Raw genomic sequence first — 288,358 nt, forward strand, 5'->3', positions numbered from 1 at the left:
ACCTCAGCTGCTGCAGAACCTCACAATACACACCTCAGCTGCAGCAGAACATCATAATACACACATTAGCTGCTGCAGAACCTCCTAATACACACCTCAGCTGCTGTAGAACATCATAATACGCCACTAGTGTTGAGCGAACATGGACCCGAACTCGAACTTTGCTGGAAAAGTTTGGGTTCGAGTTCGGTGTTCGGGCATTTAATAAAGCTTTTGAAAGGCTGCAGGGCAGCCAATCAACAAGCTATTGAGCTGTGGGCACTTAGAAGCCATCACAGCCATGCATAGTAATGGCATGGCTGTGATTGGCCGGTGCATCATGTGACCCAGCCTCTATACAAGCAGGATCACGTGTAGCACCGCCCATCAGCTCTCAGTAGTGCAGAAACAGGAAGCAGGAAGCTGAAGTGGGGGAGAGTGTTAGGAATCTGGCTATTTGTTTTGTGTGTGACCTATAATGATTTGTTGTGGGTGCAATACACCAGCTTTGCACCCCTGACACAGAAATATAATTAATCTGGCTGTTAATTCTGTGGGTGACCTATAGTGATTTTTTGGTGGGTGCAATGCACCATTTTTGTACCCCTGACACAAAAATATAATAGTTAATACGTCTGTTACTTCGATGGGTGACATATTCCCATTTTTGGTGTGAGGTACACCTGCACTGCATACGGGACAGGAAAATTAATATAATTAATCTGTCTGTTAGTTCGGTGGGTGACCTCAAAGAATGAGGAGAGCATCAAATAAGGGACGTGGCCCTGGTTGTGGTGCTGCTGGTGTTAGTGGAGCTGCTGTTGCAGGGAGAGGATGTGGTCAATCTGTGCCAGCTACATGCCCAAATGAAACACCTTCCTCAGGTGCACATAGGCGACAGGATGTTCAGCATCATTTTGTAGGCCCGAATACCGTTGTATGAATGGTGAGGCCAGAACAAGTAGAGGCGGTAGTGGATTGGATGGCTGACAGTGCCTCCAGTTTCTTCACATTGTCTCCCACCCGGTCCCCTGCTAAAACCACAGAGTTGGCACCTACAGCCCATGGGCATCTGTCTTTCACCTCACCCCCTTGCAAATCAGCCAAGCAGTCTGAGCCCCAAGTCATGCAGCAGTCTCTTCTGCTTTTTGATGACTCTGCTGGCAGGGTTTCCGTGAGCCATCCATCTAGCCCTGCCCCAGAAGTGGAAGAGATTGAGTGCACCGATGCCCAACCTCTTATGTTTCAGAATGTGGACATGAGATGACCACCGCAGTACGTCTCTGATGATAATGACGAAACACAGGTGCCAACTGCTGCGGCTTTCTGCAGTGTGCAGACCGACAAGGAGGGCAGGGGTGAAGAGTGGGTGGAAGATGATGTGGAGGATGATGATGTCCTACACCCCACATGGAATCAAGGTCATGTGAGTGACGTGTGCAGTTCGGAGGAAGAGGTAGTGGTCACACAGCGCCAGCCGCACACACTTCGGAGGAGGATGTGGCACAGGAGGAAGAGGAGGAGGAAGAGGGATCATTTCCACGGTTATCAGGCCAGTCATTCACAAATGGCTTGGAGGGTGGGTTTCTGCACGAACAGAGGCCAGGTACACAACTGTCCAGCCAGGGCACAGTTCTGCAGGATGAGGAGGAGGAGGATAATGAGGAGGAGGAACCGTGTTCACAGCAGGGTGGCACCCAGACCAGCTCATGGGCATCACTGGTGCGTGGCTGGGGGGATACAGAGGACACAGACGATACACCTCCCACAGAGGACAGCTTGTCCTTCCTCTGGGCAGCCTGGCACACATGAGCGACTACATGCTGCAGTATCTGCGCAACGACCACCGAGTAGCCCACATTCTAACCAGTACTGATTACTGTTTGGCCACGCTGCTGGATCCCCGTTACAAGGACAACGTACCGTCCTTAATTCTGTCACTGGAGCGTGATCGGAAGATGCGCAAGTACAAGCGCACGCTGGTAGACGCGCTGCTGGTGGCATTCACACCTGACAGCGGCGGCACAGTGGAAGCACAAGGCCAAGGCAGAGGAGGAAGATGAGGTCACCAGTGCAGCTGGGGCACCAGCAGCACCTCAGAAGGCAGGGTTAGCATGGCCGAAATGTGGAAAAGCTTTGTCAGCACGCCACAACAACCAGCACCACCAGCTGATATGGAATGTCTTAGCAGGAGGCAGCATTTCACCAACATGGTGGAGCAGTATGTGCGCACACTCCTACAAGTACTGAATGACGGGTCTGCCCCCTTCAACTTCTGGGTCTCCAAACTAGGCACATGGCCTGAGTTTGCCCTTTACGCCTTGGAGATGCTGGCCTGCCCTGCAGCCAGTGTATTATCTGAACGTGTGTTTAGCACGGCAGGGGGCGTCATCACAGACAAGCGCGGCCGCCTGTCCACAGCCAATGTGGCCAAGCTCACGTTCATTAAAATGAACCAGGCATGGATCCCTCAGGACTTGTCCATATCATGTGCTGAGTAGACATGTATACCGGCCTCACCCAGCCATTGTTATACTGCAGCGCACTCTCTCTTTGCATTCTCTTTTTTATTTCCCAATGTTTTGGGGTCTTCTCAAATTTATAAAAAATAAATAAATAAAGAAGAAAATAAAAAAAAATAACAATAAAAACAGTGCTGGCTACCTCCTCTTCCTCCTCCTCCACCTCCTACTCCACTTTGGCCTCCACCTCCTAGTTCAAGATTATTTTTTATTTTTTTTTCTATTCTATGTTATTTTAAGTCATTTCCCTATCCACATTTGTTTGCAGGGCAACTGTCCTTCTCTTACCCCCATTTTGCTTTCTTTTGCAGCCCTCACTACGACTATCTTACAGACATTTTAGTGCCCCAAAGTTCAGGTCCCAATTGACTTCAATGGGGTTCGATTTTGGGTCAAGTACAGGTCCCGAACCCGAACTTCAGGTCAAACCCGGCGAACCCGAACATCCACGGGTCCGCTCATCCCTATATGCCACCGCTGATATTTCTGGCAGACTGCAGGAATACAGGTGTCACACCCTCACCGATCGTAGATTCATGACCTAAGTATAGTTCATCAATATTTAAGAACCTGGACAACCCCTGTAAGTTATCTTCTGTCCATAGTAATTTAGTGATAAACCTTCACCTTAAGAGATGTAATCACAGGCAAACACCAGCACAATACAGAAGGTGATGAAATGATTGATCGCTGCCTGATCAATGCGACTCCCACCATTATACGGTAAATAGTGATTGTATTCAGTATCAGCACAGGTAAGAGCCCAGGCTTCACCTCTCCGATGTCCACACCTAACACAGATACTGGATATTAATAGAAGCCGCCTATTTACCTCCTTGTATGAAGATAAACCTATGAACCGAGAGGTGAAAGCTCCTAGATCAGGGATCAGCAACCTCCGGCACTCCAGCTGTTCTGAAACTACATGACGAGGGTATTGGTTACTTCCCGTTCGCCACCTCTTATTCATTTTAAAAGCCCACCTCCAACTACCCTTTTTCCACCATTACACTTCCCACCATTGAGCCCCATAACCAATAAAACACAGACCACCGACTGGAATGTAATGGCCACAGCAGCCGTTTATTAAATAACAAATACAACATAACATACATAATACTGTAAAACCCCAATGGGGGGAGGTCCTTGAAGCCCCAAAACATCGAGCTGCCGAACCAGGGTGAGCCATTCTTGCCTCCAGCCGTAACGCCCAGCTCGAAGGCACCACCGAATGACCCCCCCTCGATTCACCACAACCACTCGGTCCACCTGGGAGTCCAGCCCCAACCGTGGGGCCCCCCCAATTGTCCTCAGCTTCTACCATGACCAACTCCAAGGACCCCCCCCCCACCGCCACAAGCCGCCGTGACATGACCCACCACACAAGACCTTAACCCCCGAACCAAACCCCAATCCATGACGTACTCCAACAAAAGGGACGGGTGGGCGGGAGCTTCTTCTCCAACCTAAAATGGCGCCCTGACCTCGTCCTCTCACCCTATTTAACCCCTTAACTCCACCCCCCCAGCTGAAACTACCTATCCTAACCTCCATCCCTACCTATAGCCCTCCCACTCACCTATTCTGACCCCACCCTCCCCTCCAGCTCACTAAACCAAACCCTAGTCATGTAGGCCTCCCCTAAAGGGGGCTCCACCCCCCCTCAGTCCGGCCATTGCTTGACGAGGGTATTGGTTACTTCCCGTTCGCCACCTCTTATTCATTTTAAAAGCCCACCTCCAACTACCCTTTTTCCACCATTACACTTCCCACCATTGAGCCCCATAACCAATAAAACACAGACCACCGACTGGAATGTAATGGCCACAGCAGCCGTTTATTAAATAACAAATACAACATAACATACATAATACTGTAAAACCCCAATGGGGGGAGGTCCTTGAAGCCCCAAAACATCGAGCTGCCGAACCAGGGTGAGCCATTCTTGCCTCCAGCCGTAACGCCCAGCTCGAAGGCACCACCGAATGACCCCCCCTCGATTCACCACAACCACTCGGTCCACCTGGGAGTCCAGCCCCAAACGTGGGGCCCCCCAATTGTCCTCAGCTTCTACCATGACCAACTCCAAGGCCCCCCCCCCCACCGCCACCAACGCACGGACTTGACCACCTCAATTCCGGGCGTTCCTCCACAACCTCAGGGCCACCTCAATGCCCTCCTGCAGCGCCAAACTCCACATGTCCAAGCCCAATAGGCCCCCACTCCAGCCTCCAACTCCCTGTGCCTAACCACCACGGCCCCGTTCCTAGCCATGAAACGCCCAACCGCCCTATTTACCTTCACCCTTGCCTTATTCACCGCATCCACGGACCGCGCCTCCCTCCACACCTGCCGAGGAACAATGTCCGACCAAACAATCACCATACCCGGGAACAACGACCATAACCGCAAACAATCCCATTTAACCTCCTTGATCAGCTCCCGAATCGGTTTCGCTGCTAAATCATTGCCCCCCGCATGGACCACCAACACATCCCGCGCCCTATCCATCCGCACAAACCTATGAACCTCAGGCAACACCCCCTTCCACACCATACCCCGCCTCCCAATCCACCTTACCACCGCAGACTCTCTATCAAAGCCGAGCTGCTGGCCGTCCGGCCGAACCGCTGCCCGGACGGCCCCCCAGAAGACGTATGAATGCCCCAGAATCCACACCAGAGCGGGCGCCGCACCTGCAACAAAAGAAAACAAAAGAACAATACCACAACCTTACACTGACATACCAACTCATCACACCCGGCTATAATCGATCCAAACGAACATAGGACTTAAACCTTACCGACTCCCAACGCCCAATCCGCTTAATAACCTCCTCGCCCAGGCCCCACCTAGCAGCCTCCGTCGCCGCACCAATCCTAAAGGAGTGGCTAGAATAACCCTCCTTATCCACCCCCGCCCGGATCAAACATTTAGAAAAAAACGCCGAGAACTGAAACCGAGACAAAAAGGAACCATCCGCATGCACCAACAAGGGGGACGCCACCCCCCCAGCCGCCAACCCATACTCCCGTAAACAGCGAACCGGGCACATATCGCAACCGTCAATCTGGAAAAGTACCACCTTCCGACCCCGCCCCATCGTATCCGTTTTTGACCGCCGGATGACAAACTCCACTCTGTCCGCAAACAACTCCACATCCCCTCTGAACAAACCCCCCGCTCGACTCACCGAAGGACAGACTAACTCCCCCACCCGCATAGCCCCAAAGAACGCCAACGAGAAAGCCAACCGGAACAACCGCGCTTCCCCTTCTAACCGGCAAACACCCCTCAACTGACCCCCAAACGAAACCGGCCTTCTCCTATCCACCCCCGTACCCATTCTCCGCCACCCTTTCAGCGCCTGCACCACGAGAAACGCTTTCGTGACATCCACCAACTTCCGTGCCTTAAAACCGAAAGCCAACCCCGCCATGTAACCATTGACTTTGCTGACCGACCAACCCTGCTCCCTACCATGACCCAAAAACATTAACAACGCCAACTCCGGCTCCTCAGATCCCCCTCCCAACACCGAACACCAATCCTCCCAGGCCCTCCACGCCCTCATATACAAGTCCCACGTACCCGGAGCTAAGGACGCCCGAACAAGCCCCATTAACGTTCCTCCAACAGCTCCCACAGGCAATCCGGACACTCCAGACCAACCGCGTCCGCCTCCGGAACCAACTGCCGAAAACGAGTCCACTGCGAACGAGAAAGGGCGTCAGCGATACAATTCTCCACCCCAGGCACATGCACCGCCACCACCCAGGCATTAAGCGACAAGCACTCCAACACCAACCGCTGCAGCAGCCGCACCACCAACGGCGACGATGCCGACAGGCCATTAATTGCCTGAACCACCCCCAAGTTGTCACAATGGAACCGCACCTTCCGGTCCCGGAAACGCTCCCCCCACAACAAAACCGCCAACACAATGGGAAACAATTCTAACAGAGCCAAATTCCGCACCCAACCCCGTTCAACCCAAGCCTCCGGCCAAACCCCCGCACACCACTGACCGCCACAGAAAGCCCCAAAACCTGCCCCCCCGCCGCATCAGTGAATAACTCAAAATCAAAAGCCTCCACCACTCCCCCCATAAACAGCGAGCGACCGTTGTACTGGTCCAGAAAAGAATTCCAAACCCGTAAGTCCGCCCGCTGCTCCCTCCCTAACCGAATAAAATGATGCGGAACTACCACCCCCGCAGTCGCCTGCGCCAACCGCCTACAGAACACGCGACCCATGGGCATTATCCGACACGCGAAATTAAGCTTCCCTAACAGCGATTGAATCTCCCTCAACTGCAACTTCTTCACCCGAATCGCCCTTGCCACCAAACTTTTCAGATCCTCCAGCTTATCCCCCAGCAACCGACACTCATCCTCACTGAATCAATCACTATGCCCAGGAAACTCAATTCCGTCACCGGCCCCACCGTCTTACCTTCTGCCAACGGAACCCCAAACCTCCTAAAAACAGAGCCCAACGTTTCCAACAACAAAGCGCAAACCCGTGAACCAGGGGGGCCAATACACAAAAAATCGTCCAGGTAATGAATCAGCGAATCACAACCCGACGAGTCCACAACCGCCCACTCCAGAAACGAGCTGAACGTTTCGAAGTACGCGCACGACAGCAAACACCCCATGGGTAAACAACGATCCACAAAAAAAAAAACATCCCAAAAACACCCCAACAAATGCTGACAATCCGGATGAACCGGTAACAACCGAAACGCCGCCTCAATGTCCGTCTTCGCCATCAACGCCCCTGCCCCAAAACGCCTCACCCAACCACTGCCGCATCAAATGACGTATAAACTACTGAACAAACTGCCGGGTCAATCCCATCATTAACCGAGGAGCCCCTCGGAAACGACAGATGATGTATAAGGCGAAATTTATTTGCCTCCTTCTTGGGCACGACCCCCAACGGCGACACCCTCAAATTGTTAACAGGCGGTGCCAAAAATGGACCCGCCATCCGCCCGAGCAGCACCTCTTTCCCCAACTTTTCCCCCACTACCTCATGATGCTCCCTAGCCGACCGCAAATTTTTTGTAAGCAAAACCGCCCCCCCCGGCACAAACGGAATTCTAAAACCTTCCGCAAAACCCAAACTCAACAAGCTCGCGGCCTCTCTATCGGGGTACCTATCTAAGTACGGCTGCATCTTTTCCAGCCGCACCGGCGTCACCCCCTTTTCCAGCACTATCACCCCCTCTCCCACCGGCTCCAGCCGGCCTGCCCCCCCTAAAACACTGCGCAGCCCCATGAGTCCCTCCACAACCGGAACATTCGTGCTTAAATTTACATTTAGCGCCGAACCTACAGTTTCCTTCATTGAAGGCAAAACACAGTCCCCTCGCCGAAGCAACCGCCGTACCGCCTGTCCCCCCACTACTTCCGTCCCCCCAAAAGGACTGCACCGCACGCACCGGGGCCGTAACCTTCAACCACAAGGCGATGTCCTTATGGTCCCACCGCATCTCAGGGCGCACCGCCTTCCGCTGCCGGAATTGCTCGTCATAGTGCAACCATGCAACCCCCTCGTACACCCTATACGCCTCACCGATCGCGTCCAAATAGCAAAACAACCCGGAACAAGCCTCCGGCGCCTTTTCCCCAATCACACTCGCTAATATCGCAAACGCCTGCAGCCAATTTGCAAACGTCCTCGGTATCAGCCTATAACGGCACTTTTCCTCCTCCTCCCTCTTACCGTCCTCCTTCCGCACCCTATCCAAATTAAACCGCTCCAACGGGAGCAGGGAGAAAATCTCCACATACTCCCCCTTCCAAATCCTCTCCCTCACCTCAGACTTCAAATGCGCCCCCAACGGGCCCTCAAAACAAACATAAACCTCCCCTTTCGCCTTGTCATCCACCCGAACAGCCTCTTCCTCCCCCTCAGTCCCCGCCTGCGTTTGCACCGACACACCCACGCCCGGCAACCCTCGCTGCTGCTGCTCCCCCGACGACCCCGCGCCTGCAGCCCCACCTTGCACCCCCCAGGCCTGTAACGGGGTCCCCCCACTCAAACCCCAACTCGCCACCAGTCCCGCCAAACCCCCCAACAACTGACCCAAACCCCTACTCAAATCCAACTGGGAGCCACCCCCCACCCGGCCCCCACACCCTGCACTACCTGCGCAAGGTCCCCATGAAATCTCACCTGGCTGCCTGGGTGCTGTGTTCCCACCAGCCGCAAGTCCGGACTCCAGACGATCACTCCTCCGCGACGAACCGTCACCATCTCGCTGTCCCCTGATCCCGCTAGGACCCGGGACGTCCTCCTCCGGATAGACCAAGACGCCGTACTGCTCCTCCTCACCCTGCCTCCCGGCAGGGCAGGAATGCACCCCACAGCAGGACCCCTCAGAACAGCTCCTGAGACTGGCTGTCACCTGTCCCCTGGCCCCACACGGACCAGGAACGCCGGGGTTAACCTCAGGGTTCGGTGCACTCCTGGAGGCGGAGCTTCCTTCACTGCCGGCATCCTGAGGCCTGCTGCCACCGACGGACCTTCCTGCAGCAGCCCCGCGCTGACCAACGGACCTCCCACGTCGAGGGGCCGCCTCCGTGCCTGGAGTTACAGAGGCGCCCGCAGTGCCAGTTCCCGCTCCCCCGCCGACCTCAAACGATGGCGAAGATGGCCGCGACCGGCCACCCGCATGGCTCCACCTACCGGGAGGATTCCTCCTACGTCGGGGCCTGGAAGAAGCTGGTGTCATAGGCGCCCGACGTGGAGGGTCCCGCGAGGGGCTCCTAATGCGGCACTGAGCCCGAGGGGGGGAAGCCGATGGCGACAGGCGCGCCGGCGGCCTGGCCCGCCGCGGCCGTAACGCCCGACGTGGAGGCAGAACAGGCGCCTCCACCGACCCCTCAGCAACGTCCGGATCTGTTCCTGGGCCCACGCTGGGCCCCTCACCTCCGCTGCCGCCCGCAACTTCTCCAGCATGGCTTCCAGCTGCTCCATTCCCGCGGTAAGCTAGCTTCTTCTCCAACCTAAAATGGCGCCCTGACCTCGTCCTCTCACCCTATTTAACCCCTTAACTCCACCCCCCAGCTGAAACTACCTATCCTAACCTCCATCCCTACCTATAGCCCTCCCACTCACCTATTCTGACCCCACCCTCCCCTCCAGCTCACTAAACCAAACCCTAGTCATGTAGGCCTCCCCTAAAGGGGGCTCTGCCCCCCCTCAGTCCGGCCATTGCTATTCCCAGCATGTTCCTTTCGCTTCTATGGGAGATACAAGAACAGCCAAGCAAGTGTGCATGCTGGGAGTTGTAGTTTCACAGCAGCTAGAGTGCCGAAGGCTGCTGACCCCTGTCCTAGATGATGGAGGTCCCTAGGCAGCTGCCTTATTTGCCTTCAATATAGGTGCAGTTTGAACAAGAAAAAAAAGCCTGTCCTGCCAAAGGAGCGGTACAGAATAGTGTGATCTTCCCCTCTAATATAAGCCTTAGGCCTCATGCACACGCCCCAGTGGCGTACCGCCCATAGAGGCAGACCACGCCACTGCTATGGGGCCCGCGGCACTGGGGGGCCCGTAGCGCAGATAAGGCCCCGCCCACACTACTTGGCCCCGCCCACTCATGACCTGCAGCCGGCTATGCGGCTGCTTTTCTCCCCAGGGCCCAGCCCCAACATCAACTCATCATCGCAATCGCCGCGCCGCCCCCCCCCCCATGTTTAGCTTAATCGCCTCCCAGAGGCGCGGCTAAGTCCTTAACGACCCGCCCCCCTCCTCAGCGCCGCGCTCTGCAAACACCCGATCCTCCTCTCGTCGGCGTCCCAAATCCCGCGCAGGCGCAGTGCCGGCGATTGCCTGCGCTCTGATAATACGGCTGAGGGCAACAGCTTCAACATCGTCACTGGGCATGCGCCGAGCCCAGTGACGATATTGAAGCTGTTGCCCTCAGCCGCATTATCAGAGCGCAGGCACAGGCAATCGCCGGCACTGCGCCTGCGCGGGATTTGGGACGCCGACGAGAGGAGGATCGGGTGTTTGCAGAGCGCGGCGCTGAGGAGGGGGGCGGGTGTTGAGGACTTAGCCGCGCCTCTGGGAGGCGATTCAGCTAAACATGGAGGCGTTAGTAGTTTTCATATTTAGGCGGGCACGGCACTTCAGAGGGGCACCGTTCCTGGGCACCGTGGAGAAAGAAAATCGCCCCTCTGGGCTCCAGTCCTTACAGCGTCATTTGCATATCCTAAGAATCGATTTTTAGAAGAAAGGACAAGACTGACATGGAAAAGAAGAACACAGATGGAAAAAAGGTACTTTATTAAACATGGATCCATGAGTACCTTTTTTCCATCTGTCTTGTTCTTTTGATTGTGAGTCTTGTCATTTCTTCAAAAAATCGATTCTTATGATATGTAAATGACGCTGTAAGGAGCCCAGAGGGGCGCTATTCTTTCTCCACGGTGCCCAGGAACGCCCCTCTGAAATGCCGTGCCCGGCTAAGTTTGAAAACTAATAACACCTCCAAGTTCATCTAAATCGCCTCCCAAATCTGATCCTCCTCTCGCCGGCATCCCAAATCCCGCGCAGGCGCAGTGCCGGCGATTGCCTGCGCAGTGCTGGCACTGCGCCTGCGCGGGATTTGGGATGCCGGCGAGAGGAGGATCGGGGTGTTTGCCGCAGAGCGCGGCGCTGGGGGGAAGGTGTTGAGCACTTAGCCGCGCCTCTGGGAGGCGATTTAGATGAACTTGGAGGCGTTATTAGTTTTCAAACTTAGCCGGGCACGGCATTTCAGAGGGGCGTTCCTGGGCACCGTGGAGAAAGAATAACGCCCCTCTGGGCTCCTTACAGCGTCATTTACATATCATAAGAATCGATTTTTTTAAGAAATGACAAGACTCACAATCAAAAGAACAAGACAGATGGAAAACAGGTACTCTGTGAAACATGGATTCATGAAAAAAAAATTGGGGGTAAATTGCTAGTGACAGATTCCCTTTAAGGCTACTTTCACACTTGCGTTCAGAGCGGATCCGTCTGGTGTCTGCACAGACGGATCCGCACCTATAATGCAAACGCTTAGATCCGTTCCGTTTACATTGAAAGTCAATGGGGGACGGATCCGTTTGAAAATTGAGCCATAGTGTGTCATCTTCAAACGGATCCGTCCCCATTGACTTACATTGTAAGTCTGGACGGATCCGTTTGCCTCCGCATGGCCAGGCGGACACCCGAACGCTGCAAGCAGCGTTCAGGTGTCCGCCTGCTGAGTGGAGCGGAGGACAGATGGAGCCAGACTGATGCATTCAAACGGAACTCACAAGCGGAGACCCGAACGCAAGTGTGAAAGTAGCCTAACATGGCACCCCAAATAAGGAGACCTGCAGGCTGCAGCAGATATCCCATGTGACAGGTCACCCCCAGGAAACCCCTAACAGTTTCTGTAGGTCATGTATAAATTTATTTAATGGGGGTGTGGCATGGGAGGAGCAAGGTCAGGAAGTGGGAGGGGCCATGGTGGGTAGTGGGCGGGGTTAAGGGGCCCAATTCAGATTTTTGCTATGGGGCCCAGTGATTCCTCTGTACGCCTCTGACACGCCCGTATGTATTTTGCGGTCCGCAAAAAACAGATCGGCAAAAAATACGGATGACATCCGTATTTTGCGGAACTGAACAGCTGGCTCCTAATAGAACAGTCCTATCCTTGTCCGTAATGCGGACAATAAGGAAATCTTCAATTTTTTTGTGGAACGGAAAGATGGACATATGTAAACGGAATTCAAAGTAATTTCCGTTTTTTTTGCGGACCCGTTGAAATAAATGGTTCCGTATACGGTCCGCAAAAAAAATGTAACGGACACCGAAAGGAAATACGTTTGTGTGCATGAGGCCTTAAAGGGGTTGTCCGGGCTTTTAATATTGATGACCTATCCTCGGGATAGGTCATCAATATCAATTCAGTGGGGGTCCAATACCCCTTCCAATCAGCTGCGTGCCGTGTCCCGTCTCATACAACTGATCGGAGGTGGTGTCGGACCCCCACCGATTTGATATTGATGACCCATATTCACACAGTCGGTGTTTTGGTCAGTGATTTCCATTGATTTGACTGTGAGCCAAAACCAGGACACAAGGTATAAGGCAGGGATCAGCAACCTCCGGCACTCCAGGGATTCTGAAACTACAACTCCCAGAATGCTCAATTCACTTCTGTGGGAGTAAGAAGGACAGCTGAGCATGTTTGCATGCTGGGAGTTGTAGTCTCACAGCAGCTGGGGTGCCGAAGGTTGCTGATCCCCTGGTATAAGGGAAAGATCTGCTCCTGTTCTGTGTTTAGAGCCGCACCTGGTTTTGACTCAAAATCACTGATGGAAATCACTGACGTGTGACTGAAGCATTAGGGTTGATTATTTTCTTGTCCCACTTCTAATCCTTGTGGGTTTCAACTCTTTTTGGATTTAAATCCTTTCATTTAAAGGGTCCCACTTACCAGATATTTTGCCAGGGTTCCTGCAGTTCCACCTACCGTATCATTCCTGAGGCCCCCACTGAGGATACCATAGGCCTTAAAGGGGTTGTTCCATTGCATATAGTGAACGGAAAAATTTAACAAAAAGTTATGGCTCCAGGACGCCAGGGAATGAAAAACTAAAAACACAATAATCTGAAAAATCTCCTGTAAGGAAAGGGTTAAAGATAAACAGTTTCTGTAATATTAGGGTGAGTTCACACTAGCGTTAGGGATTCCGTTATAACATGGTTGTAACGGAAAATAACGGAATCCATAAGACGGAAGGACGCATCTGTTCTTCTGCCCATAGACTTGTATTATGACGGAATGCAAACCGGAAGCCTTTAAAAGGCATTCCGTTTGCTTTCCGTCCTAATAGAAAGCATGATGGATCGGTCTGGATCCCGTTATGCAAGACGGAAAACAAAGTCTCGTCGACGGGACTTTCCTATAGACTTCTATTAGGACGGAAAGCAAACGGCTTCCATTTTGCATTCCATCATAATACAAGTCTATGGGCAGAAGAACGGATCCGTCCTTCCGTCTTATGGATTCCGTTATTTTCCGTTACAACCATGATATAACGGGAAGCCATAACGGAATCCCTAACGCTAGTGTGAACCCACCCTTCTGAACAGGTTCCTGCTGCAGTACCCAATTGATTTTTTTTCTTAAAGGGAATGTGTCACCAGAAAATGACCTGCTGTTTAAATTACTTTTTATGTTAACATATTTCTAAATAATTTTTGATGATGTTTTTAATTTTCCATGTCACTTTTTACATTTAAACTAAAACCAGAAATTCTGCATTTTTTGCACTGGTCACTAAGTCTAATCATTGGCGCCACTTCTTGGTTTATACAGATAACTTTACTGCAGTTAACTCATTGCCTGTAATGATACCACCTCTGTGTACAGATAAGACAGGATCCACCATTAACAATAGGTGGTTGTCAGAGCTTATCTATTCTTTCCTTGTACAATGACCCAGGGTCCCCTCCCGACCATTGTGTCCATCGGGCTGCCATAAAGCAATTTTTTTTTAATGCTGTGTAAATGCTGTAAAGAACAGCTCAGGCAAGATGGCCGCCCCCCATAATCATGTTCAAAAAATAAAAACAGATCAGAATAAAGTAGATGTGCTACTTACTATCTGATTTTAACTTGCAGATAAAATTTTTGGTGACACATTTCCTTTAAGACAGCGTAAATCTTTTTGGATTTACAAACGGGAAGGGGGGGGTAGCTTGCAACCGAGTGGACTAAATGATGTTGGGAGTCCTCATTTTTGTTATCAGTTGTATTATAGGTTTTAAATATTGTTTTTATGCAAACATATCTGAGAAACAAGACTGAGGTCATAGCAGGTGGCAATGGAGCAATACAGCGAAGAATCAGGGTTGGTTATCTGGCAGAAGTTTGGTACACGGGCAATCAGATAGAATACCGCACCTTCACTGGTTAACTAACTAGGGACTAGGAACCTAAAGCTCAAGCACCCTGCCACTAGGGACGGTTCCTTATATACCCACGGGTGGCCAGCCATAGGCTAGGGAAGAATTTGGATGCATATGTAGGCCCTTTAAGAAGCTGGTAAAGAGAACACACCTGCTCTATAGGACAGGCCTGGAGGCCTACACAGGGAATGCAGCCTTCAGAAGACACACGAGACAGTCCGGTACCCGGGACTGCTGCTGGCTGGGAGGAGAGCAGAAACAGGCCACTGGCTGATTGAGAGAGCTGGCTGGGAGATAAGCGCGGTGCCTGTGCCCACAAGGAGGAGCGAGGTTGCACTGGCCATGAAACGCCAGCACAACAAGAGGTCATTTCCTGTACCATGCGCTATACTGTATATTTGTTTGCCTACACTCTCTGTAAGATATGTGTGGCCTGATGAAGATGTGGTGCCCATATCAAACTGCATTGAGTATTTTATTGAATAAAGACTTTTTGATTTCCCTTTAACCTGCACCCTTGGGGTCCTTTCTGACCTTTTCACTGATAATAACTGGTCTGGGGTATACGTTCCACCTATCAAAAATTATATCACTGTTGTTCGGAACGCTATAATTACTGCTAAAACTAATACTTTATTAATTCACAAAAAGGGGAAAGGGGAGGGGGATTACATCTATATAAAATTCTAGGACACAACCTAACCACCAATGAATCAGTGTAAGATGACGCATGAGGCCGCATTAAGCGGTGACACTCCAATGTGGATGGGGTCACTAGAAAGTCCGCTACTAGTGCGTTACTAGAGGCTGAATCGTTAGGCCATACGGTCGTATTGGATCCAATCAACCTGAAGTATGCACCGTGTTGCGGACAAAGTGCTCTGTACCATTGCCAGCTGATAGTGCCCTAGACTAAAATTAATTGGCTAATCCGTTGATAGACATCTGCCCACAGAAGCCGACCTCATTAAAAACCATCCGTTCAGGTTGAATCAGATGTATGAGTGTCGGCCCTGCAGGCACGAATCAAGGGACACTGATCTAAGCTGGATGGAGCAGACAGGCTTGATTGCAACTGCTCATCAACTGCAGAGGGCTGCGATCCCACAGACCTCAACTGCAGTGTGGGCGCAATACAAGTCACATATGGCAAACATACGTTCGTCCCCACTCAACGCTCGACGCGTTTCGCCACTATGTGGCTCGTCAGGAGCAGAGGTATATGGGTATGGGACAAACAAAATAAGCTGCTAAACCTCCGTAACAGAGGCTGCAGCTGTCAGCACGGAGTGGCCGTACGCGGCCGCTCGAACACACGATATATAAGGAGAGTCCTCCTCCCCTAACTCTGTGTCACGCCTCTAGGGCGGCCAATGAGGAAACAGGAGGCGCGGCACCGCCGCATCATCCATCCCGCCCCCATTAACCCGCCCCCTCTGTAAAGACGAGCCCAGATGAATGTCACAACATTCATATGCTAAGAATAGAGATGATACAAACGGCGACTCTACATAAAACGGCAGCAAGGTATAGCAATAATCGGGATAAGGGGTATAAGATGGTATGGGGTACAGTGTGCTGAGGACAATTTTCAATTGCAATTAGGATAACTCAGCAGGATCAAAAAGAGGAGCCCCTGCGACATATCACATAACATATGGTATTTATGACGGCTAGGCGAATGTTAGTAATAGCCCCTTAGTAAGTGCAAGGAATAGGGTGTCTAGTATAAAGTGGCATACACAAGCCACAACTGATAAGTACACCCCTTCATGTCCCTAGCAGAAAACCAGGGGAATCAGAATTCTGATGGCCAATTGACAACAGATGTCATTTGGTCCATAATGTCATTTGGTCCATACTATTGAAACACAGGGAACAGGGAGAATTATAAATAATCAATCCTAATACTCCACCCGTTGCACTCCATATGGTAAAATTTTGAGAAAGCAAGCAAAGGAATTATACTCATTCAATCCCTGAGGTTGGAGTGCATACAAGCGGTAGATCCACTGTGTCTCTTTTTGTAGTAGTCGCCTATCAAAGTCGCCTCCTCTTGGCGATCTTCTCACCACCTCGACAGCCTGAAATTTAATCACATCCGCATCACCATCATGTAAAGTGGATATGTGTCTGGCAATAGGGGTATCAGCCCCTTTGCAGATGTCATTTAGATGTTCTGCTACTCTTCTGCGGAGTTCCCTAGTGGTTTTACCCACATACTGTTTTCCACAAATACAGGTGGCCAGGTATACCAACCCTCTAGTCTTACAGTTGACAAATGATCTAATGGTAAATCTCCGCCCAGTGACACTACAAGTGAATGTAGCACCTAGCTGAATAGCAGGACATGCCACGCACCCTCCACATCGGAAGGTCCCTTTAAGGTTGGTGCTTAACCAAGTGGATGTTGTGGGGGCCTGAAAGAAGCTGTGGACCAAACGGTCTCTCAGATTGCGTCCACGTCTGTACGTAAACAGAGGTGTTTCGCCTACCATATGTCCAATATCAGGGTCTGATTTTAGAATACCCCAGTAGGTCTTCAACAACTCTCTAACTGTATTATGTGCTTCATCATACGTAGCTACAATGCGCAACTGTTTCTGTTTAGTCTAGGGCACTATCAGCTGGCAATGGTACAGAGCACTTTGTCCGCAACACGGTGCATACTTCAGGTTGATTGGATCCAATATGACCGTATGGCCTAACGATTCAGCCTCTAGTAACGCACTAGTAGCGGACTTTCTAGTGACCCCATCCACATTGGAGTGTCACCGCTTAATGCGGCCTCATGCGTCATCTTACACTGATTAATTGGTGGTTAGGTTGTGTCCTAGAATTTTATATAGATGTAATCCCCCTCCCCTTTCCCCTTTTTGTGAATTAATAAAGTATTCGTTTTAGCAGTAATTATAGCGTTCCGAACAACAGTGATATAATTTTTGATAGGTGGAACGTATACCCCAGACCAGTTATTATCAGTGAATTGTTTAAATTGAATACCGTTTTTATCCCGATTATTGCTATACCTTGCTGCCGCTTTATGTAGAGTCGCCGTTTGTATCATCTCTATTCTTAGCATATGAATGTTGTGACATTCATCTGGGCTCGTCTTTACAGAGGGGGCGGGTTAATGGGGGCGGGATGGATGATGCGGCGGTGCCGCGCCTCCTGTTTCCTCATTGGCCGCCCTAGAGGCGTGACACAGAGTTAGGGGAGGAGGACTCTCCTTATATATCGTGCGTTCGAGCGGCCGCGTACGGCCACTCCGTGCTGACAGCTGCAGCCTCTGTTACGGAGGTTTAGCAGCTTATTCTGTTTGTCCCATACCCACATACCTATGCTCCTGACGAGCCACATAGTGGCGAAACGCGTCGAGCGTTGAGTGGGGACGAACGTATGTTTGCCATATGTGACTTGTATTGCGCCCACACTGCAGTTGAGGTCTGTGGGATCGCAGCCCTCTGCAGTTGATGAGCAGTTGCAATCAAGCCTGTCTGCTCCATCCAGCTTAGATCAGTGTCCCTTGATTCGTGCCTGCAGGGCCGACACTCATACATCTGATTCAACCTGAACGGATGGTTTTTAATGAGGTCGGCTTCTGTGGGCAGATGTCTATCAACGGATTAGCCAATTAATTTTAGTCTAGGGCACTATCAGCTGGCAATGGTACAGAGCACTTTGTCCGCAACACGGTGCATACTTCAGGTTGATTGGATCCAATACGACCGTATGGCCTAACGATTCAGCCTTCAGTAACGCACTAGTAGCGGACTTTCTAGTGACCCCATCCACATTGGAGTGTCACCGCTTAATGCGGCCTCATGCGTAATCTTACACTGATTAATTGGTGGTTAGGTTGTGTCCTAGAATTTTATATAGATGTAATCCCCCTCCCCTTTCCCCTTTTTGTGAATTAATAAAGTATTAGTTTTAGCAGTAATTATAGCGTTCCGAACAACAGTGATATATTCCTTTCTGACCTTGCGGCTGCAGCGCAGTGTTTGCACAGTTTGGGTTGGAGGAATTAAATGTCTTTCACCTCCCTGAAGATCGTACGTATAGATGGATGATCCAAGATAGTCACAGGATCTATTTCCTTGGGGTGCATTCTTAGCATAAATAAAAATGGCTAGGATTTATCTCACATGCATCAGCCGTGTGCCATTTGACTAGAGATGAGCGAATTGAAGTTGACGAAGTGGAATTCAATCCGAATTTCAGGAAAAATTCAATTTGCACCAAAGCCGAATTTCCTCGCGCTTCGTGGTAACGAATGGCATTTTTTCCTAAAATGGCTGCTGCACGTGTGAGGACATGGAGCAAAGAACTCTGGGAATGAAGGATCACCCACAATGCCATGCATGCAGCCAATCAGCAGCCAGCCAGCCCTGTAACGTCACAGCCCTATAAATAGCCTCAGCCATCTTGGATTCAGCCATTTTCTAGTGTACTTAGTGCAGGGAGAGACGTCAGCAGGCGCTAGGGACAGTGCTGGGAAAGACTTCATTGTGCTAAAAAAAGATTTACAACAAGTTCATGGAAAGATTATTCAAGGTGTAGGGAAAGGATAGGGAGGCATCATCTACACTATAAAAAGAGAACAGGGTGCAATAGGAGAGTGTACAGCCTGGGTAATAGGAGCGATTACTATTATACCTTGCTGCACTAATTGGGGATCCAAATTGCAGTTATACTGCTGCTGTTAGGTTGTTTGCACTATATGATACATCACTAATTCCAGCAAACCTTGCTTGTGATTGGGGTGCAAGATCTGTGATACAGCCATTTACGGGGTGTATTAATAGGAAATATACGTATGTCATATTAACCGTTCTGCAGTGCATTTAAATTGTTCTACAGTTTCTTTTGGGGTGTATTAGTGTAAAAAAAAGTACATCTTATTTGCTGTTCTGTGGTGCAGTTACTTTATACTACAGCCTTTTTTGGAGTGTATAAGTGTAAACAAAAGTACGTCTCACCACTATGTCTCTGGGCCACTCCGTGGTCTCCTGATGCTGCTGCCACATCATCACTATGTCACTGGGCCACTCTGTGGTCTCCTCATGCTGCTGATACATAAACACTGTGTCTCTGGGCCACTCTGTGGTCTCCTCATCCTTATGCCACCTCACCACTCTGTGGTGTCCTCATGCTGCTGCTATCTCAACACCCTGTGAATGGGCTACTCTGTGGTCTCCTCATGCTGCTGCCACATCACTACTCTGTGGTGTCCTCATGCTACTGCCATCTCCCCACTCTGTCACTGGGCCACTCTGTGGTCTTCTTATTCTGCTGCCTTATTACTACTCTGTGGTCTCCTCATGCTGCTGTCACCTCAATACTATGTCAGTGGGTTACTTTGTGGTCTCCTCATGCTGCTTCCACCTCACCACTAAGTCTATGGGTCAATCTGTGGACTTCTAATGCTGTTCCCACCCTACCCACTTCATGACTGAGCCACTATTTTGCCTTTTTGGCCTGGTTGACATCATCATTTATTTGACCCTTGTTGTGATCGGTCAGAAGGAAGGAAAAATGAGACACACAACGGATCCTGTCTGTGTAGCAGCTGTAAGGCCTGTATGGTCCCATCAGAATTGGCTTATGATTTGGTAGCCAAAAGCAGGAGTGGGTACAAGACACAGAAGACATGCAAATATTCCGTTCATGTGTCATCTCTGTTTTGGATCCACTCCTGTTTTTTATTGGCTTTAGTAATACTGATGGATTACTGACCAAATGCTGACCGAGTGTAGGCAGATGCTCAACAGACAGGATCCATTTTTGGGGGTTATTGTTCTGACGGATCAGAAGAAGGGCAAAATAATCAGTGATGCCAACACAAACTTACTGCTGACATCCTCTCCATTCTGTCGGGTCTACTTGTACAGTCCTGATCAAAAGTTTAAGACCACTTGAAAAATGGCAAAAAATCATATTTAGCATGGCTGGATCTTAACAAGGTTCCAAGTAGAGCTTCAACATGCAACAAGAAGAAATGGGAGTGAGACAAAACATTTTTTGAGCACTCAATTTAATGAAAACAACGAATAAACTGAAACAGGCTGTTTTTCAGCTGATTAAAAGTTTAGGACCATACCTCCCAAAAAAAACTAAACCCCCCCAAAACAGAAATCCAACTTCCAAACATGAACTCAGTAATGAGTAGCTCCGCCATTATTGTTTACCACTTCAAAAATTTGTTTTGGCATGCTTGATGCAAGCGTTTCCATGAGGTGAGTGGGAACATTTCTCCAAGTGGTGAAGACGTCTGCACGAAGGCCATCTACTGTCTGGAACTGTTGTCCATTTTTGTAAACTTCCCTTGCCATCCATCCCCAAAGGTTCTTAATTGGATTAAGATCAGGGAAACATGCAGGATGGGCCAAAAGAGTGATGTTATTCTCCTGGAAGAAGTCCCTTGTCCTGCGGGCATTGTGTACTGTAGCGTTGTCCTGTTGAATAACCCAGTTGTTACCACACAGACGAGGGCCCTTAGTCATGAGGAATGCTCTCTGCAACATCTAGACATAGCCAGCGGCCGCTTGACGCCCCTGCACTTCCTGAAGCTCCATTGTTCCACTGAAGGAAAAAGCACCCCAGACCATTATGGCCCCCCCTCCACTGTGGCGCGTAGAAAACATCTCAGGTGGGATCTGCTTGTCATGCCAGTAACGTTGGAAACCATCAGGACCATCAAGGTAAAATAAATTCTCATCAGAGAATAAAACTTTCTTCCACCTTTGAATGTCCCATGTTTGATGCTCTCTTGCCAAACGAGCAGTTCTGTGGCGTTCAAGGAGACGAGGTCTTTGAAGACGTTTTTTGTTTTTGAAGCCCTTCAGTCTCAGATGCCGTCTGATGGTTATGGGGCTGCAGTCAGCACCAGTAAGGGCCTTAATTTGGGTCGAGGATCGTCCAGTGTCTTGACGGACAGCCAATTGGATCCTCCGGCTCAGTGCTGATGACATTTTTTGGGGTCTTCCACTTGACTTTTTTGTTCCATAACCCTCAGGATTTAAGAAATTCCAAATGACTGTCTTACTGCGTCCCCCCTCAGCAGCGATGGCGCGCTGTGAGAGACCCTGCTTATGCAGTTCAACAACCCGACCACGTTCAAAAAGGGAGAGTTTTTTTGCCTTTGCCATCACAACGTGTGACTACCTGACAGAAAATGACATCGAACCCACATCTTTGCACAGATTTGGCCTTTTAAAGGCATGTGCTCCTAAAATTTGGATCAGCTGAAAAACAGCCTGTTTCAGTTTAATCATTATTTTAAATTAATTGAATGCTCAAAAAATGTTTTGTCTCACTCTAATTTCTTCTTGTTGCATGTTGAAGCTCTACTTGGAACCAATGTAAAATGTGATTTTTTTAAATTTTTCAAGTGGTCTTAAACTTTTGATTAGGACTGTATAAGTGTTTAATAGAACAGGTTCTGTAGACATCTATGTGGAATCAGCTGACGACGGTGTAAAAGGAGTGCGCTTCTTCTTGACGCTAACATCGACTTGTAAGGCTGAGTTTATACTTGAGTTAGTTCATTTTTAAGAAATTCGCTCATCTCTACATATGACCGGTTATATGCTGTTTTTAGAAAACTGGTGAATCATGTGAATCGATGCTGTTCCTGCTTCCATCCTACGCCACCAGCAGAAGGGATTTTGAAAAGTATACAAGGAGATACATTATATAATATTCTCATAACTCCCAACTTTTTGGATAGCCATAGAGGGACAATTTGAGTTCATTATACATAGAGTATATTGTAGTGTATATGTGATAATGCAAATCTATACCTCAGATCCAAAAAGAGGGGCATTTAAGGAGCAAAGAGGGACAGAGTGACTTGGGCAAAAAGTAGGGACTGTCCATCCAAAAGAGGAACACTTGTGAGGTCTGTATTCTGCAGTTCTGGGCTCATACAGGTTCCATGTGGCCCATGGTAAAGTCCTTTCCATGTTATAAAGAGACAAGGTTGGTGAGCATATCTTTGTTATAGCATTGGGGAGTTCATTACTGACCCAGCACCAGGTTGGTACCCTATACTTATTTCTGTTGTGCATTTCTTACTTCTGTCCGCAAGGTATAAATTATTTTTTTTAAAAGCGTAGTTTAGTCTCCAGAGAGACATCTACATTGTTTCCTTTAATCTTCTCAGACAACTGAGGAACCGCACCTTCTGTAAGTGACAAGTGCCTATGTCCTCAGGCATCTGAAGGACATTAAGAAGATGGAAAGAGACAGCTTCAATCAATGTGAACTGACCTCTACATAGATGTAAAACATGATATCTAGTGATATAGGAAATACTAATGTTGACTGGATCCTGTTAATTAAAGGGTTGTGTCCTCTCATATAGAATCAGATATTCGGACATCCCATAAGGCCACCTAATATAGATGAGCTAATGGAGGTAACTGCAAATATTGCAAGAGCTCTCTGAATAGGATAGGACTGGTGTACCAAAGGTTCTGATATTACAGTGGACTTCGAAGGTCCAACAGACGACAACTCCATCTTTAATTAAGTGGAATCAAATGAATACATTCTAACTGCCTTCTGCCGCCACCAGGGGGAGCCCCCGAGCTTAAAGCAGATCATTGCAGAACACAATACACTCTTAAACTCCCCTAGTGATGGATCTAGGAAGCTGATCACAGGTTTGTCTTAGAATAGAATGCAATTTGCAAAATAAAAAATAAAAAACAAAGCCTTCTACACACACTTCCATCTTAGACACATTGCTACCCTCCAAAATGAAGGGGTCATGGTCACTCCAGTAGATTATGCACAGTGTTGTTTTTGGCATGGTGCTGTGCAAATAATGTCTAGACCACCCCATTCTAGCAAGTGAAATTATGCAGGAGCTACTGTGTTTACTAGCACTGTGGACTCTTATTTCATGAAATCTTGGGCATCCCAAAGGCTGGATCTCAACTGCTTGTTAAGATCTAGCAGATTCTAATGATGTCATAGTAAAGTCTACCAGGTGAAAGTGGATTTCCTTTCCACTGAAAACAATCTGATACTCAGACAAAAAAGGGAAAAAAGGGTTGTCCACCACTTAAATGACTGCTGTATATTACATCGGGCCAATGCAACCAGTACTGAATCTTCTCTATGTACAGTGGATATAAAAAGTCTACACACCCCTGTTAAAATGTCAGGTTTCTGTGATGTAAAAAAATGAGACAAAGATAAATAATTTCAGAACTTTTTCCACCTTTAATGTGACCTATAAACGCAATTGAAAAACAAACTGAAATCTTTTAGGTAGAGGGAAGAAAAAATATAAAAATAAAATAATATGGTTGCATAAGTGTGCACACCCTTAAACTAATACTTTGTTGAAGCACCTTTTGATTTTATTACAGCGCTCAGTCTTTTTGGGTATGAGACTCAGCATGGCACATTTTGACTTGGCAAGATTTGCCCACTCTTCTTGGCAAAAACACTCCAAATCTGTCAGATTGTGAGGGCATCTCCTGGGCACAGCCCTCTTCAGATCACCCCACAGATTGTGAGGGCATCTCCTGGGCACAGCCCTCTTCAGATCACCCCACAGATTGCAAGGGCATCTCCTTGGCACAGCCCTCTTCAGATCGCCCCACAGATTTTCAATCGGATTCAGGTCTGGGCTCTGGCTGGGCCATTCCAAAACGTTAATCTTCTTCTGGTGAAGCCATTCCTTTGTTGATTTGGATGTATGCTTTGGGTCGTTGTCATGCTGAAAGATGAAGTTCCTCTTCATGTTCAGCTTTCTAGCAGAAGCCTGAAGGTTTCGTGCCAATATTGACTGGTATTTGGAACTGTTCATAATTCCCTCTAGCTTAACTAAGGCCCCAGTTCCAGCTGAAGAAAAACAGCCCCTTGGCATGATGCTGCCAGGGCCGGTGCAAGGACTTTTGCCAACACAAGCGAAGCTACATTTCGGCAACCTCCCTTCTCCCTCACAGCTCACGTGGCCCTGGTCCGGTCTGCAGCAGCTGGCTTCTCCTTTGTGGTATCTTCTCTCTGCTTCAGACAATCGCTGGTTTGAGAACCGTATTTTTTGCACTGGCCCTTAAGGCGCACCTAGGTTTTAGAGGAGGATAATAATAAAGAAAAGTATTTTCCATTGCACCTCAGGTCAGACCAGCAATCAGACCCCCAATGTTAATCAGACCTCAGATCAGCCCCCTATGTCAGCCATCATTTCCCCATGTCAGCCATTATGTCCCCATGTCAGCCATCATGCCCGCCATCAATCATGTCCCCCCATGTCAGCCATCAGCGCAAATAAAATAAAATAACTTACCTCTCCTGCTCCTGGACGCCGCCGCTCCTCACCACCAGCGCTCTCTCTCTCTTCTTCCTGGTTCTCGGCTGTCAGCTGTGAAGGCTGCGCACAGTGAGGTCACAGCCCTTTACAGCAGACAGCTGAGCGGAGGAGCAGGAAGCGGTGAGTACAGATCCTTCACTGCTTCCCGTTCCTCCGGTACTAATGAAGCGCTTCCAAAATTGAAGCACTTCATTAGTATTCACCTCATAAGACCCAGGGGCAAAAAATACAGGGTATTTAAAAAAAGTTTAATTTCTTTCTGCCCCCCCCCCCCTGTCTCTGCGCCCTAAGGCAGCCGCTTGGTCTGCCTTATTATAGCACCGGCCCTGGATGCTGCCACCACCATGCCTCACTGTGGGTATGGTGTTCTTTTGGTGATGTGCAGTGTTGCTTTTGCACCAAACATATCCTTTGGAATTATGGCCAAAAAGTTCAACCTTGGCTTCATCAGACCATAACACCTTTTCCCACATGCTTTTGGGAGACTTTAGATGTGTTTTTGCTAAATGTAGCCGGGCTTGGATGTTTTTCTTGGTAAGAAAAGTCTTTCGTCTTGCCACTCTACCCCATAGCCCAGACATATGAAGAACATGGGAGATTGTTGTCACATGTACCACACAGCCATTACTTGCCAGATATTCCTGCAGCTCCTTTAATGTTGCTGTAGACCTCTTGGTCGCCTCCCAGACCAGTTTTCTTCTCGTCTTTTCATCAATTTTGGAGGGATGTCCAGTTTTTGGTAATGTCACTGTTGTGCCATATCTTCTTACTTGATGATGACTGTCTTCACTGTGTTCCATGGTATATCTAATGCCTTGCAAATTCTTTTGTCCCCTTCTCCTGACTGATACCTTCTAACAACGAGATCCCTCTGATGCTTTGGAAGCTCTCTGTGGACCATGGCTTCTGCTGTGGGATGCGACTAAGAAAATTTCAGGAAAGACCAACTAGAGCAGCTGAACTTTATTTGGGGTTAATCAGAGGCACTTTACACGATGGCCGGTGAATGCTGACTCCTATTTAACAGGATTGTGAATGTGATTGCTGAATTCTGAACACAGCTACATCCCCAGTTATAAGAGGGTGTGCACACTTATGCAACCACATTATTATAATTTTTTTGTTTGTTTGTTTTCTTCCCTCCACCTAAAAGATTTCAGTTTGTTTTTCAATTGAGTTGTACAGTTTAAAGGTGGAAAAAGTTCTGAAATGATTTATCTTTGTCTCATTATTTTACATCACAGAAACTTGACATTTTAACAGGGGTGTGTAGACTTTTTAAATCCCGTGTACCTGTCATTTACTGGGACCATCTCCTGGACGTGGCCAAATACAGGTAAGGCTACTTTCACACTCAGATCCGTTCAGATAATACAACCGTCTGCATCCATTCAGAACGGAACCGTTTCTATTATCTTTAACATAGCCAAGTCAATGGAGGATCCGTTTTCTATTGTGCCAGATTGTGTCAGTGAAAACGGATCCGTCCCCATTGACTTACATTGTGTGTCAGGACGGATCCGTTTGGCTCCGCATCGTCAGGCGGACACCAAAATGCTACAAGCTGCCTCCAGAGCGGAATGGAGACTGAACGGAGGCAAGCTAATATATTCTGAGCGGATCCTTTTCCATTCAGAATGCATTAGGGCAAAACTGATCAGTTTTGGACCGCGTGTGAGAGCCCTGAACGGATCCCACAAACGGAAAGCCAAAACGCCAGTGTGAAAGTAGCCTAAGTAACATGTCACCAATTATTTTTGAAAATTGATCCTAGATACACGCTATGCATAAACATGTAAATCCAGTTCTTCCAGTTCTCAATTAGACTGGATCCTGTTCTGGGTTCATCACAATGGAAAAGACGTATGTAAGCAGAAAAGAGGGACTTTACAGTATGCAGTCAAGACAAAAACAAAGTCCACCCTCTTTGAATTTTATGGTTTTACATGTAAAGGCATAATAAATAACACCTGATCCGTAGAAGGTCTTGAGGCAGGTAAATACAACCTCAGTTGAACAATAACACACAACACATTCCATTCCATGCAGAAGTTGTGTGTGAAATATAAAGTACACCCTTACTACTTACATAGGAATTAAGAGGATAAGTAGCAGCCCTTGATTAATTTATCATCAGCAAATGAGACCACCTCTGTAAAAGCAGACGTTTTGGCAGTTTGCTGGTCTGGAACATTCAGACAATGTCAAGGAGGAAAGACATCAGCCATGATGTTAGAGAAGCAATTGTTGCTGCCTATTAATCTGGGAAGGGTTATGAGGTTATTTCTGCACAATTTGAAGTCCATCGTTCTACAGTGAGAAAAATTATACACAATTGGAAAACATTCAAGACACTTGACAATCTTCTCAGGAGTGGACATCCCAGCAAATCCACCCCAAGGTCAGACCTTGCAATACTCAGGAGCTACATCTAAGACTTGATAGATGTCAGTTAGCATTTTAAAAGGGTTATATCTCCTCAGACGTTGGTGATATATCGCTAGGGTATGTCACCAATTTCAGATAGATGCTTGTCCCACCTCTGGGACCCCCACTTATCTGTAGAACAGGGCCCCCAAAGTGAACAAGAGTGTTCTGCGTCAATGCGGCGTGCTCTCCATTCACTTCTATGGGAGTTCCAAAAATAGCCAAGTAAGTGTGATCAGGTTATTTCCGGAAGTGCTATAGACATAAATAGAGGGTGCACCATGTAAGCACTTCCAAGCACTTCTGAGACAACATGCAGTGTAATGAACAGGAAGCACAGCTCACATGGAGCGCCGCCTCCTCTTCAAACAGCTAATCGATGGGGGTGTCGGACATATCTGATATTGATGACCTATCCTGAAGATGGGTCATCAGTATATATGGCAGGAGAACCCCTTTAAGTTTGCAAAATTACATCTGAGCAAACCACAAGACATCTGGAACAATGTTCCTTGGACAGATGACACCAAAGTGGAGATGTTTAGCCATAAAGCACAGCACCATGTTTGTCGAGAACCAAACATAACATGTCAGCATAAACACCTCATACCAACTGTCAAGCATGGTGGTGGAGGATTGTTTCATAGCCACAAGACCTGGGTACCTTGCCATTTTTGAGTCGAACATGAACTTCTTTGTATACCAAAGTTTTCTAGGATCAAATTCGAGTCCATCTATCCAACAGCTAAATCTTGGCCAAAACTGGGCGTTGCAAAAGGATAATGATTCCAAGCACACCAGCAAACCTAAAGAAATCAATCAAGGTGTTGCAATGGCCCAGTCTAAGTCCAGACCTCAAGTTATTGCTGCCAAAGGTGGTTCTACAAGCTATGGACTCATGGTGTGGACTCCTTTCACACATGACATTTCCATTTGGCTTCATATTTGTTGAATACATGTTGGAATGTGTGATCTGCTGCTATTCATCTGAGGTGGTATCTACATAATTTTAAGACCTTCTCATTCGATTTATTTTGCAACCCTAGTGGGTATACAGTACTTTGTTTTTCTCATAATTGTAGAGACTGGATGGAAACTAGGCATCTGCCATCACATACATATTTACTTGTGCACCTTCAAGCTTACAGGCACCAATGCAAAATCTGTAGCAGGTCCCTACCATGAGCCATTTGTAATACTGGTTCCTTCTTAAGTGGCTGAGGAACCTTTGGGCCATGTTAGACACCAGAGCCTACGTGCAACTGCTAGATGTACTCCCCTTATAGTTACACCACTCGGGTAACCGAGTGATAGTTTAGAGGTAGCTAAATATCAGGAAATATGCAAATCATAGAGACCAAGGATAAGACCAAGAAGACTAGATTTGTAGACTGGAATGCTGAAGGTTGGATGGCCACTACATGAGAGTGGTATATAGAGTATACGAGCTCCACAGTCTGTATGTCTATATACTACTTGACTCTAGATAATAAGCATGCACGATACAGCACCCAGAAAGAATTGTAGAATTTTTGCAAAACTCGTCATGCAGTTATGTCTCAGGCACATATGTGAATTATTACAGGAGTGGTCTTATTAGACACTGGGTCTTGCTACTAGAAGGCATAAAAGTACTTCCCCTGCTGCCCTATAAAAAGGCTCTCAGAGGCTACTTTTGGGTAGTGTATCAACAGGCACAAGCAGTTTCCACAGTTTTGCTGTCGACCATCCAGACACAAGAGGCTCCTTCATTAGACACTCCTGTCTCTACCTGGACCATTTCCAGGCACTTAGCAGAAGGGAATTTCATGTCATGGTGCTCATTATGTGTCCTGCCATTGACAGTCATCCACCTTCTCCTTTGTCTGCAGTGGTGTCATGAACAAGAAACCTGAACTGTTATGAAGTGAAACTGATGAATCCAGAGATGAATCCAGGATCTGTCAGGTTTGAGTATGGTCAAGGCCTGGTGGTGAGCACATCAATCCTGCTGTGGAGTGACACACTGCCCCGACTGCTGGTGTGATCATCTGTGGAGCCATCACATACGACAGTCGGTCACCCCCAGTAGTGATATGAGGGACACTAACAGCTCGGCGATATGTGCAGGACATCCTGTGGCCACATGTGTTCCTCTCATGGCAGGGCTTCCACTTTTCAGCAGGATAATGCTCGCCCACACACAGCTAAGGTTTCCCAGGAATGTCTCCATGCAGATTACAACACTTCCTTGGCCAATATTAACATACGATATCAAATTTCATAAAATAGGGATTACTTTCGGAGGCATTGTTGAGACTATTATTATCAAATGGGACTTTATTAACAATCATAGATTGGTTGTTTTACCACATAGGACAGAAGGATCTGGGGTTTTTTTTTCCATTCTGTGCTCTTTTCTAGACCCTCACCCATTTTTTTGTAAAAATTCTGTTAACCTCTACAGTTTATAAATTCTCCACTCATTATCAAAGTGGATCAATCAGGGTTGGACCATCTCTCCATTAACACATAGCAGCCTCTATATACAGTACATATACCCTTGGTTGGTTTCTGAGAAGACAATGGATTGTTTTATGGACATTCATGAGCTACAGACTTTAGAGAACAAAGGGATTTCCCAGCAACTAAATTATTTTTGGAATATTTTATTAGTAAAATGTGTGGATTATGCATGCCATGGTAGGTAGTATTAAAGAGCACAGGGAGAAGACAGCTGCTGACATTGGTGGTTCAGGATATGATTATCTAAGGTCTATGGTTAGCTATAGTAACGAGGGAAAGACATCCCAAAACCTTCCAATCTGGGAAAACAGGTTGGACAAGAAGAGAAGCCATACTGTCACTCATTAGGTATGGAAAGGTCATGGATGACTGCACTATATGAAGTGGTTAGCTGCAGTTTTCTACATAGTCCGGTCATAGCAGAATAGCTTGTTGGCCACTCCTCAGCAGCCAAAACTTGAGCAACTTGCACAACCAACCAGTAGCTCGAGGCTATAACACTTCTAGGGTACATCCACTACATCCAGAAGATAGATGGTATCACCATCAGGATGGAAAGGAGTGTTCACTAAAAGAGCATTAAATACGTTTCCACCAGGGGGTACTATGATGGATCTTGCAATATTTTTAACCTTTGACGTCTTCCTTAAAATTGGATGTCCCGTATAATCCATAGATCCCATTAATATTAATTAATCAGAGGCCCATATCTATATGGCCCCATTACAAGGAGGAAAAAAAAACTTTTGTGGTGACATTATTCTGCCACCCCTTACTACCCTAGACCACCAGGGATGCTTACATAGACCAACATGGATGCTTACTTGAACTTTTTGGTTCCCTTAGATCATTAGGATTGTTACATTAACCCTTATTCCCTTGGTTGCTAAAATTAACTCTTTTTTTCTCTCGGAGACCACCAAGGATGCTTATATTAAACCCCTTTTCTCCTCTAGACCACCGGGAAACCAATATTCAAACACAAAGGAAATAAGTGCCCTAAACCACTTGGAACAATTTCTTGGGGTTGTCCACTTTTTTCTATTGATTACCTATCCCCAGGATAGGTCATCAATATCAGATCGGTGGGGGGGGGGTCTGACACTCGACAAACCCACCAGTCAGCTGTTTGAAGAGAAGGCAGCGCTCATATGAGCACCTGCCTTCTCTGCTGTTTACCTGCTCGCTGCAGCAATTGCAGTGGTCAGCAGGTGTAATTACAAGTATGGTGATTCTATTCACTTCTACGGAACGGCTCAGTCTGTTTAAGTGAATAGTACGGAGCCGTCCCGTAAAAGTGAATAGGGACGTCGCAATTCACCACTGCAGTTGTAAAAAGAGCAGAGAAGGCAGCGCTCGTATGAGCACAGCTTTCTCCTCAAACAGCTGCGGGATGTCGGGAGTCGGACCCTCGCCGACCAGATATTGATGACCTATCCTGAGGTGAGGTCATCAATAGTAAAAAAGCGGACAACCCCTTAAACCCTTTCACTGCCACTGCCTATCACTTTTTTTTTTATCTGTTTGGCTTTTTTTGGTAGTAAAGTTGTTAACCATACACCCAGCGTGGCGCCACTTAGCTAAAGGGTGATGGGTGGTGGCAGCTTGTAGGCACACCAAGAGATTATTATTTTAATTTTGCAATGGAGGAACTATATATTGTTCTCCTTACCAAGTCTAATGATGTTCTGCTACAAACTTTAATATCGTTTAGGATTGGTCTTTGACAGGGGTATAAGAAAGCGAGTGACGGAGGGCAGGTAACCGGCTGATATAAAACAGTGAACCTTGTGTGATCTGGCGCAGACTCAGGTGGCACGTCTAGGCTCAGTGACGTATCCCTCTACAGTGACATGTCACACAGGCGGGGGGGGGGGGGGGGGAGGTGTGCAGGAGGGGGTAGGCTCATTTGCCTAATAATAGCATGTAAATACAGGCAGGGCTCAGGTAGACTCAGTCCTCAGATCCACACTCACCTGGCGGCAAAGAAAAGAAAACTCAAGAAACAAACCAATTAATGATTGGCAAACAGACAGAAAGACAGATACAATAGGCCAATGTTTAACCAAGGCAAGGACATTACTGGCTGCTGCTGCTAAAGAAGTAGGAACAATACTAAGGAAATACAATATAAGACCCGGGGACTGGAGGAAGGAAGGACTAGGAGACCAAACTTGGACTGTGACTTGATGGTTGCTTGAAGTTCCTTAAGGTAAACTGCGTTCCCATTGAGACTTTCCACTGGGGTCTTGTGTCCTAAGACTCTAGACATGATTATTGTTAAGTCTTAGGCACCTATGTAGTTGTGGAACTAACAGTCCCAGCATAACTTGTAACTATGAGGCTTGCTGGGACTTGCGGTTATAAAAAAAGTTGAATTTCCATTCATTCAGGTAGATACTCCAGACTGCTTTCATACTAGAGCTATTGTAAGGCGTGCGCAGATTTCTCATGGGTTTTCCATTGGTATTAATATTGGTTTCGGGCAGAGGGGGCTCCTAAAGGAGGCATGGGGGGTAGACAAAAAACAGGTGGTACGTGGGGCTGACACTGATCTGGGCACGACAAGGAGACTGAAAGGTGGCACCTGGGGCTGGGATGCTAGAAGAAGCACCTGGACCAGGCAGACATTCATCTTGGCATCTGCGACAAGGATGTTGAAAGGAAACATCTTGGAAACGGAGACTAAAGGGGCACCTGGGGCAGAAACTAAACTGGGAACTGAGGGCAAGGGTGATGAAGTGCAGTACCTGGGGTAAATACTAATGTGGGCACTGAGCATTGAAAGTGGACACCTGGGGCAGGGACACTAAATGGAGTACCAAGGTCCAGCATTAAACTGGGCACATGGGCAGGGATGCCGAGAGGCAGTACATGGGGTATACAAACATCTGGTCTTCAAAAAGGCAACCCTGACAGGGACATTAGGTCTGGTTCACACATGATTGATTTGCAATTGCGGCATTTTGTGCAGCAAATCCACAGCGTTGTACAGTACCAGCCAAGCAGATGAGAATTTCAGGGGGAAAAAACGCAGCAGAAAAGTTGCCATATCGCAGATTTGAAATCAATTTATTCTGCGGATTTCATTGCAGATTTCACCCTTCTCAATGCAAAGAATGATACTGCGTCTAATCTGCAGCTTTTCTACGACACAATCCGCAGTGTGCGCTGCCAACCTTCGGTGCGTTTTTTCTGCTGCAGATTAGAAGCAGAAACACTGCAGATCTTCTTCTAATCAGTCACATGTGAACCCAGCCTAAGACTACATTCGCACGACCGTAAGTGTTTTGCGGTCCGCGCACGGGCAGCCCTACGATAGAAATGCCTATTTTTGTCTACATATGAGGGGCCGTGACTGTGAACAGCTTACAGTTTATCAATTGTTTTAGATATATATGTTTTTTTATATTTTAATTTAGATATTGTGATTGAATAAATTGTCCATAGATATCGCCTTTTTGCGAGACGGCCATTTGTATATATTAAAAATAGGACACGTTCCATCTTTTTTGTGGGCCTGCAAAATGGAACTACGGATGCGGACAGCACACGGCTTCATTGAAATGAATGGGTCCGTACTCGTTCCCGCAAAATTGTGGAACAGATGCTGACCCAGAAATACGGTCGTGTGAATGGACCCTAAGGCCCCTTTCACACAAGCGAGTTTTCCGCGCGGGAGCAATGCGTGACGTGAAAGCATTGCACCCGCACTGAATCTGCACCCATTCAGTTCTGCGTTGCATGAAAATGGCAGCAAGCTCTATATTCTGTGTTTTTTACATAACGCAGGCCCCATAGAAGTGAATGGGGCTGCGTGAAAATCACAAGCATCCGCAAGCAAGTGCGGATGCGGTGCGATTTTCACGCATGGTTGCTAGGAGACGATCGGGATGGAGACCCAATCATTATTATTTTCCCTTATAACATGATTATAAGGGAAAATAATAGCATTCCTAATACAGAATGCATAGTACAATAGCGCTGGAGGGGTTAAAAAAATAAAAAACAATATAACTCACCTTAATCCACTTGATCGCGCAGCCGGCATCTCTTCTGTCTTCTTCTTTGCTGTGCAGTAGGAAAAGGACCTTTGATGACGTCACTGCGGTCATCACATGATCCATCACCATGTTAAAAGATCATGTGATGGACCATGTAATGAGCGCAGTGACGTCATCAAAGGTCCTATTCCTCAAATAAGAAGACAGAGGAGATGACGGCTGCACGAACAAGTGGATTAAGGTGAGTTAAATTTTATATTTTTTATTTTTTAACCCCTCCAGCGCTATTCTACTATGCATTCTGTATTAAGAATGCTATTATTTTCTTTTATTACCATGTTATAAGGAGAAATAATACAATCTACACAACCTTGAACCCAAACCTGAACTTCTGTGAAGACGTTCGGGTCTGGGTACCACATTCAGTTTTTTATCACGCGTGTGCAAAACACGTTGCACCCGAACGATAAAAACTGAACAACGGAACGCAATCGCAGTCAAAACTGACAGCAATTGGGTACCTACTCGCGCGGGTTTGACGCAACGCATCCGGACCTTATCCGGACCTTATCCGGACACGCTCGTCTGCAAGGGGCCTAAAAGTGGCATCTCTGAGACAGAGACTAAAATGGGCACCTGGGGCAAGGATGCTGAAAGGTGGTACCTTGGTCATGTACTGATATAGGCTTAGGTAGGCAGTGAAGTGAGGTATCTGGAAAATCTGTAGCTATTTACAGAACAATGTAGAGGAAAAATATGCTGCGGATTTTCAGATTTGCAGCCTGCCTGGAGAGTCACAGATTTCCACCATGGACTTCATCATTTCCAGAAAGTCTGTGGTGGAAAAATGCTTCTGAAAGCATGCTAAGAGGTTTCTATAAAAAAATTGCCATTTTGTGCGGTTGTTCATTGCCATATGTAAGTGAGCAAGTGTACAGTATATGTCCCATGGCCTGTGTATGATCCCTCTAGATAGTGTGCACACTAGATAGTGATGGACAAACATTGTCCGGGATGTTTTGCGGGCCCCATTGACTTTAATGGCAGGTGAACCTGAAAAACTTTCAGGTCATATTTGCAGCCACCAAATACTTACTAGTAGTACACAAATAGTCCCACAACATGGACAGTGACATACCAGAGGGGGACTAATGGCAAAAATTCCCACAAAAAATATGTATTTTAATCAGGAGCCATTTTTATGCATCTTAAAGGGAAACTGTCAAAAATGTGGCCTGCTGGAGACTAGAAAATGTATATTTTAGGCCATGGGAGTACAGGCCCCAAAAATTAGGCATTCGCCTGACAGAAAAGAACTAGTGATGATGTGGCTGGAGGTACATTAGGCGGTCACTGGATACAAATTTTACTGTAGGCCGGTACAGGTCCCAAAAATTAGGCATTCACCTGACAGAAAAGGCCTTTTATGCCGCTGTATATACATAAGACAAGGACCATTCTTTGTTCTGGGTGGTGGCGGATATGTGTGGGCTGGCATGAGGAGATTCAATTACACGTGGTCGTCACAGATGTTGAATTTCTCAGAGATTCATGCCTCATTAATTTTTTGAAATGTGAGGTAGTCCACACTGTCGTGAGCTAGGCAAGTGCGCTTATCAGTCACGATCCCCCCTGCTGTGCTGAACGTCCTTTCGGACAGGACACTCGACGAGGGCAAGCCAAGAGTTCCATGGCAAATTGTGCCAGCTCTGGCCACAGGTCAAGCCTGCACACCCAGTAGTCCAGGGGTTCCTTGCTTCTCAGAGCGTCCACATCGGCCGTTAACCCGATGTAGTCGGACACCTGTCGGTCTAGGCGTTCCCTGAAGCTGGATCCGGAGGGCGGCTGTCGATGGGTTGGCTGAAAGAATGATCTCATATCCGAATTAACCAACACATCTTCAAACCGCCCTCTTCTTGCAGGTGTGGTAGGATTGGTACCCGCAACTGTTTCTCTGTGGGTGGAAATTCCTCTGCCAGCGCCCGCAACAGCAGAATGGAGCATCTCTCGCAGCAAGGCCTGCTGGTAACATGTCCGTCATTTTGTGTTTGTACCGGGGGTCTAAGTACATTGCCACCCAGTACTGGTCCTTGCCCTTTATGCTTTTTATACGGGGGTCCCTCTTCAAACACTGGGATCCACGAAAAGTTTAAAGTCCCCCTCAAAGCCTGTTCTTCTTGCTCCTCCTCGACAGACATCACCATAGCACCCGCACTGAATCCTGACCCATTCATTTCAATGAGTCTGTGTACATGAGCGTTTTTTTTCAAGCATCAGTTCTGCGTTGCGTGCAAAACGCAGCATGTTCTATATTCTGCGTTTTCCCGCAGCGCTGGCCCCATAGAAGTGAACGGGGCATCAGTGAAAAACGCACTGCATCTGAAAGCAAGTGCGGATGCAATGCGTTTTTCTCTGATGGTTGCGAGGAGATGTTGTTTGTAAACCTTAAGTTTTTTCATCACGCGCGTGAAAAACATATCAAAACGCATTGCACCCACGCGGAATAAACAGAACAACTGGACGCAATTGCAGACAAAACTGACTGAACTTGCTTGCAAAACTGGTGCGAGTTTCAGCGAACGCACCCTGAACGCATCCGGACCTAATCAGTCACGCTCGTGTGAAAGAGGCCTTAGGGTCAGAATAATTAGCATATTTTTTTTCGTTTTCACAAAATAATCTACAAAATAATTAACAATAATAAATCGAAACTTTGTTACATTGTGTTTATCGTTATGTAAACAGAAGCCTTCTATTTCTAAACAAGAATGAACTAAAAACTGTGCCTTGGGAAATTGTCTTTTTTAATTATTTTAAATTATTTTAATGAGACGTGTAGAGAGGCGGCGCACGAAGTGCCTGACAAGACTTGGAAATTGCTTTACATTGTAATCAGATGTAGAAGCTCCCAAGGTATAAAAACTATAATATTGAAAGGGGCAAAAGTCTGTGCAGGATAATTCACTTATGTCTGGCTAATGGTCTGTCCATCCTGCAGGGGAATACACTGTATATACCGGGTCCATAGACATCACAATACGAAACTAGTAACAACATTTTCAATTCCTGTTTTACTTGGGCCAAATGTTGCTGAGTTTAGGACATTGAATTTCCCTTAAAGGGGTGGTCCAGTGTTATGATCGCTGCTTTTTTTCCAAAAACAGCACCAGAATTGTCCACAGGTTGAATGCAGACCAGCCCTATTCACTGCCATGGAGATGAGCTACAATACCAAACAAAAACCTATGGACAGGAAGAAAGCAGCCATGGTAATTCTATTGTAGACAACACCTTGAAGGTGCCCATACAACTTTAATGACTTCCCCATAAACATGCTCACTTGGCTCACATTAGCATATATGTGTTTTCAGTAAGGGGAGAGGAGAAAGCCATGGCTCGATTCTTCTCTTCCCCAACATCATTTGATTTTTAGTTCCCTGAATATTGGTCAATGCTGCTGAAAATGTCAGGTTTGGCTGGCAATAGATGTTTAATGTGAATGGCCGCCCGAGGGAAGAGATCTCTGATGAAGAATGTCATGGGCTTCGACTGGACTCGGACTGGTCCCAGCCTAATATTTTATTGTTTTAGGTCAGATCCTCACTCCTCTAGATGTTCTATAGATTCCTATTGAGCAGTTAGAGATTTAAGTCCCAAGAAGAGATTAGTCAATTCTATACAATTTATAAAAACGATTCATCTACAAAACACGGAAACCATTAAACACCAAAGATCCCGACTAGAGATGAGCGAATTTTACAAAAATTTCGATTCGGCCTGTTCGGCAAATTTTTCGAAAAGATTCGATTTGATCCGGAATTATTTGTGGCAAATTGGGTTAAAAAACAGATATTTCCTGACTGCAGAGAGCCTGTATAGTGGTGTAGAACACTGTGCCTTGCAGTAACACGCATAGGGAGTCTGCTGTGGTAGTGAAATAATACTGTGAGTCCGTATGACATGCAGATGACAGGCGTCGCTCTTAGAATCTTACACTCACACTTCACTTATTTGGGCAGTCACGGGGCCAAAACTGACCAATAACTCAAGTGTGAACATTACGGGTCGATGTTAGCGTCAAGAAGAATCGCACTCCTTTTACACCGTCATCAGCTGATTCCACATAGATGTCTACAGAACCTGTTCTATTAAACGCTTATATAAGTAGAGCCCCCGACAGAGTGGAGAGGGTGTCAGCAGTAAGTTTGTGTTGACGTCACTAATTATTTTGCTCTTCCTCTGATCCGTCAGAACAATAACCCCCAAAAAACGGATCCTGTCTGTTGAGCATCCGCCTTCACACGGTCAGCATTTGGTCAGTAATCCTGGGCACCCTGGGCACATTTAGCTCCCAACCTCCCACTGCTGCCACCCTACTTGCTCGTCCGCTGCCTTATGCGCAAGCTGCCACCCTCTTCTCCCAATGATGATGAAGCCCTTTTGTCACCCGGCTCCCAAGTGCGATCAGCTACATCATCATCATCGAGTACTGTCTGCACGTCACTGATGTCCTTCTCAACAGTCTCTGAGCCAGGAGCCTCACCGCTCGCAACACCAGCTCCCACGCCACTCTCCTCATCACTACTTGCCCGTCTACCGGAGGAAGCGGCGGATGTCTTCCTCCACATCTTGACTGGCCAGTAGCTGCTGACTGTCCTCTAGTAGCTCGCCCTCGCTGTATAGTGGAGCTGAGCCCACAGCATATAATACTTCTCTGCCTGAAGGGAACAGAAAAGGACAGAGGCAGGTTGAGGACAGGTGAGGGCACAGGACCTGCTCCCGGGCCATGCCAACTAAGGGTTGTGTCTGACTAACCCACCGACTCTTGGCTGGGGGTGTCTGATGTCACTTGGGACAAAGTGGATGACCGAGTCAACCATTCAAGAACCGCTGGGTTGCTGGTCAAGACACGACCGCTAGATGACACCAGAGGCTTAGGCCTCTCGCTGCGACTCCTGCTGCCAGGCCCCAGATAGTATATATCTATCTCATATCTATGTTGGTGGGGCAGAGGAGGTTAGGTGTGGTTGATGGATGTAGGAGCAGGTGACATATGACACGAGAGTGCCCGGTCCCCTGTTCCACACAGATACATGCACCCAGAGATGGTTGCGTGTGCCTGTGTTAGACACCCTCCTCCACACCGTCCCCATTATGACCATAGGAGACGGGAATGCAGTGACTGGAGCCTGGCTATATCTAGCCTTAGGTTTCTTGTGACGTTGGAGATTGTGCACTGGACCCTCCTATGTGCATATCTCCATGGACATCGTCCGTTTCCAGATGGCCACTTTCCCTTTTGACCGCACATAAATATGGTTACCATGGTCACATAGTGACAACAGCATTGGTCTCAGCTCCTGTGTACATGCGCAGTAGTGTAATACTGCTGGGGTGACCAGATTTATCACAGCCGCGCATTGCGCATGCGCGAGAAATGGAGAGAATTCACGAACCCTGTGTGCGTCCCGGCAATTGCGTATGAGCGTTCTATGCGCATGCGTGGGACGCTACAGGATCTCGCGATCTAATGACATAGACTGGCGCCTGCGCAATGGATGCCAGGGGACGCCAACATCGGATCGCAATGTGGAATTTCGTGACGTGGGTTTGTCCCTCTTTAAATTTTTTCTAATTGATACACACTCTAGCACAGCTGCACTTTATGAGATAATCAGTAATATCTATGTATGTAAGACTGATTTGTGTATGTGATAAAGCTGTTTTTACATTATTTATACACTATGCTGATATAATGATGACCCATGTACACCGATATACTGTAATGATCTTTATAATCATGTTTTGTATTGATATTTGTCAAATATGTTTTAATGAGCAATTATGTAATTTTGATGAGAACCACCTATTTAAATATGTTGAGAGCACTAGTTCATTAGCTGGACAAAGGCTTTATTGTGAGGCCTGAAATGCTGCATTGCACTGAATAAACATCACTGAATTTCTACAAGACCGGAGTGCTGCCCATCTTTCGCCATTTCTATTAGTGCTGTTCCCTGTCCAGGAGCATTTGTGGATTTGCACCCGGCATTTGACAGAGTGCTGCTGATTATTATTTTTATTTTTTTATCTCATATCTATCTATCTATCTATCTATCTATCTATCTATCTATCTATCTCATATCTATCTATCTATCTATCTATCTATCTATCTATCTCATATCTATCTATCTATCTATCTATCTATCTATCTATCTATCTCATATCTATCTATCTATCTATCTATCTATCTATCTATCTATCTCATATCTATCTATCTATCTATCTATCTATCTATCTATCTCCTATCTATCTATCTCCTATCTATCTATCTATCTATCTATCTCATATCTATCTATCTATCTATCTATCTCCTATCTATCTATCTCATATCTATCTATCTATCTATCTCATATCTATCTATCTATCTATCTATCTCATATCTATCTATCTTATATCTATCTATCTATCTATCTATCTATCTATCTATCTATCTCATATCTATCTATCTATCTATTATCTATCTATCTCATATCTATCTATCTATCTATCTATCTCCTATCTATCTATCTATCTATCTATCTATCTCCTATCTATCTATCTATCTATCTCCTATCTATCTATCTATCTATCTATCTATCTATCTATCTATCTATCTATCTCCTATCTATCTCCTATCTATCTCCTATCTATCTATCTATCTATCTATCTATCTATCTATCTATCTATCTATCTATCTCCTATCTATCTATCTATCTCATATCTATCTATCTATCTCCTATCTATCTATCTATCTATCTATCTATCTATTATCTATCTATCTATCTATCTATCTCATTTCTATCTACATCACCAATGATCTGCTGTGGATTTGAAAGTTGTTATTAAAAAAAAAACAACTTAATTGTTTCATAATGAAAACATCTGCTCCTGTTGTATCAATGCTCTACCATTTTCAAGATCTCTGCTTGCTGTTTACATCCTGAGACAGAAAATCTGTACAGGCCTAATACTATTCACAGCTGAGGGTTTGTATCATTTGTATCCCAGTCACCCGGACAATCATCACTAGTGACACGAGTGTAATTAGGAGCATACTATTTACATGCATATCGCTCCTAGGTTACTGAAGAATTGTACTATCTAATCCTAGCAATACCTGGACATGCCTTGTATATTACATCTATACATATGCAAGGTGAGGGCCATTCCTGAATGATATGGTTATTGAAGCAAGTTCTGTGCATTCAACGTCATGAATTATGCATATATGGTTTACTACAATTATCTTTAAGGAATCATGGAGTCTTGATCAATCTGGCACTGATCATGTTGGCCATTAGCTTGTGCATTGAGAAATCACCTTTGTTGATTATCTGGTGCATTAACAATCATGTTGACATCTCTGAATTATGTGTTGATTTTCATTCGATTTGGTTGGTTCATTTTGGATTTATCATAATCTTTCTATTCTTGGTTTATTGTTACCCAGTGTTTCTCCCCTGATGAACCTATATTTGGGGAAACGCGTTGGATGTTTAGGGTAATATGAGGGTGAGTCAGGGCACGGGCCACCCACCATCAGGGTGTTCCTGTGGGTTGAGGTACTAATCAGGGTCCTCGTAGGGATAGTTTGTTCCCACGTGTGCCCCCACTGTCTGTCTCCCCTTTTTTTTTCGATTTTTTTGTACTAACAGGTTGGAAACGAGGATATGATATATTTTTTTGTTTTTGATGTACTTTGAAGTGGCTCGTGTTATAATTATTAGTATTAAACGTTACGTTTTAATTCTTGCCTTCTGTGATTCACCTGGACAATGCTGTGAGCGTTGAACCGCCCGGCGTCCAGATCTATACTTTGTATCAGTGCAGGTATAAAGTAACAAGCTGATGGGTTTACTTCACCGAGGATTGTCTAGGCTGGATACAACTGTAACAAACATCAGCTGTGAGAAGTCTTTGGTGTATAGGTGTTTTTTTTAAATATTTTCTAGAGTCCTATAGTGTCAGTTGCTGCTACAGAAATATTGTTTTATGTCGGCAGAAAAAATAACAAGAAACCTGAGTCAGTGATCGGCAAATACGGTGTAATAACTTGTACTATATCACTTTAGTCACATCCTCTGATCACAGGGAGAGATATGACTTCCTTCAGTTTGATGGAGGATACAGTATAAAGAGGTGTAATACCAACCCAGGGAATAAAAGGGGTTGTCCGAGATTTTGATATTGCTGGTCTATCCTCAGGAAAGGTGATTGGTCGGGGTCTGACTCCTCTGCTCTGGTGAGCGCTGCCGCCTCTTCCTTTGTCAGTGACGTCACGTTCATCAGTCACATGACCAAGGCGCAGCTCAGCCCCCCTTCAAGTGAATGGGCCTGGGCTGCAATACCAAGCACAGCCACTATACGATGGATGGTGCTGTGCTTGGTGAGCTGCAAGGAGGCGACAGATCTTCCGAAAGTGCCACAGTCCCTTCAAACAGATGATCGTCGGGAATGCCGGGCGTCAGGCCCCCACAAATCTGAGCATAGGTCATCAATATTAAACACCCTTTGTCTAATTAAAAGGTTCCTTTAAAGGTGTAGTGCTCCCTCTATGAGAAACGTGGAAGCTGAGGATGTGCAATCACCTTTCCATCCAGTCTGCTGCAGCTTTTCGACACTGTTTCTGGTGGAAGGGTGGGCAGAAGATCCTTCAATCCCAATAGGAGGTAGAAAAGCCCTGGAGATATGCCATAAAGGCTGTATATGGCAGTACCCCCCTCTTGTAGTATCAGTATCACTGGTCTGTAATTTCCTAGGAATGCTGTGCTCGGTCATTGACAAGGCAATAAACCTCTGGGTAAACATTAGTGCAGAGCTGTAAATTACATTGGGACATGGATCCAAAGGGTCATTTACGTAGAGTGCGGATCTACCAGAGGTGACAGTCTGCAGAGGGGGTGAAATATTCCCGTCCTTCAGCCTGCACTACATGGCCGCTAACAGTCACAGAGAAATGTTTTACTAAGATGTTAGAAAATTCAGGGCTTATGATCAACTTAAAGGGGTTGGCCCATCCGGAACATTGATAGCATATTGCTAGGGTATGCCATCAGATAGGAGCAGGTCCCAGAGGTAGGACCCACTGCTATCTAGAGAATGGGTCCACCAAAGTGAAGGAGAGCACACTGCGCATGCACGCCATTCATTGTTATGGGAGTTCTGAAAATAGCCAAGCAACCATGGAAGTCCTGAAGTCCCATGGACTGCACACTGCACAAGCGCGGGCCACCTCTGCCATAAATAGCTGAGCCGGTACTAGTTTCAGAACTCCCATAGCAGTGAACGGAGGGTGGCCGCTCATGCGCAGTTGCTCTCTGTTCACTTCATGGGTCCCTTCTTGGAGCTGGTTGGTTCTAAGAGGTGGGACCTGCACCTATCGTAGCGATATGCCATGAATAAGATGGGAATACCCCTTTAACCATTGAGCAATTTTTGCAAGGTCACATGACATTTCCTTGTGAACAATATTTTCTCCTTGTCCATGTGCCACATGGATGTTCCCTTTAATTTGAATCGCCGGCTTGTAATACTACATTTCCTCCTCTAGGGGGCACAGTTGCATCCACTTTACCAGTGTGACTAAAGGCTGGAATATAGCTTGCCAGTTATGCCCCTCACCACTGTCACCCCTCTCGAACATTCGGCAAATTTGAGAGGGGTCACATTACATAGATCCCAAAGAAAGACGAAGAGTCCTGTTTCTTAAAGGGGTTTATGGCACTAGAATGACTTGGCTGTCCGCATTGATAAACTGAACCACTTTGGCTCATGGGGGTGTATGAGGTGAAGGTTGGATGACAGATAGAGCCTATGGTCACAAGTGGTGCTGGTTCTGCAAGAAGGCAGCCATGTTTTTGTAATTTTTTTTATAAAGAGTCAGGAAGGCGGTTCACATTTTTTGCATATATGACTGGCACTTTTTTTGGATGCAATTATTCAGATGCCTCAATCTTTTACTCATATTTCCTATGTGCCATGTGGACCTTTACTAGTCCCTAAGTCTCCAGGGCCTTTGCACACTCCTATGTATAGACACTGCAATGCAAATTAGTTCTAATACCACCAGAGGTAAGCTATAGATCCTGTAAGTGAATGTTCGACCAGTTAAACAGGCCTTGTAACATAAGATAGGATTATAACCAAGCCAGAACCTCAACTGTAGCTATTGCAGGTGCCCTCAACCTACTATGTGCCATTTCTCTAGGCATTTTGCTAGTCATCTGACTGGCCTTCTTAATTACAATGACTTGTACAAGAAATCTCCTGCATTAAATACGGATGCCTCATGCTTCAGTCAGTATAATCTGTTTGTCATAATAAACACAAGGTCAAGGACCTCATAGAGGTAAGGTTTTGGATGCAATTTTCATTAGGTGTGATTTAACTCCCTCAGGAGAGGTGTTAGAACAGCATTGTAAGTGGCAGACAGAAAATGAGACCCTTCTATATGAGAATGAGAACCTGGTGTCTTCGTATGTATCATAAGTGCCTTTGAACCCCCTAAGGCACCAGGACTTGGGTGAGATTGCTACCTCTGCATCCCTTATAGTTACATCCCTGTTTATAGCCATGGCCAGAGCCATAATTTGAAGTTATGGAATAGGTGGAGGAACCTATTGGGACCCTCAGGTTTCAGACCCCGGATGCATCTCCAATATCTGCACCCTACTACTGAACTACTGAAAGTATCTTCTATAACGGAAAAAGTTTATTTTCGGGTGAGATGAGGACGGAACAGACAATATATTACATAACATGAAATGCAGAGGTTTTACGGCTTCGCTTGGAAGGGCCGTGCGCGACCTCGCTTGTGATTTTCATGGGCCAATTATCTTTATTTGCTTTAATTATAACACTTGTATGAAGAAAAGCCAAGTCAGAACATGAAAAGCAGGAGCAGAGATAAAAGCGAGTAAATTGAAGGTCGGAAACAGCGGAACAGTCGGTGTACTTGGCTCCCGCTGTTTGTACAGGAAATCAAGTTGTTTGTATGCACCGAGCGACATATAACGGCGCGTCTGATAATAACCCTCATCAGATCTTCTGATTATTCATTATAACATAGAAGATGTTGTTAAAAGTGTCTTAAATTTGTTATATTTTTGCTAACTTTTGAAACTATTTTTTGTTTGCTTTTACTACTACTGGATGAAATTGTCCCAAATAAAGAATTCTCTGGGTAATTGCATCGCCTTCCCATCAGTGTATTAGAAGTACAGAGACGGCTCATGTGTTGGCGTTTCTATGACACTTGAGCTGGTGGCCATGGACATTAGAACGTCAATTTGCTTCTAATTTGAATAAAATTATTTGACTGCTTCCAGGAATGAACAAGGCAGTGAAAAAATACCCAGTACTTAGATTAGGAGATATGAGCTCCTTCCAGGTGATCTCTATGGTGCAGTCATGCTCCAAGCCTGCAGGTTGGAAACATTTTAAAGGGGTTTTCTGAGCTTTTTAGGAAATCGGTCCGTTTCTTCTGTCCTGTGTTTACGGAAGTCATGGATTTAAAAACATAGCTTTTATTATATATAATTAAAAAGACACTAATATGGTTCAAAAATAGGAAAAAAGAAGGAAAGGAAACCAAAGGCTATTTAGAGGCTGGAAGCTATAGCTGAGGTACAGCAGGGAGGGGATACTCTCTCTATATTGCCTAGCTACCCCTGACCACAGGGAATTACCCTGTAGCGCAACCTACCCCTGGATTACCCCAACACCCCCTTCACTGACCCAATGCGTTTCTCCCTGTTGGGTTCATCAGAACCTATAGAGACAATGAAGTTATAAACACGCTGCACTGATGATCTCTACCAGACCAACCACTAAGATAAAGAAATAAGTCCCAGATAGATTTCTTCTGCCCTGTGGAAGAAAGACAATGTAGTGGGTACTTACCATTTAGTTGTGCCACCAATGCCACCTTTTCCGCTGCACTCACACAGACTGCTGGCTCTTCCACCTGGGTCCTGACTTGATGTGCGTCCTACTCTTCTGGTTCAGCTGCATTTACTATTAGGGCACACAACCAGTCAGGACCCAAGTGGAATAGCCTGCAGCCTGCATGAGAGCAGTGGAGATCCTAGCATTGGTGGCAGTAAGGAGGGGTAAGTACTAAGCTTTCTTTCGTCCACAGAAAAGAAGAAAGGACGAATAAAAAAGTTCATAGAACCCCTTTAAAAGGTTCCCCACTTGCAGGTTTGGAAAATAACTGCACCATAGAGATCACTTGGAAGCAGCTCTTATCTCCTAATTTAAGTACTGGATATTTTCCCCTTTATTCAAATTAGAAGCAAATTAATTTGTAAATAAACAATGTAAATTACAGTTGGGATGTGGATACTTTGAGGGTGCACTGACTGGTTTGCAAACCGAATGTCTGCCTAAGTAGTGAAATCTGATCGTCAGTTACATAGATGACGTTTTTTTTTATAGCTACTAATATCGTATTGTGTAACTCTTCTGTTTCCTTTGATAGCCTCAAGCCATAATGCCAATCCCCGGGGTATATCAAAAAGTGGCAGAGGGGCAGCAGTCCCAGAGAAAAACTGGGACGGTAGAGAACCCCAAAAAGTTCAAAGGACAAGACTTTAACAGCATACGGGACCTGTGCATCAGCAGAAAGCAGCTGTTTGAGGATGACATCTTCCCGGCCAACCTCTATTCCATCGGAGAGCGTTTACTATCTCAGGACAAACTGCTGAGCATCAAATGGAAAAGGCCAACCGTAAGTTCCAATCTTTGAAAATACTAAATATGTTTATTATATTATTGTTGTTCTGTAAATATGAAAAAATGGACATCAAGTGGTTCTCAGATGGCTCCAAAACTACTTATTTGTGCAACGAAGGATTAATGGGAGTCAACATTTGCAGAAGTGAATAATGAAAAGATATTTGTGTCATGTTTGCTACCCTGAAGCTCTTGTCTGGTTTCGAAAGCCAATTTGCAAATACTCTACTAAGGACTAGGAACTTTTGTGCCTTTAGTATTCCTTTAATTACATAAAGGGCTTGTCCAGGATTATAATATTGATGGTCTATATGCAGGATAAGCCATCAATATTGTTATGTCGGTGGCTCATGCCCGCTGATGTCTCGCTTTCTCTTACCCTGCTGCAGTCACTGTTGCTAATCTGGCCCCCAGGGGCTCTCTGGGCTCTCATGTGCAGTCTTCTACTGCAGCCTGCGGCCTGTGCTTTCGCAGCCATGTCTTCTCTCTGGCTTTTAAAGAGCCAGCATGCGTGCATCCTAATTTTCCCCACCATATGGCAGGCTATTTCCAGTCAACGGCCAATCAGACGAAAACTACTTAAAGAGTTGGTGGCCTGCTGCTTTCCCTGCAGTGAAGTCCAGATTCCTGTATAGGCATTGAAAGAGTGAAAACCAGAACTGCCAGGATAACGCCCTTAGGTTTAGCCCAAAGTCAAATCTGTTTGTTGACACAATGGTTCTACACCCACTGCAGAAACAAATATCATATCAGTGGGGGTCATACACGCCATAACCCTGCCGATCAGCTGTTCAGGAGTAGGTCCAGTACCAGAAGCATGCGCCAGAGCTACACAGCCCTGTCCATTGTGTAGTGGGTAGAGGTGGTTACCCCTCAATTGAACGGGAGCGGTGCTGCAGTAACTGGCTCCATCCACCACAAAATGGAAGGAGCTGTGCTCTGCTAGTACCACAGTTACTCCTGAACAGCTGATTAGTGAGCATGCAGGGTGTCAGACTACCACCAATCTGATATTGATGTCCTATCCTAAGGATAGGCCATGAATATCAAAATATTGGAAAGCCAGTTTAACAACCCATAATTAAAATGCATGTCATGGGCATCTGTCTGGACATACACTGACGAGCAAAAGGGTAACAATGTTTGGAACTTTTGACTTTCCGACTCCATATCTCACCATCCACTACAGCTTCAAACGTGACAATACCATCATTTTATAGACAATCATCTTGGCTATCTCATACATGAATTGGACTTGCAACTATTTTGCATATGATTAGTTTTGCAGATTCTTGTCATGTAACTGCATTGTTAATATTTTGCTCCTAAAATTCTAAACTTAGATTTTTATTATTTCGTTAGTATTTTGTAAATCCACCTTTGGCTTTCATCACTGCCTGAATCCTCCTGAGCATGCTCTCGATCAGATTCAAGCATGTCTCAACTGAAATCTGTTCCCAGTCTTTTCTACACGTTCCCAATGTTGGTGCATACTGGTCGACTCACTTGGGTACAAATACAGCTTTTTCTTCAACTCTTCCCACAAGTGTTGGATTGGGTGGAGGTCTGGGGACTGTGGGGCCCAATCCAGCACCTCTACTCCATTGTCATTTAATCATTTCTTCGCCAATCTCAATGTACACTTTGGGTTGTTGTCCTCCTGGAAAACTATGTCGTTCTTTTCATACCTATAGTACTCGAGTTTACGAAGTAACTCATCTTGTAGGATACTCACTTAGAGTTCAGCATTGAGACCACCATCAATCCTGGTCAAGTATCCAACCCCTTTGGCTGTGAAACAACCCCATATCATCAGGCTTTCTCCACTGAACTTGACAGTTCCTTCAATTTCTCAACCCGATAGCCCTTTTTTCCCTTGTTTCTTCCAGACTCATTTGCACCCATCAGAGCCCAGTCTATTGACTTTCGTCTCATCCCCCCAAATCACCCGTTTCCAATCTCCTACCATCTATTGTTCGTTTTTTTTTTGCAAACTCGAGACGATGCTTCTTATGACGATATTGAAGTCGAGGCTTCTTCACCTTTTTTTGGGCCACCATTCCAGACTCGTGTAATGCGCGTTGCACACTGCTTGCATGGACGTCTGTGATTTCATGATTACGAAGCATACGAGTTTCCTCCACTGCCATGTTTGTGGCGCCAAAACTGATAGACCGACTTGTTGACTCCGATATTTTGCCTGGATGTCCACCTCTTGGCTTTTGAATGGATGGAGAGACTTCATTTTGTATTCTTCCAGCTGTCATGGTCCCAAATGATGCACTTTGGCGATTTTCTTGGCCGAGATACCGCTATGGATGAGCTGGGTGATGCTGTTTCTCTGTTATTGGGAAATCTGCTTCATGGCTGCTCCTGGATTAGAACCAGTGACATTTCACTTAGGAATCAGCCTAATAACACACTGAGCTATTAGGGAATGTGAGAACAGGTGGTAATTTGTAGTCTACAAGAAGAAAAATATTGCTCCACCACCAAGAGCAAAACAGTAACACTGCAGTTACATGAGAAGATTCTGCAGAACTAATCATATGCTAAGTAGTTGCAAGTCCAATTTATGTATGAGATAGCCAAGATGATTGTCTATAAAATGATGGTAGTCTCACGTTCGAAGCTGTAGTGGATGGTTACCCTTTTGCTCATCAGGTATATATTTATCATGGTGCACCAGTGAGATCAACTGCTATGACTGGAGATAATGTGATCCCAGTAGTTTAAACCCATCCAGAGGTCGCACTAAATTTTTTCCAGAAGACTAAAAATACTCCTACCATTTTTGAGGAGTATTTTTAGCCGAGGAGGAGTACAAAATTTGTAATTATTTATATATATAATACGTAGGCCTCCATAACATTAATGGGTTGCCATGTACGCAGAGAAACCATTACTAGTCTTCTCTATAATGTCTTCTGTGCAGAAATAGCAATTTTTGACCATTTTAAATTTATCTCTCAGAAGACTGAATCCCTACCTTTCTTGAAGCACCAAATCTGTCACGTAGGGATCTGAGCGGTAGATTGTTCAAAACCTAATACAATAAGAACTGAACAGGGACGTCTGGTCGTTGTGGCAGGGAGCAGTGGGTGGCTTGGTGGTAGTGGGTGGGCTCTGAGATGAATGCACAGGAGGCAGTTATAGGACAGTCCTATACACAATATTTTGGACTGTTGCACAGTATAGTCTACCCTATAGTCCTCCCTGTGATCTCTGGGAAGTGCACTCCATACATAAACCATACAGGAAAATAGACCTCTCAGTGCTCCAGGGTACTTACACAGAAAAACTAATAGCCAAGAGGCTAAACAAAACCCTGTTTCTGACCCTTATGTTAAAACATAACTTTCATTTCATTATTCTAATACCTAAAGGAAAAAAATGATTTTAAAAACCTGCTGTTTCTCTAGTAGACCTTATGTTGATAGTAGAACTATCAGTTGATATCAGTTGACATTGAACTATCAGTATTTTTGGAATATGAGAAAAAGCTGGAGTATTAAGAGGAAACCCACATAGATAGGATATACAAACTCCTTGCAGAGGTTGCACTTGGTCGGAGTCGACCCCATGACTCTAATGATGCAAGGCAGAGGTTCCGACCACTGAGAGCCACCGTGCCACCTAATGCAGGACTTGAAGGGAATATCTTCGGTGTCATTTACTGCAAATCATAGCAAACATAAATCAGTAGTTGTTCTATGAAAAACCAGCTCATCTGTAATAAAGATGATCCTGACTAGTGATGAGCGGCAGGGGTCATATTCGAATTCGCGATATTTCGCAAATATTTTGTAGAATATTCGTCGAAAATTCACGTTTTTTTACTCAAAAAATCGGCAAGGTAATGATTGTGTAATATGCAAATTTTCGTAATTCGAATTTTCAATTTTTTTATTGCGAATTTTTTAACTTACAACTATTAGACAAAGAAGATTATAGCACTATATTAGCTAAATTGCTCTATATTCGTTTTTTTTTTTAATATTCGCTATTTTGCTATAACTTCGTTTTTTTGAATATTCGTAATATTCTAAAACAAGAATATATAGCAATATAGCGAATATTCGAAAAAAACAAATATAGAGCAAAATTCGCAAACACTACTACTCCTAAAGTCAAGTATATTGCAGCCTTCTTATTGGCCCACAAGCTAGAAGCAGAGAGGGATCATGTGTGCTGATAAAAAATAAAAATAAAATAAAAAAAGGGATTTTTTTTTCCCGAATATTCAAAATTATGAATATATATAACTATATTCGAATTATTCGCAAATTTTTTGAAGTACCTATATTCGCGATAAAAATTCTAAATTCGAATATTCGTGATCAACACTAATCCTGACCAGTAACACCAGTTATACATTTATGACCCAGTCCAGTACTACCAGTTATAAATTCCAGCAACACCAGCTTCTGTGTAAATGACCCCTATTAAACTAAACAAGCATACCTATCATAAAGGGAGTGTATCACCCATAATTTTTTTTAAATAATTCTACATTTATGCTGAAATATATTCTTTATTTTTTATTTTTGTCTGCACTTATATATTATTCAATCTTTCCTGAGCTGCTGCAACATCCATACCAGAGATTTACTTCCTATAACAAGCACTTGTTTTTGTAGGACAATGTAGGGACCATGCTCTATCACTGAGCAAAGAGAGCTATCCTCATCATCTATTGTCAAGGATGGATCCTGTATTATCTGCTGACCCTGCCCCCATGTACACAGCACAAAACATTTGGTCATTTTCCAAATGTATATTGATGGAGAGTTCGTGAAGGATTTTCTTGTAAGAACTGTCCTAATTACATTACATGAAGACATCTCAGTAATTACAGAAGACAATGCAGATCCATCTCCTGACAGTGACAGATGAGATACAACAGAATATTATCCCCTGTCTAATGTATCAATTGCTATAGTAGTGTTTGGTTTTATTGTGTATGTTGCTTCATTAGCTTCGGATTTTGTAAAATAATTTTGGACCATACATATGACAACGCTCAGGGTCAGACTAGGGGTTCCTTGGGCCCACCAGAGTAAATCATTCTCAGGGCCTGACTCCATATCATCAAAACATCGAATAGATTGTGATTCAAAGATGTAGACCCTGGTGGGAAGTGATTGGCTCCAAAGGCATCTCCAAATGTTTTCTTTTCCTAGACCTTTTGGGTCTAATATGGTATGAGTGCCTGGGCCTACCAGAGTATCCTCTGGTAGGACAGTCCGACGCCGACAACTCTGATTGTGCTCAATACTGTAGAAGTGGACTTCACCTATAGCAGTCGTCTTTACAGTGCCTCGGTACTTAGATACCCTCAGGACTTATGGTAGGAATTTGCACATTGCACGTATCAATAATGGCAGAACCGAAGTCTGAGGCTCAATCCTCAAGAATCCAAGTCCAGAGCCTGAACTATACAACAAAGCAGCAACAAACAAATCCCAAACACAGTATGAAAGTCCAGAGAAAACACACTAGACTAGAACAGGAAACAATTGTGTAAAGACAACTTACCGAACACAGATCAAAATGCTGAATGTCTGGAAAGAATTGCAACTAGCAAATTCCAGACAACCAGAATGAAGTAAGGCCTGGATATATAAAGGCTCAGCAATCAGCAACTCTACCCTAACCAACCAGGCAAAGCTATCCAAAAACTTGAGCACCTATTGAGTTTTTTGGGACAGTGTGGTGACCACGCTGTATGACCTGAGTAGAGGTCACTGTACAGGAAGGGATGGAAGATAAACGGTCACATCGGCTATACTGAAGGGTGACCCTGTGTCATCTGTACGTAGGTCTTACATGTTATTAAAATCGTGCTCGGGATGATAATGGGCTGACTATTGATAAGTGATCTCTACAGAATTGGAAGTGTCAGATTATTACAAGGCTTAGAGTGAAAACTGCCAAATTTCAGGATTTTATTTAATGTATGTAACCATATTAATATTTAAAAAAAACACACCAAAAATTCTTAAAACAGAATCTAAATAATATGTAATTTTCTATCAGCACATTCTCTATGAGACAGTACATTTTTGGTATTTAGTTACCTGAATAGGTAGTAGTATGCAATGTCTGAAAGGGGTTGTTTAGTTTATACAATTTCATACACCCCATTAGGGAATTTTAAGTTGTACTGTTCAGGATCCTCATCCCGTGGCCAGTTGATACAGGAAATATATATTAGAAAATTGTATAAGAGAGTCAGGGTCCTGGACAGTATAGCACTGTTGGAACTCCCATTGATCACCTGTGATCTGTGAGGGAAGTTGGCAGCAAGTATTTAATCTCCCTGCAGCACCACCACAGGAGAAAGGCTGTATTGCACAATACTCTTAGATATCAAGCGGCTGTTCATTTAGTTCCTGGACCAGCTGGGTCATCCAGAGAGCGATAAGCTCTTTGTATCTGCTCTGGCTGATAGATAAGGGTCCTAGATGACCAACATACTAACGAAAGGCTTTCTACTTTATACCATGCAACCAAGTGACCCAAAAATATCACCTTTTATAGAATCAGGTCTTTTCAAATGCGGAATTAACCTGTTGGCATAAAAAATGGATGAGACCGGAACAGTCTAGAAGTTCTTTATTTGGACTAATCTGCTCCATGTTGACAAAAGGCTTGTTCTGGGATCTGATGTATGGCTTATCAAGAGTTGAACAATGAGGAGGCTAGGACTACACACCAACACCAATCCACCACTAAAACCAATATGTATAATCTGGGTGTGCCCCAGGGGAGAGAGCGAATATTCCCATGAAATGTCCACATTATGTATAGCACAATGAATGTACAGTATATTGCCAACTGCGGCCACTAGAGGGGGGATGAGGTATTACATTCTTTAAGGTTTCCACTCCTACTCGCACAGGGGGTCCTTTTACCTTAATAGTAGGGATGAGCGAACTCGAACTGTATAGTTCGGGTTCGTACCGAATTTTGGGGTGTCCGTGACACGGACCCGAACCCGGACATTTTCGTAAAAGTCCGGGTTCGGGTTCGGTGTTCGTCGCTTTCTTGGCGCTTTTGTGACGCTTTCTTGGCGCTTTTTGAAAGGCTGCAAAGCAGCCAATCAACAAGCGTCATACTACTTGCCCCAAGAGGCCATCACAGCCATGCCTACTATTGGCATGGCTGTGATTGGCCAGAGCACCATGTGACCCAGCCTCTATTTAAGCTGGAGTCACATAGCGCCGCCCGTCACTCTGCTCTGATTAGCGTAGGGAGAGGTTGCGGCTGCGACAGTAGGGCGAGATTAGGCAGATTAACTCCTCCAAAGGACTTGATTAACTGATCGATCTGCAGCTGTGGATCATTGAGCTGCTGATCCTCAATTGCTCACTGTTTTTAGGCTGCACAGACCGTTTGTCAGTCTCATTTTTCTGGGGTGATCGGCGGCCATTTTGTGTCTTGTGGTGCGCCAGCACAAGCTGCGACCAAGTGCATTTAACCCTCAATGGTGTGGTTGTTTTTTGGCTAAAGCCTACATCAGGGTGAAGCTGTCACACCAAGTGCATTTAACCAGCAATAGTCTGTTCATTTTTTGGCCATATACAAAATCAGGGGCAAGCTGCGCCTGTCACCAAGTGCATTTAACCCTCAATGGTGTGGTTGTTTTTTGGCTAAAGCCTACATCAGGGTGAAGCTGTGACACCAAGTGCATTTAACCAGCAATAGTCTGTTCATTTTTTGGCCATATACAAAATCAGGGGCAAGCTGCGCCTGTCACCAAGTGCATTTAACCCTCAATGGTGTGGTTGTTTTTTGGCTAAAGCCTACATCAGGGTGAAGCTGTCACACCAAGTGCATTTAACCAGCAATAGTCTGTTCATTTTTTGGCCATATACAAAATCAGGGGCAAGCTGCGCCTGTCACCAAGTGCATTTAACCCTCAATGGTGTGGTTGTTTTTTGGCTAAAGCCTACATCAGGGTGAAGCTGTCACACCAAGTGCATTTAACCAGCAATAGTCTGTTTATTTTTTGGCCATATCCCAGTCTAATTCTGTCACTAAATCCATACCGGTCACCCAGCGCCTAAATACTAGGCCTCAAATTTATATCCAGCTAAATCTGTCCCTAGTGCTGTAGCTGGGCGAGTTATTTAGTGTCCGTTCAAGCACATTTCTTGTTCTGGGTTGAAATACAATTCCCAATTTAGCAATTTCATAATTTAGTGGTTCCTGCTATATCAGAGCTATTTGAAATCTATCCCAAAAAGGGTATATAATATTGAAGGTGCACATTGGGTCATTCAGAATAACTTCACACACACCCGCTACTGTGTATTTCCAAGTCTAATTCTGTCACTAAACCCATACCTGTCACCCAGCGCCTAAATACTAGGCCTCAAATTTAAATCCCTCTAAATCTCTCGTTACCGCTGTACTGTTGTTGCTGGGCAAGATATTTAGTGTCCGTCAAAGCACATTTTTTGTTCTGGGTTGAAGTACAATTCCCAATTTAGCAATTTCATAATTTAGTGGTTCCTGCTATATCAGAGCTATTTGGAATCTATCCCTAAAAGGGTATATAATATTGAAGGTGCACATTGGGTCATTCAGAATAACTTCACACACACCCGCTACTGTGTATTTCCAAGTCTAATTCTGTCACTAAACCCATACCTGTCACCCAGCGCCTAAATACTAGGCCTCAAATTTAAATCCCTCTAAATCTCTCGTTACCGCTGTACTGTTGTTGCTGGGCAAGATATTTAGTGTCCGTCAAAGCACATTTTTTGTTCTGGGTTGAAGTACAATTCCCAATTTAGCAATTTCATAATTTAGTGGTTTCTGCTATATCAGAGCTATTTGAAATCTATCCCTAAAAGGGTATATAATATTGAAGGTGCACATTGGGTCATTCAGAATAACTTCACACACACGCTTCTGTGCATTTCCAAGTCTAATTCTGTCACTAAATCCATACCGGTGACCCAGCGCCTAAATACTAGGCCTCAAATTTAAATCCCTCTAAATCTCTCGTTACCCACCGCTGTACTGTTGTTGCTGGGCAAGATATTTAGTGTCCGTCAAAGCACATTTTTTGTTCTGGGTTGAAGTACAATTCCCAATTTAGCAATTTCATAATTTAGTGGTTTCTGCTATATCAGAGCTATTTGAAATCTATCCCTAAAAGGGTATATAATATTGAAGGTGCACATAGGGTCATTCAGAATAACTTCACACACACGCTTCTGTGCATTTCCAAGTCTAATTCTGTCACTAAATCCATACCGGTGACCCAGCGCCTAAATACTAGGCCTCAAATTTAAATCCCTCTAAATCTCTCGTTACCCACCGCTGTACTGTTGTTGCTGGGCAAGATATTTAGTGTCCGTCAAAGCACATTTTTTGTTCTGGGTTGAAGTACAATTCCCAATTTAGCAATTTCATAATTTAGTGGTTTCTGCTATATCAGAGCTATTTGAAATCTATCCCTAAAAGGGTATATAATATTGAAGGTGCACATAGGGTCATTCAGAATAACTTCACACACACGCTTCTGTGCATTTCCAAGTCTAATTCTGTCACTAAATCCATACCGGTGACCCAGCGCCTAAATACTAGGCCTCAAATTTATATCCCGCTAAATCTCTCGTTACCGCTGTACTGTTGTTGCTGGGCAAGATATTTAGTGTCCGTCAAAGCACATTTTTTGTTCTGGGTTGAAGTACAATTCCCAATTTAGCAATTTCATAATTTAGTGGTTCCTGCTATATCAGAGCTATTTGAAATCTATCCCAAAAAGGGTATATAATATTGAAGGTGCACATTGGGTCATTCAGAATAACTTCACACACACCCGCTACTGTGTATTTCCAAGTCTAATTCTGTCACTAAACCCATACCTGTCACCCAGCGCCTAAATACTAGGCCTCAAATTTAAATCCCTCTAAATCTCTCGTTACCGCTGTACTGTTGTTGCTGGGCAAGATATTTAGTGTCCGTCAAAGCACATTTTTTGTTCTGGGTTGAAGTACAATTCCCAATTTAGCAATTTCATAATTTAGTGGTTTCTGCTATATCAGAGCTATTTGAAATCTATCCCTAAAAGGGTATATAATATTGAAGGTGCACATTGGGTCATTCAGAATAACTTCACACACACGCTTCTGTGCATTTCCAAGTCTAATTCTGTCACTAAATCCATACCGGTGACCCAGCGCCTAAATACTAGGCCTCAAATTTAAATCCCTCTAAATCTCTCGTTACCCACCGCTGTACTGTTGTTGCTGGGCAAGATATTTAGTGTCCGTCAAAGCACATTTTTTGTTCTGGGTTGAAGTACAATTCCCAATTTAGCAATTTCATAATTTAGTGGTTTCTGCTATATCAGAGCTATTTGAAATCTATCCCTAAAAGGGTATATAATATTGAAGGTGCACATAGGGTCATTCAGAATAACTTCACACACACGCTTCTGTGCATTTCCAAGTCTAATTCTGTCACTAAATCCATACCGGTGACCCAGCGCCTAAATACTAGGCCTCAAATTTAAATCCCTCTAAATCTCTCGTTACCGCTGTCCTGTTGTAGCTGGGAAAGTTATTTAGTGCCCGTCAAAGCACATTTTTTGTTCTGGGTTGAAGTACAATTCCCAATTTAGCAATTTCATAATTTAGTGGTTCCTGCTATATCAGAGCTATTTGAAATCTATCCCAAAAAGGGTATATAATATTCAAGGTGCACATTGGGTCATTCAGAATAACTTCACACACACGCTTCTGTGCATTTCCAAGTCTAATTCTGTCACTAAATCCATACCGGTCACCCAGCGCCTAAATACTAGGCCTCAAATTTAAATCCCTCTAAATCTCTCGTTACCCACCGCTGTACTGTTGTTGCTGGGCAAGATATTTAGTGTCCGTCAAAGCACATTTTTTGTTCTGGGTTGAAGTACAATTCCCAATTTAGCAATTTCATAATTTAGTGGTTTCTGCTATATCAGAGCTATTTGAAATCTATCCCTAAAAGGGTATATAATATTGAAGGTGCACATAGGGTCATTCAGAATAACTTCACACACACGCTTCTGTGCATTTCCAAGTCTAATTCTGTCACTAAATCCATACCGGTGACCCAGCGCCTAAATACTAGGCCTCAAATTTAAATCCCTCTAAATCTCTCGTTACCGCTGTCCTGTTGTAGCTGGGAAAGTTATTTAGTGCCCGTCAAAGCACATTTTTTGTTCTGGGTTGAAGTACAATTCCCAATTTAGCAATTTCATAATTTAGTGGTTCCTGCTATATCAGAGCTATTTGAAATCTATCCCAAAAAGGGTATATAATATTCAAGGTGCACATTGGGTCATTCAGAATAACTTCACACACACGCTTCTGTGCATTTCCAAGTCTAATTCTGTCACTAAATCCATACCGGTCACCCAGCGCCTAAATACTAGGCCTCAAATTTATATCCCGCTGAATTTGAATACAATACATTGGGCCAAATAATATATTTGTTGTTGTGGTGAACCATAACAATGAGAAAAACATCTAGTAAGGGACGCGGACGTGGACATGGTCGTGGTGGTGTTAGTGGACCCTCTGGTGCTGGGAGAGGACGTGGCCGTTCTGCCACATCCACACGTCCTAGTGTACCAACTACCTCAGGTCCCAGTAGCCGCCAGAATTTACAGCGATATATGGTGGGGCCCAATGCCGTTCTAAGGATGGTAAGGCCTGAGCAGGTACAGGCATTAGTCAATTGGGTGGCCGACAGTGGATCCAGCACGTTCACATTATCTCCCACCCAGTCTTCTGCAGAAAGCGCACAGATGGCGCCTGAAAACCAACCCCATCAGTCTGTCACATCACCCCCATGCATACCAGGGAAACTGTCTCAGCCTCAAGTTATGCAGCAGTCTCTTATGCTGTTTGAAGACTCCGCTGGCAGGGTTTCCCAAGGGCATCCACCTAGCCCTTCCCCAGCGGTGAAAGACATAGAATGCACTGACGCACAACCACTTATGTTTCCTGATGATGAGGACATGGGAATACCACCTCAGCATGTCTCTGATGATGACGAAACACAGGTGCCAACTGCTGCGTCTTTCTGCAGTGTGCAGACTGAACAGGAGGTCAGGGATCAAGACTGGGTGGAAGACGATGCAGGGGACGATGAGGTCCTAGACCCCACATGGAATGAAGGTCGTGCCACTGACTTTCACAGTTCGGAGGAAGAGGCAGTGGTGAGACCGAGCCAACAGCGTAGCAAAAGAGGGAGCAGTGGGCAAAAGCAGAACACCCGCCGCCAAGAGACTCCGCCTGCTACTGACCGCCGCCATCTGGGACCGAGCACCCCAAAGGCAGCTTCAAGGAGTTCCCTGGCATGGCACTTCTTCAAACAATGTGCTGACGACAAGACCCGAGTGGTTTGCACGCTGTGCCATCAGAGCCTGAAGCGAGGCATTAACGTTCTGAACCTGAGCACAACCTGCATGACCAGGCACCTGCATGCAAAGCATGAACTGCAGTGGAGTAAACACCTTAAAACCAAGGAAGTCACTCAGGCTCCCCCTGCTACCTCTTCTGCTGCTGCCGCCTCGGCCTATTCTGCTGCTGCCGCCTCGGCCTCTTCCTCCGCCTCTGGAGGAACGTTGGCACCTGCCGCCCAGCAAACAGGGGATGTACCACCAACACCACCACCACCACCTCCGTCACCAAGCGTCTCAACCATGTCACACGCCAGCGTTCAGCTCTCCATCTCACAAACATTTGATAGAAAGCGTAAATTCCCACCTAGCCACCCTCGATCCCTGGCCCTGAATGCCAGCATTTCTAAACTACTGGCCTATGAAATGCTGTCATTTAGGCTGGTGGACACAGACAGCTTCAAACAGCTCATGTCGCTTGCTGTCCCACAGTATGTTGTTCCCAGCCGGCACTACTTCTCCAAGAGAGCCGTGCCTTCCCTGCACAACCAAGTATCCGATAAAATCAAGTGTGCACTGCGCAACGCCATCTGTAGCAAGGTCCACCTAACCACAGATACGTGGACCAGTAAGCACGGCCAGGGACGCTATATCTCCCTAACTGCACACTGGGTAAATGTAGTGGCAGCTGGGCCCCAGGCGGAGAGCTGTTTGGCGCACGTCCTGCCGCCGCCAAGGATCGCAGGGCAACATTCTTTGCCTCCTGTTGCCACCTCCTCCTTCTCGGCTTCCTCCTCCTCTTCTTCCACCTGCTCATCCAGTCAGCCACACACCTTCACCACCAACTTCAGCACAGCCCGGGGTAAACGTCAGCAGGCCATTCTGAAACTCATATGTTTGGGGGACAGGCCCCACACCGCACAGGAGTTGTGGCGGGGTATTGAACAACAGACCGACGAGTGGTTGCTGACGGTGAGCCTCAAGCCCGGCCTGGTGGTGTGTGATAATGGGCGAAATCTCGTTGCAGCTCTGGGACTAGCCAATTTGACGCACATCCCTTGCTTGGCGCATGTGCTGAATTTGGTGGTGCAGAAGTTCATTCACAACTACCCCGACATGTCAGAGCTGCTGCATAAAGTGCGGGCCGTCTGTTCGCGCTTCCGGCGTTCACATCCTGCCGCTGCTCGCCTGTCTGCGCTACAGCGTAACTTCGGCCTTCCCGCTCACCGCCTCATATGCGACGTGCCCACCAGGTGGAACTCCACCTTGCACATGCTGGACAGACTGTGCGAGCAGCAGCAGGCCATAGTGGAGTTTCAGCTGCAGCACGCACGGGTCAGTCGCACTACAGAACAGCACCACTTCACCACCAATGACTGGGCCTCCATGCGAGACCTGTGTGCCCTGTTGCGCTGTTTCGAGTACTCCACCAACATGGCCAGTGGCGATGACACCGTTATCAGCGTTACAATACCACTTCTATGTCTCCTTGAGAAAACACTTAGGGCGATGATGGAAGAGGAGGTGGCCCAGGAGGAGGAGGAGGAGGAGGAGGAAGAGGGGTCATTTTTAGCACTTTCAGGCCAGTCTCTTCGAAGTGACTCAGAGGGAGGTTTTTGGCAACAGCAGAGGCCAGGTACAAATGTGGCCAGCCAGGGCCCACTACTGGAGGACGAGGAGGACGAGGATGAGGAGGAGGTGGAGGAGGATGAGGATGAAGCATGGTCACAGCGGGGTGGCACCCAACGCAGCTCGGGTCCATCACTGGTGCGTGGCTGGGGGGAAAGGCAGGACGATGACGATACGCCTCCCACAGAGGACAGCTTGTCCTTACCCCTGGGCAGCCTGGCACACATGAGCGACTACATGCTGCAGTGCCTGCGCAACGACAGCAGAGTTGCCCACATTTTAACCTGTGCGGACTACTGGGTTGCCACCCTGCTGGATCCACGCTACAAAGACAATGTGCCCACCTTACTTCCTGCACTGGAGCGTGATAGGAAGATGCGCGAGTACAAGCGCACGTTGGTAGACGCGCTACTGAGAGCATTCCCAAATGTCACAGGGGAACAAGTGGAAGCCCAAGGCCAAGGCAGAGGAGGAGCAAGAGGTCGCCAAGGCAGCTGTGTCACGGCCAGCTCCTCTGAGGGCAGGGTTAGCATGGCAGAGATGTGGAAAACTTTTGTCAACACGCCACAGCTAACTGCACCACCACCTGATACGCAACGTGTTAGCAGGAGGCAACATTTCACTAACATGGTGGAACAGTACGTGTGCACACCCCTCCACGTACTGACTGATGGTTCGGCCCCATTCAACTTCTGGGTCTCTAAATTGTCCACGTGGCCAGAGCTAGCCTTTTATGCCTTGGAGGTGCTGGCCTGCCCGGCAGCCAGCGTTTTGTCTGAACGTGTATTCAGCACGGCAGGGGGCGTCATTACAGACAAACGCAGCCGCCTGTCTACAGCCAATGTGGACAAGCTGACGTTCATAAAAATGAACCAGGCATGGATCCCACAGGACCTGTCCGTCCCTTGTCCAGATTAGACATTAACTACCTCCCCATAACCATATATTATTGGACTCCAGGGCACTTCCTCATTCAATCCTATTTTTATTTTCATTTTACCATTATATTGCAAGGCTACCCAAAGTTGAATGAACCTCTCCTCTGCCTGTGTGCTAGGCCTAAATATATGCCAATGGATTGTTGCAGTGGTGGCTGACGTGAAGCCTCATTCTCTGCTATGACATGCAGACTGATTCTCTGGTGACATGAAGCCAGATCCTCTGTTACGGGACCTCTCTCCTCTGCCTGGGTGCTGGGCCTAAATTTATGAAAATGGACTGTTGCAGTGGTGGGTGACGTGAAGCCTGATTCTCTGCTATGACATGCAGACTGATTCTCTGGTGACATGAAGCCAGATCCTCTGTTACGGGACCTCTCTCCTCTGCCTGGGTGCTGGGCCTAAATTTATGAAAATGGACTGTTGCAGTGGTGGGTGACGTGAAGCCTCATTCTCTGCTATGACATGCAGACTGATTCTCTGCTGACATGAAGCCAGATTGTCTGTTACGGGACCTCTCTCCTCTGCCTGGGTGCTGGGCCTGAATTTATGACAATGGACTGTTGCAGTGGTGGCTGACGTGAAGCCTGATTCTCTGCTATGATATGAAGACTGATTCTCTGCTGACATGAAGCCAGATTGTCTGTTACGGGACCTCTCTCCTCTGCCTGGGTGCCGGGGCCTAAATATCTGAGAATGGACTGTTCCAGTGGTGGGTAACGGGAAGCCAGATTCTCTGCTATGATATGAAGACTGATTCTCTGCTGACATGAAGCCAGATTGTCTGTTACGGGACCTCTCTCCTCTGCCTGGGTGCTGGGCCTAAATTTATGAAAATGGACTATTACAGTGGTGGGTGACGTGAAGCCTGATTCTCTGCTATGACATGAAGACTGATTCTCTGCTGACATGAAGCCAGATTGTCTGTTACGGGACCTCTCTCCTCTGCCTGGGTGCCGGGGCCTAAATATCTGAGAATGGACTGTTCCAGTGGTGGGTGACGGGAAGCCAGATTCTCTGCTATGGGACCTCTCTCCAATTGATTTTGGTTAATTTTTATTTATTTAATTTTTATTTTAATTAATTTCCCTATCCACATTTGTTTGCAGGGGATTTACCTACATGTTGCTGCCTTTTGCAGCCCTCTAGCCCTTTCCTGGGCTGTTTTACAGCCGTTTTAGTGCCGAAAAGTTCGGGTCCCCATTGACTTCAATGGGGTTCGGGTTCGGGACGAAGTTCGGATCGGGTTCGGATCCCGAACCCGAACATTTCCGGGATGTTCGGCCGAACTTCTCGAACCCGAACATCCAGGTGTTCGCTCAACTCTACTTAATAGGGTAACAGCTCTCTCTTTTGCAAAAAAATACTGTAACCCGTAGGACTAGTCATCTACTAATCCTGTATCTTTTCCAGGTGGGATTTTTTTGGCTTAAATTATTATGCCAATCACTTAGGTTTTATCACATGTTAAAGAGATTGTCCACTATTAGAAAAAACATGGCTGCTTTCTTTCCAAAAACAGAACCACCACTATCCACAGGTTGTGTGCCGTATGTTTTTCTAATCTTGGACAACCCCTTTAAGCAGATAACACAGGTCTTTGCACCACAGAGCATTGATCATATATGCATAGTTGCCTAATGATGGAAATATGTTATTCATTTTCTTAAAGTAAATGTCGATCTTGTATCATCATGTTGTTCTGAAGTCCAAAATTCTGTGCTAATTCATGTCTTAATATATCGTATTTTTTTGCCCTATAAGACGCACCGGCCCATAAGACGCACCTAGATTTTAGAGGAGGACAATACATTTTTTTTTTTTTATTAGAACTCAGGTCAGCCCAGCAATCAGACCCCCAAAGTTAATCAGACTTCAATAAGACCTCAGATCAGACCCCCAAAAAGACCTGAGCTAAGACCCCAATGTGAATGACCCCCAATCAGACCTCAGATAAAAGACCCATGCCTCTCATCCGCCCCCATATGGCTCTAATCAGCCCCTATGCTTCTCATCAGCCCCCAATGGCTCTCATCCGCCCCCATATGCTTCTCATCAGCCCCCAATGGCTCTCATCAGGCCCCAGCAGCCTTTCATCAGCCCCTCATCAGCCCTCATATCCTCTCATCAGCCCCCATATGCCTCTAATCAGCCTCCGTTGCCTCTCATCAGCCCCCATTGCTTCTCATCAGCCCCCATTGCCTTAGATCATCCCCCATGCTTGATAAAATAAAAAACACTTACCTCTCCTGCTCCGGACGCAACCGCTACTCACCACCAGTGCGATCTTCTGCCTCCTGCTGTCGGCTGTGCTGTGAACCAGCGCGCACAGCATGAGGTCACAGAGCACCCTCACGCTGTGCACAGCCACAGCACAGCTGCCTTCACCGCTTCCCGGTCCTCCGGTACTATAATGAGCACTTCCATAATGGACATAGATTTAAACAAAAATATTCTAACTACAGCCACCAATAGAGGGAGCTCAGGAGCTTAATGCGTTATTATTGCGTTCTATGCATAACCAGTATGCAGTAAACTCCTGAGCTCCCTCTGGTGGTGGCTTCTGGTAGTTAGAATATTATCTTGCCACTCTGTAGATTTGGAGCTCCGATCACTATAAAGAGATATTAAGAAATTAATTACTGCAGAATTTTTTACCTATTAAGATTACAATAGAAGAAAATTGTGTTCACGGCTGGACATTTACCATCACAGGGGGTCCTGGCAGTCAGAAGCTTATCATTATGGGACCTTTCTGACTAAAAGGGATTGTACAAATGAGTAAACAGTTTCGATGGGTGGAGAGAGGAGCTGTGGGTTATTCAGATTTCTTTTCCTGCAGGTGTTTCTCTGCAGTCCGGAGTCCTGTAACATGATCTATGTTGTTATCATAGTACTGTACTATTATACCGCCCTCACAATGAGCTATGTATAGCTAATACTCTGCACACACACAGGTTCTAAAGTTCAGCTGCTTTTATTTTTTATTCTTGATCTCTTGCCACATAAGCTCACAATTAATTTGCCAACCAGGACCCTTGCTTCTGTGTACCAGCTCCAGCTGCTCATGGACATACAGTATGGTGTAGGTGCGGTCCACTTATAATAACCTCTATATTGGCATGGGGAGCTAATTATGGGGACATGTGATTTAGCCCCTTGCATACACCATTTCTTTTTGTCCCTTAGTACTCCCTCCATAGACATCAAATCTGACACTCTGGTCAAAACTGGACAATCTCTTTAAATGTCAATGAGAACAGTTGTAATCAGAATCCAGATGTTTCCAGCGCCACTTATTTACCCTTGAAAATAATAGTGTGTATATATATATATATATATATATATCATGTACTGTATATAATAATTATAATGTATCATTATAGTGTTTCTGATACAGAGCACCGAATCTCTTACATAGAGTAAAATGATAAAATTCTTTCTGTCTGCAGTCACCACTAGGGGGAGCTCAGCTTACTGCATTTTGTGTTATTACTCCATGCATAATCAGTATGCAGTAAGCCCCTAAGCTCCCCCTAGTGGTGGCGGCAGAAAGTAGAATTTCACCTTTTTTTTTATGTCTATGCATGGGATTTGGAGCTACAGTATGTATTAACAATACAGGATGGTATTAGATACATTGTATCTCAGGAGAGGTGAAGAGTGTCAGTAATGTTCTGTCATTCCCACCTACCCAGTAATTTACATGCAGACGTGGCTATTGTTGTAACCATTAGATTTTTCCTTTTTAGTAAATTAGTTCTTCGTTCACTTCCTTATGTAACGTTCCATCATCGTTAATCAAACACCACAGATACAGATCAGCCGGTGATTTGAATCGAAATGAGAGCAAATAATTACTTGGTAATTAGAGTGTTACTAAAACCAATCTCCTTTGAATGACTTTATAGAGGAGCGATTCCTAGTGGACAGTGTAAAATCTTAAATTACCGTAGTCATTCACGTTCCACAACGGCCATTTACACATAATAGCTGGTGCTCAGATAATTGACGGGTTCGGCCTACTTCGTTCTTAAGTGTATGGGCACCTTTAAAGTTTCTTAAAGGGGTTCATCACAATTGGCGTGTATCTTCTTTTGTCCATCACATTTTTATTACAAACATTTAATTTTTCCATGCTTTCCATTTTTATGTGACTTTCCATACAAGTCAAAATCATGACATCTCCTGTCTCCTGCAGCTTACTTTTTAGCTTTACTGTTTAGACTGGGAAATGATCAGCAGAGTCATCTTACTATTAGGGATGAGCGAACTCGAACTGTATAGTTCGGGTTCGTACCGAATTTTGGGGTGTCCGTGACACGGACCCGAACCCGGACATTTTCGTAAAAGTCCGGGTTCGGGTTCGGTGTTCGTCGCTTTCTTGGCGCTTTTGTGACGCTTTCTTGGCGCTTTTTGAAAGGCTGCAAAGCAGCCAATCAACAAGCGTCATACTACTTGCCCCAAGAGGCCGTCACAGCCATGCCTACTATTGGCATGGCTGTGATTGGCCAGAGCACCATGTGACCCAGCCTCTATTTAAGCTGGAGTCACATAGCGCCGCCCGTCACTCTGCTCTGATTAGCGTAGGGAGAGGTTGCAGCTGCGACAGTAGGGCGAGATTAGGCAGATTAACTCCTCCAAAGGACTTGATTAACTGATCGATCTGCAGCTGTGGATCATTGAGCTGCTGATCCTCAATTGCTCACTGTTTTTAGGCTGCCCAGACCGTTTGTCAGTCACATTTTTATGGGGTGATCGGCGGCCATTTTGTGTCTTGTGCGGTGCTGCGACCAAGTGCATCCAAGCTGCGACCAAGTGCATTTAACCCTCAATGGTGTGGTTGTTTTTTGGCTAAAGCCTACATCAGGGTGAAGCTGTCACACCAAGTGCATTTAACCAGCAATAGTCTGTTCATTTTTTGGCCATATACTACATCAGGGGCAAGCTGCGCCTGTCACCAAGTGCATTTAACCCTCAATGGTGTGGTTGTTTTTTGGCTAAAGCCTACATCAGGGTGAAGCTGTCACACCAAGTGCATTTAACCAGCAATAGTCTGTTTATTTTTTGGCCATATACTACATCAGGGGCAAGCTGCGCCCGTCACCAAGTGCATTTAACCCTCAGTAGTGTGGTTGGTCAAGCTGTGACACCAAGTGCATTTAACCAGCAATAGTCTGTTCATTTTTTGGCCATATACTACATCAGGGGCAAGCTGCGCCCGTCACCAAGTGCATTTAACCAGCAATAGTGTGGTTATTTTTTGGCCATATCCCAGTCTAATTCTGTCACTAAATCCATACCGGTCACCCAGCGCCTAAATACTAGGCCTCAAATTTATATCCCGCTAAATCTCTCGTTACCGCTGTCCTGTTGTGGCTGGGAAAGTTATTTAGTGTCCGTCAAAGCACATTTTTTGTTCTGGGTTGAAATACAATTCCCAATTTAGCAATTTCATAATTTAGTGGTTTCTGCTATATCAGAGCTATTTGAAATCTATCCCTAAAAGGGTAGATCATATTGAAGGTGCACATAGGGTCATTCAGAATAACTTCACACACACGCTACTGTGCATTTCCAAGTCTAATTCTGTCACTAAACCCATACCTGTCACCCAGCGCCTAAATACTAGGCCTCAAATTTATATCCCGCTAAATCTCTCGTTACCGCTGTCCTGTTGTGGCTGGGAAAGTTATTTAGTGTCCGTCAAAGCACATTTTTTGTTCTGGGTTGAAATACAATTCCCAATTTAGCAATTTCATAATTTAGTGGTTTCTGCTATATCAGAGCTATTTGAAATCTATCCCTAAAAGGGTATATAATATTCAAGGTGCACATAGGGTCATTCAGAATAACTTCACACACACGCTTCTGTGCATTTCCAAGTCTAATTCTGTCACTAAATCCATACCGGTCACCCAGCGCCTAAATACTAGGCCTCAAATTTATATCCCGCTGAATTTGAATACAATACATTGGGCCAAATAATATATTTGTTGTTGTGGTGAACCATAACAATGAGAAAAACATCTAGTAAGGGACGCGGACGTGGACATGGTCGTGGTGGTGTTAGTGGACCCTCTGGTGCTGGGAGAGGACGTGGCCGTTCTGCCACATCCACACGTCCTAGTGTACCAACTACCTCAGGTCCCAGTAGCCGCCAGAATTTACAGCGATATATGGTGGGGCCCAATGCCGTTCTAAGGATGGTAAGGCCTGAGCAGGTACAGGCATTAGTCAATTGGGTGGCCGACAGTGGATCCAGCACGTTCACATTATCTCCCACCCAGTCTTCTGCAGAAAGCGCACAGATGGCGCCTAAAAACCAACCCCATCAGTCTGTCACATCACCCCCATGCATACCAGGGAAACTGTCTCAGCCTCAAGTTATGCAGCAGTCTCTTATGCTGTTTGAAGACTCCGCTGGCAGGGTTTCCCAAGGGCATCCACCTAGCCCTTCCCCAGCGGTGAAAGACATAGAATGCACTGACGCACAACCACTTATGTTTCCTGATGATGAGGACATGGGAATACCACCTCAGCATGTCTCTGATGATGACGAAACACAGGTGCCAACTGCTGCGTCTTTCTGCAGTGTGCAGACTGAACAGGAGGTCAGGGATCAAGACTGGGTGGAAGACGATGCAGGGGACGATGAGGTCCTAGACCCCACATGGAATGAAGGTCGTGCCACTGACTTTCACAGTTCGGAGGAAGAGGCAGTGGTGAGACCGAGCCAACAGCGTAGCAAAAGAGGGAGCAGTGGGCAAAAGCAGAACACCCGCCGCCAAGAGACTCCGCCTGCTACTGACCGCCGCCATCTGGGACCGAGCACCCCAAAGGCAGCTTCAAGGAGTTCCCTGGCATGGCACTTCTTCAAACAATGTGCTGACGACAAGACCCGAGTGGTTTGCACGCTGTGCCATCAGAGCCTGAAGCGAGGCATTAACGTTCTGAACCTGAGCACAACCTGCATGACCAGGCACCTGCATGCAAAGCATGAACTGCAGTGGAGTAAACACCTTAAAACCAAGGAAGTCACTCAGGCTCCCCCTGCTACCTCTTCTGCTGCTGCCGCCTCGGCCTATTCTGCTGCTGCCGCCTCGGCCTCTTCCTCCGCCTCTGGAGGAACGTTGGCACCTGCCGCCCAGCAAACAGGGGATGTACCACCAACACCACCACCACCACCTCCGTCACCAAGCGTCTCAACCATGTCACACGCCAGCGTTCAGCTCTCCATCTCACAAACATTTGATAGAAAGCGTAAATTCCCACCTAGCCACCCTCGATCCCTGGCCCTGAATGCCAGCATTTCTAAACTACTGGCCTATGAAATGCTGTCATTTAGGCTGGTGGACACAGACAGCTTCAAACAGCTCATGTCGCTTGCTGTCCCACAGTATGTTGTTCCCAGCCGGCACTACTTCTCCAAGAGAGCCGTGCCTTCCCTGCACAACCAAGTATCCGATAAAATCAAGTGTGCACTGCGCAACGCCATCTGTAGCAAGGTCCACCTAACCACAGATACGTGGACCAGTAAGCACGGCCAGGGACGCTATATCTCCCTAACTGCACACTGGGTAAATGTAGTGGCAGCTGGGCCCCAGGCGGAGAGCTGTTTGGCGCACGTCCTTCCTCCGCCAAGGATCGCAGGGCAACATTCTTTGCCTCCTGTTGCCACCTCCTCCTTCTCGGCTTCCTCCTCCTCTTCTTCCACCTGCTCATCCAGTCAGCCACACACCTTCACCACCAACTTCAGCACAGCCCGGGGTAAACGTCAGCAGGCCATTCTGAAACTCATATGTTTGGGGGACAGGCCCCACACCGCACAGGAGTTGTGGTGGGGTATTGAACAACAGACCGACGAGTGGTTGCTGCCGGTGAGCCTCAAGCCCGGCCTGGTGGTGTGTGATAATGGGCGAAATCTCGTTGCAGCTCTGGGACTAGCCAATTTGACGCACATCCCTTGCTTGGCGCATGTGCTGAATTTGGTGGTGCAGAAGTTCATTCACAACTACCCCGACATGTCAGAGCTGCTGCATAAAGTGCGGGCCGTCTGTTCGCGCTTCCGGCGTTCACATCCTGCTGCTGCTCGCCTGTCTGCGCTACAGCGTAACTTCGGCCTTCCCGCTCACCGCCTCATATGCGACGTGCCCACCAGGTGGAACTCCACCTTGCACATGCTGGACAGACTGTGCGAGCAGCAGCAGGCCATAGTGGAGTTTCAGCTGCAGCACGCACGGGTCAGTCGCACTACAGAACAGCACCACTTCACCACCAATGACTGGGCCTCCATGCGAGACCTGTGTGCCCTGTTGCGCTGTTTTGAGTACTCCACCAACATGGCCAGTGGCGATGACACCGTTATCAGCGTTACAATACCACTTCTATGTCTCCTTGAGAAAACACTTAGGGCGATGATGGAAGAGGAGGTGGCCCAGGAGGAGGAGGAGGAGGAGGAAGAGGGGTCATTTTTAGCACTTTCAGGCCAGTCTCTTCGAAGTGACTCAGAGGGAGGTTTTTTGCAACAGCAGAGGCCAGGTACAAATGTGGCCAGCCAGGGCCCACTACTGGAGGACGAGGAGGACGAGGATGAGGAGGAGGTGGAGGAGGATGAGGATGAAGCATGGTCACAGCGGGGTGGCACCCAACGCAGCTCGGGTCCATCACTGGTGCGTGGCTGGGGGGAAAGGCAGGACAATGACGATACGCCTCCCACAGAGGACAGCTTGTCCTTACCCCTGGGCAGCCTGGCACACATGAGCGACTACATGCTGCAGTGCCTGCGCAACGACAGCAGAGTTGCCCACATTTTAACCTGTGCGGACTACTGGGTTGCCACCCTGCTGGATCCACGCTACAAAGACAATGTGCCCACCTTACTTCCTGCACTGGAGCGTGATAGGAAGATGCGCGAGTACAAGCGCACGTTGGTAGACGCGCTACTGAGAGCATTCCCAAATGTCACAGGGGAACAAGTGGAAGCCCAAGGCCAAGGCAGAGGAGGAGCAAGAGGTCGCCAAGGCAGCTGTGTCACGGCCAGCTCCTCTGAGGGCAGGGTTAGCATGGCAGAGATGTGGAAAACTTTTGTCAACACGCCACAGCTAACTGCACCACCACCTGATACGCAACGTGTTAGCAGGAGGCAACATTTCACTAACATGGTGGAACAGTACGTGTGCACACCCCTCCACGTACTGACTGATGGTTCGGCCCCATTCAACTTCTGGGTCTCTAAATTGTCCACGTGGCCAGAGCTAGCCTTTTATGCCTTGGAGGTGCTGGCCTGCCCGGCAGCCAGCGTTTTGTCTGAACGTGTATTCAGCACGGCAGGGGGCGTCATTACAGACAAACGCAGCCGCCTGTCTACAGCCAATGTGGACAAGCTGACGTTCATAAAAATGAACCAGGCATGGATCCCACAGGACCTGTCCGTCCCTTGTCCAGATTAGACATTAACTACCTCCCCATAACCATATATTATTGGACTCCAGGGCACTTCCTCATTCAATCCTATTTTTAGTTTCATTTTACCATTATATTGCAAGGCTACCCAAAGTTGAATGAACCTCTCCTCTGTCTGGGTGCCAGGGCCTAAATATATGCCAATGGACTGTTGCAGTGGTGGCTGACGTGAAGCCTCATTCTCTGCTATGACATGCAGACTGATTCTCTGCTGACATGAAGCCAGATTGTCTGTTACGGGACCTCTCTCCTCTGCCTGGGTGCTGGGCCTGAATTTATGACAATGGACTGTTGCAGTGGTGGCTGACGTGAAGCCTGATTCTCTGCTATGACATGCAGACTGATTCTCTGCTGACATGAAGCCAGATCCTCTGTTACGGGACCTCTCTCCTCTGCCTGGGTGCTGGGCCTAAATTTATGAAAATGGACTGTTGCAGTGGTGGGTGACGTGAAGCCTGATTCTCTGCTATGACATGCAGACTGATTCTCTGGTGACATGAAGCCAGATCCTCTGTTACGGGACCTCTCTCCTCTGCCTGGGTGCTGGGCCTAAATTTATGAAAATGGACTGTTGCAGTGGTGGGTGACGTGAAGCCTCATTCTCTGCTATGACATGCAGACTGATTCTCTGCTGACATGAAGCCAGATTGTCTGTTACGGGACCTCTCTCCTCTGCCTGGGTGCTGGGCCTGAATTTATGACAATGGACTGTTGCAGTGGTGGCTGACGTGAAGCCTGATTCTCTGCTATGACATGCAGACTAATTCTCTGCTGACATGAAGCCAGATTGTCTGTTACGGGACCTCTCTCCTCTGCCTGGGTGCTGGGCCTAAATTTATGACAATGGACTGTTGCAGTGGTGGCTGACGTGAAGCCTGATTCTCTGCTATGACATGCAGACTGATTCTCTGCTGACATGAAGCCAGATCCTCTGTTACGGGACCTCTCTCCTCTGCCTGGGTGCTGGGCCTAAATTTATGAAAATGGACTGTTGCAGTGGTGGGTGACGTGAAGCCTGATTCTCTGCTATGACATGCAGACTGATTCTCTGGTGACATGAAGCCAGATCCTCTGTTACGGGACCTCTCTCCTCTGCCTGGGTGCTGGGCCTAAATTTATGAAAATGGACTGTTGCAGTGGTGGGTGACGTGAAGCCTCATTCTCTGCTATGACATGCAGACTGATTCTCTGCTGACATGAAGCCAGATTGTCTGTTACGGGACCTCTCTCCTCTGCCTGGGTGCTGGGCCTGAATTTATGACAATGGACTGTTGCAGTGGTGGCTGACGTGAAGCCTGATTCTCTGCTATGACATGCAGACTAATTCTCTGCTGACATGAAGCCAGATTGTCTGTTACGGGACCTCTCTCCTCTGCCTGGGTGCTGGGCCTAAATTTATGACAATGGACTGTTGCAGTGGTGGCTGACGTGAAGCCTGATTCTCTGCTATGACATGCAGACTGATTCTCTGCTGACATGAAGCCAGATCCTCTGTTACGGGACCTCTCTCCTCTGCCTGGGTGCTGGGCCTAAATTTATGAAAATGGACTGTTGCAGTGGTGGGTGACGTGAAGCCTGATTCTCTGCTATGACATGCAGACTGATTCTCTGCTGACATGAAGCCAGATCCTCTGTTACGGGACCTCTCTCCTCTGCCTGGGTGCTGGGCCTAAATATCTGACAATGGACTGTTGCATTGGTGGCTGACGTGAAGCCTGATTCTCTGCTATGATATGAAGACTGATTCTCTGCTGACATGAAGCCAGATTGTCTGTTACGGGACCTCTCTCCTCTGCCTGTGTGCTAGGCCTAAATATATGCCAATGGATTGTTGCAGTGGTGGCTGACGTGAAGCCTCATTCTCTGCTATGACATGCAGACTGATTCTCTGCTGACATGAAGCCAGATTGTCTGTTACGGGACCTCTCTCCTCTGCCTGTGTGCTAGGCCTAAATATATGCCAATGGATTGTTGCAGTGGTGGCTGACGTGAAGCCTGATTCTCTGCTATGACATGCAGACTGATTCTCTGGTGACATGAAGCCAGATCCTCTGTTACGGGACCTCTCTCCTCTGCCTGGGTGCTGGGCCTAAATTTATGAAAATGGACTGTTGCAGTGGTGGGTGACGTGAAGCCTCATTCTCTGCTATGACATGCAGACTGATTCTCTGGTGACATGAAGCCAGATCCTCTGTTACGGGACCTCTCTCCTCTGCCTGGGTGCTGGGCCTAAATTTATGAAAATGGACTGTTGCAGTGGTGGGTGACGTGAAGCCTCATTCTCTGCTATGACATGCAGACTGATTCTCTGCTGACATGAAGCCAGATTGTCTGTTACGGGACCTCTCTCCTCTGCCTGGGTGCTGGGCCTGAATTTATGACAATGGACTGTTGCAGTGGTGGCTGACGTGAAGCCTGATTCTCTGCTATGACATGCAGACTAATTCTCTGCTGACATGAAGCCAGATTGTCTGTTACGGGACCTCTCTCCTCTGCCTGGGTGCTGGGCCTAAATTTATGACAATGGACTCTTACAGTGGTGGGTGACGTGAAGCCTGATTCTCTGCTATGACATGCAGACTGATTCTCTGCTGACATGAAGCCAGATTGTCTGTTACGGGACCTCTCTCCTCTGCCTGGGTGCTGGGCCTGAATTTATGACAATGGACTGTTGCAGTGGTGGCTGACGTGAAGCCTGATTCTCTGCTATGACATGCAGACTAATTCTCTGCTGACATGAAGCCAGATTGTCTGTTACGGGACCTCTCTCCTCTGCCTGGGTGCTGGGCCTAAATTTATGACAATGGACTCTTACAGTGGTGGGTGACGTGAAGCCTGATTCTCTGCTATGACATGAAGACTGATTCTCTGCTGACATGAAGCCAGATCCTCTGTTACGGGACCTCTCTCCTCTGCCTGGGTGCTGGGCCTAAATATCTGACAATGGACTGTTGCATTGGTGGCTGACGTGAAGCCTGATTCTCTGCTATGATATGAAGACTGATTCTCTGCTGACATGAAGCCAGATTGTCTGTTACGGGACCTCTCTCCTCTGCCTGGGTGCTGGGCCTAAATTTATGAAAATGGACTCTTACAGTGGTGGGTGACGTGAAGCCTGATTCTCTGCTATGACATGAAGACTGATTCTCTGCTGACATGAAGCCAGATTGTCTGTTACGGGACCTCTCTCCTCTGCCTGGGTGCCGGGGCCTAAATATCTGAGAATGGACTGTTCCAGTGGTGGGTGACGGGAAGCCAGATTCTCTGCTATGGAACCTCTCTCCAATTGATTTTGGTTAATTTTTATTTATTTAATTTTTATTTTAATTCATTTCCCTATCCACATTTGTTTGCAGGGGATTTACCTACATGTTGCTGCCTTTTGCAGCCCTCTAGCCCTTCCCTGGGCTGTTTTACAGCCGTTTTAGTGCCGAAAAGTTCGGGTCCCCATTGACTTCAATGGGGTTCGGGTTCGGGACGAAGTTCGGATCGGGTTCGGATCCCGAACCCGAACATTTCCGGGATGTTCGGCCGAACTTCTCGAACCCGAACATCCAGGTGTTCGCTCAACTCTACTTACTATCATTAAAGGCCTGGGTCAGCAGTTATTTCATCATTGTTATCTCATCACTGCAGGGTTAGCAGTCATCACATTATTATTATTATTACTATTATTATTAATGCATGGAGGTCAACAGAGCTATCAAATTATTGTTACAGGGCAGCTCATTATCAACTGAGGTGTCAGCATTGCCGTCAAATGACAAGGTTCATCTCATTATCATTAGTGGGCAGATTGAACAGAGTTATCTCATTATCTTTTGAGAGCTTAGTCAGCTCAGGTTCGTGGCCATGGGTAGCCCTTGTGCCCTTACTTATGCCAACTTATACCTGGGCTGGTGGGAGAGAGAGATCGTATTTGGCAAAGGTATGGGAAAGTGGTCGGCCCTAATTGATTTATGTGCCAGGTATCGATGATATACTTATTTTTTGGAAAGGATCCAGAGAGGACTTTGCCAGTTTTGTGGAGGCCTTGAACACTAACAACTTAGGCCAGTTTTTTACCTCAGAGATACATGAGACCACAATTACGTTTTTAGATCTACGCATTATCAAGGAGTCAGATGGTAGTGTGGTGACTGATCTATTTCGTAAGCCCACCGCTACGAACAACTTATTAAGGTGGGACAGTTGGCACCCACAACCACTGAAATGTGGCATCCCTAAAGGCCAATTCCTACGGGTCCGACGTAATTGCTCCACTATCTCGGATTTTCAAAGAGCGGCCAGTGACCTTGCCAACAGGTTTCAATGGCGGGGGTATCCGCGACAGGTACTCAAATCCGCCTATCAACACGCCTTAGGCAGTAACAGGGAATCCCTCTTACTACCGAGATCTAGGGCTGAGACCAAAGATACCATCCGCATTGTGGGCACATTTGATGTTGCCCATCAAGAGGTGCGGCAGATACTGGGACAGTTCTGGGGTATCCTGCAGATGGACCACGATATTGGTCATCTGGTTGGGCCCGTCCCATCAATTACATTTAGACAGGGTCGTAATTTGCGTGACAGTCTTGTACACAGCCTGTATGAGTCATCCACTCCCCGTACTTGGCTAGCCCACGACCTAACCGGCACCTTCAGATGTGGTAACTGCGTGGCCTGTGATTTCATTGGCACTGGTAACCCTTTCATGGGTATGTCGGATCATAAAACATACTATATACGGTCGATGGTGATGTGCGCAATGACAGAGACACCTCTATTGCGCGACATGTCGTGACACATGGTGACAGTGATGTCAAGGTGCCGCGCTTCCAGGGGATTGAGAAGGTTCGGTCTTCTCCCTGAGGGGGCGACTTTGACAGATTCCTCCTCCGGAAAGAAGCTCAATGGATCTTTCGATTAGATACCATGCAACCGAGGGGACTCAATGAGCAGATCTGTTTTGCATGTTTATTGATTTGCGTTGCTGATAGCTATCCCCTCGTCTTTTTATTATCTTCTACCCCTATTTTTGCTATCTGTCTTTGGCTACTGCGTGGGTATCATTTTATCCCATGCTTTTGGGGATATAGTTTTGTTTTTTCATCTTTGTGTTTCATCTTCCCCCATCCTCTTCCCCTCCTGTTCCACCTACCCTTGCGACTTGCCTTTTGCCGCTTGGGATTCCCTCCTTCACATATGTTTGTTACTATAGTGAAGCGCACACTCCGCTGGGCTTCAGCTGGGAAGGGCGGAGCTTAGGGAGGCTCGTCCCGCTCCTACAACCCGATTGGCTACAGCTGCGCGACTTGTTTCGCCCTATGGGCGCGCCTTTCCCTTTATCAGCTGGTCCTGCGGTGCGCGCGCCGGACGCCGCACCACGCTGTACCAGTGCAGACATAATCTTAGCCTATGTGTTTGTATGTCCTCGGCTCCTGATGATACTCATTTGTTAAAACGCGTTGAGCGTACAAATTAATCAATTGGTCTCTGGGTCCCCGGCTATGCGCCATTTAGCGATGCAATATTAGATGTTCGTTGGGGACATGTTAATTGTGCACTTGTAGTATAGGTCCCTAGATCAAGAGACACATTGACTGTGGGACTATAGGCTTCTTTTAGGGGTTTTGCGCTCGAATACAGAGGTGATTGCCATGTATTCACCAAAGGTGGATGGTACTAGATTTAGTCACCGTATATTGTGGCATCTCCTGCTGTTGTTTACAATACTCCTAGCACATATCCTCTGTGCTGTGCTACCTATGCACACGATATGTACCGTCTAGGCTGTGATGGCTAGTATCTGGCAGCAATTTTTTTGGTATATTGGTAGCTTCGGGTGTCGGTTTTCTGGTTGGCTTTTGTCATATTATTGAGGTGGCCTCCTGTAGAGCATCACCCGCTCCTGCATACAGCAGCCCCAGTCTAATCCAATTTTACCTATTTATCTTCTCGGTGTCTACACCTACCCCACCCCAGGGGAGACGCTTTTCGGTGTGTAGAGGAGACGTTTGTTACATCTAGGCCTGTTCTTCTGGGTGTTGATTTTCTTTTTAACCCGTTATTTCAATAAAGATTTATTATTTTGTTTTTAGCGTCTATTTCAGGCAGTGACCCGTATTTATATATTAGACGCACACCCTATTATCTTTTTCCGTGAATTTCTATTGAGAGCTTAGTCAGCAGAATGTTTTCAGTACCAGTTAAGCAGAGTCATCTCATTATTATTAGAATCATATATTTATCACTAGAGATCAATGTCAGCAGAGTCATCTCATCATTAGTGGACAAGGTCATCGGACTTCCTTCATTACCATTGGAAGGCAGGATCATAGGAGTCATCTCGTTATTAATAGAGGACTGGGTCAACAGAGTCGTCCCAACATCATTAGAGATAAATGTCAGCAGAGTCATCTGGGTATCATTAGAGGACTGGGTCACAAGACTTATTATCTTTACAAGGCAGGATCAGCAGTCATCTCATCATCATTAGAGGACTGGGTCAGAGAAGTCATCTCATTAGCATTAGAGAAAGGTGTCAGCAGACTTACGTTATTACCATTGGAAAGCAGGGTCAATAGAGTCATCTCATTCCCTTTAGAGGACTCATTATCATTAGAGGATAAAGTCAAACAGGTCAAGTTCCTTTACTGCTGCTGCTCCAGTTCCATCTGCTTTCTACTTCACATCTTAGCTCAATATATCAGAAATGCCCGGAAAGGCTCACTCCGTCACTAGTAGAGCTAGGACACTCAGTGATGGCCTGGGCTGGACTTTCCTGACATTTCCGACATGTTAACTTGGGGTAGGAAGTGGAGAGCAGCAGAGAGCGTAGCAGCAGAGGATTGGTGGACAGTATTTATGGGTGGTCATCTGTCGGTGGGCAGTATTTAATTTTTTTCTGGCCGTATGGCTATTTTTCCAGAAGGGACACTGACAGACAGGCCTCTGAGTTGGTAGGGCCCCTGACAGCAGTATACCCTGTACTGGCCTGTGGCGGCTATGTATGCAGGTACTGATGCAGAATTAGACATACATACATACATACGTGTTATTTTGTCAGCCTGATCTTACATGCACCTTAACAAACAAACATGATAACAAACCCAGAGTGATATTTCTCCTTTTCCTTTGGTCTTCTCCTCGGCAGCACTAACCAAAGTGCATCTGTCAGGCTGTTTTCCCTTCACTGCAGAATTTGCACTTTAAGGTACGCTGAGCGCCCCGCAAAGCGTTTGCATGTTTATCATTTGCATCAAAGCCCTACAGGGATCTGTCAGTAAAATGAAGTTGTGTGAAGATCAGGGCAGAGCCTCCGCTTCACAACACGTCTCTCGATAGAGGTTTATTTCACAAGGTCTGCTTACCCTTCATACTTTCAGATTCCCCTCCCCCACCCCCAACGCTATATGTCGTACTGCTCCATTTACCATCGCAGTGTAGCAAAATCCACCATCTGTTGTAAAGCTTAAGACGCTCTCAAAAGGCAGAAATGCATCTCACTACATCTAAAAAAACTTGATATGGGTTGCCAAGAGCTGCTTTTCATGTCATTCTTAGGACCTTATAATAATACAGCAAAATCACATGCAAAATAGGAAAATTCAACTTCACTGACTCCTGGGACAATGGTAGAGTTATTTACCGCACCATTAACCAAAGATTCATTAGAGCTACCATATTCAAATGCAAAAAAAAGTAGCAGAGCTGAAGCTATAATTAACTTGATACCTTAGCAGATTGACCTGCCTCCCTATGGACAGCACAGCTTGACCAAGATGATATCAGGAAGTGATAAATGATGGTGTCAGCTCTGCTGCATCTATAAGACTCCTCGGGAGTGGGATTTATGATGTTAAGATGTCATCCTGGCACAACTAGATTACCTAGTGTGAGAAAATAAGCTATTTCTGTAGCAAGTCACTCCACTGGCTTTCAGCTGGAGGTCCACCACCTTCCAACGCTATGTTGGTTACCAGCCCTCCAAGCTGCTAGACTTTTGGATTTTGAAAAAGTATAATCCTGAAAGGCAATTCCTATCCATATGTACTATTATGGGTGTTTAGAAGATGCCAAGAACTACATCATTTGTTAAGAATTCATTCTATGACTTCAGGACCTTGCATGCGAATAAGAAAAGTCTACAAAGTTATTGGACGTCAGGTTTTGAAGACCTTTGATGACTTCTTGACATGAAATGGAGCTTTTGGCATTTTCTAAACCTCTCTATAGGATATATAACCTTCATACAGGGAGATATGGACATCATGGAGTGAGGTCCACCACTTAGAACTCCATGGAGAGCGGTCTACCGCTCTGAACTTCATGGAGAGAGGTCTACCACTCTGAAATTTATGGAGAGAGGTCCACCACTCTGGACAAGAAAGACTTCCTTTCCCAGGAAAAGGCCTACTCAAGAAAGACATTGCAAAGATTGTCAGCTTTCATCAGAGACTGGGTTGGATTGATATGACCACGATAATGTCCCCAGCTCTCTATTGGGCTCTAATCATAGTAGTAATACTAGCAGGGAACTTTTTTGACCCACTAAACTCCAATGAGCTTCATGTATGAAATCAGTTGTATCGTCCATGTGCATCCTTGTGTACCTAATGAACAAAATATTTGAGGAGCTCAAGTTGGACTTCCATGAATGAAAGCTTTCTTCATACTCTTGAAGGCTCTGCCGAGATGACCTCAGACCAAAGTAACCTTAGGGTATTCCGTCCTCCATATCTCAGGTATAGTTTATTGCAGGGAAAAATTTACATCTTTAGAATTCATATTTTACATATGATGCTGTCCGGCTGGACCTGAGACGCGCCACCTCAGTGCACATCATAAATCTATACAGTTATGTAATGAGAAAGCAGTCACCAATTAATTCCTCCTGAAGGTGACCTCCAGCCTGAGCCGTGGGCTGCGCTGCTTACCTGCCGTATCTCCAATCTGCATGAGACTGTGTTTGAGGAGACAGAACTCTATGTGACATCTAATAAATATTTAAGACCACATTAAACTGGAGCTGAAAATATAAATATGGAAACAGGAGGAACTAAGACGGGAAACAAAACCATTAACCGGAAATAACTGACACCTGCTGAACATTGTGATGTGTCCTAAATATGAGATTTATAATAATCCCGAAATATCATCTGTCTATAGGACTACAGAGAAACACCAGCCACGTATGAAAATAGCCCTAGATGCAAAATGCCACAATTCTATCCAGAGGGGGCAGTATTATAGAAGTTATATTCTTATAGGGGCAGTATTATGGAAGTTATATTCTTATAGGGGCAGTATTATAGTAGTTATATTCTTGTACCTAGGAGCAGTATTATAGTAGTTATATTCATGTGCATAGGCAGTATTATAGTAGTTATATTCTTGTACCTAGGAGCAGTATTATGGTAGTTATATTCATGTGCATAGGCAGTATTATAGTAGTTATATTCTTGTATATAGGAGCAGTATTATAGTAGTTATATTCTTGTACATAGGAGGCAGTATTATAGTAGTTATATTCTTGTACATAGGAGGCAGTATTATAGTAGTTATATTCTTGTACATAGGAGCAGTATTATAGTAGTTATATTCTTGTACATAGGAGGCAGTATTATAGTAGTTATATTCTCGTATATAGGAGCAGTATTATAGCAGTTATATTCTTGTACATAGGAGGCAGTATTATAGTAGTTATATTCTTGTACATAGGAGCAGTATTATAGTAGTGTATTCTTGTACATAGGAGCAGTATTATAGTAGTTATATTCTTGTACATAGGAGGCAGTATTATAGTAGTTATATTCTTGTACATAGGAGGCAGTATTATAGTAGTTATATTCTTGTACATAGGAGGCAGTATTATAGTAGTTATATTCTTGTATATAGGAGCAGTATTATAGTAGTTATATTCTTGTACATAGGAGCAGTATTATAGTAGTTATATTCTTGTACATAGGAGCAGTATTATAGTAGTTATATTCTTGTACATAGGAGGCAGTATTATAGTAGTTATAATTTTTTAGATATAAGCAGTATTATAGTAGCAATATTCTTGTACATATGGGCAGTATGATAGTAGCTATATATTTTTTTTACAAAGGGGACAGTATTATAGTATATTTTTGTACATAGGAAGCACTATTATAGTAATCCTCTAGTATTAGGAACAGTATTATATACTTACGGTATACTGGGTAAAATCAACTGTATCTTGTACAATATTACTATATATATTATATAATTTATTTTCAATTTCGTATATTTAAAATAATCACAGAAATGCTTCTATTCCTGCCTCTTTCCGTGTTATGTTATGATCCATATTTTCTCTGATTTCTCGGCCACATTCAGTATTTGACTTATCCTTATTTCTCTTGGGACCGCAGGCTGTACATGTATCATGAATAATGTACCTTTAATGTTCCCCTGGACTGGATTAAAGGGATTAATGCTCTGTAAAATGATCTGCGCTTTTCAATTTTGTGTGTGTTTTTAAGCATGAATCAGAGAATTATTTTTTTTATTGTCTTTTTACTTTTCAGGCGTTTTAGAATGAAGTTAATAGTGTGTGAAGAATTTAATTTATTTCAATGCGGATCTGTATACTAATGTAATGTAACCTAAAAAAAGAAATAAATAAAATGGCCGTATAATGAGCGAACAGGATCTTAAATACAGGAAGCTAAATGAGCTAAAAATATTACATTGAAGATTAGCAAATTTACAAATGCTTGGATGTAAATCATTTTAGAAGTAATAAAAAACTGGGAAGCGGACAAGATGATCATATACTCAATAGGGGTTGTAAAGGATCTTCTGGCACCCCGACCGGGTACCTCCGTTAATGGACGCTCCCAGTGCCTCCCGAGGACTCCAAGCACTCCGCTCGACACCGATACCACCACAGGAACCAGGAACAGGAACAGATCTTACAAGAGCTAGGAGTAATAGCCAGGGGAGTGTACACGTATAGCAATCCCCACACACATGAGACGAGGCTCTATGTTGAATGTAAAACAGGAACACTTTATTGGGGGCTACCCGCCCGTATTTATGCAGGTCCCCATCTGCTGGACACTCCCCTAGGGGACCAGATGGAAGACTGTGACACAGGACAGATATGCAGCAATTAAGGTTACACAGACACAATACATACCCACAATGCATCATGGTTTCCTCCTCTCTGCCCTGGAGACACCCGAGGAGCAATTCAATTATCTCTCAGGACAAAGGGAAATCGCCAATACACATGTGGAGACAACAGGACAGAAATCACCATTTAAACATACAATGTCACAACTCTTACAGTAAACACAGACATTTAAAATATCCCCAGATAGCTCAAGTCGGAGTGCATATCATTAGGTGAATGGCACTCAGACTACACGAATACAATAAAATCGACATGGAGCCAAAGTCTTTAATTTCATGGCATAGCTATCTGGGTACCCTCGCATAACATAGAATACAATTCCAAAGACAGATGGTTCTGTCACACACCTCAAAACCCCACATATCCCCATAATGTATACATCCATGGATAGCTCTGATCTGGGTGAACAACCTATTCAAAAATGACCCAGATCCGAGCAGGGGTTCCCGAATTCCATGGAAGTCACATTTGGCCGGCCGCAAGCATGGCTTTCCTGCCCAAAACAGTTCCACAGATTTAAGCTGTGCGGCCGGACTATCTTCTCCTTCAAAGTTAGTATGGACCATAATCCTGAGGCAAGAGGCTGGCAAACAGGCCCCTCCAAAACCCAGTGGCGAGGTTGGTTTCGCCACAGGGGTAATCACCCTACTCCCACCACGGCACCTGGTGTTCATGTTGTATAAGTAGTATATGATACTGATATATGCACATTATTTGGCTCTTCTTTGTCGACACTACACAATACAATGCTATGTGATGGATATTGTATGGGAATCTAGATCTGTACGGTTGTCTTTTTAGGAATTATATGACATTATTATTGTGCTTTTTGGGTAGGTTTTACACAAAATGTCTACAGTGTACAAAGCATTTTGTAAGAGTGTGTAATGAATGCCGTTGTGTATCAGGTCTCTCGCCCTGTGGATCTTCTCAGACAAGATGTGCAAAGTAAAAGTTTCTCTGGAGAAGTTGCAAATCACAAGTGATATTTTCTCAGTCCCTCGAGAAGCGATGAAGGAGAGCGCTGAGTACAGTTCAGTTATTAGACGAAGGCGGCTTCTCAAAGGAAAGCAAGTGAAATAATCACTTCACCTCTGAATAAGATACTGATGAAAATCTCCTCTGTAATTGAGAGGCGCAGATTACAATCTGCACTTATTGTGAGAATCCTGAATATGAAATCTAATGTGACGGGAGAGTGTTAGCAATGGAGTGCCACGGCCGAGATTTCCAGTCTGAGCTTCACGCTTGTATTTATGTAGCCAGATACATATGAAGGGGCCCCATGGCTAAACCTCTTCACAACCCATAGACCACCATTAATAAAAAGTATTTTAACCATTAAACCACCACAGGCCCTCAGGGATATGATTGCTCCCAAGCCACGCTCATTAACCCTTAAGATTCCGCATTCGCCAGCAACCTACACAACTCCTTTTTATATTGTCTCAGGGCTTCTAAAATGAAAAGTGAAGCAACTTTGCAAACTATTGTTTTGCGCTTACAGTTCCTTTGCAGATCTATGTGTCACCATGGTAACAGACTACAAACAGACCCTGTGTCATTTGATTCCATAGTCCTATTTACTTCCATTTAGCCCTTACCTCTGAAGCTGGACATGCACTATAGATACATGTTTGTCAAACCTGCGGACTGGACATCCATCTAAAGTGTATGTATCAGGACTTTCCTCCGAAGACAGATGTCGCAGGTAATAAGGATCGGACAGGGCGATGAGTCTGGCGGTATCTTTCTTGTGTCTCCCCATTTAGGACACATGCATGCTTGGCTAAGCCAAGGGTGCAGGTGTATGGGGGGGGGGGCCAAGAAAGAAAGCGTTCAGCCGAATAAGCATTCACCAGGCATGGGAAGGCTTACTAACGTATTTGTACAGTTAGCAAGAACCATGAAAAACATGGAGGACAAAGACTACAGGATCAGACTACACAAGGTTTGTTTGTTGTCTGTTGCTATGGAGACACATAGGTCTGAATAAGAGCTGCACACACAAAAGAGTAGAAGATTTGATTTTTATGAATATTATGCACAAAGTTTGCTTTATTTTTTAATTTTAGCTGCATTAAAGCAAAAGATACAAAGTAGTTGTGAAGATGGAGGCAGCCTTCAAGATCTCCACATTCATGAGTGTAGTGAATGTTGTCTGTCCTGGAAGCCAGATTTACAATCTTCTGGGTCGATGGTCATCCTGTTTCTCAGAAACAATATGTAGTATTATTACATAAGATGATACAAGGTTAATTTTATGTGATGATTTAAAGGGGTTGTCTGTGTTCAGAGCTGAACCCGGACATATCCCCATTTTCACCCAGGCAGCCCCCCCCTGAACTGACAATCGGAGCAGTTCATGCTCCGATGCTCTCCATTGCCCTGGACTGAATTGCGCAGGGCGAAGGCATTTTCTGGAGTTCCGGTGAAGAACCGGGCTCTCCTTAGGGCTGCCAGGCGGAGGAGTCAGCCTAGCAGTGAGCCTGATGATGTCACTGGCACTGATGGGCGGACTTTAGTGCTGCCCTAGCCTGTAAAACGGCTAGGGCAGCGCTAAAGCCAGCACATCAGAGCCAGTGACGTTACTGAACACACTGCTGGGCAGAAGCCTCCGCCCGGCAGTGTGTTATTGTAAACAAAAGAGCCCTTGCCCTGCGCGATCCAGCGCAGGGCAAGTTAGAGCAACGGAGCATGAAATGCTCCAATGCTAACATCAGGGGGTGAAATTATGGGTATGTCCGGGTTCAGCTCTGAACCAGGACAACCCCTTTAAGTGCATATGAGGAAGTTACAGTTCTGGAGAAGAATAAACACAAAGCCATATCTCACTGATAAAAAAAGTAACAAACTCCAATGATGTCATCAGTAATAAAGGAAGTCAGTGATAGACTGGGGGAGGGTGTACACATTTATAGAGGGCATCTGTCAGCAGTTTTGTACCTATGACACTGGCTGACCTGTTACATGTGCGCTTGGCAGCTGAAGGCATCTGTGTTGGTCCCATGTTCCTATGTGCCCAAATGCAGCAAGTCAGTCAGTTTCATAGGTACATATCTCCTGACAGACACTATTTAAAGAAAAGTAAAAAATAAATCGCATTGTATCAAACCTCAGCTCTAAATGGAGTATAAAGAATGGAGACTTTCATTATGGTCATAAAAGCTGCCTCCAGGGACATGTGTACTGTATATTTGTATCATTGTCTTTGTATTTCTTGCAAGAAATTTTGCAAACACACATAGATAGGAGATAGATAGATAGATATGAGATAGATAGATAAGAGATAGATAGATAGATAGGAGATAGATAGATAGATAGATAGATAGATAGATAGATAGATAGATGATAGATAGATAGATAATAGATAGATAGATAGATAGATAGATGATAGATAGATAGATAGATATTAGATAGATAGATAATAGATAGATAGATAGATATGAGATAGATAGATAAGAGATAGATAGATAGATAGGAGATAGATAGATAGATAGATAGATAGATAGATAGATGATAGATAGATAGATAATAGATAGATAGATAGATAGATAGATAGATGATAGATAGATAGATAGATATTAGATAGATAGATAATAGATAGATAGATAGATATGAGATAGATAGATAAGAGATAGATAGATAGATAGGAGATAGATAGATAGATAGATAGATAGATAGATAGATGATAGATAGATAGATAATAGATAGATAGATAGATAGATAGATGATAGATAGATAGATAGATATTAGATAGATAGATAATAGATAGATAGATAGATATGAGATAGATAGATAGATAGATAGAGAGATAGATGATAGATAATAGATAGATAGATAGATAGATAGATAGATAGATATAGGAGATAGATAGATAGATAGATATGAGATAGATGATAGATAGATAGATATGAGATAGATAGATAGATAGATAGATATGAGATAGATAGATAGATAGATAGATAGATATAGGAGATAGATAGATAGATAGATAGATATGAGATAGATGATAGATAGATAGATAGATGATAGATAGATAATAGATAGATAGATAGATATGAGATAGATAGATATGAGATAGATAGATAGATAGATAGATAGAGAGATAGATGATAGATAATAGATAGATAGATAGATAGATAGATAGATAGATATAGGAGATAGATAGATAGATAGATAGATAGATATGAGATAGATGATAGATAGATAGATATGAGATAGATAGATAGATAGATATGAGATAGATAGATAGATAGATAGATAGATAGATATGAGATAGATAGATAGATAGATATGAGATAGATAGATAGATATTAGATAGATAGATAATAGATAGATAGATAGATAGATAGATAGATAGATAGATAGATAGAGAGATAGAGAGATAGATAGGAGATAGATAGATAGTCACAGATAACACATGGATATTTTATAATGAATTACTACATCTTCCATTTCTCAAAATTCTCTGTTCTTACACCAGCATTTTCATTTCTGTTATCAGGAGCTTCAGAGAGACGCCAGGTTCCTGGTAGATGGGGCCAGCATATTTGACATTATGCAAGGAGAAATAGGTAGGAATATTTTATGGTTCTACTTATAATAGCTGCGTATTGCATAATACCAATCATCATAACCGTGGGTCAATAGAAAAAATCACAGAGACAGGCACCACTTTTCTCCGTGATGCAGACCAAACAAGCCCCTTGAAGTCTATGGGTCCATGAAAAACCACTGACGGAATACAGATAGCATTTGTTTTCTGTCAGTGGCTACAGTGGTTACCTGGATATTATTTTTCAGCTGACCAGTGACCAGTAGTGTCTGTGGAATACATAAAACGGACACACGGACCAAACACAGATTCCTCACGGACGAATTTTCCATGAGGCGAAGCCATACACAGACATAGAATAAATTGATACAATTCTGTCTACCTGAGGCCACCAATAGGGGGAGCTCACAGTATACAAATTAATACACTGCTACTGACATCAGTGCTAACAAGACATATTTATGTAAAGAGCTCCACCTGCTGGTGGCTGCAAGGAGAAATAATTTTACCATTTCATTTTCTATGTGGCTTCTGTGTTGTTCCTTCCTGAATCTGCGTGACTTCCTGAGACCCTGAGCCACCGGAAACTATGGCCGTAGCATCTCTTATGTTTATGGTTGAATCTTTGGTTCCGGCAACATCTAATAAGATCCTTACAAGATTTATTTTTGCTCTACAGGAGACTGTTGGCTTCTCTCTGCTGTTGGGGCTTTAACTTTGCATCGAAAATTTCTGGAAAATGTTGTTCCCAAAGATCAGGAGTTCACGTCCAAGTACGCTGGAATCTTTCATTTCAGGGTAAGTGGTGAATAGTTTTGTTGGATATTTATTGGGCAGCATGGGGTGCCAGTGACTGAGTGCAGAGATACTATGGGGGGAGGTTCACCATAGACTGACGTCATATTCCCAGTGCTGCTGGAGGATACCCCTAAGGCGCATGTACCTGGACTGAAACCGACAGCAGTTCTCAGGTTTCTCTAACAGTGATTTAGCTTCGACTTTACGTGATGGAACCCTTTAGACCGGGGAAGGGTACAAATCCTGTCCTACCACTGAGCAGTCAACAGAGCTGCCTTAACAAAGCATTAGAGGTCACATGTGAAGATATTTTGCTGTGCTCCTCCAAGACACCTCAAGACAACTCTAAAGTCCTCATCACTGAAACGAAGAATGATGGAGGAAGCGTCCCAAGAAAAATAAGCCCGAATGGGGTCATCCAATTTGGAAAAACAATTTTCATATACCTGTTAGGAAATTTTGAGTTAATAGAGGTGGGGTCCTCTGTTCAGGACCTTTTGGAGATTGATTATAAATAGCATCTTTTTATCTCTCTCTCTCTGGGGGACCTGTCCGGTATTACACAGATAACCTAATGATATGAATGTACACTGTGTAATGCTTCATTTCCCCTGTGGGGGCGCTGTAGGGAAATTGTGCACTTACTTCCAGGTTTCCACACTGATCAAAACAGATCTCTGGGGGTCCCAGCATTGAGACATTGTATGATCAACTTATTATCAAGGGACCAGTAGGGATTGTCAAGAATAGACACTTGCTTGAATGAGAAACAGGAGGAGCCCAATCACATCTCTTACATCTGTAGGATGTCCAAAAACACCTAAACAGTGGTTCTGGAAAACCTTTTTGCTAGAGGAACTTGTCCAAGGGGCCACATACTGAAATGTATTCTTATAAAGGAGCCACCATGTTGTACAGCGCTGTACTGAGTCAATCTGAGAGTCAACTTAGGTAAACAAGAGAGGGATGAGATGACCCTTAATAACAGAAATCTCGGGCCTCCTTAAATACATTCTTCTGGCCTTCTTACATACATTTGCTCACACTAGATCACATTTGATAGGGTGGCCTATGTATGGACCGATATGGGGACACATTCTATCCTATAAATGGAACTCAGTAGACCTACCAATCTGATCTTCTGGGATGTCGCAACATTGTATCAAGTAGAATGTTTATCTTATAATCCTCTTAGATGCAGTTCCAATTTTTTTACTGCAATTTGTAAAAGAGAGAATTAGGGAGCAGAAGTCATTTAAAGAGATAATTGATTGTTAATCCTTACCCATAATGAGTAGAATTTTTCGTATAATAATTATAAGTATCAGTTGATGTAATGAGGCAGACGTATCACCCGCAGGAGCCTCGTCAGGTGTTTTTTCAGTTCAGCTCTAGAAGTCTTAATCCCATTTTAAGAAGAGTTTTGTTTGTCCTCACACCTGGATTAGTCTGGATAATTTATTCCAAACAATGTGCAGATTACCAGAGCAAAGCCCGGTGTGCAAACATTTGTCTATAGTACGTGACGGGGGTGCTATGAGGTCACCTTTCTGTGTACATATAAAATGTGACTATGTAGGAGTCAAAAAAACAAAACAAAAACAACGCCTATGCTAGGAGATTCTGACTGAAGGTATCACCCATGGTGACTATGTCTGATGAGATTTGTGCTTTTCTCCCTTAGTTCTGGCAGTATGGAGAATGGGTGGATGTGGTTGTCGATGATCGGCTGCCGATGCTTAATGGAAAATACTTGTCTGTGCAACCACGTGTCAGCCATGAGTTTTGGCCTTCCCTATTAGAGAAAGCATATGCTAAGTATGTATCATCATTATATGTATTTATTTTATTCATGGGTGTAACAGTGATGTCACAGTACAAAGATAATACACACAGTGATGTCACAGCACAAAGATAATACACACAGTGATGTCACAGTACAGAGATAATAAACACAGTGATGTCAGAGTACAGGGATAATAAACACAATTATGTCACAGTACAGAGATAATAAACACAGTGATGTCACAGTACAGGGATAATAAACACAGTGATGTCACAGTACAGGGATAATAAACACAGTGATGTCACAGTACAGAGATAATAAACACAGTGATGTCACAGTACAGGGATAATAAACATAGTGATGTCACAGTACAGGGATAATAAACGCAATGATGTCACAGTACAGAGATAATAAACAGTGATGTCACAGTACAGGGATAATAAACACAGTGATGTCACAGTACAGGGATAATAAACACAGTGATGTCACAGTACAGAGATAATAAACACAGTGATGTCACAGTACAGAGATAATAAACACAGTGATGTCACAGTACAGGGATAATAAACATAGTGATGTCACAGTACAGGGATAATAAACGCAATGATGTCACAGTACAGAGATAATAAACACAGTGATGTCACAGTACAGAGATAAAAAAAAAACTGTGATGTCACAGTACAGAGCTAATAAACACAGCGATGTCACAGTACAGAGATAATAAACACAGTGATGTCACAGTACAGGGATAATAAACACAGTGATGTCACAGTACAGGGATAATAAACACAGTGATGTCACAGTACAGGGATAATAAACACAGTGATGTCACAGTACAGGGATAATAAACACAGTGATGTCACAGTACAGGGATAATAAACACAGTGATGTCACAGTACAGGGATAATAAACACAGTGATGTCACAGTACAGAGATAATAAACAGTAATGTCACAGTAAAGGAATAATAAACAAAGTGATGTCACAGTACAGAGGAATAATAAACACAGTGATGTCACAGTACATGGATAATAAACACAGTGATGTCACAGTACAGGGATAATAAACACAGTGATGTCACAGTACAGAGATAATAAACAGTAATGTCACAGTAAAGGAATAATAAACACAGTGATGTCACAGTACAGGGATAATAAACAGTAATGTCACAGTAAAGGATAATAAACACAGTGATGTCACAGTACAGGGATAATAACACAGTGATGTCACAGTACAGAGGATAATAAACACAGTGATGTCACAGTACAGAGATAATAAAACAGTGATGTCACAGTACAGGATAATAAACACAGTGATGTCACAGTACAGGGATAATAAACACAGTGATGTCACAGTACAGGGATACAAAACACAGTGATGTCACAGTACAGAGGATAATAAACACAGTGATGTCACAGTACAGGGATAATAAACACAGTGATGTCACAGTACAGGGATAATAAACACAGTGATGTCACAGTACAGAGATAATAAACACAGTGATGTCACAGTACAGAGATAATAACACAGTGATGTCACAGTACAGAGATAATAAACACAGTGATGTCACAGTACAGGGATAATAAACACAGTGATGTCACAGTACAGGGATAATACACACAGTGATGTCACAGTACAGGATAATAAACACAGTGATGTCACAGTACAGAGATAATAAACACAGTGATGTCACAGTACAGAGATAATAAACACAGTGATGTCACAGTACAGAGATAATAAACACAGTGATGTCACAGTACAGGATAATAAACACAGTGATGTCACAGTACAGAGATAATAAACACAGTGATGTCACAGTACAGGGATAATAAACACAGTGATGTCACAGTACAGGGATAATAAACACAGTGATGTCACAGTACAGAGATAATAAACACAGTGATGTCACAGTACAGAGATAATAAACACAGTGATGTCACAGTACAGAGATAATAAACACAGTGATGTCACAGTACAGAGATAATAAACACAGTGATGTCACAGTACAGGGATAATAAACACAGTGATGTCACAGTACAGAGCTAATAAACACAGTGATGTCACAGTACAGAGATAATACACACAGTGATGTCACAGTACAGAGATAATAAACACAGTGATGTCACAGTACAGGGATAATAAACACAGTGATGTCACAGTACAGGATAATAAACACAGTGATGTCACAGTACAGAGATAATAAACACAGTGATGTCACAGTACAGAGATAATAAACACAGTGATGTCACAGTACAGAGATAATAAACACAGTGATGTCACAGTACAGAGATAATAAACACAGTGATGACACAGGGATAATAAACACAGTGATTTCACAGTACAGAGATAATAAACACAGCGATGTCACAGTACAGAGATAATAAACACAGTGATATCACAGTACAGGGATAATAAACACAGCGATGTCACAGTACAGAGATAATATACACAGCGATGTCACAGTACAGAGATAATAAACACAGTGATATCACAGTACAGGGATAATAAACACAGTGATGTCACAGTACAGAGATAATAAACACAGTGATGTCACAGTACAGGGATAATAAACACAGTGATGTCACAGTCCAGAGATAATAAACACAGTGATGTCAGAGTACAGGATAATAAACACAGTGATGTCACAGTACAGGGATAATAAACACAGTGATGTCACAGTACAGGGATAATAAACACAGTGATGCCACAGTACAGGGATAATAAAAACAGTGATGTCACAGTACAGAGATAATACACACAGTGATGTCACAGTACAGAGATAATACACACAGTGATGTCACAGTACAGGGATAATAAACACAGCGATGTCACAGTACAGAGATAATAAACACAGTGATGTCACAGTACAGGATAATAAACACAGTGATGTCACAGTCCAGAGATAATAAACATAGTGATGTCACAGTACAGGGATAATAAACACAGTGATGCCACAGTACAGGGATAATAAAAACAGTGATGTCACAGTACAGAGATAATACACACAGTGATGTCACAGTACAGAGATAATACACACAGTGATGTCACAGTACAGGGATAATAAACACAGTGATGTCACAGTACAGAGATAATAAACACAGTGATGTCACAGTCCAGAGATAATAAACACAGTGATGTCAGAGTACAGAGATAATAGACACAGTGATGTCACAGTCCAGAGATAATAAACACAGTGATGTCAGAGTACAGGATAATAGACACAGTGATGTCACAGTACAGAGATAATAAACACAGTGATGTCACAGTACAGGATAATAAACACAGTGATGTCACAGTCCAGAGATAATAAACATAGTGATGTCACAGTACAGGGATAATAAACACAGTGATGCCACAGTACAGGGATAATAAAAACAGTGATGTCACAGTACAGAGATAATACACACAGTGATGTCACAGTACAGAGATAATACACACAGTGATGTCACAGTACAGGGATAATAAACACAGTGATGTCACAGTCCAGAGATAATAAACACAGTGATGTCAGAGTACAGAGATAATAAACACAGTGATGTCACGGTACATAGATAATAAACACAGTGATGTCACAGTACAGAGATAATAAACACAGTGATGTCACAGTACAGAGATAATAAACACAGTGATGTCACAGTACAGAGATAATACACACAGTGATGTCACAGTATAGGGATAATAAACAGTGATGTCACAGTACAGGGATAATAAAGACAGTGTTGTCACAATACAGAGATAATAACCACAGTGATGTCACAGTACAGAGATAATAAACACAGTGATGTCACTGTACAGAGATAATAAACACAGTGATGTCACAGTACAGGGATAATAAACAAAGTGATGTCACAGTACAGGGATAATAAACACAGTGATGTCACAGTACAGGGATAATACACACAGTGATGTCACAGTACAGGGATAATAAACACAGTGATGTCACTGTACAGAGATAATAAACACAGTGATGTCACAGTACAGGGATAATGTACACAGTGATGTCATAGTATAGAGATAACAAACACAGGTCTTTCTCTGTTTGTACAGTCGTTCCAACATATGGAGGGTGGAATTCCATCGGGTGGAAACGTTGCATATCAGTCTATGTTGGAGGACGCCGTTCTGCCGCTCCAGATCAAGGAGGGTGTGCTTTGCGGTGTACGAGTGGCTGAAGTGCATACAAAGTTTCCTGGCCATTTTTAGGATTTCTTGCAGATGGGTGGAAGACTTTAGGAACCGCTTGACAACCAGATTGAACACATTGCCATGCAGGGGGCATGGCTCAGCCCTCCGTGACGCAGCACCAACACCATGTTATTCCCGTTGTCAGTCACCATGGTTCGGATTTTGAGTTGTCGCGGAGAAAGAAAGGATTTGATTTCTTGATGAAGGACACGGAGCAGTTCCTCCCCTGTGTTACTCCGTTCGCCCAGGCAAACGAGGTGTAGAACAGCGTGACACCGCCGTGCCCTGCACATGTGGTATGCTGGAGGAGCAATGTGACTTGTCCCTTCAGTGGAGGCTGGGGACACAGTGGAGGCTGAGGAGGCAGAGGCGGACATTGTCGCAGGACCAATGACGTGCTGTGGAGGCGGAAGCAGCGTCACCTGGCCAAGTTGCTGGTGTGGCTGTGCAGGAACCACATTCACTTAGTAGTCCGTAAAGGACATATATTGTCCCTGACCGTAGTTACAGCTACCGACCAATTTTCCCAAAAAAGGCTGCATTACAAACAAATTTTACCACTGAATGGCTAATCGACGCAATTACTCAGTCCCTACAGAAGAAAGTCTACATTCATCGACCAATTTTCTCCAAAAAGGCTGCATCCCCAAAAAAATTCACCACTGAATGGCAATGTAAATTCACCGCAGAACGGCTAATAAGACGCACTTATTTTTCCTTAAGACTATATAACTGCCGCCGTGAACGGCAAATAATACTTTTTTTTTGCCACTAATACACACCAGAAAGGGCTGTAATTTTTTCACTTCAACACACAACAGCTAAGACCCCCCCCCCCACTAATACACAACAAAAAAAGGGCTTTATATATATAACTGCACCGCACAAAGGCTAATAAGACCCCAATAACAAGCAAGCTTTGCTGCAATTACAGATGTATCATCTATTGCAAACCTTAAAGCAGCTGTATAATGGCAATTTAGATCCCCAGTCAGTGCAGCAAGGTGTAATAGGATTGTTCCCATTACCCAGGCTGTAACCTCCCCTACTGAATCTGTTCTGCTTCAATACTGTGGAATGATTCCTTCCTATCCTTTCCCTACACTTCTAATGATCTTTCCCTGAACTTCTATTCAGCAAAATAAAAGTTTTCAAGTCTTTCCTAGCACTGTCCCTAGCGCCTGCTGACGTCTCTCCCTGCACTAAGTGCACTGGAAAATGGCTGAATCCAAGATGGCTGAGGCTACTTATAGGGCTGTGACATCACATCGCTGGCTGCTGATTGGCTGCATTCATGGCATTGTGGGTGATCCCTTGTTCCCAGAGTTGCTTGCTCCATGTTCCAACACGTGCAGCAGCCAATTTATTTGGTGCAAATCGAATAATTCCTGAAATCGAATTCCACTTCACGTCAGCTTCGATTCGCTCATCTCAGAACAATCCTTCCTTGTGTGGCATCTTCCTGACAATTAGCTGATCTTGGGGGATGGATGCCATCCTGGGTGGACAACCCCTTTAAGAGAGTGTACGAGGTATATGCACAATGCCAGCTTTTTACCCTATTATACCATGGGGCAGACTGAGGCCCTCCGCTTATTTTGTAGGGGAAAATATAGTGACAGTGTGAAGTGCTTGGGTGTAACCACTTCCCCTTACATCCTTCAAATTGCTGCTTTTATCTTTTCAGGCTGCGAGGGTCGTACCAGAACCTGCACTGGGGATTCATCTCAGAGGCACTGGTGGATTTTACAGGAGGGGTGCAAATGGATTTTAACCTATCCAAACCCCCATCGGATCTGAGAGACATTGTTTTAGCAGCTGCACAATCAGGATCTCTTATGGGATGTACAACACCAGGCGACGTAAGTATATAATCCAATAAAAAGAGCAGCGACAAAGAAAAGCTATGAAAGTATATACCATATGTATTGTAAACAGATAACATTACAGAACGTTATAAAACTTTTAATTGCTGAGAGTCCCAATTTTGTGGAACTGTCCAGCAAAGCAGATCATAGGCCGAGTTACATTCTGTATCAGAGTACATTAATGGTGCAGATTTCCTGCAGTAGCAGCTCCATCCAGAGCTCCAGAGGGGTGCATTAGAAATCTTTAGCATGTCAAGCAGATTTCCACAGTGGATTTCACATAGGGTTAAATCTACTGCAAATCAACAACACATTTTTATTGGAAATGACGATGTCCCAATCCTTATATTAGATAGTTATGTTCAATTTTATAATGGTGGAGTCACTGTGTACATACATTACTTATCCTGTACTGATCCTGAGTTACATCCTGTATTATACTCCAGAGCTGCACTCACTATTCTGCTGGTGCAGTCACTGTGTACATACATTACATTACTTATCCTGTACTGATCCTGAGTTACATCCTGTATTATACTCCAGAGCTGCACTCACTATTCTGCTGGTGCAGTCACTGTATACAAACATTACTCATCCTGTATTATACTCCAGAGCTGCACTCACTATTCTGCTGGTGGAGTCACTGTGTACATACATTACATTACTTATCCTGTACTGATCCTGAGTTACATCCTGTATTATACTCCAGAGCTGCACTCACTATTCTGCTGGTGCAGTCACTGTGTACATACATTACATGACTTATCCTGTACTGATCCTGAGTTACATCCTGTATAATACTCCAGAGCTGCACTCACTATTCTGCTGGTGCAGTCACTGTGTACATACATTACATTACTTATCCTGTACTGATCCTGAGTTACATCCTGTATTATACTCCAGAGCTGCACTCACTATTCTGCTGGTGGAGTCACTGTGTACATACATTACTTATCCTGTACTGATCCTGAGTTACATCCTGTATTATACTCCAGAGCTGTACTCACTATTCAGCTGGTGGAGTCACTATGTACATACATTACATTACTTGTACCGATCCTGAGTTACATCCTGTATTATACTCCAGAACTGCACTCATTATTCTGCTGGTGGAGTCACTGTGTACATACATTACTTATCCTGTACTGATCCTGAGTTACATCCTGTATTATACTCCAGAGCTGCACTCACTATTCTGCTGGTGGAGTCACTGTGTACATACATTACATTACTTATCCTGTACTGATCCTGAGTTACATCCTGTATTATACTCCAGAGCTGTACTCACTATTCAGCTGATGGAGTCACTGTGTACATACATTACTTATCCTGTACTGATCCTGAGTTACATCCTGTATTATACTCCAGAGCTGCTACTCACTATTCTGCTGGTGGAGTCACTGTGTACATACATTACATTATCCTGTACTGATCCTGAGTTACATCCTGTATTATACTCCAGAGCTGCACTCACTATTCTGCTGGTGGAGTCACTGTGTACATACATTACTTATCCTGTACTGATCCTGAGTTACATCCTGTATTATACTCCAGAGCTGCACTCACTATTCTGCTGGTGCAGTCACTGTGTACATACATTACTTATCCTGTACTGATCCTGAGTTACATCCTGTATTATACTCCAGAGCTGCACTCACTATTCTGCTGGTGCAGTCACTGTGTACATACATTACTTATCCTGTACTGATCCTGAGTTACATCCTGTATTATACTCCAGAGCTGCACTCACTATTCTGCTGGTGGAGTCACTGTGTACATACATTACTTATCCTGTACTGATCCTGAGTTACATCCTGTATTATACTCCAGAGCTGCACTCACTATTCTGCTGGTGCAGTCACTGTGTACATACATTACATGACTTATCCTGTACTGATCCTGAGTTACATCCTGTATTATACTCCAGAGCTGCACTCACTATTCTGCTGGTGCAGTCACTGTGTACATACATTACATTACTTATCCTGTACTGATCCTGAGTTACATCCTGTATTATACTCCAGAGCTGCACTCACTATTCTGCTGGTGCAGTCACTGTGTACATACATTACATTACTTATCCTGTACTGATCCTGAGTTACATCCTGTATTATACTCCAGAGCTGCACTCACTATTCTGCTGATGGAGTCACTGTGTACATACATTACTTATCCTGTACTGATCCTGAGTTACATCCTGTATTATACTCCAGAGCTGTACTCACTATTCATGCTGGTGGAGTCACTAGTGTACATACATTACATTACTTGTACCTGATCCTGAGTTACATCCTGTATTATACTCCAGAGCTGCACTCACTATTCTGCTGGTGGAGTCACTGTGTACATACATTACGTATCCTGTACTGATCCTGAGTTACATCCTGTATTATACTCCAGAGCTGCACTCACTATTCTGCTGGTGCAGTCACTGTGTACATACATTACATTACTTATCCTGTACTGATCCTGAGTTACATCCTGTATTATACTCCAGAGCTGCACTCACTATTCTGCTGGTGCAGTCACTGTGTACATACATTACATTACTTATCCTGTACTGATCCTGAGTTACATCCTGTATTATACTCCAGAGCTGCACTCACTATTCTGCTGGTGGAGTCACTGTGTACATACATTACATTACTTATCCTGTACTGATCCTGAGTTACATCCTGTATTATACTCCAGAGCTGCACTCACTATTCTGCTGGTGGCAGTCACTGTGTACATACATTACTTATCCTGTACTGATCCTGAGTTACATCCTGTATTATACTCCAGAGCTGCACTCACTATTCTGCTGGTGCAGTGACTGTGTACATACATTACATTACTTATCCTGTACTGATCCTGAGTTACATCCTGTATTATACTCCAGAGCTGCACTCACTATTCTGCTGGTGCAGTCACTGTGTACATACATTACATTACTTATCCTGTACTGATCCTGAGTTACATCCTGTATTATACTCCAGAGCTGCACTCACTATTCTGCTGGTGCAGTCACTGTGTACATACATTACTTATCCTGTACTGATCCTGAGCTTGTACACTGACATACCCCTAACAGTTTAGCTGAGCTCATATAATGCAGGAGAAGAGGGAGTAGGCATTTGCCAGGAGGGTTCCCTTAATGAAAGAATAACATTTCTCAGGCAATAAAACAGGAGGAAGGACCTCACATGAGCTCATGTTGCAGTGCCACTGTTTTGTGGTGGTTGTAGAGCATCGCTGCACCTTTAAATACTCTGCTCAATCCTGCCTGAGATCCTCGCTTCTGTTTTTCCCGGCCGTCTTATTTGCACATCATTGTGAACACAAATCCCAACCTGTATTCAAGCTTCTCCTGCCAGCAACAGTCAGTAAACTCTCCTAAGCCTTCACTAATCTGTCCACCGGGCAGGAACCTGGCACCACCAGCAGAGGTGACTGCAAAGTCCAACAAACCGAGGCAAGACTTAGTGGTTTGAATTAAAGGGGTTGTCCGCGATGACAGTCTTTTTAACTAACATTAGTATTCACCGTTAAATGTATCTGTAAGGTCCCCCTGAAGGTTTCTAGTTTTTTTTTCTCTCCTTCGGGGCTCCTCCGGGTCCCTGAGACTGCGCTCGGTATTGTTTACATTGCAGCGCTCCCTCTATGTAATTTCTTGCCGCAATATTCCTTTTCCTTCCATTCCTCCCCCTCATCTGTAAGGACATGGGAGGCGTCCCATATGCATAATCCATGTGGCCCCATTCAGTGTACATGCAGATGAGAGGCGTGCACTGTGCTAAACAGCAGCGTTCCCTGCCTCCAAATCAACCTCCTTCAGCCCAGAATAGCGCCCCCCTGTGCCCGGTGACGTAACCGACACAGAAGGGCGTTCTCTAGCGGTTCCCTCCTACAAACAGCCTCCTTGAGCGCTCTAGAAGGCATCTCCCTGTCGGTGACATCACCGGGCTCTTTGCTAAGTGGAAGACGAGGCTTAGCACACCAGTAAGGAGCCCGGTACGTCACCAGCTGAACAACAACAAAAAAATCACACTTCCGGTTCTCAAATCCAGTCTGAGGATTGGGGGCATCAGAATAAAGAAATAAGGATAGAACCCACATATATGTAGGAAAAGCAGCCTATTTACTAATAATCACCGAACCCGGACAACCCCTTTAAGGCCTGAAGTTTGTACATATCCTTACCTGAAACGTCCGATCATATCAGCTGATAGAAGGGGAAAATTAAAGGACACTGTCTCATTACGGCCAACTCCTTTAATCTCAAAAGTTTCTTCTCAGAGTCCAAGGCAGGGACTCTTCCCATGATGTTCATATGCCCAAATAATGCATCAAATTCAACAATCCTTTTAAAGTCTGTGAACACCTTCAAGCATTATTTGCTTACTAAATGCAATATGAAGCATCTTTCTAACTAGTCTTCATTAAAAGTCTTCTACCATTTTGCTTCTGCAGAGTGTGCGTAAGTCTTTCACCTAGCTGCCAGTGCTGCTGAATCTGACATAGAATCGTCAGAGCTCTGCTCCTGTTTCTAACTGTTCTCTCTGCTCTCCCCCTCCCTGCTCTCAATATTAGAGATAGCAGCATGGAGGGGAAGGGTGTTCTTGACAGCAGATGTGTGTGGAGAGGAGGGAAAGCATCCATGGAGCGCAGCTCGTACAGATTGTAGAAGAGTACACACAAGGCATTCTGCTGGGGGAGAATCACATAGTCTGTGTACAAGTGTAGAGAGAATGCAGAGCACCCATAGCAGACTATGCAGGAGGAGGGAGGGGGAATCGCACAATCCTCAGCATCAGTGACTGTGCCCACATTGTGCTCAAAATACATAAAACCCCACCCCCATGTCCCACTAAGCCACACCCGATCTGGTTAGGCCACGCCCCCCACTCCTCAGCCAACAGGGAGAAAATCAACTTCTGTCAGCTGCAGGGGTGGGAGGGAGAGTGACTTTCTCCCTGCAGCTCACACTCAGACAGCACAGTGCTGCTGTCTTAGAGTGAGCTGTTCAAGAGGACACGCCCCTGATCCAGTTAGCCATGCCCCCTCCCACTCCTCAGCTGACAGCGATGGAAAATATGAAGTAAAAAATCAACTTCTAGGTCCCACTAAGCCACGCCCCGATCTGGTTAAGCCACGCCCCTCCACTCCTCAGCCGTCAGGGATTGAAAAAATGAAGGTAAAAATCAACTTCTGTCAGCTGCAGGGATGGGAGGGAGGGTGACTTTCTCCCTGCAGCTCACACTCAGACAGCACAGTGCTGCTGTCTTAGAGTGAGCTGTTCAAAAGGACACTTAAGGTGTTGAGGTCACTGTCAAGGGAGTGGTATGCTGTGAAACTCACTGTTAAAGGGGAAGGCTGCTATAAAGGTCAATGTTAAGGGGGTGGGCTGCTGTGGAGGTCCAATTTTAAGGGACGGAGCACTGTGGGTGAGGGGCAGTGGAGGTCACTGCTTTGGGGGCAGAGTGCTGTAGAGGTCACTGTTATAGTGGATAGTGTTGATATCTTTTAACGACACACACAAACATTAAATGAAATTGATTAAATATACCCGAGCAAAGCCGGGTCCTTCAGCTAGTATATATGTATATACACACAGTATATATAATTATATCACATGAGAATCTATTCCATAAATAATATTTCATATCATTTTATTTCAGCTCTATACTGGGAACATTGAGCTGGAGAATGGCCTCGTCAAGGGTCATGCCTACACCGTGACTAACGGCACCCAGGTAACGCATAGGGATAGGGCCGGCTTATATCTGATAATGGAAGGTGTTTCTCCTCTAAATACTGAGAATCCTACTCTTAGCTCTGGAAGAGGGAAGGACAAGACTAATAAGACTTCGTAGAGATCCTAATATTATATATGAAGGCATTCAATCATTGCAGCCATATTTATATCCCTCTATGGGAAGGCTGAGGACATCAACCATCCCATTATAATATAACAAACATCAGAGGGAGATGATATCTGCAGGCTGGAATCCTACGTCATTCTTCATCATTGTTGTCATTAGTAACTATTGCATAATGTCAATGATTCAATATGGCTGCCATTTGAATCACCTCCTAATGGACCTAGAGTGATGGAAGATAGGATTGATCCTACATAAAACAAAGCAGCCAAGATAATAGCTCTAAGGGTGTAGTGGTAAGAATTGCATCCGGTACCTGGTGCCTATGGGGGCTCATCCCTGACAACTTGGCTGCTCTCTGAAAATGCAAGAGGGGACATTAAAAGGGTTGTCTCATCTCAGACAATGGGGGCATATTGCTAGGATATGCCCCCCATTGTCTGATAGGTGCAGGTCCCAGCGTTGGGAACTGCACCTATGTCCTAAATGGAGACCCGAAAGTGGTGGAGGGTGCAGTGCGCATGCACAGCCACCCTCCATTCATTTCAATGGGGTGGCTTGGCAATTTCCGACGGGACCATAGAAGTAAATAGGAGAGGTGGCCAGTCATGCGCGGTGTACTCCCATTCACATCTATGAGGAGAGCGCTGGGAGTTGGCTGGACCGGAGTCCTCCAGCCACCACTTTGTAGGGCTCCGTTCCCGAAATAGGTGTAGGACCCCCACCTATGAGACAATGGGGGCAAATTGTAGCGATATGCCCCCATTGTCTGAGATGAGACAACACCTTTAAGTTTTTCTATATCAGAAAACTGTATGGTGCCCAGGATAAAGATTTCCCAGACTGCAAAGAATCAGTGAAAAGGCTGATTACCGCTGTATAGTCCACAGAATTGTGACTGCAGGTTTGAACTATTAGAATATGAAATACAATGTATCTACTCCATGGCTGTTCAATTCCAGAATGCAAATCACCAGATATGTATATGTGGATTTGGATCGAAACAAGAAGGCAACACTGTCTAATAGAAACCAAAAGATATAAAAAAAATATTCAACTTTTGTAATGCTCTCCAATGAGCCATTTCATGTCCATTCTATTCTTTATCTTCCAATTCAACCCAAAAAGAGGTTGATAGATTGTGAGGTTAATTCTAAATTCTATAATCCGAAGAACAAACTCAACCAGTTCCTGTCCTCCCTTTGACCGATTTGACAGCTGAAGCAAAGTCAAAGATTCTGTGGTTGAGACATTTACTGAGGTTCTGACAGACAATTGAGAATTTTTTGAATTTCTCTTCCTATAAGAAATCAGTAGAAAGTGATACGACCGTTTTTTTTTTTTGTTTTTTTGGAGGGAAACAGTGTAATTTACTCTCCAGTTACAATATCAAGTAGCAGAATATGGTTCTGCTAACAACAACCTGTTTGCAGAGAAACAATGATAAATTCAACAAAGTTGGAACTATTTCAATGCCAATATTGTCCCAGAGAGAACTTGTTTTTTCAAAGAGCCTGGAAAAAAGAATATAACTACTATAATACTGCTCCTATGTACAAAAATATAACTACTATAATACTGCTCCTATGTACAAAAATATAACTACTATAATACTATTCCTATGTACAAGAATATTACTACTATAATACTGCTCCTATGTACAAGAATATAACTACTATAATACTGCCCCTATGTACAAGAATATAACTACTATAATACTGCCCCCTATGTACAAGAATATTACTACTATAATACTGCTCCTATGTACAAGAATATAACTACTATAATACTGCTCCTATGTACAAAAATATAACTACTATAATACTGCTCCTATGTACAAGAATATAACTACTATAATACTGCCCCTATGTACAAGAATATAACTACTATAATACTGCTCCTATGTACAAGAATATAACTACTATAATGCTGCCTCCTATGTACAAGAATATAACTACTATAATACTGCTCCTATGTACAAAAATATAACTACTATAATACTACTCCTATGTACAAGAATATTACTACTATAATACTGCTCCTATGTACAAAAATATAACTACTATAATACTGCTCCTATGTACAAAAATATAACTGCTATAATACTACTCCTATGTACAAGAATATTACTACTATAATACTGCCCCTATGTACAAAAATATAACTACTATAATACTGCTCCTATGTACAAGAATATAGCCACTATAATACTGCCTCCTATGTACAAGAATATAACTACTATAATACTGCTCCTATGTACAAGAATATAACTACTATAATACTGCTCCTATGTACTAGAATATAACTACTATAATACTGCTTCCTATGTACAAGAATATAACTACTATAATACTGCTCCTATGTACAAGAATATAACTACTATAATACCGCTCCTATGTACAAGAATATAACTACTATAATACTGCTTCCTATGTACAAGAATATAACTACTATAATACTGCCTCCTATGTACAAGAATATAACTACTATAATACTGCTCCTATGTACAAGAATATAACTACTATAATACTGCTCCTATGTACAAGAATATAACTACTATAATACTGCTCCTATGTACAAGAATATAACTACTATAATACTGCCTCCTATGTACAAGAATATAACTACTATAATACTGCTCCTATGTACAAGAATATAACTACTATAATACTGCTCCTATGTACAAGAATATAACTACTATAATACTGCTCCTATGTACAAGAATATAACTACTATAATACTGCCTCCTATGTACAAGAATATAACTACTATAATACTGCTCCTATGTACAAGAATATAACTACTATAATACTGCTCCTATGTACAAGAATATAACTACTATAATACTGCTCCTATGTACAAGAATATAACTACTATAATACTGCTCCTTATTACAAGAATATAACTACTATAATACTGCTCCTATGTACAAGAATATAACTACTATAATACTGCCTCCTATGTACAAGAATATAACTACTATAATACTGCTCCTATGTACAAGAATATAACTACTATAATACTGCTCCTATGTACAGAATATAACTACTATAATACTGCCTCCTATGTACAAGAATATAACTACTATAATACTGCTCCTATGTACAAGAATATAACTACTATAATACTGCTCCTATGTACAAGAATATAACTACTATAATACTGCCTCCTATGTACAAGAATATAACTACTATAATACTGCTCCTATGTACAAGAATATAACTACTATAATACTGCCTCCTATGTACAAGAATATAACTACTATAATACTGCTCCTATGTACAAGAATATAACTACTATAATACTGCTCCTATGTACAAGAATATAACTACTATAATACTGCTCCTATGTACAAGAATATAACTACTATAATACTGCTCCTATGTACAAGAATATAACTACTATAATACTGCTCCTATGTACAAGAATATAACTACTATAATACTGCTCCTATGTACAAGAATATAACTACTATAATACTGCCTCCTATGTACAAGAATATAACTACTATAATACTGCTCCTATGTACAAGAATATAACTACTATAATACTGCCTCCTATGTACAAGAATATAACTACTATAATACTGCTCCTATGTACAAGAATATAACTACTATAATACTGCTCCTATGTACAAGAATATAACTACTATAATACTGCTCCTATGTACAAGAATATAACTACTATAATACTGCTCCTATGTACAAGAATATAACTACTATAATACTGCCTCCTATGTACAAGAATATAACTACTATAATACTGCTCCTATGTACAAGAATATAACTACTATAATACTGCCTCCTATGTACAAGAATATAACTACTATAATACTGCCTCCTATGTACAAGAATATAACTACTATAATACTGCCTCCTATGTACAAGAATATAACTACTATAATACTGCCTCCTATGTACAAGAATATAACTACTATAATACTGCCTCCTATGTACAAGAATATAACTACTATAATACTGCCTCTATGTACAAGAATATAACTACTATAATACTGCCTCCTATGTACAGAAATATAACTACTATAATACTGCTCCTATGTACAAGAATATAACTACTATAATACTGCTCCTATGTACAAGAATATAACTACTATAATACTGCCTCCTATGTACAAGAATATAACTACTATAATACTGCTCCTATGTACAAGAATATAACTACTATAATACTGCCTCCTATGTACAAGAATATAACTACTATAATACTGTCCCTGTTAATGATATTTTATATTTGTAATGTTTCCATGCATGTATTATCTCATTAGGTTACTGAACGGATGGTTTATACAGTGGTTTATATAACTGACATGTCGGTACCTGCAGGTTATGGACATGGGGTGGAGTGAATATTTACTTTGATATGCAGTGCACATTCCATCCAGATATAACACAGCTGCTGTTATGTTACACATATAGAGGGGTTATTGTTTGGCATATTTATTTATGGTTTTACGCTCTGGTCGCTGTCGGTTATTATTCTGGTGAGGGGCACTTACTACAACAATCACTTTCTTTGTTTTTTCTTTCAAATAAATGAATCTTTTGTTGTAATGTTTATGTATAATATACATTCTGGTAAATATTGTGAGCGCACTGCCACCTACTGGAGGTAATAAAGAATGCATGCATACAAGCAGACACCTGCAAGTGGACAGCTTTTCTTTACGTTAATTTCTGCGTTTTAAGTGAAAGTTTTTCTATTACAATTTTTTATTACAGCAGTGATTGCATCTGTGTTTTATAAACTGAGTTTAAAGGTCTCTATCAGGAGACGAGCACCTTAAGTGCTTAAATGACATTGGGGGACATTCTTGAGTTCTTGTACTGGGGCTTTAAGTTTTACCTAAAGTTCCACATGTAGATGTTCTGCACCAGGCGTGTAGTATGTGTTTCTTCACTCCATGCCATTATATGTAAACCAACCATCTGATTCCAGTAGACAGTGCAGATAAGCTGAATTCAATACTTAGTCTTATCTGCAAAATGTAATTTATTTCTCATAGATTGAATACAACAACAGAGTAGAAGACATTGTTCAGGTTTGGAATCCATGGGGCAAAGGAGAATGGAACGGACGCTGGAGCGATGGGTAAATATCAGTCCTTTATAATTCCTGAGTTATTATAGTTATGACAAACCTTTTTTTTTTTGCAAAGCTCAAAAGGGTATTCCTACCTTAGATATTTATGGTATACTAGCAGACTATGCCATTCCGGGCACCTATTTCCTGAATGGGGTCACGTGCCCTTCGTCTTCACCTAGTAAGGCAGCCTCCTGTGTCCTGGAGAAGAGTAAATGTAGAGGCGCAATGTTGGACAGTCACTTGTATGGGAGTTATGGAAACAGCTGGACAGGATACAACAGGATGGGAGTCAGAGGTCCCCCATTCTGGAGCTAAAGATTCTGTGGATATGCAGTAAATGTCTAAGGTGAAAATATCATTTTAATCTCTGTATCTGAAATGTTCTGCAGCTTTCTTCAGACTTTTTTATTTATTTCCTCACCATTTTCAAGGTATGTGCCTGCTGTCAGTGAATAAGGACAGTCACCGTTACAGTTAGAGGTTGCAACCCTGCACATAGCTCATTCTGTCCTCATATGATAAGTGGATACAATTATATCCAGTCTAGACAATGCTCTGTGAGATAAAGGGAGCAGCCGCACACATCTCTCTGCTAGTTTGCTACAATGTATCAGATTGGAATCCAGGCTGTTTAGCTCACAGTGTTTATTTTGAAAATGGTAATAAATAGAAAAATAAAGTTATATTGGCAAATTTTAGACTTCTCCAATTATGCAGTGGTTAAACAGTTTATTTAAGACATGAATCCTTAAATTTCTGGTTCTTAGGGCTATAACTACCTTGTATACTGATCTTTGTGCCAAAGTAGAGACGTATTTGAGTCCTACACCCAAGAGAAACTATCTACAGTTGCAAGAAAAAGTATGTGAACCCTTTTGGAATGATTTGGATTTCTGCATAAATTGGTCATAAAATGTGATCTGATCTTCATCTAAGTCACAACAATAGACAATCACAGTCTGCTTAACCTAATAACACACAAAGAATTAAATGTTACCATGTTTTTATTCAACACACCATGTAAACATTCACAGTGCAGGTGGAAAAAGTATGTGAACCCCTAGACTAATGACATCTCCAAGAGCCTAATTGGAGTCCAATCAATGAGATGAGATTGGAGGTGTTGGTTACAGCTGCCCTGCCCTATAAAAAACACACACCAGTTCTGGGTTTGCTTTTCACAAGAAGCATTGCCTGATGTGAATGATGCCTCGCACAAAAGAGCTCTCAGAAGACCTACGATTAAGAATTGTTGACTTGCATAAAGCTGGAAAGGGTTATAAAAGTATCTCCAAAAGCCTTGCTGTTCATCAGTCCACGGTAAGACAAACTGTCTATAAATGGAGAAAGTTCAGCACTGCTGCTACTCTCCCTAGGAGTGGCCGTCCTGTAAAGATGACTGCAAGAGCACAGCGCAGACTGCTCAATGAGGTGAAGAAGAATCCTAGAGTGTCAGCTAAAGACTTACAGAAGTCTCTGGCATATGATAACATCCCTGTTAGCGAATCTACGATACGTAAAACACTAAACAAGAATGGATTTCATGGGAGGACACCACAGAGGAAGCCACTGCTGTCCAAAAAAAACATTGCTGCACGTTTACAGTTTGCACAAGAGCACCTGGATGTTCCACAGCAGTACTGGCAAAATATTCTGTGGACAGATGAAACCAAAAGAGTAGTTTGGAAGAAACACACAACACTATGTGTGGAAAATAGAGGCACAGCACACCAACCTCAAAACCTCATCCCAACTGTGAGGTATGGTGGTGGGGGCATCATGGTTTGGGGCTGCTTTGCTGCGTCAGGGCCTGGACGGATTCCTATCATCGAAGTAAAAATTAATTCCCATGTTTATCAAGACATTTTGCAGGAGAACTTAAGGCCATCTGTCCACCAGCAGCAGCTCAACAGAAGATGGATGTTGCCACAGGACAACGACCCAAAGCATAGAAGTAAATCAACAACAGAATGGCTTAAACAGAAGAAAATCCGCCTTCTGGAGTGGCCCAGTCCGAGTCCTGACCTCAACCCGATTGAGATGCTGTGGCATGACCTCAAGAAAGCGATTCACACCAGACATCCCAAGAATATTGCTGAACTGAAACGGTTCTGTAAAGAGGAATGGTCAGGAATTACTCCTGACCGTTGTGCACGTCTGATCTGCAACTGCAGGAAACGTTTGGTTGAAGTTATTGCTGCCAAAGGAGGTTCAACCAGTTATTAAATCCAAGGGTTCACATACTTTTTCCACCTGCAGTGTGAATGTTTACATGGTGTGTTCAATACAAACATGGTAACATTTAATTCTTTGTGTGTTATTAGTTTAAGCAGACTGTGATTGTCTATTGTTGTGCCTTAGATGAAGATCAGATCACATTTTATGACCAATTTGTGCAGAAATCCATATCATTCCAAAGGGTTCACATACTTTTTCTTGCAACTGTATATACATCAAACTGCATTGTAGGGGTTTGATCATGGACCATGGCTTTATTTTAGAGTTTCAGAGTCACTTTCATGCTCTCTATCTGCATAATTATAACTTCTGACTTTCAGCTGCCTGTTTAATCCCTGTCAGTGGAGTAGAATGGTTTGAAAGCGCCCAGAGAGAGCCTGTGGATTCACCCCTTTCTACACAGGCAGAGCTGATCAGGGTTTACTAAGATCCAGCAGCTCTGCTCTTCCCCCGAGACACCTGGGTTGCTGGGTCCACTAGATGAAGCATCATAGACGCTTCCTCTATTCACTGCATAGTGCCTATTGGCCTAAATGAAGTCTGCACAGCAGGCTCATGGGAATTTTACAAGTACTATTCTGAGCCTGCTGTGCAGACCACTTAAGCCCCCCACAGTAATAATTATCCAGTATCCCTTCATTATGAAGCCAGTCTCAATTCCTTATGACCAGCAGCATCTCCAGCAAACACCCCTCACTCAAAAAAACTGCTCACTGGGCAGTACTCAAAAACTGTGGACTGTGTGCTGCAGTACTTGCCACACCGAGCATAGGAGGGAAGGGGGAAACAGGCCTAAAAATCCTGACTGACTACCAGTATGAACAGACCCCAAAGGTAGGTGAGTTCTTATGCAGGAATACCTACAATCCTATCTAGCCCTATAGGACCCTGGTACTAATGGCAGGGACGAGACCACCTGTTCCTCCAAAAGGAAGGACGAACAGGAGTCTTCTTCAGGCCTAATACAAACAATAGGGAAATGCAACACACAGAACACAAACAAAATACAAAAGAGAAAGGAAAGACTTAACTTCAAAGGAGCAATGGAAGCACCAGGAACTCAGCCGAGATCCAACCACAATCTATCCAAAAGATCAAAACAGAAGCTATAAACCGCACAGCATTGTGGGAGAAGCAACTATAAATAGAGAAAGTTAAATGACCCTAATAGCCACACCTGGGGAAAGAAAGTGTGGCAAGCACCAGACACAACACAGACGTCATTTTATCCAAACAGAAAACATGTCAGATCAAACCACGTGTTGCCTGTCTCACCGATCTGCTGCCACCTGTCACGGGAACGTCCGTGACAGTACCCCCCCTTCGACGGGTGACCTACGGACACCCAGGACCGACCTTATCCAGGTGAGACCTGTGGAAGGCTATCACCAAGCAACTGCCATTCACCCGCATCCTCTCTTCTGGTCCATAACCCTTCCACTGAACCAGATACTGAAGAGATCTACGGAGAACTCGAGAGTCAATTATCTTGGCGATCTGAAATTCCAAACTACCGTCCACCATTACAAGAGGGGGTGGTAAGGAATACCGCTCCAAAGGTTCAACATATCTCTTCAACAAAGATTTATGAAACACATTATGAATTTTCAGGGCCTGAGAAAGTTCAAGATGAAAAGCTACAGGATTAATAATGGCAGTGATCTTATATGGACCAATAAATCTTGGACCCAACTTCCAAGAAGGTAATGTTTTTTTTGGACAGCCACACAGAATCATCCACTATTAGGTCCGGACCTTTCATACGTTTCCTGTTAGCCACACGTTTATTACTTGTTGCCCATATTCATCAAGTTATCTTCAATTTTCCGCCATATAGATTACAATGATGACAAAAAACGTTCCTCCTCAGGGATACCAGAAGTATCTGAACCAGAAAATGGGCCAAACTGCAGGTGAAACTCATGTTCCAAAAAACTTCCCAGTGGATTCCTGTCTACGATTATTTATGGCAAACTCTGCCAAAGATAAAAACGAAGACCAATCCTCCTGGTTCTCAGAGACAAAACATCTCAAGTAAGTCTCTAGACTCTGATAAGTGCGCTCCGTCTGTCTGTTCGACTGAGGATGAAAAGCCAAAGAAAAGGACAGTTGTACCCCCAGCCGAGTACAGAACGCCTTCCAGAATCTGGAAACAAACTGAGCAGTCAGGAGAAATTAGGTACTACCAGTCAAAGACAAATGCAGAATTTCTGAATCTACTTTCACCCCTCCAAGAGTCAGATGGGAATTAAATGTCCCTCTTCTTTTTTTTTCGTTGATTGAATGGACAAACTCTGATAAAATGTCCCTTCTGTCTGCAGAAAAAAAAACAGACTCCCTTCCTATTACCAGTATGCTTAAAAGCAGATCCAGGAGTAGCTCCCCCTAATTGCATGGGTTCGTCCCCAGACATAAACCCAGGAGTAGCTTCACCCAAAGTGTCAGAGGAGGATGATACATCATGTGATAGTACATCCTGAGAGTGGGGGCGTCTATCAATGCATATAGCCAGAGAAATAGCAGCCTCCAGAGACACTGGGGTTTCATGAAAGACCAAAGCGTCCTTCAGCCTCTCTGATAACCCTTGACAAAACTGGCTATGGAGGGCAGGATCGTTCCACTCCGCATCCGTAGCCCACCTCCTAAACTCATAGCAATAAATCTCAGTGGAACGATCACCCTGACGACGGCCGCGCAGCTTGGTTTCGGCTAGAGAGGTCCGAACCGGATCATCATAGATAAGACCCAAAGCTTCAAAAATTAATCTACTGACCGGAGAGACTGTGTTTCAGTCAGCAGAGAAAAAGCCCATGACTGTGCATCCCCCTTAAGCAAGGAAAGAACCACACGACTCGCTGTTTCTCCTCCCCAGATGAGTGTGGACGTAGGCTAAAATACAGTTTGCACGCCTCCCTACACAAAATGAAATTATCACATTCCCCAGAAAATCTGTCCGGGAGAGCAATTTTAGGCTCCAGATAGGCCTGGTCTCCACCACTACCACCAGGACCAACAGCCTGTCATCTCTACATTAGTGATGGACGAACATCGGCTGGGACGATTCGCGAAAGCGATCAAATGTTCACGAACCGCAAGTTCTCGGCGGGCCCCATTCACTTTAATGGCAGGCGAACCTGAAAAACCTTCAGGTCATATTTGCAGCCACCAAATACTTACAAGAAGTGCACAAATCGTCCCACAACATGGACAGTGAGGGGAATCAATGGCAAAAATTCCCCCCAAAAATATGTATTTTAATCAGGGGCCATTTTTATGCGTCTTAAAGGGAAATTCTCAGAAATGTGCCCTGCTGAAGCCTAGAAAATTTTTATTTTAGGCTACAGGAGTACAGGCCCCCAAATTAAGCATTCAACTGACAGAAAACATTAAGTGATTATGTGGCTGGAGGTATATTAGACGTTCATCGGATATCAATTTTACTGCAGGACAGTACAAATAGATGTCAAATAGATGTCAAATACATATGTTTAAAAAAACTAAAAATATAAAATTGGATTAAAAACAGGGCTAACGAAATCCCCCCTCTTGAAAAAAAAACCCAAATGATAATAGTTGAAATTCGATAACACGTGGTCGTTGTCAACAGGTGTTGAATTCCTCTGAGGTCCCAACAATTAGGTATTCACCGGATAGAAAAGAACAATTGATAATATGGATGGAGATACATTAGGCGGTCACCGTATAACAATTGGTGCTGAGCGCAAATATTTGAAAAGCAAATTTTTATCGCGAATATCGGCACTTCGAGAATTCGCTAATATTTAGAATATAGTGCTATATATTCGTAATGACGAATATTCGGCGTTTTTTTTTAAACACAGTACACATCAGGTGATCATCCCTCCCTTCTTCTAGCTTGTGGGCCAATAAGAAGGCTTTTTCACAGCTTAGAAACACCCCTAGCAACCAATAGAAAAGTTGCCTGCCCCTCACTATACAAGTTGCACGTATTGCGAAAAAATATGCGCATCATAAATTTCCGAAAATTCTCAAGTGCAAATATATTGGAGCTCTCTATCTGCATATAAAGCTATTTTAATGTCCTGCCGTGTCAACCATTTTATCCAGTCTCAGAAAACTTATACCAGCTTGAAAAAGTGATCCACGCCGGTATTTCGCGCGCATTACGCGAATAATACATTGCCAATTTTCGCAATCAAAAATATAATCTTGAATTCTCGAACTCACCGTATAACAATTTTACTGTTGGCCAGTTAGATTACAGGCCACAATAATTATGCATTTACAGTACATAAATGATCAAGTGATTATGAGGCTGGAGGTATAGTACACGGTCATTCAATATAAATTTTACTGCAGGCCAATGTAGTACAGGCCCCGAACATTAAGCATTCACCGGACAGAAAAGAACAAGTAATTATGTGGCTGGAGGTATACTAGACGGTCATTAGATATAAATTTTACTGCAGGCCAGTACAAATAGATGTCAAATACATATATTTAGAAGAACAAAAATGATAAAATTGGATTAAAAACATAGCTAACGAAATCCCCCGTCTTGAAAAAAACCCATATGATAATAGTTGAAAATCGATAACACGTGGTCGTCACAGGTGTTGAATTCCTCTGAGGTCCCAAACATTAGGCATTCACCGGACAGAAAAGACCTTTTATGCCGCTGTATTTACCTAAGACAGGGACCATTATTTGTTCTGGGTGGTGGCGGATATGTGTGGGCTGTCATGAGGAAATTCAATTAAAAGTGGTCGTCACAGGTGTAAAATTTCTCAGAGATCCATGACTCATTCATTTTTAGAAATGTGAGGTAGTCCACACTGTCGTGAGCTAGGCGAGTGCGCTTATTGGTCACGATCCCTACTGATGCACTAAAAATCCTTTTGGACAGGACACTCGGCGAGGGGCAAGCCAACAGTTCATGGCAAATTGTGCCAGCTCTGGCCACAGGTCAAGCCTGCACACCCAGTAGTCCAGGGGTTCCTCGCTTCTCAGAGCGTCCACATCGGCCGTTAACCCAATGTAGTCGGACACCTGTCGGTCTAGGCGTTCCCTGAGGCTGGATCAGGAGGGCGGCTGTCAATGGGTTGGCTGCAAGAATGATCTCATATCCGAAGTGACCAACGCATCTTCACACCGCCCTTTTCTTGCAGACGCGGTAGGATTGGTACTCGCAAACGTTTCTCTGTGGGTGGAAATTCCTCTGCCAGCGTCCGCATCAGCAGAATGCAGCATCTCTCGCAGCAAGGCCTGGAAATGCTGCATTCTGCCAGCCCTCTGTGATGCTGGTAATATGTCCGCCATTTTGTGTTTGTACCGGGGGTCTAAGTACGTTGCCACCCAGTACTGGTCCTTGCCCTTTATGCTTTTGATACGGGGGTCCCTCTTCAAACACTGGAGCATGAAGGCCAGCATTTTCACTAAATTGGAAGCAGTGGAGCGGCCTGGCTCCTGCTCATCGCCCAGGAGAATGTCGTCCTCGGTGTCCTCCCCCCATCCACGGACAACACCAGGGATCCCAGAAAAGTTTAAAGCCTGCTCTTCTTGCTCCTCTTTCTCCTCCTCCCCCCAGGCACCATCCTCCCCTGACTCCTCTTCAGACTTGTCTCAGATGGAGTAGCCCCCCCTGGGAATTCATTTAGCATTGCGACTTCCTCATCTTCCAGCTCCTGCTCCTCGACGGCTTGATCAATGACACAACGCAATGCAAGCTCCAGAAAGAAGGCGTAAGGTACGATGTCACTGATGGTGCCCTGGCTGAGATTGACAAGTTTGGTGATCTCATCAAATGGCCGCAGAAGTCTGCATGTGTTGCGTATAAGCAGCCACTGGCGCAGTGAAAAGAAACCTGTCCTGCTGCAGAGTTTGTACAGGTAGTCAAAAATGTCACTTTTCTGCTGGAGAAGCCTATCAAGCATATACAAGGTGGAGTTCCAGCACGTCCGGCAGTCACAAATAAGACGTCTGACGGGCAGGTGGTGTCGCCGCTGAACATTAGCAAGGCGAGCCATGGCCGTGTAAGATCTTCTAAAATGGCCAGCGATTTTCCTGGCCTGCCACAAGACGTCCTGGACCCCGGGGTATTTGGCAACGAATCGCTGCACAACTAAGTTCAGGACGTGTGCAATGCCACGTGTGTCATTTTGCCCTGTTTCAGCTCAGAAAGCAGATTGGCACCGTTGTCGCACACCACTTTACCAACTGTAAAATTGAGCGGGGTTAGCCACTGATCGGCCTGAGACAGCAGAGCTGAAAGGAATGTAGGACTGGTGTGGCTCTTGGCTTCCAGGCACAACAGCTGCAGCACAGCATGGCAACGTCTCACCTGGCACGTCGAATAGGTTCTAGGGAGCTTGTGGGGTGCAGCGGAAGAGGTGGTAGCAGTGGAAAAGGAGGAGTCAGCCGAGGAGGAGATGGAGGATGGAGTAGGAGGAGGAGAAGAAGAGGCAGGCCTGCATGCAATCCGTGGCGGTAGCACCACACGGGTGCCACGGGTTACATGCTTGACAGCCGTCAGAAGGTTCACCCAGTGTGCAGTAAAAGTTATGTACCTTCCCTGCCCGTGTTTGCTAGTCCACGTGTCTGTGGTCAGATGTATCTTGGCACCAACACTGTGTGCCAGAGATATATTCACTTGCCGCTGAACGTGGCCATATAGCTCTGGGATGCCTTTCTGGGAGAAATATTTCCTTCCGGGGACCTTATCCATTGCAGTGTGCCAATGGCCACACATTTTCTAAAGGCCTCCGAGTCCACCAGTTTATATGGCAGTAGTTGGCGAGCTAGCAGTTCTGACAAGCCAGCGGTCAGCCGTTGGGCAAGAGGATTATCCGGCATCATCATTTTTTTTTCCCTCGAACATTTGGGCCACAGAAGCCTGCCTTGTGCCAGATGAACGTGACGACAGCACGGTGGAAGGTGGAGTGGAGGACAAATGGGAGGAGAGAGGAGAAGGAGAAGAGGCAGGACGTGGAGCACCAGGAGTGTGGCTTTGTGGGTTCTGACGGCGTTGCTCCCACTGGGCTCGGTGATGGGAGGCCAGGTGCCTTCTTAAGGTGGTCATCCCTAGGTGAGTGTTGGGCTTACTGCGACTTATGCGTTGACAGCACAGGCTGTAGATGGCAACACTATTGTCAGCAGCTGACAAGTTAAAAAAAGCCTACACTGCGGAGCCATGTGCCGGCGTCCTGGGAGCGCAAGATGTGACCGTGCATGGTGGATGGCTCATTCCAGATACATTACAAGTCTGCTTTTTGCCTCCTGTGCACTGCGAGTTCTGCCTGCTTCTCCTCCTTCCCCTCCCTATCTGCTGCTCCGTCTCTCCTTCTGAACTCCCCTCCTCTTCCTCTCTTGTGGGCACTCACGTGACGTCCATCGACACGTCATCATCGTCACCTTCACCACCATCTCGGAGTAGGCAGCAACAGTGGGGACCACACTCCCTGGGCTGATCTGGGCACTGTCGTCAGAGCGCTGGGTGGCGGCGGTTGCCACCTCCTCTTCCTCATCCGATGCCAAGAATGGTTGCGCATCGGTAAGGTCTGGGAATTGATGGGAAAATAATTCCTCTGACTCGAGTGGAGGGGCTATGGTGGTGGTGTCTTTGGGGGTGCACACAGCAGAGAGTGAGGAGGGTGCAGATAGAGAGGATGAGGAGGGTGCAGAAGCGGAAGGCTGAGTGAGCCACTCAATCAACTCTGGTGCAAGCATCCTTTGAGGTAATCGCACGTGCCTTCTCTAACTTCCCACTTAGGCTCCGGCCTGGTGCACCTGCCCGACCTCTACCACCCCTGCTGAATGGATTGCCTCTTCCTCTGCCTGTCATTTTCAAAATGACCCTGTGACAAAGTCCCTATAGAAGAGCAATATTTGTGGAAGCAGGTATTTAGAACCCCTTAATCAGTTTTTTTGGGGGGGCAACTGGTATATTACACCAGTTGCAATTAGTTGTTCCAATAGCGTTTGTCCCTCTATATAGCTGTTGTATGGCAGTAGAACCGCACACAACTGCTGCACAATACAAATGCACTATAATACACTTTCTATGTTAGAAGGTATATTATAAGTATATCACACACCTCAGTATATCACACCTATCAATAGCACACCTATACCAGTCCTTAAAAGGACTTTTGTGGCCCTATTAGCTAGCTTTTGGTGTCTCTATACTCTCTAACAGTCTGTCCCTGCGCCACACAGCAACCTATCCCTAAACTGGCAAAAAAACAGAATGTAAAATGGCGGCCAGATCGGGTTTATTTGTAGGGTAGGGGTGTGTCCATGTGCAGAAACGTCTCAATTGGCTGTCCTGTATGGACATCGCCATATGTTTGCCTGTTCGTCGCGAAACAACTGCCGGGTGAACCGCAAGGCCATCTCTACTCTGCATCTGCGAGACTGTCGTGCGGAGGTCAGCTACCTCCAAAGATAGCTCTTGCAGCTGACCTGCCAGTGCAGCAATAGGATCCATGGCTGCACACAAACACACAAAAATGATGTTTTTGTTGGTTTATTATGTCACGTATTGGTGTGGGAGGGAAACACCACACCGAGCATAGGAGGGAAGGGGGGACCAGGGAATCAGGCCTGAAAACTAGGGAAGGAAAATAGACACCTCCTAGTGAAAACCCTAACCAAAATCCTGACTGACTACCAGTATGAACAGGCCTCAAAGGTAGGTGAGTTCATATGCAGGAATACCTACAATCCTTTCAAGCCCTATAGGACCCTGGTACTAATGGCAGGGACGAGACCACCTGTTCCTCCAAAAGGAAGGATGAACAGGAGTCTCCTTCAGGCCTAATACAAACAATAGAGAAATGCAACACACAGAACTCAAACAAAATACAAAAGGGAAAGGAAAGACTTAACTTCAAAGGAGCAATGGAAGCACCAACTCAACCGAGATCCAACCACAATCTAGCCAAAAGGTCCAAACAGAAGCTATAAACCGCACAGCATTGTGGGAGAAGCAACTATAAATAGAGAAGGTTATATGACCCTAATAGCCACACCTGGGGAAAGAAAGTATGGCAGGCACCAGAAACAGAAAACATGTCAGATCAAACCACGCGTTGCCTGTCTCACCGATCTCCAAATAGGATGTCAGAAGTGGGATTATTTAACAGATGATCCCCCTTCTGACATCACAATAAGCAGCTTTCCCCATTTTTTCAAAAATGTCCCTGAATAGGTCAGAAAGCTGCTAACATAAGCTGCAAAAACATATCAATCACTACAATAACACATTTTTATACCTCATTGTACATTATATAGTCAATTCTGCCTCTCCTCTATTACATGTTATTCTGCTTTGTTTATAGAGAAACTTGTCACTCTGCTAATGTCGTTAAACTGGCGTATAGTCCTATTCCATTAGCGGAGAGAATGTAGTCGACTTTCCTGTAATTAGACGACGGCTCCTAGAAATAATTGATATTCTTGATGTGGAAATAATGACTCTCTGCAGATCTGTTGTTGATTTTTCATCGGGCTGTTCCCAGTAAATATAATGATACAGTATAAGTGGTGGAATATGTCATCCCGGCGCTGTATTAATATATGGAATGTGAATAATAATTGCATACAAAAATTTAATTGCTAAACATGAGCAGGACTGTTTCAAGGACGGAAGGAGGGCCATTTTGCATTTTTCAACTTTTGAGCTCTTTTAGCAACTGTGCTTTATGGCAGCAATCCCAATTTTGTTTCAGCAGCCAAAAAAATTCTAACAACGGTTAAAGTGCCGCTAGATTGGGCTTTTGTGTATTGCATTACATGTGCTGGAACGGGTGTTTTTTCTAAAAAGCACATCATGTGGTCAGACATGGTACTGCAAATACAAGACAGTGTTTATATCTGCATTACTTGAAGAATTTCTTCATATATATGTGACACAAATTAACAAATTCATTAAAAAAATTACAATTTTAGCTTACTAGAAATTATAACACTTTCAACAGTAATCTCTAAACCATCTGGATTTGTGGAAGTATAAAATGTAAAGTAATATGGTGAACGCCTGACTCTATTCATGGAACTGTAGGTTTGGTTGTCCTATGCAGTTGCTATACCTGATATTGAATTTATTAGTGACCATGCTATATACTCTGGTTATGATTCCATTCAAGTAGTCATCAGGTCTTCTTTCATTACACAGTAGGACTCACTAACTTAAAATAAAACATTAGGTTAATACCAGTTCTATGTCCAACCAAAGCGAACCTAAATTTAAATATACTAATATAAGAACTCAACTTTGCAACATCTAACAAAGTTAGGACATGCAATTCAAGGCTATAATTGCATGTATTGTTATGGGACATAATTTTGTAAAAATTATGTGCAGTACACGCAATACCACAGCTGACCTCTTGGTGTGCTACAGTGTAGAAGATCAATGATGGAATCAGAGGACAAACAACTAATGCACCACCTAGTGGTACAAGTATTTACAACAGTCCTTTAATTTTCTGTTCTGTAAAATCCAACATACTATAAAAAAAACGACCTGATTTCTATCTGTACTCAAAATGTGTCTCTTCTCTATTCCAGATCACCTCAATGGGACAGAGTCCGGCCGGAAATAAGGAAAAAACTGAATGTTGACAGGAATGACGGCGAATTTTGGTATATTTATATACATTCTTTCCATACTCCATCATTGAGCCCTAGGATTAATAGAGCTGTTCACATCATATAACCCTCACAGAATTAAAGGAACTGATTTCTTTATATCAGAGGGTGTTAAATACAGTATTTGTACCTCAGGATTTAACTTGTATGTTCTTCTCCAAATGGACTTTTAAATACATGTAGATGCCCTAAAGCCTGGTGCCTGAGGACACCACTATTATAAATGGCACGTGGTCTGTGTGTGTGTAGGTGGGGGGGGGGGGGGGGCTGCAACATATTTTCCTCTAGAGTGCAGGAGCTATAAGTTATATTTCTGCTCCTTGCCATTGTCCAGTCAAGTAGGGTGATGTGACACCAATCCTTCCAGATTCACATGGGTTAGAGGAATGCAAATACGGGGGGGTGGACAAAAGTAATGAGTGACAAAGATGAATAGACTTAGGATATAAAGATTTAAAGGGGTATTTCAGTAAATCTAGAAATAACCTTACAAAAATAGTGGGCATATAAAGCTCCCACATTGTTTTTCAGGGGGAGTTCCTCCTGACTGCTACCATGTGCATCTGTCAGATTGCGGACAGGGTGTTGCTTTGCTAAGTGTTAGGCTTAACAGACTTTGTTAGTGGGGGAGACCTTGTGCTACAAAGGAGTGCCTTACAGACACTTCAGTCTAGAGAATGGTGGACCTCACCTTACTTTTATGGCCTGTCTGATGAGTAATTAGTAGACAACCCCTTTAAGCACTTAAAGGGGTAAATATTTATGTCTTCAGTTGTTAATATATTAAAGGAAATCTGTCACCAGGATTATCGATATTGAAGTAAAAGCCATGGGCTAATGTCACTTAGTACCTTAATTCCAGATGTGCCTTTGTTTCAGCAATAGATGTTTTTAATCTTCTGAAAATCCAATTTATTTGCAAATGAGCCAGTAAGGTACCCAGAGGGACGTCACTCTTGCAGGAAGGAGCCCAGGCATGCCAGGCACGCCCTCATGCTGGGAGCAGGGAAAAAGGGGGCAGAATTATAGCTTGAATGTGATGTAGGAGGGTTTGGTGGACACATTGTGTGGGGGGGGGGGTGCCTGGGCTCCTTCTTTCAAGAGTGACACCCCTCTGGGCACCCTTGCATACCAAACTAGAAAATCTACAATTTCTGGGGAAATTGTGTGAAGTGTTCTTGCCTCCACCAGTAGTCTAAGACTGGAGTGGGCGGAGTAACTGGGTGGAGTGGCTTGAGTAACTGTTGTGTGGTTGGAGTGGCTGGAGTAACTGTGGAAAGGTTGGACTAGGCAGAGTAACTTTATGGAGTGGGCAGAGTAACTGTGTGGAGTGTTTGGAGTCAGTAAAGATAGTAAACATTACACTAACCAATTGATTGATCAAATTTAAAAAGTGCACATGGCAAGCTTGATAGAGTCAGAAATGCATTTCAACTTTTATTTATTTATATAGCACATTTAATTGCAATGTTGTTGCCCAAAGTGCTTCACAATTACATTAAAACATTATCAGCCGATTTGTGTAGGTGGGCTTGAAAATGAGGGAGTGGTGGCAGTTTAGAAATCATGTCCTGATTTTTCAGCTCACACTCTAGCTTTTGTCACTCTGCTGGCTGCTCACACACCTGGGTTCCTATAGCAACTCACTCTACAGCAAGGGCAGAGAAGAGCGGTTAAAAACAAACTGCTCCAACTTGCTCACTTCAATGGCAGTTGCCATCTTAAAACGGTTGTAGTTTAAAAATTATAAATCCTACAGCGAAGAGCTTTATATTGTGAGAATCACAAGACCCAGAACTACATTATATCTCTGAAATATTAAAAATGAAGGCACAGTCGCAGTTTAGAAATCTGGCTAGACTGGAGTTTCAATCAATGTCAATAGGCGACCAGAGTTGCAAACAAATGGTCATATTGTGAAAACTATCAGGACTATGGCTTAGCCGTGGACATTTTTAGTGGCAGCAGGGATAGCTGAACATTTTGATATAAGATTGTGTAGGTGGGCATGAAAATGAGGGACTGGTGGCAGTTTAGAAATCATGTCCTGATTTTTCAGCTCACACTCTAGCTTTTGTCAGCTCCCACTCTAGTTTTGAACATTCCACCATTAATTCCTATGGGACCAATTTCGCCACAAAAACACAGATATTTCATGAACCATTCAGCGAAACGTTACACAAAGTAATAGCACACTAATCGGGAACAATCCGCACGTTTCGGTATATTACTGTCTATGTAGTGTAAAAACTGTGGGAGGAGTTAGGGTGGTAAATTTGGCTATAATAAGAATATATATGTGAGATAACAGTAAGTGGTCTTGCCATGCAAGAACACTTAATAAACTGGATTTTCAGAAGATAGAAAACATCTATTGCTGAAACAAAGGCACATATGGAATTAAGGTACTTACTGCTATTAGGCTATGGCTTTTCTTCAATAGCGATTATCCTGGTGACAGATTTCCTTTAAAGGGGTTGCCTAGCCCCTTGAAATTCGCAAAACTCACCTACCTTTCCCCTGCCCCTCCTGGATATCCTGCAATATCTTGGCCTCTAGAGCTAAAGTTTTGACATAGACACCAGTTCACAAGTAACTTGCTGTAGCAGATACCATTAAGGTCACCAATAACTGGTTAAAATAAACACCACTGAGTTCACAGGTAACTGGCTGCAGCAGACACCACTGAGATCACCGGTAACTGGCTGCAGCAGACACCACTAAGATCACCGGTAACTGGCTGTAGCAGACACCACTGAGGTCACCAGTAACTGGCTGCAATGGACACACTGAATTCACCTGTAACTGGCTGCAGCAGACACCACTGAGATCACTGGTAACTGGCTGCAGCAGACACCACTGAGATCACTGGTAACTGGCTGTAGCAGACACCACTGAGGTCACCAGTAACTGGCTGCAATGGACACCACTGATTTCACCTGTAACTGGCTGCAGCAGACACCACTGAGATCACTGGTAACTGGCTGCAGCAGACACCACTGAGATCACCGGTAACTGGCTGCAGCAGACACCACTGAGATCACTGGTAACTGGCTGCAGCAGACACCACTGAGATCACCGGTAACTGGCTGTAGCAGACACCACTGAGGTCACCAGTAACTGGCTGCAATGGACACCACTGAATTCACCTATAACTGGCTGCAGAGGGCACCACTGAGGTCACCAGTAACTCGCTATAGCGGAAACCACTGAGGTCAGTAGCGATTGCCTGCATGGGTCACATACAGTTGTTGAAATGTCATCACTGAAGATCAGCATGAGAGCAGTGAGAGTAGGTAAGGTATTACCCAGTTTTTTTTTTTTACCATTCTGAGCTTTTGGCCAAACAATTCAAGGGTCCAAACAGCCCATTTTGGAGGGTAACCCTTTCATATGTTGTCTGTTTCATTTATTTAGACCTTGTTCATTTGTATTTTTGCTCTTAGGATGTCCTGCAAAGATTTCGTGCAATATTTTGCACAAGTGAATATCTGTAACCACATGCCAAGCTACTTGGATTTTGGAAACCCACAGTGTGTCTGGGAGATCACCAGCTACTACAACCAGTGGGTGAGAGGCAGCAGCGCCGGAGGCTGTAACTCCGCAGGTAGGTCAAGCAATTACTGCATTTAATAAACACAATTAATTTAAACGGATTTTCCAGAATTTTACATGGCTGGCTTATACATGGGAAAGTCTGTCAATGTGCGATTAGTTGGATCCTCCCTTCACTTCAGTCCCTGATGCAGCAATGTCCATATATCTGTGGTTATGTATGGTGCAAGTCGCCTCAGTTTATTCAGGGACTAAATCACAGTATGTTGGTATGGCAGCTACTTACTTGAAGAGTTGCCTGATGCCGATTTATAGGGTCCCAGGGATCAAATATTAATGGACTTATTATTTCAACCAATTTACAACATTAAAAAACAACTCTTATGTCATGCTGCATCTTCAGGAAAATTTTTGGTAACCAAATCTGTCTCTATTATATACAGAGGATATGTGGAAAAATCCCCAGTACGTGATCACAGTGCCAGAGTCCCAAGGAACAAAGAGGGGGTACAATGTGACCGTGGCTCTTATGCAAAGTCTTAGCAATGAAAGGAAATACAGTCCTCGATGGCTACCTATTGGCTTTGCCTTCTGTAAGGTATGGAAAATGTGAAATAGTGAAAGGGAGAAGTGCTCTGAACAAATGTCAGCCATTGTCCTGTAAAACTAGGCTAGAAATTGTTGTTACTCCATCATCGCTATTGTGACTGTCTTGCAAGTACAAAAAATAACAACTACCGAAATGCCCCCTATGTACAAGACATAACTACTATAATACTGCCCCCTATGTACAAGACATAACTACTATAATACTGCCCCCTATGTACAACATTATAACTACTATAATACTGCCTCCTGTGTACAAGACATAACTACTATAATACTGCTCCTATGTACAAGACATAACTACTATAATACTGCTCCTATGTACAAGACATAACTACTATAATACTGCCCCCTATGTACAACATTATAACTACTATAATACTGCCTCCTATGTACAAGAATATAACTACTATAATACTGCTCCTATGTACAAGAATATAACTACTATAATACTGCCCCTATGTATAAGAATGTAACTACTATAATACTGCTCCTATGTACAAGAATATAACTACTATAATACTGCTCCTATGTACAAGAATATAACTAATATAATACTGCTCCTATGTACAAGAATATAACTACTATAATACTGCTCCTATGTACAAGAATATAACTACTATAATACTGCCTCCTATGTACAAGAATATACCTACTATAATACTGCTCCTATGTACAAGAATATAACTACTATAATACTGCCCCTATGTATAAGAATGTAACTACTATAATACTGCTCATATGTACAAGAATATAACTACTATAATACTGCTCCTATGTACAAGAATATAACTACTATAATACTGCCTCCTATGTACAAGAATATAACTACTATAATACTGCTCCTATGTACAAGAATATAACTACTATAATACTGCCTCCTATGTACAAGAATATAACTACTATAATACTGCCTCCTATGTACACAAATATAACTACTATAATACTGCTCCTATGTACAAGAATATAACTACTATAATACTGCCTCCTATGTACAAGAATATAACTACTATAATACTGCCTCCTATGTACAAGAATATAACTACTATAATACTGCTCCTATGTACAAGAATATAACTACTATAATACTGCTCTTATGTACAAGAATATAACTACTATAATACTGCTCCTATGTACAAGAATATAACTACTATAATACTGCTCCTATGTACAAGAATATAACTACTATAATACTGCTCTTATGTACAAGAGTATAACTACTATAGTACTGCCTCCAATGTACAAGAATATAACTACTATAATACTGCCTCCTATGTACAAGAATATAACCAGTATAATACAGCCTCCTATGTATAAGAATATAACTATCCAGGGCTTTTTTTCTGGCGGAACACCCCGGAACGGCGTTCCGCCACCTATTTTCTCCAACTCGCCCCTCCCCCCTTTAGTTACTGGGCCCAGCCGGCCCGCTGCTTAGGCTGCGCCGCTGCTTACTTAGACAGTTTACAATCATGATTGCTCGCCTCTCAGTCCCTGGCCTTGCAGCCTCCGGCACCTCCGGCTCTCCAGCTCCCGTCCCACCACTGACAGCGGCGGAGAGAGTGAGAGAGCCGAGGAGACGCCGATTCTACAGTGGCCCATAACCCCGCCCCCAGGCCGACTCCATTGCAACCTGTCTGCGGCCCCAGACCTGGGACCCCCCGCCTCCGGCTCCACTGACAGGCCCGCCCAGCACGCAGGGCGGCTGTGGGAGGCGCGGGTGGCAGTTTAGTGTCGTGGGGTGTCGGCACGAGCAGGAGGCAGAGCGGCACCAGGCAGGAAAAGGAAAAAGGTAATTTTTCATTTATTTCATTTTTAAATTAAAAAAGATTGAATTTGCCAATTAGGGGAACAGGAACAGGGAAGGAAGGGGCCAGGCCAGGCTGCGCTGCCCATGTGTGGACTAGGGCAGCGGCGGCCGCGGGCACTGGCAGCCTGGCTGTCACGACCGTCACTGGCAATGGCATTGTGGCACTAGGCAAGGCAGGCACTGGCACACTACTTGGGGCGGCGGGCCCCCCCTTGTGCCACTGCCTGCCAGTGCCCTAGTTCACACATGGCCGGCGCAGCCGGGCCCCATCCTTCCCCCAAGTAGTGTGCCACTGCCTGCCAGTGCCCTAGTCCACACATGGCCGGCGCAGCCGGGCCCCATCCTAAGTTCCCCCAAGTTGGGGGAACTTAGGATGGGGCCCGCTGCGCCGGCCATGTGTGGCAACTGGCAACTAGTGTCATTGGCAGGCAAGGCAGGCACACTACTTGAGGGAAGGATGGGGCCAGGCTGCGCCGGTGTTGTAAAATTTTAACCGAACTATAAAATTTTCCTACCCCCGCCACGTGACTTCTAGATCGCACGCCCCTACGCGCAGGAACAGCGCGTGCACCCAACCGCGCATGCGCCCTCAGGGGTATGGAGATTTCACAGGTCTTTCTACTTGTGAAATCTCCATCCTGCCCTGTGCAGGGAGGATAATAAGATTTTAAGTTATTATCCTCCCTGCACATGGCGAGATGGAGATTTCACAAGTGCAAAGACCGTGAAATCTCCATACCCCTGAGGAGTGGGGTTTACACAAAGAGGAGGGGGGGGTCTTTAAAGGGGCAGTTTTAGGGGGCGGTCCTAGGGGTGGGGAGGGGCATGGACAGAGGGAGGGGGGTGAGTTCCACCACCTTTTCTCTGAGAAAAAATGCCCTGATAACTACTATAATACTGCTCCTATGTATAATAATATAACTACTATAATACTTCTCCTACGTACAGGAATATAACTACTATAATACTGCTCCTATGTACAAGAATATAACTGCTATAATACTGCTCCTATGTACAAGAATATATCTACTATAATGCTGCTCCTATGTACAAGAATATAACTACTATAATACTGCTCCTATGTACAAGAATATAACTACTATAATACTGCTCCTATGTACAAGAATATAACTACTATAATACTGCTTCTATGTACAAGAATATAACTGCTATAATACTGCTCCTATGTACAAGAATATAACTACTATAATACTGCTCCTATGTACAAGAATATAACTACTATAATACTGCTCCTATGTACAAGAATATAACTACTATAATACTGCCTCCTATATACAAGAATATAACTACTATAATACTGCTCCTATGTACAAGAATATAACTACTATAATACTGCTCCTATGTACAAGAATATAACTACTATAATACTGCTCCTATGTACAAGAATATAACTACTATAATACTGCTCCTATGTACAAGAATATAACTACTATAATACTGCTCCTATGTACAAGAATATAACTACTATAATACTGCTCCTATGTACAAGAATATAACTACTATAATACTGCTCCTATGTACAAGAATATATCTGCATTAATGCTGCCCCTGTGTATAATTACTATATAACTAATAAACAGTATGATAAAGCTCCCCCTAGTGGTGGCTGGAAATAAACAGCATGTTATCTTTTGAATCTATAGTATGCAGAGGATTTACATATTGTACAGTAGAAAAATGACTAATATTTATTTTTCTCTTCTCTTTTTTTTTTTTTTGCAGGTTGTAGCCAAGGTATGAAATTCATGATATTTTAATATCTCTGCAGATACCTAATGCTATGTATGATGTATGTCCAGTGGTATGCCCTGGTAATAGCATTCTAATAATACTACAGACACCTGTGTACACTGATCTCTGTATTTGCAATTGCTGCAAAAAAGAACAGTCATAATGTAACAGCTGCTACTTGTTAAGCCACATGACAGACTACTAGATGGAAATCAAGGCAGCCATTTGCAATACATATAGATTTTAGATGGCAAATTCAGATAATTTTGGTTGGATATGATAACAATCTAATTCCTGATCTAAGACCCATCAAAACATCTCCAGTTATTTCCTTCAAAATTATCTGGTCACCATTATCAATGGTTGTCTTATGGGCCTGTCCTAACTGCTTAAAGGGTCAACTTACTCCTTTATTACATGTCCATAAATCAAATAGACTGAGATCCCACCTCTAGAACTCTAACCTAGCTGGGAGTGAGCTTCAGTACCAAACCCAAAGTGAAGGGTATGAGGAGTGGCCATATTTGTACGTGATGCATTCAAATCTATGGGATCTGGGGAAACTGCCGATCAAGCTAGAGACCCTTATTCTCTGGATCCAGAGGTGGCATCTCCATGTATCAGATATTTATACCATTACACATGTGTATGTCAGTCTGCATGGCCTAGCTGACTAAAAAGGAACTTTTTGGACAAAAATATTACTTCTATGAAGATTGGTATTGGGCTATTTGGTTGGAAGATGTATCTGGATGTATCGATGACAATATGATAACTTATAATACAGTAGAATTGAGAGTTGATAGTAATTGGGGATTATGCCCCTGAGAAGGGACCTCCAAATATGACCCAATGTAACCACCGTCCATGTGGTGAAGTGTATAGAAATGAATATAGGACAAGATAAGGCAAAGATCAGTTAATTCTGAAAGGTATTGAATGCCTACTGATGTGACCTGCCATATCAGAGGGTCTGAATGGTGGACTGCGGGGGGGCACTTAATAAGTATTCGGCATCGTGGATTAAATTTCACATTTCACCCTCCAGCAATCCTTTTTTCCTAGATTGGCTGAAGCTGTTTGTTAATGGCTCACAGCTGAGCCCCATCACAATTACAGATATGATCTACTAGTTAAGGGAAATAGCTAAAATGACATTGAAAGGGGAAGTTATCATTATGGGAGAGTTTAATCTTCCTGATGTAAACTACAAAACCAAAATAGCAAGTTCTGCCAGGAGTATAGATATTCTAAATTCCTTACTGGGATTATCTCTACAGCAAGTAGTGGAGGAATCAACCCGGAAGGAGGCCATTTTAGAGTTAGTATTCACAAATTTGGTATCTGATCTTACTGTAGGGGAAAGCTTGGGATCTAGTGATCACCAGTCAGTGTGGTTTACTATAAGTACAGTGACTGAGTCACACCACACAAAAACTAAAGTTTTAGATTTTAGAAAAACAGACTTTTCTAAAATTAGATTAGTGGTACACGAGTCCCTATCAGACTGGAACAGTTTCATTGGAGTCCAGGAGAAATGGGACTACTTAAAAGTGGCACTATTAAGGCAACAGATAATTGCATTAGGCTTGTCAGTAAAAGCAAAAAAAGGAAGAGACCACTGTGGTACTCAGCAGAAGTGGCCAAAATCATTAACAACAAAAAGATAGCATTTAGGAATTATAAAAAAAAAAAAAAACACGAGGATGACAGGGAAATTTATAAGATTAGGCAGAGAGAGGCCAAGCAAGTTATAAGAGCTTCTAAAGCACAGGCAGAAGAGAAATTAGCTCAGTCAGTGAAAAGAGGCGATAAGACATTCTTCAGATACATAAATAAATAAAGGAAACTAAAACAAGGAATTACCAAATTAAAAACAAAAGAAGGAAGGTATATGGAAGAAGATAAAGAACTAGCTGACTGCCTCAATGAATACTTCTGTTCAGTTTTTACAAAGGAAAATGAAGGAGAAGGACCTCAGTTAGGAAAGAAGACTAATGAATCTTTTGATGCATGTGTCTTTACAGAGGAAGAGGTTCTAAGTCAGCTGTCTAAAATTAATACAAATAAGTCACAGGGGCCTGATGGGATACACCCAAAGCTATTAAAAGAGCTCAGCGGTGAACTAGCAAAACCATTAACAGATTTATTTAACCAATCACTGGTAACAGGAGTCGTCCCAGAAGATTGGAAATTAGCAAATGTTGTGCCCATTCACAAGAAAGGTAGTAGGGAGGAATCGGGCAACTATAGGCCAGTAAGCCTGACATCAATAGTGGGGAAATTAATGGAAACCATACTTAAGGAGAGGATTGTGGAACATCTAAAATCCCATGGATTGAAAGATGAAAAACAGCATGGGTTTACTTCAGGGAGATCATGTCAAACTAATCTTATTAGATTTTTTTGATTGGGTGACTAAAATAATAGATGGAGGAGGTGCAGTAGACATCGCTTATCTAGACTTTAGTAAGGCTTTTGATACTGTCCCACATAGAAGGCTTATCAATAAAGTGCAGTCATTGGGCTTGGACTCCCATATTGTTGAATGGATTAGGCAGTGGCTGAGGGACAGGCAATAGAGGGTTGTAGTCAATGGAGTATATTCAGACCAAGGTCTTGTTACCAGTGGGGTACCTCAGGGATCTGTTCTGGGACCCATATTGTTTAATATCTTTATCAGCGAAATTGCAGAAGGCTTCGATGGTAAGGTGTGTCTTTTTGCTGATGACACAAAGATTTGTAACAGGGTTGATGTCCCTGGAGGGATACACTAAATGGAAATGGATTTAGGAAAACTAGAAGAATGGTCACAAATCTGGCAACTAAAATGTAATGTTGATAAGTGCAAGATAATGCACCGGGGGGGGGGGGGGGTAAAAACCCAAGAGCAGAATATAAAATCAGTGATACAGTCCTAACCTCAGTATCTGAGGAAAGGGATTTAGGGGGTCATTATTTCAGAAGACTTAAGGTAGGCAGACCATGTCATAGAGCAGCAGGAGATGCAAGCAGAATGCTTGGGTATATAGGGAGAGGCATTACCAGTAGACAGAGGGAGGTGCTCATGCCGCTGTACAGAGCACTAGTGAGACCTCATTTGGAGTATTGTGCGCAGTACTGGAGACCAAATCTCCAGAAGGATATTGATACTTTGGAGAGAGTTCAGAGAAGAGCTACTAAACTGGTACATGGATTGCAGGATAAAACTTACCAGGAAAGATTAAAGGACCTTAACATGTATAGCTTGGAAGAAAGACGAGACAGAGGGGATATGATAGAAACTGCTTAAATACATAAAGGGAATCAACAAGGTAAAAGAGGAGAGAATATTTAAAAGAAGAAAAACTGCTACAAGAGGACATAGTTTTAAATTAGAGGGGCAAAGGTTCAAAAGTAATATCAGGAAGTATTACTTTACTGAGAGAGTAGTGGATGCATGGAATAGCCTTCCTGCAGAAGTGGTAGCTGCAAATACAGTGAAGGAGTTTAAGCATGCATGGGATAGGCATAAGGCCATCCTTCATATAAGATAGGGCCGGGGCTATCCATAGTATTCAGTATATTGGGCAGACTAGATGGGCCAAATGGTTCTTATCTGCCGACACATTCTATGTTTCTATGTTTCTATGTAGATGGCAGAAAATCCTTGGGAGATATCCCTCTGCTGAAAAGGATTTAGGGAAACAGAGAAGGATTTAGGCAAACAGATTCTGGTTTAACTTGAAGCTTGCAAAAACAGCAATAGACCCTCACTACAATGTACCATTTATGATACAGGTGCCTCCTTAGGTGGCCTTTGCTTTCTGTCCAGTACCAGGGCCTGGGTTGGTCTGCTACATACAGTACCATGGAGTTAGTTGAAGTCCAGGTTATAGTGACCCAATTTGATTTGGCTTTAAGTTCTTACTGAAATATGAGAGTCCAACCCATTGACTATTTAGCTCATACTTATTCTTCTTTGCTTTGGGTAGGTTTTGGAATGCCTTGGGGAGCAATGATACATTGCAGAGCCAAAGAATAAACGTCTTCCCAGCTGATGATATTTGGTGATGGTCAGGTGTTCCCAATGTGATGGAAAAGTTCATGTGAACTTGCCAAAAACTCCAATGTGGTTGAAATTGTCCTCCAAACCAGTTTTTCAAATTTTTGCCCCAACCATCTGATGTCCAGAGGTGTCTGTGAAGCCCAGTCAACAAAGTGACTACTACCATGTGTAGGTCAAGAGTCACTTGGGTACCAATTATATTCCATAATCTTTTTGGGCACAAATCAAAATGAGTGAATTACACTCATGGATAAAATATTCCTATGTGTCTCATGGCTTTGTGTCTCAGTCTATATTACCCAAATTTACAAATTAGCAATTTCCTGTTTTTGCCCAAATAGTGTTGTCTACATCATACAGTACATCAATTTTTTCCAAACTGAAGTCTTATCCCTTATAATTCACAATAGTTTTTTTTCCCCTCTGTTCATCCTGTAGGGCGTTAAAAGTGGGTCACAACAAAAATTTTCCTGGCAGCAGGTAGCAGAAACCATCAACTCAGGACTAGAACAGGCCAGAGAAGTGACCAGATCTTTCATGGCTCCACCTGGCACCTACGTCATTCTACCCTTCACCCAAAACAAGGGACAAGAGTCTGAGTTCCTGCTAAGAATCTTTACGAAGACATCACAGATTGCTCAGTAAGAATTTTTGGTTTTTATTTCTGTTTTCTTGGTGTCCGCATCAGTATGTCTGTTCCGTTGCTCCGCAAAAAAAATAGTGCATGTCCTATTTTTTTCTAGTTTGCGGACAGGGATAGGCATTATTACAATGGATCCGCCAAAAAAACGGATCCGCCAAAAAACGGATGCCATACGGAACGTCATCTGTTTTTTTGGCGGATCCGCAATTTGCGGACGGCAAAACACATATGGTCGTGTGCATGTAGCCTAAGGAAGGGTAATTATTTTGCAATCAAAGATTAAAATTCTTAAATTCTTCTGGAAAGTAATGGAGAACATTCTTTACATAGGATCTGATGAAGGTTGCAATTGATTAGTCTTGTGAAAATTTGATGCACAATTCTTCTCTTCAATTCTTCTACTTTAATTTTCAAATGTTTCACAAAAGTTGCAACTTCGTTATACCCAAGGGCTTACAAGGACTACATTGTGAGCAAACTCCAACACTGTTGGACATCCTACTGATGTGTCCTTCTTTAGGCCTCTTTCACACGGGCGTTGCGGGAAAATGTGCGGGTGCGTTACGGGAACACGCACGATTTTTCCGCGCGAGTGAAAAACATTGTAATGCGTTTTGCACTTGCGTGAGAAAAATCGCGCATGTTTGGTACCCAAACTTCTTCACAGAAGTTCGGGCTTGGGATCGGTGTTCTGTAGATTGTATTATTTTCCCTTATAACATGGTTATGAGGGAGAATAATAGCATTCTGAATACAGAATGCTTAGTACAATAGCGCTGGAGGGGTTAAAAAAAATATATAATTTCACTAACCTTAATCCACTTGATCGCAAAGCCCGGCATCTCCTTCTGTCTTCTGTGCTGTGTGCAGCAACAGGACCTGTGGTGACGTCACTCCGGTTATCACATGATCTTTTACCATTCGCGAAAACGAATATTGCCTATGCCGCTCATCACTAATGGGGATATGTCTGGGTTCAGCTCTGAACCTGGACAACCCCTTTAAATACTTTGGGCCTTAATTGTCTTCTTCCCCAATGAGTTGATCTTCACAAAATCAAATCTTCGGATAGGTCATCAACATCACATCGATGGGGGTCTGACTCCGGGGATGGCCGCGGATAACCTGTTGGAAGAGGCTGCAGCAGTCCTTAAGTACTTAGGCCTCTTCCTAGGCCAGTGACATCACGTTCATCAGTCACATGGCCTAGTAGCAGCTCATTCCTGTTCAAGCGAATGGGGCAGATCTGCAATACCATGCACAGCTGCTATACAATGTACTGCGCTGTTCTTGGTAACAGGAGCACCAGTGAGCACAGCAACCTCTTCAATCACCTGATTGGCAGGGGTGCCAGGAGTCAGAAACTGGCTGATCTGATATCGATGACCTGTCCTGAGAAAGGTCATCAATGTCAAATCATGTTGTCCAGTTGTTTGGATCTTCAGTCTTCTCCATACCATGTCCATAATCTATATGATTGTCTCCCTCCTTCTTGATGCTGGTCATCCTCATCCTCTTTTCTCTTCAACTCTTTGGATCGTAATTGTCTTCTTCTCCAGTGAGTTAGATCTTCTCAAAATCAGATGGATCTTCAGTCATGGTTTTGGTCATGCAATGTGCGCCTCTCCCCAGGGCCCCTATATCGCGAGTCCAGGTTTAGTAGGAAATAATGTGGCCTAAATGTCTCATATTGTGTGTCACGGTGCTCCTACCTGGATACTGCTGGACCCCAGGCTTTGACTGCGAAGCAATAAATAGGGGGAATAATTGAGGGATAAAAGAATAACTTGAGTCCAGACCTTGAGATGAAGTTCAATGGCAGCTTTACTTTGCATAAACATTCCCCAAAACAGTATACAGGCTTTGTCTTGGTTCCAGCAGGCTTTAGCATGAAACTGGCAGGCAAACTCCACTCTGCTATATCTGTTTTTCTCTGAACCTGCTGTACTGACAGGCTGGCTGTATAACTTAGCTTCTTCTGTATGCTGCACTTCACTTTGTAGTCTGACTCTAGGTTATGCCAGGGAACTCTCCTCCTGGCTCCTGAGGCTTCAAGCTTTGGCCTCCATGGCCAGCAGAGCTTAGGGTGCTCTGGCTGGCGTGGGCACGTCCAACAGAGATGTGCCCATGCACACCTTTCCCCTAGCAGGGGGTAAGCTAGACTGACTCTAACTGGTCCCGACCCTTCCTGAAGGAAGTAGGACAAGCCCACTTCTCTCCAGAGGGGGGTAAGAATGGAACGGAAAGCTCCATTCGACCTAAGTACAGTGCTGCCGTGTTTGCTGCCACCTGCTGGTGAACCAGGCACATTACATATGAACAGTTACATAACAACATTATTAGGAATGAACAGTGTGGAGGACCTGGAAATATGGTAAATACATAAGATGACTTGAGGTTAGACCAATAAAGACAGTAGTAAGGTGTTACAGTCATGCTTCCACTTGTTTTACTTGTTGTCTGTGGTAGGTCTGGGCCAAGTCCAAAGTTACATGCATTCAGTTAAAGGGGTATCTTTATGGCTATATCTATTGGCCTGATATTACTCTAAAAATAATGCTACCCTACTGAATCTATAGACTTTGTCTCAGCTAGACAGTATTATGGCATGTTATCATTGTAGATCTCCAGACACCGGAACAACACCGAGTGAAATGACCCGAGAACTCAGCACCATCAGCCCCTCGTCTCAGTAAGTATCACAGAATCCATACTTCTGTCATCTTCGTGTTTCCCCTGTATCTCTACCTTCCATTCTCTATAGCTTTGTCCACTTACATAGACCATGTAAGGCGAGGGTCGGCAACCTTTTAAAAAAAAATCAAAGTTCAAGCGCTTGGTCTGGCGAGCCATACAGGAAAGTGATATGTGACATTAACCAGGTATTTACTAGCTATGTCCCAAAATTCTCAGCAACACTGCCTCACCTGCACGGCTTAAAGAGGTTTACAACTTTTCAGAAAAATTGCCTTCCGGCAAATGTATGGGTAGCAAAGATGGTCACTGCTCCTTGGAATCCTCCTAAGGGACCAATATATGGGGGACCCCCCACCGACCATACACTTATTGACAGTGGGGAAGAGCAGCCCTCACTCATTTTAAGTGACTGAGGCTGCTCCCCCCCCCAGTGTCCGACATACATTGGTGCCCCATATACTGGTGACCCCCACAGAGCTGCACCAATCACAATTAGATCTCACCCCCTCACAGACTAATCACATTCCCACACCATCCCCACCGCACCCCCCCCAAAGTAGTCAGATGGCTTGTTCCCCCCCCCCCCCCCCCAGAAATCATTCTCAGGCTCATCACTCCTTCCCCCAAAGTAGTCAGAAAGCTAGTTTCCCTTCATAACGAGCCTCTCCTATCCCCCCAGCTATTGTGTTCAGACTCACCAACCTCCCCCCAAATCTGGTCCATGCTGGTTTCTGAATCTCCCCATCATCTCCCCACCCCCAATCTGGTCCCATTCTGGTTTCCCAATCTCCCCACCCCCCAATCTGGTCCCATGCTGGTTTCTGAATCTCCCCATCATCTCCCCACCCCCCAATCTGGTCCCATGCTGGTTTCTGAATCTCCCCATCATCTCCCCACCCCCCCAATCTGGTCCCATGCTGGTTTCTGAATCTCCCCATCATCTCCCCACCCCCCAATCTGGTCCCATGCTCGTTTCCCAATCTCCCCAGCCCCCAATCTGGTCCCATGCTGGTCTCCCAATCTCCCTATCATCTCCCCACCCACCTAATCTGGTCCCATTCTGGTTTCCCAATCTCCCCATCATCAACCCAATCTGGTCCCATGCTGGTTTACCAATCTCCCCATCATCTCCCCCCCCCCCATCCGGTCCCATTCTGGTTTCCCAATCTCCCCATCATCTCCCCACCCCCCAATCTGGTCCCATTCTGGTTTCCCAATCTCCCCATCATCTCCCCACCCCCCAATCTGGTCCCATTATGGTTTCCCAATTTCCCCATCATCTCCCCACACCGATAATCTGGTCCCATGCTGGTTTCCCAATCATCTCCCCACTCCCTCAATCTGGTCCCATGCTGGTTTCCCAATCCCCCCATCATCTCCCCACCCCACCCAATCTGGTCCCATGCTGGTTTCCCAATCATCTCCCCACTCTCTCAATCTGGTCCCATGCTGGTTTCCCAATCTCCCCATCATCTCCCCACTCCCTCAATCTGGTCCCATGCTGGTTTCCCAATCCCCCCACCTCCCAATCTGGTCCCATGCTGGTTTCCCAATCTCCCCATCATCTCCTCACCCCCCAATCTGGTCCCATGCTGGTTTCCCAATCTCCCCATCATCTCCCCACCCCCCAATCTGGTCCCATGCTGGTTTCCCAATCTCCCCATCATCTCCCCACCCCCCAATCTGGTCCCATGCTGGTCTCCCAATCTCCCCATCATCTCCCCACCCCCCAATCTGGTCACACACAAACTCTCAGTATACCTTTGTTTATAGCAGTCCTGAGGAGGAGGAGAGGAGCTGCGGCGAGGTACAGTGCAGGCCAGCCAGTCTCTGCTATCGCTCCTCTGTGGAGCGGAAAGTGTGAGGGGGTCTAGCAGACGCATCGGGCATTTACTTAAAGCGGTATAGCGCGCCGGCAGGGCATCCAACAAATGGCGTCAAGATTGAAAAGTCTTGCTGTCATCTGGCGTGCCAGTAGAAAGCGGTCCGCGTGCCATCTCTGGCACGCGTGCCGCAGGTTGCCGACCCCTGATGTAAGGTATCAATGGATGAAGTCACCTGCAGTAAACAGCTGCAAATAATAATGCTCACCCTGCATCTACATGCATAGAAGAGGCAAACAACATTCTGTATACCTGCAACCACCACTAGGGGGAGTGTACTGCACATAGATTTTTATACTGTAGCTCCCATTGAAGTCTATCAGTATGCAGGGAGCTCCCCCCAGTGGTAACTGGAAGTAGGCAGAATTTATCTTCTTTACCTATGCTGACCAAAGCATAGAGATTTGGAGCGTTTTATCGGAAAAGCAGCTCTCCAACCCCTGTATACAGTACATTTACTGCCCCGTGCAATTAAACAGCTAATTAAATAGATGCTATTAACTTATAACCAGGATGGAGATATATTGATTATTAACAGACCCCCCCCCCCCCCCCCTCCCAACTGCCTATCAGCTACAGAGACCCAGGGAAATGCCAATGCCTAATGGGGCCTAGAACAAGTCACCCCTACCCCAAGAATCAGTTTTTTCATTTGCATCTGGGGGAAGGGTCAGTAATCAGTATGCATCTTTAATTTAGATCTGAAAACAGCAGAAGAGTCCAAAGGAATGGAAACCAAGCGCTGTACCCCAACGATGCTTCATTAAGGTATATACATTTTGCATACCAACCCCAGTTTTCCATGCATTGGCTTACTACTGAACAGGGCTGCAGTGTCAAGCATGGGGGAGTGACAGACAGATCATCAGCCTGAGACCCTGGAGAGACAGGAGGTGGATTTCAGGCACCATGAGTCTCTTAGAGACAGTGCAGTTAATCTGGAGTCATAGCTGCTTAATATACATGGTGTGTTTTGGGTAACTGTACCTTTAAATGTTGCTAAAGTTGTTTCTATGAAGAAATATAAAGTTTCATTGTAACTTTTTACCATTTTCCGCAGTGACTTTGGCTCCAGGCTCAGCATAAATGCACAGAATCAGAAGGTAAATGGCTACTCGTCTGCCTAATTGCTTTTATCAATATCTGTCACCCATTAGACGCCCGACGTACAAGGGTATTTCGCCGCTCGGATCTTTCTCGTGCAGCTCCTGCTCCTGTGTATGGCATATTCCGGGCACTTTGATTTACAACCTTGTAAAAATACACTGCCACAATGTCTGTAGAATTAATTGGGCAGTCACAGGTCCAGGCTTCAGAGCTCACCGCAGCCGGCGCACCTACAACACTGCTACATCGGCAAGAGAAGAAGAGCTGCGACCGCCCTGTCCATCTATAGGCACTTGTTTAAAGGGGAACTCTGCAATTATATCACTATGGGTAATACATACATACAATTTTTGAGATCTACAGTAGAATGCCCCATAAAGTATACATTATATAATGTATACTTCATACATTATAAGCAGAGAACTTCCTTAAAATATACCATCACCCCAGTGCCTCCATAAACAATTCTTGCAGAGTTCATGTCATATACTATACTACCAGCAGAGTGCCCCCAAAAACAATAAAATCACAGTGTGCCCCTATACACTATACTACCAGCAGAGTGCCCCCATAAACAATATAACCACAGTGTGCCCCTATATACTATACTACCAACAGAGTGCCCCTATAAACAATATAACCACAGTGTGCCCCTATATACTATACTACCAGCAGAGTGCCCCCATAAACAATAAAATCACAGTGTGCCCCTATATACTATACTACCAACAGAGTGCCCCCATAAACAATATAACCACAGTGTTCCCCATACACTATACTACCAGCAGAGTGCCCCCATAAACAATATAACCACAGTGTGCCCCTATATACTATACTACCAGCAGAGTGCCCCCATAAACAATAAAATCACAGTGTGCCCCTATACACTATACTACCAGCAGAGTGCCCCCATAAACAATAAAATCACAGTGTGCCCCTATACACTATACTACCAGCAGAGTGCCCCCATAAACAATATAACCACAGTGTGCCCCTATATACTATACTACTAACAGAGTGCCCCCATAAACAATATAACCACAGTGTGCCCCTATATACTATACTACCAGCAGAGTGCCCCCATAAACAATAAAATCACAGTGTGCCCCTATATACTATACTACCAGCAGAGTGCCCCCATAAACAATAAAATCACAGTGTGCCCCTATACACTATACTACCAGCAGTGTCCCCATAAACAATAAAATCACAGTGTGCCCCTATATACTATACTACCAGCAGAGTGCCCCCATAAACAATATAACCACAGTGTGCTCCTATATACTATACTACCAGCAGAGTGCCCCCATAAACAATATAACCACAGTGTTCCCCATACACTATACTACCAGCAGAGTGCCCCCATAAACAATATAACCACAGTGTGCCCCTATATACTATACTACTAACAGAGTGCCCCCATAAACAATATAACCACAGTGTGCCCCTATATACTATACTACCAGCAGAGTGCCCCCATAAACAATAAAATCAGTGTGCCCCTATACACTATACTACCAGCAGAGTGCCCCCATAAACAATAAAATCACAGTGTGCCCCTATACACTATACTACCAGCAGAGTGCCCCCATAAACAATAAAATCACAGTGTGCCCCTATACACTATACTACCAGCAGAGTGCCCCCATAAACAATAAAATCACAGTGTGCCCCTATACACTATACTACCAGCAGAGTACCCCCATAAACAATAAAATCACAGTGTGCCCCTATACACTATACTACCAGCAGAGTGCCCCCATAAACAATAAAATCACAGTGTGCCCCTATACACTATACTACCAGCAGAGTGCCCCCATAAACAATAAAATCACAGTGTGCCCCTATACACTATACTACCAGCAGAGTGCCCCCATAAACAATAAAATCACAGTGTGCCCCTATACACTATACTACCAGCAGAGTGCCCCCATAAACAATATAACCACAGTGTGCCCCTATATACTATACTACCAGCAGAGTGCCCCCATAAACAATATAACCACAGTGTGCCCCTATATACTATACTACCAACAGAGTGCCCCCATAAACAATATAACCACAGTGTGCCCCTATACACTATACTACCAGCAGAGTGCCCCCATAAACAATAAAATCACAGTGTGCCCCTATACACTATACTACCAGCAGAGTGCCCCCATAAACAATATAACCACAGTGTGCCCCTATATACTATACTACCAGCAGAGTGCCCCCATAAACAATATAACCACAGTGTGCCCCTATATACTATACTACCAGCAGAGTGCCCCCATAAACAATATAACCACAGTGTGCCCCTATATACTATACTACCAGCAGAGTGCCCCCATAAACAATAAAATCAGTGTGCCCCTATACACTATACTACCAGCAGAGTGCCCCCATAAACAATAAAATCACAGTGTGCCCCTATACACTATACTACCAGCAGAGTGCCCCCATAAACAATAAAATCACAGTGTGCCCCTATACACTATACTACCAGCAGAGTGCCCCCATAAACAATAAAATCACAGTGTGCCCCTATACACTATACTACCAGCAGAGTACCCCTATACACTATACTACCAGCAGAGTACCCCTATACACTATACTACCAGCAGAGTGCCCCCATAAACAATAAAATCACAGTGTGCCCCTATACACTATACTACCAGCAGAGTGCCCCCATAAACAATAAAATCACAGTGTGCCCCTATACACTATACTACCAGCAGAGTGCCCCCATAAACAATAAAATCACAGTGTGCCCCTATACACTATACTACCAGCAGAGTGCCCCCATAAACAATAAAATCACAGTGTGCCCCTATACACTATACTACCAGCAGAGTGCCCCCATAAACAATATAACCACAGTGTGCCCCTATATACTATACTACCAGCAGAGTGCCCCCATAAACAATATAACCACAGTGTGCCCCTATATACTATACTACCAACAGAGTGCCCCCATAAACAATATAACCACAGTGTGCCCCTATACACTATACTACCAGCAGAGTGCCCCCATAAACAATAAAATCACAGTGTGCCCCTATACACTATACTACCAGCAGAGTGCCCCCATAAACAATATAACCACAGTGTGCCCCTATATACTATACTACCAGCAGAGTGCCCCCATAAACAATATAACCACAGTGTGCCCCTATATACTATACTACCAGCAGAGTGCCCCCATAAACAATAAAATCAGTGTGCCCCTATACACTATACTACCAGCAGAGTGCCCCCATAAACAATAAAATCACAGTGTGCCCCTATACACTATACTACCAGCAGAGTGCCCCCATAAACAATATAACCACAGTGTGCCCCTATATACTATACTACCAGCAGAGTGCCCCCATAAACAATATAACCACAGTGTGCCCCTATATACTATACTACCAGCAGAGTGCCCCCATAAACAATAAAATCAGTGTGCCCCTATACACTATACTACCAGCAGAGTGCCCCCATAAACAATAAAATCACAGTGTGCCCCTATACACTATACTACCAGCAGAGTGCCCCCATAAACAATAAAATCACAGTGTGCCCCTATACACTATACTACCAGCAGAGTGCCCCCATAAACAATAAAATCACAGTGTGCCCCTATACACTATACTACCAGCAGAGTACCCCTATACACTATACTACCAGCAGAGTACCCCTATACACTATACTACCAGCAGAGTGCCCCCATAAACAATAAAATCACAGTGTGCCCCTATACACTATACTACCAGCAGAGTGCCCCCATAAACAATAAAATCACAGTGTGCCCCTATACACTATACTACCAGCAGAGTGCCCCCATAAACAATATAACCACAGTGTGCCCCTATATACTATACTACCAGCAGAGTGCCCCCATAAACAATATAACCACAGTGTGCCCCTATATACTATACTACCAACAGAGTGCCCCCATAAACAATATAACCACAGTGTGCCCCTATATACTATACTACCAGCAGAGTGCCCCCATAAACAATATAACCACAGTGTGCCCCTATATACTATACTACCAGCAGAGTGCCCCCATAAACAATATAACCACAGTGTGCCCCTATATACTATACTATTAGCAGAGTGCCCCCATAAACAATAAAATCAGTGTGCCCCTATACACTATACTACCAGCAGAGTGCCCCCATAAACAATATAACCACAGTGTGCCCCTATATACTATACTACCAGCAGAGTGCCCCCATAAACAATATAACCACAGTGTGCCCCTATATACTATACTACCAGCAGAGTGCCCCCATAAACAATAAAATCACAGTGTGCCCCTATACACTATACTACCAGCAGAGTGCCCCCATAAACAATAAAATCACAGTGTGCCCCTATACACTATACTACCAGCAGAGTGCCCCCATAAACAATAAAATCACAGTGTGCCCCTATATACTATACTACCAGCAGAGTGCCCCCATAAACAATATAACCACAGTGTGCCCCTATATACTATACTACCAGCAGAGTGCCCCCATAAACAATAAAATCAGTGTGCCCCTATATACTATACTACCAGCAGAGTGCCCCCATAAACAATATAACCACAGTGTGTCCCTATATACTATACTACCAACAGAGTGCCCCCATAAACAATATAACCACAGTGTGTCCCTATATACTATACTACCAGCAGAGTGCCCCCATAAACAATAAAATCAGTGTGCCCCTATACACTATACTACCAGCAGAGTGCCCCCATAAACAATAAAATTAGTGTGCCCCTATATACTATACTACCAGCAGAGTGCCCCCATAAACAATATAACCACAGTGTGCCCCTATATACTATACTACCAGCAGAGTGCCCCCATAAACAATATAACCACAGTGTGCCCCTATATACTATACTACCAGCAGAGTGCCCCCATAAACAATATAACCACAGTGTGCCCCTATATACTATACTACCAGCAGAGTGCCCCCATAAACAATAAAATCACAGTGTGCCCCTATACACTATACTACCAGCAGAGTGCCCCCATAAACAATAAAATCACAGTGTGCCCCTATACACTATACTACCAGCAGAGTGCCCCCATAAACAATAAAATCACAGTGTGCCCCTATACACTATACTACCAGCAGAGTGCCCCCATAAACAATAAAATCAGTGTGCCCCTATACACTATACTACCAGCAGAGTGCCCCCATAAACAATAAAATCACAGTGTGCCCCATACACTATACTACCAGCAGAGTGCCCCCATAAACAATAAAATCACAGTGTGCCCCTATACACTATACTACCAGCAGAGTGCCCCCATAAACAATAAAATCACAGTGTGCCCCATACACTATACTACCAGCAGAGTGCCCACATAAACAATAAAATCACAGTGTGCCCCTATACACTATACTACCAGCAGAGTACCCCTATACACTATACTACCAGCAGAGTACCCCTATACACTATACTACCAGCAGAGTACCCCTATACACTATACTACCAGCAGAGTACCCCTATACACTATACTACCAGCAGAGTGCCCCCATAAACAATAAAATCACAGTGTGCCCCTATACACTATACTACCAGCAGAGTGCCCCCATAAACAGTTCCAGCAGAGGGCTCTCATAAATACTACCAGCAGAGTTCCCTCATACACTATACTACAAGAGTGTGGCAGAAATAATACTAACAGCAAAAGGTCCGCATAAAGAGTTCCAGCAGAGTTCCCTCTACTGCCAGCAGAGTGCCCCCATAAACATTGCCAGCACAGTGTTCTCATAAATACTACCAGCAGAGTGCCCCCATAAACTACACTACCAATATGCTGTGCTAACAGTGAAGTCCCACTTACACTATACTACTAGCAGAGTGCCCCAAAAAGTACCTGCAGAGTACCTCCATAACTACTACCAGCAGGGTGCCCCCATAAACAATATAAGAGCAGAGTTCCCCTATACACAGTGCCATAAGAGTAGAGAGTCCACACCAGGACAGGGTCCCATTCTGATTTTACCATTGGGCTCTTGCACACAAACTTATTTTTTGTCCGCATCCGATCCGAATGTTTTGCAGGCCGGAGGCAGACCTGTTCACTTCAATGGGGCTGCAAAAGATGCGCAGAGCTTACCGCGTACTGTCCGCGCCTGTATGTCCGTTCCGCTGCATTCTCCAAAAACATAGAACATGTCCTATTCTTGTCCGCATTATGGAGAAGGACAGCACTGTCCTATTCTGGACCAGACGTTCCGTTCCGCAAAATGCAGAATGCACCTGACCGTCAATTTACGGACCGCGATTGTGTGCGTGAGCCCTTACAGTACAATATTCTGTCTTAACGCCTCTTCTTCTTCCCCATATACAGGTTGTTTTAAAAAGATATCAAGATGGCAACTACGAGAGTATTTTTGCTCGTTATGCAAACCAGGTGACTATACTGAGGACTTCAGGCTCAGGGTAGAGGCGAACATAGCGGCCCCTGTTTTTCCGAGGACAGGGGCCACCACATGTGACTTCACCCTCACTGCTCCATTATTTAAGTGATGTACTTGTAGTGGATATGGAGTGATAGAGCGGGCGGATCAGTGAGGTGGTAGGTGAAGCGAAAAAAACTCACCATAGAAAACAATATAATGTGCCAAAATACACAGAAGCTGTACACCTCTGTCACATTACAGCCATGGACTGCACAGGACACATTAGAACATTCAATCAAAATGCCCCAGAATTTCGGCACTTTTTATACAAAAGACCGACACACACACTTTACACCAATTTTATGAAGTGTTTTACACACTTTTTGCAACTTCTGGAAAGCGGTTCAGAAGCTTCAGAGGAAATAGGTGGGGCGCCGTCATGTACCAAAAATATAGGTGGGGCGCCGTCATGTACCAAAAATATAGGTGGGGCGCCGTCATGTACCAAAAATATAGGTGGGGCGCCGTCATGTACCAAAAATATAGGTGGGGCGCCGTCATGTACCAAAAATATACGTGGGGCGCCGTCATGTACCAAAAATATAGGTGGGGCGCCGTCATGTACCAAAATATAGGTGGGGCGCCGTCATGTACCAAAAATATACGTGGGGCGCCGTCATGTACCAAAAATATACGTGGGGCGCCGTCATGTACCAAAAATATAGGTGGGGCGCCGTCATGTACCAAAAATATAGGTGGGGCGCCGTCATGTACCAAAAATATAGGTGGGGCGCCGTCATGTACCAAAAATATAGGTGGGGCGCCATCATGTACCAAAAATTCAGTGCATTTTTTGGAGTAAAAACAAACAGTCTATGGGGCCACTCCGTAGTGCTTCCATGGGGTTCCGTTCCGTGCTTCTGTTCCGCACCGCATCTCTGGATTTGCGGACCAATTCAAGTGAGAGGGTCCGCATCGGTGATGCGGAATGCACACGGCCGGTGCCCCATGTATTGTGGAACCGCCGTGTGCAAGAGGCCTTAGACGGTGGAATAACCTGATGCGTTTTAGGCCTGTTTCACACTTGCGTTGCGGCATTCCGGTTTTGAGATCCGGAATTAAACTGATCTGTGCCTTTCAATAAATCCTTATGCATCCGTTTCGGACGGTCGTATAAAATCAAAACTGAACCAACCGGAACAAACAGTATGAGATCCTCTGCCGGATCTCAAAACCGGAACGCCACAACGCAAGTGTGAAACAGGCCTAAACTGCACTGATACATTGTAACAAGAGAGCGATGTGTGCAGCAGCTGCTGATATGTATGAAGCTCACAGAGCAGTGTCTGGACTGGACACAATTGTTACAAACCCTCAGCTGATTAGGTCCAGACCTGTGGGATGTAAACAAGAGTATTCCCAGTCACTGACAGCAAGCAGAGATCATTCAAATCAAATATATCAGAACGATTCAACGTTTTATATTAACCCTCATTTACATAACACATTGGGTTAAGCCCAAAGTAATGGAGCAAACTATCCTATTCCTGTGCCGAGGTAAAGTTACCGGGAGCTTTTGTGCCTGCTGTCCCCATGATAACACTGCCTGTCACTCTTCTATGTGACTGCTATCGACCAATCAGACCTCTTTTTCCTTCCTTATGCTAGAAGACGTCTGGCTGGACTCGGGTTATTACGAGGCCTAGCGACCCCGTACTGATGCTGAGCTGCCAGAGGGCAGGAAGTGTTGTCATGGGGAAAAGGCTTCTTCCCTGAATCTTCAACTTCAGATAACTCAACAGAGGAACACAAAAGGGATGATGATACAGCTTCTAATACAATCCCAGATCTCATATCACATCCAAACAATAATAATAATAACAATAAAATGAAACTAGAATAAAAATATATGTGAAAATAAATAAATAAATTCTAATGGTTTTTTTCCTCCCAGAATTCCGAGATGTACGGGGAGCACCTGCAGATGCTTCTGAACGATGTGGTGACCACAGGTAAGTCGGAGAACTATATCCAACGGCTGTAACTAGTGTGAAGCGAACTTTGTGTTTCAAGTTTGGCGTACAAGGTTCGCGTTATCTAAGAATTCCGTCACGGATTCCGCTACCACGGACCATAACGTATAACCCGAACCTTGTACGCCGAACTTGAAACACAAAGTTCGCTCATCTGTAGCTGTAATCTTTAATAATGAATTAATCCTGGCCACGCCCCTTATTATCGAAAAACACGCCATTTTTTAAGGATTATTACTCAAGCTGTTATGAGATGCATTAGGCGGGACCCTAATACAGCGTTCTTCTCCTCAAGCCCCCAAGAGCGGAATTCCTTGACCCAAGGTTTCCTCCTGCAGTCAGATGCAAGGTGTGTGATGTCATTGCCAGGCATGACATCATCTGTTTGGCAGAGTTTTACCGTTAAAAAAAACCCGTTGGAACTTTGTTTTTCTGAAAAGTTGACATCATGCACATTGGTGATTTTCAGGGGTAGGAGCAGTGACCGTACAGACTCATTGTCTATAGGAGATTCAGTGATTTGCATTAAAATAGTACATTTTGGGGAGGCTTCTAGTAGGAGGACAGGACGGGGCGGATTGGACATCGCAGTTGACCATGGAGATTCTTCTCCTCCAACCACCGACAGTCATTTCCCCTGTAATCGCTCATGTCTCGCTGGAGGTTCGCTCTAATAATTCCTCTTTCTTCATTTGCAGATCAAACCTTTGTAGCCGACAGAGGAGAATTCAGCCTGGACTCCTGCCGAGGGATCCTAATGCTGATGGATGTATCCTTCACGGAGATAAGGAACAGGGCAGACACCCAAAAAAGCACACACAAACCCACACACTGCACACATCCTCATGACCAAACCACATAATAAATAATACTGCCACGCAGTACGGTATTTCTCCCACCTGTCAAGATCCATTTCTACTTTCCATTAGAAATTAGATATGGGACTTTATACCGCCACCCAGTGCCAAAATAAGACCTCTAGTAGTGAAAGGTTAATACCGTATTCCTTAAAGCTTTAAAGTTAAAATAACGACTAATTATTCGGCGGTCCAAGGTAATAAAAGGGTGATGGCTGATTCCTTGGTGGTTCAAAGAATAGTGGCTGTTACCCTGGTGGTCTAGAGCAGTGTTTCCCAACCAGTGTGCCTCCAGCTGTTGCAAAACTACAACTCCCAGAATGCATGGACAGCCTTTGGCTGTGTTGTAGTTTTGCAACAGCTGGAGGTACACTGGTTGGGAAACACTGGTCTAGAGTAGTGATCTGTATCATGGTTGAAAGGGCAAAAGGAAAAAGAAAAAATGCAACAGCACAAATAATAAAATTAATACAATCGTACCATACTCACTATAGAAAGTGTACTAATCCTACATTATAAATGGGAGATTCTTGGCAAATACATTTTGTACAAATTCATTTGTGCCTGTCCACCAACGACAAGGCGACCTCTTTAGGACAGGAACCTGCACTGTATACTACGTCCAATGGTGCCATACCGGCCTCCATTAGATTTAGAGAATGCAGGTTCCCCATGCAAGCTGAGCCTACACTAATATAGTGTGGACACAACAGGCATGTGGAACCTGCATTCAATTAATTTAAAGGGACACTCCCACAAAAAATATTCTACAGCTTTCAGACCAGCACCTGAATCTGAATACTTTTGTAATGTGCTATATGATAGCAAACAAAAACGTATGGCAGCACTCCATTACACATGCAAACAATGGAACTAAGGATTAGGGAATATTTTGGATTAAAGTGGTACAATACCTACTATACATAAAAATGGAAGCTCTTTGCGCACATTTTTGATCAAACGTGTGTCGGGCCCATCTACCGGCATCAAGGTGGCTTCTGCAGATTATTGTTAATTAACTGACAGCAGCAGAAGCAAGACCGCTACAGCACCTCAGTGTGTGAATGGAATCTTGGCAAAAACAGATTGAAATAATGTATTAAAAGTTATAAAAATAATATGCATATAAAAAATTTAGCAATCTAAGCGGAAATACTCCCAGCAAGTAAACAGACACACAGTAAAGACAATATTCCGAGAATTATATCGTAATACACTGTCACCCTCTGTTCACTGATGTCACAGCAACATCTAGTGGGGAGTTCTAGTTCTACAAGCTGGAAACCTAAGATACTTAACCAAACTGTAGCTGAACGCCAACGGAAAACTGAGCCTCAGTGAATTTGGCCGCCTATGGAAACGGCTGAATATGTGTAAGGTACAAGCAACCCTCACTGTGTAATACATGTCTAATACTCCAGCGGTGTGAATATGCACAAAGAAAAGTCCAGCTCACCCAATTATTCCACCACCTGCGTGCACGGAAAAGGCCGGCAAGCCCGTATATTCTTGATATGAAAGCACAATGAAATTCCAGCACTCACGATTTTGGTAGCTAAAATCTTCGTCTTTTATTCAGGCAGTAGACATATAAACAGGACATCCACCCACAAGTGCAGCAACCTTGACGCGTTTCGAACAGTAGTTCTTAGTCGTAACAATGAGCAGTGTCTCCTCTGGCACCTTTATACCAGTCTGGACTAAAAAATGTAATTGCTTTCCCCCTCACCTGAGGGGTGGGGGAGTGTAGGAGGCAGGGAACATTTTAACCTCTTGTTTTCCAGGTGAGGCACTGCTCATGTGTTTCACAATAGAAAATTCATGCATCTATACAAAGTCACTGATTATTACAAAAATTTGTATTGAAAAATAACCATTAAATAAAAACAGTGAACATATTAAAATTGTCAAAGAATGTCAATTGTCAGGATAGCATCAGAACACCATATTGATTATATATAGCCAACTTATTTGTATGGATCCACATATATTAGTGCTGTGTTGCTAATTCTGGCATGGATCCCTCTTCTCTATTACTGCTCTTGATTGAATTGAAAAAATGCATACATAGCTATGATGAAAAAGAGTGAAAAAATAGGAGAGTCATGAGTTAGTAGAAATACATAAGTTCATTTTTCTTATTGAGGCCATTTGGATGTCTGGTATTCAACTTAAAAATCCAAAAAGCCTCTTTGAGTCTCACTAAACGTTTAAAATCTCCTCCTCTGTTAGGTAATTTCACCTGTTCAATTGCAAAGGCTTTGAAATTGCGCACCTGGCTTTCGTGTTTACTAATAAAATGTTTAGCCGCATTGGATGTGTTCACACTATGCGGATTTTTTATGTAGTTGAGGTGCTCCAGAATTCGGACCTTGAATTTTCTAGTGGTACATCCCACATATAACATGTCACAGGCTATACATTTTATGATATATACCACCCCCATAGAATTACAATTAATATAAGATTTGATTGGATATATGTGTGAATTATTCGCATCGTGAAAAGTTTTGGTATTTACTGCGTATGTACAAGTGCGGCAGCGCAAACTTCCGCATTTAGTGAAACCCTTGTATATAAGCCAGGGATCCCGTTTATATTTGTTTCGATGTATATACATGGAGGGTGATAAATCATTCCCTATAGTTCTTGGCCGTCTTGACACAATTCTACAACCTTGTTTTAGCGCACAGTGCAATATTTCGTCATCATGAAGAATAGGTAAATATTTTTTAATAATTTGTTGAATTTTTTCAAATTGCTTACTGTACGTCAAAACAAGTGTGGGTAAATTATCTTTTTCGTTTTTATTTACATTTATATCTGAACTCTCACTTTTTGATATCTGTTTAGAGATATTTTTATTTTTAGGAGTTGAAAAGAGTAAAGCTTCTCTATTTTTCTTTTTAGTTATAGCTAGGCCTCTGGATATCATCCAGTTTGGATATGCTCTTTGTTTTAATCTATTTTTAATAGTTTGAGCCTCTATTTCAAAAGCCGCTGCGGTACTGCAGTTTCTGTAGGCGCGTGTGAATTCTCCCACAGGAATTGATTTTATTGTGTGTAGGGGGTGATGGCTATTTGCCCGTAGTAATGTATTTCCTGTTATTTCCTTGCGGTAGGTTTTAGTTTGTATGATCTGGTTCGGTTTTCCTGTAAGTGTTAGATCAAGAAAATTGATACTTTGCGGATGTTCCGTATATGTGAATTTTAAATTATATGGATATCTGGAAAATAACACATATAATTTAAAATTTACATATACGGAACATCCGCAAAGTATCAATTTTCTTGATCTAACACTTACAGGAAAACCGAACCAGATCATACAAACTAAAACCTACCGCAAGGAAATAACAGGAAATACATTACTACGGGCAAATAGCCATCACCCCCTACACACAATAAAATCAATTCCTGTGGGAGAATTCACACGCGCCTACAGAAACTGCAGTACCGCAGCGGCTTTTGAAATAGAGGCTCAAACTATTAAAAATAGATTAAAACAAAGAGCATATCCAAACTGGATGATATCCAGAGGCCTAGCTATAACTAAAAAGAAAAATAGAGAAGCTTTACTCTTTTCAACTCCTAAAAATAAAAATATCTCTAAACAGATATCAAAAAGTGAGAGTTCAGATATAAATGTAAATAAAAACGAAAAAGATAATTTACCCACACTTGTTTTGACGTACAGTAAGCAATTTGAAAAAATTCAACAAATTATTAAAAAATATTTACCTATTCTTCATGATGACGAAATATTGCACTGTGCGCTAAAACAAGGTTGTAGAATTGTGTCAAGACGGCCAAGAACTATAGGGAATGATTTATCACCCTCCATGTATATACATCGAAACAAATATAAACGGGATCCCTGGCTTATATACAAGGGTTTCACTAAATGCGGAAGTTTGCGCTGCCGCACTTGTACATACGCAGTAAATACCAAAACTTTTCACGATGCGAATAATTCACACATATATCCAATCAAATCTTATATTAATTGTAATTCTATAGGGGTGGTATATATCATAAAATGTATAGCCTGTGACATGTTATATGTGGGATGTACCACTAGAAAATTCAAGGTCCGAATTCTGGAGCACCTCAACTACATAAAAAATCCGCATAGTGTGAACACATCCAATGCGGCTAAACATTTTATTAGTAAACACGAAAGCCAGGTGCGCAATTTCAAAGCCTTTGCAATTGAACAGGTGAAATTACCTAACAGAGGAGGAGATTGTAAGCGTTTAGTGAGACTCAGAGAGGCTTTTTGGATTTTTAAGTTGAATACCAGACATCCAAATGGCCTCAATAAGAAAAATGAACTTATGTATTTCTACTAACTCATGACTTTCCTGTTTTTTCACACTTCCTTTCATCATAGCTATGTATGCATTTTTTCAATTCAATCAAGAGCAGTAATAGAGAAAAGGGATCCATGCCAGAATTAGCAACACAGCACTAATATATGTGGATCCATACAAATAAGTTGGCTATATATAATCAATATGGTGTTCTGATGCTATCCTGACAATTGACATTCTTTGACAATTTTAATATGTTCACTGTTTTTATTTAATGGTTATTTTTCAATACAAATTTTTGTAATAATCAGTGACTTTGTATAGATGCATGAATTTTCTATTGTGAAACACATGAGCAGTGCCTCACCTGGAAAACAAGAGGTTAAAATGTTCCCTGCCTCCTACACTCCCCCACCCCTCAGGTGAGGGGGAAAGCAATTACATTTTTTAGTCCAGACTGGTATAAAGGTGCCAGAGGAGACACTGCTCATTGTTACGACTAAGAACTACTGTTCGAAACGCGTCAAGGTTGCTGCACTTGTGGGTGGATGTCCTGTTTATATGTCTACTGCCTGAATAAAAGACGAAGATTTTAGCTACCAAAATCGTGAGTGCTGGAATTTCATTGTGCTTTCATATCATGTCTAATACTCCCATCATACTAGTAGTCTCAGGGGAATTATAGTAGTTTTATTCTTATACATAGGAGGCAGTATTATAGAAGTTATATTCTTGTACATAGGAGCAGTATTATAGTAGTTATATTCTTGTACATAGGAGCAGTATTATAGTAGTTATATTCTTGTACATAGGAGCAGTATTATAGTAGTTATATTCTTGTACATAGGAGGCAGTATTGTTGTAGTTATATTCTTGTACATAGGAGCAGTATTATAGTAGTTATATTCTTGTACACAGGAGGCAGTATTATAGTAGTTATATTCTTGTACATAGGAGGCATTATTATAGTAGTTATATTCTTGTACATAGGAGCAGTATTATAGTAGTTATATTCTTGTACATAGATGGCAGTATTATAGTAGTTATATTCCTGTACATAGGAGCAGTATTATAGTAGTTATATTCTTGTACATAGGAGCAGTATTATAGTAGTTATATTCTTGTACATAGGGGCAGTATTATAGTAGTTATATTCTTGTACATAGGAGCAGTATTATAGTAGTTATATTCTTGTACATAGGAACAGTATTATAGTAGTTACATTCTTGTACATAGGAGCAGTATTATAGTAGTTATATTCTTGTACATAGGAGGCAGTATTATAGTAGTTATATTCTTGTACATAGGAGCAGTATTATAGTAGTTATATTCTTGTACATAGGAGGCAGTATTATAGTAGTTATATTCTAGTACATAGGACGCAGTATTATAGTAGTTATATTCTTGTACATAGGAGCAGTATTATAGTAGTTATATTCTTGTACATAGGAGCAGTATTATAGTAGTTATATTCTTGTACATAGGAGGCAGTATTATAGTAGTTATATTCTTGTACATAGGAGGCAGTATTATAGTAGTTATATTCTTGTACATAGGAGCAGTATTATAGTAGTTATATTCTTGTACATAGGAGGCAGTATTATAGTAGTTATATTCTTGTACATAGGAGCAGTATTATAGTAGTTATATTCTTGTACATAGGAGCAGTATTATAGTAGTTACATTCTTGTACATAGGAGCAGTATTATAGTAGTTATATTCTTGTACATAGGAGGCAGTATTATAGTAGTTATATTCTAGTACATAGGACGCAGTATTAAAGTAGTTATATTCTTGTACATAGGAGCAGTATTATAGTAGTTATATTCTTGTACATAGGAGCAGTATTATAGTAGTTATATTCTTGTACATAGGAGGCAGTATTATAGTAGTTATATTCTTGTACATAGGAGGCAGTATTATAGTAGTTATATTCTTGTACATAGGAGCAGTATTATAGTAGTTATATTCTTGTACATATAAGCATTATTATAGTAGTTATATTCTTGTACACAGGAGCAGTATTATAGTAGTTATATTCTTGTACATAGGAGCAGTATTATAGTAGTTATATTCTTGTACATAGGAGCAGTATTATAGTAGTTATATTCTTGTACATAGGAGCAGTATTATAGTAGTTATATTCTTGTACATAGGAGCAGTATTATAGTAGTTATATTTTTGTACATTTGAGAGAGTATTGTAGTAAATAAACATTATTATATTATATTATAAACATTATTGTATTTTAATACTTTTATGTTTTTATCTTCAGTTAGGGTACTTTCACACTTGCGGCAGGACGGATCTGGCAGACTGGTCTCCCTGTCGTAACGTCCTTCCGCTGTTTTGCCGTATCGCCGGACCGCCGCTCTGTCCTCATTAACTATAATGGGGACGAGGACGGCGCTCCGGCGCAGTACGGCAGTTCGCGGTCAGAGACCGCCGGACTAAAAAGTCGGACATGCAGGACTTTTAGTCCGGCGGCCTTTTGCCGTGCACTGCCGTACTGCGCCGCCCCTGTCCCCATTATAGTCAATAGGGACGGAGCGGCGGTCCGGCGATACAGCGAAACTGCGGAAGGACGGATCCGACAGGGAGAGCAGCGATATGGCGATATAGCGGAAGGACGGAGCCAGGGAGACCAGCCTGCCGGATCCGTCCTGCCGCAAGTGTGAAAGTAGCCTTATCAGTCTAGTTACTTTGACTAATATTCTGTCAATTCTGATCTGCTAAGTTCCAATATTTTCACTAACATCTTTTTGTTATGGTTTCAGGATCTATTTCGCTCCATTGATGTGAACCAGACGGGATACCTTGATGGATTTGCCTTGGCAAGAGCCGTTCAAGAAGCAGGTAAAATTCTTTCTGGCAGTTTCTAGCAGGAAATAATCTCCCAATCCTCATATCATTTCAATCCTCCTCCCTCCCAATCCTCCACATGCTCTCTCTCCTCTTTTGACCCTATAACAGAGGAAGAAGTCTCCAGGCTTCTCTCTTCTTCTCGACCCACAACCTGTAGCAATGATTCTATTCCATCACACCTCCTCCAGTCCCTCTCCCCGGCTGTCATCATTCACCTAACTACAATTTTTAACCTCTCTATCTCCTCTGGTATCTTTCCCTCCTCTTTAAATTACTATTATAACCCCACTACTAAAGAAACCATCTCTTGACCCGACCTGTGCTGCTAACTACCAACCTGTTTCTAACCTCCCCTTCATCTCTAAACTCCTTGAATGTCTTGTCTATCTCTCTGAAAACTCTCTTCTTGACCCCTTACAATCTGCCTTTCGCCCTTTTCACTCGACAGAAACTGCCCTTACTAAAGTGTCTAACGATCTCCTGACAGCAAAAAGAAATGGTGACTATTCTCTACTGATTCTGCTGGATCTCTCTGCAGCATTTGATACCATAGACCATAAACTCCTCCTCACCATGCTCTCTCTTGGTTCTCTTTCTATATATCCGCTCCTTTAGTGTATCATTTGCTGGCTCTTGTTCTTCTCCTGTTCCTCTTGATGTCGGCGTTCCTCAGGGCTCAGTACTAGGTCCTCTACTCTTCTCCCTCTATACAGACCCCATCAGACAGACTATCAGTAGATTTGGCTTTCAATATCATCTCTATGCTGACGACACCCAACTATACACTTCATCCCCTGACATCCCCCCTGCTTTACTCCAAAACACCAGTAATTGTCTGGCAGCTGTCTCTAACATCTTGTCCTCTCTGTATCTAAAACTGAACTTCTCAAAAACTGAACTTCTTGTCTTTCCCCCCCATCTACTAACTCACCTAAACTTGATATTTCAATTTCGGTCTGCAGCACTATCATAACTCCTGTGCAACATGCCCACTGTCTTGGGGCCACATTTGACTCTGCTCTTTCCTTTGTTCCCCATATTTATTCTCTTACACGCTCTTGTCGTCTGCTCCTCAAGAATATCACCAGAATCCACCCTTTTCTTACGGTGGAAACCACAAAAACTGTTGTTGTTGCCTTAATTCATTCTCGTCTTGACTACTGCAACGCATTACTAACCGGTCTCCCTCTCACTAAACTCTCCCCCCTTCAGTCTGTTCTAAATGCTGCAGCCAGGCTCGCCTATCCATCCAACTGCTACTAGTCTGTGCCAGTCACTTCACTGGTTGCCCTCCACCACAGAATACAGTTCAAACTTCTCACCCTCACCCACAAAGCTCTCCACAGTGCTGCGCCTCCATACATCTCCTCCCTCATCTCAATCTACCACCCTACTTGTGCTCTCCACAGTGCTGCACCTCCATACATCTCCTCCCTCATCTCCATCTACCACCCTACTCGTGCTCTCCACAGTGCTGCGCCTCCATACATCTCCTCCCTCATCTCCATCTACCACCCTACTTGTGCTCTCCACAGCGCTGCGCCTCCATACATCTCCTCCCTCATCTCCATCTACCACCCTACTTGTGCTCTCCACAGTGCTGCGCCTCCATACATCTCCTCCCTCATCTCCATCTACCACCCTACTTGTGCTCTCCACAGCGCTGCGCCTCCATACATCTCCTCCCTCATCTCCATCTACCACCCTACTCCTGCTCTCCACAGTGCTGCGCCTCCATACATCTCCTCCCTCATCTCCATCTACCACCCTACTCGTGCTCTCCACAGTGCTGCACCTCCATACATCTCCTCCCTCATCTCCATCTACCACCCTACTCGTGCTCTCCACAGTGCTGCACCTCCATACATCTCCTCCCTCATCTCCATCTACCACCCTACTCGTGCTCTCCACAGTGCTGCACCTCCATACATCTCCTCCCTCATCTCCATCTACCACCCTACTCGTGCTCTCCGTTCTGTTAGAGACCTAAGATTAATAACCTCCATAATTCGTACCTCTCACTCCCGTCTTCAAGACTTTTCTCGAGCTGCACCTACTCTCTGGAATACTCTGCCCCGGAATACTAGGTCAATCCACAACTTCTCCAACCTTCAAACGTCCATTAAAAACACATCTTTTCAAAACAGCCGTTTCGAGCTTTGGGCTTGACCAAGCGCTATCTAGCGCGATATGGCTGTTGCCTTACATTTCTGCATTTCTTCATCTGCTGTGTTTTAACCGACAATAAAGCTGCTAGTTGTGAACATTCGGTGACTCGTTCATTTATGTGGTCTGGATCGCTTATGTAGCAGAGCACCACCGGTATCACTGCATGTTGGATTCCAGTGGTACCGTATTGCGCTGAGTAGTGACGACTGTGGTTCTATATATTTTTTTTATTATTTTTATTTAGACCACACAGGATTTAATTGTACCAAACCCTCAGCTGTGAGATGTACTAGATCTGTACAGGGTTTCAGCTTTTGCACATAAAGACTGAAGGTTACTGACTGAAAGCAGAGGTGTTACAAATGGTGATGAATGGCTACAAGCTCTGTAAGAAAGCTGCAGAACATTACATTATGCATTACGTTACTTCGTTAAGACTGGGATCACAGTAAGAATCAAAGGGTTAAACCCATCAATGTGAATGACATTAGAGCAGCACGACCTTCATGTCTCTCACCAGTCAGTAAATCACCGCAGTCCCAGATCTTTAAGCTGGAAAATAAGGATGGATACATTGTTCCAGTGAACAGACAAGGCTTATTACTTCCACTTCTAGAAGAACGTCTGGTAACGCTGATGTATCGGCCACGGCTAATCGCGGACTTTGAGTTTAATGATATTGAAGTTTCAGGGTTCATTGAGGGGTGATCGCTGTGTAAGGACATTAGTTGTCATTCACGAGGGGACAGATCTTGACATGAGAGTTCCTGGAGGTTCTTTTGTGATTTGTTCAAGTCTGTAGGGTTTGGATCATGATTATGACACGGGCAGTGCTTTACTAACCCAAAGCTTGACCATTCAGATGTGAATGTGCAGAGAGCCCCCTGAGGAGTTGGTGCAGAGAATGGGGGTGGTAGTGACGAGGTGTTGTTTTATGGTGTACTCCCTTAGACTGTCGCTCCCTGGGGATTAATGCTGTGGAAATGAGATTTGAAAAAACGTATAAAAGTCTCTTTTTACTTAGTGCAGAATATAACTTGTGCCACATCCAGCAGTATGAAGTACAAAGTGCAGATCCTGGCACCAGATGCGGAGGTATGGTGGCTGGATAAGTGGCAATTAAATGGCACTTACAGGCACTTGTGGATATAGGTGTTCACTGGGTGATAGAGGCTTGATATTAGAATGTTCTAGGTGATGGGTGTCTCACCTATTTTCCCTCACTGGCAGCAGGGTCTGTGGAGCTGAATGTTGCTGATCACTCTGCTTTTTACAAAGTAGGCTTCTTGATTCGGATAATCTCCCTGGAGTGAGGATTTAAAAGGAGAACTGGTTAAGGTCCCTTGGGGTAGGAGCTCTGGCTTTCTACCTCCACTCTGTCTGGACTCAAACTCCTCCTCCTGGCAGGAAGTAGGACCAGCCCACTCCTACCAAGAGGGGAGGAAGATGGTGGTTAGCCCTGCTCCTGTCAACCATTGCCTACATAATACATAATAAAACATTTTCAGATGAGCCCAGGTCTGGGGTACAACACATACAGTTAGCCCCCACATAGCTCTCGTTCCATAGTATGGCCACAGGGGTCTAAGTAGCTGAGGTATGAGGAGCTGTTTGCAGGGACCTCTTCGGGGAGCTTGCTTTAGCTGTGGTCACCAGGATGCTTTGAGAGGGATGTAAAACTATTTTGGACTTCTTTGGCAGGTCTGCTGGTTAGTGACGCGGTACTGAACATCATGCTCCTGAGATACGCAAACTACGCACAGAAGCTGAGCTTTGCGGACTTTGTCTGCTGTATGATCCGACTGGAGACTGTGACAAGTAAGTGGTATAAATGTGGGGATCAATATTTGGTATTTTTGGGGATTTGTAGTGAAGTATTAGTATGGGCTGCATGGATAGCCTATGAATGCCTCTCTCGTGTACTACAGGAAGTACTATGGTCACCTACCTGGGGTTTAGGCCACTATAAGTCTTAGTCTATGGGTGAAACTCATGAATGAACCATAGCCCATTGTTGTCTGTGGCTTGAACCCTGGGAGCAGCCAGCGTGGCAGCGATCCTAACCTATTATTAAGGAATCACACAGCTGAAATTAGTAGGGTGTAGATTAGCCCCTGGGTCATCGCTGCTTCTGCCGCACATCACGGTCACATTACTGCACACTGACATGAAACTTATTAATGGGCATCAATAGCTGTAAAGTTACAGCAAGAAAGTAAATTCAGTCCATGAAGATCCATTCATATCACATGCAGCGCTGCACCGGTGTCATGTCCCAGCTCCAGCCTGTATTACCCTTCACTGACTGACAAATCAGAATAGGCACTGACTATGGCTGACAGTATTATGGAGGCACTGACTATGGCTGACAGTATTATGGAGGCAGTGACTAGGGCTGACAGTATTATGGAGGCACTGACTATGGCTGACAGTATTATAGAGGCACTGACTATGGCTGACAGTATTATAGAGGCACTGACTATGGCTGACAGTATTATGGAGGCACTGACTATGGCTGACAGTATTATGGAGGCACTGACTATGGCTGACAGTATTATGGAGGCACTGACTGTGGCTGACAGTATTATGGAGGCACTGACTATGACTGACAGTATTATGGAGGCACTGACTATGGCTGACAGTATTATGGAGGCACTGACTATGGCTGACAATATTATGGAGGCACTGACTATGGCTGACAGTATTATGGAGGCACTGACTATGGCTGACAGTATTATGGAGGCACTGACTATGGCTGACAGTATTATGGAGGCACTGACTGTGGCTGACAGTATTATGGAGGCACTGACTATGACTCACAGTATTATGAGACACTGACTAAGGCTGACAGTATTATGGAGGCACTGACTATGACTCACAGTATTATGGAGGCACTAACTATGGCTGACAGTATTATGGAGACACTGACTATGGCTGACATTATTATGGAGGCACTGACTATGACTGACAGTATTTTGGAGGCACTGACTATGACTGACAGTATTATGGAGGCACTGACTATGACTGACAGTATTATGAGGCACTGACTATGACTGACAGTATTATGGAGGCACTGACTATGACTGACAGTATTATGAGGCACTGACTATGACTGACAGTATTATGGGGGCACTGACTATGACTGACAGTATTATGGAGGCACTGACTATGGCTGACAGTATTATGGAGGCACTGACTATGACTGACAGTATTATGGAGGCACTGACTATGACTCACAGTATTATGAGACACTGACTAAGGCTGACAGTATTATGGAGGCACTGACTATGACTCACAGTATTATGAGGCACTGACTATGATTGACAGTATTATGGAGGCACTAACTATGGCTGACAGTATTATGGAGACACTGACTATGGCTGACATTATTATGGAGGCACTGACTATGACTGACAGTATTTTGGAGGCACTGACTATGACTGACAGTATTATGGAGGCACTGACTATGACTGACAGTATTATGAGGCACTGACTATGACTGACAGTATTATGGAGGCACTGACTATGACTGACAGTATTATGAGGCACTGACTATGACTGACAGTATTATGGAGGCACTGACTATGACTGACAGTATTATGAGGCACTGACTATGACTGACAGTATTATGGAGGCACTGACTATGACTGACAGTATTATGGAGGCACTGACTATGACTGACAGTATTATAAGGCACTGACTATGACTGACAGTATTATGGAGGCACTGACTATGACTGACAGTATTATGGAAGCACTGACTATGCGTGACAGTATTATGGAGGCACTGACTATGACTGACAGTATTATGGAGGCACTGACTATGGCTGACAGTATTATGGAGGCACTGACTATGGCTGACAGTATTATGGAGGCACTGACTAACTGACAGTATTATGAGGCACTGACTATGACTGACAGTATTATGGAGGCACTGACTATGACTGACAGTATTATGGAGGCACTGACTATGGCTGGACATTTTATGTGTGCACAGACAATGGTTGATAATATTATGAACACCATGACGATGTCTGACATTTTTGTGTACTTACTGACTATGACAGACAATGATAAGAAAGCACTGACTATATCAGACAACATTATAAATGTACTGACTATTTCTGACATTGTTGTGGAGGCACTGACTATGGCTGACTGTATTATAGAGGTACTGACTATGTCTTGCATTGTTATAAAGGTTCAGACTATGGCAGACTGTATTATGGAGGTACTGGCCATGGCTGAGCATATTATGGAGGTACTGACTATCTCAGGCAATATTGTGAAAGCCCAGACTATGTCTTGCATTGTTATGGAGGCACTGACTATGGCTGACCGTATTATGGAGGTACTGACTATGTCTTGCATTGTTATGGAGGTGCAGACTATGGCTAATCGTATTATGGAGGTACTGACCATATTATGGAGGTACTGACCATATTATGGAGGTACTGACTATCTCAGGCAATATTGCGAAAGCCCACATTATGTCATGCATTGTTATGGAGGCACTGACTATGGCTGATCGTATTATGGAGGCACTGACTATGTCTTGCATTGTTATGGAGGTTCTGACTATGGCAGACCGTATTATGGAGGTACTGGTGTTATGGACTATTAAAACAGTATGGATACTTGCTTGTTTTATACACTTGCGTCACACTGCTCAGACACCGCTTAGTAGAGAAAGTCCTGCTTCCTGGATGTATCACCAGGCGCGCACAGCTTTCCCTACTATCTTGAAGACGGGAGGGGGGACGGAGCGCATTCCAAAGCCCTAGGTACATGTCAGTGAGGGGGCTGCAGAGCTGTGCTGTTAGATGATTTCTTAAGTCAGCCTGATGAAAAAGAAGTGTAAGATTAAGGCCTCATGCACACAACAGTATTTTTTTGCGGTCCGCAAAAAGGGGTTCCGTTGTTCCGTGATCCGTGTGTCTTCCTTTATTTTTGGAGGATCACCAGACATGAGGGAAAGTCTAAGTCAAGTTTGGCATGCAAATGATAGGAAAAAAACGGACGCGGATGACAATCTTGTGTGCCTCTGTGTTTTTTCACGGACCCATTGACTTGAATGGGTCCGCGAACCGTTGTCCGTGAAAGAAATAGGACAGATCATATTTTTTTCACGGACTGGAAACACGGATCACGGACGCGGATGACAAACGGTGCATTAGCCGTTGAAAGTCAATGGGTCCGCAGAAAATGATGGAAAAAGGAACAACGGACACGGGACCCAACAACGGTCGTGTGCATGAGGCCTAACCCATTGAATGCTTGATATTTCTTCCCAGTAACCAATAAAAATGCACCACTTTTAGTCACCTCCTACCGGGAGTGTGTCTGAGTTTGATTTCTCCGTGCACGTTAAGATAATTTTCTACTAATTTGGAGCAGTACATCAACCTACCTGGTACCCTGACCACGGCTGACCGTATTATGGAGATACTGACCACGGCTGACCATATTATGGAGATACTGACCACGGCTGACCGTATTATGGAGGCACTGACCGCGGCTGACCGTATTATGGAGGCACTGTCCACGGCTGACCGTATTATGGAGGCACTGACTGTAGCTGATCGTATTATGGAGATACTGACCACGGCTGACCGTATTATGGAGGCACTGTCCACGGCTGACCGTATTATGGAGGCACTGACTGTAGCTGATCGTATTATGTAGATACTGACCATGGCTGACCGTATTATGGAGGCACTGACCATGGCTGACCGTATTATGGAGATACTGACCGTGGCTGACCGTATTATGGAGGCACTGACTGTGGCTGACTGTATTATGGAGGCACTGACTGTGGCTGACTGTATTATGGAGGCACTGACTATCTCAGGCAATATTATGAAGGCCCCGGCTACGTCTTGCATTGTTATGGAAGCACTGACTATGGCTGAGAAATATATTTTGGAGACACTGACTATAACGGGCAATGTTATGGGGGCACATATATATGGCTGGTAATGTTATGGATGCCCCAGGTATGGAGGGCAGTGTTATGTGGGTACTAACTACTGTATATAGGGCAGTGTTAAGCAGTCACTGACAATATCTGTGGACATCAACGTGTTGCCCGATACTGCTAGATATGTTATGGAGGCACTGAGCATGGCTGATGGCAAGTGAAGACGTGTGTGTATGAGGCAGGATATGGAGGCACTGTACATGCTGTGACAGAAATAACACCCCGGTTATCATCATCCATTTCCAGAAGTCTTCAAGAACTTAACAAAGGATGGAGCGGGAGTATACCTGAGCGCAGAGGAGGTGAGTGCCACATGACAGCGTACCACACAATACTACCACATTTAGGGGGGTAGGCACAAAATATAGGTAATATATTTGTACAGGAATAAATGTAAATAAGAAAAATCCCATTAAAAAAGCAGAAGGAGGGGGCGGCTTCTATCCATGTAGCACATGTAAAGGCTGTAAAAAATATTATGATAAAAAGATAATGAATACTGAGGAGTCATACAAGCAAACTATAAAAGATTTTATAACCTGCAACAGCAGGGGTGTGATATATACAATAACGTGACCCTGCAAAAAGGTGTATGTCGGCCGCACCAAGAGACCCCTGAAAAAGAGGACAGGGGAACATATATATATAATATAGAGAGGAAACGAGAGGGCCATCCACTGTCCCGCCATTAAAAAAAGGAGGAGTAGAGATAATAAAGAGGAATAAAAGAAGGTGGCGATTTTATTAAAGAAATGTCCAGAGCGGAGGCAAAATGGATATTTAATATAGATACATTAATGCCGAATGGTCTGAACGCTGAAATAGAGCTGTTTGCTTTTGAATGATGGCCATATTGGTAGGTCTGTGTAATACAGGCACAGAAGGAGTTAACTATCAATAGTAAGGCAGTGAGCGCATCAATAGAGACAGCGTTAGTAGCTACGTAACACTCCCCGAGGAAGAACAGCGTCTGTTCGAAACGCGTTGGGCCAGATTTCTTTGGCGCCTGTGGTCATTGGCGACCACGGAAGTGACGTCACTCGCTGCTCCTACTGAGCGCAAAAATTGCTAAACTCCTATCTGCTGCAGCACCGCACCACCGGCCGGGGCGCGAGGCTGCGTGCCATCTAAAGCGGATTGCAAACAGGCTTACATCCCGGACTTCGGCACCAGCGAACCAGCGATCCCTGACTTTAACCCTGTTTTGCTTTATAGCAGTAAATCTAACCTAGTCCTAGAGCGCGGTATCGCTACCATCATACATTTAGGGCCTCTTCTCGTGCAGCAGATATTGCGGTTCCGCTGCCACACTTTAGTGGACACACAGAGCGCCATTGAAGTAGTTTTATTGTAGTCTATTTTCAGAAAACCCAAAGAAAACCCATCCTCACAGTTTCTACTGGGTGTCTGAGACTGTCAGCAAAATCTAACATACCTGCTGTAATCTCCTTCAGAGCAGGCGCTCATATAACGTAGATCAGCCATCTCTAACCTGCGGCTGTGCTGCTGTTGCCTGATGGGAGTTATGATTTCACTTCTACTAAATTAGAAGATCGTTCACGTTGTGTATGATCTACGCTGATCCTACTTCCTGCATAATTATTAAATGACTGTGCGGATTGTGTGTTTTCTTTGCAGTGGATGCAGATTATTATGTCCAGCTGACCAAGGAGGCAGGTAAGTCACTGTACAGATCACCATAAACAGGAAGGGTGCGGGTACAAAACTCTGAACAGTGCAAAAGAGTGATCTCAGCTCTGGAGTATAATACAGGATGTAACTCAGGATCAGTACAGGATAAGTAATGTATGTACACAGTGACTGCACCAGCAGAATAGTGAGTGCAGCTCTGGAGTATAATACAGGATGTAACTCAGGATCAGTACAGGATAAGTAATGTAATGTATGTACACAGTGACTGCACCAGCAGAATAGTGAGTGCAGCTCTGGGGTATAATACAGGATGAAACTCAGGATCAGTACAGGATAAGTAATGTAATGTATGTACACAGTGACTGCACCAGCAGAATAGTGAGTGCAGCTCTGGGGTATAATACAGGATGTAAATCAGGATCAGTACAGGATAAGTAATGTAATGTATGTACACAGTGACTCCACCAGCAGAATAGTGAGTGCAGCTCTGGAGAATAATACAGGATGTAACTCAGGATCAGTACAGGATAAGTAATGTATGTACACAGTGACCCTACCAGCAGAATAGTGAGTGTAGCTCTGGAGTATAATACAGGATGTAACTCAGGATCAGTACAGGACAAGTAATGCATGTACACAGTGACTCCACCAGCAGAATAGTGAGTGCAGCTCTGGAGTATAATACAGGATGTAACTCAAGATCAGTACAGGATAAGTAATGTAATGTATGTACACAGTGACTCCACCAGCAGAATAGTGAATGCAGCTCTGGAGTATAATACAAGATGTAACTCAGGATCAGTACAGGATAAGTAATGTATGTACACAGTGACTGCACCAGCAAAATAGTGAGTGCAGCTCTGGGGTATAATACAGGATGTAACTCAGGATCAGTAAAGGATAAATAATGTAATGTATGTACACAGTGACTCCACCAGCAGAATAGTGAGTGCAGCTCTGGAGTATAATACAGGATGTAACTCAGGATCAGTACAGGATTAGTAATGTATGTACACAGTGACTTCACCAGCAAAATAGTGAGTGCAGCTCTGGAGTATAATACAGGATGTAACTTAATGATTTTCCTATTCCATGACGTAAAGTCATAGTTTTATTAAAGACACGGAGGCGAGTATTGCTTTCTCCTTCTTTACTTTCCACCAATAGCAGCAAAGAAGAAATTTACATAATCATAACAACAAAGGATCCTCCCCTCTCAGATCCTATATCAATCGGCTCCTCTTCAGTAACTTCCTCTTTCTTTGTATCCGACACCATCCATAACACCGTAACTGAAACTGGAACCGGAACTGGACCCGAGGAACGACCACCAATCAGGTCCACCAAACCGCAAAATCGAGCCACCCTGGCTAACGTCTGTAAACTCAGAACGACGTAGAGCCATAGACCCCGTGGCAACTCAGCCAGAAAAACGGCACCGAATTCCGAATCGACCTTCAACCTGAAAAAGAGAAACAGACCACAGGCCCAGGTGAAACATACACGTCAAGACCCGTCACATCCGGAAATCCCAGTACTCAAACATACATGACAGGGATAAAATGACAGATCAACAATATACGATAATAATAACAAGCATTATAATAATAATATAAATAATAAGAGCATAAAAGATCTGATAACAGTAACACTAAAAGGTACAACCATAACAATAACAATATTAACAAAAAACGACCATCATCAGAAAAACAAGGAAAAAATCCACTGCAATAAAAAACCGTGAGGAGACCCAAGGGCGGGAACAGGGCGGGCAATACTCGCCTCCGTGTCTTTAATAAAACTATGACTTTACGTCATGAATAGGAAAATCATTAAGTTTTACAGCAAGACACGGAGGCTCATATTGCAAGTTCAAAGCCGATCTATAATAGAAGAAAACAAATGAGACGGGGGACGAAAATAAAATTTCCTAAACGCGGTAACATGAGACCAATCAGCCAACCGCAAAACGTCCTCCAATCGAAGAACGATGGGCTCTAGTCCTGGACGCATATTCTCTCAGACAAGCCACAGGACACAAAATCAGAGCAGAAGGAAAACTGGGATAGGAGACAGAATTGATGTAAGTCTTGGTGCGACGCGAAATGTTGAAAGTGACGCCTTTCCGGGGTAAAAGAACGTGCGCCAAAGTCGAGGGCCCGAGCATCCGAGACCCGTCTGCAAGAAATAAGACAAAACAACGCCAACAATTTAGCGGACAACTGTCTCACAGAGAGAGCCGAATTCTCCGGCCAAGAGGACAAAAAGGAAACACCAGAGAGACGTCCCAGGTAGTCGAAAAACGAGGCCGAGGAGGGCGCACCAACCGAGAACCCCTCAAAAGGCGAGAAACCGAAGGATGTTGACCCGCAAGGACGCCTTTATAACCCTGATGAGTAGAGGAAATAGCCGACCTGAAGAGGTTGATGGTCCGGTACGCCTTACCTGCCTCAAAAAAGGGAGGTGAGGAACTGCAAAAGGTGAGCAACAGGTGCAGAAACGGGATCCAAGTCCCGTTCCAAGCCCCAGCTAGCCCAATTTCTCCCGGCTGCCCGATAAGACTTTCTGGTGCCGGGAGCCCATGCGTCGTCCAGTAACTGTCGAGTCGCCTCCGAAATGCCATCGACAGCTCCAGGTGTCCTGAGATCCGGCACGCCAACAGCCAAAGGGAAACGCCGAGCAGGAGAAGATCCTGAGGGTTGCGAAGGAGGTCCACGAGAGACGGGAGAAAAACAGGTACCTCCACTAGGATCCCCATCAACGTAGGATACCAGTCTTGAGACCCCCAGAACGGGACTACCAGTACCAAATCCGCCCGATGGCGACGAACCCGAAGGAGAGTCCGCGGGACCATTGCGAACGGGGAAAAAGCGTAAAGGCGGGAAGACGACCAGTCTTGGAGGAACGCGTCCACCGCCACTGCTTCCGGATCCGGACGCCAACTGTAAAACCGGGTGAGTTGCCGGTTGAGCCGAGAAACAAAGAGATCGATGGTCATCAGGCCCCACATGTCCGAAATTGCCGAGAACACCTCCGGATCCAACTGCCAATCGCTGCCATCCGACAGGTAGCGAGAGTTCCAATCCACGCGGACGTTGCTCAGACCCGGCAGGTATTCCGCCTGCACCATGATGTCCCTGGAGAGGCAAGACGACCAAAACTCCTTGGCTAACCGCGCCAAGGTTGCCGAGTGGGTACCTCCCAACCGGATGACGTAACGGACTGCCGAGACGATGTCCATCCGCAGCCTGATGCATGTATTGGCGATCCCACTGGAGAAACTCCTGACCGCGAAGGAACCGGCCAGGAGCTCCAAGGCGTTGATGTGGAGGAGAGACTCCTCCGCCGACAAAGATCCTCCCGTGGAGACTCCGTTGCAATGAGACCCCCATCCCTGGAGGCTCGCATCCGACTCGAAGGTCAACTCCGGAAGGAAGCCGAAGTTCGCCCTGCCATTCCACACAGATTGGCGATCCACCAACGCAACTCCTCCCGGGCTTCCGAGTCCAAGACCACCACGTCCGCAAAGGAGGCACCGATCCGAAGATGCGCAATCTTCAGCCTCTAGAGAGCACGGTAGTGCAACGGCGCTGGAAACACGGCCTGAATTGAAGATGCTAGGAGCCCAATGATGCGGGCCAGGTGACGTAATGAAAGGTGAGGGACAAGACGAGCATGTCTCAACTCCTTGCGGATCGCACGTAACTCCGTCATTGGAAGGCTGAGGGATTCCGAGATCGAATCCACCCTAAAGCCCAGAAACTCCATCCTCTGCGATGGGATGAGGCATGATTTTTCCGCGTTGAGGAGGAAACCGAGGTCCGTCAGTAGGTCCGCCGTCCACTGCAGATGTTCCAGAAGACCCGCCCTGGATTCGTGCATCAGGAGGATGTCGTCCAGGTAAATGATGAGGGGAACACCCCGACTCCTCAACCATGACACGACCGGACGCAGCAGTTCGGTGAAGCACCAAGGAGCTGAAGACAACCCGAACGGGAGACAGGTAAGCATCTTTTAGATCCAGCTTTACCATCCAATCTCCTGGTGTCAAAAGATCTCGAAGGAGGAGAATCCCCTCCATTTTGAAATGACGGTAGTGCACCACCGTATACAGGGCTCCGAATCTACTAGTGCGCAATCCAGGCGCGACATTGGTATGGGCGGGGGGGGGGGAGGGGAAGCATGCACGGGACCCCGTGAGCTCTATACAAAAAAACTGACTGTGGTCAGCACCCATGGGTCTGATGTGATGAGGCTCCAAACATGAGAAACAAGTTGGAGTCTGCCCCCTACACAAGGGGCCATAGAATCCCCAATCAGAGGAGAACTTACCGAAGGGTCTGCGAGAGGTCGGGTCGCCTCTGAAGGAACGAGATCGCCACTGGCCTCCTCTGGACGAGAAGAAAGGAGATGGGTCGCATCGATCCTGGAAGGGAGGTCGCTGACCAAAGGAAACTCTACCTGCGCCACGGGCCTGAAAGTCTGCATGGCCGGACAGGTAGCCCCTGCTACTGCCGGCCCGATTAGAGACCCGTCCCTGAAATACCCTGCGCATGGATTATTGGGCCTTGTCTAGCACGGTGAAGGTGCCAACAAATTGCCCCATATCTTAATAAAGGAATCGCCGAACAGGAGACCCTGGGCGTCCTTACCCGCTTCTGTGAGCGCCAACTTTGACAACTTGGGATCAATTTTAAACAAAATGGCCTTACGCCTTTGATTGCCAAAGTGGTGTTGGCATTCCCGGAGATGCAGATCGCCCTTTGGGTCCAACCCCGCAACTCTTCAGGGCAATAGGGGAGCCCTCAGTCCTAGCTACCTCAGCTAGTTCGAAAATCTCGGCCAGCGGGCCGAAGATATCCAGCACGTTATCCTGGCAGCTGTGCAGGGCTGAGTCCAGGCCCTTTTAAGGGTTCCAACCAGTTTTGGCCAAAAACTGAGACATCTTGGGGTCCACCACAGGGGTGTCATACACCTTATTGGGGACTAGTGGGCTGGGGCACTTGGCCCTAAGTTTGTTCTGTGATTCACGGCTCAGGGGGCGACGCACCCAGTGCTCCAAATAGCTACCCACCTGATCAGTGGGAAGCCACTCCGCCGATCTAGGGTGATGCAAAGTGTCGGGGTTGAACATAGGTTCACCCGCTGAGTCCAGCAGAATGTCTGACCGACACATGGCGGAGGAGGACGCAACGTCCTTGGCAGAGGAGGCCGCAGGAGCGGTAACTGAGGGGCCCTCAAATGGGGGAGAAATATCCTCCTCTGACACATAATCCACATCCGCAAAAGCCTCCTCGTCCGATGCTCTGTCTGAGTCAGACACATTAGGGGATTGTGCTCTAGCGCACTTCCATGTTCGCGCCCGTTCTGCCTGGCGTGATGAGGCCCTTTCACGTGAACTATGCACGTTACCTTGGGTGGCAGGATGCGCACCAGTCAAGATCTCCTGTGAAACAGGAGGCTCAATACAGGTAGGCTGCGGTGTGTTCTGGGTATCCTGCAGAGCTACTCTTGTAGGCTGCGCAGATAGCGCCTAGGTAATGCTCTGGGACAGTATAGTGGTCATGGAGCCATGGCAGCCATGACAGCATCAGACACAGAGCGCAGAAAATCCTGTGCCTGTGCACCCTCCCCAGGTGCCCTATGATCCTCAGGAGAAGAGGGGGGGGCATTAGTGGGAGACTGGGCAGGGTGGGACATGATGAGGTAATCAGACCTGAAATTAACTGGCCGCAAGTAAGGGGGACGTAACCAAGCAATGACTAGCCTAGTAACGCACAGCGCAAGGTACCACAATACAGGGGGGGGCGCAGCTAGAAGAACGAGGGCGGCAGGAGCAGCAAGCAGGGAGCACTGGGTATGAACTGCCCACAAGAAATCGCGACCAAGAAAACAAAATGGCCGCCGAGATCTCGCGGGACAATCGCGTCATCCAAGATGGCCGCCGAGATCTCGCGAGATCTCGCGGCCGGCAGGGGAGCAAGGCCCGAATCGCGGGCAGAGTGAAGCGAGGAAGACGGGGAGGGAGGCCCCGCCTCCCAATGTAGAGACAAGCGGTCGGTAAAAGGGGAAACGCTGCGCAGAAACGGAGTGTGGTAAGGGGATAAAAAATGAAAAACAGGCCAAAATGGGGACAGTGAAAACTGAAGGGGAACGCTGCGCAGAAACGGAGTGTGGCAAGGGGATGAAAATGAAACACAGGCCAAAATGGGGACAGTGATAACTGAAGGCAAATACAGAACCTAAAGGGGGATAAAAAACAGTGGGGAAATAACCCACCAGGAAGCGCTGCACATAAGGGTTAGTCACCCTAGATGAAAGCAGCGCAGACAAACAATCCTACAAGAAACACAGCAATATAGCAACATGACAAGAGAAAATGCAGATGTACTTAGCTGGTGGAGCAGCAAAGAAAGAGGAAGTTACTGAAGAGGAGCCGATTGATATAGGATCTGAGAGGGGAGGATCCTTTGTTGTTATGATTATGTAAATTTCTTCTTTGCTGCTATTGGTGGAAAGTAAAGAAGGAGAAAGCAATATGAGCCTCCGTGTCTTGCTGTAAAACTCAGGATCAGTACAGGATAAGTAATGTATGTACACAGTGACTCCACCAGCAGAATAGTGAGTGCAGCTCTGGAGTATAATACAGGATGTAACTCAGGATCAGTACAGGATAAGTAATGTAATGTATGTACACAGTGACTGCACCAGCAGTATAGTGAGTGCAGCTCTGGAGTATAATTCAGGATGTAACTCAGGATCAGTACAGGATAAGTAATGTAATGTATGTACACAGTGACTGCACCAGCAGAATAGTGAGTGCAGCTCCGGAGTATAATACAGGATGTAACTCAGGATCAGTATAGGATTAGTAATGTATGTACACAGTGACTTCACCAGCAGAATAGTGAGTGCAGCTCTGGAGTATAATACAGGGTGTAACTCAGGATCAGTACAGGATAAGTAATGTATGTACACAGTGACTTCACCAGCAGAATAGTGAGTGCAGCTCCGGAGTATAATACAGAATGTAACTCAGGATCAGTAAAGGATAAATAATGTATGTACACAGTGACTGCACCAGCAGAATAGTGAGTGCAGCTCCGGAGTATAATACAGGATGTAACTCAGGATCAGTAAAGGATAAATAATGTAATGTATGTACACAGTGACTGCACCAGCAGAATAGTGAGTGCAGCTCCGGAGTATAATACAGGATGTAACTCAGGATCAGTAATGTAATGTATGTACACAGTGACTGCACCAGCAGAATAGTGAGTGCAGCTCCGGAGTATAATACAGGATGTAACTCAGGATCAGTAAGGGATAAATAATGTAATGTATATGACAATTTTTTTATATTAACCTTTACAATTATCTGCATTTATCTGAATACATTGTATCTTGTAGGAGATGAGTATCCTCTGTGAAAGTGTCTGACTGATCTGCACAGCTCTTTGATTCTTTATGCTTGAGACTTACGATGTCTTGCTGTTTACATTTCTTTGTTCCCTGTACAATGTGTGGTAAATGTATTTTATCTAATGTGAATGTCCGGAGCTCTTAAGCCAACTGATCTCTTATATCTGTGAAGTTTCATGTAGATAATTTCTTAATTGTTAAATTAAAGTTTACATTGTGTCGCCCAGAAAATCTCCTTTTTTTGTTTTGTAAAAATGGTTAAATAAAATAAATAATATCATCTGTGTTGAGTCTCTATAGGTAGAGCACATATACAGCATCTGCCAACACAAAACGGCGAGTCTCGATTGAATGACTGTTGCGCAGCATGCAGAGACACGTACAATTCTGCATACACTACTAACACTATAAGTCCTCGTGCACACAAACGTTGTGCATCTGTTCCGTGCATTCGGGACCGCAATCTGTGGTCCCCAATGCACGGGCAACGTCCGTGTGGCGCCCGGGATGGATCGAGACCCATTTAACTTGAATGGGTCCTTGATCCGTCCGCACCGCAAACAAATAGAACAAGGATCGCACAGATTTACGATGATTTATGACGCTGTGTGTCCCTGTCATACCAGGAATCTACTGAATTACACTGAAAAAATAGAAAAGATGGATGGCACACTAGTATCTGGTGTCGCAAGGATTAAAAATATCTCAATAATTTATTAGTACACCAAATTACATAAAAAGAAACATTACATTTTTTTTTTTATCAATTATAAAATAAAATTAATTCTATCCCACAATAAATAATACTAGTATAGACTCCTACGTGGAGTATTATGAAGAATAGCATATCTAGAACCACAGTGTTGGTAATACTAATAGACGGTAATGGAACTGGTGTTAACAGCAATCTCTGCACCTCTTATATTAATTCAAAAAGGTGGCAGTGAACATAGCAATAAACATAGCCGTCTCTAGTTGGCAGCAGTTCACATTAGTAATAATGATTCGATGGGTGTAACACAAATCAATCAATTCTCTAAAATTGGCCCCGATAAAGAGAATGTAAATAAATAAATATATTTCTAATAAAAGTACAGGTGCAAAAGATAGAAAAAATGTAAAATGTAAAATGTATGAATATATGAAGAAATGTCTATATTCAATCCTCCTCAAGAGCGCAGTCACTGTATATAAATTAACTTAATAAATATTTAGTTCTTGGAAATTTATATTGCTCAGTGAGCTGTCGGCTTTATCCTGTGTTCGATCCTCAGTTAAAGTCACTCCTTTAGTATATAAACCGCGGTCATATAATCACAGAATCTGACATCCAGTATTAGCCCACAGTATTGGCACATATGGCTAGAAGTGATGACATGTTGTAATACTATGTTTTATACATTACCACTCGCTGATCTGTAGATGCTTATGTAAGCCGTGTACCGGGGTGGGCTCCCCAGGATACAGCGAAGTCACAGACAAGAAAAGCGAAAACTGACACCAGCTTTATATGCAAGAACAGAAACTTTACTTTAACAATAGTGAACACACAACAATATAAGTATACACCGACTAAATTATACCCCAGGCCCACAGTCACCGTCCCTGTCCGAGGGACAGGCCTATCTGATGGCGCACACAGCAGAGCCTGCAAGTCTTGCTGTGCCGGTAAAGAGGACACACCTACCCGGTGGCGGACGCAGCAGAGCCTGCAAGTCAAATACTGCGCCGCAGTCCAGTACAGTAAGGCCTAGCAAAACATGTAACCCTAACTATCTAACTACGATAAGGCCTAGGCTAGTCTCTGTTACTTCAGGCGCCACACAGTAGAATACAATCAGTAACCCAGTGCTCCAGACAAAAAAAATGACCAGGAGCCATTGGCTCCTAAACTAAAAAATGTAGGAGCCAAATTACATTTTTTAGTCGCCAAATTTAAAATGCATATAATTTTTTAAAAAAAAGGACTTTGAGAAGATGAGAAGCAGGTCACAGTAGTGAGCCAGCACTACATTAAGGAGAAAACCACATAGCTCTCACATCCAGGGACATCTTCTGGCTCTGAGCGCTGCGCTGTGATTGGTCAGCGCTGCTGTCATGGAGACGGAGAGACACTGGCGTCTCCTCCTCCTTGCTCTGAATGTTGAAAATACCCGGGGCCACAGCGGGCGAACGGAGCGGCGCCCAGGACAAATAGTAAGTGCACTTAGATCCCTGGGCGCCGCTCTATGCAGCCTACTACTAAGTTCATATTCTTTGGACCCACGAAAGGTCCTCTTTAACTCCTGTATACAATTGTCTGCAGCGGTATCACAGACCCGGCCTCAATAACAGGGCATGCGATGTGGCACCTGAGGGGTTAATTGCCGCGTCATGCCCTGCTATTGAGGCCGGGTGCCGGGTCTGTGATACCGCTGCCTATACTTATGTTTTACATTAATTGGTGGCGCAGTGGCGACAGCTCCTCCCCTCCTCCTCCCTGCTATCTCCCCATTGGCGGTAGTGGCGGCCGCTTCACAGTGGAGAGGGAGGGACTCCTTCCTTCTCCACTGACTGTGCTACTGAAGAGAACTTGGGCTGCGCAGGATCGCGGCGGTACAGTTGCAAATGGCGACAAGACTAAAACGTCTTGTCGCCATCTGAAAATTTTAAGGCGCATTGGCGACCGTTTTGGTCGCCATCTGGAGCCCTGTAACCAGGTGTACTGACCTGCGTCCGTTCGGGGTTCGAGGATGCCGCTTGCCCGGGATGGCCACTATCCTCTCAGCAACCATGCGGCCTTGCTTGATAATAAAACTTCTGCCCACACTCTGTACACTGTCTTCCTGGAACAATCTCTCTTTCAAAGAGCCGGATCCAGTAAGGGGACAACAGCTAATCTCCTTCCTCTGCGCGTCCATTCACTCCCGGACTTCCGCAAGCCAGGATGGAATTGTATTCAGTCTCTCAAAGAGCAGTGCTTCCACAATGTCAGATCAGCACTTCCTGGTTTTCAGAAGCAGGAAGCATGAGTCATCATCTGCTTTACATATGCAGATCCCAGAGTGTGGTGACTGTGCTGAAAAACAGTGGCCTCTAGTGCCCGGAATGCCAAATGACAGTTCCAATACAAATTAAACATGAACATTATACAGGCAGAGTTTATCCACAATCTCACATGCCACCCCACTCGAAGTTGTCGTCCTTGGCAACTCTCACCATACAAACTCTTCCTGAGCATAGCGCTGTGGAGGCACACCAGCATTGGGCCTCGCTGACCTTCTCAGATTGAAGGTTTCAGAAGTACTGGGGACATCAGGCATATTTGACAAGAGAGGAGCTGTTGACTGCTCAGCATTGCACCTGGGTGGCAAACCTGTCACAGCCGGAACCTCGGTGGACACCTGGGCAGGGACAACCCACCATTCCTCCTCTTCCTCATCTGAGGGACTTTCCTCCATACTCGGAGCGTGAGGAGGCACCCCCTCCACGCACACCGGCTCATCAAAATTGCAACGTCTCAACATATTACGGTGTAAGTTCCGTTAGGGTCCCCCTGTCTCTACTGGCTCTACCTCATAGACCGGAATAGCGGGGTCTACTCTTCTCTTCACCGTGTATGGCACTGCCTCCCACCGTCCATCCAACTTCCCAGACGGCCGTTTGGCTTTGACCATCACCCGATCACCCGGGATATACCCATCTTTCTGCACTGGTCTTGGGTTAGGGTGTATCACCTGTCCCAGGCGCTCCCCCACAACCTTGTGGACCGCTCTCAGCCGGCGGCGGTGCTCCTGCACCCATGCGGTTGTACTTCTCGTGGGGGCTCCATCGGGTTGGGCATGTGGAGATCTTCAATTTCCCGTCCAGCTCGTCCAAACATGAGCATATGTGGAGAGTATCCGGTGGTACTGTGTACTCTGTTGTTATAGGCCCACATCAACTCAGGTAGGTACGCGGGCTACTGGGCTTTTTGACTGTCTTCCAGAGTCCGCAGCATCTAAAGCAAGGTGCGTTTGAAGCGTTCGCATGCCCCGTTTCCTTGTGGGTGATACGGAGTGGTGAGGGAGCGTTCAATCCCATACAGTTGGTACAGTTCATTCATTAGAGTACCCTGAAAGCATGCTCCCTGGTCAGAATGTATCCTCTGTGGACACCCGAACACCTGTATAAAGTGTTTACAGACAGCTTCAGCGGCCGACTCTGCGGTTTGGTCTCTGGTGGGCACAGCCACTGCATACTTGCTAAAGTGATCTGTCATGACTAGACAGTACGAGTGTCCCGAGGTAGAGTACCCAATCTGTACATAATCGATCATCAGAAGTTCTAGGGGCGCTGAGGTGCGGATGGTCTGCACAGGTGCCCGCTGTTCAGTACTCTTACTCAACCCACAGGATCGACACTTGAGACATGCCGCGGCCACCATGTCAGCCAGATCTGGACAGTATACCAGCCGTTGGAGCCACTTGAACATTTTGTCGCTCCCAAAATGAGCTCCCTTTTCGGGAGCTTCCCTGGCGGCTTCCGGTCCCAACGACATGGGAATGACAATCTGTTGCCGGTCCTGCAGCTCTGACTGTAAGTATATGATCCGGCACAGGAGGCCCTGGGTAATTGTCAGCTTGTCCCACTGCCTTAACAACTTCTGACCCTCTGGGGTCAGGAGGGCTCGTTCTTCTGGCCGAGGCCAGGTCTTGCTCCGAACCCACTCTTTAACTTTCCACAAATCCCGGCAACTATCCTGGACTCTCTCCCAATCAGTCAACGTTGTCCCCAGCACTAGCGTCATTTCAGACGCCACCCCACTTGAATGTGCCACATCCGGGAACAGAGGTAAGCAACCAAGGTCAGGAGTTTCAGTATCCTCTAACTCCTCATCGGCTCTCTGAGTCGACTGTCCTACTGGAACTCGAGAGAGTGCATCGGCGTTGCTGTTCTCCCTACCGGACCGGAACTTGATGTGGTATTGGTACTTAGAGAGGCGGGCCAACCATCTTTGCTGGAGTGCACCGAGCTTGGCATTCTCCAGGTGTGCCAACGGGTTGTTGTCCGTCATCACGGTCACTTCTCCACCAGTCAGGTATTCTGCAAACCTTTCGGTCATGGCCCACACCAGTGCCAGTAGTTCCAGTTTAAAGGAGCTATAGTTATCAGGGTTGCGTTCTGACTCTCTTAGAGACTCCCATAGGCGATGACTCTCTCCCGTCCATCCTGGACTTGGGACAATATGGCCCCCAGACCATGTAGGCTTCCATCAGTGTACAGCAGGAATGGGGTATCAAACCGCGCATAAGCCAGGATCGGGGCATTGGTCAGCGCCTCTTTCACCGCTTCAAAGGCCTCTTGTTGCCGGGGCCCCCAGTCGACAGGGCATTTCTTCGGGCCCCCAGCCGTGCCTCTTAACAACTCATTTAATGGGCCCACCAGATGAGCGAATTTGGGTATAACCCTCCTGTAGTAGCCGGCCAGTCCCACGAACGCCCGTACCTCCCGTAGCGTACTTGGCCGGGGCCACTTCTGAATGGCCTCCACCTTGCTGGGGGCCAGTTTTACCCCCTCCTGGGTGACCACATGTCCTAAGTACTCTATCTGCTGTCGGAACAGCTGGCATTTTTTTGGCTTGATCTTGAGCCCATGGTCTCGTAGCCGTCCCAAGACTTGTCGCAGCTTCTGGAGGTGATCTTCAAAGGAAGCCCCGAACACTACTATGTCATCCAGGTATATCAATACTGATTCGAACTTGAGGTCCCCCAGACAGTGTTCCATCAATCGCTGGAATGTCCCCGGAGCATTGGAGAGGCCGAAGTGCATCCGGTTGAACTCGTAGAGTCCCATAGATAGAATGAGGGCCGTCTTGGCTTTGTCCTTCTTGGCCACCGGCACCTGCCAGTACCCACTAGCCAGGTCAAGAGTTGAGAAGAACTTTGCTTGGCTTAGGGCTGATAATGACTCCTCAATGACTCCTCAATCCGCGGAAGGGGGTAGGCATCCCAGACAGTCTGAGCATTCAGTTTCGGATAATCCACGCAGAACCGGAGACTCTCGTCTTTCTTCCGCACCAAGACTACCGGAACAGCCCAAGGACTTTGACTCTCCTGGATCACCCGGTTCTCCAACATGCTGGCCACCATATCTTTCACCTCCTGATACATCTTAGGTGGGATCTGCCAGTAACGTTCCCTGATCGGCGCAGCATTTCATGTTCGATAGCAGTAGCACACCCAAAGTCCTCATCATGTCTTGAGAAGGCCTCCTGAAATTCCCAGAGCGTGTCTTCCAGCAGCTTTTGTTCCCCCGAGGTCAGGGTTCTGCAGTCCACCCCCATACGGGCCATGATCACTCGACCGTTCCACTCAGCTGTCGGGGTTTCCCTTGAATGGATCTCCACAGCATAGGTCCAGGCTGATCTCCTATCCGGCTGCAGCGTGAAGCCCCTTCGTCGAGCGATACCCCCTTCGGACACATAAACTTTGGCCAGCAGGGTGTTTGCAGGGACGGTTAACTCGCAGTCCTCAACATTACAGCAGCGTATAGGCACATATCCGTCCTTCACAATGGCGAGGGCCCGGGCTACCATTGGGCGAATCTGCGTTTCTTCTTGATAAGCGGGTTCGATTAGGACCTCCAGTCCATTCAATCGTCGTCCAGCCCCCACTGGCAGCATCAATATTCGCTCTTGTCGAGGTGGGATCTTCAGCGGGGTCCTCCGGAGCACCCTCACATCTCCAATGGCCCTACCGGACAGGTTACTCTTTGGAAGGCTACAGCTCCTCACCATCTGTTGTAAGACCTTCTGGGTAGGCCGGTGTGCTGTGGCCCGTTGCAGTACTTTGGCCCTTCCTTGGCATAGAGTTGATGGTCTAGGTCTCTCAGTATATTCATGCCCAGGGTTACGTCCATTCCTTTCCAGGACGAATGGTCCACCAGCACGACCCCTTTCTTGCCGATGTCTTGCCCAAACAGTCGGACCCGCATCCAGACTATCCCTCGGACATCCATCTCTCTATTATCGGCAGCCGTCAGCCTGATGACGCTACCGTCTTCGGGCTCCATCATATGCCCGAAGTGCCTCTCGAAGAACTCCAGAGGCATTAGGGTACACTCTGACCCTGTATCAACTAGGCAGCAGACCTTTCGGCCTTCCAACTCGGCTTCTAATACGGGGCTGCTGGCATACAAGTCACGTTCTTCACGCAGAGGGCTTAACTTCCAGCTACTGCAGTGGTCGTAAGTTTAACGTTGGCTCAGACGCTACCTGTTCTGGGCACTCTCTGGCCATATGGCCGTACTTTCGGCAAGCCCAACAGAGGGGCCCTCTTCTGACCGGCTCCCTCACCAGGGTTGTTCTGGGTGGAGTGGCACGAGGTGTGGGGACCATTTCCGGACGCCGGGATGGTTCTGCCTTCATCTGAGACACTTCCAGCCGAAGCTCTTTCAATTCAGCCCGCAGGGCCTGGACCACATCCTTTAAGGACTCCGATTCTTCAGACCCCGGCCGGTCCCTTGTAACATGCGTGCTATTCACCACTCTTGCTGCCGCAGGTATGGGCTCTTCCTCTCTCTCTACGGCGGCTAAGTAGACACTGTAGAATGTTATATCGGCCATTGTTCGGGTCATCTCTTGTAATTTATCTTGTAAGAATTTGTTGGAGAGCCCCACTATGAACTGATCTCGTAGAAGCCGATCCACCTCCCGGAAGGCGCCCATGGCCTAAGGGTCTCATCGTTGTATCTCATTCAGCGTCTCCTGTAGAGCATTGGAATATTGCATCAGGGTCTCGCCCTCCCGCTGGGGTCGGTTAAAGAAGTGACTCCGTAACTGTACCATTTTAGCCCGCCCTCTTGGGCTCTCTCTAGCAGGGAGAATATCTTCTCTAGGGTATCTCTCTCGGAGTCAGGCCTTACCATCACTGTCCGCCTGACGTCACCCTCTAGGGCTCCCAACGCAACCTCGGCCCGCAGTTCGGGGGTCAGGTTACACATTTTAACCGCACTTCGCACCCTTTCAGTCCAGTCCTGCAATGTCATGTTTCTACCGTCATACTTTGGCAAGATGATGCAGCAGTGCCCCTACAGGGATGTATCCTACTGGGTTAGCCATATTGTTGGGGGCAAGCTGGACTTGCGCCTGTGCACCCTGGGCTGGGTCCTGATCCGGCACCAATGGCGCCGGGGGACGATCTCCGGCCGCATTCCCGTCCATAACGGTCACTGTATCCTGCCGACTACGCCAAGTTGTAAGCCATGTACCGGGGTGGGCTCCCCAGGATACAGCGAAGTCACAGACAAGAAAAGCGACACTGACACCAGCTTTATATGCAAGAACAGAAACTTTACTTTAACAATAGTGAACACACAACAATATAAATTATACCCCAGGCCCACAGTCACCGTCCCTGTCCGAGGGACAGGCCTATCTGATGGCGCACACAGCAGAGCCTGCAAGTCTTGCTGTGCCGCTAAAGAGGACACACCTAGCTGGTGGCAGACGCAGCAGAACCTGCAAGTCAAATACTGCACCGCAGTCCAGTACAGTAAGGCCTAGCAAAACATGTAACCCTAACTATCTAACTACGATAAGGCCTAGGCTAGTCTCTGTTACTTCAGGCGCCACACAGTAGAATACAATCATGCTCTGCAATGACAGTTCCAATACAAATTAAACATGAACATTATACAGGCAGAGTTTATCCACAATCTCACACTTACTCCCCTCCGTGATGTTCTTTCTCCTGTTAGCGGTCCGGCTTGATCGCGAGTCCCGCTGTCCTGTTGGCGGTGCTGCTTAATCGCGAGTCCCGCTGCCCTCGGCGTCCTACGTGGTGGATTGTTCAGGGTTGCGCCGGGCTTGTGTAGGGGTTCAGCTTTCCCTCTAGTTGATTAAGCAAAAGGTGGGGGAGAAGTACTTTTTGAATTTTTCAGATCACTGTTTGGCTGATATGCTGCATAGATATAACTTTCAGTCTCTGTTCATCATATATGGCGTGCTGGCTATCGTAGTCCCCCAAACGTGTTTCGGAGCATACGTGCTCCTTCCTCAGTGGGTTATTGGTCCGTAATGGATATAATGAAACATTGGACCGGATTTTGTCTAGTTTGTGGACCGAGCATTCCTATTCAAATCACTTGATATGAACGCTCATATTTCAAGTATATATATCGGAATAGGAACATATAAAGTGGAGGTATAGATAAATATAAATGAAAAAGAATAAAAAGAGTAAAAAAATGTAAAAAAAAAAGTATATATATATATACTGTATATAAAAACATATAAAAATATAAAAATATAAATATATTTATAAAAATATAACCATGGTCCTCGATAGATATCTGAATATATATATGATAAGATATATAGATATTTGTGTATATAATTAGAGTTGAGCAGACACCTGGATGTTCGGGTTTGACAGGTTCGGCCGAACTTGAGAAAAAAGTTCGAGTTTGGGACCCGAACTTTTGAGCACTAAAATGGCTCTAAAAATGTCATGGAAAGAGCTAGACGGCTGCAAATGGCTTAAAAATGTGGTTAAGAGCATGGCAAGTGCTCTGCAAACAAATGTGGATAGGGAAATGACTTCAAATAACATAAAATATGTAAAAATAAAAAATAATAATCTTGCTCTAGGAGGACGAGGTCCATATGGAGTAGGAGGTTGAGGAGGCGGTGGATGTGGCGGTGTAGGTGGAAGTGGCGGTGGAGGAGGAGGAGGTAGCCTACACTGCTTTTTGGTTTAAAATTTATTTTTATTTTTTAAAATTAGGGTCCACCACAAAACATTGGGAAATATTACCCTCCAGTCGTGCTCTACACACGTTCAGACAGTACACCGGCTGCAGGGCAGGCCAGCACCTCCAAGGGGTAAAGGGCAAGCCATGTGTCCAATTTGGAGACCCAGAAGTTGCAGGGGGCAGACCCGTCAGTCAGTACGTGTAGGTGTGTGCATACATACTGCCCCACAATGTCGCACGTCCCCGTGATGTTCACCATCCAATTTGATATCTGCTCTATCAACTTTCGATGTTCTTTTCTGCGCCTACCATGGTGATCACGGGTGGCGGGGATTCAGGGTTCCAGGCCAGAGAGGGGGCGTGAGAAAGAGAGACCACATTCAAGGGAGGATTCATTTTTTCAAATTTAAAATTATAGAGTTGAAATATGGGAGAAATTATTAAAGCATAAAAGTGGGACAACTTTTTAAAGTTTAAGCATTAAATGAAAGATTGTGGCGCGCATTAATTACTGAATAATATATAAAATGTTATTCCCTGTCACCTATGCAGAGCAGGGGTTTCTATCCGGCAAAATTTGAAAAATGTCACCTGACAATGTAATTGACGATTTTTTTAAATTTAAGTTCCTGTCACCTATGTAGAGGTGTCCCAGTGACGTCCACCATCCATTTGGATATCTTCTCTATCAACTTTCGATGTTCTTTTCTGAGCCTACCATGTTGATCACGGTTATTGGCGAATCAGGGTTCCACGCCGGAGAGGGAGCGTGAGAAAAAGAGACCAAATTTAAGGGAGATAAATTTATAAAAAATAATTGGGATCGAGAAGAAATGTGGGAAAAGCTATTGAGGCGCAAATGTTGGCCAAAAGAGTATAGCGGAAATGTGGGACAAAGTATTGAAGCTTAAATGTGGTACAACTTGTTTAAGTTTAAGCTTTGAATCAAAGGAGGTGGCGCGCATCAATTAAAGAAGCATTTCAGAAATGTTATTCCCTGTCACCTATGCAGAGCAGGGGTTTATTCACATCTAAAATTGTATAATGTCAACCCAAGAATGTAACAGAAAAATTACAGAAATTAATTAACCTGTCTACTTGGTAGAGCAGGGGTCTATGACGGAAAGAAAATGTTTATTGTCACCTGAAAATGTAAAATAAAAATTATTGAAATTTATTAAGCTGTCAACTAGGTAGAGGAGGGGTATATTACACCCCAAAATTGGTGAATTTGACCCTAAAATGTAACTGACAAATGTTATTATTTTTTTTTACCAGTCTAATAGGTATAGCAGTGGTACTTCACACCCAAAAATTGTTAAATTTCAACTGAAAATGTAACTGACAATAATTTTTTTATTTTTTTTACCGGTCTACTAGGTATAGCAGTGGTACATCACACCAAAAAATTGCTGAATTTCACCAGAAAATGTAACTGGCAATCTTTTTTTAATTTTTTTTTTACCAGTCTAGTAGGTATAGCAGTGGTACTTCACACCCAAAAATTGTTTAATTTCAACAGAAAATGTAACTGACAATTTTTTTAGTTTTTTTTACCGGTCTGCTAGGTATAGCAGTTGCACTTCACACCCAAAATTTTTTGAATTTTAACTGAAAATGTAACTGACAAATTTTTCATTTATTTTTCACCTGCCTACTAGGTATAGCAGTGGTACATCACACCCAAAAATTGGTCAATTTCACCAGAAAATGTAACAGAATTTTATTATTGTTTAACCTGTCTACTAGGTATAGCAGTGGTACTTCACACCCCAAAATTGGTGAATTACAACAGAAAATGTAAATGACAATTTATTTATTTATTTTTTACCGCTTTACTAGGTATAGCAGTGGTACATCACACCCAAAAATTGGTGAATTTCACCCAAAAATGTAAATGACAATTTATTTTTTAATTTTGTTAACCTGTCTACCAGGTATAGCAGTGGTACTATACACCCATAAATTGGCTCATTTCACCAGAAAATGTAACTGACAATTTATTTTTATTTTTTTACCGGTCTACTAGGTATAACAGTGGTATTATACACACAGAAATTGGTGAATTTCACGCGGAAATGTAACTGACAAAGTAGTGAAATGACATAAAATAAAATACGTACAAATAAAAATTTAAATTTTGATTTATGAGGTGGAGTTCCATATGGAGTAGGAGTTTGAGGAGGCGGTGTACGTAGCGGTGTAGCTGGAAGCGGCGGTGGAGGAAGACGAGGTAGCCAACACAGGTTTTTGGTTTTAATTTTATTTTTTAAAATTAGGGTACACTCCAAAAGAGTGTGAAATATCCAAAATACAAGAATGAGCAATTGCGCTGCAGTATAACAATGGCTGCTTAGTGCCGGTATACATATTCTGCACAAGGTACGGACAAGTCCTGAGGGATCCATGCCTGGTTCATTTTAATGAACGTGAGCTTGTCCACATTGGCTGTGGACAGGCGGCTGCGCTTGTCTGTGATGACGCCCCCTGCCGTGCTAAACACACGTTCAGATAATACACTGGCTGCAGGGCAGGCCAGCACCTCCAAGGCGTAAAGGGCAAGCTCAGGCTATGTGCCCAGTTTGTAGACCCAGAAGTTGAAGGGGGCAGATCCGTCATTCATTACGTGTAGGCGTGTGCACACATACTGCTCCACCATGTTGGTGAAATGCTGCCTCCTGCTAACACGCTCCATATCAGCTGGTGGTGCAGGTTGTTGTGGCGTGCTGACAAAGCTTTTCCACATTTCGGCCATGATAACCCTGCCTTCTGAGGTGCTGGCGGTGCCCCAGCTGCGTTGGCGACCTCTTCCTCGTCCTCTGCCTTCGCCTTGTGCTTCCACTGTGCCCCCCGCTGTCAGGTGGGAATGCCACCAGCAGCGCGTCTACCAGCGTGCGCTTGTACTCGCGCATCTTACGATCAGTGACGGAATTAAGGACGGTACGTTGTCCTTGTAACAGGGATCCTGCAGCGTGGCCACCCAGTAATCAGCACAAGTTAGAATGTGGGCAACTCGGCGGTCGTTGCGGAGACACTGCAGCATGTAATCGCTCATGTGTGCCAGGCTGCCCAGAGGCAACGAAAAGCTGTCCTCTGTGGGAGGTGTATCGTCTGTGTCCTCTGTACCCCCCAGCCACGCACCAGTGATGGCCATGAGCTGGTCTGGGTGCCACCCTGCTGTGAACATGGTTCCTCCTCCTCCATCTCTATCTCCTCCTCCTCATCCTCCACCTCCTCATCCTCCAGAACTGTACCCTGGCTGGACAATTGTGTACCTGGCATTTGTGGGTGCAGGAACCCACCCTCGGAGCCACTTGGGAATGACTGGCCGGAAACCCTACAAAATGATCCCTCTTCCTCCTCCTGTGCCACATCCTCTTCCATCATCGCCAGAAGCGTTTTTTCAAGGAGGCATAGAAGTGGGATAGTAACGCTGAGAACAGCGTTATCGGCACTGGCCATGTCACCTCCCGGAAAACAACGTGACAGGGCATCCACCTTCACATTCTTAACCCCAGGGCGGAACGTGACAACAAAATTAAACCTTGAAAAGAACAAAGACCATCTGGCCTGTCTCGGGTACAGACGCTTGGCTGACTCCAAGTAGGCCAGATTCTTATGGTCAGTAAACACGGTAATAGGGTGTCTGGCTCCCTCTAGCCAATGGCGCCATTCCTCAAAAGCTAACTTGATGGCCAACAACTCCCTATCTCCCACATCATAATTTCTCTCTGCGGAGGAGAGTTTCTTCGAGAAAAAGGCACACGGACGCCATTTGGCAGGAGAGGGACCCTGAGACAAGACCGCACCCACACCCACCTCAGAAGCGTCCACCTCAACAATGAAGGGCAGAGAGACATCAGGTTGTACCAAGATGGGAGCGGAAGCAAAACTCTCCTTGATACTAGAAAAGGCCTTTACGCGCCTCTACCGACCAGGAGGAAAAATCTACCCCCTTTCTAGTCATATCAGTGAGTGGCTTAACAACAGAGGAATAATTCAAAATGAACTTCCTGTAATAATTGGCAAAACCCAAAAAGCGCATCAGCGCCTTTTGATTCTCAGGAAGCTCCCAATGAAGCACAGCGCGGACCTTCTCGGGGTCCATGCGAAAACCAGAAGCGGAGAGGAGAAACCCCAGAAATTGAATTTCAGGAACCGCAAACACACATTTTTCCAGTTTAGCATACAATTTATTCTCCCGCAGAATGAGCAAGACCTGACGTAGGTGGTCCCTATAGGTCTTGAAATCCGGAGAAAAAATCTCTCTGACGAAACATGAGACATCCTCAACATGAGCATCACTTACAGTCAAACGGATATTGTGAACTATGCCCTTTAACGATTTTTGAGAAAGTGGAGCGGAATCAATAGCAAAAACAGGTATGTCCTTTCCAAAAGTGCATACCTGGAAACCATGTGTTACAGCAAATTGACTATCAATGAGATTGACAGCTGCTCCACTGTCTACAAAAATCTCACAAACAATGTTCTTGCTCTCTAGCGCCACCCTGGCAGGAAGGACAAAACGAGAACTACAAGCAAATTTCCGCATCAACCTTGCCAATGGTAACAGATGGAATTTTTTTTAGAGGATTTCTTTCTTTTTGTTTCTTTATTACCCTCAAAACTCTCCCTGGATCTTCTAGAGGGGCAAACATTTGCCAAATAATTTATACCTCCACAACAGAAATAAACCCTCCTCGGAGAGCTGAATCCTCTATTATTAGAGGCAAGCAAACCCAGTTGCATGGGCTCCTCCTCAAAGGGGATTGAGAGAGACTGAGACCTCTGTGCACTGAATGAGACAGACCCACTGTCCTTGGACTGAATATGACAGGAAGGAGTGATCTCTCTCCTCTCTCTAAGACGCCTGTCAATACGAACAGCCTGAGACATGGCAGACTCCAAGGAGGCAGGTCTCTCATGAAAGGCAAATACATCCTTCAATCCCTCTGAAAGACCATGGCAAAATTGACTTCGGAGTGCAGCATCATTCCAACCAGAATCAGCTGCCCATCTCCGAAATTCAGAACAGTATAACTCTGCGGACTGTTTACCCTGGCATAAAAGATGCAGTCTAGATTCAGCCAGAGCAATACGATCCAGATCATCATATATCTGACCCAGGGCTACAAAAAATTAATCCACGGATCGGAGGGCCGTGCCCCCACCAGTAGTGAAAAGTCCCAAGACTGAGCGTTATCCCTGAGCAGCGAGATGATGATCCCCACCCTCTGCTCCTCATCACCAGAGGAATGGGGAAGTAGGCGAAAATGGAGTTTGCAAGCCTCTCTAAAACAAACAAAATTCTCACTACCCCCGGAGAACGTATACGGAAGCGAGATCTTAGGCTCAGAACAAACTCCATGAACGCAAGCTGAACCGGTCACCTGAAACTGAGATACAGTTTTACGGAGATCTGCTACCTCCAGTGAAAGACCCTGCATACGTTCAGTCAAGAGTGAAACCCGGATCCATGCTTAAGACGGTTTAGGCGGTTTATAATGTCACAGGTGGTGTTGCAGAAAACTAGAAGACAACAAACGAAGATCCGACTGACTTGATCCCAAACTAAGGAACATAAGGGTGAGCCCTGTAAAAGCCCTAGCACTCTCCCTGACTTCTCAGCCCATGCAAAAATCTCTATGATAGATAATTGCATGCCCTCGTGCCTCGACTGTATGACACCTGAACACCCTATAATAGTGAGGGGGCACGACCACTGGCTCCCTACACTTAATACGGAGGGAGTCAGGGTCACTTAGGATCAAGCAAACAGGAAAACACAAATAAATGAACAGACTTATCTGTAGAAGCATCAGTTGCAGCATCCAGCATGCACACACTCCAGAAAGTTGTATAAACCGCAAAGTGATGCAGTATGGGAGGGGATTTAAAGGGATGCAATCAGTGCAACTAGATGACAGCTGAGAGAGGGAAACGAGATGACAAAACGAAAGCAAAACAAAAGAACCTCAAGCAGGAGGTTCTGAAGAACGTCTGTCAGAGCTTCTCAGATATCTGGTGGTGACACAAAGTCATCAAAAAGCAGAAGAGACTGCTGCATGACTTGGGGCTTAGACTGCTTGGCTGATTTGCAAGGGGGTGAGGTGAAAGACTGATGGACATCGGCTGCAGGTGCCAACTGTGGTCTTTCAGCAGGAGACTGGGTGGGAGACAATGTGAAGGAACTGGATCCACTGTCAGCAACCCAATCTACTATCACCTGTACATGTTCAGGCCTCACCATTCGTGGAGCCGCATTAGGCCCGACCAAATACCGCTGCAGGTTCTGTTGCCTACTCGCACCTGAGGAAGGGGTTTCACTTGTGCGTGTAGCTGGCACAGATAGACTACGTCCTCTCCTTGCAACAGGAGCTCCACCAGCAGCACCACGACCTGGGCCAAGTCCCTTTTTTGACGCTCTCCTCATATTTCTCGAATTTAGGATCTTGCCCTAAATGGGTGTTAATAGTAGAATAGAACGACAGTATGTAAAGGATGTATCTCACACGGCCTGAACCAGACTAGGCCTCAATTAAAGATTTGTTTGCCCAAAATGGCTGTATTTCAAATACCTGAATCAAACCCCTGTATTTAAAGGGTGTATCTCACACGGCCTGAACCAGACTAGGCCTCAATGAAAGATTTGTTTGCCCAAAAGGGCTGTATTTCAAATGCCTGAATCAAACCCCTGTATTTAAAGGGTGTATCTCACATGGCCTGAACCAGACTAGGCCTCAATTAAAGATTTGTGCATTAAATGGCAGTATTTCAAATATCTGAATATAACCCAAATGTATAAAGTGTGTATCTGACAATGACATATGCAGCAAAGGCTGCCAAATAAACTTTTTTTGCCCAAACGGGTGTTTGTTTAATAACTGAATATGGCAGCAGTATATAACCCTGGAATTTCAAATGTCAAGATGCTGCAATGCCTTAAATATTGTGTATTTTGCCCCAAAAGGGTGTTTTATTAATAGAAGAATATAAGCCCTGTATATACAGGGTGTATCTCACACGGCCTGACCCACACTAGGCCTCAATAAAGATTTGTGCACCAAATGACGGTATTTCAAATATCTGAATATAACCCAAATATATAAAGGGTGTATCTCACAATGACATATGCAGCAAAGGCTGCCAAATTTATTTATTTTGCGCAAACGGGTGTTTGTTTAATTACTGGGTGTTTTTTAATAACTGAATATGGCAGCAGTATATAACCCTGGAATTTCAAACATCTTGATGCTGCAAGGCCTGAAAAATTGTGTATTTTGCCCCAAAAAGGGTGTTTTATTAATAGAAGAATATAAGCCCTGTATATACAGGGTGTATCTCACACGGCCTGACCCACACTAGGCCTCAATTAAATTTCTTTGCCCAAAATGGCTGTATTTTAAATATCTGAATCAAACCCCTATATTTAAAGGGTGCATCTCACACGGCCTGAACCAGAATAGGCCTCAATTAAAGATTTGTTTGCCCAAAATGGCTGTCAAATACCTGAATCAAACCCCTGTATTTAAAGGGTGTATCTCACATGGCCGGAACCAGACTAGGCCTCAATTAAAGATTTGTGCACCAAATGGCAGTATTTCAAATATCTGAATATAACCGATATGTATAAAGGGTGTATCTCACAATGACATATGCAGCAAAGGCTGCCAAATAAACCTTTTTTTCCCAAATGGATGTTTGTTTAATAACTGAATATGGCAGCAGTATATAACCCTGGAATTTCAAACATCAAGGTGCTGCAAGGCCTGAAATATTGTGTAATTTGCCCCAAAAAGGGTGTTTTATTAATAGAAGAATATAAGCCCTGTATATACAGGGTGTATCTCACATGGCCTGACCCACGCTAGGCCTCAATTAAAGATTTGTGCACCAAATGGCGGTATTTTAAATATAGGAATATAACCCAAATATATAAAGGGTGTATCTCACAATGACATATGCAGCAAAGGCTGCTAAAAAAAAAAGTTTTTTGCACAAATGGGTGTTTGTTTAATAACTGAATATGGCAGCAGTATATAACCCTGGAATTTCAAACATCAAGGTGCTGCAAGGCCTAAAATATTGTGTATTTTGCCCCAAAAAGGGTGTTTTATTAATAAAAGAATATAAGCCCTGTATATACAGGGTTTATCTCACACGGCCTGACCCACACTAGGCCTCAATTAAAGATTTGTGCACCAAATGGCGGTATTTCAAATATCTGAATATAACCCCTGTATATACAGGGTGTATCTCACATGCCCTGGTCCACACTAGGCCTCAATTAAATTTGTTGGCCCAAAATGGCTGTATTTCAAATACCCGAATAGAACCCCTGTATTTAAAGGGTGTATTTCACACACCCTGATCCACACTAGGACGCTATCAAAGAATTGTGCCCAAATAACTGAATAGAAAGACAGTATGTAAAGACGGTATCTTACAATGACATCTGCAGCAAAGGCTGCCAACTAATTCTTTTTTGCCCAAACGGGTGTTTGTTTAATAACTGAATTTGACAGCAGTATATAACCCTGGAATTTCACACGTGCTGATGCTGCAAGGCCAGAAAAACTGTGGAATCTGGCAAACAAATGTGTTTTTAAAAATCAAGAAAATGATGGCTGTATTTCTAGCTTAAATTGCACACTGACTAATTCAGATGTTGTATATTGCCAAAAAAGTGTTTTGGTTTTTTTTGTAACAGAATATGAAAGCTGTATATATTAAACTTGAATTTAACACTTGCAGATCAGGAAAATAATGTTTTTTGGCAAAAAAGTGTGTTTTTAAAAACCCAGAAAATGATGGCTGTATTTCTAGCTTAAATTGCACACTGACTAATCCAGATGTTGTATATTGGCAAAAAAGTGTTTTTTGGGTAACATAATATGAAAGCTGTATATATTAAACTTGAATTTAACACTTGCGGATCTGGAAAATAGTGTTTTTCGGCAAAAAAAGTGTGTTTTTAAAACCCCAGAAAATGATGGCTGTATTTCTAGCTTAAATTGCACACTGACTAAGCCTGCAAATGCACCAGATGTTGTAAATTGCCCAAAATGTCCCAAAAGCTCAGATGCAGTGCTAGTGCACTGAGCTTGCATAAAATGGCCGCCGCTGCCGCCCACCTAACTGACTTATAAAAGTTATATTTTTTTCGGTCACTGGGCTCAGGGCAGGATAAAAAAATTGTGCCCTGCACTCACAAAACACAATGTATGTAGATCGCTGAGTTAGATTCAGGTTTTGAGCAAAGATTCTCTCCTATTCTCTCCCTGAAATCACCAGCAGCATCCTCTCCCTACACTAAGCACAGCAGAGTGACGTGCAGCGCTACGTGACTCCAGCTTATATAGAGAATGGGTCACATGCTCCACTGGCCAATCACAGCCATGCCATTATTAGGCATGGCTGTGATGGCTTCTAAGGTCAGACAGTTAAACGCTTGCCTTTCAAAAAGCACCAAGAAAGCACCAAACACCGAACCCGAACTTTTACTGAAATGTTCGGGTTTGGGGTCCAAAAATCCTAAAGTTCGGTACGAACCCGAACTTTACAGTTCGGGTTCGCTCAACCCTATATATACTGCATACAAATTTGATAATAATTTCAATAGACAGCAGCTGCGTTACCTGTGCGTTTTGTGTATTAGTCCAAAAATATAGAACAAATAATGATAATAATAGGAAATATTCATGAGGGAGATAATGAAATCAACTATTATATTGCTCCTATGACTCATATTTAAGATATGCATGTGCATATAATAGAGAGGTGATTGAGTAGTAAATAGTAGATAGTAGTGAATAGGGATGGGAGCCCTCCAAGGAGAGGAGAGCGAGGTGCTGATAAGAAGCCAAACACTCAAAGTCCCGTTCTCAAAGGACACCCACCCCAATTTTATAGGAAACCGGGATCATAGTATCAAATTCGAAGATTCTGTCACAACCAGACAGCTGAGAAGCTCTGACAGAGGTCTTTCAGAACCTCCTCCTTGACTTTGTTGTGGTATTCAGTTTCTCATCTCGTTAGCCTCTCTCAGCTGTCATGTGTTGGACTAATTGCTTCCCTTTAAATTCCTCCCCAGAATGCTTTTCTGGGCGGCTTATATTTCTTCCTGGAGTGTGTGTGTGCACGCTGGTCTTGTTCTCCTGTCTGCTACAAAAGCTAAGTGTTGAACATTTATCTGTTACTTTCTGTTTGCTGGATCCCAGGTGACCCTGACTCCCTCCGTATCTTGTGTAGGGAGCCGGTGGTCGTGTCCCCTCACTATCGTAGGGTGCTCAGGGGTTATATAGTCAAGGTACGTGGATATGCAAACCTCCACCATTCGGATCTTTGCATAGGCTGAGCAACCAGGGAAAGTGCCAGGTCTTCTGCAGGGGTCCCCCCTTGGTTCCTTAGTTTTTGGATCCAGCAAGTCATTTATGCATGTTGCTTTGCCTTGTTTCCTGTACACCGTCCGTGACATTATAAGCCGCCCTGAAAAGCATTCTGGGGAGGAATTTAAAGGGAAGCAATTAGTCCAACACATGACAGCTGAGAGAGGCTAACGAGATGAGAAACTGAATACCACAACAAAGTCAAGGAGGAGGTTCTGAAAGACCTCTGTCAGAGCTTCTCAGCTGTCTGGTTGTGACAGATTCTCCTAGATTTAATTCTCAACATGTTTGCTCTATGGTTCCCCCCCTTTCCAGTGTCTTCTAATTTTCTCAAAGGCCACATATGTAAGTGCTGATGGATCTTGATTGTGATGGTCCTTAAAGTGTTTGGAGACTGAGTGTTGTTCATAGCCTTTTGTGATGTTAGAAATGTGTTCGGCTACCCTTTTCTTAAAGGGTCTCTTAGTTCTTCCTATAAACTGTTTATGACATGGACATTGTAATAGATTAATGACATCAGACCAGTCACATGATAGATGATATGATGTGATATATGTGGGAATTGTATGTCGATCTGATTGTGATCAGGTGCTGCACATCTCGTATCTTCACAGCATATAGATACGAGATGTGCAGCACCTGAAACTACGGATACTGGAAGCCTGTGCTAGCATTTCTCCTGCGGTGTTGCTATCAGTGTGTGAAGACTAGGAGAAGAGGGTTGCATTGACAATCCAACACAATGGGCAGCACATTGAACACATTTTATAAGTGGTCAGGAACTTGTAAATAACTCATGAAAGAATAAAGTTATGTTAAAACCAATCACACCATTGTTTTTCTTGTGAAATTCCCAATAAGTTTGATGTGTCACATGACCCTCTTCCTATTGAAAAAACTAAAGTTGGATTCAAAATGACCGATTTCAAAATGGCCGCCATGGTCACCACCCATCTTGAAAAGTTTCCCCCCTCACATATACTAATGTGCCACAAACAGGAAGTTAATATCATTAACCATTCCCATTTTATTAAGGTATATCCATATAAATGGCCCACCCTGTATAAATATACACTCACCTGAAGAATTATTAGGAACACCATACTAATACAGTGTTGGACCCCCTTTTGCCTTCAGAACTGCCTTAATTCTACGTGGCATTGATTCCACAAGGTGCTGATAGCATTCTTTAGAAATGTTGGCCCATATTGATAGGATAGCATCTTGCAGTTGATGGAGATTTGAGGGATGCACATCCAGGGCACGAAGCTCCCGTTCCACCACATCCCAAAGATGCTCTATTGGGTTGAGATCTGGTGACTGTGGGGCCATTTTAGTACAGTGAACTCATTGTCCTGTTCAAGAAACCAATTTGAAATGATTCGAGCTTTGTGACATGGTGCATTATCCTGCTGGAAGTAGCCATCAGAGGATGGGTACATGGTGGTCATGAAGGGATGGACATGGTCAGAAACAATGCTCAGGTAGCCCGTGGCATTTAAACGATGGCCAATTGGCACTAAGGGGCCTAAAGTGTGCCCAGAAAACGTCCCTCACACCATTACACCACCACCACCAGCCTGCACAGTGGTAACAAGGCATGATGGATACATGTTCTCATTCTGTTTACGCCAAATTCAGACTCTACCATTTGAATGTCTCAACAGAAATCGAGACTCATCAGACCAGGCAACATTTTTCCTGTCTTCAGCAGTCCAATTATGGTGAGCTCGTGCAAATTGTAGCCTCTTTTTCCTATTTGTAGTGGAGATAAGTGGTACCCGGTGGGGTCTTCTGCTGTTGTAGCCCACCTTTCTTTCCCATTCTGACCTTCAGTTTGGAGTTCAGGAGATTGTCTTGACCAGGACCACAACCCTACATGCATTGAAGCAACTGCCATGTGATTGGTTGACTAGATAATTGCATTAATGAGAAATAGAACAGGTGTTCCTAATAATTCTTTAGGTGAGTGTATATACAGTCATGTGAAAAAATTAGGACACCCTTTGAAAGCATGTGGTTTTTTGTAACATTTTTAATAAAAGGTTATTTCATCTCCGTTTCAACAATACAGAGAGATTAAAGTAATCCAACTAAACAAAGAAAACTGAAGAAAAGTCTTTTCAAGATCTTCTGTAAATGTCATTCTACAAAAATGCCTATTCTAACTGAGGAAAAAGATAGGACACCCTCACATGTATTCCCTCTTAAATTGGCTCAGATCTCACACAGGTATATCACACCAGGTGCACATAATTAGTAGATCGTTACTCTGCATGTTGAATGAGGCTTGCCCTATTTAAACCTCAGACATTTAGTTTGGTGTGCTCCTGACTGTTGAAGTGAGAGTGAGCACCATGGTGAGAGCAAAAGAGCTGTCAGAGGACTTCAGAAAAAAGATTGTAGCAGCCTATGAGTCTGGGAAGGGATTTAAAAAGATCTCAAAAGATTTTGAAATCAGCCATTCCACTGTCCGGAAGATAGTCTACAAGTGGAGGGCTTTCAAAACAACTGCCAACATGCCCAGGACTGGTCGCCCCAGCAAGTTCACCCCAAGAGCAGACCGCAAGATGCTAAAAGAGGTCTCCAAAAACCCTAAAGTGTCATCTCGAGAACTACAGCAGGCTCTGGCTACTGTTGATGTAGAAGTACATGCCTCTACAATCAGAAAGAGACTGTACAAGTTTAACTTGCATGGGAGGTGTGCAAGGAGGAAACCTTTGCTTTCCAAGAGAAACATCGAGGCCAGACTGACATTTGCCAGAGATAAAGTTGACAAAGACCAGGACTTCTGGAATAATGTTCTTTGGACAGATGAGTCCAAAATTGAATTATTTGGACACAACAGCAGAGGACATGTTTGGCGTAAACCAAACACAGCATTCCAAGAAAAGAACCTCATACCAACTGTGAAGCATGGAGGTGGAAGTGTCATGGTTTGGGGCTGCTTTGCTGCAGCAGGACCTGGTCAGCTCACCATCATAGAATCCACGATGAATTCTACTGTGTATCAGAAGGTGCTTGAAGAACATGTGAGACCATCAGTTAGAAAATTAAAGCTGAAGCGGAACTGGACCATGCAACATGACAATGACCCAAAACATACTAGTAAATCAACCAAAGATTGGCTGAAAAAGAAGAAATGGAGAGTCCTGGAATGGCCAAGTCAAAGTCAAGATTTGAATCCCATTGAGATGCTGTGGGGTGACTTGAAAAGGGCTGTACGTGCAAGAAACCCCTCAAACATCTCACAGCTGAAAAAGTTCTGCATTGAGGAGTGGGGTAAAATTTCCTCAGACCGATGTCGAAGACTGGTAGATGGCTACAAGAACCGTCTCACTGCAGTTATTTCAGCCAAAGGAGGTAACACTCGCTATTAGGGGCAAGGGTGTCCTATCTTTTTCCTCAGTTAGAATAGGCATTTTTGTAGAATGACATTTACAGAAGATCTTGAAAAGACTTTTCTTCAGTTTTCTTTGTTTAGTCGGATTACTTTAATCTCTCTGTATTGTTGAAACGGAGATGAAATAACCTTTTATTAAAAATGTTACAAAAAACCACATGCTTTCAAAGGGTGTCCTAATTTTTTCACATGACTGTATATATATATATATATATATATATATATATATAAAATGATATAAATCTTACTTGAGTTTAATCTGAGACATCTGTTGGCTGAGAGAAATCAGATATCAAAGCAATTTAAAATATATTGTAGGGTATTCTTACAATAAGGAATTTTATTGTCCCCGATTTATATATGATTAATTTGCACTGTATTATTATTATTTTAATAAATATATATTTAGATTTACCACTGCCTTCCTTTTGTCGTCAAACTTAGCGCAGATCACAAGCTCTTATTGTCTTGGTCTTTATGATAATAAGTTAGAATCTACTCCCTTACAGATTCTAATTTGTTTACATAAAGAATATAGACTGTTAAAGGGGTTGTCCGGGTTCAGAGCTGAACCCCGACAAACCTCCATTTTCACCCAGGCAGCCCCCCCGACAGGAGCATCGGAGCAGTTCATGCTCCGAAGCTCTCTTTTGCCCTGCGCTAAATTGCGCGGGGCAAAGGCTCTTTTGTTTACAATAACACACTGCCGGGCGGAGGCTGCCGCCCAGCAGTGTGTTCGGTGACATCACCGGCTCTGATAGTTGGGCTTTAGTGCTGCCCTAGACGTTTTACTTGCTAAAGAAGCGCTAAAGCCCGCCCATCAGTGCTAGTGACGTCACCGGGCTCCCTGAGCAGCCCGAAGAAGAGGCTTTAGCTCACCTGCAAGAGACCCGGTACGTCACCAAGTATAAGAAAACAGTCACTTCCAGCTAAGAATATCCTATATGAAAACGGGGCTTCAGAAAAATGTGGCAAAGGTAGGACATGCATGTATGTAATATGTACAGTATGTCACTCTAGTACTATTACACTAATGTCCCCAATCCCGGACAAGTCTGACAAGCCAATGCATTACAATACAGATGTATTGTAATGCATTGTAAAGGGGATCAGACCCCCCAAAAGTTGAAGTCCAAGAGTGGGACAAAAAGTAAAAATAAAGTAAAATAAATAAATAAAGTTTTACAAATAAAAAAGTATAAGTTTCAAGTAAACAGAAAGAGTCCTTTTCCCAAAATAAAGTTAAAGAAAATTGTAAAAAATAGGGGAAAAAAAGGAAAAGTTTACATATTAGGTATCGCCGCGTCCGTATGGACTGGTTCTATAAAAATATCACATGATGTGGTGTCAGATGAACGCCGTAAAAAAACTAAACAAAAACAGTGCCAAAACAGCCATTTTCTAGTCACCTTGCCTCACAAAAAGTGTAATACCAAGCAATCAAAAAGGCTTATTTAGCCCAAAATGAAATCAATCAAACTGTCATCTCATCCTGCAAAAAATGACACCCTACCTAAGACAATCGCTCCAAAAAAAAATAAAAAAATAGGGTTCTCAGAAAATGGCAACAGAAAAACAAGATTTTATTCTGTTGAAAAATGCTTTTACTGTGTAAAACTTAACAAAGATAAAAATAATAGACACATTGGGTATCGCCGCGTCCGTAAAATCCATATGGCGCTCCTTTTCTTCTGACCTTTCCTTCTGCTCCTTTCCTTCTGCCACGTGCCCATAGGGCAGTTTACCACCACATATGGTCTATTCCTGTAACCTGCAGAATCAGAGTAATGTATATTGAGGTTTATTTTGCTGTTAACCCTTGCTGTGTTGCAAGAAAAAATTGATTGACCAAAAAAATCTACCAAAAAAGTGAAATTTTAAAATTTCCCCTCCAATTTCCTTTAATTCTTGTGGAACACCTCAAGGGTGAATAAAGTTTGTAACATCAGTTTTGAATAATTTGAGGGGTGTCGTTTCTAAAATGGGGTCATTTATGGGTGGTTTCCATTACGTAATGGCTTCTAAAATTCTAAGCCTTCTAACGTCCAAAAAAAATAAAAAATGATATTTACAAAATGATGCCAACATAAAGCAGACATTTGGGGAATATCAATTGATAAATATTTTATGAGGTACTACTATCTGTCTTAAAAGTAGAGAAATTCCAATTTATAAAATAGCATTTTTTTTATTTATTTATTTTTATTTTGGATTATTTTATAAATAAAGGTGTAATATATCGACTCAAATTCACCACTGTCATGAAGTACAATGTGTCACGAGAAAACAATCTCAGAATGGCTTTCCAAAAGTGTTCCAAAGTTATTGCCACATAAAGTGATGTGTCAGACTTGCAAAAAAAAATCAGCCTGGGATTTAAGATGAAAAGTGGCTTGGTACTGAAGGGGTTAAAATATAAAATGTATTTATCCGATCGTCACTTCACCTACCCCGAAAAATGGAATATAAAGTGATCTAAAAGTTACACACACTCCAAAATGGTATCCATAAAAAACACAGATCACATGCAAAAAAAAACTATAAAGTTATAGGGGTCAGAAGTTGGCACTGCTAAGAAAAAAAATATTTTTTTTTCAGTCATTGTTTTTATTTTTCAGTATTAAAACACATGAATAAATGTGTTTCCACCGTAATTGTACTGACCCAGAAAATGAAGGTAATCAGTGAGTTTTATCGCATAGGGAAAACCGTAAAAATGAAACTTAAAACTATGGTTGAATTGCGTTTTTTCCATTCCAGCCAATTTGGATTTTTTCCCCCCCAACTTTCCACTATATCGTGACCAATATTCAATGGTGCCAGTAGAAAGTGCAACTTGTCTGGAAAAAACAAGCCCTCCTATGGCTATGCAAAGAGAAAAATAAAAAAGTTATGGCTCTGAGGAGACAGGGAGTAGGGAGCTAAAACACAAAAGCAGAAAATCGCAAGGTCCGGAAGGGGTTGCTATACTTGAAGGTAATGCTCTCCTGCCATCTAGTGGTGATTCAGGAAAATTCAAGATAAGAGGTAAGATTCATTTTATTTGTTTTCTTTAGTGTTTGTTATAGTTACTATATATGCACAGATCAGTGGATTGTGTTTTCCTTTAAATGGTTTGTCTCATTTCAGCAAATGGCATTTATCATGGAGAGAAAGTTAATCCAAGGCACTTACTAATGTATTGTGATTTCCACATATTGCTTCCTTCGCTGGCTGGATTCATTTTTCCATCCCATTATACCCTGCTCGTTTCCATGGTTACAACCAACCTGCAATCAGTGGTGGTCGTGCTTGCACACTATAGGAAAAAGTGCCGGCCTCTCTGGTGTGCAAGCACGGCCACCACTGATAGATTGCAGGGTGGTCGTAACCATGGAAACGAGCAGTGTATAATGTGATGGAAAAATGAATCCGGACAGCAAAGGAGACAATATGGAGACTCACAATACATTAGTAAGTGCCTTGAATTAACTTTCTCTACATGATAAATGCTATTTGCTGGCATGAGCTGTGAGGTTCTCACATTTCTGCATCTTGTCAGAGATAACGAGTCAGGAATTCTTCCTTCTCTGTGTTCACGTTCTGTTTTCTTCCGTCTTCTGGACACAGGGGGGGGGGGGGGGCATTTATTAAGCATGTTATGCCAGAATTATGGTGTAAAATGCGCCAAAAAGAATGGTGTTTTAATTTGCACTAATATGTCAACTGTTTTCTTTGCAATTTTCACCATAAAGAATGCATAACGCCAGAAATGTCAAAGTGGGCGGGTCTATCAATGTCAAAGTGGGCGGGTCTATCAATGTCAAAGTGGGCGGGTCTATCAAATTGGCGCAAATAACGCCTCATTTATCATCCTCTTAGGTCTCGTTCAATCCCCGTTATGGATTCCCTTATTGTTTTCCGTTATAACATGGTTATAACGGAAAATAACGGAGTCCATAAGACGGAACTCAAAACGGAAACCTTTAATAGGCATTCCATTTTGATCCGTCATAATAGAGGTCTATGGGCAACCATAACGGATCCGTCGACAGGACTTTGTTTTTTGTCCTGCACAACGGAAACCAGACGGATCCGTTCTGCTGCCCATAGACCTCTATTATGACGGATCAAAATGGAATGTCTCTTAAAGGTTTGACTTCCATCTTATGGACTCCGTTATTTTCCGTTCTTATGGGAAGAAATGGCTCAAATTGTTGCAGACAGTCAGCTTATGTGGTGGTGTTTTGTCAAAAAGTCGCATTTGTGAAAGGAAAAACCAACCTGTTGTAGGAACAAGTGATCGGTAAGTAACAAAACAGGAGGCATTTATTATCTAATAAATGAACTAAACGCAGGGTTTTGTCAGAAAATTGACATTCAACAAAAACAAAACAATAACAAAAACATCCTGAATCTGAGACAAAAGTCGCAATTTACCACTGGAAATGTCACAAATATGCCTCAAAAGTCGCAAGTGTGGTCTGGACAGGGGGGCGTGGCTGAAATAGCGCATTTCAGTTTAAAAAAAGTCTCATTTTAGTGTTATTAGTGTTAAAATGTGTCAAATCCAGAGAAATAGACGAATAATCAAGTTTATATTTTGTAAAAGTCACATTTTACAAGCGGCGCACACTTTTTGATATATGAGATGAAACAAATCACCAGTTTTGATTTGTAATTTTTGTATTTTTTTGGGCGCAAATTACGTCATTATTGATAAATGTCCAGCAAGATACAGTTGAAACCAGAAGTTTCCATACACTATATACGTAAAAATACACATCTGCATGTTTTCCTCAATATCTGACATGAAATCAGAATAAATCTTTCCTGTTTTTGGTCAATTAGGATTACCGTAATGACTATTATTTGCCAAATGCCAGAATAATGAGAGAGAGAATGTTTTAACGCATTTTTATTACTTTCTGCAATAATAACCATAACCCCCAACTTCTGAAAAGCCCAAGGAGGGACAATAGCAGATGGGTTATTATAGCAGCAGGGGCTCTAACTCTGCCCAATGATTACCTATGCCCAGTTCCCTTAGTGCCCCCACACAGTTGTTATTTCCCATTACTGCCCACACACAGTAGTTATGCCCTCTTAGTGCCCCCACAGTAGTTATGCCCTCATAGTGCACCCACACAGTAGTTATGCCCTCATAGTGCACCCACACAGTAGTTATGCCCTCATAGTGCACCCACACAGTAGTTATGCCCTCATAGTGCACCCACACAGTAGTTATGCCCTCATAGTGCTCCCACACAGTAGTTATGCCCTCTTAGTGTCCCCACACAGTAGTTATACCCTCTTAGTGCCCCCACAGTAGTTATGCCCTCTTAGTGTCCCCACAGTTGTTATGCCCTCTTAGTGCCCCCACACAGTAGTTATGCCCTCTTAGTGTCCCCACACAGTAGTTATGCCCTCTTAGTGCCCCCACGGTAGTTATGCCCTCATAGTGCACTCACAGTAGTTATGCCCTCATAGTGCACTCACAGTAGTTATGCCCTCTTAGTGCCCCCATACAATAGTTATACCCTCTTAGTGCCCCCATACAATAGTTATGCCCTCTTAGTGCCCCCACACAGTAGTTATGCCCTCTTAGTGCCCCCACAGCAGTTGTGCCCTCTTAGTGCACCCACAGTAGTTATGCCCTCTTAGTGCATCCACAGTAGTTATGCCCTCTTAGTGCCCCCACACAATAGTTATGCTCTCTTAGTGCCCCAACACAGTAGTTATGCCCTCTTAGTGCCCACACACAGTAGTTATGCCCTCTTAATGCCCCCGCACAGTATTTATGTCCTCTTAGTGCCCCCACACAGTAGTTATAACCTCTTAGTGCCACCTCAGCAGTTGTGCCCTCTTAGTGCCCCCACAGCAGTTGTGCCCTCTTAGTGTCCCCACAGCAGTTGTGCCCTCTTAGTGACCCCACAGCAGTTGTGCCCTCTTAGTGTCCCCACAGCAGTTGTGCCCTCTTAGTGACCCCACAGCAGTTGTGCCCTCTTAGTGCCCCCACAGTAGTTATGCCCTCTTAGTGTCCCGACAGTAGTTATGCCCTGTCAGTGCCCCCACACAAAAGTTCTTTAACCTTAGTACCCCCACATACTAGTGAGGCTCTTTTTGCACCCCCACACAATAGTTATGCACCCTTACTGTCCCCATCCAGCAGAATGCTCCTTTAGTGCCTCCTTCACAATAGTTATGCCCTCTTAGAGCCCCCACATAGTAGAATATCCCCTTTGTGCCCCTGCAACGTGCCACCCTCAAGGGTCGATCATGTTCCAGGTTTATAGGAATGCTGAGTGGTGTGGTGCGGCCCCAACAGTTTTCTGTGTGTGTCACGGTGCTCCTACCTGGATACCATCGCTCCCCAGGATAAGTTCCAAAGCAATAAAGGGGGGAGTAATGGTGGGGGTAAAGAAATAGTCGAGTCCAGACTTTAATAAAGTTCAACAGCTTTAGGCCTCATGCACAGAACCGTATGTATTTTGTGGTCCTCAAAAAACGGATCCGCAAAAAATACGGATGACGTCCGTGTGCATTCTGTATTTTGTGGAACGGAACAGCTGGCCCCTAATAGAGCAGTCCTATCCTTGTCCTTTATGTGGACAATAATAGGACATGTTCTATTTTTCTGTGGAACGGAAATATGGACATACGGAAACGGAATGCACACGTAACTTCCGTTTTTTTTAAAGAACCCATTGAAATTAATGGTTCCGTATACGGTCCGCAAAAAAAACAAAAACGGAACGAACACGGAAAGAAATACGTTTGTGTGCATGAGGCCTTACTTCATTAAACTTGCATCCAGATAACCAAACTACTAAAGAACTGGTAAAGATACAATCCCACACATTAAATACGAACACATCCTTTATTTCATCACAAAATATAATTGGATTAAAATCATTGGTCGGCTAAGCACAATTTCAAGATGGCGCCAGGTCTCGCAATACTACGCAAGTCTGCTGCCTCGGACGACGCTGTTTTCCGCGTGGTCATGTGATCACAAGCATCACACCATCACATGACCCCTGCTGTCCGGACCCCAACCACCGCCCCTCCCTCAAGCGGGACCAGCTGCAACAGCTGTACATACAGGGGAGGCATATACCAGCCATATCTCCACCATGCCCAGTACGTCACCTGATCGCACCAAATTGGGGGGGTGGGGGCAGAGGGGGAAACGCCATCTTGGATAAGGGCATTTGCCCCAAACCTTATACACATGTATCAAAAGATCACCATAAGCAATAACTAAACAAACATAAATATAATTCTAAATAAATATAACCAGTAGGATTTAAATTCTTATATAGAGAAAGGTGCACTTGTCAATAAAATTGATTCTGATCATAAGTCAACCATCATTATGAAAGTGCCATTTATGATATTACTATAGAAACCAATGACATTTACAGTGACATAAAAGTGCAATAAAAGTGCAAAGTGCCAGTGAAAGTGCATCATGCAAAGTGATAAAAAATAAATGAAAAAAAGACAAAAAAATATGATGTGTTGGTGAAAAGGCCCAATTGGGAATCATGATTAGACATTATACTAATTCAACCCATGATCAACAGTGCATAATTCTACAGTAAAATACAAATCTACCCCACATAATCAATGCAATATATTGGTTAAAAAATAATTTCAATCCATATAACTTCCCAAAATCCAGACCCCCCCTCACACACACACCATCCCAACCCTATATTTCAGAACCTCATTGTATGTGTCCTAACGTCCATTGTCATATAATAATTGATCCTACGTTCCATCTGTATCTAGGAACTCCCTTCTTTACAGCAAATGTTGGTACGGCGATCCTATGCTTTGTGAATGAACCAACTTTGTTGATTCCCCATTCCACATAACTCTCAATATTCAAGGATCCCACGATGCCACGGGGGGGAAAGGAGATAAAGAACATAAACTTATCTATGAAAAAACTTATCACCAGGTAAGTGAGGTCCAGTAGTGTAAACGTGACATAGCAGTTAAAATAAATAAAAATTAAAAACATTATTTCTATACCAAAATTACTGAGCTGCGATCCAGAGTCAGACGAAATGGCTACAAGCAGTGGTGTACATAGAGAAGTAAGGGCCCCATAGCAAGGATCAAACCAGGCCCCCCACACAGGACAGAAGGGTTTCCGCCTTAACCCCTTCCATTTTTCCACTGCCTCATTTGCTAAAAGTTGTTCCTTTAGAGGGTAGTGTCCTGAAGAGAAGATAATCCCAACTAAGACTGGGCCCCCAAGCAGTCGCATGGTCTCCGGCTATGGTAGTTATGCCCCTGGCTACAAGGCTTGTTTAAGGGGCACAAAACCGGAGCAAAACTGGGCAATTAACTCACTTAAAAAAGTGGCCTAAACGGGTGAAAATGCTCCAAACCCAGACACTGTAGCGTGTCTATAACCGGGCAAGCAATTCCTCCGCATGTGGTCCACAGACAACGGCAATCCCCAGCAAAAAATGCGTACAATGGAGGATGCCGGGGCGGACCGCATGCACCACAAGAACATATTACACAAAATGATACATTGTGCAGATGAAAAAATATACATACAAAAATCACTGCAAAAAATTCACCAAAATGATGCACAACTGACAATACTAGCTAATTACTCAGGCCGATGTTAAAAGCTGAGAACTTTGCCAATATCTTCCAGTCAGGAACAAATTAGCCCCTCATGCACCACGTCACGGTGTCTCAGCACGCATGGGGTCCTACCACTCAACTGACCGTGGTGTGTGAACAGGGTCTGAACAGTGGTGGAAACCAACTCACAGCCAGGCTCTCACAGGCCTCCATAGTGGTATCACCAATGCATTGTGAGGTAGAATAAAGCTGTGAGCCGCACCACAACAGACCATGTGACACAGAAGCCGCACCCACAACAGACCATGTGAAACAGAAGCTACCAGGTGCAAAAGAATGTTACCAACAAATTGGGCAATTGTATATATACACTTTGTTTTCCTTTAGCTTAACAATTTTTTTCCAATTACCCCCCCCCCCCCCCCCCCCCCCCCCCCCTCCAGAGGAGATTATTATGTGATCAATTCCCCAAAATCTCAGTCGTGTGCTATCCGATCCTTGCATTTCTTTGAAGTGTCCGGGGATTGTTTGTATTGTTTCCACATCTTCCACATCCTTGGCCGACTGTATTGCCAATACATGTTCCCTAATACTGCGTCTCAACTGACGGGAGGTCATTCCTACATAGATCTTTTTACAAGGGCATATTGCTCTATAGATGACCCCCATGGTAGTACATGTGAATGTATGTGTGATCTTGAATTGTCTAGTTTCAGATGATTCCCAGAAACTGTCTGCCCTATCCATATTGCAGCATGCCACACATTTACCACACTCCTGATTACCCCATGTGGACTTCTTGGATCAAAAAATGCCACTAAGTTTAGGTTTCACATAGTGACTTCTCACAAGATGGTCTCTTAGATTTTTTGCTCTAGGTGATTAATGGATGTGGGGGTAACGCTTTCCCTATATGTGGATCTATCCGTAAGAGGTCCCAATATTTGGCTAAAGCCTGTCGTACCTCCTTCCATCATGTGTTATAACCTGTAATAAAACAAACTCCATCCTGATCTTTCTTTTTGTCCTCCATTTTATATAATAGATCCAACCTCCTAGATCTCCGATCTCCTTGGTAGCCTGCCTCAATATATTGCGGTCTATATCCCCTCTGTTGGAATCTTTTCCGTAGGTCCTCAGCCTGATGCTCAAAGGATTGTTCAGTAGAGCAGATCCTTTTTATCCTCAGGAATTGCCCATAGGTATACTTCTACCCCAAACTCCTCTTCATTCCCCTGCCAGATGATCATGACATCATCAATGTAACGTCCCTAGTATTGTACTTTACTGGCCAAAGGTAGGAGATCCGTGTGGAGGATCTCCCTCTTCCACAGCCCCAGGAATAAATTATCATATGAGGGCACACAAGACGCCCCCATCGGGGTGCCCTGGAGCTGTAGGAAGAAAGATCCCCAAACTTGAAGAAGTATTGGGTCAATACAAATTCCAATAGAGACAGTATGAACTTACATCTCGTCTCTTCCATATTAGAAGCTTGTAAGAAGATTTCCCTGATGTCTGCTTCCAAATAGATAAGGATGGTTGGATTAGGACAGATTTGTACTTAGGTTGGTTGAGGTGCTTTACACAGTAAGTCTACTGTGTTATGTGCCACCTGTGCAGGGGGTGGAAGACAAGGGCCTCACTTTGCTCAGTGGCCCACCTGGGGGATTCACCTGTATCCCTGTGGGCCAGTCCAAGCCGGCCTCCATTAGCCTCAGATTAGACCCCTCCATAAGCCTCAGATCAGCCTCAGATTGGACCCCTCCATCAGCCTCAGATTGGACCCCTCCATCACCCTCAGATTGGACCCCTCCATCACCCTCAGATTGGACCCCTCCATCACCCTCAGATTGGACCCCTCCATCACCCTCAGATTGGACCTCTCCATCACCCTCAGATTGGACCCCTCCATCACCCTCAGATTGGACCCCTCCATCACCCTCAGATTGGACTCCTCCATCAGCCTAAGATTGGACTCCTCCATCAGCCTAAGATTGGACCCCTCTATCAGCCTCAGATCAGCCTCAGATTGGACCCCTCCATCACCCTCAGATTGGACTCCTCCATCAGCCTAAGATTGGACCCCTCCATCACCCTCAGATTGGACCCCTCCATCACCCTCAGATTGGACTCCTCCATCACCCTCAGATTGGACTCCTCCATCAGCCTAAGATTGGACCCCTCTATCAGCCTCAGATCAGCCTCAGATTGGACCCCTCCATCAGCCTCAGATCGTATGCCTCCATCAGATTAGAGTCCATCAGCTTCAGATCAGACATTAAATTAAATAAACTTACCTCTCCTTCTCCGGACGGTGCTGCCACTCACTCACCGCTCCCTGGTCTTCGTCCGGACCCCGCTTTGCACTGTGACCTTATGTTGCACAGTGTCAGGTCATAGCGTGCGCCTACGTGCCCTATGTCCTAATGCTGTATGCAGTCAGGAAACAGTGCAGAGCCGAGTCGGGACGAAGACCAGGGAAGGTAAGTACGCCCAGTGCTTTTCTCACAGCTCCCCGTGCCTCCTGCATACTGATGACCGGTTCTAGCAACGGAAGCTGTCATTAGCATCCGGACTATAAGACGCAATGCCACTTTTGGCCCGCTTTTGGGGGGAAATAGTTTGTCTTATAGTCCGAAAAATACTGTGCTTGAAAGGGCAACAATTAGGTTTGAGGTCTCATGTTTGCTGTGACCATGAATCCAGAGCTGCAAAAAGTCCAGCAGTGTTGGATTTTTTGCGCTCCTGGGGTCTTGGTTGTGGCACATGGGCAAATCATGCTGCGACCCGATTCATTTCTACGCTAGCACCGCTACACTGCATTTCCACTGTGATCCTTGTCACGTGACCAATATTGTCGTATAGTCAAACCCTTAAACTTCAATGAAAGTCATTTCTATTTATAGACACCACATCTCCCCCACCCCGAGTAATTAGAGGGACCGGACATCTTAATGGCCAAAATCCACTAACAGCAAAAGTAAAAGGGAACATGACATCCAAGATGTCATCCAAGATGTCATCCACCCCCCTGATGACCAGCACGCTCCAGATAATAAGGTGCCTGCTGTCAATTATTTCTTTCCCCTTTAATAGTATGGACCACTAGGGGGCAGTGCGTGTCCTTAGAAAGCTGAAGAAGCATTCATCCTCATTGAGCTATCTATTTAGAGCAGGAGTCAGCAACCCTCGACACTCCGACTGTTGTGAAACTACAATTCCCAGCATGCTGCATTCATTTCTATGAGAGTTATGAGAACAGTAGAGGAAGTATGCATGCTGGAAGTTGTAGTTTCACGACAGGTGAAGTGTCGGAGGTTGCCTACCTCTGATTTAGAGACATATGATATATTAACTCCCTCTAGACATAGCAGAGCTGAATAGGTTATGCTGCATGGCTGAGTTTGTCATTTGGCATCCCCATGGTTTTTTTTTTTGTGCTTTAAAGTGACAAAAAATCCATTTAAGAGTGACCATGTGTCTCAGCTGCAGCCATGGACCTTGGTGACCGGAGATGAAAGAGCGGCAGATGGTGTTTGTGACAGGTACTGCTACTTGGCACTGTATGGTGGCACAATTTAGGCACAGTTTGATACTACAATTAGGCCATTATTAAGGAAATATTACTCTCACTTTCTCTCCTTCCAGAAAATTATCTGAAATAGGACACAAATCATTGCCAAGGAACCCCATAGACTTTTCGCAGAGGCTTTCATAGACCTACAAGTCCTGGCAATATAATTACTGAACCACTCTGATGACTAAGTATGGAAAATGACAGGGAACACATTGAAACACTATGTCATCTCCTAGCTTCAGATGTTTGCTGCTAATATAAAGCTTATAAAATCAGTACCTTCAGGATAATATTCCACATGTTGGCTTGACTTGATGATGACTCTTCTATCACCATAGACAATCAAGATGGCACAGAAGTTTTTGGATATCAAGGTTGACATGAATTCATATCACCTGCAGGAAGGTACAAGGAATCATCGTGGATGATAGGTACATGTCACCGAGGTTCCTGGCCTCGGTGGAGTAAGAACTGGCTTTTATGTGTACGCAGCAGTTGCTGTTTGACACCTTGATACTTAGTATGGCTGTAATAGCTGATCCGGGACGGCTCTTACTGGGAGTAGTCAAAGTGCTGGGTGGGTGACTACTCCCCATGTTCCAGGCCGGGTTTTGCCAGGCATAAAAACCAGCCTGCACTGCCAGGTGGAGAGGATTACCTCCGTCTGACAGTGGAGCTCAGGAGGTCTGTGTGCTGTGATCTGAGGGCTGTGTTGGGATCTGTGGCTTGAGCCGGGCTGGAGGGCTCAGACCCCTGTGAGGGCGAACAGGCCGCCTAGCGCCTGCCTGTGGACTTGACAAGGCAGAACTTCCAACAGGGTGTGAAGTAACACCCAGGAGAAAAGGTGACTGTTTTGTATATGAACTTTTCATGTGTGTAAACGGTCACCAAGCAACATCCGTTTTTGTTTTGCTTTCACGTGTGAATAAACACTGGTGTTTTGAATCAAGAACTTGTACTTTGCCTCTGTGCTGCACCCGCTAATCCTAACTGCCAGAGCGAATCCCCACACACCATAGACCATGATGAAGACCTTGTTGATCATAAGGTTCGACCAATGCTTTATTGTATCACAATTGACCATCAAGAATGGTGGAGCTTGTTGGGTACAAAAGTTGGTGTGAACACTGATATCACCATAGAGCGCCAAGAGAGTACAGAGTTGTTTGGGTATGTAGGTTGACGTGAACGCTTATAACTCCATTGACCATGAAGAAGACCCTGTCGAGCATAAGGTTTGGTCTTAGATTACTTGCATCACAATTACCAAACAGAAGGGCAGATCCTGTTAGGTATAAAGTTTGATGTTTTAGCCTAGTTAATTAATATGGTGGAGTCTGTCAGGTGTTGAGCGAATCAAAGTTAAACTTTAAATTGACTTCGATGAAAATTTCAGGAAAAATTAGATTCATCACAAGTCCGAATTTCCTGGCACTTTATGGTAACGAATAAATTTTTCCTGAAATAGCGGTATAAAAAAAAAATATACCGTACTCACCTCATCCATTTGCTTGTGGAGAGACCACTGCGGCCATCTTGATTGAAGAAAACGCACCAAATCTCATGCGCACTAATGTGTGACTTTACCGCATCATCACACTGGTCGGGCACGGTGACGCCATCAGTGATCACGTCAGCGTGCACGAGATTTGGTGCGTTTTCTTCAATCAAGATGGCCGCAATGTCCTCTCTCCGCGAGTAAATGGATGAGGTGAGTATGTATTTTTTTTTTTTACCCCTGGTTAACCCCTGAATGGCCTCAATGTGATTGTCAGATGCCGCGATCAGTGTTGAACGCGGCATCTGAGGGGTTTAATGCGGGAAGGGGGGGAGCGCGATTCTCCAGTCATTGCGCCTGCTACATACAATGGAATGATATTTGTGATGTATTAATTCGCATTCGAATCTTTGTGGACTTCAGCGAAGCAGCTGAATCGAATTTTTGAGAACTTTGCTCATCTCTACAGCACCATAGCTGACCAAGATGGTGCAGAGTTTGTTGGATATAGAGGTCGATGTGCATATTTACAGTGTATGTCACCATGGACAATGGAAAAGGAGCTTATTGGGTATAGAAGTTACCTCCATGTACAATTTAAACTGTATGGGTCTTGTTGGATTTAAAGGTTGATATGTATATATTTCTCCAGGAACCATCAAGAACACCATGTCTTGTTGGAGGTAATGGTCGACATGTACTTATACAACGAATGACCATCAAGAAGACTATGTGGACAACAAAGTCTGATTGTTGCTATTGTTTATCACCAGTAACCATCAAGAAGAGTGGAGCCAGTTGAGTATGATGGAGCATGAAAACTCTTCTTCTACCATGGTCCATCAAAAAGACATGGAGATCATTGCAGACATAGCATAGTTTATTATTAAAGTGGTTTTCAGGAACTTAGGTATTGTTGACCTATCCCAAGGATGATGAGCATTGGATCAGTGAATGTCTGACACCGTGCACTTCCCAGCTGTTTTGAGCAGTTGCAAGCCTCGGAAACTATACATTGGATGGAAGGCAACATCCAATGTGTATGTTCTGGCACTGGAGTACTGCAGCTCAGCTCTCATTCACTTGAATACTGCACTACCCTGTCACGACCGCTACATAGTGGATGGAACCTTGTGCTTCCAGTTCCATCCAATGTATAGTATCCAGCGCTGGTGGCTGCCCCGAGTAAGCTGATTGGTGGAGTTGGTGGTCCCCCACCGATCTGATATTAATTATAGGCCATGAATATCTATGTACCAAAAAATCCCTTTAACATAACATATTATCAATGAGATGCTGTGCGGAAAAGAGAATTAGAAGAGGGCAAATGCATAAATCCACTGTCGGTTTCGAGAAGGATATCGGGACCCTTAAGGGGTTAAATAAACTGTAATATAATAACAATTTGTATGAATGGTTTATGTGATTTGTTCTGTAGCTGCAGTCGCAGAATCTTCTATTTGTCCCGTCTCGTTCTAGATAAATATTAATAGCCGAGCGGTTCCTTCCAGACACAATACAATGAAAATCATATTTACATAAAGTGTTTTTCCAGAGGACTCATTACCCAGATCATCAACGCAGCCATTCCCCTAATGCGATTCTCCCCTCTCAAGTCTGTAACGAGTTTTAATTAAATTGACTTTGCAGCGTGTGGTGTGAACAATGTAAATATTACCGCATGTTTTCTTCACATCCAGTACTTCATATAAATGAGGCATGTCCATATTCCATGTGGACTTCAGAAATGGGAGGTCTCCCACATGGGACCCCATCTATTGGCCAGAATGGAGAGGCTATGGCTCTGGGTGACTGATCGTGGTCATGTGTTACATGGTCAACAATTCATTTGAATGGACTCCATGTAATACGATGTTTCTCCTGTAGAGGCCACTGCATGGACACTATATGAAGGTATTATTTCAGCTTCATATGATAATATAGGATGTTAAATATTAAAAATGGCCGTGCAATTCGCCCAGCGGTCGTTTTGCGGTGAACTTTGCGCGTTCGTGATTCGACGAACATGCGAACATATGGCTATGTCCTCCGGCGCCATATTCATTTGCATTGCGCCGAACTTTGACCCATGACACATCCATCAGGTGGTACAGGACAGCCAATTGAGACGTTTCAGCACATGAACACACCCCCACCCTATAACAGAACCCGATCTGGCAGCCATTTTAAATTCTGTGTTGCCAGTGTACGGAGCAGGGACAGACTGTTAGGGACACCAAACGCTAGCTAATAGGGCCACAAAAGTCCTTTTAAGTAATGGTATAGGTGTGCTATCGATAGGTGTGATATACTGAGGGGTGCGATATACTTATAATATACTTTATAACATAGAAAGTATATTATAGTGCTTTTGTATTGTGCAGCAGTTGTGTGCGGTTCTGCTGCGATACTGGTGACAGGGGCTGTTATGCTAATATACTGTAAGCTACTGTATAGTGGGGTGCTGTATAGTGTAGGGTGCTGTACTGCTCTAATGTATACTGTGGGGCGCTGTATACTGTGGGGTGCTATACTGCTCTACTGTATACTATGGGGTGCTGTATACTGTGGGGTGATGTATACTGTTGGGTGCTATATATTGTGGGGTGCTATATTGCTCTACTATATACTGTGGGTGCTGTATACTGTGGTTGCTGTATACTATGGGGTGCTGTACATTGTGGGGTGCTATACTGCTCTACTGTATACTGTGGGGTGCTGTATAGTGTGGGGTGCTGTATATTGTGGGGTGCTATACTGCTCTACTGTATACTGTGGGGTGCTGCATAGTGTGGGGTGCTATACTGCTCTACTGTATACTGTAGGGTTCTGTATACTGTGGGGTGCTGTATACTGTGGGGTGCTATGTTGCTCTACTGTATTCTGTGGGTTCTGTATACTGTGGGGTGCTATACTGCTCTACTGTATAGTGTTGGGTGCTGTATACAATATAGTGTGGGGTGCTATATACTGTGGGGTGCTGTATACTGTATAGTGTGGGGTGCTGTATACTGTATATTGCGGGGTGCTGTATAGTGTGGGGTGCTATACTGCTCTACTGTATAGTGTGGGGTGCTGTATACTGTATACTGTGGGGTGCTGTATACTGTATAGTGTGGGGTGCTGTATAGTGTGGGGCACTGTATACTGTGGGGTGCTATACTGCTTTACTGTATATTGTGAGGTGCTATACTTTATGCTATAGGATGCTATACTGCATACTGTGAGGTGTTATACTATATGTTGCATACTGTGGGGTACTATATACTGTGGGGTGCTATACTATATATTGCATACTGTGGGGTACTGTACACTATAGGGTGCTTTACTGTATACTATAGGGTGCTGACACATGTGACACATGTGCCGTGCTTGGCACACGTCCTGAACTTAGTCGTGCATTGATTCGTTGCCAAATACCCCGGGGTCCAGGACGTCTTGCGACAGGCCAGGAAAATCTCTGGCCATTTTAGAAGATTTTACACGGCCATGGTTCGCCTTGCTGCCGTTCAGCGGCGACACCACCTGCCCGTCAGACGTCTGATTTGTGACAGCCCGACGCTCTGGAACTCCACCTTGTATATGCTTGATAGGCTGCTCCATGAGATCACCAAACTGGTCAGTCGCAGCCAGGGCCCTATAAGTGACATCGTACCTTACGCCTTCTTTCTGGAACGTGCATTAGATCGTGTCATTGATCAAGCCGTCAAGGAGCAGGAGCTGGAAGATGAGGAAGTCGCAATGCTGAATGAATTCCCAGGGGGGGCTACTCCATCTGAGACAAGTCAGCAGGAGTCTGAAGAGGAGTCAGAGGAGGATGGTGTCTGGGGGGAGGATGAGGAGGAGCAAGAAGAGCAGGCTTTGAGGGGGACTTTGAACTTTTCGGGGATACTTGGTGTTGTCCGTGGCTGGGGGGAGGAGACCGCGGACGACATTCTCCTGGGCGATGAACAGGAGCCAGGGCACTCCATCGCTTCCAATTTAGTGCAAATGGGGGCCTTCATGCTCCAGTGTTTGAAGAGGGACCCCTATATAAAAAGCATAAAGGGAAAGGACCAGTACTGGGTGGCAACGTACTTAGACCCCCGGTACAAACACAAAATGGCGGACATGTTACCAGCATCACAGAGGGCTGGCAGAATGCAGCATTTCCAGGCCCTGCTGCGAGAGATGCTACCTTCTGCTGTTGCGGGCACTAGCAGAAGAATTTCCACCCACAGCGAAACAGGTGTGGGTACCAATCCTACCGCACCTGCAAGAAGAGTGCGGTTTAAACATGTGTTGGTCACTTCGGATGTGAGATAATTCTTGCAGCCAACCCATCGACAGCCGCCCTCCGGATCCAGCCTCAGGGAACGCCTAGACCAACAGGTGTCCGACTACATCGGGTTAACGGCCGATGTGGACGCTCTGAGAAGCAAGTAATCCCTGGACGACAGGGTGTGCAGGCTTGACCTGTGGCCAGAGCTGGCACAACTTGCCATGGAACTCTTGGCTTGTCCCTCGTCGAGTGTCCTGTCCGAAAGGACGTTCAGTACAGCAGGGGGGATCGTGACCAATAAGCGCACTCGCCTAGCTCACGACAGTGTGGACTACCTCACATTTCTTTTTTCTTTTCTTTTTAATATCTTTTTATTATTTTCAAAGATAAACATATAGAGGATTACAAACAGTCTGTAAATCAAGCTATCAATGGTCTACCTCCTTAATACATTGAATCATTACAGATGCATTATGAATAGTAACAGAGGTACTGTGCATACAAGAATCATATCGAGAGTCATATCAATCAATGAACCTTAGTCATCTAGAATAGATACGTGGGACTTTTACGCCCGCAATGTGTAGTTAAATAATGGTAATTAGTCTATTGACTTATATCAGGAGATAATATATGTAATATATATAATGACCGATATGAGGCCATGACATCAACAGCAAGTTACATTGATAAGAACAAAAGGGAACTTAACAGGTAAAGATAAGGAAGAGGAGGGGGAGGGGGGGGGGTACCCTTAATATAGCAAGAGCAAGATACACATGTGTCTGATGGAAGGGGAGTAGTAAACTACATCCTATAGTTCGAGAGAGACATCCTTTTACCTAGAGTCAGAGTATATGGTCTGTCAGGTCTGGGTTGTAAATGGGGATTAAGGTAAAGAGGATCTCCATTTGTGCCAAGGAGACCAGATTTTTTTGTACTTATGATGTGATCTCAATTCCCAGTGTGACAGTTCTTCAAGTCTGGAAATTGAAGCAACTTTGAGAGACCAAGGTGTATCGGGTATAGGGCCACGTGATTTCCAGTTGGTAGCTATGATAATTCTTGCTGCTGCAATAAGTGGTCTTAAAAGACTTTTCTCTAAAAGGGACAGTGAGCAAGGCATAATGTTCAACAGGGCGGTCCTAGGGCAACTGACAATCCTCTTTGAGTCCTTTCTATCTAAGATGCAATTAATGTGATCAAACACCCTATTCCAGAAGGTCTGTACATGTGGACAGGACCACCATATGTGCAAAAAGGTGCCTCTTTCCGTTTGACATCTCCAACACATGTCTGAGGTAGTGCTATACATCTGGCTCAGTCTGACAGGTGTGAGATACCATCTGGATATCACCTTGTACGAGTTTTCTTGAATGTTAACGCATCTTGAAGAAAGCTTGGATGAGAGTAAAATTTCTTTAATCTCCTCTTTTGTGAATGAGGTATTTAGGTCCCTTTCCCATTCCCTTAAGAAATAGAGAGGTTTTGGCGTGGTGCATAGCAGCAAGTTTTTGCTTATCGTGTGTGTGAGTTTCTTTGGAGTCTGAGTTAGAGAAACCAGTTTCTCAAACCAGGAGGGTTCTCTGGTTGGGTGATCTTGGGATAGAGCTATTTTCAATGCATTTAGTATTATATTATGTTGGAGGTAGCTCAGTTTAGGAGTATCAAAGCGCTCTCTCATAGCTTGTAAGTTCAAAATCGCTCCATCTGAGTCTAAGAGATCAGCTGGAGCCATATTGCTATTACGTATCGGAGCTGGCAGCGTTGCAAATCCATCACCAGTTGCAATAAGGAGGTCACTAAGGTTACTTAAGTGAGAGGGAAATTTAGAGCAAATGTCTCTTATGTACTTAGTTTTCCAGACAGATAGTGTGGCCTGGACTAGTATATTATCTTTACACACAACCGGGGTAATCTGTGGATCCGAGAGCACTAAACCTTTTAAGGGGAATTTGGTTAGTTCGTTCTCCAATGGGATCCAAGTTTTATGCTCAGGATGTCTCATCCAATCGATGATTCTACCTAAATGAACAGCGGTGATATATTTATCCAATGAAGGGGCGCCGATCCCTCCCTTGGTTATGGGTAATTTTAGAATATCATGTGAGATCCTTGGTCTTATATTCCCCCAAATGTAGTTTGAGCAAATTTTCCTGAAGGAGGTCAAAAAGTGTTTTGGAATTTTAATTGGGAGTATTTGTATTAAATATGTGAGTTTAGGCAGGATTAGTGTGTTAAACATATTTTTCCGTCCTAGCCAAGATATAAAGGTAGGTTTCCAAGAGTTCAATATGTTAGGGATGGATTTTATAAGTGGAGTGTAGTTTAAAGTAAATAAATTATTAAGGTCAGGAGGGATATTAACCCCTAAGAATTTCAGGGAGTTTCTAGTCCATTGGAAAGGTGAGTCTTTTTCTAGACGTTTAAGGGAATTGTGGGAGTATAGAATGCCCATTGCCTGCGACTTGGCGATATTAATTTTGAAGTTGGATATTTCCCCAAATCTATCTAGTATCTCAATTACAAGAGGGAAAGCTTGTTTCGGGTTTGAAATGACCAGCAGAAGATCATCGGCATATGCCGCTTGTTTTATTTCCAGGGCACCACATCTTAAGCCTTTTATGTCAGGGTTCTGTCTTATAGCTTGTAACAGAGGTTCCATTGACAAAATAAATAATAAGGGAGATAGGGGGCATCCCTGTCTGGTTCCGTTACTAATATGTACTGCCCGGGACAGAGTGTCATTTACTTTTATGTACGCATGAGGGGATGCATACATAGAGAAAATGGCTTTGATAAATGTAATAGGGAATCCAAATTTCTCCAGAGTGCTATTGATAAAGGGCCAGGCCACTCTATCAAAGGCCTTTTCGGCATCCGTCCCGAGCAGTACAATAGGGGTTTTATTCTTTTTTGCTAGGGAGATAGTATTGATGATCTTGTACATACCGTCTTTGCCCTCTCTACCCATCACAAAGCCGGTCTGGTCAGGATTAATCAGATCTTGAAGTATAGGCTTTATTCTACCTGCCAAGATTCTAGCGTATATTTTCAGATCTAAATTTAATAGGGAGATGGGTCTATAGCTTGAACAGAGGGTGTGATCTTTTTGAGGCTTAGGTATTAGGGTGATATGCGCACTTAAGGTTTGTGGAGTGAAGGGTGAACCATTTAGAGCCGCATTGTATAACTGTGCCATAGAAGGGACCAGTATATCCTTGAACGTTACATAATATAAGGCTGGAAGGCCGTCAGGTCCTGGGGCTTTGCCTTTAGCAATCGATTTTAGAACCTCCATGATCTCTCCTTCAGAAATAGGGGCGGACAATCTTACCCTCTGGTCTTCACTGATTTTGGGAAGGTTAAGTCTACCCAGAAAGTCTGAGGTAAGTTTATTTTTGTCTTGTTTCGTTCTTTCAGTGTCTGCTGTATTAATGTTGTATAATTCAGAGTAAAAGTCATGGAAAGCCTGTGCAATTGCGTTGTCATCTTTATGTAACGTTTTGTCGCCTGTTCTAATACTGGCAATCCTGGATTTACGTTTCCGTTGGCGTAACATAGCAATCATAAATTTAGAAGATCTGTTACCGTGTGCAAAGAATTTCTGTTTTAAAGCTAAATATAATTTTGCTGACTGAGCATTAAGATGGATTTTCAGCTCTTCTCTGGCTTTGTTAAGTTTATCGAGGGTATCATTTTCCTTAAGGCGTTTATGGTGACACTCTAGATCAGATATTTTAGATAGTAGTTCCCTTGTCTTTTTCTGTCTGCTTTTGTTTAGGTTTGAAGCTAGAGAAATGAACTCCCCCCTAATTACAGCTTTGTGAGCTTCCCATACAAATTGGGTGGACGTCTCACCAACAATATTATCTGTGAAGTAATCTTTTAATCTGTTATTTATAGCATCATGTACAGCAGTAGAGCTAAGTAGGGTTTCATTTAGACGCCAGTTGAAATATTTAGGTGAAGTGTTCGGTATCTTAAAGGTGAGGAAAACTGGTGCGTGATCTGAATGTATAATAGAGCCTATTTTGGTTTCTGTACAGAACTGGAGTGTATTAGATGGCATAAAAATGTAATCGAGCCTTTGATAGGATTTGTGTGGTGCCGAGAAATGAGTAAAATCTCTTTCTTTTGGGTTAAGAGTTCTCCAGACATCAACCATGGAATTTTTGTGTAAGGATTTTTTAATGAGTCTCAGGGATCTGTTTGAAAGAGCTGATTTACCCGTTGAAGAGTCAACGTGTGGATTTATCGTCAGATTAAAATCTCCGGCTAATACAGTCAGGCCTTCCCGGAAGGCTTCAAGTTCGGGCCAAAATTTGTCTAACCATTTTCTTTGGGCAATGTTAGGGGCGTATATGTTGACCAAAGTGAATAATTGGGAGTTAATCTCTCCTTTGATCATCAAATACCTCCCTTCTTCGTCTGACTTGGTAGATTTATGTAAGAAATCTGTATTTCTGTGTATTCCTATGCTAGTTCCAGATTTGTTGGAGGTTGATGACGTGTTGTGAAACCAAAGGTTGTATTTAGTCTTGGATAGTTCAGGTATTTTGTTGTGCTTATAGTGTGTCTCTTGCAGAAAAATTATATTGGCCTTTTCCCTATGTAGATGATTAATGATTTGACTTCTCTTCACAGGAGACTTAAAGCCTCTAACATTGTAGGTAGCCACTCTAAGTTCCGCCATGGGGAGAAGTGAATGTGTTGTTTTGTGCATATAGTTTACTCACTGATGCGGTACTCCAGACACCTTTTGCTGGATGTTCAAATCTTCCAAGGACATTCATCAGTACTTTGGGTACATGCGGGGAGGAGGGTAGGTATGAGGGAACGAACAAAGCTTGTCTAGGGACATAAAAATTGTAGATAAAATAAAGGTTAAACATAAACAAACATTTAGAAAATTTTCCCGAAATTACATTTCGGCGAGGAAAATCAGTTAGAACGCAAAGGATAGAGGTCTTAAAAAGACCTAAAAAGTGGTAGTATGACATGTTTAGAAAAAAAAAAAAGAACAGATTCTCAAATAAACGTATCATATACGGCATAGGTGGTGATACGTAGTAATCTAACTACTAATAAATCTGGTATCAACAACTTATACAGAGTTGTTAAGATAATATGTGCAGTTAAGGTAACATATGTAATGGAGAATATTTGCTGAGCGGCTCCAGGACCTGATCCCAGTCTGCAGCCCACGATGCCACTCTGAGTGAGGAAGGGAAGAGTGGAGATACATTCATGTGCCGCACAGTGGGGTCAGGAAAAGAAAGAAAAGAAAAAGATACGGAGATACATTTCCCGTAGTTAAACCTTAGAGAGGGTTAGTAGAGCCTAGTCAGCACCTCCATGTAAGTGAACCATACAGAGTAACTAGCTATCATATCTTCAATCTTCATCTGCCATAAGACGTCTGGGGGTCATCTTCCCTTGTCTTCGTTTATTCTTCAGGGCTTTGCTGGAGAGAACGGTTTCCCATGAAGATGGAGGTGGAACTTCGGATGGTATAAGGGTGTCTGTCGTGATCGACCAATCAGGAATATCAATGTCTGTGATTTCTAATGCAGCTAAGACATCTGGAAGATCTTTGGGTGTTCTTATGGTATATCTCCTCTCTCTCCATGTGATTAAAATCCCAAAAGGAAATAGCCATCTGAAAGCGATCCTTTTATTTCGTAGATAGTCTGTTAGCGGCTTCAACATACGTCTCTTGTTCAGTGTTACTGGTGCAATATCTTGAAATAGTTGAATTGAGGCCTCTTCATACTCGATGCTTTCCATCTCCCTAGCTTTTTTCATGATAGCCTCTTTTTGGGCAAAGTTCAGTAATTTGCAAATAATGTCTCTGGGAGGGTCTCCCGGTTTTGGTTTGGGGCGCAGGGCCCTATGAGCTCTTTCTATGACCACGGGGTTAGGAGGGTCTTCTGCTAGCAGGGATTTGCATATTTCTTCTACTGCCTTGGGGACTGCTTCATTTGCTACTGATTCAGGAATCCCCCTAAAGCGGATGTTATTCCTCCTCCCTCTGTTGTCTTGGTCTTCAATGTAATCATGGAGATGGTTGATATGTTGTTGATACTTAAAAAAGGTTTCTGAGGCTTGTTTAGTGTAGTTAGTAATAGCGGTCTGTGTGGTCTCAAGTGTTTCAACTCTATTGCCAATCTGCCTCATTTCTCTTTTTATTTCGGATAATTCTTCAAGTACTGGATTTAAGGCATCAGATAGCGCTTTAGATATGAAGGATCTGGATAAAGGTAGTTCAGTGCCAAGTTCTAAGATTTCTTCATCTTCACTATCTCCTTCTGTAGGTCTTATTATGAGTTTTTGTGTGGCTCCTTTAGGAGTAGAGATCTGTGCCCCAGGGGCGGTCTGTGATTTTTTCATCATATACTTGTCTAGACCTGCTTGGGAAAGTTGCGGAGTTTTTGTTGGGACGGGCGGATCTTGGCTGGTGCCTCTGAATCTTCCCACCTTTACCATATGGACTATTTAATGAAACCACCTGTGAGAGTAATCACCTATGCCTGTATCAGAAAGGCTATTTGGTTAATACATCCTCTAACCTTTGTTGTAGGTTGCTGCAAGAAAAGTCTCTGGGCGAGGATGCTGATGTGATCGTAGCTTATGAATATGTAGCAATGTTATTTAAAACTGTGGGGGGGTACTGTTTGCAGTTTAAGGTGAAAGTCCTCTTGATCTGTTGGAACGTCAATGCGTTATCACTGTTGGTAATGTACTACCATTAAAGAGGTTACTGCGCCTTTAAATATCAGTTAGGGTAGATCTTCTTCTTGTTTTCCCTATAAATGCCTGTATTTCAGCCACCGGGGGGGGGGGGGGGCAAAGAAAGGAAAGATCGCTGGTCTTGTGTAAACTGGTGTTTAACCAGTTGCAGTGCAATATACAGTCCTAATACTTTGCGGTGGCGTGCGCAGGGTATATGAATGGAAGCGCTATGCTCCAGACTCCGTTGTATCGCAGCGGTTCTCCTTTTGTGAGCCCAGATCTTTTACCCTCACTGCAGGTATGGCTCTTGTTTAAATTTGCGCCGATCAGCTATAGCGGTACAATGCCGGCCGAGTGCTGCAATATGGCGGGATGTTAACCCCAAGGCCCGGGGATCGTGTTGCGCTTGTGTCGGAGCGATTTAACAAACTCCTCTTACCGGCAGATGTTCACCGAGCGCTGCTCACGGGCCCTGTTATCGGGTAGGCTGCAAGTGTTGATAGCTGAGTCCGTCGCGATACAAATATAGAACCGGGGCTCCGGCGTTGTGACTAGGCCGCAAGCGGCAACTGGTCGTTCCAGGTCCTGCTCTCTCAGGAGAGGGCTTAAAATATTCCGCCTGGAGTCTGTTGTCCAGCAGGATGGATCTTGAGGAGATTCAAGCTGGTAAATCCACTGGATGTCTATAGATAAAGATTTCTAGTGCAGGAGCTCTGTGAAGACGCTTCCTCCCTGTTCGGCAGTTGGCCACGCCCCCTACCTCACATTTCTAAAAATGAATGAAGCATGGATCTCGGAGGAATTCAATACCTGTGACGACCACGTATAATTGAATTTCCTCATGCTAGCCCACACATATCCGCCACCACCCAGAACAAAGAATGGTCCTTGTCTTATGTATATACAGCAGCATAAAAGGCCCTTTCTGTCAGGTGAATGCATAGTTTTTGGGGCCTGTACTCCCGTGGCCTAAAATAAAAAATTTCCAGGCTCCAGCAGGGCACATTTTTGAGAGTTTCCCTTTAAGACGCATAAAAATGGCCCCTGATTAAAATACATATATTTTTAGGGAATTTTTGCCAATGATCCCCCTCTGGTATGTCACTGTACATGTTGTGGGACTATTTGTGCACTTCTAGTAATATTTGGTGGCTGCAAATATGACCTGAAGGTTTTTTAGATTCGCCTGCCATTAAAGTCAATTGGGCCCGCCGCAAACACGGGGTTCACGAACATTTGATCGCGAACGCGCATTCACGAACCGTCCCGACCGATGTTCGTCCATCACTCGTAAATATACACAGTCAAGTCATTTTATTCTGATCAGCACCTTATATCCAGAGTAACCACTGTGTGCAGCACGGACATCAGTTAGCTGGGCCCGGAGTGACTTCATAAGGTCCTGGTAGGTTGTCACAGGTATCTGGAGCCATGGTGAGTTGTCTGTGAGTTGGACCTCACGCTCCTGTATTTTGCCCACTGGCCCCTGGTATTGCCCATACGGCTCAGGTAGGTGAGTGTTAGGACCCGAGCTACTTGAGAAACCTTGGCGCGGTGCTCGGGCTTAGACATGTCCTCCACAGTAGGATATGTTGGCTAATCTCTCAATTTTAACATGAGTTTGAGGGTTTAGGAAGACCGCAGAGTGCACCTGTCTTTGCTATTATTATATTGTTATGTTGGTTATCACATCCGCATAATTGCTATCTTGTGTAGGATGTTTATTGTGGTACTTGTGGTCTGCTGCGGGCATCCTCCACTGTATGCATTTTTGCTGGGGATCACCATTAGCAACGGGCCACAAGTGCAGGATTTGCTCAACTGTATATATATATACACAACTGCATATGGGTTTGAGCACTTCCTGCCTGTTTAACAGCACGCCATTTTTTTCAGTTTCTATCTGGAGCCATGCTTACTGAAGTGCATCCCACAGCTGCTGGAGGGGGAGTGGGGAGGATCCATAGAGCGAACACAATCATTGTGGTGGTCCCACAAATGCTCAATTGGGTTCAAGTCTGAGAAATTAGGGGTCCAGGGTAGTACTTGAAAGTCTTGGTCATGCTCTTCCAGCCAATATCACACATTTCTAGTCGTGTGACAGAATTGTATTGCTAAAAGATCCCATCCACCCCAGACAAGACAATCAGCATGTATGGGTGTACCTGATCTGCAAGGATAGATCCATGGACCCAGAGAATGCCAGGAAAACATTACCCAGACCATAACGCTGCCACCACCAGCTTGTGTTCTTCCCGCAATGGCTGCAAGAAGTTTGTTCTCTGGTGTTTCTCGCCTGACAAGCCAGCCTCCATCCGTTCCTTTACACGGTGGAGGTCCAATTCCGGTAGTGGCATGAAAATTAAAGCCTTTTCTGCCGATGTAACTTCATTAGCAGAGGTACCTTGACCATCCATCTGCTCCGGAGCCCCATAGACACTTGGGTTCACTGAACTGTTGTGTTAGACAAACGTCTGGTAGCCTGACGTTAAAATAAATGGCACTTGGTGCTCCGCAGTTTCCACACCGATTATTCACCGATTTGTCCACTTGCCATACACTTTCACCACAGCAGCACGAAAATGTTTCACAAACTGCACAGATTCAGAAATACTGACACCCTTGACCTGAAAGCCAATAATCATCCCTTTCTACAACTTTGATAAATCGCCCCTTTTACCCATGACAGCAACGAGAGATATGTGTGCAGACAGCCTATCACACACCTTATATACCCACCGAGGGATATGTGTGCAGATAGCCTATCACACACCTTATATACCCACCGAGGGATATGTGTGCAGATAGCCTATCACATACCTGTAACAGCAGCTGCTGTGCGCCGCTGTTCCCCTGCTTACTGCCGCGGTCCCGGGCGCCTTGTTCAGCGGTGATCTGCTGCCAGTGTTTCCTTTCAGCCCTGGCCACAGCTTGCTTGCTGCTTGTTTCCTGCAGCATTTCATTAAATGTGTCACTTCCTGTGCTTATGGTTTGGATCATGTGACCTCGCTGACCAATCCTAGCCCTCCTGCACATATACAGCCAGGTCCATAAATATTGGGACATCAACACAATTCTAACATTTTTGCCTCTATACATCACCACAATGGATTTGAAATGAAACAAACAAGATGTGCTTTACCTGCAGACTGTCAGCTTTAATTTGTGGGTATTTACATCCAAATCAGGTGAACGGTGCAGGAATTACAGCAGTTTGCATATGTGCCTCCCACTTGTTAAGGGGCCAAAAGTAATGGGACAGAATAATAATCATAAATCAAACTTTCCCTTTTTAATACTTGGTTGCAAATCCTTTGCTGTCAATTACAGCCTGAAGTCTGGAACGCATAGACATCACCAGACACTGGGTTTCATCCCTGGTGATGCTCTGCCAGGCCTCTACTGCCACTGTCTTCAGTTCCTGCTTGTTCTTGGGGCATTTTCCCTTCAGTTTTGTCTTCAGCAAGTGAAATGCATGCTCAATCGGATTCAGGTCCGGTGAGTGACTCGGCCATTGCAGAACATTCCACTTCTTTCCCTTAAAAAACTCTTTGGTTGCTTTTGCAGTATGCTTTGGGTCATTGTCCATCAGTAAATACAAGAGAACCAGTTCCATTGGCAGCAATACATGCCCACGCCATGACACTATCACCACCATGCTTCACTGATGAGGTGGTATGCTTAGGATCATGAGCAGTTCCTTTCCTTCTCCATACTCTTCTCTTCCCATCACTCTGATACAAGTTGATCTTGGTCTTATCTGTCCATAGGATGTTATTCCAGAACTGTGAAGGCTTTTTTAGATGTCGTTTGGCAAACTCTAATCTGGCCTTCCTGTTTTTGAGGCTCACCAATGGTTTACATCTTGTGGTGAACCCTCTGCATTCACTCTGGTGAAGTCTTCTCTTGATTGTTGACTTTTACACACATACACCTACCTCCTGGAGAGTGTTCTTGATCTGGCCAACGGTTGTGAAGGGTGTTTTCTTCACCAGGGAAATAATTCTTTGGTCATCCACGACAGTTGTTTTCCGTAGTCTTCCGGGTCTTTTGGTGTTGCTGAGCTCACCGATGCGTTCCTTTTTTTTAAGAATGTTCCAAACAGTTGTTTTGGCCAGGCCTAATGTTTTTGCTATCTCTCTGATGGGTTTGTTTTGTTTTTTCAGCCTAATGATGGCTTCACTGATAGTGACAGCTCTTTGGATCTCATCTTGAGAGTTGACAGCAACAGATTCCAAATGCTCTGAACCTTTTATCTGCTCATTGTAATTGGGATAATGACCATGGAACAGCTGAGAAGCCAATTGTCCCATTACTTTTGGTCCCTTAACCAGTGGGAGGCACATATGCAAACTGTTGTAATTCCTGCACCGTTTACCTGATTTGGATGTAAATACCCTCAAATTAAAGCTGACAGCCTGCAGGTAAAGCACATCTTGTTCGTTTCATTTCAAATCCATTGTGGTGGTGTATAGAGCCAAAAATGTTAGAATTGTGTTGATGTCCCAATATTTATGGACCTGACTGTATAAGCGGCTCAGCCCCCTTCCCAGATGCCTCACTGTCAAGGTCCTTGTGTCCTGTTAAGGTTCCTGATATTTGCTTGTGTTCCTGACTCTTACTTGTATTCCTGGACTCTGCTACCTGTTTGCTCCCTGCCTGCTTGCCTTTACTCTCCTGTTGCCGACCCAGATTGCCTGACCTGTACCTGTGCCGCCTGCCCTGACCTGTTGCCTGTTTGACTTCGCCTCTTCCTCATCCTTCGGTCCTGCACTGTTGCTCCTGGTTACGACTCAGCCTGCTGACAACACCTGTACCTCTGGTACCTTGGTCAGGTACCTCCTGGTCTGCCCGGACCAGCTTCCTCATGTGCCAATCAGGGGAGGGCTGGCAGCCTTAGTCCTGGGGAACAAATCCAGTCAAGTGGCCCATTTTTAGCCCTGCCCATTATTAAAAGCTCCTCCTACATATAATAGGCCACTCCCAACAAACACTGCACAGCTGACATTCTATAGTTGCGGCCTGTCTCTACACATCATACGGAGAGGGGAGGTCTGTCCTGGCTGCACTGCCTGCTTCACATTATACAATAAACAGCAGACTACAGCCAGGAAGCTCCTCCCTCCCAGATCCTGCTCAAGGCCTGTGCTTCGTGCTTCCCCCCCACCATCTTCCACACGCCCGTGGCCTGCTGCCCCCTTTGGCCGTCCTCATCCAGATCTGATTCCTCCTTCTGCAAATGGAGCATCTCCTCTCCTACATAGCGCCACATACCTCTTACATCCACTGATGTCACCTTTGTTGTAGACGTTCTCTTTCCTCATCTTCTCCATTCAGACCAGACCGCCATGATGATTCTTCAGCCATCTCCTGTCTCTGCAGGGATTGACAAACAGACATTAGTTTCCCACATTTCCATCATCTTCACATCTTCTGAACACCCTTTCCTGCCACTCCCAATACTATACTGCAGAAACAGTCCCCCTGGAAATACTACTACCACACAGATAGTGCCCCCTTCAACAATTATTGGCACACAGTGCTCTAAAAAATAACTGCGCCCAGACACTAATAGTATAAAGATAATGTCCCCCAAAAATAATGTCCCCTTAATGTATGCCAGTATAAAATACCCCTATATAGTGCCCCAGTAAATGCCCTCATAGTGCTCCTCTCCCCTTTCCCCATGGTGTCCCCCATAATATGCCAGGAAAAAATGCCCCTTCTTAGTGCCCCCAGCAGATGCTCCTATAGTGCTCCTCTCCCCCATAATGTGCTAGTAAAAAATGTCCCTTCTTAGTGCCACCAGATGCCCCAATAGTGCTCCACTCCCCCATAGTGCCCCCAAATAATGCCACATAGTGCCGCTCTCCCCTATAGTGCCTCCCATAATGTGCCAGTAAAAAATGCCCCCTTAGTGCCACCAGATGGCATAGTGCCCCCCCGAATGTGCCAATAGAAAAAACGACCCTTTAGAGCCCCCACTTCCCCATAGTGCCCCCAAATGATGCCCCTATACTGCCAACAGATGTCCCATAGTGCCGCTCTCCCCTATAGTGCCCCCCATAATGTGCCAATAAAAAAAAAGCCCCTTTAGAGCCCCCAGATGCCCCATAGTGCTCCTCTACCCCATAGTGCCCCCCCATAATGTGCCGGTAAGAAATGCCCCCATAGTGCCCCTCCCAAAAAAATGGGCAAGAAATAAATGCCCCCAGAGTACCACCCCCAAAAAAATGGGTCTGTAAGAAATTCCAAATGCCCCCATAGTGCCAGCTCCCCCCGCAAAGAAAAAAACAAAAACAAAAAAACACAAATACTTACCTCCATCAGCAGTAATGTGATGCAGGCCTCTTCCGGACTGAGTCCCCCGCTGTGTACTGCCCGGCTCAGGCAGCGCGATGATAATGACGTCATCGCGCCGCCTGAGCCGGCCTCTGATAGGCTGCAGGCATTAGTGCCTGCGGCCTATCAGAAGAACAGGGAAGGGAGACGCCTCTCCCTCCCCTGCCCTGCTGCAGCACAGCCATCTGTATCGCTGTCCTGAGGATGGCGATACAGATGAATATGTAGATGAGCGCTTCCACAATGGAAGCGCTCATCTCCTACTGCCCTCCCACCGCTGCTGGCAACTAGAAAAAGGGCCGCGCCACCTGTGGTGACCGGCGGTGCGGCCCTGAGGAATAAAAAAAATAAAAAATTATTTGTTAAAGATGGCCCAGCGGCCGTTTTTAACATGCTTTAGGGTGGCCTGGGGGGCAATTGCCTCCCTGCCCCCCTTCCCAGCCCTCCCCTGGTGCCAATCCTCCTCAAGAGATAGCAACCTGGTGTTCCTCTTGGGAAAGTCTATCCCCACCATCAGGGGTACTGTAAAGACCAAGGAGTTCACTTAGACAACGCCCTAAGAGGAGGTAGGACATGTGGCACAGTGGGTTCACACCCGCTGGTTTGTGAGAATATCTTATATACCCACAGAGGGACATGTGCAGACAGCCTTTCACACCTTATATACCCACCGAGGGATATGTGTGCAGACAGCCTATCACACACCTTATCTACCCACCGAGGGATATGCGTGCAGACAGCCTATCACATGCCTTATTGTCACGCCGGTGACAGGTTTGAGAAGGTCTGAAAGAATATCTGCACATTAGTTATCTGACAGCCCTTTTGGTTTCACTTTGTCTGTGTGTTGCTGGTATGTCCACACCCCCTGTTCAGGTGTGGATCATGTGACCTTCACCTCCCCCTATTTAGTCTGACTTTACCCATCACTCCTTGCTCTGGATAGCTTCATTTGGTTTTTGGAAGAGCTGGAGTGTGGTTCATGGTGAAGTCCTATTCGTCCATCATCCATCAGCCTCAGCCACCTTTGTTGTTTACTAGGCCTCAGCGAGATGCTGGTTCCTTCACCAGGGAAGGAGTGGGTTGTCTCTGCCTGGTCATTACTCTTAGGGCAACTGAGGGCCACCAGGGTTTTCTAGGTTCCTGTGTATGGGCATCTCTACCATCGAGAGGTGCCCATACGGATAGGAGTTAGGGCCAGGAGCAGGGTTTTATAGGTTGTAACCCTTTTCCTTCCCTAGCGGTGAGGCCTAGTGTCTTTTCCCTTCCTTCTTGTTGTCCTTTGGTGTTCTCCCCTACAACATCCGTGACACTTATATACCTACCGAAGGATATGTGTGCAGACAGCCTATTGCAGTGACCAGGTACTGGTGGATAATATTCTGTATTTGTTGAGATGCCAATTGCAGCGTGCGCAGGGTACTATCCCAGGGCCCTTCCAAGGTGTTATAACGCACATCCCAGATTAGGAATGCCAGAGTGGTGTAATGGCCTATAATGTCTCTGTAGTTTGTGGTAGTTGTGTCACGGTGTCTCCTACATGGGTACGGCCGGACTTCTGGCTCACTTGCAATAAATTTGAGTGTGGTGATAGTAGGAGTAATAGAGGAACTTTGCAGAATAAATGATGTCCAGAACTTTAGATTAAGTTCAAACGTTGCTTTACTTGAAATAACTTGCATCCAAACAGTATACAGCTTTGGTCTCTTGGTCCCAGCAGGTTTTGGCAAGGATTGGCAGGAATAAGTACTTCTGCTTTAAATGTAACTTCTGCTGTGTGGGGAAAGACTAGCTGAGAAGGAATAGGCTTCTCCTAGGCACTGGACTTATCTCACAGATGGATTCTCAGTGGATACTTTCTTCCTGGAACTCTGGAGTTGGTCTGTAGTTTCTGCTTTCTTCATCCAGCAGAGCTGAGGGTACTCTCACTGGGAATTTGGCCATGTCTCAGCCGAGACTAGGTTCTTGCTGTCTTCCCTATGCAGGGGAACTCCACACACACAGATACACACACATACCCTACTCCTAGCAGGGGTTGGGCTACACAACTGTAACTTCCTTCTCCACCCATACTGCAGGATGTGGGTCCAGCCCACCTCTCCACAGATGGGGAGCTAAGCTGGAATAATCCATTCCAGCTCAGATACACTAAACTGTAGCTTGTATCTGCCAATGATGCTGCCACCTGCTGATAACCAGGCTAATTACATGAACCATTACATTTAACATAGTTTTATGCACATTTGTGGAAGACATAATGTAAATTATATCTGATGACAGTATAAAGGCTCTTAGAAGATAGTAGCGGGCTAGAGGCGTGTAGTAATACAACTCTGGGGTGTTACACTATCACACATCTTATATACCCACGAGGGATATGGGTGCAGACAGCCTATCACACACTTTATATACTCACCGAGGGATGTGTGTGCATACAGCATATCACACATCTTATATACCCACCGAAGAATATGTGTGTGCAGACAACCTATCACACATCTTATATACCCACCGAGGGATATGTGTGCAGACATCCTATCACACCCCTTATATACCCACCGAGGGATATGTGTGCAGACAACCTATCACACATTATATACCCACCGAGGGATGTATTTGCAGACAGCCAATCACACCCCTTAAATACCCACAGAGGGATATGTGTGCAGACAGCCTATCACACACCTTATATACCCACCGAGGGATATGTGTGCATACAGCCTATCACACCTTATATACCCACTGAGGGATATGTGTGCAGACAGCCTATGACACCTTATATACCCACCGAGGGATATGTGTGCAGACAGCCTATCACACCCCTTAAATACCCACCCAGGGATATGTGTGCAGACAGCCTATCACACCCCTTATATACCCACCGAGGGATATGTGTGCAGATAGCCTATCACACCTTATATACCCACCGAGGGATATGTGTGCAGACAGCCTATCACACCCCTTATATACCCACCGAGGGATATGTGTGCAGACAGCCTATCACACCCCTTATATACCCACCGAGGGATATGTGTGCAGACAGCCTATCACACCCCGTATATACCCACTGAGGGATATGTGTGCAAACAGACTATCACACACCTTATATACCCACCGAGGGATATGACTGCAGACAGCCTATCACATCTTATATACCCACCGAGGGATATGTGTGCAGACAGCCTATTACAAATTGTATACCTAACGAGGGATATGTGTGCAGAGCCTATCACACCTTATATACCCACAGAGGGATGTATTTGCAGACAGCCTATCACACCTTATATACCCACCGAGGGATGTATTTGCAGACAGCCTATCACACCCCTTAAATACCCACCCAGGGATATGTGTGCAGACAGCCTATCACACACCTTATACACCCACCGAGGGATATGTGTGCAGACAGCCTATCACACCCGTTATATACCTACCGAGGGATATGTGTGCAGACAGCCTATCACACCCCTTATATACCCACCGAGGGATATGTGTGCAGACAGCCTATCACACCTCATATACCCACCGAGGGATATGTGTGCAGACAGCCTATCACACCCCTTATATACCCACCGAGGGATATGTGTGCAGACAGCCTATCACACCCGTTATATACCTACCGAGGGATATATGTGCAGATAGCCTATCAAACTTTATATACCCACAGAGTGATATGTGTTCAGAAAGCCTATCACACTCCTTATATACCCACTGAGCCAGCTCAACACACATGACTTACTTCATGAGCTAGGCACTGAGAACGTCAAAAGTAGGCATTGGTCACTTGACTGTGTATGAAATTGTTAGTAAGCACTATATGGTAGTATTATTTGGATTCTGTATAGAAAGGTAATCAGGCAATGTGTCTGATTGGCACTATAGGGTGATAAATATCTGATAGCGTTAGTGAGCACTAATTAGTAGTATTATTTGGATTCTGTACAGCGGTAAAAATCATTAAGGGCTATCTATTGTGCACTGAATGGATTTATTATAGACATTATATGGCAATATTTGGATATGAACATATACGGTATCTCACAAAACTGAGTACCACCCTCACATTTTTGTAAATATTTTATTATATCTTTTCCTGGGACAACACTGAAGATCTGACACTTTGATACAATGTACAGTAGTCCGTGTACGGCTTGTATAACAGTGTAAATTTGGTGTGCCCTCAAAATAACTCAACACACCGCCATTAATGTGTAAACCGCTGGCAAAAAAAAGTGAGTACACCCCTAAATGAAAATGCCAAAATTGTGCCTAAGTGTCAATATTTTCTGTGGCCACCATAATTTTCCAGCACTGCCTTAACTCTCCTCTTCCTCTTCCACTCCTCCATGATGACATCATGATGCTGGTGGATGTTGGAGACCTTGTGCTCCTCCAGCTTCCATTTGAGGGCCCACAGATACTCAATAAGGTTTAGGTCTGGAGACATGCTTGGCCGGTCCAGCACCTTTACCCTCAGTTTCTTTATCAAGGCAGTGGTCTTCTTGGAGGTGAGTTTGGGGGTTGTTATCATGTTGGAGTACTGTACTGTATCAGATTTTATGTGCATTATATTATATTTGAGGAGAACCAGATTACAGTTTTACATGTTTCTTCTATAAGACCAGTCCTGGATGGGGGACAATGGTGATCCTGATGGCCAACCTACACCTACAAATAATTGACCTTTATATTCTGTCCTGTTGGTAGGCAGCGCTAGTTACTAGGCATCAAGATGATGTCACAATGGGTGACAACTCTTCTGGTGCAGGACATTTCAATCATATTCTAGTGCTGTCGGAATTGTTTTCTTGGAGGCCAGAAAACCCCCTAAGCTCCTGTAACAGACTCATGGCCGCACAAGCTACCAGACCTGGACTGAAATAACATCCAGGCTGTGAGATTCATCATCTGGCCAGCAGATGGCAGATATCCCCAATTCTGTCGCCAGACAGAAATCAATGCAAAAGTCAAGAAATTTTTTAAAAATGATATTTTTTTTGTTGTCTTTTCCTCCCCTTTCCTCTGAAGCTGTCCGTCCTTCACTGTCACATATGATATTGCTATACAGGTGGAACAAAATCAGCCGAAAAAGTTCCAGATAACGTTGCGTCCTGTAGATGTCACCCTCGGTTTAGATATCGATAGAGAGGATGCTACTAAGCTGTGAAGATTTCGTACAGTAAACCTGAAGAGCTGTGGTCAATCTTTATTGAAAGCTGCTAGTGGCTGCAATTTACTCCAATAACAAAGTCCCTACCTCTTTACATAGTAGAGCTGCACTACATGTCCCTGTGCTGCCTTTACAGATGAAATAGGGTGGTCATATTAAGGTTTTCTGTCCCAGAATAAACAGAAATCATGAAGAGTAGGTGCACCTTGTAACTCAGGGCCCCAATGTAAAATCTGTATCAGGCCCCCACTGACTATGCTTCATTAATAATATTTGGCAGAGGGGTCTTTGGTTCCTGACAGATACCAGGACCTGGGTGTGACTGCTACGTCTACACCTCCTACAGCTCCACCCCCGAGTAACTGTTGTAACTGATGCAGCAGATTTACATCAACCAGAACAGTATGATGTAGAGGTATATCTTGAGCTTCTGAGCCCTGATGCATAATCTGTATCAAGGTCTTTCATTTACCGTTTATAATACTGATTTCTTCTTATATGACAGAGAGGCATCACAAGTAACAGAGCCTGGGTGTAACTGCCACCCCCTGTGCGGTGAGCTGGACCGGGGTATGCACTCTGACGCCAAATTATGCAATGGCTAGGTCAGATGTAGGTGATAGTTTATAGTTTAGTTTGTGACGCCAATTGCAGCGTGCGCAGGGTACTAACACAGGGCCCTTTAAGGTGTTGTAACTCACGTACCAGGTTAGGAATGCCAGAGTGGTGTAATGTCTCTGTATGGTAGTAGTAATGGTGTCAACGGTGTCTTCTACCTGGGTACGGCTGGACTCCAGGATCCTGGCTCACTTGCAATAAAATGAGTGTGGTGCTAGTAGGAGTAATAGAGGGATTTGCAGCAGTAATTGAGATCCAGGCCTTGAATAAAGTTCAAACTTTTCTTTACTAGTTGCAGTTTTTATCCAAGTGAGATACAGCATTAGTCTTTGGTCCCAGCAGGTATTGGCAATGTGTGGCAGGAAATTATCTTCTGCTCTATCATGTGCCTGGAGCTTTTTGCAGGAAAAGGACGTCTGCTTAGTAGCTCTGTAATGTGGCAGGAATTTGTCTTCTGCGCTTACTATCTTCTGCTGAATTGGGGACTAACTAGCTGAGGAGGAATATGGCTTCTCATGGGTCTCTGGACGGTACTCACAGTTATCTTCACAGGGTATGGTTCTTCATGAAACTGGAGTGGTCTGCTTGCTTCTACCAGCTGAGGCTGCAAGGCTCAGGCTGGGGATGATGATCAGTGTCTCAGCCGAGACAAGATCCTGGCTTTGGATCCCTATATCTGGGAGATCCTACACACATAGCCTTCCCCTAGCCGGGGTAGCTGGCACACTAACTCTAACTTCCCTCTCTCCCCATGAGGCAGGACATGGGCCAGCCCACTTCTGCTCATATAAGGAGGAGCTGAACTGGAATGTACTATTCCAGCTCAGAAACACTAAACTGGCTAAGTCCTTGCTGAACACATTGCTGCCACCTGCTGGTGAACATGGAAATTACATCAATATACATTTAACAAGGCTTAGAATGCACATTTGTGAGTAAATTATGTAAAATCACATTAGATGACAGTGTCAAGGCCCTTAACAGATTGTAGCGGGGTAAAAGAGTTTCGTAACACAACTCTGGGGTGTTACATTCCCCCCTACTTCGAGTTAAGCCACCCTCGGCTTATGCTTAGGAGGGAGAGGAACCAGCTCTGGGGTACCCAAATAAGTACAAAGTGCTGCATGTATTACATATAAGACATACATAGACAAAACATATAACGGCTATCCCAAGGTTCCTGCCCGCATGAGTAGGGTGTCCTATTTAACAGTTTCCCTCTCTCGGTATAACCAGTGAACCAAGTACTGCACTAAGCAATCATTACTGCCTAACTTTGAAGTGTTCTGGATCCTTTAAACACCAAAGAAAGCATGGGGGTGTCTTTACTCTGTAGTCCCACCATTATGTAATGGAATGCCCGCAAATGAAAGGGTGGCTTTATCCTGTATTCCTTTCCCTACACTAAAGTCTGAAAAATATGGCTTATAGCACGATCACTATGGTGACGATGGGTAGCTAAAAGCGGCTCTAAGGCTTGAGGTACCATACCTTAGTCAAAGGTTCAGAAGGGGAGGTATTAGCGTCTCCATGCACTTCTGGCAATGTCACAGGAGGAGGGTATTATAATCCCATGGAACTCCTGGAAGAAACACCTCAGGATGGGAGCAATCCTGAACATATAACAAGCGGGAAGGAGGGGTCTATGACTTCTAACCATTCCCGAAGCAGCGGGGTTACCCGTGTAGTTACTGGACCTGCCAGGACTTACCACCCTGGGTACCTATGGGTATATAACACCGGGTGTAGGCCATTAGTATTAAGCGTCCTCATAAAGGCAGTCCGTATAAAGAGGGTGAGAGAATAAGAGCTGTAAAATAAGGCATACTGGAGTAAGTTGCTACATTTCTGGTTAAGTGCAAAGTTAAGTGCAATTGTCACAAATAGTGCATTAAGGTCACATTGCGGCACCTAGAAGAGAATACACACAATGGGCATATAATACTTGAACGTTACACAACCTGTAAACTGGAAAAATTTGTGCAAAAATATCACAATGAAAATCACAAAGAGCTCAGGTATACGTTTGAGTCTTTTCTTTGAGTGCAAGCTTTTTACGTTGCAATAAACCATTTTTGGAAAGTAGTGCAAATTTTATTAGTGCATAAGTATGCTCAAATAAGGCTTGAGTCCTTTGACTTGAAGTGCTTGACTGTGGACAGGAACAATAAGTCCATAAGTCACTTGTAATCCACAGGAATAAGAAAAGTTAATTGTAATCCAATGGAAATATAAAACGTCATAAAAGCACATATTTAAGAACCGTAGTTCCATAAGGTTATCATGTAATCTGAGAAAGGGGGTAAACCGATGAGTACTTGGATGCAAGGGGTTAAATGATGATGAGGGGAGTCCTTACAGTACATGACCATCAGGGTGAGGACAAAATAGGGCAACCTGGAAAATGAAACATTAAAACACAATGCCAACGGGTCCGCACCCGTCAGGAACAGTCCATGACGTGGCTCCCAATAGTCCTTATTTTTTAGAAGGATGCACTTTAGAGAAGGACATCCATGTCCTCCTCGCTGCTAGAGCTGCTGAAGCGCATCAGGGGGTGCTCTTGCCTCTGGTAGCTCAAAGTCGCAGCTGTAGTAGTACGCCACTGCCCTCTAGTGGTGTCTTTAGGTGGTGGCTGCAGACAGCCTGGAGAAAGCAGCGGTGACCTGCTGCAAGCCAGGATCCCTAGCCGGTGCAGAGGCGGTTAATACCTCCGGCTGAAGGGGTTCTGGAAGGCAACTTGAGGGTGCCTGGGGCTGCTTCCATGGCAAAACATATGGCTGTACCCTGGGGTTAAATGTGAGGACAGAGTTATTTATTTGGCCCACCCGTAGGGTTGGTGGGTCAGCCAGGTCAGGGATGAGGGGTTCAGGTTCTGGCTGAGGCTGTTCCTTAAAACGTAGTCTGCCATCCTGGGTTTCTTGCAGACATCTCACTTTCCCTGCAGAGCCTGGGTTCTCCTGCCAGGTCTCTGGGGTAATGGCAGGGGTTAAAGGTTTGGCCAGCAGGGTCACTCCGGCAGCAAATGGGCCTTGGATTGAGCGCATGGGGGTGTATTCCACTTGGTCCCCTGCGTATAGGTTGTGACGAGCCTGAGGCAAATAATGGCGTTTTACAGAGCGGCAGCCCACAAATATTTCAGACCCAGAATGACTGTCTTGTAGGAATCCCACTCCTCTTTCAATAGAGAACCAGAGCACATTCCCAGTGCGTCTGGTTAGCTTAGGGTCTCCCGGCTGGGGATCATCTATCACTTGTTTAACCCATTCTTCCACGGCTGATTTGTATTTCCAGGCCGTCTGGGCATGTGTAGTGATCTCTGTGGCAATGTGTGGCAGGAAATTATCTTCTGCTCTATCATGTGCCTGGAGCTTTTTGCAGGAAAAGGACGTCTGCTTAGTAGCTCTGTAATGTGGCAGGAATTTGTCTTCTGCGCTTACTATCTTCTGCTGAATTTGGGACTGACTAGCTGAGGAGGAATATGGCTTCTCCTGGGTCTCTGGACGGTACTCACAGTTATCTTCACAGGGTATGGTTCTTCCTGGAACTGGAGTGGTCTGCTTGCTTCTACCAGCTGAGGCTGCAAGGCTCAGGCTGGGGATGATGATCAGTGTCTCAGCCGAGACAAGATCCTGGCTTTGGATCCCTATATCTGGGAGCTCCTACACGCACAACCTTCCCCTAGCCGGGGTGGCTGGCACACTAACTCTAACTTCCTTCTCTCCCCATGAGGCAGGACATGGGCCAGCTCACTTCTGCTCATAGAAGGGGGAGCTGAACTGGAATGTACTATTCCAGCTCAGAAACACTAAACTGGCTAAGTCCTTGCTGAACACATTGCTACCACCTGCTGGTGAACATGGAAATTACAGCAATATACATTTACAAGGCTTACAATGCACATTTGTGAGTAAATTATGTAAAATCACATTAGATGACAGTGTCAAGGCCCTTAACAGATTGTAGCGGGGTAAAAGAGTTTTGTAACAAAACTTTGGGGTGTTACACCTGCACCTCCTCTAGCCCCGCCCCTGAATAACAGTTCCAACTTCTGACGCAGATTTAGATTCAGGGCTGGTTGCTTTGGACTGAGATTAAGTACTAATGTAGTGTGAGTATCCTGCAAACAGCTCCTTATTACTGATGATCAAGCATGCTCGGCCGAACACCTGTTCGGCTCGAGCATCTTGATGCTCGGCACATGGCGGTAAATGGGCCGAATACCGCATGTGCTCGAGCGCAATGCTCGAGTCTCCTCCCAGCACGTTTGTTGGCTGCCACGCAGCCAATAAACGTGCAGGTGAGTTCTAGCCTCCACTGTAATGCTGTATTCATGTTGGCTAATGGCATTTCAGTAATTGGCTGGCTGGAACGCGTCATCGGGTGCTATATAGCACCCGATGACGCATGTTCGACTCATTCTTAGTTAGGGAGAGGAAGGAGTGATTTAAGAATATTATTACCACCAAAAATTTTCAGAGACCCAAAAATCCTTTTAAAGACTATTGTGTGTGGCAGCAGCAATCTATATTTTTAGCGCAACCTGCGCTAAATAGCTAAAACTTTACAGATCCAAAGGTCCTTCTAAAGGACTATTGTGTGTGGCAGCAATATCTATTTTTAGCGCATCCTGCTCTAAATAGCGTGCAATAGTTAGGCCGCTGCAGACAGCGACATTAGCTGCGCCACATCTCCAGTGTAAAGTGTGCACATCCAAAAAATATCTGACATCCAGTGAACTTTTTCAATAGACAGTGTCTGCTGCAGACAGTGACATTAGCTGCGCCACATCTCCTGTGTAAAGTGTGTGCATCCAAAAAATATCTGACATCCAGTGTACTTTTTCCGTAGACGGTGTCCACTGCGGACAGTGACATGAGCTGCGCCACATCTCCTGTGTAAAGTGTGTGCATCCAAAAAATATCTGACATCCAGTGTACTTTTTCCGTAGACGGTGTCCACTGCGGACAGTGACATGAGCTGCGCCACATCTCCTGTGTAAAGTGTGCGCATCCAAAAAATATCTGACATCCAGTGTACTTTTTCCGTAGACGGTGTCCACTGCGGACAGTGACATGAGCTGCGCCACATCTCCTGTGTAAAGTGTGCACATCCAAAATATATCTGTGACATACAGTGTACTTTTTCCGTAGACGGTGTCTGCTGCGGACAGTGACATTAGCTGCGCCACATCTCCTGTGTAAAGTGTGCACATCCAAAAAATATCTGACATCCAGTGTACTTTTTCTGTAGACGGTGTCCACTGCGGACAGTGACATGAGCTGCGCCACATCTCCTGTGTAAAGTGTGCGCATCCAAAAAATATCAGTGACATACATTGTACTTTTTCCGTAGACGGTGTTCACTGCGGACAGTGACATGAGCTGCGCCACATCTCCTGTGTAAAGTGTGCGCATCCAAAAAATATCAGTGACATACATTGTACTTTTTCCGTAGACGGTGTCCGCTGTGGACAGTGACATTAGCTGTGCCACATCTCCAGTGTAACATGTGAGCTTAAAAAATTTATCTGTGAGATCCAGTATACTTTTTCCGTAGACGGTGTCCGCTGCGGGCAGTGACATTAGCTGCGCCACATCTCCTGTGTAAAGTGTGCGCATCCAAAATATATCTGTGACATACAGTGTACTTTTTGAATAGACGGTGTCGGCTTCTGACAGTGACATTACCAGGGCCACATCTATGACATACAGTGTACTTTTTTGCGTAGACGCTGCGTACAGTGACATTACCGATGGTACCTCTCCTGTATAACGTTTCCTCATCCCAAATACCTATGACATTCCCTATAATTTTTCATTAGCCGCTGGTGACAGCATTGACATTATCTGCGGGATATCTCCTGTGTGACGTTTCCACATCCCGAATACCTTTTTAAATTTGTTTGCGCATATACTTACAAATCCTACGCTACTGTACATGTGACAGACTTTCAATCACATATAACATTTAAGACGAAGAAGGCGAGCAGTAAGGGACAGGGAAGTGGCCGTGATGCTGATGGTGCACTCAGAGGCCGTGTCCCTCAGATGTCCCTGTCCCTCAGATGAGTCAGGGACAGGACTCATCTCAGGTTAATTTGCATATGTATCAAATGGGTATTGCGGATGTAATAGCGGCCATCTAGCAACCCATTTCCTCAGCTCTATGCACAAAATCCCGGTGACAGGTTCCCTTTAAGCACCACCCTGTCTTCCACCAAGTCCAGTCTCAGTAGCCAAGAGTCTGCTCAACCCAATCCTCACCCTGATCCTCCTTCCTCGCACCATGGAGAGTCTGGGCAAACAAGTGATCCCACACTCGGATATTCCGAGGAGCTCTTTTCAGCGCGATTCCTTGATTTAGCCCTCTCGCCAAGCATGCTTGAAGAGGGACAGATCTTGTGCCCGGATTCCAAAACTCTTGAGCATCCACAATCACAAGAAGGTGACGGTGGGGAACGGCAATTACTGTTTAATGAGGTGGATGATGATGAGACACAGTTGCCAATAACTCAACGGCAATTACTGTCTCACGAGGTTAAGGAAGAGGATGAGACACAGTTGTCAATCACTGAGGTAGTAGTTAGGTCAACAAGTCAGGAGGATGAGCAGAGTGGGGAAGTGGAAGAGGACTTGGTGGACGATGAAATCACTGACCCAACCTGGGAAGGTGGAAAGCCGAGCGAGGACAGCAGTACAGAGGGGGAGGGATCTGCTGCACCGCAACAGGCTGGAAGAGGCAGTGGGGTGGCAAAAGGGAGAAGGCGGGCCACACCAAACAGGCCCGCAACTGTTCCCCGAAGCACCCCCTTGCAGAACTCTCCCTTGCCAAGGGGTAGGTGTTCCGCAGTCTAGCGCTTTTTGAGGAAAGTGCGGACGACAAAAGAATTGTAATTTGCAACCTGTGCCATACAAAAATGAGCAGGGGAGTGAACACTAGCAACCTCACCACCACCAGCATGATCCGCCACATGGCATCCAAGCACCGTAATAGGTGGCCCGAGTCCACAATCTCCGTCTGTGGGTCACACCACTGCCTCCTCTTCCTCTGTGTTACTTGCTGGCCAATCTCCTGTCCAAGACGCAGGCCCCGATGCCTCCCGCCCTGCACCTGGACCTTCACAAGCACGATCAGCGACCACATCCACTTTCGTGTCCCAGCGCAGCATCCAAATGTCCTTACCCCAGGCATTTGAACGCAAGCGCAAATACCCAGACACCCACCCACAGGCCATAGCACTAAATGCGCAGCTTTCCAAATTACTGGCCTTGGAAATGTTGCCATTTAGGCTTATGGACACTGAGGCCTTCCGCAGTCCCCAGCCGCCACTATTTTTCAAGGTGTGCCATGCCCGCCTTACACCAACATGTGTCCCGTAACATCACATGTGCCCAGACCAACGCATTTACTGGGAAGGTCCACTTAACTACGGACATATGGACAAGTGCATTCGGCCAGGGACGCTACTTTTTCCTGACATTTCCCTGACGGCACAATGGGTGATCGTTGTGGAGGTCGGGAGTGAGTCGTACCCTGGGATGGTACAGGTGCTACCGAAGCCAAGGATTGCGGGCCCTACATCGATCTGGGCTTCCGCCAGCACCTACGTTAGTGACTCCAACCCCCACTTCCACCTCCGAATTATACGCGTGCAGCACCAGTCAGCCATCAGTCGGTAGCTGGAAGCAGTGTAGCACTGCAGTGGGCAAGCGGCAACAGGCCCGCTGAAGCTGATATGCTTAGGGGACAAACAGCACACCGCCACAGATCTGTGGCAGGGGATAAGAGACCAGGCTGAGCTGTGGCTCTCGCCACTCAACCTAGAACCAGGCATGGTTGTGTCTTATAATGGCCGTAATTTGGTGGTGGCTTTGGAGCTCGGCAAGCTCTCACACATCCCATGCCTAGCCCACGTCTTAAACTTAGTGGTTCAGCAGTTTCTCAAAACCTACCCCAATTTGCCTGAGATACTGGTGAAGGTGCGCCGTGTGTGTGCACATTTCCGCAAGTTATCGACAGCTTCAGCCGGTCTGTCAACGCTGCAGCAGCCCTTGAAATTGCCAGCTTACCGGCTGTTGTGCAACGTGAGCACGCGCTGGACGACGCTTTGCATGTGGAAGAGGTGGAAATGGGGAAAGACATTACACAAGGTGATAGCCAGACCACCCCCAGTTCGTCTTCTCAGAGCGAATTGGACGATGAAGAGGAGGAGGAGGAGCAGGAGATGGTTGCCTCCGCTACAGAGGGTAGTACCAATGGAAGTTTAATTCCATCTGTCCATCTGGCACACATGGCTGACTTCATGTTAGGCTGCCTTTCCCGCGACCTGCACGTTATACGCATTTTAGACAACACGGATTACTGATTGTTCACCCTTCTCGACCCCCGCTACAAAGAGAACTTCTTATCTCTCATTCCTCTGGTGGAGAGGACGAGCAAAACGGTGGAATACCAGAAGATCCTTGTTGAACAGTTATTCCAAAAATTTCCATCTGAGAACACTGGCAGCTGATTACGTAGTTCCTTGGCCAACAGAGGAGGGGAGACAAAGGGAACACACAGCAGTTCCAACAGAGGCAGGGCAACACTCTCCAAAGCCTGGGACAGTTTCATGACACCCCTAGTGTCACAAGGAGGGAAACATTTTGGAAGATGGTGAAGGAGTACATAGCAGACCGTGTCAGCGTCCTCAATGATTCCTTAGTGCCTTACAACTACTGGGTGTCCAAGCTGGACACGTGGCACGAACTGGCGCTCTACACCTTGGAGGTGCTGGGCTGCCCTGCCGCCAGCGTTTTGTTTGAGCGGGTATTTAGTACTGCTGGTGGCATTAAAACAGATAAGCGTATCCACCTGTCTGAAAATGCTGACAAATTGACTCATAAAAATGAACAAGGCCTGGATTGCCCCTGACTTCTCTACTCCACCAGAGGAAAGTGGCTGAACATAAAGGCACTTTAATGTGGCTTTTATGGTGTATTGAATATCTTGTATTCCCATGCACCCCTTCAACCACAAACAAGGATATATGGTTGAATCTTCCTTTTCTCATCCTCCTTCTCCTCTTCCATCATATCAACATGCTTATTCGTCGCATATAATGTTTTACAGGGTCAGCTCAGCTGGAGACTTTTGTATATAATTTTTTAGAGGCTCAGCTCACCAGCAGGCCCTTGCATATAATATTTTACATGGTCAGATCACCAGCAGGCCATCACCTACAATGTTTACAGGGTCAGCTCACCAGCAGGCCCTCGCATATAATTTTTTAGAGGGTCAGCTCACCAGCAAGCCCTCGCATATAATGTTTTACAGGGTCAGTTCATCAGCAGGCTTTCAGCTACAAACTTTTATAGGGTCAGCTCACCTGAAGGCCCTCGCATATAATTTTGTAGAGGGTCAGCTCACCATCAGGTCCTCACCTACAATGTTTAACAGGGTCAGCTCACCTGCAGGCCCTCGCATATAATATTTTAGAGGGTCAGCTTACCAGCAGGCCCACACCTAACGTATTTTACAGGGTCAGCTCACCTACAGGCCTGCACCTAAAATCTTTTACAGGGTCAGCTCACCTGCAGGCCCTCACCTAATTATACCTAATAGGTAATTTGCGCGCATGATGCCTTGCTTGGATGTGGTAGCTGTAGCCGTTTCTCAGGCTCCCTCTCCGGAATCGAACCCTGATTCCCAGTTACCCGTAGTCACCATGGTTTGTGCTGACAATAACATTGAAAGTTGATAGGCCAGACATCCGAATGGATCGTCGCCGTTACGGGGACGTGCGATCGGCCCCAGGTTATCTAGAGTCACCAAAGCGGCAGCAGGCCCTCATCCATAATGTTTTAGATGGTCAGATCAGCAGGCCTTTGCTCCAAATGTTTTTGAGGGTCACCAGCAGGCCATCAATCATAATTTTTCAAGGCTGTGTATGATGCCCTCCTTGTAATTTTTGGCAGCCCTTTTCACTTGCATAGGCTTTATGAGTGTACGAGTCCCACTACCTGAACAATTGTACCACAATGTGAATGAGGCCCTCCTTTATGTGATATACAGGTTGTATCGGAGTGCCTCTTCCTTGTAATTTTTGCCAGCACTTGCACTTTATATACAAACTGGATTCCAAAAAAGTTGGGACACTAAAGAAATTGTGAATAAAAACTGAATGCGATGATGTGGAGATGGCAAATGTCAATATTTTATGTGTAATAGAACGTAGATTACAGATCAAACGTTTAATCCGAGTAAATGTATAATTTTAAAGGAAAAATACGTTGATTCAAATTTTCACGGTGTCAACAAATCCCCAAAAAGTTGGGACAAGTAGCAATAAGAGGCTGGAAAAACTAAATTTGAGCATAACGAAGAGCTGGAAGACCAATTAACACTAATTAGGTCAATTGGCAACATGATTGGGTATAAAAAGAGCTTCTCAGAGTGGCAGTGTCTCTCAGAAGCCAAGATGGGTAGAGGATCACCAATTCCCACAATGTTGCGCAGAAAGATAGTGGAGCAATATCAGAAAGATGTTACCCAGCGAAAGACTTTGCATCTATCATCATCAACTGTGCATAACATCATCTGAAGATTCAGAGAATCTGGAACAATCTCTGTGCGTAAGGGTCAAGGCCGTAAAACCATACTGGATGCCCGTGATCTCCGGGCCCTTAAACGACACTGCACCACAAACAGGAATGCCACTGTAAAGGAAATCACAGAATGGGCTCAGGAATACTTCCAGAAACCATTGTCAGTGAACACAATCCACCGTGCCATCCGCCGTTGCCAGCTGAAACTCTACAGTGCAAAGAAGAAGCCATTTCTAAGCAAGATCCACAAGCTCAGGCGTTTTCACTGGGCCAGGGATCATTTACAATGGAGTGTGGCAAAATGGAAGACTGTTCTGTGGTCAGACGAGTCACGATTCAAAGTTCTTTTTGGAAATCTGGGACGCCATGTCATCCGGACCAAAGAGGACAAGGACAACCTAAGTTGTTATCAACGCTCAGTTCAGAAGCCTGCATCTCTGATGGTATGGGGTTGCATGAGTGCGTGTGGCATGGGCAGCTTGCATGTCTGGAAAGGCATCATCAATGCAGAAAAATATATTCAGGTTCTAGAACAACATCTGCTCCCATCCAGACGTCATCTCTTTCAGGGAAGACCCTGCATTTTTCAACAAGATAATACCAGACCACATTCTGCATCAATCACAACATCATGGCTGCGTAGGAGAAGGATCCGGGTACTGAAATGGCCAGTCTGCAGTCCAGATCTTTCACCTATAGAGAACATTTGGCGCATCATAAAGAGGAAGGTGCAACAAAGAAGGCCCAAGACGATGGAACAGTTAGAGGCCTGTATTAGACAAGAATGGGAGAGCATTCCTATTTCTAAACCTGAGAAACTGGTCTCCTCGGTCCCCAGACGTCTGTTGAGTGTTGTAAGAAGAAGGGGAGATGCCACACAGTGGTGAAAATGGCCTTGTCCCAACTTTTTGGGGATTTGTTGACACCATGAAATTCTGATTCAACATATTTTTCCCTTAAAATGGTACATTTTCTCAGTTTAAACTTTTGTTCCGTGATTTATGTTCTATTCTGAATAAAATATTAGAAGTTGGCACCTCCACATCATTGCATTCAGTTTTTATTCACGATTTGTATAGTCAAAGTGCAGTATCTGTGGATCACTGCAGCTGAGTAATGGATTTAAGGTGCTCTTGGTTTATGTGACCCACCCAGTCACAGAGAGAAATACAAAATAATATAGGATAAACCAGGCACTCAAGTATGGAGTAAATTGATAAGGATATTTATTCCCACAATGACAATAGAATATAGCAATAAAATTCACCAATAAAAATCACCAATAAAAAACTATAAAATATTATAAAACACTTTAAACCGTAATAACAGCAATATAAGGCATGTGCACTAAAAGTCAGTGTGTTAATTGAATAGCAGCGGCATTTATATTAAAACGCAGCAGCAATAGACATATGCATTAATTAATATATAGCAGCATTGGACATATGTGGCTTGTAGATACTGAAGTCATTGGGTTCAGAAGACAAGGAAAACGCAGAAAAAACGTAATTGGTAGCAAAGTCTTATAAGCGCTTCTTTGGTTTCGGTAATGCTGAATTTGCACAGCGGTGGCGTCCCACCGATTTGAGCAACTCTGTTGCTAAGTTTTACCTGGCCAGTATGTCTTTATCCTACGTCCGGATCTGTGGAAATTTGCTGTGAGCGCGATGTCACCTGGATGTCCTGCTCACCGAAGCAATGTCTGTGGCTTTATTAGGATTCCTCCGGTGTTCGTCGCTCTTAGTCACAGCTGATGAATTCTTGGAAGTCCAGGGGAGCTATTTTTCCAGCATGCCGGTACAGGGTATTAGACCATACGCGTTTCGGGGTTATCTGAATGACCCCCACGATTTGTATAGTGTCCCAACTTTTTGGGAATCCGGTTTGTACAAGTAAATATACAGGAAAGAATGTTTCCTAACAATTTTTCCTCTAAAATCATTTTTTTTCTTCGGTTTTGTGTGTATTATTGTCAGTCTGTAAAAGTGGCGTACTACTCGGACAACATTGTTCCCAGCAGCGACCTGGGAGTCCAGGATGCATCCAGACATCCTCCCCATGCTGGTCCCGAACCATTTCAGTGGTGTTTCCATCAATTTCTGACCTTTTCCTATGAACTAGGCACCCTCCCCTCTTCAGAGCAGGGGGTGCCTGGTTTAATGCTCGGGTTCTCCCATTGACTTCCATTATACTCGGGTGCTCGATGTGTTTGGCCAGAGCACCCGAGCACCTTGGTGCTCGATCAACACTACTCCTTATATCTCAGTTTCCAGAACCCATGAGACATGGAAGGGTGTATACAGGTTAATTGTAGTCACCCCTGGCTTTTCAAGTTTTAAGTGGAGTTATATAGTACTTTATACACTGTTAGAACATATACAGTACAGAGGGCATTAGTAACTGAAATCACAGTTTCCTATATATGTTCTTCCGGTGAATTTCTATTTACTATGGCTGGTTTCCTGAAGGGTCTGGTAAACACTGATCAATACATTGTTATTTGTATTTAAAAAAAAAAAAAAAACTTTTTTGCAATTTATGCATAGTGTATAGTTGTAGGGTCAGGTAGAACACTATATGGGGTGCATGTGCATCCAGACAAAATGTATCTACCACTAGATGGAGCCTTAGAGTATTTAGCTCAAATGTTCCTGAGGGGTAGGCTCCTCTTAACAGCACACCATGTGGTCAGAGAGAATACAGCAAGCAATTTTTTTTTTTTTACCCAGGGCAAAGATGCTGTTCGCTTTTCTAACCCCGTGTCCAGTGGCGTAACTATAACTGACAGCGACCCCCAGACCAACCAGCAACCCCCTTCTCCCGTGCAACCCTCTCTCCTGGGACTAATCAAGATAGCTGTCTCAGACCAGGCAACGTATATACTGAATGTCCTGTCACTGTATATACTGTCATTGTATAATAATGTTGTGGGGGCTCTGACAAAATCTTTCATTCCTTCTCCCGGACAGGCCCCTTTTGAGTTCGGGCCCAGTAGCAGCTGATTCCCCAGCTTCCACCAAAGCTATGCCCTGCCCGTGTCTAAACGTAGCACTTAGAGCACAAACCACACCAGTCTTGTCCTGGCTATGGCGTGATAACTGAGAATCTGCTCATTATCTATACTGGTCCAGGTGCAAACTAAAACCAGCCAATAATATTTAGGGCTGTATGCCATTATTATTTGCAGTATTCTGGGGGCATGTAAGGTCTGTGTGTTGCCCACCTAATAAACCACTGCCCCCTGAAGAAATAGCACAACTACCCTGACCAGGGTGGCCACCTTAAGAGTTGAGCACCACTTCCACTCTGACCTGCCGGGTAAAGGAGTTCAGCCCCCTGAAGGCTAGCGCACCGACCACTCCTTAGGCCGCAATACAAACTAAGCGGTAAAATGTTGAGTGTTTCACCTGCTCAGAAGGGGAAATTGAAGGGACTCTGTTAAAAGCCCCAGTGTGCACTTTTTTTGCCCCAGATCATGAAAGAGCCAGAGCAAAGCACTGCTGTGTAGTGCCTTGGAGCTAGGGTACTTTGGAGTCTGGACGTTTGTGGACATTAGTCCCTATTGCTGTTATGCAAAGCCATCAACTCACTACTTTGGTGCACTGTGAGGGGTTAACTTGCACAGTGATTTATTCTATTTGCACTTGCACTGTTTTATACAGTTGAAATGTATTTTATATTATATATTCTGTTCATTTGGACTGTCATTGCACTGCATTTGCTTTGAATTGTGGAAATAGGTAATGTACAGCCAGTTCACACTAAGAGACTTTGGGAATTTCCAGCCTATGCACTGAGAAGCTACTAGTTGTCTACTGCTGTCATAAGGTACTATACAAAGTTAAGTTTTGGAGGGAAAGAGACACAGTGAACTTTGACTATCTGGTTTAGCTCAGTCAAACTGTTGTTTATAACTGAAAACTGCATGGTCATTCCCATTGACTTCTATTCAGGCCCAATACAAGTCTATGGAAGCCTTAAACTGCAACATTGCTTCTGTTAGGCTGTGCTTCTCCAGCTTCACCCCTCCCACTAGAAGGATCTAGATCAGTTAGAAACTGTATAAATGTAGAGCAGTCAGAACCCCTTATTGTCTGCAGATGGGGACCACTGCTTATTAGGAGAGACTCTGCCAGACTGCATGAGTGACCAGAAGAAGATGCTGAGATGGGATACTCTGTTGAAGACCCTGGGTCACCAGCCCTTTGGCCAGGGTACAAGCCTTCTAAGAAATAGAGGGACAGCTAGCTGAGGACTTTCCTCAGCACAGAACCTTCTGCTACCAGATGGGAAACTGGAGAAGCCAGCTCAGTGCACTGCCTGTATTGTCTTGCACTTGACTTCCTCCATTAAAGAAGCACACTGGTTTACTGCAGACCCTGACTCTCTGGCCACACTTACCATCCCCTTCAGAGAGCAGCAGCAGGTGGTGACACCTCAGCAGTATCCAGGGGACCCAGCGTAGTGTTGGGGGCCACTCCAAACCTAGTCACTGCAGCTGCATCAGAAGAACAGAAAAGGACAAAGACTGGGAGGAAAAGAAATCTCCCCCAACATGTTTGCCTTGGTTAAAGTGGTGCCAAATGCAGTGCACATCTCCCTTCAGGAATTGAGCTGCTTTGCTGTATAAAGCTTCACCCAAGAGCTATGTAGACACAAATAGTGGCTGATTAGTTAACAAGCACTCTCCGGAGATTACCACTTACCAAGTCATGTTTTATTCTTTTATTATTAGAATTATTATTTTTATTACAATTTGTTCCACATCATTTCATACCCGTTCACCCACACCTTTTGGATTGCTCTGGGACATATTATTTTTTTCTGGACCACAAATATACATATTTTTTGGACTTTATATATTTTTGAACTTTATATAGATTTTTTGGGAAAACTTTGGGATTTATTTTGGACATATTTTGGACCTACGAACTAACCATGTACGGTAATTTATTAACTTTCTACTTCAGTATCATGAGATAACAGATATAATCAGGGAACCAAATTTTAATTTTATATCAAGACACGGAGGCTCATATTGCATTAACCCTTTCTTTACTGAAACCACATAGCAGCAAAGAAAAAGAAAGATAAACAACAGTAACCATGGCAACAACTCCTCCCACAGTCCCAGTATATAAGGAGCCTCTCCAACTGAGATCCTCCTCTTTCTTTGCTGCTACCACAGATAAGTATAACTTCTCTCCTTTGGGTACAGTTTATTTTGTTTAGTCTCCCCCAGTGTGGTTTTTTTTATTGTCCTATGTTTATCTAGGGGCCCTCGAGCACCATTTGGTCCTGGGGACGCTGTATAGATAAGTATATTATTCATGTATGGATTATTCCTGCTTCCCTAGGTTTTTCCTTCACCCTTAGCTTTCAGGGTTCTGACCCCCTATCATCGCCCTCTTTTGCCTGTTTTACCGGTTTCCTCCTGGGGAGTTTCCGTTGTCCGGCGCGCCCTGGTGCACACTTACCACCTGCGGTCTATTAGGGCCGGGCGCCATCTTTCCGCTTCCTCCTTCTCCTTCTTACCCTTCGCGCGCTTGCGACTTAGACGCGAACAGGGTTTTTCTCGCGAGATCTCCCTCAGTTTCGCTCTGCAATGGGCCGGATAAGCTGTGGGCTCCGGATTCTCGCGAATCTCGGGCGCCATTTTAGGTTTCGGCTGGCCTATTATCGCGCGTTTTTGCGCAAATCTCGTTATCCGGCCCTGCAGACTGACGGAGACGGTTGCCTGTCGCACCCTAGGTTCTTTGCGCTATATATATATATTGTTTGGGGGCTCTCTCTCTCTCTCTACCCTTCCTGGTACTGACTTGGCGTGACATACTCCCGTCAGCACACCCAACATGTCCATCCAACCCACAAATGGGGTATCCCCCCCTGCTTCAACCTTGCAGGATCACCCTTCCAAGGACCATGCGCCCTCCCCCTCCCCCCATAGAGGAAGAGGTCCCTCTCCATCAGAGGCTCAAACCTTGGCCCTGCAGCAATCCATATCTACCGCCATAATGACGGCGTGGGCTCTATGTCCTCCATCCTCACCCACTGTATCTCGCAGGCTTTGATAGACCAGCCTCAGACGTCTCACCAAGGGCAAAATTTGCCTGCATTACCACCTCCTTCTACCTCCAGAACAAAATTGACTACACAGGGATTGATACATCTATTTTTACAGCATATTCGGTCCGCGGGGCGGCGGCTGCGTTCATGACTGTGGCTGGGGCTCGCTTGAAGGATGTAATGAAATTGGCAGACTGGTCTTGGGTCTCCACCTTTTGAGAATTTTATTTTCGACCAGCGCCTCATGTTTTCTCTTCGGTGGTGGCCCAACTTTAAACTTGCAATATGAGCTTCCGTGTCTTGATATAAAATTACATGATTTTCCTATTTTATGACATAAAGTCGTGATTTTATGAAAGACACGGAGGCGAGTATTGCCCCACCCTGTTTTTTCCCTCCCTTTCGCTGTAATTTGTGTTTCTACTAATCTGGTTGTGATTACATGCTGATTGCCTGTGTTGTGTTCACATTGCTGATTGACTGTGGTTATGGTTTACTGTCAGTTGTTGCAGTCTCAGACACTTGTATTTAACGCCTCTTTATCAAACATTTCCTTTTTCTATAGGTTAAAGAGGCTGGACCATCGAAAATGTTCTTCTTCGGTTTCTCTGCTCGGAGGCCCTGTTTTCTTAGCAGTCGGCGTTGTGGCTGCAGTTAGCAAGTTCAAGCCCAAGGTCATCACTCATCGTGTGCCGGGATGTTCGTTGATCGGCCAGTTGGATCTGATGGCAGTACACAAAGAAAGAGGAGGATCTCAGTTGGAGAGGGTCCTTATATACTGGGACTGTGGGAGGAGTTGCTGCCATGGTTACTGTTGTTTATCTTTCTTTTTCTTTGCTGCTATGTGGTTTCAGTAAAGAAAGGGTTAATGCAACACTCGCCTCCGTGTCTTTCATAAAATCATGAATTTACGGCATAAAATAGGAAAATCATGTAATTTTGATTTCATTTATATCAGTTTTTTAGGAAGTTTTATAAGAAATCGTGTGATGTTGTGTTAATAATTTAATGAGAGTGGTATAATTTGATGAATTATTGGGGACAATATACTGTTGGTGTATTCTTGTTCAATTTCCAATTGGACCATTTTTATACAATTTTTATTGTAATTAAAATATTAGTTTTTTTATGCAACTTCAAATGCTGAGAGTGCTTCTTAACTAATCAGTCACTAAGTCTCTATATAGCTATAAGGACCATGCCTTTAAGAGTCTGTAACCACCATGAGTAATATGCCCTGATATTGAGAGGCCACTAAGTGTAATAACCTGTATGTACGCTCGTTCATTGGGTACTCCAAATCTTTTGACTAGGCTTGAGAAAATTGACCTTTAAATTGTATTTCAATACGCAGATATGTGTACAGTAGAAATTAACCGCGCGACTTTGGGCACAAAGAACTTTGGCTCCAGTATTTGAACAAATCGACTTCGGATCTATGATCCGAAGGTCCATTAGCTCAAACCTACTTTTGACATGTTAAAGGGACGGACGATGGCATGGCGATCACTCATCCCCATGCTGTGGAGGAGATCGCTGCATGTAATAGCAGCGGTCTCCTCCGCTGGCGAGCAATCGATTGCCGGGAGGGAACGTTTCCCTCCCAACAATCGTCTGCCACATTGTACTGTGTAATACCCAGCTTACATTATTTATTACATAAGTTGAAATGAAAAATAAATCTATATAAATTGGAAAGTAAGGGCATTGAATTAGCATGTTGCCCAAAGCCTACGGCTTAACTGTCCTTTCTGGATCAAATCCATCATCTCATGTGAGTGCAATTATATCCTTCAGGGTACATGGGGTGTGGTAGGACCCCATTACTGTACCATTTTGTCACAGCCTGAAATTTCCTTCTGCTTCAATCTTTTCAAATTCAGTTTTGAGTTGGTCCAAATAAGTTACTAATACCGTAATTTACATAGAATAAAGTTTGTCTATCAGCAAGATAAACTGAGCGAAAGCTGGAACGTCTCCAGTTCCTTTGTACATTATAATCTCCAGACAGTGGATGAAGTTGATTTATCCTAAATTTACCTAAATCTCCTTTTCTAATCCTCTGAGTTAGAATTTCAATTGTCAAACAGCATTTCTATAATTGCATTTGCTTGCAGGCAGGATGGATCTAATCCTTAGGATGATGAAACTTTCAATTCCAATCTCTGCATTATTCCGAGCCTCGCATTGTTCCTGACCGCGGCTGGGTCGCCGCTCTTCCCGGCTTCCAATAGTAATTATACAAATGCAGCCCAGTGATTATTTTGTCTCTTGTTTGACTTTGATCTCCATATAATTAGAGATTGGTAAATCTAGTCAGACTCTAATGCAATTTATCGGGAGAAAATTAGAATGTTCTGCATATTAATGAGGATAAAAACAATAATTATGTCAATAATTAATAACATATTATAAATAGTAGCAGCCTATTATAACAGAATTAATATTACAGAGAGAGACATGAAGGATGGCCACATTTTTAAATATACAAAGACAAATCTGCTTCAATAGAGAAATTATGGGGGGGGGGGGGGGAAGTTCAACATCAAAGCCATGCCAGATTATCAGATATTATAGATTACTGGATGGCCATAGCATAGCAAAAAAAAAAAAAAAGTCGTCTAAAAGTGCAGACATGCCATATCTGTGCTAGAAGCAAGTGTCGGATGGTCAGACTTCCCAAATTATTGGATTCTGGATTACTGAAATTTCACGATACTGTACTCTAAAAGTAGACATAGAATTTGCTGCCAGACTTTGGTGCCAGACTAGCAGATTGCCCAGAATATTGGAAGACTGCATCGAAGAAAGAGGTCATCTTGAGATTTGGTATTTTTTTAACATGAATTTTTTTTTCAAATGCTTTTTTTTTAAAGTTTTTAAGCAGGGGACTTAATTATTAAAAATAAAATCAACATGGTTCTCAGCACTGAAGTTGTGGACATAACGCCATGATCATGAATGGCTGGGGTTCTCAGAATTTGGACAATTCTTCCTTCTTTGCATTGGAAGAATCTATACTACATGAGGGGTGTTTGGTCGTGACTCTATCAGAAGGTGCTGCATTACACCCCGGAATGTATAATTAGGGATAAGCGAATCGATTCGTATAAAACTTTGTTATAATACTGTAGGGAGCTCCGTATAGTATTAGAATGTATTGGCTCCGATGAAACAAAGTTATTGCTTCGCGAAGTCTCGCTAGACTTCGTGTAATAACTTCATAAATTAATTTGCACTGTAAAAAACTATTTCCCGAACTCGGGTTCGGTTCCAAGGTACCATTTGGAACTGAACCTTAGTTTGGGAAATGTTTTTTTACAGTGCAAATTAATTTATGACGTTAGTACGCAAAGTCTCGAGGGACTTCGCGAAGCATTAACTTCGGCTCATCTGAGCCAATACATTCTAATACTGTACCGAGCTACTGCTCCGTACAGTATTAGAACGAATATGCTCACAGAAAGCGTATTTGGAAGAGGGATAATCAATTAAGCTTACACAGAAAAATCCCTCTAAAACATAACTTTTAATACAGCATGATAAAAAATCCCGGATACCCACGCATAGAATAACAAACATAAAGTATAACGTAAGCCCACAATTAAAGTGTAGCCAGATACAAAAGCAGATACTGAGGCACTTCCTGGGCACATAATAATAATGTGGACCATCTGGGTTTACTCACGGTTCCTGTGGTTTGTTCTGATGGCACACGCACTGGTTAAAGTCACCGCAGTAGATGTTAAAGTCGGGAGATCCCTAACTCATCCCGGTTGGCACCATCTACACCTTATCTGTTGTACTTTTGTCCCCTGAAGAACCGATGATTATCGTCAACTGGGAAACGCGTCCGTCGGGCCCAATGATTTCAAGTTTTTTAGGGCATTTCCAGGGTCACTCAGGGTTTAGCCACCGATAAGTGGGGTCACCCCTTTCGGGGCAGGTGTTCCGCTTTTAGGCAGGGATAGCCTGAAAGGGACAACCAATGACAGTTCATCTCCCGACTTTACCATCTATTGCACGCCATTAGAACAAACCACAGGAACCATGAGTAAACCCACATGGTCCACACTATTATTATGTGCCAAGGAAGTTCCTCAGTATCTACTTTTGTATCTGCCTACACTTTACTTGTGGGCTTATGGTATACTTTATGTTTGTTATTCTATGCGTGGGCATCCGGGATTTTTATCATGTTGTATTAAAAGTTATGTTTTAGAGGGTTTTTTCTGTGTAAGCTAGTATTAGAACGAAGTTTTATGCGAATCGACTTCGGATGTTTCATCCGAAGTCGATTCGCTCATCCCTATGTATAATGTACATTCAGCGCCCATGTAACCGGAGTTATGCTAGGATGGGAGGGGGAGCAGCTACATGGGAATCTGCATTCGCATTAATATTTTATATATAGCATAGCCCAGCAGATGATGAAAAGATCATTGTCCCCGTGGGGGGGTTCTGTGGTAAAAAAGCCAGAGGAAGGACAGCAGAAGAGCCGCATGACACCCCCCGGCTCTGACATTTTCGTATTTTTGCTTGTGACCTTTGATAAGGTCATCGTAAGAGATCCTGGTGCTCACTGTACCTTAGGAAATGCCTATATCTGCTACATTCCAGCCTCGAGGCTCCACAAATGTTCCAAGCCTGAGGATGTAGGCATTTAGAAGACATCATTATGATAACTATTGTGTGAATTATGCATTCTAAACAAAAGTTAAAGGAATTTATCATAAACGATAAATGTGACCATGCATGAGTACAAAAAATCTGAACTGTGTAGTTATACCTTGCTTGTCTGCCCTCCTGGATGGTCAGGGAGTCTCCTAAAATAGGGGACATTCCCTATGTCTTGGCAGAGCATGTCTACCCAAAGGCTGCTGACAGCCACCACTAGGGGGAGCTTGCTTATATGTATTTATATTGATTCCATTGATTTCACTGCGAGCTGTATACATCTGCATGCAGTAAACTCACTCTAGTGGTGGCTGCATAAATCTATATGCACTGAGCACCCACTATTGGTGACTGTATAATTTGTATTTAGTGAGCTCCCTCTAGTGGTGGCTGTATATAAATGTATGTAGTAATCTCCTGAGCTCCATCTAGTGGTGGCTGTGTATATCTATATGCAGTAATCTCCTGAGCTCCCTCTAGTGGTGGCTGTATATATCTGTATGCAGTAATCTCCTGAGCTCCCTCTAGTGGTGGCTGTATATATCTGTATGCAGTTATCTCCTGAGCTCCCTCTAGTGGTGGCTGTATATATCTGTATGCAGTAATCTCCTGAGCTCCCTCTAGTGGTGACTGTATATATCTGTATGCAGTATGCTCCTGAGCTCCCTCTAGTGGTGGCTGTATTTATCTGTACGCAGTAAGCTCCTGAGCACCCTCTAGTGGTGGTTGTATATATCTATATGCAGTAATCTCCTGAGCTCTCTCTAGTGGTGGCTGTATATATTTGTATAGAGTAATATCCTGAGCTTTCTCTAGTGGTGGCTGTATATATCTGTATGCAGTAATCTCCTGAGCTCCCTCTAGTGGTGGCTGTATATATCTGTATGCAGTAATCTCCTGAGCTCCCTCTAGTGGTGGATGTATATATCTGTATGCAGTAATCTCCTGAGCTCTCTCTAGTGGTGGCTGTATATATCTGTATGCAGTAATCTCCTGAGCTCCCTCTAGTGGTGGCTGTATATATCTGTATGCAGTAATCTCCTGAGCTCCCTCTAGTGGTGGCTGTATATATCTGTATGCAGTAATCTCCTGAGCTCCCTCTAGTGGTGGATGTATATATCTGTATGCAGTAATCTCCTGAGCTCCCTCTAGTGGTGGCTGTATATATCTGTATGCAGTAATCTCCTGAGCTCCCTCTAGTGGTGGCTGTATTGTCTGAATGCAGTAAGCTCCTGAGCTCCCTCTAGTGGTGGCTGTATGTACAGTGCCTTGAAAAAGTATTCATACCCCTTGAACTTTTCCACACTTTTTCACGTTACACCCACAAACTTTTATTGGAGTTTTATATGATAAACCAACACAAAGTAGCAAGCATGTGTGAAGTAAAAAGAAAATGATACATGGTTTTCAACGTTTTTAATAAGTAAAAATCTGGAAAGTGTGGTGTACATTTGTATTCAGCCCCCCTGAGTGAATACTTTGTAGGACCTGCAATCTTTTGGGGTACGTCTCTACCATCTTTGAACATCTAGAGGCTGATATTTTTGCCCATTCTTCTTTGCATAAGAGCTTGTGCTCAGTCAGATTGGATGGAGAGCGTCTGCGAATGGCAATATTATCAAGTCTTGCCACAGATTCTCAGTGGGATTTATGTCTGGACTGTGACTGGTCCATTCTAACACACGAATATGCTTTCATCTAAACCATTTCACTGTAGATCTGGCTGGATGTTTAGGGTGGTTGTTCTGGTGAACCTCCGCACCAGTCTCAAGTCTTTTGCAGCCTCTATCAGGTTTTCCTCCAGGATTGCCCTGTATTTACCTCCATCTATCCTCCCATCCAGTGGCGTTGCTAGGGCTGGTGTCACCTGTTGCAGTAGAAAATGGTGTCACCCTCCTCTGGACGAGTCCTGTAGTGGACGTCCATCAAGCTCCGCCATGGCACCGCTGACATCCCTTCACGTCCTTCACTGAGCATGCCGACCGACCCAAGCAGTAACGGGGGGGGGTTGGATAGTAAACAGACCACTGACGTGGGGGGGCTAAGCAGACAGATCGCCGACACTGGGGGGGGGGGGGGTTGGGGTCAAGGGTGGGATTAAAATTTTTAAGAACAGGTTCCCTACTCAACGGCGGACACGCGGCGTCACGACACATACACCATATACACTCACCTAAAGAATTATTAGGAACACCTGTTCTATTTCTCATTAATGCGATTATCTAGTCAACCAATCACATGGCAGTTGCTTAAATGCATGTAGGGTTGTGGTCCTGGTCAAGACAATCTCCTGAACTCCAAACTGAATGTCAGAATGGAAAAGAAAGGTGATTTAAGCAATGTTGAGCGTGGCATGGTTGTTGGTGTCAGGCGGGCCGGTCTGAGTATTTCACAATCTGCTCAGTTACTGGGATTTTCACGCACAACCATTTCTAGGGTTTACAAAGAATGGTGTGAAAAGGGAAAAACATCCAGTATGCGGCAGTCCTGTGGGCAAAAATGCCTTGTTGATGCTGGAGGTCAGAGGAGAATGGGCCGACTGATTCAAGCTGATAGAAGAGCAACGTTGACTGAAATAACCACTCGTTACAACCGAGGTATGCAGCAAAGCATTTGTGAAGCCACAACACGCACAACCTTGAGGCTGATGGGCTACAACAGCAGAAGACCCCACCGGGTGCCACTCATCTCCACTACAAATAGGAAAAAGAGGCTACAATTTGCACGAGCTCACCAAAATTGGACTGTTGAAGACTGGAAAAATGTTGCCTGGTCTGATGAGTCTCGATTTCTGTTGAGACATTCAAATGGTAGAGTCCGAATTTGGCGTAAACAGAATGAGAACATGTATCCATCATGCCTTGTTACCACTGTGCAGGCTGGTGGTGGTGGTGTAATGGTGTGGGGGATGTTTTCTGGGCACACTTTAGGCCCCTTAGTGCCAATTGGCCATCGTTTAAATGCCACGGGCTACCGGAGCATTGTTTCTGACCATGTCCATCCCTTCATGACCACCATGTTCCCATCCTCTGATGGCTACTTCCAGCAGGATAATGCACCATGTCACAAAGCTCGAATCATTTCAAATTGGTTTCTTGAACATGACAATGAGTTCACTGTACTAAAATGGCCCCACAGTCACCAGATCTCAACCCAATAGAGCATCTTTGGGATGTGGTGGAACGGGAGCTTCGTGCCCTGGAATTGCATCCCTCAAATCTCCATCAACTGGAAGATGCTATCCTATCAATATGGGCCAACATTTCTAAAGAATGCTATCAGCACCTTGTTGAATCAATGCCACGTAGAATTAAGGCAGTTCTAAAGGCAAAAGGGGGTCCAACACCGTATTAGTATGGTGTTCCTAATAATTCTTTAGGTGAGTGTATATCCAACACACATACACATAAATACACCATATACATGGTACACATACATAAATACACTATATATACAGCCCGAATGAATATGGCTCAATTCTCTAAGTCCCTCCTCCCCCCGCATTTTGCTGTGCTTGCTATACAGCAGCACGTACCTCTCACATCCGGTGCCTCCAGGTGATGTCTCCTCCAATGTAGATCTTCTCTGTCATCATCTTCTCCATATGGTCCAGACACTTCTTTCAGCCGCTCCTCGTCTCTGCAGAGTGTGACACACAGACATCTTAGTGTCCATTTCTATCATCATCCCCCTACCTGGAGTCCCCACAGTGTTATCCTGCTGCTCGCTGTGCCCCGGCCCCAATACCACAAATACTATCCTGAAGAAATAATAGTGCCCCCATAGTAATAGTGCTCCTCATAGTCCCACCAATAGTAATTCCCTTCTAGAATGCACTCATTAGTAATACTGCCCCCTACACCGGCCCACATTAAGTAATTTGCCCCCACATTAAGTAATTTGCCCCCCCCCACAATGCCCCACATTATGTAATTTGCCCCCACACTGCCCCACATTATGTAATTTGCCCCCATACTGCCCCACATTAAGTAATTTGCCCCCACACTGCCCCACATTAAGTAATTTTCCCACACACTGCCTCACATTAAGTAAGTTGCCCCCCACACTGCACCACATTATGTTGTTTGCCCCCCACATTGCCCTCCATTATGTAATTTGCCCCATACTAAGTATTTTTGCCCCCACACTGCCCTCCATTATGTAGTTTGCCTGCCAGACTGCCCCCCCACTAAGTAATTTGCTCCCCACACAAGTACATTTTGCCCCCAGACCGCCCTCCATTATGTGGTTTCCCCTCTCCCCGTACTTGTGTCGCTGATCCTGTACAGTCTGTACTTGCTTGCTGCGCTGGCATGAGTTCAGTTAAGTTTAGTGTCTTTGGAGCGCAATCCCGTCCTGCGGCGCGTGATCCCGCGAGACCCACCGCGGGAGGTCACGGGTCTCGCGGGATTGCGTGCCGAAGTGACTGAACTCATGCCCGTGCAGCTGGAAAGTACAGGATCAGATTAGCGACACAAGTACAAGGGGGCTGGTGCTAGTGATGTTGGGAACTTGGGTCTGGCGGGTGACACCCCATCAGACTGGAGTCACCCGGTGTGGCCTGCACCCGCTGCACCCCCCTCGCAACGCTACTGCTCCCATCACCTCTGTCCAGCTTCCCTGTCCCTCCTGAAGAAAAGCCTCCCCCCAGCAGGATGCTGCCACCACCATGTTTCACGGTAGGCTTGGTGTGTTCAGGGTGATGTGCAGGGTTAGTTTTCCACCACACATAGCGTTTTGCATTTAGGCTAAAAAGTTCAACTTTGGTATCATTTGACCAGATCACCTTCTTCCGCATGTTTACTGTGTCCCCTAAATGGCTTGTGTCAAACTGCAAATGTGACTTCTTATGGCTTGCTTTCAAAAACTGCTTTCTTCTTGCCACTCTTCCACAAAGGCCAGATTTGTGGAGCACACGACTAATAGTTGTCCTGTGGACAAATTCTCCCACCTGAGCTGTGGATCTCTGCAGCTCTTCCAGAGTTACCATGGGCCTCTTATCTGCGTCTCTAATTAATGCTATCCTTGTCTGGGCTGTCAGTTTAGGTGGACAGCCATGTCTTGGTAGGTTTGCAGTTGTGCCATACTATTTTTATTTTCGGATGATGGATTAAACAGTGCTCCGTGGGATGTTCAGAGCTTGGGATAATTTTTATAACCTAACCCTGCTTTACGCTTCTCCACATCTTCATCCCTGACCTGTCTGGTGTGTTCCTTGGATTTTTTTAAGCTGTTTGATCACTAATGTTATCTAACAAACCTCTGAGACCTTCACAGAACATTTGTAGTTATACTGAATAAATTAAACACAGGTGTAGTCTATTTACTAATTTGGTGACATCTTAAGGCAATTGGTCACATTGGATTTTATTTAGGGGTATCAGAGTACAGGGGTCTGAATACAAATGCATGCCACACTTTCCAGATTTTTTATTTATTAAACATTTTTAAAACCATGTATCATTTTTTTTCCACTTCACACATACTTGCTACTTTGTGTTGGTCTATGCCAACAAAATGCATTTAAGTTTGTGGGTATAAAATGAAAAAATTAGGAAAAGTTCAAGGGGTATGGATACTTTTTCAAGGTACTGTATCTGTATGAAGTAAGCTCCTGAGCTTCCCCTAGTGTTGGCTGTATATATATATATATATATACAAACCGGATTCCAAAAAAGTTGGGACACTATACAAATCGTGAATAAAAACTGAATGCAATGATGTGGAGGTGCCAACTTCTAATATTTTATTCAGAATAGAACATAAATCACGGAGCAAAAGTTTAAACTCAGAAAATGTACCATTTTAAGGGAAAAATATGTTGAATCAGAATTTCATGGTGTCAACAAATCCCCAAAAAGTTGGGACAAGGCCATTTTCACCACTGTGTGGCATCTCCCCTTCTTCTTACAACACTCAACAGACGTCTGGGGACCGAGGAGACCAGTTTCTCCAGTTTAGAAATAGGAATGCTCTCCCATTCTTGTCTAATACAGGCCTCTAACTGTCCAATCGTCTTGGGCCTTCTTTGTTGCACCTTCCTCTTTATGATGCGCCAAATGTTCTCTATAGGTGAAAGATCTGGACTGCAGACTGGCCATTTCAGTACCCGGGTCCTTCTCCTATGCAGCCATGATGTTGTGATTGATGCAGAATGTGGTCTGGCATTATCTTGTTGAAAAATGCAGGGTCTTCCCTGAAAGAGATGACGTCTGGATGGGAGCATATGTTGTTCTAGAACCTGAATATATTTTTCTGCATTGATGGTGCCTTTCCAGACATGCAAGCTGCCCATGCCACACGCACTCATGCAACCCCATACCATCAGAGATGCAGGCTTCTGAACTGAGCGTTGATAACAACTTGGGTTGTCCTTGTCCTCTTTGGTCCGGATGACATGGCGTCCCAGATTTCCAAAAAGAACTTTGAATCGTGACCCGTCTGACCACAGAACAGTCTTCCATTTTGCCACACTCCATTTTAAATGATCCCTGGCCCAGTGAAAACGCCTGAGCTTGTGGATCTTGCTTAGAAATGGCTTCTTCTTTGCACTGTAGAGTTTCAGCTGGCAGCGGCGGATGGCACGGTGGATTGTGGTCACTGACAATGGTTTCTGGAAGTATTCCTGAGCCCATTCTGGGATTTCCTTTACAGTAGCATTCCTGTTTGTGGTGCAGTGTCGTTTAAGGGCCCGGAGATCACGGGCATCCAGTATGGTTTTACCGCCTTGACCCTTACGCACAGAGATTGTTCCAGATTCTCTGAAGCTTCGGATGACGTTATGCACAGTTGATGATGATAGATGCAAAGTCTTTGCAATTTTTCGCTGGGTAACACCTTTCTGATATTGCTCCACTATCTTTCTGCGCAACATTGTGGGAATTGGTGATCCTCTACCCATCTTGGCTTCTGAGAGACACTGCCACTCTGAGAAGCTCTTTTTATACCCAATCATGTCGCCAATTGACCTAATTAGTGTTAATTGGTCTTCCAGCTCTTCGTTATGCTCAAATTTACTTTTTCCAGCCTCTTATTGCTACTTGTCCCAACTTTTTGGGGATTTGTTGACATTATGAAATTCTGATTCAACATATTTTTTCCCTTAAAATGGTACATTTACTCGGATTAAACGTTTGTTCTGTGATTTATGTTCTATTCTGAATAAAATATTAGAAGTTGGCACCTCCACATCATTGAATTCAGTTTTTATTCACGATTTGTATAGTGTCCCAACTTTTTGGGAATCCGGTTTGTGTATATATATATATATATATATATATATATATATATATACAGTAAGTTCCTGAGCTCCCTCTACTTTTGGCTGTATAAATCTGTATGCAGTATGCTCACCTTGGTGGTGGCAGTATAAATGATTGCATTGCGCTCCCTCTACTGGTTATGGCATAATCTGTATCTAGTAAGCTAGTGGTGGCTGTATACATCTGTATTTAGTGAGCACCACCACCCTCCCACTCCCCCCATTGGTGGCTTTATAAATCTCTTGTCGTGGCTGTCTAAATCGATATGCAGTGAGCTCCCTCTAGTGGTGGCTGTAAACATCTGTATGCAGTGAGCCCCCTCTAGTAGTGGCTGTATGAATCTGTATATAGTGAGCCCCCTCCTTAGTGTTGGCTGCATAAATATGTATGTAGTGAGCTCCCCCTAGTGGTGACTGTATAATCTGAATGTAGTGTGCTTCCTCTAGTGGTGGCTGTATATATGTATGCAGTAATCTCCTGAGCTTCCTCTAGTGGTAGCTGCATATATCTGTATGCAATAAGCTCCTGAGCTCCCTCTAGTGGTAGCTGCATATATCTGTATGCAGTAAGCTCCTGAGCTCCCTCTAGTGGTAGCTGCATATATCTGTATGTAGTAAGCTCCTGAGCTCCCTCTAGTGGTAAGTGGTAACTGCATATATCTGTATGCAGTAAGCTCCTGAGCTCCCTTTAGTGGTGGCTGTATGTAATCAGCTCCTGAGCTCCCTCTAGTGATAGCTATATATATGCATTAATCTCTTAAGCTCCCTCTAGTGGTTTCTGTATATATCTGTATGCAGTAATCTCCTGAGCTCCCTCTAGTGGCGGCTGTATATATCTGTATGCAGTAATCTCCTGAGCTCCCTCTAGTGGTGGCTGTATATATCTGTATGCAGTAATCTCCTGAGCTCCCTCTAGTGGTGGCTGTATATATCTGTATGCAGTAATCTCCTGAGCTCCCTCTAGTGGTGGCTGCAGGTAAACAGAATTGTATCATGTAAATCTAAGTTTATGCAGGAGATTTGTAGCTATGTACCAGAAAATCAGAACTTTGAACATTATAAAGATATATTAAGGAATTAATCAGCACTGAATTTTGTACCAACTTAGAATAACCAACAACCATGATGGAACTCGAGCACAAATTGGAGAAGATGGACTTTTAACGTCTTGTTATTTGCAGATTATGAATGCAGATGGAGCTCCGATTCCAGTCCGTGATGTAAAAGGATTTGCATCCTGTGATCTCCTTCTCGTCTCCCGTCACCTTTGATACAACATTGGCGCGAGACATCATTATCTAGCCGCGCGCAGGTTATATTGTTTTTTTGGTGATACTTAGTAAATCTGGCAGATCCCAAGAATGTTTTGACCTTTCCTAATAAGACGCCGCAACTCAGGGACTGTGAGATGACTGAAGATTAATTGCAAGACAGTAACAAAAATGGAATATATTAGCTGAGAAGATGACGGGAGTGACAGCCCAGAACAGGCCCTGACGGGCAGGAGGCTCTTAGGAGAATGCACAATTAGAAGATCCAGCTCTAAGCAGGAAGATGACAAATGTCTATAGACAATATACAGATGTAGCAGAGCTGAGTTGGTCATTTGACTCCGTTCTCGGGGATATTGCACTGGGTTATACGAGGCTTTTAGTGAGACTTCAAACAAACCTATCACGTGACAAAATCAGCTCTGCTATATCCATTCCAGTAGTGAACACATTTCTTTTGTTCGGTATTTATAGCAATAACGGTGAAACTTTAATTTTTCATTAATGCCATTTGCAAAAATTCTTCTTCATTTTTTTTAAACTAGTCGTTGGAGCAATAAGAAAATGGTTGCAAAAATGTACACACCCTTCAATAAAATGAGCCACTGGTGCCCTTTAATTTAGGGGGGATAATTACATGTTTAACCTAAAAAAGGGGGTTGTCCCACCTGGAAAAGCCCTCCTAAAGGTGCTATTCCATTTGCACTAGCGGCAGCGGACTTGCCAATGTCTGGAGCTGCAACCCAGCAGTTAGCGCTGCAAGACAGTGATGGTGACTGCAAGACCTTGTGCCTCTTATCTGTGCCGCCCCTTCAGCATGGGTGATGGGCTTGTACCAGTTTGCATTATTTTACACGTACTGTCTCCTTTCTGCCTCTTCCCTTCCACTTCTTTACCTTTGTGTCAGTGTTTACTGCACTTCTTGAATTATATTAATGGACACAGAATGATGCTGTATGGAACTGTAGTGAAGAGTGAATTGAGGCGATAAGAGGAATAGATTCTTTTTCCTTGCAGGGTTTGTCCGTTTTATTTATAGGATGACGTTAGGCCCGATAGAAGAGGTTACAATGTGCAGGAATACATGGCGGATGACATACATCGAGCATAAGACATTCATTTTCTTGCTGTCTCCCCGGGCTCTGATTATCACCCGATGGTGGGTTTATGTTGATAAATGGGGCTTAATAGATTAACCGGCTCCTGACAGTAATCCCATTATAAACGGGGTCTGTGGACGGATGCGTGATATCAGAGTATCCATAAATAAGACATAAAGAAGATAAAACGCGGCGGTCACCGACAATGAGAGGAAACTGCAATAAGCAGAGCTGTCAGCGCACAAATTCTATTATCTCATTTGTACGTGGAAGGAAAAGATCGGCTAATCATAAAAAATTGATTTGGAAAGGAATATATTATTTTTTTTTTTTACCCCTCTCCAGAGTATTTTCCCAAAAATCTAGAAAACATGGAATTTTTTTTTGCTTTCTTAATGAGTACTTGAGCGGTGGAGCATCAAAAAAAATCTGTGGTATGCATGCACCCTAACGGATCCGCAAATTGCAGATCCGCAATACACCCGGCCGGCACCCCCATAGAAATGCTTATTCTTGTCCGGAAGAATAGGACATGCTCTATTTTTTTCCGGAGCTGCGTTCCGGATATGCGGATGGCACTTATAGTGAGCTCTCCGCATCTATTCAGTCCCCATAGAGAATGAATGGGTCCGCACCCGTGCGGACAACACTTGTGGACGTGTGAATCCCCTGTTAGGGTCTGTGAGGTCCATGCCTCAGATGCCAAACCACCTTCTCCGCATGTGCCTCACGTTCCTCATACTCTGCATTACTACTAATATACTCTATCAAACAAGCCCAACAAAGTCGCAGAGAGCAGCGTCACCTCCCCTTACCGAGGGGTATCTATTGAACACTGTATGGCAGAATTGTTTGGGCACTATATGGAAGTGCAATTCCAGCAGCACCTGGGGTACAGAGGTAGCTTGATGTCTCCATTCTGCTGGCATGCATTATCTTTTTGGTCCTGCCGGCTACGTCAAATTGTAACATTGGTGTTGACAGTGAAATGATGAGTGTGACCATGTCGCTACAGAGGCAGAGCACTTAAACTCAAGAACGCGAGAACGGAGAACATCGCTATGGTGGTACTTAAGTGGAAATTATTTAAGGAGGTGTACTCAACTTAGTGGTCTCTATTCTGCTGACATTTCTTTATCCTGCCGGCTACGCCACAATGTAACACTGATGTTGACTATGAAATGAGGAGTGTGGCCAGATTGGTGCGCAGTATGCTGCCGGGGTGAGCACTTTTACTTAGACCAGGTTCACATGTGACAGAATAGCTGCGGATTTGCCATTGCTGATTTTCGCGCGGCAGATCCGCAGCATTGTACAGTGCGAGCAAAGTGGAAGAGAATTTCTTAAAAAAAATAAATAAAAATGCAGTGGATTTGAAATCTGTAGACAGTCAATTTATACTGCAGATCTCTCCTGTGGATTTTACCCTTTGCAATGGAGAATGTAAATTCCACTTTTCTGCAGCAGTTTTTTGTGTGTTTTTTTCTGCAGAATCTGCAGTGGATTTTTCCTCTGGATTTTAGTCACTTGTTAATCTAACTTTAAGAACACAACAGAACATTGCTTTGGTGGTACATCATGATTGATGTAAAAAATGAAAATCAGATATCCTAAAGCACATGGCAATACCTTTCTAACAAAGCTAGAACCAGCCCCGTACCTCGCATGGATCCAGAGATCTCACCATTCATTTCCCCAATTGTTCTTCTAGATTCTCTTCAGCCTGGCAGCTCAGGAGGCACATCCTTTCTGCTGCAGCTCTCTCCCTATGACAGCTTAGGGGACATGTCCTCTCTGATGCAGCTCTCTCCCTATGACAGCTTAGGGGACATGTCCTCTCTGATGCAGCTCTCTCCCTATGACAGCTTAGGGGACATGTCCTCTCTGATGCAGCTCTCTCCCTATCACAGATCAGAGGGTGTGTCCTTTCTGCTGTAGCTCTTTCCCTGTAAACTGCCACAGCTTCTTACAGAAGATCTGGCTACTGGCAGTTGAAGATTTAAACTGAGCATGTGCGACCACCTCAGTGAGGTGGACAAGAAATAACAAAAAGAACAAACAGCAGGTGGCGCTATGCAGCTACATTATATTGAATATCTCAGTGGCTGTACTATATTGTTAATTACATGCAATTATAACAGTATTCTGATGTAGGTGCTTTCCTGGCACAACCCATTTTAGTTGAATTTTGTTGAATTCTGTGACTAGATGTCTCCATTCTGCTGGCAGGCCCTTTTTTTATCCTGCCGACTACGCCAAGTTGTAACATTGATGTTGACAATTAGAGGAAGAATGTGGCCAGATCATTGTGTAATGTGCGCTGAGCACTGTCACCGAAGAACATGACAGAACATCACTCTAATGGTACTTAGGTTGAAATTCTTTGACCAGGGTGTTCTCAACTTAGAAAGAAATGCTGCTTTATACCAAGAGACAGAAAGCATTTTTGGCTTGCATAGAACATCGTAGATTGCATAACATATTCTTAGGGGTAAGCGTGCTTTTATACTTGATACATTTATATGATGCCCTTTATTAGGCCTCAGAAAAACAACCATATTTTGCAACCGTGTTCCATACACATTTTTTGCAGCGTGTACACGGACCCATTCATTTCTATGAGTCTGCAAAAAAAGGAAAGCGCACAGAGGTCCTCAGGCATCAGTTCTGCAAATTATAGAACAAGTGCTAGTCTGGACTGTATTGCGGACAAGAATAGTTATTTCTAGTAATCGGAGTGAGAAAAATGCGGATTGTGCACAGTTGGTATCCAATTTTTTCAGATCTGTGGTTGGCAGATCGCAATATGGACACGATCGTGTGCAAGAGGCCTTATAGTCTATTAGTGTGGATCGAGTGTGGACCTGCGCACCTAGATCAATATAATTAGAGAGACAAAAAGTTTTCTAATTGTCCTAACATAATATTTAATAACCTTTCTATACAGTTTTGTCATTTAAAAACTAATTTGCATAAACATGGGCATATGGGAAAGACATGCAAATGAGCAGAATCTGCCTTGTAGATCGTGAATATTCTAATCGCTAATTTTTATCGCAAATTTTCCATGCAAAAGGCTACACTAATAATCTTGTCATAAGACTATGAAACCAATAGATGGCGCTGTTCATGAGTCATGAACAACGCCATCTATTGGTTCATAGTCTTATGACACGTGTAATAGTATTGTCATAAGACTATGAAACCAATAGATGGTGCTGTTCATGACTCATGAGCAGCGCCATCTATTGGTTTCATAGTCTTATGACAAGATTATTAGTGTAGCCTTTTGCATGGAAAATTTGCGATTAGAATATTTGCGATTCATAGTCTTGTCATAAGACTATTAAACCAATAGATGGCGCTGTTCATGAGTCATTATAGGCAGGGCAATAGTCCTCAGATACACCCTAGCAAGCTTATATTACCGCAGATAAAGTGCTAGAAGATGTGTGAATGATAGCAGCAATCCGATATACACCTCAGTTTTAGCGCAGGCTATTATAGGCTGAGTGCTACACGGTGTGTGGACTCTGTTGAGCAGGGTGCCCCATATACTAGTGCCCCAACAAGATGAACAACACCATCTATTGGTTTCATAGTCTTATGACAATACTATTACTTTTGTCATAAGACTATGAAACCAATTTAAAATGAGACATTAGTCAATAGACAATACGGCTCAGGTAGGAGAGTGTTAGGTCCCAGGCTACTTGAGAAACCTTGGCGTGGTGCCCGGGCTTAGACATGTTCTACACCGTAGCACATGTTGACTAATCTCTCAATTTTAAAATCAGTTTGAGGGTTTAGTGAGACTGCAGAGTGCACCTGTCTTTGCTATTGTTTTGCTATATTGTTATATTGATTATGACATCCGCACTTGCTACCTTGTGTGAGATGTCTATTGTGGTACTTGTGGTTCGCCGCGGGCATCCTCCACCGTATGCATTTTGCTGGGGATCGCCATTAGCAACGGGCCACAAGTGCAGGATTTGCTCCCCTGTATATATGCACGACTGCATGTGGGTTTGAGCACCTCCTGCTAATGCCACCCTGTCTTTTTAGTTTGTATATATAGATTCCTGGAGGTGTATAAACTCCAATTTAAATGTGCCTGTTTTCCATCTACAGGCCACATTTAGGTGCACCTGTGAGGCCTGGGCCATATCAGCCAGTCTTGAGTGGGACTCGCAGACTCCTCCCTCCTCCAATTGCAAGCATGGCTACATGCTGGCGGTAACTGGTGAGCTGTTTGTGAGTCGGCCTCATGCTCCTGTAATTTGCCCACTGGCTCCTGGTATTGCCCATACGGCTCAGGTAGGAGAGTGTTAGGTCCCAGGCTACTTGAGAAACCTTGGCGTGGTGCCCGGGCTTAGACATGTTCTACACTGTAGGACATGTTGACTAATCTCTCAATTTTAAAATCAGTTTGAGGGTTTAGTGAGACTGCAGAGTGCACCTGTCTTTGCTATTGTTTTGTTATATCACTCCAAATCTTACAGTTAACCCCTTCGCGATCTCCGCTATACACTCACCTAAAGAATTATTAGGAACACCATCCTAATACGGTGTTGGACCCCATTTTGCCTTCAGAACTGCCTTAATTCTACGTGGCATTGATTCAACAAGGTGCTGATAGCATTCTTTAGAAATGTTGGCCCATACTGATAGGATAGCATCTTGCAGTTGGAGATTTGAGAGATGCACATCCAGGGCACGAAGCTCCCGTTCCACCACATCCCAAAGATGCTCTATTGGGTTGAGATCTGGTGACTGTGGGGGCCATTTTAGTACAGTGAACTCATTGTCATGTTCAAGAAACCAATTTGAAATGATTCGAGCTTTGTGACATGGTGCATTATCCTGCTGGAAGTAGCCATCAGAGGATGGGTACATGGTGGTCATGAAGGGATGGACATGGTCAGAAACAATGCTCAGGTAGCCCGTGGCATTTAAACGATAGCCAATTGGCACTAAGGGGCCTAAAGTGTGCCCAGAAAACATCCCCCACACCATTACACCACCACCACCAGCCTGCACAGTGGTAACAAGGCATGATGGATACATGTTCTCATTCTGTTTACGCCAAATTCGGACTCTACCATTTGAATGTCTCAACAGAAATCGAGACTCATCAGACCAGGCAACATTTTTCCAGTCTTCAACAGTCCAATTTTGGTGAGCTCATGCAAATTGTAGCCTCTTTTTCCTATTTGTAGTGGAGATGAGTGGTACCCGGTGGGGTCTTCTGCTGTTGTAGCCCATCCGCCTCAAGGTTGTGCGTGTTGTGGCTTCACAAATGCTTTGCTGCAGACCTCGGTTGTAACGAGTGGTTATTTCAGTCAACGTTGCTCTTCTATCAGCATGAATCAGTCGGCCCATTCTCCTCTGACCTCCAGCATCCACAAGGCATTTTCGCCCACAGGACTGCCGCATACTGGATGTTTTTCCCTTTTCACACCATTCTTTGTAAACCCTAGAAATGGTTGTGTGTGAAAATCTCAGTAACTGAGCAGAAGTGAAATACTCAGACCGGCCCGTCTGGCACCAACAACCATGCCACGCTCAAAATTGCTTAAATCACCTTTCTTTCCCATTCTGCCATTCAGTTTGGAGTTCAGGAGATTGTCTTGACCAGGACCACAACCCTACATGCATTGAAGCAACTGCCATGTGATTGGTTGACTAGATAATCGCATTAATGAGAAATAGAACAGGTGTTCCTAATAATTCTTTAGGTGAGTGTACATATACAGCGGAAGTCGCATCATCAAACATGGCGCCCGTTCGCGCATGAAGCAGGCGCCATAGCTGTTTTATTTCCGCTGTTTCAAACCCGCGGCCATAAGGCTGATCGCCCTTCAGATGCCGTGGTTAAATGTGACCATGGCACTTGAGCAGTCCGGAAGTGGAAGCCGCGCGCTCCTGCTCCTGTAACAGCATTCCCTAGCTGAGATCGGGGAACCTGTTACACTATACTAAGCCCAAAGCCTCAAGCAAGCTTCGGCAGCACTGTATTATTATATTAATAAATTAAGTGTTCATTAATGGCGATATAGCCATCAATGAACACAATGCCAATTTAATGATTACCGGTTATAGTCAACCATGGGCATTGCCACGTGCAAAAATGCCCCTTACTATTAAAATATAACAATATTAATCCCATACGATAAATGAGGTAACGGAAAAAAAAATAAAAACGGCCAATTCACCATTTTTAGTCACTTCAACTCCCCAAAAAAATTTTAATCGAATAGTCACACACACTTCAAAATGATATCACTGAAAAGTACAGATCGCTCCACAAAAAAATGAGTCCTCACACAGCTCTGTACGTGTAACTACAAAAAAGTTATGGGAGTCAGAATATGGTGATGAACATTTTTTTTAAGGTTTTTAATTTTTTAATTTTCATTTTTTCAGTATTAAAACTCAAGAAAACTATACTGGTGAGGTATCGTTGTAATCATAGTGTAATTATACTGACCTGGAGAATGAAGGTAACAGGTTTTTTAAATAAAAAAACTGTGGCGGAATTGCGGTTTTTCCAATTTCATCCCATTTAGAATTTTTTTCCCGCTTCCCACTACATCATATGCAACCATTAATGGTTCCATTAGAAAGTACAACTTGTCCCTAAGCCCTAATAAGGCTACGTGAATGGAAAAATAAAAAAAATTTGACTCTGGGAAGACGGAGAGTGAAAAACGCAAAACGCAAAAACGGTAAATCACCCAGTCCTCTTAGGGTTAAGTTCACACTTTTTTTTTTTTGACAACTATTTACATGATGTTTTCACTTTTTTGATTGCTTTCAGAAGAACCACTAATCATGTATTTATGGGGTCAAGGGAAAACAAAGATTGGAGCTAGACGCCAATTCGCTTCAGTGACAGCAGCCATTTTAGCAGGTCGTGGAGCGATCTTCTAATCACCAAGTCCCCCAGGCTTCATACACATGCACAGCCCCTGCTCTCCTCCTATTCACTTCCACACTGAATTCACTATGGAGCCTCATCTAGTTCAGGATGACTAGTGTTTTACCAAACCTCATCCACACACTATGCTAGAAAAAAGCACGGATTTACACAAAAACACAGACTGAAACTGCACGCAACACATGCCGATTCTGCATCAGAATCAAAGCAAAAATCTGCTGAGGAAAATCCACCCGGTGCAGACGAACCCAAAGACGCAAAGCCAGATGCAAAGAGTCTCTTCTCCTCTGAACCAGCTCAGCCATCCATGAAGACAAGTCCTGCCCGCATCGTCTTAGGCCTCTTGCACACGACCGTATGGCTTTTTCAGTGTTTTGCGGTCCATTTTAAACAGATCAATTTTTCCGTTTTTTGTTTCAGTAGTGTTTCCGTTCCGCTTCAGATCCGCTTTGCCGTTCCATTTTTCTGTTTGGTTTCCATTTTTGGCGGATCGGAAACGGAAGCATGGCATATACAGTATACAGTAATTAAAAAATAAAAATTGGGCTGGGCATAAAATTTTCAATAGATGCTTCCGCAAAAACGGAACGGATACGGAAGACTTAGACCTCCTGCACACAAAAGTTTTTTTCTGTTTTATTTACGGACCGTATATGGAAGCATTCATTTAATTGCATCCGCAAAAAAAACAGAAGGTAATCCATATGCCTTTCGTTTCCGTATTTCAGTTTTTCCGTTCCGTTCAAAGATAGAACATGTCCTATTATTGTCGCACAACGAACAAGGATAGTACTGTTCTATCAGGGGCCAGCTGTTCCGTTCCGCAAAAAATGGAATGGACATCATCCGTATTTTTTGCGGATCCGTTTTTTGTGGACAGCAAAATACAGAAAAAGCCATACGGTCTTGTGTAAGAGGCCTTACTGATGCATTCCGTATCCGTTCCGTTTTTTTACAGCCCCATTGACTTGAATGGAGCCAAGGAGCGTGATTTGCGGGCAATAATAGAACATGTTCTCTTTTTGAACGGAACGGAAAAATGGAAATACGGAAACTGAATGCATATGGAGTACATTCCATTTTTTATGCAGACCCATTAAAATGAATGGTTCCGTATATGGACCATATACGGAACGCAAAAAAACGGAACGTAAATGGAAAGAGGCCTTAAAGTCATTGTAAAACATAGACTGTTGCATTAAATCATGTTGAGATTAGGGAAAAGTAGGCCAACGAATCACCAAAATCCCTCTGCCTGCTGAGACAAGCAAGTCCTATCCCTTAGGGCTCATGCACATGAACGTATTTTCTTTCCGTGTCTGTTCCTTTTTTTTTTTGTGGACCGTATACGGAACCATTAATTTCAATGGGTCCGCAAAAAAAATTCCGTTCCGCCAAAAAATAGAACATGTCCTATTATTGTCAGCATTTGGCCTCATGCACACGACCTGTGTGCATCCGCGGCCGTTGTTCCGTTTTCCGTTTTTTTTACTTTCAATGGGTCCGTGGAAAAATCAGAAAATGCACCATTTGGCATCCGCGTCCGTGATCCGTGTTTCCAGTCCGTGAAAAAAATAGGACCTATCCTATTTTTTTCACGGACAACGGTTCACTGACCCATTCAAGTCAATGGGTCCGTGAAAAATCACGGCTGCACACAAGATTGTCATCCGCGTCCGTGATCCGTGTCCGTGATTCGTGTCCGTTTTTTCCTATCATTTCAAAGGCAAACTTGACTTCGATTTATTTTTTATTTTTCATGTCCGTGGATCCTCCAAAAATCAAGGAAGACCCACGGAAGAAAAAACGGACACGGATCACGGAACAACGGAAACCGTGTGCATGAGGCCTTACAGACAAGGATAGTACTGTTCTATTAGGGGCCAGTTGTTCCGTTCCGCACGGAATGCACACGGACGTCATTCATATTTTTTGCGGATCAGTTTTTTGCGGATTAGACGCACCACGCACAGTACCGGATGATGGGAGTTCAGCTTCTACAGCCAATGAAAGAGCGAAGATCAGCATCTGAGAACTTAAGAAAACTGTGAATTAATCAAAACGATAGATCTTGCAGTGTAAATCTCTGAACCAACAACTTTTTGGAACTGCTGGCCCTTTAAATCCACGTAGCCAGATGAATGTGTGAGGGGCATCAGGGGGAATGGTAGATATAAGAGGACAAACCTAGATACAACAGAGAGCCCCCCTCCATAAACTACAAGATGGTGGTCATGAACAACATAGGTACTGTACTTACTAACGATGAACGAATCGACTTCAGATGTTTCATCCGAAGTCGATTCGCTCATCCTTAGTACTTACCTCAAACCATGCTTGATGCTTGATGGAGCTACTACTATAGACCCAGCAGCCAGATAAGGGTATACTTACCAGAATTGTCTGATATCGGATTATGGTCCAAGCTCAACTGGAGGTTGAAGAGGACCTCACTATAGTTCTTCTCACAGGCCGCCCGGGTGTCCGACTCCTTACTGAAGTTACTGGAAAAGTTCTGTCCGATGAGGTGTCCTTCATCAAGACATTGTCTGCAGTGGTGCACTGGGATGAAGAAAGGCGCAAGATGAGTGTGACCATGTCTGGTCTGTATCTGTTTAGGGGTCTGGGGCAATTTTGGGCCTGTCCCATATACAAGCCCCTGTGTTGTCAGTGGCTGTATCGGCAGACAGCACAGGAACCAGTCAATGCTAAACAATACATGTGTACTGTAGTCCCCACCCTTAGGACCAATATTATCCTGGACCTTAGGAGTTAAAATAATGATGTGGTACTTCCAGTCCTAAAAACCCCACAAGATAACACAGTGATATGACATAAGTGCCACATGACAAACACGGCCCTGATGCATCTGTACAATGAATCTGGCTTCTACGTAACCAGTGAAAGTCGACTGAACTCTTTGAGGAACGTCTGACCCAAGAGACATTTTATGGGACGTTTTCGCTGAGTTACACAATTGTTTTATACAAACAGCTGAGACTTTTACCGTTGTGCCAAGTAATAAAACTTGGCATCCTGGGCCGTCATTTGTGGGCAGAAAATTACTTCTTTTCTTCTCCGAGTGGAATGTGGACGGTTCAAAGAATTGGTCAAAACTGGATTATAGGAGAGGAAAAAATATCTCAGCCAAAGACGCGGCAAATCTGAGCACAACTGGTCTGGAGGACTGACTCGGCCGTAAGTCCAGTGCGTAATGTGTGTCATGGGGTTTGCCATAAATCGGCCTGATCCCCGCGCTGTGAGCACTGCATCCTCTACAGCGCAGCGGTGCATGCTCAGTACAGGAGGAAAATACGGATCAGCAGAAGTCCAATCGGATCCATGTCTCAGCGGTGCTCGCAGAGTCAGGCTCTGTAAGGTGTAAGGAAAGACCGGAGCGCTCCTCGTCTTCTTCAAGACTCATAAATTGGGATGAGTGGACTACGATCCAAATTTCAGGGAAAATTTGATTTGCCATTAAGCCGAATTTCCTTGTGCTTCGTGGTAGCGAATCGATTTTTCCCTGAATGGCGGTAAAAAAAAAACCTCATCCGTTTGAGCGCAAAGAGCCGGCCACCGCCGCCATCTTGATTGAAGATCTCGCAAGAAATCCTGTGCACGGTGACATATGATGTCCCCACGCGGTCAGGATGTCATCACAGGCCGCGAGAGATTTCGCGCCCTCAAATGGTTGAGGTAAGTAGTATTTTTTATTTATTTTACACTGTATTATTACTGTCCGATGCTTTAATCAGCGATGAACACGACATCTGAGGGAGCAGCGCAATCACCGTTCCCTGTCATTGCACCCAATGCTTACAAAGAAATGCGCTTAGTGGCAAAATTCAGCAAAACAGCCAAATCGAATTTTTCAATACTTTTCTCATCTCTACTATAAACATTGCAGTGCTGGGTGGATAAATGTCACCTATTTCTCTGAAAAAATAAAGAAAAGGGGGTCATTTATTAAGGGACTTGAGACTATTTTAGTCGTAAAAATAGTTGCAAGTCCCATTTTTTTTAATAAATATTGTCGCATGGCCGGTTTCACACCATGGTCGGCAGTTGGGCAGGATGGAGGAGTGTCAAGAGCCGTGCCGGGGCTAACTTACAAATATTTACCCCCGGGGGCAGGAGTAGTTTTTTTGCCAGGTGCATGGACTGCCTTACATATTCACCTAATTTATGATGAGGCATAAATTAGGCGAATCATACGGCAGTGTAGGGGAACAATGCTGCTGGTTAGGGTAACAATGCTGCTGCCATTGGGGGAGGGGTGGTTAGGGTAACAATGCTGCTGCCATTGAAGAAGGCGTGGTAAGGAGTAATGGTGCTACTGTCAGTGTTGTTGCACTGTGGTATTTGGCACTGCTGGGCCGTGGTAATATTGCCCCTTTCTATGTTCCTTTTTTATTTTCCTTCTTCTGTTGGATTGTAACAAAATAAAGGATAATTTGTTACAGCGGCACTTTCTTTCCATGATAGAGGGCGGGAATGCAATATTGTATGTGGGCTGCTGGGGTTTGTGCCAGGGCTGGTTTTTATCTGCCAACCCATGACTTGTGTCTATCTGATTTGTAAAGAGTGGGCATCAATGATGAATATGTAATTTGTGCATGGATGATGTATGTGTGATGTTTGTGTGGATAATATTTATGCATGTGCGATGATTGTATGGATGATATATACAGTACAGACCAAAAGTTTGGATACACCTTCTCATTCAAAGAGTTTTCTTTATTTTCATGACTATGAAAATTGTAGATTCACACTGAAGGCATCAAAACTATGAATTAACACATGTGGAATTATATACATAACAAAAAAGTGTGAAACAACTGAAAATATGTCATATTCTAGGTTCTTCAAAGTAGCGACCTTTTGCTTTGATTACTGCTTTGCACACTCTTGGCATTCTCTTGATGAGCTTCAAGAGGTAGTCACCTGAAATGGTTTTTACTTCACAGGTGTGCCCTGTCAGGTTTAATAAGTGGGATTTCTTGCCTTATAAATGGGGTTAGGACCATCAGTTGCGTTAAGGAGAAGTCAGGTGGATACACAGCTGATAGTCCTACCGAATAGACTGTTAGAATTTGTATTATGGCAAGAAAAAAGCAGCTAAGTAAAGAAAAACTAGTGGCCATCATTACTTTAAGAAATGAAGGTCAGTCATTCAGCTGAAAAATTGGGAAAACTTTGAAAGTAAGGGCTATTTGACCATGAAGGAGAGTGACGGGGTGCTGCGCCAGATGACCTGGCCTCCACAGTCACAGGACCTGAACCCAATCGAGATGGTTTGGGGTGAGCTGGACCGCAGAGTGAAGGCAAAAGGGCCAACAAGTGCTAAGCATCTCTGGGAAATCCTTCAAGACTGTTGGAAGACCATTTTAGGTTGACTACCTCTTGAAGCTCATCAAGAGAATGCCAAGAGTGTGCAAAGCAGTAATCAAAGCAAAAGGTGGCTACTTTGAAGAACCTAGAATATGACATATTTTCAGTTGTTTCACACTTGTTTGTTATGTATATAATTCCACATGTGTTAATTCATAGTTTTGATGCCTTCATAGTCATGAAAATAAAGAAAACTCTTTGAATAAGAAGGTGTGTCCAAACTTTTGGTCTGTACTGTATATGTACGTGTGATATGTGTACGGATGACACGGATATAGAGCGGGAATTTGTGTTAAGGAGGTGAGGAAAGAGGATAAAAAAGTGAGGAATCTAAGATGTCTGTTTGGCACACTTGGCAGAGTCAGGATGTAGCTGAAAGTAGTCGTCATGGCGGTCTGGGATGTATGGAAAACATGAGGAAGGAGAATTTCTACATCAGAGCAGATATCACTGGATGTAAGAGGTATGTAGAGCTGTATTTTCCTGCATGCGTGACAACGCTGAAAGACCAGGCAGGATGCTGAAGGTAGGGCTCGCTCTGTGTTCTCCTCCTAATCTTAATTAGAAACAAGTGGAGGAGGATGGATAGTGGCCACTGCTACTGGCCAGCACCAAGGACAGCTTCTGGGCAGGTTTAATAAGCTGCTATTTGGGGCAGTATTTTAGGTTGCACTATGGTACTGCACATCCCCAACTACTTGTGCTGACCCCAACTACTTGTGCTGACTCCAACTATTTGGGTTGGCGCTGGCTTCTGCCCAGTTGGACCCACCTACAGCATGAAGCTACTTTTAGTTTATTTCAGGGCCAATTAAAGATTCCATTCAACCTCTGGTATTGGAGCAGGATGAATTTTTCAGAAGAATGTCAAGATCACCTCCCCCTCATTAGTCTAGCTGACACAGCTGCAGGGCTTGTTACAGTGTGTCAGAGCTATTTCTATTAGCAAGCCTTGCAGTATTCTAAGCAGGGTGTGCTCAGGATGGGTCCCACCAATGTGATTTATAGGAGTGCATTCGTATGCTGCCGATTTTGTTGCCGAAATTTCCACAACTGAAAGTCAGTTCAATTCATTTAAATTGGGAGGCAAGAGCATGGATTTCTGCAAATAAATGGAAACTGATTTCTGCAATGAAATCTGAAGCATGGGAAGGCACCCTAAGGCCTCTTTCAACACGGGTGTCCCGGATTTGCTCAGGATGCGTTGTGTGTGCATTGCGGGAAAAACTGCGATTGCGTTCCGTTCATTTTTTTCCGCGCAAGTGCCATGCGTTTGGCACGCGCGTGAGAAAAGTAATGTGGTATCCAGACCCAAACCCGGACTTCTTCACTGAAGTTCAGGTTTGGGTTAGGTGTTCTATTCACTGTATTATTTTCCCTTATAACATGGTTATAAAAGAAAATAATACAGTGAACACACTTTAATGGGGTCCAGGGTTGCTCTCATCCCTATAATCTCCTAGCAACCATGCGTGAAAATCGCACCACATCCGCACTTGCTTGCGATTTTCACGCAGACCCATTCATTTCTATGGGGCATGCGTTGCGTGAAAAACGCTGAATATAGAACATGCTGCGATTTTCAAGCAATGCACAAGTGACGCGTGAAAATCACTACTCATCTGCAAAGCCCCATTGAAGTGAATGGGTTCGGATTTAGTGCGAGTGCAATGCGTTCACCTCAGGCATTGCACCCGCGCTGAATTCTCGCCCGTGTGAAAGGGGTCTAACAGTTTATCCTTAAGCAGATGCAGCAGAAGTCTGTGTAAGGAAACCAAGTATATTTAAACCACATTTGGTAGTTTCCTCCTGAACCGCCCGAGCCTGGTGAATATAGTGCTCCGTTCGGCAGTTGAAGTAGACGAATTCCATACGAAATGCCAATAACTTTTTAAGATGATTCCCTTAATAAAGCATGTGAATCCCCAAACATCAGCCGAAGTCCAGAAGAAGGGTACAAATAGAACACGCTTTAATTAACACTCACAGGCTTTTATGCAAGTCCCCATGCAAGGGGACATCCCACAGGGAGGGACACAGTATAGCCAATCAAGTACAATGGAAACATACCACCCTTCCAGCATAAACATACAATGACCTCCCCTAGTCCTGGAGATAATCAAGCCTGATAAAGTAACAACTTGAATATCTCTAGGCAGAAAAGTCACAGTTTTCCCCAATATCTGGAACACCCCTTTATACATGAGGTATCCCCACACATCATATGTCCCCTGATAGCCCCGATCTGGGTGATCAACATATTCTAATTTTGCCCCGATCAGTTTAGGGGTTCTCAAAGAAACATGGAAGTCTTCTGTGACCGGTTTACCCTGGGTGGGCTGCCCAAAATAGTTTCATAAGTTTGGGTGTCTTTGCCGGTCACTTTAGAACAAGGGAAAAACGAATAAAGTATCAAATAGCGCTCTTCTAGAAAATTCGGTACATATACAGTACAGACCAAAAGTTTGGACACACCTTCTCATTCAAAGAGTTTTCTTTATTTTCATGACTATGAAAATTGTAGATTCACACTGAAGGCATCAAAACTATGAATTAACACATGTGGAATTATATACATAACAAAAAAGTGTGAAACAACTGAAAATATGTCATATTCTGGGTTCTTCAAAGTAGCCACCTTTTGCTTTGATTACTACTTTGCACACTCTTGGCATTCTCTTGATGAGCTTCAAGAGGTAGTCACCTGAAATGGTCTTCCAACAGTCTTGAAGGAGTTCCCAGAGATGCTTAGCACTTGTTGGCCCTTTTCCTTCACTCTGCGGTCCAGCTCACCCCAAACCATCTTGATTGGGTTCAGGTCCTGTGACTGTGGAGGCCAGGTCATCTGGCGCAGCACCCCATCACTCTCCTTCATGGTCAAATAGCCCTTACACAGCCTGGAGGTGTGTTTGGGGTCATTATCCTGTTAAAATATAAATGATGGTCCAACTAAACGCAAACCAGATGGAATAGCATGCCGCTGCAAGATGCTGTGGTAGCCATGCTGGTTCAGTATGCCTTCAATTTTGAATAAATCCCCAACAGTGTCACCAGCAAAGCACCCCCACACCATCACACCTCCTCCTCCATGCTTCACGGTGGGAACCAGGCATGTAGAGTCCATCCGTTCACCTTGTCTGCGTCGCACAAAGACACGGTGGTTGGAACCAAAGATCTCAAATTTGGACTCATCAGACCAAAGCACATATTTCCTCTGGTCTAATGTCCATTCCTTGTGTTCTTTAGCGCAAACAAGTCTCTTCTGCTTGTTGCCTGTCCTTAGCAGTGGTTTCCTAGCAGATATTCTACCATGAAGGCCTGATTCACACAGTCTCCTCTTACCAGTTGTTCTAGAGATGTGTCTGCTGCTAGAACTCTGGGTGGCATTGACCTGGTCTCTAATCTGAGCTGCTGTTAACCTGCGATTTCTGAGGCTGGTGACTCGGATGAACTTATCCTCCGCAGCAGAGGTGACTCTTGGTCTTCCTTTCCTGGGGCGGTCCGCATGTGAGCCAGTTTCTTTGTAGCGCTTGATGGTTTTTGTGACTGCACTTGGGGACACTTTCAAAGTTTTCCCAATTTTTCAGACTGACTGACCTTCATTTCTTAAAGTAATGATGGCCACTCGTTTTTCTTTACTTAGCTGCTTTTTTCTTGCCATAATACAAATTCTAACAGTCTATTCAGTAGGACTATCAGCTGTGTATCCACCTGACTTCTCCACAACGCAACTGATGGACCCAACTCCATTTATAAGGCAAGAAATCCCACTTATTAAACCTGACAGGGCACACCTGTGAAGTGAAGATCATTTCAGGTGACTACCTCTTGAAGCTCATCAAGAGAATGCCAAGAGTGTGCAAAGCAGTAATCAAAGCAAAAGGTGGCTACTTTGAAGAACCTAGAATATGACATATTTTCAGTTGTTTCACACTTTTTGTTATGTATATAATTCCACATGTGTTAATTCATAGTTTTGATGCCTTCAGTGTGAATCTACAATTTTCATAGTAATGAAAATAAAGAAAACTCTTTGAATGAGAAGCTGTGTCCAAACTTTTGGTCTGTACTGTAGATCCAGCGTTCGGTAGTTACACCTACCGAATGGCATAAGAAATATTAAAAGAAAAGGGGGATTTCTTCACAGTCAGATTGTGACGTCAAGGAGTTGTCCAAGACAGGAAAAAATGGCTGCTGTTGTCCAGAATCAGAGCCAAATCTGTCCATGGGTCATGTCTAGAATTGTAGTTTAGGTGCTTTGAAGTGAAGAGGGGCACTGAGCTGTCATACCACACACAACCTGTGGACAATAGTGGATTTGGGTTTAGAAAAAAACACAAATGTTTTTCCAATTCTGAACAAACCTTCTGTTTGCATAATGTAAAAAGGCTTATGCTCATATACCATTAGGCTATCGTAGCACATAGCACCAAAAGACTAAGTCAGCTCTGCTACATGCATATGGATTTATCTGTAGCTGAAGGCTGAATATTCCTGCTGCTGGATCAATCACTGCTCTGCCAGTCTGAATAGCAGGAGGAGCAGATATCACTACTCGGAAGCTAGAAAACACTCAGCAGGGCTCCTGTGGCTGCACCGCACACATCACATCATTTCTCTTAGATGTCCTAGGTGTCAGTTCATAGCCATGTCTCCTGATGCGGATCCTCTAGCAGGGGCCGCACAATCCAGTGACAGATATCCCTACTCCATAAAGGTGAAAAGTCAGGAGCCCATGCTAAGAAATGTGCCCGGAAAAAAAGACTGCCAGCCGACACCAGCCACACTGGACTGCAGGGAGTTTGTTGTTTATTTATTTATTTTTATTCTTAATTCTAATGTTAAAGGGCATGTTCTTCTTTAAAGAAGATTTATCTGAAACATATTATTATTGATATTGTAATTAACCATAACTGTGGGAATTATATTTTACTGAGCTATTGGAATTTTAATTGGGTTGTTATGGTGCCCATTTTTGCAAATGTATCAAAAAGTATAGCCTTTTGGTTGTCTGTATGGTTGTCATATCTAAATATTAATATAACTATTATAATAATGCCTCCTATGTACAAGAATATACCTACTATAATACTGCTCCTATGTACAAGAATATAACTACTATAATACTGCCTCCTATGTACAGGAATATACCTACTATAATACTGCTCCTATGTACAAGAATATACCTACTATATTACTGCTCCTATGTACAAGAATATAACTACTATAATACTGCTCCTATGTACAAGAATATAACTACTATAATACTGCCCCTATGTACAAGAATATACCTACTATAATACTGCTCCTATGTACAAGAATATACCTACTATAATACTGCCTCCTATGTACAAGAATATAACTACTATAATACTGCTCTTATGTACAAGAATATAACTACTATAATACTGCTCTTATGTACAGTAATATAACTACTATAATACTGCTCCTCTGTACAAGAATATAACTACTATAATACTGCTCCTATGTACAAGAATATAACTACTATAATACTGCTCCTATGTACAAGAATATAACTACTATAATACTGCTCCTCTGTACAAGAATATAACTACTATAATACTGCTCCTATGTACAAGAATATAACTGCTATAATACTGCTCCTATGTACAAGAATATAACTACTATAATACTGCTCCTATGTACAAGAATATAACTACTATAATACTGCCTCCTATGTACAAGAATATAACTGCTATAATACTGCTCCTATGTACAAGAATATAACTACTATAATACTGCTGCTATGTACAAGAATATAACTACTATAATACTGCTCCTATGTACAGGAATATAACTACTATAATACTGCTCCTATGTACAAGAATATAACTGCTATAATACTGCTCCTATATACAAGAATATAACTGCTATAATACTGCTCCTATGTACAAGAATGTAACTACTCTAGGGGGGGCGGAGCTTGACCGTCGTCCTGACCGGCCGCATGTGAGAAGAGCTCTCCTCTTCATAGCCTCACAAAGTGGTTTATTTCGCATTCTGACTGCATAATCATGGGGAAAATCGGCAGATATATTCCCGGAGACCGTCCTGAACACCTCAAGCAAGACCGGGGACCCTCCGAAATGGAGAAATTCTTTAATAAGCGGTCTGCAGCTCCGGTAGCAGAGCGACCTAAGATGGCGCCGCCGGATCCTGAGGACGGCATGGAGGAAGCTGAGAGAGCGGACAGCCCGTTCACTGAGGGCTCTCAGGGATCGCAAGCTGAAGCAGCTGAACCCATCTCAAAGCGCTTCCTGCAGCAAGCGCTCATGTCTGTGATACAGCCGGTGATGCAGGAGCTCACTGAGATAAAGGAGGACATTAAACATATCGGCCATAGAGTCGAGAGGCTGGAATCTACACAAGGGGCCATCCTGGAACACGCCCGCGTGCTAGGAGACAACAGCTCTGCTTACCTGTCTTCCCTGGATCATGCTTATGCCCTGATCGAAGATCAGGAAAATAGAAGCAGGCGAAAGAACGTCCGCTTCAGAGGACTGCCAGAAGCGGTGCCACATGAGGACCTTCCTGCAGCAGCGTCCGCCATTTTCACATCCCTGCTGGGCCCTGAAGGTGCGTCTGCAGTCACAATAGAGCGCATTCACCGCTCCCTGCGACCCAAACCCAGAGAGGGAGAACCCCCTCGTGATGTAGTCTGCGGACTTTTGCGTTATGTCGACACTGCTGCAATTTTTAAAGCGGCCAGAGAGAAGGGAGATCTAAAATATGACGGCAACAAGATCCTGCTTTTCCAAGATCTCGCGCCCTCAACCCTGAATAAAAGAAGAATCCTGCGGCCTGTCACCGAGACCCTTCGCCACAGCAAGATTCCCTTTAAGTGGCTCTTTCCCTTTGGGCTCACCTTTTCCAGGGATGGCAAGCGGTGCACGATCCGGACCCCCAGTGATCTACCGGCGGCATGGGAGCTGCTTAACACCGCGCCACAGGACATACCGTCATGGCTGCCCTCGGCGGACACTGGCGTCCCGCTCCCAGAACTACCTGAATGCTCCAGGTGGTCAAAAGTGCCGTCAAGAAAAGGCCCAAGAGCTAAACAAAGAATCACCTGAACATTCTCAGCAGGTCGTATATGTTTTGCTATCAGGCGAGCTCCACAGATAATGTTTCTGAGGTTGTAGGAGCGCGCGTACATTACGGTTTGCCAGTGCCTCCAAGGCACATGTTAGAAACCCGCACTCACTTTCTGTTGTCATATGTGCCTCTTATAGAAGTCATGTTTGCCCGGCACTAGTTCTTATGGCAATGAGAGGATGCATACAGTATTTCATGTTTCCCTGTTATATACAGCCAGATTCTGTCAGGCAGTTATGATTGCGGCTTTGGTCGCACATGTTTGTTCACTGTATGGCACACTTTGTGGGGTATGGGACCCTGATTTGTGACCGGGAGTAGTACTTTCTGACACTGATCATGTCGGACTGCTTCCACCTTGTCACCGGTGGTCCCTGTGCTCCTACATGGAGTTTCATTATTTCCTTTGACCCTTCTTGGCCTGAGGTAGCACTTGCTTTGTCGTTCCTAACAAACCTATGGCTAGAAGGTTCAAAGGCACTTGCTCAAGGCAAGGCTTTAACCTGTTTGTTTCCCCTGTTCTCCTGTCCATGTACATGTACTCAGATATATGACAGTTATGTGCATAATTCACTACAACAATGGCTGCAGTTAACTGCACTTCATTCAATGTAAGGGGGTTTAATACCCCTCAAAAGCGGTCACAGGTTATCAGATTGTTAAAGAAAAGGCACACCGATATCTGCTTTTTTCAAGAGTTGCATCTAAAGCTGGGCCATGTCCCCAAGCTCTCCCAGTCTTATTTCAGTCAGTGGTTCATCAGCTCGCATGTCAAAGCTTCCAGGGGAGCGGGGATTGCCATATCCAAAAGGGTTCCTTTCTCCCTCAGTTCTTCTTTGACCGACTCCGAGGGTCGCTTTATGTTTATTAAAGGTACCATAGGGACGGTGATGGTAACGCTAGCAAGTATATACAGCCCTAATAGGGGACAGGGTGTGTGGTTGAAGACTACGCTGTCCAAGTTAACTTCTTTTGCAGAGGGTATCTGCCTAGTGGGGGGAGACCTTGATGTGGCCTTAAACCCACTAATGGATGCTTCTGATCACTCATCTCAACTGACTCTAGCGGCTATTGGGAGGATTAACAAGCTCTTAGCAGGGGCCCACTTGTTGGACACCTGGAGACTGACCCACCCTACGGATTTAGACTACACATTCTTTTCAGCTCCTCATAAGGCTTACTCCAGGCTAGATTATATTTTTGTTACTGATATCCATGCCGGTTTGGTAAGTGGCTCTACCATTGATCCTATGACGGTGTCTGATCACGCCCCTGTCACGACATCCGTGGTGTTCTCTGAGCTACCTCAGCCTTCTCGACAGTGGAGATTGAATGAAACATTGTTGGATGACGCAGCGGTGGTGAGGGACATGGAAACTAAACTACAGCAGTTTTTTAAAGAGAACACCACGGATGACGTTTCTGTCACCACGGTCTGGGAAACACACAAGGCGGTCATCAGAGGGGAGCTGATTGCCTTAGGCAGTAGGAAAAAGAAAGAAAGACAAAAAACACTTCTTACATTGTTAGAGAAGATATCAGCTTTAGAATCTCTGCATAAGAAATCCAAATCTATTGAGGCCCAGCAGGAGCTAACACTAACTAGGAAAAAACTGAAAGACCACCTTAACTACCACCAGGCTAAGTCCTATCAGTATGCCCAATTCCGCTTTTATGCTCACGGGGACAAGGGGACGAAGCTTATGGCGGCGCTACTAAAACAGAGAAAGGATGCTTCATATATAGCTGGAATTAGGGATAAAGACGGCAAACTAGTACATAGAACCTCAGATATTGCCAGAGAATTCCATGAATTCTATAGTAAGCTTTATGGTCTCAAATGTCCAGAAGGAGATACAGAGGCTGGTATAGAGGAGACGGCTGATAGGTTTTTAAAGGACCTCAGTCTGCCCACACTGGAAACCACGGAGAGGGAACAGCTCATTGCTCCCGTCACAATAGAGGAAATAACAAAAATTCTGAGCTCTATGCCAATGGGGAAATGCCCGGGACCCGACGGGTTTTCTGTGGGGTACTATAAAAAACTATAATCGGTTCTGGCCCCACGACTGGTCACTTGGTGCAATTCCCTCCTGAGTGGTTCTACCCTCCATAAGCAATCCCTAGAAGCAACGGTCACAATCCTGCCGAAAGCGGGCAAGGATCCTAATCAATGTGGCAGTTACAGGCCGATTTCGCTTCTCAACGTAGACGTTAAAATATGGGCAAAGCTTTTGGCTTCCCGCCTTGCTCCCCTTCTGACTAAACTAATCCATCCGGACCAAGCCGGATTTGTGCCTGGAAGAGAGGGAAATCAGAACTCTTGCAGGGTTCTATCAGCAATGCAACTTGCTAAAGAGGAGAGGGCCTCACTGGTCCTTTTGGGTGTGGATGCGGAAAAGGCCTTTGACAGGGTGAGCTGGGGATACATGAGGAAAACTCTACATAAATTTGACATTCCGGAACAATTCCAATCTGCCGTTATGTCCCTGTACCATGAACCTAGTGCTCGTATTCGGGTGAACGGCACTTTATCTCAGCCATTTTCGATTACAAACGGGACCCGTCAGGGCTGCCCTTTGTCACCTTCACTATATGTCATGGTGATGGAGACATTGTTGCAAGCTATAAGAGAACACCCTGGGATAAAGGGCCTAAAAGTCAGAGGTAGTGATGCTGAATATACAAATGCCGCTTATGCAGACGACCTCCTGGTTATGATTGCAAACCCTGTCGAGGCCTTTCCGCATCTTCTATCCCTTTTTGAACTATACGGGAGGATCTCGAATTTTAAAGTCAACTACACGAAGTCAGAGGCGATGAACGTTTCTGCCCCAAGTAAAGTGATTTCCTCTCTGAAGGGCACAACCCCGTTCATCTGGCAGGACTCCCATCTTTCTTACCTAGGGATTAAGCTTCCGGCGGACCTAGACCACACTTTTAGTTTAAATTATCAACCTCTTCTAGGTGAGGTGCAGAAACAGCTTCACTCGCTTAAAATCCCATACGTTTCTTGGATGGGAAGGAAGAACCTTCTGAAGGCTTTCATCATGCCCAGGCTCCTCTACGTTATGCAAATGCTGCCAATTTTCCTGCCCATGTCCTTCTTTTGTCGGGTTAGGAGACTGTTCAGAACGTTCCTATGGGGGGGAAAGTCAGCTAGGTTGGCCCATAATAGGCTGATACAACGCAAGAACACGGGAGGGTTTGGGTTGCCGGATGCACACTTATATTATCAGGCGATTCATCTAAAAAGATGGCTGCAGTTACACGCTGCTAAATATCAAACTTGGGGTTGTGACTTGGAAATGGCCCAGCTCTCCTCTGTTCAGAGGGCAGGCCTCTGGGGCCTCACCTCTTCTAAGTCTCAGATCACAGATCCTACTCAGAGGCACTGCTTCGGTCATCCAACAGGTGTCCGGTAGACTGAACCTATTGAACAGCCCCTCTCCCTCTATGCCAGCTGACCTCTTACCCTTTGCTATGAGGCCAAATTCGAAACAGATAGCTACGTCATGGCAGAGACTGCGTAGGTTCACCACAGAGGAATTTTTGGGAGTAGCCTCAGGAGATACACCGGCCCAACATCCTCTGCACAACCTTATAAAATCGTGTAATTTTCTGGAACTGATTGAATTTAACTCAGTCTCTAAACCACTATTAGAGAGCAATAGACATAAGCCTACTCGGTCGTGGTTTGAAAAACTACTGTCCCTTGAATCTATTCCACGTAAATTGATTTCTTTGTGTTATTTGGCATTGGTTAACCCCCGCTCCCCTGGAGTGCCGCAGTATTTGAGGCACTGGGCTGCTGAACTGGGAACTGAGCTGAGCGAAACTGACATCTTGCGCATACATGCGCACTCTCACGGCTTCTCACGGTGCACCAGGGTGCAGGAACACACATATAAGGTCCTTACCCAGTGGTACCTAACTCCAAAGCAGATGTTTATTAGAGGTATGAGACAAGATGATGTGTGCTGGAGATGTTTAGAGGGTGTAGGCACTCTGTCCCACATCCTATGGTTTTGTGCAAAGATACGGCCATATTGGGAGGGAGTCCTGTCCATTATTCAGAAGATAACAAAAGTCACGGTGGACGTGCCTCCTACCCTTGTGCTCCTGTGGCTCCCAACTCCCTCCTTCTCCCCCTCAAAAAGATGCTTGACCACTCAATTACTCCAGGCCGCGAGATTGCTCATCCCGCAATACTGGTTGAGCACTGAACCTCCTTCTGTTGAGGCATGGCTGAAGAAGGTAGATCATATCTGTCGCATGGAGGAGCTTGCGAGCTGGGAGGACAGGAACCACAAAAAATATGTTAAGTTATGGACACCTTGGCTATTATTTAGGGATGGGGTGCTCGAGCCTCCTAGAGGTGTTGTCTCAGAGGCTCACCAGTAGGGGTTGTTCTCCAGAATTTTGACAAGTCTTTTTAGCATATGACTGAGTCGTTGCTAAATTATACCTGTGATTATGTTCATTCTTCACATTGCACTTTATTCACCTAATGTGCTTTCGATGTTCAAATGTCATGGATGGAATGTTGTTTTTGGTTCTCCCTTTTTCTCCCCCTCTTCCTTCGCCCTTCTCCTTCCTGACCCTCCCTCCCTGTCCCTTCCTTCCCACCCCTTTTCTCCCTGTTCCTTATGCTTCTATGGTCATTGGGCATGCTACATGATCTATGTATACTTGAAGGGTACGTTTGTATCTGCTATACCGCACTAGCACTATGTAACTTGGACATTCCCTGTACCTGAGCTATATAAGTTGTTATTGCCTTGTATTTATGTGCAGAAGTCTACTCAGGCCCTTGTTGATGGTCTGATGCTCTGTATTGTATGTGCTTGATACTGTACGCTCTCGACTACTGGTCAATGTCACTGTGTGATGATGTAGTGTGTATCTTTTGCTATTTTTCTCAATAAAAAGAAAATTTTCAAAGAATGTAACTACTCTAATACTGCTGCTATTTACAAGAATATAACTACTATAATACTGCTCCTATGTACAAGAATATAACTACTATAATACTGCTCCTATGTACAAGAATGTAACTACTATAATACTGCCTCCTATGTACAAAAATATAACTACTATAATACTGCCCCATGTACAAGAATATAACTACTATAATACTGCCCCCTATGTACAAGAATATAACTACTATAATACTGCCCCCTATGTACAAGAATATAACTACTATAATACTGCTCCTATGTACAAGAATATAACTACTATAATACTGCTCCTATGTACAAGAATATAACTACTATAATACTGCCCCCTATGTACAAGAATATAACTACTATAATACTGCTCCTATGTACAAGAATATAACTACTATAATACTGCTCCTATGTACATGAATATACCTACTATAATACTGCTCCTATGTACAAGAATATAACTACTATAATACTGCTCCTATGTACAAGAATATAACTACTATAATACTGCTCCTATGTACAATAATATAACTACTATAATACTGCTCCTATGTACAAGAATATAACTACTATAATACTGCTCCTATGTACAAGAATATAACTACTATAATACTGCTCCTGTGTACAAGAATATAACTACTATAATACTGCCTCCTATGTACAAGAATAGTGATGGACGAACATCGGCCGGGAAGTTTCGCAAACGCGCGTTCGCGTTAAAATGTTCGCGAACCGTACGTTCGCGGCTATCCCCATTCACTTTAATGGCAGGCGAACCTGAAAAAACTTCAGGTCATATTTGCAGCCACCAAATCCTTACAAGAAGTGCACAAATAGTCCCACAACATGGACAGTTACATACCAGAGGGCGATCAATAGCAAAATTCCCACAAAATATATGCATTTTAATCAGGGGCCATTTTTATGCATCTTAAAGGGAAACTCTCAAAAATGTGCCCTGCTGGAGCCTAGAAATTTTTTATTTTAGGCCACGGGAGTACAGGCCCCAAAAATTTGGCATTCACCTGACAGAAAAGGCTTTTTATGCTGCTGTATATACATAAGACAAGGACCATTCTTTGTTCTGGGTGGTGGCGGATATGCATGGCATGAGGAAATTCAATTACACGTGGTTGTTACAGGTGTTGAATTCCTCTGAGATCCATGCCTCATTAATTTTTAGAAATGGAAGATAGTCCACACTGTCGTGAGCTAGGCGAGTGCGCTTATCGGTCACAATCCCCCCCTGCTGTGCTGAACGTCCTTTCGGACAGGACACTCGAAGAGGGGCAAGCCAAGAGTTCCATGGCGAATTGTGCCAGCTCTGGCCACAGGTCAAGCCTGCACACCCAGTAGTCCAGGGGTTCCTTGCTTCTCAGAGAGACAACATCAGCCGTTAACCTGATGTAGTCGGACACCTGTCAGTCTGGGAGTTCCCTGAGGATGGATCCGGAGGGCGGCTGTCGATGGGTTGGCTGCAAGAATTATCTCATATCCGAAGTGACCATCACATCTTCAAACTGCGCTCTTCTTGCAGGCGCGTTAGGATTGGTACCCGCACCTATTCCTCCCCAGAATCTGTCCTGCTGCAGAGTTCGTACAGGTAGTCGTTAATAAAATGATGTTGGAGCAGCCTATCAAGCATATATAAGGTTGAATTCTAACGCGTTGGGCTGTCACAAATCAGACTTCTGACGGGCAGGTGGTGTCACTGCTGAACGTCAGCAAGGCGAGCCATGGCCGTGTAAGATCTTCTTAAATAGCCATAGATTTTTCTGGCCTGCAGCAAGACGACCTGGACCCCTGCCGC

General features: G+C 44.4%; 1 protein-coding gene across 1 annotated transcript; it reads left to right on the forward strand.

The window, feature by feature from the left end:
* Positions 1-31,660: 31,660 nt before the first annotated feature.
* Positions 31,661-171,091, forward strand: LOC122936253 (calpain-13-like). Its single transcript, XM_044292369.1, has 25 exons — positions 31,661-31,924; positions 46,240-46,488; positions 86,591-86,660; positions 87,321-87,439; positions 89,124-89,257; positions 95,097-95,271; positions 100,938-101,012; positions 106,162-106,247; positions 119,031-119,105; positions 122,558-122,718; positions 123,110-123,264; positions 126,826-126,837; positions 131,321-131,523; positions 134,149-134,217; positions 136,805-136,873; positions 137,166-137,208; positions 143,542-143,604; positions 145,548-145,605; positions 146,325-146,395; positions 147,793-147,861; positions 153,574-153,652; positions 157,532-157,648; positions 162,056-162,111; positions 163,448-163,486; positions 170,873-171,091. Exons 2-24 carry the CDS (start codon positions 46,252-46,254, stop codon positions 163,472-163,474), a joined length of 2,223 nt encoding a protein of 740 aa, XP_044148304.1. The 5' UTR covers positions 31,661-31,924; positions 46,240-46,251; the 3' UTR covers positions 163,475-163,486; positions 170,873-171,091.
* Positions 171,092-288,358: the final 117,267 nt, after the last annotated feature.

The sequence above is a fragment of the Bufo gargarizans genome, chromosome 4 (genome assembly GCF_014858855.1).
Source record: "Bufo gargarizans isolate SCDJY-AF-19 chromosome 4, ASM1485885v1, whole genome shotgun sequence".
Classification (NCBI taxonomy): domain Eukaryota; kingdom Metazoa; phylum Chordata; class Amphibia; order Anura; family Bufonidae; genus Bufo; species Bufo gargarizans.

Excerpts from the sequence above, each read along its gene's own strand:
- LOC122936253 (XM_044292369.1), top strand. The coding sequence starts at position 46,252 with ATGCCAATCCCCGGGGTATATCAAAAAGTGGCAGAGGGGCAGCAGTCC. Across the intron at positions 145,606-146,324 it reads GAACGATGTGGTGACCACAG|ATCAAACCTTTGTAGCCGAC; the intron begins GTAAGTCGGAGA and ends CTTCATTTGCAG. Across the intron at positions 157,649-162,055 it reads CCGACTGGAGACTGTGACAA|AAGTCTTCAAGAACTTAACA; the intron begins GTAAGTGGTATA and ends ATCCATTTCCAG.